Source organism: Pipistrellus kuhlii, unplaced genomic scaffold, assembly GCF_014108245.1.
Source record: "Pipistrellus kuhlii isolate mPipKuh1 unplaced genomic scaffold, mPipKuh1.p scaffold_m20_p_1, whole genome shotgun sequence".
NCBI classification, from domain to species: Eukaryota; Metazoa; Chordata; class Mammalia; order Chiroptera; family Vespertilionidae; genus Pipistrellus; species Pipistrellus kuhlii.
This window is the reverse complement of record NW_023425404.1, coordinates 82,400,442-82,688,799: the sequence shown is the minus strand read 5'-3', so window position 1 is coordinate 82,688,799 and position 288,358 is coordinate 82,400,442. Positions and strand designations below refer to the sequence as shown.

Genomic DNA, 288,358 nt, shown 5'->3' with positions numbered 1-288,358 from the left:
AGATGATATAATAGCCTGTCCACTCTCAGGAGTCCTGCTTGCACACCCTGTATTACCTCTTCAGAGGAAACAAAGCAGAAGCCGACCTACAGGTCTGAACCATCCCAGGAGAATCAGTGACTAGTTTGAGAGAGGGGCCATCTGCCCCTCTATCCTGGGAACCAGACTGGTACTTTCTCTGCACAGGAGAACTGATAAAAAATCTCCAGGATTGCAGCCAACTCTGCTGGTCTTCATACAAGAATCTCTGTCCAGCGAGGGCAGAGTAATATTTTAGGTCACTTATGGAGGAATAACTCTGTGACAGGGCTTCTCTTTTCTTCTCTTTTATTTTTACCTTTCTTTTCTTTTTCTTTTTAAAATGTATCTTTTTTATTTACTTGCTTTATTTATTTATTATTCTATTCTCTGTTTTTTATTCATATATCTAACTTTCATCTTCTCTTTTCCTACTCAATTTTTTTTTTCCTACTCAATTTTTTTCTTTTCTTTCTTTTTCTTTCCACCTCCTTTTTCATCTTCTTTTTCTTTTCTATTTTAGGTCTATCTACTTTCTCCTCTATTTTCCTTTTTAAAAATTTTCTTCTTGGCCGAAACCAGTTTGGCTCAGTGGATAGAGCGTTGGCCTGCGGGCTGAAAGGTCCCAGGTTCGATTCCGGTCAAGGGCATGTACCTTGGTTGTGGGCACATCCCCAGTAGGGGGTATGCAAGAGGCAGCTGATCGATGATTCTCTCTAATCGGTGTTTCTAACTCTCTATCCCTCTCTCTTCCTCTCTGTAAAAAAATCAATTAAAAATATATATTTTTTTAATTTTCTTCTTTTTTTTTCCTCCTCCTTTACTTTAAATAGTCTTCCTTCCCTTATTCCTCTAAGTCTTTTTTTCATTTTCTTTCTTTCAGCTCTGTATCAACCTATTCCTTCCCCCACCCCTTTTTTATTGTTTGTTTGTTGTTTGTTTTGTCCTCATTTTTTTCTTTCTTTTTTTTCTATCATTCTTGCTCTCTTTTCTCTTTCCTAATTCTCTCTTCTCTGGTGGTTGCTTTTGTTGGTGCTATAGGGATCTTGTGTATATTTTTATTTTATTTATTTTGTTTTATCTTTTGCTGTGCTGTATTTTGTTCTGTTCAGTCAGCACCTCCACAAAAGTTCACACAACATAGTCATGCGTGAGCCACATAGTCAGCCAGCCTGAAAGGAGACTCCATCCATGAATGGGACAAAACATTCAAGACTCAACTACAATAAGAGATCCAAAATAACTCAGTTAAGGGCTTTTCCTAGAGCACCCATCTCAGGAAATCTAAGAGACTGCACCATTGGGTCCCACAAAACACCTACTACATAAGACCACAAAATCTGGGAGACATAGCAGTTTGATCTAATACATAAAAACAAAAACAAAGGGACAGCAAAAATGGGGAGATAGATAAACAACCCGCAAATGAAAGAAAAGGAGTTGCCAAAAGTAGGCAAGCAATTTGTCAGATAAAGAATTCCGAGTAATGGTAATAAGGGTGCGCAAACAATTCAGTGAGAACTACAAGCAACCCAATGAGAATTATAAGGAACTTGAGAACTATAAAGGACTTAATGGGAGCTACCCCTATTTTAAAAGAGAGATTGAAACATTAAATAAGAATCAGTTGAAAATGAAGAGTAACATAGCTGAAATAAAGAACACTGCAGAAGGAGAGAGAGGAACCAAGATGGCGGTCTAGGTAAGTGCCTAAACTGCCGCCTCGTACAACAATTTCAAAATAACAACTAAAAGACAGAACAGACATCATCCAAAACCACAGGAAAGCTGACTGAGCAGGAAATCCACAACTAGAAAGAAGGAGAGAGGCTCACGGATTAGATTGGATCGGATCAGATGGGGAGCCACAAAGCTGAGGTAGGAAGACACTCCCGCAGAGAAAAGGGAGGGGAAAGGAAGCCCCAGACTGCATTGAACCCCAGTTCCAACTGCACTGAACCCCAGCCCCAGCTGAAACCCTGAAACCCCATGGACCCAGGCTCATACGGGTGGAGTAAGACACCCAGAGACTCAGAGACTGGGAGACTCAGGGGAGCCACAGAGCGTGAGTGAGTGTGTGCAGAGAGGCCTGACCAGACTGGGAGACCAGGGAACCCGGAGAATATTAAAAGCAGCAAGAGAAAACAGTTACCTACAAGGAAGCACCCATATAACTGTCAGCTGATTTATCAGCAGTAATTATGCACGCCAGATGGGAGTGGCAAGAAATATTCAAAGTGATGAATATCAAGAACCTACCATCAGGATTACTCTACCCAGCAAAGCTATCATTCAGAATTGAAGGGCAGATAAAGAGCTTCACAGATAAGAAAAAGCTAAAGGAGTTCATCACTGCCAAACTAGTATTATCTGAAATGCTGAAAGGTATTCTTAAAGAAGAGGAAGAAGAAGAAAAGGGTAAAGATAAAAAGTATGAACAACAAATACATATCAACAAGTGAATCTAAAAATCAAGTGAATAAAAAATCTGATAAACAGATTTATCTTGTGAATATAATAGAATCAGGGGCATATAAAGGGAGTGGACTGCAATTCTCGGGGAAAAGGGGTGTGGGGATATGAAAAAGACTGGACAAAAATCATACACCTATAGATGTACATTGAGGGGAAGGTAAGGACAGAGAGTAGAGTGGGAACAGGGTGGAGGGGAGCTATGGGGGGGAAAAAGAAGAACAATTGTAATAATCTGAACAATACAGATTTTTTTTTTTTAAATACCTACAACATATTATGCAGATTCTGAAGGAATACTCCAAAAAAATGTATATGGAACAAAAAAGATCCCAAACAGCTGCAGCAATGTTGAGAAAGAACAAAGTTGGAGGGATCACAATACCAAATATTAAGTTATACTACAAAGCCACTGTAATCAACAGTCTGGTACTGGCACATGAATTGGCATATAGATCAATGGAACAAGAACAGAGACCCAAGAAATCAACCTAAGCCACTGTGCTTAATTAATATTTGAAAAAGTAGGCAAGAACATACAATGGAGACAAAAAACTTTCTTTAATAAATGGTGTTACTCCGGAACTGGTTTGGCTCAGTGGATAGAGTGTTGGCCTGCGGACTGAAAGGTCCCGGGTTCGATTCTGGTCAAGGGCATGTACCTTGGTTGCGGGCACATCCCCAGTAGGGGGTATGCAAGAGGCAGCTGGTAGATGTTTCCCTCTCATTGACGTTTCTAACTCTGGTTCCCTCTCAGTTCCTCTCTATGTAAAATCAATAAAATATATTAAATAAATAAATAAATAAATAAATAAATAAAAATAAATGGTGTTGGAAAATTGGATGTGCAAAAAAAAATGAAACTAGACATCATTGTGGTATCCATGCCAGGTCCCCAGATAGTCAAGCGGGTGGGAGCACATAAGTATTGTTATTAGTACACCAGAGTGACCAAAGGGTGCTCTGGGCATGTGCCTAAACAGGATGTTCAAGGACTTAGCCTGGGAATCCTAATCAAGTCAAGATACCATGAGCGGGTGCAAGGACACACGGCACACTGTGCCCTTCAGTAACCAATATGATTGTCACTATTGGCGGGAAGCCTTCTTTGTCTAAGTAGGGTAAAAGCAGGTTACTGACCAGCTAGTTTACTGGAGTATGGAGAGAGAGCAGCTAGCATGGTGTGTGTGAAGAAGTCTGCTAAAGAGCAGCTGGGCAAGAGAGACAGGAGGAGCTGCTTAGCTGGAGAGCTCAGGTATCGCCAGGATATAAGGCAGTGAGTCTAGGAAGCAGCGTATGGCTGCTCAGATAATGGCTGTGGGTACAGAGACTAATGCTGCTTTTATGGGAAAGATATGAATTTACCAGCCAGTGTCCAGCTGCCTGCTTTTATGGACTTTGCTGTAAGGACTGTTTTTGTCTGATGACTATGTGGCCACTGGCTCCAGCAATAAAGACTCATTTTTATACACCCACAACTTCTCATGGCTTCTCGGTCTCCTAAGACTCCCTGCCAAGCTCTTCCCAGACTTACAGCTACTCAGAGCACTAGAACTCATACAGGCTCTGGCTGTGCTCTTACAATCATATACAAAAAGAAACCAAAATGGATAAAAGACTTAAATGTAAGTCATGAAACCATAAAAATCTCAGAAGAAGCCATAGGTGGCAAAAACTCAGACATCTCTCCTAGCAATATAGTCACAAATACATCTTGTAGGGCAAAGGAACCTAAGGAGAAAATTAACAAATGACTACATCAAAATAGAAAGCCTCTGCACAGCGAAATAAACCATCATCCAAATGAAAAGGGAGCCCACTGTATGAGAGAACATAAATTGCAATGATACACCTGATAAAGAGTTAATATCCAAAATATATGAGGAACTCATACAATAAAAAGAAGACAAATAATCCTATTAAAAATAGGCATAGGACCTAAATATACACTTCTCCAAAGTGGACATGCAAATGGCTAAGAGGCATATGAAAAAATGCTTAAAGTCACTGATCATCAGAGAGAAGCAAATTAAAACAATAATGAGGTATCACCTCACACCTGTCAGAATGGCTACCATCAACAAAAGACAAGTGCTGGCTATGATATGGAGAAAAGGGAACCAGTCTGCCAGTGAGAATGCAGACTGATGTAGCCATTATGGAAAAACAGTATGGAGTTTCTTCAAAAAATTAAATATGGAACTGCCACTTGATCCAGCCATCCCATTTCTAGGAATATATCCTAAGAAATCCAATACACCAATCAGAAGAAAAAGTATGCATGCCTATGTTCACAGCAGCATAATTTATAATAGCTGAGATTTGGAAACAGCCCAAGTGCCCATCAGTAGATGAGTGGATAAAAAAGTTGTATATTTAGCCGAAACCGGTTTGGCTCAGTGATAGAGCTTCAGTCTGCAGACTGAAAGGTCCCAGGTTCTATTCCGGTCAGGGGCATGTACATTGGTTGGGAGCACATCCCTGGTAGGGGGTGTGCAAGAGGCAGCTGGTTGATGTTTCTCTCTCATCAACGTTTCTAGCTCTCTATCTCTCTCCCTTCCTCTCTGTAAAAAAAATCAAATAAAATATATTTAAAAAATTAAAAAGTTGTATATTTATACCATGGAATACTAGGAAGAAGAAGGAGAAGGAGAAGAAGGAGAAGAAGGATAACTTACCTTTAACATGGCATGGAGGGGCCTGGAGAGTATTACGCTAAGAAAAATAAGACATTCAGAGAAAGACAAATATCACATGATCACACTCATATGTAATCTAATGAACAAAATAAACTTGAACGAAGTTGATCCAGAGAAATAAAAGCATGGAACAGACTGTGTGCTCTCAGAGGGAAGGCAGGAATGGGTGGGTGAAAGAGGTCAACCAAAAAACTTGTACACATCTCTACATATTCCATGGACACAGACAATAGGGTGATGGAGTGGAATGCAGGCAATAAGGGATCAATGGGATATATATAATATTTTTTACAAAAAACACTTTAAAAATAAGTAAATAAATAAATTAAATTAAATGCCTGTGTACTTCTCTTTATCTTCATGCATTTGAGGATTCCTCTCTGTGTTTCTTTCTTTTTCTAAAAGGATTTTAAAAAATTATTCGCCAAAACCGGTTTGGATCAGTGGTAGAGCAACGGTCTGCGGACTGAAAGGTCCCAGGTTCGATTCAAGTCAAGGGCATGTACCTGGGTTGCGGGCACATCCCCGGTAGGAGGTGTGCAAGAGGCAGCTGGTCGATGTTTCTCTCTCATCAACATTTCTATTGAATAGCTCTCTATCTCTCTCCCTTCCTCTCTGTAAAAAAATCAATAAAATATATTTTTTTAAAAAGGATTTTAAAAAATTGTTAAATTTATTAAGGTGACATTGGTTAATAGGATCATAAGGTTTCAGGTGTAAATTTCTGTTACAAGATCTGTATATTGCACTGTGTGCCCACCACCAAAATGAAATCATTTATCATCACCGTATATTAGGCCCCCTTTACCTCAAATTCCCCCACTCTTTTGTTTCTAATAGTGTATAGATTTTATTTATTTTATTTTTTTTATTGATTTTTTTAGAGAGACAGGAAGTGAGAGGGAGAGAGAGATAGAAGCATCAATGATGGGAGAGAATCATTGATTGGCTGCCTCCTGCACACCTTCCCCCAACCCTTGTGGGGACTGAGCCCAAAACCCAGGCACATGCCTTGACTGAAATCGAACCTGGGATCCTTCAGTCTGCAGGACACTGCCCTAACTGGTTTGACTCAGTGGTTTGACTATTCACTGAGTCAAACAAATTAGGGCAGTGGTGTATAGATTTTATATTTTACTTTTATAATGATAACTTGAATAGATGGAACAAATCCTCTGGGTGGATGTGTGATCATCTAAGTAACAATTCACACCAGTGAACCATACCCACTATTAAATTCTTATACTTATAAATAATTATGGCAAGAGATTTAGTTATTAAAGGTTTAAACTGTATCATGTGGTGTAATCCCAGACAGGTGGGTGGAGGTGGGTGGATTTGAAAAGATCAACCAAAGAACTTATATATAAGTGCATAACCCATGGATACAGACAATAGAGTGGTGAAGGCCTGGAGCAGGGGAAGAGGGTAGAGGGACTAAAAGGGGTCAATGGGGGAGAAAAGGGTACATATGTAATACTTTCAACTATGAAGATTTAATTTTAAAAAAAGAAATTTAAAACAACAACAACAACAAAAAACTAGGGCATGACTACCCACCATGATCAGTTAGGAATTGATAATCAGATCATCCTGTGAAGTTACTTGTTATAGAATTCCTTTTTTTCATCCATAGGTAGAACATTACAAATAAGATGTGAAAAGCCATGTCCTGCGTGGCTTGAGTTAAGGACCTGAGGAAGGGCCACATGCAAATGACTAAATGAGATAAGAAATATGAATTCGGAAACAGGGAGCCAGGCTGAGAGTCTTTCTCAAGAAGAAAGGCTTCACTGGTGCCCAGGCCTGCCAACCTTATATTCAATTTTAGATACACATATTGCCCTGAGTTGGGCAGGCAATTCCGGCAGCAGACAATCTTAAAGGTCAATAAATATTAGTAAAGATTTACTTGGAGACTATTTGGTCAGGAAATTGCTTGAGCCACCATTGTCTCCACTAATTGGGTAGGAGGGGAGGTTCCGCATAGCTTTGGCCTTGCCAGAGCTCAAGATCCACCAGCCTTCTGCATTCCTTGTTTACACCTTTCTGATAGTGAAGACAATGGGTAGCTTCCAACAATCATGTGGCCTATAAGCTGCTGGATTGATGTAAATGCCACATAAGTGAAAAGTTCAGAGTTGTAGATGCGGAATTCTGGCAATTGTTGAAATAAGTTCAAAGAGAAAAGATATAGTGTTAAGGCCAGAACCTTCATGAAATCCTGCTGCAAAGGTGGAAAAGAAGTGACCTACCAACCACAACCTCCTTCTTACACACTGAAAATGTTGTTCACTAAAACATAGACTATTACAAATGGTTTAAAATTACATCAGTAGGAAGAAACCTTCCCACAGTTGCCTAAAAGATGTAAGTCATATTGATTTTTAAGCCAACTTAGAGCTTCAGGACAGCAGTTTTTAAAGACAACATTTCACATCTATCTTAACTTGTTCCCAAGGAAACAGAGCCCTGCATCCATTTGTAGTTTAGACCTGGTGTCACAGATCTGCTTTGTTTGGAGTCCATTGCTAATAAAATAATAATAATAATAATAATAATAATAATAATAATTAACTAAATAAATTCAAATATCTAATTGCTTCATTAAGATATTCAAGCCAGCCGAAACCGGTTTGGCTCAGTGGATAGGGCCTCGGTCTGCGGACTGAAAGGTCCCAGGTTTGATTCCGGTCAAGGGCATGTACATTGGTTGCGGGCATATCCCCGTTAGGGGCTGTGCAGGAGGCAGCTGGTCCATGTTTCTCTCTCATCGATGTTTCTAGCTCTCTATCTCTCTCCCTTCCTCCTCTATAAAATACCAATAAAATATATTAAAAAAAAAAATTCAAGCCAGCCAGGACCGGTTTGGCACAGTGGATGGAGCGTCAGCTTGTGGACTGAAAGGTCCTGGGTTCAATTCTGGTCAAGGGCATGTACCTTGGTTGTGGGCACATCCCCAGTGGTGGATGTGCAAGAGGAAGCTGATCGATGTTTCTCTCTCATCGATGTTTCTAACTCTCTATCCCTCTCTCTTTCTCTCTGTAAAACATAAATAAAAATATATTGGGGGAAAAAAGAGATATTCAAGCCAAAGCAGGTTTGGCTCAGTGGATAGAGCACTAGCCTGTAGACTGAAGGGTCCTGGGTTCGATTCTAGTCAAGAGCATGTGCCTTGGTTGCGAGCACATCCCCAGTGGGGGGTGTGCAGGAGGCGGCTGATCAATGTTTCCCTCTCATTGATGTTTCTGGCTCTCTATCTCTCTCCCTTCATCTCTGTAAAAATATCAATAAAATATATTTTTTTAAAAAAGATATTCAAGTATCAAGGAGCATTCTGTTGAGCAACTAGAAGGGGGCTCTGAGGAATTGTACAAAATGGAAGGATTTTATAGAAAGAACAGTGGGGTAAGGGAGTTATTATCAAAAGAAAACAAAGGATTGTTTTTGGACCAATACTTCTTTTCTCGGAGGGAAGAGAAGGGGAATAATTTTTATTGTGTAGATTGCCTCCTATTTTTATGAGGGATGAAGAATGGATATGTGACATTACCTTACTGGTCCTTGACCAGAAAATTCCATACTGGTTGATTAAGATTATGTTTCTGGAAGAGGTTGAAACTGCAATTAGATCAGATATTAAACCAAGTTTGCTATCCTGGGCTTTTAACACCAGTGAAACTATTTGTGGCCTCTGCTTTCAAACAAGAGCTCGCTGTCCAAGGTGCATAGAAACCAATATTGCAGCACCAGATTTTGAGGGTTAAAAAAGGTCCACCAGCAAGGAAACAAAAGACAAAGATCAAATCTGTCTCCCCATCCCTGGTTCAGAGTGAGTTGTTTTTTTTGTTTTTTTTTTTTAAGAGAAGGGAATCTCTTTCCTTATATTTCTTCTTCTTTTTTAATCCTCACCCAGGGATATCTTTTTCCATTCATTTTTATACAGAGTGGAAGGCAGGGAAAGAGACACACAGAGAGAAATATTAAAGTGAGAGAGACACATCAATTGGTTGCCTCCTACACATGATTGAGCCTGCAATTGGCGTACCAGGTATGTGCCCTTCACCAGAATCAAACCCAGGACCTTTGAGTCTGCAGGCCTGTGCTCTGTCTTCTGAGCAAAATCAGCTAGGGCCAGAGTGAGATTTAAGATGTTTGGGAAAACAGGCTGGTTTTCAGAAGCAGTGACAGGGCAAGTTTCAATGGAAGAACGTTGGAACTTGGGCATTTATGGTAGGACTAGTGGCCCAGTGCTCAAAATTCATGCATGGATTGGGATATGAGGGGAGGTTCCTCAGCCAAGCCTGCACTCTCTCCAAATGGGGACTGCTGGCTCCTTCCCGCTCCCCTGTCTGCCTGCCTGATTGCCCCTAAATGCCCTCCCCTGCTGGCCTGATCTTGCCCCCAATTGCCCTCCCCTGCCAGTATGATCTCACCCCCAGTGGCCCTCCTCTGCTGGCCTGGATGTCCCCAACTACCCTTTCTGCCAGCCTGATAGCACCTAACACAAGGTGACCAGATCATCCAGGTGTTGGCAGGACAGTTCTGATTTCTAACAATTTTTTCCTGTATCCTGTGGTGTTTTTAAAAAGTCCTGATTTTCGGAAAGAATCTTTCCAATGTTTCCAATTTTTCAAAATATTGGGACTTTTTTAAAACACCACGGGATGTGGGGAAAATTGTTAGAAATCAGGACTGTCCAGCCAACACCCTGACAATCTGGTCACCTTAACCTAATGGCCTCTGCCTGCCTAATCACCCCCAACTGCCTTCCCCTGCAGGCCTGATCTCATTCCCAACTGGTCTCTGCTGGCCAATTTGGTTCTGATTGGTCAGTTTCTATGCCAGTCAGCATCAAAAGCCCCACCTCCTAGGCAGCCATTGGCTTCTCACAGGTGACCCAGATTTGGTTCCAATTGGTCAGTTTCTATGCCAGTCAGAGTCTCTGGGTCTATCAACAGGGCCTGATCAGAAAGGCAGGGCTTTTCAGCAGTCCCAGTGGAAGCCTGGAGAGAAATGGAGGTGTGGCTGCTGGCCCAGCCAGGAGAGAAAGAGAGAGGCAAGTGCTGATCATTCACAGCTGTCACACAAGCTACGAATCAGACACTGCTTCTCTCTTCAGGTCTCTCTCAGGGCCTGATTTGAGCCCTCTCAGCAGTCAGTGCTGGATCGCCATTGCAACCCAGCGCTGACTGCAGGACTGATTTCCAGTTGGTCGAACCTCCAGTCATGATGGACAAGCAGGTATGGGGTGGGACAGAGCAGAGCTGCCTGGCCCCAGAGCCCCCTGGCCTGTGTTGTAACACTGCAGAGTATGGCAAAAATAGGTTTACAAGTGTAATATACAGACCCAAATGTTTTTCTTTTTTCTTATTAAACTTGGTTTTAAAGGTCACAAAATTCTGTGACAGATTTTGGTCAAGTCATTTCCATTAAAAAGTACTGATTTAAAAAACTAACACCTTCAAAACTGTCCCCCCTCCCCATACACACACCCCAAAAAAACACAAATGGTCCACAAAACATTTTATTTTCCTTCTGAAGGTTTTGTGATGCATTATAATCAATAACCAACCTTTTTTTTCTCGTTTTTTTAAAATATATTTTATTGATTTTGTACAGAGAGGAAGGGAGAGAGATAGAGAGCTAGAAACATCGATGAGAGAGAGTCATCGATCAGCCGCCTCTTGCACACCCCCTACTGGGGATATGCCCACAACCAAGGTACATGCCCTTGACCGGAATCGAACTCGGGACCTTTCAGTCCCCAAGCCGACGCTCTATCCATTGAGCCAAACCAGTCTCGGCAATAACCAATCTTTTACTATTAAATTAAATGCCAATTGAAACAAACATTTCTGAGGCCATTCTTTCACCACTGATTAAGAACTGGAGTGGCAGATATTGGGGATAATATTCATTTAACTTCTGAGCTTTCTGGGCAGACTTGGTGACTTTGCTAGCTCCAGCTGCCTTCATGTCCACAGCTTTGATGACACCCACAGCAGCTATCTGTTTCATGTCACAAACCAAGAAATGATCCAGAGGAGGGTAGTCAGAGCCATATAGACACGGGTTAGCCAGGAGCCATATAGATGATGGCAGCATCACCCGATTTCAAGCACTTGGGGCCATCTTCCAGCTTTTTCCCAGAATAGTGATCAATCTCCTCTTTCAGCTCAGCAAATTTGCAAGCTGTAGGAGCTGTGTGGCAATCCAGCACAGGTGCATATTCAGTACTGATTTGGCCTGGATGGTTTAGGATAATCACCTGAGCTATGAAGCCAGCTGCTTCCATTGGTAGGTCATTTTTGCTCTCACCAGCCACATTGCCATGATAAACATCATTGACAGACATGTTCTTGACCTGTCCCCAGGAAGAGCTTCTTGCAAAGCTTCATGGTGCATTTCAATAGGCTTTACTTCAGTTGTAACGTTGACTAGAGACAAGGTGACCACCATACTGGTTTGAGAAATACCCATCTCCACCTGGCCCAGAAGGAGAGTAAGCATATCACCAGTTTTTTGTTTTTTGTTTTCATATCACCAGTTTTGTAGACATCCTGGAGGGGCAGATTCAGGGGCTTGTCATTTGGACAAGTTGGTGGCAGGATGTAATCCAGTTCTTCAAGCGGTGCGGTTCCACTGGCACTGCCATCTTTACAGTGACTTTCCATCCCTTGAACCAAGGCATATTAGCACTTGGCTCCAGAAATTGACACATATGGTACTGTGTATAGATTATAGCCAATTTTCTTAATGTAGGTGCTGACATCTTTAACAATTTCCTCATAGCTTTTCTGGCTGTAGGGTGGCTCAACAGAATCCATTTTGTTGATACCAACTGTCAGTGTATAAGCCAGAAGGGCATGCTCCTGGGTCTGTCCATTCTTAAAGATGCCTGCTTCAATTTCACTAACACCAGCAGCAACAATCAGGACAGCACAGTCTGCCTGGTATGTGCCTGTAATCATGTTTTTTATGAATTCTCTGTGTCTCGGGGCATCAATGATGGTCACATAATACTGGCTGGTCTCAAATTTTCCTGGGGAGATGTCAATGGTGATATTCAACTCACATTCAACTTCCAGTTTATATAAGACCCAGGCATACTTGAAGGAGTCCTTTCCCATCTCTGCAGCCTCCTTCTCAATTTTTTCAATGGTTCTTTTGTCAATCCTACTCTCATTTGTAGCTCAGATGGCCAGTAGTGGTACTTTCTAGAATCTATATCTGTCCAATGATGAAGATTTTTATATGAGTCTTTTCCTTTCCTGTTTTAGGTTTAATTTAGTGGGAGTTTTCACAACATCTGTGTACTGGCAGCAAACCCTTTGCAAAAAAAGCCACAGTTTACTCTCATATTTGTTTATAATTTATTGCATTATTCCCTATACAAACAACTGTAAACATACTTTTGCCTCAGTCTGTATTGAGCTGTTCAATAGCTGTGTTGTTTTCACAGCAATATTGTATTACTGTTGAGCTGTGGCACTTTCTTCTTCACTGCATCCCAAATTGGGAGGTTCCATTGATATTGCATTGGCACCAATGACCATCAGTTGACACCTTTGTTTGGGTAGATGCCCCACAGATCCCCTGGTGTGACATTTCCCTCATTGTAGTGGATCAAATCTCAATCTGTTGAACAATGGTTTTATTTTTAGCGCTAGTAGGATGATTGAGCAAGGGCAATGAGCATTGAAGGTTTTCATAGTCCGATCCTACACACAAAATCAGAACCAGAGGAAGGGTTTCTAATTATCTTTTGCTGTTCTTTCATAGCACTTCAGAGCCACTTTCATGGGAGAGCCATTATGGCATCCTTCTAAAAATAGAAGGCAAAATCAACTATGGGGTGGTTTTCCTTAGATATGTAAACCACAAATTTATCCCGGCCCTTTGAAACTATCTTTACACTCCAGGGCCCTCATTCCTCCAGTGTTCAAACTGGTAAGTTCCATTTGTTCATTACTGAAGAGGAAGAACCTCTGATTGAGAGCCTTCTCCCACCTCACCCTATCTAATTCTTCCACATTTCTCCTCAGAAGAAATCTCTTTTCTTTTCTTTCTTCTTCTTCTTCTTCTTTTTTTTTTTTTTTTCCCTGTATTCTAAAACCACTCTCTCAGGAAAGAACAACTGTTAAACTAGAGAGCATGTCCCACCCTTCGTTCAAATCTTTCTTTTTCGGGCGAAGGCTGGCTTGGAATCAATTTTATCTCCAAACCAAAGAGAAAGCAAACATTCCTTATTGGAATATGGCATTTTACTTAAACAAATGAAAAAGAAATCTACATGTTTTTGACAAATCTCTTGTTCCCTAAGGCAGCGTTTTTCAACCGCTGTTCCGCGGCACACTAGATGTTGCCTGGTGTGCCATAGGTGCAGACAAGACAAGAATTTTATAATTTTTCACTATTTTGTTTACTTAATATTTCATAATAATTATAAAATACTTTCTTTGTGTTTATTTGATTCCTATTCAAGAGAATTACTTTATATATAGTCAATATAGGCACAGAGTTAAATTTTTTAACATTTTCTAATGGTGGTGTGCCTCGTGATTTTTTTCATGAAACAAGTGTGCCTTTGCCCAAAAAAGGTTGAAAAACACTGCCCTAAGGAAAGCTAAGTGCGCCTGTCTGCCTGGGGGGGAGGGGGGGGGAGGTGCCAGTGGACTGGGGTGAGCCGCCCGCAACACTTGAATCCGCGACTGCCGGCGCGGGCTGGGATTGGCCACCGGGCCGGGCCTCCGCGCCTGCGCAGTGCTCCTCGCGCGCCGCCCTCCGCCGCCGCGTCGTGGGTCTGAGGCTGTGGAAGGGACGGGGTCAGCCGGCAGGCAGGCAGACAGCCGAGCGGGAAGGCGGCTGGGCCAGCCTGCTCTCCCCAAGGAAAGAGGGGGCCGCTTTCCTGGTCTCCCGGAACCTGCAGTCTGTCCAGGCCGGAGAAGGGGAAGCCGAGGAGCTAGCTGCGCCGTGGACGCTCCACCCGGCGCCGCCACCGCCTTAGCTGCCATGATGGATCGGAAGTGAGCTTCTGGGCGAGGCTGCCGGCGCGGGCGCTTCCAGGCTCCGTCCCCCTCCGCCCCCTCCGGGGGAAGTGCGACCCCGGGGACTCATCCTCTCGACCTTCGCGACCCGCGACCCTCAGCCCGGGTCTGCTTCCTCCCGGACTGAGCGGCGGGGAGTGGCTCCCGGCCTCCGGCCCCGGCTGCGAGGAAGATGGCGGACCCGGCGGAGTGCAACATCAAAGTGATGTGTCGCTTCAGACCTCTCAACGACTCTGAAGTGAACCGCGGCGATAAGTACATCGCCAAGTTTCAGGGAGAAGACACGGTCATGATCGCGGTGAGTTGCCGCCTTCCCGCCGCTTCGGGCCTGGCCGGGCCTGGCAGTCCCGGGGAGTGTGGGGTGCAGGGTGTGGAGGGAGCGGTCGTGTCCCCCGCTGTCCCCGGTGGAGTTTTCCGGGTCAGATAACCCAGCCCCGGGACGGCGAGCTCCGCAGGTGTCCCTGGGCCTCCCCTCCCGGCCTCGGCGCTTCCGAGCGGGGTGATGGGAGGCGCCTGGCCTCAGTCCGGGACACTCCCTCACCTGGGGCGCTGGGGGAGCTGTTTCGGGAGCAAGTTTAGTGTGTGTGTGTGCCTGCATTTATGTGTGGTGTTTACTGTTGCTGCTGGCTGTTGGGGTTTTGGACTACCCCCAATTTACCATATATAAATATCTAAGACTAAAATTCAGCTAGTAACGTGGAGACCAACCCTACATATCTTAAGTGCTAAAGACACTTAGTTTTATAGAAACTATATGTTGAACCCTGTTGTTTTCCCCGCGGGAGGAGGAAAAATTATAAATAACACCTTTACCTCAAAATGTTTACCTACCCACATTTTATTAACAATAGGGAAAGATTAATAGGAACTATATAAAAAGAAATAAATAATTTTCTTTTAAAATCGGAGTGATCAATTTTGTTGCAAATGTGGCCACTTCAGATTGGGTCAAACAAGTGCTCAGAAAGACCCATAATCTCATTCTTTCTGAGTTTTATTTGGTAACAGTCTAGATAAGAGTGTTAACTTTTTGTGTGTATATCAGAGTAATGTAAAAGGAAGGGTTTTTTTTTCATGTATTTTTATTTATTTCAGGGAGGGAGATAGAGACATTAGTGATGAGAAAGAATCATTCATTGTTTAGCTGCCTGCTGCGTGATGCCTGGAGCCCACAAGGGAGACGAGAATGTAAAGTTACTTCTTTTCCTTTCTTTTCTTTCTAGTATTGACAAGTCTCAAATAGCACTCCCAGTTCAAGGAGGTTAAAATGGATACTAAGATACTCTATATACAGAGCAGTTTAATTCAAAATCAAATCTTTCTTAGTTATGCCATGTAGCAGGGCTTTTTTTCTACATTTTTTAACATGGTACAACATTTTAATGTTAATTTTTCCTAATTGCATTTCATATTTAACATATTATTTACACAGTTTAATTTGGAAATAGGACAAAGTAGTCATGGGACAGTGATAATTAAAAGCATTGGCATATTATACAGGACTAAAGTTTAAAGTTCTTTATAGTTTTTATGTGAACGGTTAAGTCTAATGAGTGAATGTTGATCCATGTTGCTTCTTAGGCATTTGACAAACAAGTCATTAGATTACTAACAACTGCCAGTACTATGTGTAGACTGAAAGCTGGTTCTTTGTTAACAAAATCCAGAAGAAAAACTCCTGCTATAAATGACATCATGGTGAGGTTAAGCACAGTAGTAGTCATCCTTTTCCTTTAGAATGATATGTTTTACATGGAATCAGAAGGCTTACAAGACCTGACTACTAGTTTCTTAAGTTGGTGTGAGTACTCAACTTCAGCAGTGCTTGACATAAAGTTGTTTTCCTTTTCGACTTATATTAGGAATGATTTTTAGTATATGCTTACACAAATCTGTAAGTATAACCAAGTTGTTGGTTTTTTTTATATTAGAATTTAGGATTAACAAATGTTTTAAGATTAGGTTAGAAGGCAGCTCAAAAATGACAAAAGCTGAGGAAATAGTTAAAACAAGTGATTACCACAAGAAGCACACATTTATGCTAGGTTGTTTCCTTTGGATAAAGTTATTTAAGTGTCTTATATGTTTACTTAGTAATGTAAATAAATATAAATAGTAATATAAATAATGGATAGATGATAGAGCTGTGAAACAGTGAACAGTTAAGTTGGCCTTTAGGCAAGCATTTTAGTCTAGTTTTAAAAATTTGTATAAGCAGAAATACATTACAACTGAGTGACAAAGCCTTTAGAAATATAAAACAATGTGTTTAGTTCATTATTTTCAGGAACTAATACTTTGCACATGGTAATATGTCATTAATTATTCAGGTCTCATTTTTGTTCACTTTTTAAAATGAATTATTTTTTAAAGGTTGGGAATTTATGAGGGCTACTGGGTAAAGTAAAATAGAAAGTCTCTAAAAATCCTCTTGGTTCATATTTGGATCTTGATTCTGATTCAAAATATATAGTTTAAGAAGGAATTGCTGCAATGCAGAATTTAAAACTAAATTATTCTATACATTTTAAAAGTTTTTAAAACATTTATTTCTATTGATTTGAGAGGGGGAGAGAGAGAGGAAACATCAATGATGAGAGAGAATCATTGATAGGCTGCTTCCACCCAGGTATGTGCTGACTCAGAATCGAACCATGACCTCCCGCTCAACCACTGAGCCCCACTGGCCAGGCCATTTATAAAGTTTTTACAGACTTCTGGTTGAATCAAAATTTAAAGAATAAATATTTTGGTTTATAATGTTACTGAATTATAATATAAGTATGATCAGTACTCATGTAAAAAATCATTTTTAAGGATTCTGATTTTTATCTAAGTTTGGTTTCCAATATTTTGTCCAAGTTTTTTTCTGTTACTCAAGTAATTATTTCTATTTTTTTTAAAAAATATATTTTATTTATTTTGTGCAGAGAGGAAGGGAGAGGGATAGAGAGTTAGAAACATGGATGAGAGAGAAACATCCATCAGCTGCCTTCTGCACGCTCCCTACTGGGGATGTGCCCTCAACCAAGGTACATGCCCTTGACCGCGAATCAGTCCGCAGGCTGACCTCTTTATCCACTGAGCCAAACCGGTTTCGGCAGTAATTAGTTATTTTTAATACTAGAGTCCCTCAGCCTGGCCTGTGAGGATTGGGACGAAACTAGCTTTCTGACATCCCCCAAGGGGTCCCAAATTGCAAGAGGACGATTCTTGGGTGACTACACCCCAGAATCAAGCTCCTTCCTCTGATTCTGGATGTTTCATCCAAGAACTGCAACTGCCAAGTCTCTGCAGCTCTGCAGCTCCTGTGTTGAGCGTCTGCCCCTTAGTGGTCAGTGCACATCATAGCTACCAGTAAGACAGTGGCTTAGGCTTTTATATATGTAGACTATAGGCCCGGTGCATGAAATTCATGCACAGGGCTGGGGGCATTGTCCCTCAGCCCAGCCTGCACACTGTCCAATCTGGGATCCCTTTCACAAACCAGGACTGCTGGCTCCCTACTGATCACCTGCCTGCCTTCCTGATTGCCCCTAACAGCTTCTGCCTGCCAACCTTATCACCCCTAACCACTCCCATGCCAGCCTGATTGATATCTAACTGCTCCCCTTCCAGCCTGTTTGCTCCCAACTTCCCTCCTCTGCCGGCCTGGTCACCCCTAACTGCCCTCCCCTGCAGGCCTGGTCCCTCTCAACTGCCCTCCCCTGCTGGCCATCTTGTGGTGGCCATCTTGTGTCCACCTGGGGGCAGGATCTTTGATCACATGGGGGCAGCTATTATGTGTTGGAGTGATGATTAATCTACATATTACTCTTTTATTAGATAGGATAGAGGCCCTGGTATCTGGAATTTATTTACCTTCTACATTGAAACTTTGTAACCTGAAGTGGAGCCAAGCCTCCTGCTTGCTCTGTGGCTGCCGCCATTTCAATTTGGATTTGTTTACCTTCTATAATTGAAACTTTGTTGCCTTGAATGGAGACTTAGGCCTGCAGTGGTAGACAGAAAGCTTGGCTTCTTTCGTTGCCAGGGAACCCAAGCCTCCCTCTTACTCTCTGTGACTGTAGCCATCTTGGTTGGGTTTATTTTCATACTCGCTCTGATTGGCTGATGGGTGTGACTGGTGGGTGTAGCAGAGTGATGGTTAATTTGCATATTACTCTTATCTAGGATTATGTGACTACATGGCAGGCAAATCTTGTAATCTTATTGTGTTTCCCCATTTTGCCATTTTTCATACAGTTTTTTTTTAGTTTGGGAAGTGCTATAATTATCACATATTGAATGAAGTAAGTGAATTCTTTTATGAAAACCTTTAAATTGTACAAGCAGAATATATTTACTTTAAATAAAAAAATTTGATACCTCAAAAGTAGGATAGGGAAACTCCTTATGCAATTCTCATGAACCTGCTGAAAGATGAAAAAATCAATTGAAAAAATTATTGCTATATTTATGAGTTATAAAAGTGGAACATTCACACGTGTTATGTGTCTTTACTAATCATTGTTCTTTATATAGTACTAGAGGAATGGTGCATGAAATTCCTGCACTCTGGGAGGAGGGGTCTCTGCCCAACCTGCACCCTCATAGTCTGGGGACCCTCAGGCAATGTCTGACTGCTGGCTTAGGCCTGCTCCCTGGGCAATTAGTCAACAATTAGACATTCTTAGCACTGCCATGGAGGCAGGAGGGGCTCCCGCCACCACCGCTGTGCTGGCCAGCCATGAGCCTAGCTTCTGGCTGAGCAGCACTCCCCCTGTGTTGAGCATTTGCCCCCTGATGATCAGTGTGCATCATAGCAACTGGCCATTTCTCCATTTGGTAGGTTTGCATATTAACCTTTTATTATATAGGACTGGAGGCCCAGTGCATAAAATTTGTGCACTTGAGTGGGGGTTCCCTCAGCCTAGCCTGTGCCCTCTCACAGTCCAAGAGCCCTGGAGGGATGGAGCCCTGGAGGGATGGAGCCGACTGACTGCTTAGTGGGCCTAAGCTGTCCATTGGACATCCTTAGCATTGCCACGGAGGCAAGAGAGACTCCCACCACTGCCGTTGTGCTCACCAGCCATGAGCCTGGTTTCTGGCTGAGCCGTGCTCTCCCTGTGGGAGCACACTGACCACCAGGGGGCCGATCCTGCATTGAGTGTTTGCCTCCTGGTGGTCAGCATTCATCATAGTGACTGGTCATTCTGGTATTTGGTCATTTGCATATTAGCCTTTTATTATGTGGGAGATGCCCCCTAGAGCCATAAGAAATGCAGCTCTGTAAACTCATTCTCCAATTGCCCTCATTTAAAATCAAATTCCCCTTTCCCCCTCCTCCAATGGGGTGTGTGCTGCATCTTGGTTACCAGTGGGCTTGACACTTTTCCTCTCTGAGCTTCATTTCTGAATACATACACATATACCATAGGAATTGTAATCTTTTCTCCATCTACCTCACTGGTTTGTCATGAGGAGGTTCTGAGCTAATAAACCTAGAAATGTTTCATCACATAAGTGATGTCTAAACAGGAAGGGATTGTTATTTCTAAGCTCATTGGTACCCTTGCAGGTAGCAGGTGCTGATTAGGAGAGGAGGGTATGATTGTTTCCTGGGACTGTAGCTGTGGAAGCTTTGCAGAGGGTTCCACAGGTCTTGGGGTGGGGGGGGCCTCTGGCCAGCAGCCCTGTAGTGGTGGCCGTCCCTGGAGGCGCTGGGGGGCGGGGGGGGGGGCAGGGAGTTTGGTGGTGGCAAGGCCGAAGGGGGAGTAACTGTCAAATCTTCCCGCTTGGCACCATTCTTTAAATTGTACATGGCTGTTTCGCAGATGTACTTGCTCAGGTTGGAACTCCAAACTTCTGGAGCTGGGTGAGGGCCCGGCCTGGGCAGAGCCAGGTGGGCTAGGAGGGCAGGTTTAGCCATACCCACAGCGAGGTTCAGCGCGCTTCCTCTGCAGAGACAGCTCAGTGCTGCTGCTATCAGGGGAAAGGGTCTGACCCTAGAGGGCTGCTCAGGCCTGCCTCTACCCAGGTCTGAGTTATAGGGAGGAGAGGCGTGTCCAGCCCCAGCAGAGGCCCGCCCTCTCCCCCCCGCCCCCTGTGGTGCCAGGTGTTTCGGGGTGCTGACTGGTGGTCGCCCCTGTGCTATTATATTATTGTGGGCGCCCCTGACGGGAGGGGGTGGGGAAGAGATCGAGAGTTGGAGGTGTGGGCTGCAGCTACCCCCAAGACTGGGTCTTCTCCCCATCCAGCCAGCCTCCCCACCCCCCTGGGGGTGCTGGGAGATTGGAAGAGCTCCCAGTGGCCACTTCCTCTTCTTTGCAGTCTGGGCTCCTGTCAGGCACGGTCCTCAGACACACACACACACACACACACACACTCTCCAACTTGGCTCCAGTCGCCCACCCCCTGCTGCACGTGCATCAATATGCAAATAGATTGTTACAGGGACACTGTCATGGACAAATTAGCATATTACCTCTTTATATGTATAGATACTGTATAGGCTGCCAGAACCAAAAAAAAAGGCTGTTGTACTTAGTTTATTGAAAGTAAAGAATAAACCTAATTAGATTATCTTGCCCAGTTCCTTGCCTTCAGCACAATAGGATTTCCCTTTTTAAGTGAATGATGATTTGGTCTTTGATCCTGTTTACCTTTTTTTTTTTTAATTTTAATTAGTTGAATTTAGAGAGAGAAAGGTAGAGAGAGAGGGAGAAACATCATTTTGTTATCCCACTCATTTATGCATTCATTGGCTGATCCTTGCTGCCCTGACCAGGGCTCAAACCCTCAACCTTGGCAAAACGGGAGGGGGGGGGAGGAGGGGGGACATCCTACCCAACTGAGTTCTGATCCTATTTACCTTAACATTGAAAATTAAAAGAATAAGGAGCCATCTTCTCATACCTTTACAATTTGGGGTGTTTGCCCATAATCTGTGTCAAACTAAGGAAAATATAGTATCCTATAATCTCTCCTGATTACTATTCAGAATTCCAAAAAGGGGTATATCCATGCCAGAAGGGTTCCTTTTAAACCTGATTTGGTGTTAGCCTAGTCTGTGCAGACTCAGACAGGAACCACTTCACTTAAAAAAATCTAAGGTATGGTTGCAATTCAAATAAACATTTCTATTTCATTTTGTCCCTTGAAGTCTAAGTCACATGTCAGTGAATCTTGTGACTTGGAGTGTCTTGAAGATACATAGAAATAGAGAGTATGTTTCAGTGCCAAGAACCAGGTTTTAAAGAATGGATGTAAAAAAACATACAATATACAGATTAATTTGGAAATGTGCCTTAATTATAGACGATTAGAAATCGATTTTATATTTCATTGTTTGAATTGTAGTTGCTATCTAATTTTATGCTATTGTGATCTGAGATTTTTGATATGTTTTCTGTCTTCTCTTTAAAAAAAAAAAAAAAATATATATATATATATATATATATATATATATATAAAATCAATCTTTATTGTTCATATTATTATAAAGGTTCCTCATTTCTTACCCCCTCCACCAGGTTCCCACCCCACCCTCTGCCCTCTTCCCATCCCCCATTGTCCTCATCCATAGGTGCACAGTTTCTGTTCAGTCTCTTCCTCCCTTTCCCCGATAGTAAATCCCTTTTCAGATAGTAAATCAGTTACTTAGCATTTTCTCATATCAATAATACCACCACATGCCCAATGATACATTTCACACAAAAGACATTTCCAAATAGGTCAACCAGCCTCATCCAGGCCCCACCCAAGGCACTCACAGATCAACACCCCAGCCCTATACTAACTCAACACATCCAGATCTAAGCCTTCATCACTTAATTCAGCAGACCCTCAAGTTCCCACAAAAGTTTCCAGCCATGTCTGAGAGGCAGCCGTGGGGGAGGGGCAGGTGAGGAGCGAGCTGTTTCGGGCCTGGCTGCTCCGGGCCTGGCCTCTGTTGCTCTGGTTCGTTCCACAACCAGCTGCTCCGTGTCTGGTCACTGCCGCTCCTGTCCTAGTTGTTCTGGACTTGGCTGCTGCTGCTCCAGGCCTGGCCGCACCCGACCCGGGTGCTCTGGGCCCGGCTGCTCCGGGCCCAGCTAAAATATATTTTACTGACTTTTTACAGAAAGTAAGAGAGAGGGATAGAGAGTTAGAAACATCAATGAGAGAGAATCATCGATCAGCTGCCTCTTGCACACTCCCTACTGGGGATGTGCCCGCAACAAAGGTACATGCCCTTGACCGGTACTGAACCTGGGATCTTTTTGCCTGCAGGCTGACGCTCTGTCTATCCACTGAGCCAAACCAGTTTCGGCGGAATTTAAAATTTCTTGACTTGATACCAAGCACAAAGTTTTTATTTAATGAGGATATGATTTCTAAACAAATCACTCAACCCCAGCTTGATTATTTTTGTTTGCATATTCATAGCCCTGCTTTAATAAGGTTGTATATGTAGTTTGCATTTTTGTTAGTGGTGATTCCAGAATAAGCTACATAATGTATCTTTGAGGCAGGCTTTACAATTGCCTATTATTTTTAGCATATATCTTTCTAAATGGTTTATAAGCACTGTTGTTTTTTAATGTAAAAATGGAGAAAGGGATTAAAGTTCAGTAGTGTTCTTTCTGTTTGTTTAGATGTTTATTTTAATAAGATTTTGTTATTTGATTTATTTTGGAAGGATCAGCTGTCTTCATGCTTTATCTTTTCTATTGATTAACTTCTTTTTTTTTTAATTTATTTTATTTTATTGATTTTACACAGAGAAGAATTGAGAGGGACAGAGAGTTAGAAACGTCGATGAGAGAGAAACATCGACTAGCTGCCTCTTGCACTCCCTTTCCCCCACTGGGGATGTGCCCGCAACCAAGGTACATGCCCTTGACCGGAATCGAACCCGGGACCTTTCAGTCCGCAGGCTGATGCTCTATCTACTGAGCCAAACCGGTCCTGGCTGATTAACTTGTTTCTTGCAAGCAAAATTAGAATTAGTCATTGTTTAAATTTTGCTTTCATACCTTTTTTTTCTACATCTGTTATTAAATGTATATTTGGCTAGTAGCAATCTATTCTTAACTCCTTTCCAGGTTGTGAGGTCTTTAAAACTAGAGACTATTTCCATTTCAAGTCAGTTGTCATTACTTGATCACTTATATTAATTAGTATTCAAGACTATTATTATCCTCTGTTCTTTGAACACTACAGTCTATACTAAAATACTTCTAAATTTATTACTTTACAGTATTTGTTGCCTTCTAGGTGCTAAATAAATGTTTGCTGGATAAATGAAGAGGGGAAATTATTTTCTTTTTGCATAGAAAAAATAGCATGGTTTATCACTGGTGTGGTGATTGTTCTTTTGAATGTATTTGTTTTGTGTTTGTTTCCAGAATTGTTTATTATAAATACATCTTGTATAATCAGTAGTATAACCTGCAGGCTTGAATGTTAATGTCTCAGGGATATCTTAGCAAAAGGACACTTTTATGTATGTTTTAGCCAAAGAGTAATCAGACATTGAGATGCCTTTTAATTGATACTAGCGCTGATCATCTTAGTATATCCGTCAGGAATGCTTTCAGCTGCAGAGTGAAAACAAACAACAGAGGTTTAAATAAGATGTTATTTCTCTCATTAAAAGTTTATATATAGGCCTTTGCTGCTACTACTTATTGGTTCTTATCCTTTGTCTTCGTTAGTTAGTGACTTTTCATCGTTTTTATCATGTTTTCAAAATGGATGTTACAGCTCCAGACATTTATTCCAGAAAGGAGAAAGGGTAGTCTCAGCTGAGAATGGTTCTTTTCATCAGGAAAACAAAACTCTTCTCCAATACCTTCCAGCAAACCATCACTTACTTCATAGTATCCAGAAATGGGTCAAGTGGCCACTAGTTGCAAGGGAACGAGGCTAACAAGTGGTTAGCTTTTCAGCCTATCTAATGGAAATTGGTAAGGGGATTTGGGAATGGCTTCACATAGCCTTCATTCTTACTTTGAGGAGGGGGATTGTGGGATAAAAAGGTTTGGCTGCGCGGGTGTGTGTGTGTGTGTGTGTGTGTGTGTGTGTGTGTATGTGTGTGTTTTAAGATAAGACCCAGGAAGTATTCTGTAATGTTAAGGATTTTTTCCGGAGTCATGATTATTTTGTATTTTTAGGGTCCAGTTCCCTTCTCTTTTCATCTGTAGATGCTTGCTTTCCTAGGTCAGTAGCTTAATCTTTTGAGCATTAAAACTTGCTCAGGTCTTGCCCATTTAAAAAAATATATATATCTTTCTTAGATCCACAGCCAGATAGAAATTACTTGGTTATCTTCCATTCTTTTTTCAACCCATTACAATCTGATCTTTGTCTTTTGATACTTTTCAGTTTTGTCTTGACTTCACAGTTATATTTGACACAAGCAGTCCCTCCTTGAAAGTTTCTCCTTGATTTCCATGGACATTTAAAAAAAAAATAAAAATATATATATATATATTTATAAATAAATCTTTATTGTTCAGATTATTACAAATGTGCCCCCCCCCCCATTGCTCCCCTCTACCAGATTCCCACCCCACCATCTGTCCTTTTCCCATCCTCCATTGTCCTCATCCATAGGTGCACAGTTATTGTTCAGTCTCTTCCCGCACCCCCACTCCCTCCTGGTTCATAGGTCACTGCTCAACCACTGAGCCACACTAGTTGGGCATCATTTGGTTTCTTGAATGCTGCAAGCTCCTTTATGCCTTAGGATCTTTAAGCATCCTATTCTCAGTGCCTGGACTACTTACCCAAACTCACCCTCTCTCATGACTAACATTGAAGAGAATGACAATGAGCTAGGTGCTTTTTATTCTGCAGTTCTGAAATATCCCTTTACCATTATTTTCCTGATATTCTTATGCCTTCCCCCAGACTCAGGTTTCCTTTAAAGGCTTTCATAGTGTGTGAAAGGCTTTCATAGTGTTCTCCACGTAAGAACAATCAGTCAGCACTAAGGGAGGAAAGTTTTAACCTTTATTTCGCAGATTTGCTCGTCCAGGTGAATTCCGGATCCAAAGCCTGAACTGAACTTGTGGGGAGGCTCTGACTTATATATCTCCTCCTGTGGAGGGCCCCTGATGGTCCCTGCAGCTCCGCTCAAGTCAGTCTTGGTGGGCCTTGGGGGCATGCTCTGAAGCTCCACCCAAGTCAGCTGTGGTGGGACTTTGGGGTTAGACTGCAGCTCCACCCAGGTTCAGTCAGAGTGGGGAAGTAAGAATATAGTTTTAACCAGATACTGAACTAGGTTGCAGGCTCCTCCCATTTTCCTTTTCATTCCCCTCTTGTTCCACAAGCATTTCTTAGCTTGGGGATTACAAAAGTCTCAGGTATTGGGAATAAGGTTGGAGACCATTCTGGCTACTTCCTGCTAAAGGGGGAGGGGAGGGACCAACAAAAAAAATGGGTTCAGCGGAGGCCGGTTTGACTTAGTGTATAGAGTAGGGGTGTCGAACTCAATCAGAGAAGGGGCCAAAATCTAAAATCCAGCCTAAATCTCGGGCCGAATGGTTTACTGAACAGTCATAAACTGTCATTGTGATGGAAACGCAGCGGAGTGCAGTGATGACAGCGAGGTGCGGGCCACATTGCAAGGCCTGGCGGGACGGATTTGGCCCGTGGGCCTTGTGTTTGACACATGTGGTATAGAGCATCAGCCTGCGGACTGGGGGATCCCGGGTTCAATTCTCGTCAAGGGCATGTGCCTTGGGTTGTGGGCACATCCCCAGTGGGGGGTGTGCAGGAGGCAGCTGATCGGTGTTTCTTTCTCATCGATGTTTCTGGCTCTCTATCCCTCTCTCTCCATCTCTGTAGAAAATCAGTATAATATATTGGAAAGAAAAAAAAAAGAGCGGGTTCAGTATCCCAAGGCTTCCCCATATTTCCCAAGAAATTCTCCTCCCAGTACCAGTCTGAGGTTCTGGCGACACTTGTATGAAAACAGAATAAAACTGTTAGGAAAAAAAACAAAAACAATAATTATCCAGCTAGGAGGGGATAAGGTGATTCAGGTTAGTCAGCTGGATCTTCCATCTTCTTGAAGATGATCTGCAGGGGGTGGTTCAGTTCAGAGGTCACCTTCCACTCTGAATGCTGATTGTCCAGTTGGTGGGTTGCTTTTACCCAGGAGTGGTGGATCCAGGTGTTCAGTCCTGCAACTTTGAGAGCTGAGGGAGTGGTTACTACGACTGGATAAGGTCTCTTCTAAGTTGGCTAAAGGGGTTCCTTTTTCCAACCTAAACCTGGTGCCCAGGCTTGTGAGGGTGCACAGCTGTTCCTAGAGAGATGGGCAATTGATCAGTGACCCATCTGTGGACTTCCAGGATAGTTTTTCCAAGTTCTTATAGCTCTTTCTGAATTTTTAAGTTCCCTATTTTCCCCAAATATCCCTTTGGCTGAATTAAGGGAGGGTGTCTGCCATATATAATTTCAAATGGAGAGAACACTATTCTGGCTCTCAGGGCACAGTGCACCCACAGGAGCACAAGTGGTAAGATATCTGTCCAGGGTAAGTTCATCTCCTGGCATAGCTTAGCCATAGCCTGCTTGAGAGTCTGTTTCATGCGTTCTACTATCCCTGAACTCGGGGGCCTGTAGGCTGTATGTAAGTTCCATTTAATTCCTAAGGCCTTAGCTACCTGCTATATTACCTTGGCTGTAAAGGCTGGGCCATTATCTGGCCCTATGGTTAATGGCATTCCATACCGCAGAATTATGTCCTTCAGTAACGCCTTAGTAACTTCTTGCCTTCTTCCATGCTGGTAGGATATGCCTCAACCCACCCTGAAGAGGTGGAGACAAAAAAGATATTTATTTCCTCTACTGAGCCCTGTTTTTGTAAAGTCTACCTCTAGATTAGGGGTGTCGAACTCAATCAGAGAAGGGGCCAAAATCTAAAATCCAGCCTAAATCGCGGGCCGAATGGTTTACTGAACAGTCATAAACTGTCATTGTGATGGAAACGCAGCGGAGTGCAGTGATGACAGCGAGGTGCGGGCCACATTGCAAGGCCTGGCGGGACGGATTTGGCCCGCGGGCCTTGTGTTTGACACATGTGCTCTAGATCTTTAAAGGGAGCCTGCCCACAGTGCTGAATACCTATCGGTCCTACAGGCCCCTGCCTTGCATTGTTCTGTGCACAGAGGTAGTGCTGAGAGACTGAGGTGCATAAAGAGGGGAGATAGTATCTGCTTAACAAGGTTTCTAGAGCTGTCTTCCCTAAATGGTTAAGTTCATGTTGCTGGAGGACTACTCTATGAGCTAACTGTTCTGGAATGTAGACCCTATGATCTGGGAATATTCACCAATCTTCCTTCATCCTTTTATCCCCTTCTCATTGGGCCCATTTTTCTTCTTGAGGGGTGTATTTCAGAGGTTCTGGTAATTCAGGAACCAGCATGACCTGCCCGCGATGGCGCCACCTGCTCCTTCGCAGCTAGCCTTGCTGCTGTGTCTGTGCAAGAGTTCCCTTCTGACGCTGAGTCTTTTCCTTTTTGGTGTCCTTTACAATGGATGACTGCTACTTTTTTGGGCTCCCAGACTGTTTCTAGTATCTTCAAGATCTCATTCTGACTTTTTATTTCTTTTCCTCTGACCATCAGGAGCCCCCTTTCCTTGTACACGGCCCCATGGATAGGGCAAGGTAGCCCCCTTTCCTTGTACATGGCCCCATGGATATGCAGGGTAGTGAAGGCATAGTGCAGGTCAATGTAAACATTGGCGTGCTTATCGTTACTGAGATTTACTGTTCTGACTAGGGCCCAAAGTTCTGCCCTTTGCACTAACCATCCTTCAGGCAGGGCCTGTGCCTCTGTTATCTCAAAGCTTGTTACCACTGCATACCTGGCTCGTCTTTTTCCTTCATTTAGGAAGCTACTGCTGTCCATGAACAATATTAAGTCTGGATTCTGTATAGGCCCATCTGTTAGATCTGGCCAGCTGGAGTAAACTTCCTGTAGGACTTCTAGCCAATCATGCTCAGGGTTACCCTCTGCATGGGTAGGAAAGTGGCAGGATTAAGAGTTCTTACTGCCTCTAGAAAACGGGAGAATCCAAGATGGCTGCACAGGTAAACACCTAGCTGCAGCCGCACACAACAATTTCAATAAAATACAATTAAAATATAAAATGGACATTACCCAGAACTACAGGAAAGTCGACTGACTGGAAATTCTACAACGAGAAGCAAGGAGAAAACCAGAAGGAAGAGCGGGGGAGCTATAAAAGCTTAAGGTACAGAGACACGCAGCGTGCTCGGAGAGGACGGAGCCGGAGACGAGGGGCGGCTGAGTGCCTGGCATTCCCTAGCGGGGAAGGAGATTAAAGCTCCGAATGTGCTGAACCCCAGACCCAACAGCGCTGAACCCCAGTTCTAGGCCAGACCCTGGGGACCCAGGCTAAAACAGAGGGAGCCGGGGCTGTGAGGCAGAATCCCAGGGGAGCAGCGAAAGGCAGAGCCCCTGGAGGCACGCACATTGCGAGCAGAGGATGGACTGTTGACTCTGCTGCCAGATTGCCCTGGTGGGAAGGAGACAAAGGCTCCGGACTGTGCTGGTCCCCAGTTCTGACTGCTCTGAACCCCAGTTCTAGGCCAGACCCTGGGGACCCAGGCTCAAACAGAGGGAGCTGGGTTGCAAGGCGGAACCCCAGGGGAGCGGCGAAAGGAGGTCCCGGAGGCGTGCACATTGTGCGCAGAGAAGGGACGGTTGGCTGTGCTGTGGGATTGCCCTGGCGGAAAGGAGACCGGGGCTCCAGACTGCTCTGAATGCCACCTCCAACCCCACTTCGACTGAACTGAACCCCAGTTTCAGGTTCATTGGGGGAGAGCCTAGACTGTTTGGTAGCAGGTGAAAATCGAGGGCACCTTTCTCTCAGAGGTGCTTGCAGCGAGTACTGAAGGACCCTAAGGAATACTGAGACTCAGGAGCCGCATAGGGCGTGGCTGATGGAAGCCAAGCCTGTGGGCTCCACCCTAAACCTCCCCCCCTCCCCCCCCCATCAGGGAAGCTGCGAAAATGCCGAGACAATGAAATAGGTCACAAACGAAAGAAATGGAGGATAAAAAGCAACTGGATAAAGAGTTCAAAACACACTTATAAGGTTGTTCAAGAATCTCCTAGAAAAGGCCGATAAAATAAACAAGACCTATGAGGATATGAAAAGGGATCAACTAGAAATAATAAGGGATCAACAAGAAATAATAAGAATACATTGTCTGAAATAAAAAATATTATACAGAGTCCTAAAAACAGAATGGAAGATCGCAAAAATCAAGTCAAAGATTTGGAACATAAAGAGCCAGAAGACACTCCTCTGCAGAAGCAAGAAGGCAAGAGAATCCAGAAAGTTAAAGATAATGTAAGAAACCTCTAGGACAACTTAAAGTGAACCAACATCAGAATTATGGGGGTCCCAGAAGATGAGAGAGAGCAAGTTATCGAAAACATACTGAAAGAAATAGTGACAGAAAACTTCCCCCACCTGGTGAAAGAATTAGACTTACAAGTCCAGGAAGCGCAAGAACGCCAAACAAAAGGAATCCAAAGAAGACCAGACCAAGACAAATCATAATTAAAATTCCAAGATCACAAGACAAAGAGAGAATATTAAAAGCAGTAAGAGCAAAGCAGGTAGTTACCTATAAAGGAGTACCTATACGATTGTCAGCTGATTTCTCAACAGAAACCAGGTCAGAAGGGAATGGCCAGAAATATTCAAGGTGATGAATAGTAAGAACCTACAGCCAAAAATAATCTATCCAGCAAAGCTATCACTCAGAATCGAAGGCCAGATAAAGAGCTTCGCTAATAAAAAAAAGCTAAAGGAGTTCATCACCATCAAACCAGAATTATATGAATTGCTGAAGGGGGTTCTTTCAGAAGAGAAAGTAAATAAAGATAAAAATTATGAATAACAAATACGTAGCTATCAACAAGTGAATCTAAAAGCAAAGGAAATTAAAAAAACTGATGAACAATATTAACTGTTGAATATATCGGGTCTAGTAATAATTAATGTCGTTTTTTAACATTCGTTTAAAATCTTGCTTGGCGTTGACTTGTATTGACATAACCTTCAAACACGTGGTATCTACAGAACGTGTGAAGTGCAATTAACAAGTTTTGCTTGAAAAAGTTTGGTTTGGTTTTTGTTGCAAAGCTAGGGCTAAGAAGATGGCGGATGAAGAGCATATTCGGCACTGCATGTTATGAGTTCCAATTAGGAAGAAAAGCAAGTGAGGCTGCAAAAAACATCTGTAGTGCTCTTGGTCAAGATGCAGTTAGCGCCAGAAAATGCCAGAGTTGGTTTGAGAAATTTCGCGAGGGAAATTTTTCGTTAGATGACAGAGTGGTCGAGGCCGTGTGTCCAATTTTGATCAAGAAGCTCTTCAAGCTCTTTTGGTGCAAAATCCTCAAATTACCCAACAAGAGCTTGCAACAACTTTAAATTGTTCACAAAAAACAATTTCCAATCAATTGCGTGCACTTGGCAAAGTCCAAAAGTTTGGAAAATGGGTTCCTCATGAGTTGACCGACAACAACTGTAATCAAAGAGTCACAATTTGCAGTTCGCTCCTCTCTCGTCAAAACCGTTTGCCGTTTTTAGAGCACATTGTTACCGGAGATGAAGAATGGGTGCTGTATGTTAATTTGAAAAGGCGGCCTCAATGGTTGGACAAAAATGAGGCTCCGCAGCCCACGCCAAAACCTGACTTGCATGCGAAAAAAGTGATGTTGTGTGTTTGGTGGAATTTTAAAGGAATTCTTCATTATGAACTTTTACCATCTAACCAAACCATTACAAGTGCAGTGTATAGTGCCCAATTGGAAAGGTTAGCCCAAGCTTTAAGAGAAAAAGAACCCGCGCTGATTAATCAGAAGGGCGTAATTCTTCACCACGATAACGCACGACTGCATACTGCAAGAATCACTGCTGAAAAACTGCGCCAGTTGGAATGGGAAGTTCTCCCTTAACCTGCATATTCTCCTGATATTGCCCCTTCCGATTACCATTTGTTTCGTTCTTTGCAAAACTTTCTTCTTGGAAAAAAATTTAATAATGAAGAATGCCTCAAAAATGCATTGACCGAATGTTTTGCATCAAAATCACAAGAATTTTACAACAGAGGGATTAAAATACTTCCTGAGCGTTGGGCACAAGTAGTAGAAAACAACAGCAACTATATTGTTGATTAAATTTTGTTGTATTGTTTAAATAAATTTGATTTTAAAAAGTATTAGAAAACGACATTAATTATTACTAAACCTAATAATAGAATCAGGTATGGAAGGGGAGTGAACTGACGATTCTTGGGGGAAAGGGGAGAGGGGGATGTGGGAGAGACTGAACATAAACTGTGCACCTATGGATGAGGACAATGGGGGGTGGGGAAAGGGCAGAGGGTGGGGTGGGAACCTGGTGGAGGAGAGCAATGGGGGGGGGGAGAGGAACATTTGTAATAATATGAACAATAAAGATTTAGTATTTTTTTTTTTTTTTAAAAAGAGTTCTTACTGCCTCTAATCTTATTTGTGGATTTTTACATAGGAGCCCTTGGTTTTGAGTCATCCAAGCATGAGTCAGCCAGTATTGCTCTTTAGCTTCCATTAGGGTGATAACAGCATGAGGCACTTAACATTTAAGTTCTATCTCAGAGTGAGCTTGTCTGCCTCTTTGACTAATAAGGCCGCTGCTGCAAGGGCCCTGAGGCATGGGGGCCACTCAGAGGCAACCGGGTCAATCTGTTTGGAAAGGTAGGCTACTGGCCTCCAAACTTCTGAGTCAGAACTCCTAGGACTACCCCATTGTTCCTTTTTTAAAAATATATATATTTTTTTGATTTTTTTACAGAGAGGTAGAAACATCCATGAGAGAGAAACATCGACCAGCTGCCTCTTGCACACCCCCTACCGGGGATGTGCCCGCAACCAACGTACATGCCCCTGACCGGAATCGAACCCCCACCTTTCAGTCTGCAGAGCCAACGCTCTACCACTGAGCCACCCCATTGTTCTTATGAAAAAGGTTAAAGTCCCATGTGGCATCTGGGAGCCCTAGGGCTGGCACCTCTGTGAGCTCTGTCTTTATGGTCACAAAGGCTTTTTTTCCTGTTCAGGACCTCAGTTAATGGGTGCCTTTTCCTCTCCTTTTAGGCTTCATGAGGGGCTTAGCTAGATCTGAGAATCCTGGGATCCAAATTCGACAGAACCTTGCTGCCCTTAGGAATTCCCGAATCTGTCGCCAGGTGCTGGGGACTTGTATGGCACATACTACCTATTTTCTTTCAGTCCCTAGTCTTCGTTTCCCTTGGGTAATTAGGAAACCTAGGTATTTGACTTCCCTCTGATAGATTTGAGCCTTCCTTTTGGACACCCAGTAACCTGTTTCAGTTAAGAGTCATCTTAGAAGGGTTTGTGTTCCTTCCCAACACTGAGTTCACATGGAGCTAGCCAGTAGGAGGTCATCTACATATTGGAGTAGATTGCATCCCACGTCTGTCCTGGAAATTTGGACAAATCTGCTGCTAGTGCTCCCACTAAAAAGAATTGAGTTCTTGAACCCTGTGGCAGTCTGGTCCAGGTGAACTCTTCCTTATTCCTGTGGTTGGATTTTCCCACTTAAAGGCAATAGGGTTGACTGGAGGGTGTCAGGTAAAGGCAAAAAACGGAAGTTTTACAGGCTGTGCCCCAGGCTTCATTTCAAGTCAGTTAACACTGGGGCGTGGTTGGGGGGGGGGGGATTTCCTTCTGCCCAGACCAGAGGGAATTCCTTCTTGCCCTCAGGCTCTAATTGTGAGTCCTTTGGGAGGTATGAAGTCTTCATTCTTTCATTGGAGAGGTTTCCTCACCTAAGTGCAGTTGTGCTGAGCCGGCAGGGCAAAGGTGGTTTCTGTTCCCATTTTGGCTAAAAGGTCTCTGCCCATTAGGGGGACCAGGCAATCTGGCAAATACAGGAGTTCATGAACGACCTGGTGGCCCCATAATTGACATCGTAGGGGGTAACAGAATGGTCTGGAGGTGTGGTCTCAGTAGCTCCAATAATGGTGACTTCCCGTCCTGAGAAGGGAGCTACTTTCTGAGTAATTACTGAGAGCTCTGCCCCTGTATCAACCATAAAGTTCACAGTCTGGCCTCCGATTTTCATTTCAACCATGGGCTCATGAGGGCCCAGTTGGAAAGAGCCCAGTCTGTCCTAGTCGGAGTCAGGTGCCGCCAGTCCAATGAGGTCTGGCTCAGGCGACTCTGGCTGATAGTGATGGGGTGATTTGGATGACCTTGCCTGCTGCTTCTGGCATTCTTCCAATGCCCTACTTCTATACAACAGGCACACTGGTCCCATTTACATTTGTCCTTTCTTTTCCTGACTTGGCTCCTTGGTGTCTCCCTTTCCTTTTCTGGGAGCTACCTTCTATAACAGCTGTAGCAATCAGAATTGCTTTCCTTTTTAGTTTCTCCTTAGACTCCTTTTTAGCTGCATTGTCCCAATTAATGAAAATCTGTTTGCTATTTCTAATATCTCGGTTGTATTCTTTCCACAAACCCTTCAAGCTTCTGAAGCTTTCTCCTTATGTCGGCTGAGCCTGACTAATGAAGGCTGCATTGACCATAGTTTGATTCTCTAAGGCCTCTCTCTGGGTCAAAGGGAATGTAAATTCAATGTGCTTCACAGTGTCTCATAAAAGGCTGCCAGACTTTCATCGGTCCTCTGGAAAACCTCGAGGTCTTGGCCATATTAGTGGGCTTCTTGGTCGCATCCCGGAGCCCCTAGAGGTAGGCCAGCCAATATCTCTCTAATCTGGCCCTCCCATCCTCCGAATTTGGGTCCCATCTGGTTCCCACATCTGGGAGAACCTCCCTGGCTCATCTGTCTGTGTCTGTTGTCCCTGGTGGGGCCTGGGTCTGGAGCCATTTCCAAGCTTCTATTATTATTCTCATGCGCTCCTCAGTGTTAAAGAGCCTGAGGAGTTGCTTGCAGTCGACCCAAATGGGCTTATGGGTCTGAAAGATTGCTTGAGGTTTTTCAGAATAAGTGGGAGTATGGTGCTTCTAATTTAAGAGATTGGTGTAGTGAGAGGTTAGTAGTAAAAGATGGATCCCCCTCTTGTGAGATCCTGTTTTCTCCAATTATATGAGGACCCTGCATTTCTCAGAGAGGCATCTGGAAAGCCGGGAGTGGTCTGGGTCCCCAACCAACTGAGCACAAACGTCGTCCAACTGGCTCTGGAGAGTCTGGTTGTGGGGAGACGGAAGGAGGTGGTATATCTAAGCTTCCCTGGGTAGGCAAAGAGGCACTGAGTACTGCTTGAGGCACGTATAGAGGTGGTAGAACTGGCAGGGCTTCCTCAGGGGGTTCCTGCAGAATAGGAGACTTATTCTCCTTCTGAAGAGCCTGCCCTTTTTCCTTATAGACACAAAACCAAATCCAAAGCGGCTTCATAGCCACTGGTCAATATAAGGGAATAGTCAGGATGACCTGAGTCTCCGGTGATAATACTGTGAACATTCCTGATTGTGGGGTCATCCAATGTGCCCTCCGGAGGCCATCCTACTCCAAAAAATGGCCAGTCTATTTCACACATCCTTTTAACTCCCAGGGGACTAGTTTTACTCTGTAGAGTTTGAGGGGGAGCCATTACCAACCTTACAGGGAAGGACAAGGTTGCCTTTTCTAACTTCATTTATCCTTGAGTGTGGACAGCAAACGACACTAATCAGATTTCGATCAGTATCCCTGAGTACATTGACATAAACTATTTAACCTCTGTTTTGGGAGACAAATGCAAATCATTTACTTCCAAATGTCCTTGGTTTAGGGAAGACAGGATTTACAAGATGGCTCCAATGTCATTGATTTAAGGAAGTTGGGATTTAAGGATTTAGGGAAAACGGGATTTCTGCTCAGTTTCCCTATTCTATTTGTTCCGCTTACTGGCCTGTCATCCATTCAACTTTCAACATTTCTCTTTACCTTCTTCCATTACACCAAAGCCATACTTTCCAAGTAATTAGAACTCTTAGCCTTAATTCTTAGGTGACATGTAAATAATTAACATTCCTCTGATTAGCAATACACTTTTTAAGAGACACAAACAGAAATTTTACTAGCTAAACAATTTTAAACAAACAACAAAGAGATGTGTTAAACAATAAAGACAGATAACATTCCCCACTAAAAACGTTGAATCACCACAGAAACTCGGGAGAGGTTTAGAAGGGTTTTAAAAAAACAAAACAGAAACAAACATAACACTTTCACACCAGCGTACACCACATTTACACCACAGAATACCACCAAATCAGTTACAGCTGTGCAGAGAAACAGAATAAAGGAGGTAGTAGAAAAGTCCCTAGGAACGCAACACTTCTACCTTTTTTTTTTTTTTAAGATAGGCCAGACTCGAATCCTTAGCAAGTCTGAATTTTGACTTCCCTCCTGGGAAGTCCCAGAGATGGTGAATGCCATCTAGAAGCCATTCCTCCAGATGATCTGAGCTATCCTGAGGTAAAAAATTACCTAATTAGGGGCCAGCTACCTCTTCTGTCCCATGGGACAGGTCATAACTCAGACCCGTATCCCCGGGGGGAAAACTTACAGTTTCAGACATCTGATTTTGACTTCCCTCCCAGGGAGTCCCAGAAAGGTGTTTCCTGCCTCTTTGGGTCTGCTGGAGCGTAGAGTTGCTCAGGAACCTGTTAATGTGCCAGTGGCATGCCTTCCTCGAGTCTTGGAGCCTGAAGCGAGTGCCCGGAAGTCTGCTCTTGTCAGCAGTGGCCTAAGTACGAGCTCAACTGACATTTCCTAGTCAACTCACCAAACGATCAGTCAGCACTCTGAGGGAGGAAAGTTCAACCTTTATTTATCAGTTCTGCTCATCCAGGGGAATTCCGGATCCAAAGCCTGAACTGAACTCATAGGGAGGCTCTGGCCTATGTATCTCCTCCTGTGGTGGGGTTTTGGGGGCATGCTCCGCCCAAGTCAGCTGTGGTGGGAACCTGGAGTTGGGCTCAGCAGCTCCGCCCAGGTTCAGTCAGAGTGGGGAAGTAAGACTACAGTTTTAACCAGATACTGGACTAGGTTGCAAGTCCCCCCATTTTCCTTTTCAATGGTATTTTCATAACACTTCGTTGCATGAGTCAGAATTCTAGTCAGAATTAATTGTCTGATGTTAATCCACTATTACTTATGTTCCACTCACTAAAAGAGAGTGAATCTGTCTTGGTTGTCATTCTCACATGTCATTCTAGTATCATAAATATTTTTTCAATGAATGAATAATTGAAAAGCTGTTGCAGTAAACTGTAGAGCTGAATGGATTAATGGAAAGAGCCCTGAAATGAAAGACTAGAGATTTGGGTTTGAATTTTAATTTTGTCCCAATTTTTTTATCTTTCAGGATTCCAATTTCTTAATCTGCAACATTTTATTAATGTTTTTTGACATTTTTTTTTAGCTATGTTTTTATTTATTTCAGAGAGAGAAAAGGAGAGGGAGAGAGAGAAACATCCATGATGAAAGAATCAGTTAGCTACCTCCCACCAGTCCCTTAATGTAGATTGAGCCCACAACTTGGGCATGTGCTCTAAAAGGGAGCTGTGACCTGGTTCCTGAGTCAGTGCTCAACCACAGCCACATCAGCCAAGCATGATATTAGTATTGAAAATATAGTCTCAACCCCTGCCAGCATAGACACACATCCAATCAGAATTCACTGGCAGTATTCAAGTGCCTATCATAATAGTGCTAATTATCATTAGTGTGCTAGGCCCTAGATATATAACAAAGACTAAAAGACATTCTTATTTTTGTAGAGTTTATTTTAGTGGATCTGTACTTGGAGATCCCTAAGGTTTTTGCCACAAAGATTCTATGACATGAAGTGATGCAGAATAGATTATTCAGTTGTGAAGGTTAAATATATGTTGATATCTTTAAAGAAGCTTAGAAATCCATTTTAATTTGTGTAGTTGAAACTTTTGTTTTTGTTTTTCAGACCAAGCCTTATGCATTTGATCGGGTATTCCAGTCAAACACATCGCAAGAACAAGTATATAATGACTGTGCAAAGAAGATTGTAAAAGGTAAATATATTTAATCTGCCAAGTTGTCCCGGCAATAAATAAAATTTTGTTTGCAATCTTGCCATTTATACAGCATTCTCTTTTTCATTTTAATGTCCTTTTTCTTATTTAAACAACTTTTTTTTCAGCAATCAACTAGTAAAAAGGTCAAATGCAATTAGTATTTGCCTAAATTCTATGACTTAATTTATATACAGTACCTAGTGCATGGTGTTGTTGTAAGAATTATGATATTATACTGTTATTGAAAGATAAATTTCTATTAGATATTCCCAGGATCATTTCTAAGATAACAATTATAGAAATACAGTAGCATGAGAATAAAAATAGCTACATGAGTTTCTAAAAAATAGTCAATAATGGCAGTCATTCTTCCATTTCATTGTTATTCCTTCCATGAAGACTTGTAGTCCGCAGAGAAATCCTTGAGTAATTTAACCTGAATCACCAGGGTGAGAAAAGTATTCACATTCCAGGTAATACTATTAACTTATACTAGGATATTTTTCAATTTCATATTTTCTAAAATCATAGAACTCTAGAGCTGAGTGGGTGTTAAGTGATTATCTGGACTTCTAGTTACATAAATCCCTTTTCTCAAAGAGATCTTACAGTTAAGTAGCCATTATTTTATGAATTATTCCATTTTTTTTGAAAGCTCTAATTGTTAAAAAGTTCTGCTTAAATTGGGGCAAAATCTATCTTTTTGTAGCATTCACCAGGGTAGGGAAGTTGGGATTCAGAGGTTAAGATTTAGTAGGAGCACAGACAGTAACAGGAGAGAAGGTCGAGTTTGTTGATAGAAGTAGGTTTATAGACATGATGGAGGGAAAATGTAGATGGTCTCTTCATATTAATTTCATTTTGTCTATTATATAGAAAGCAAAGTCATCACAGAATGAGGATGTTCCAGGAAAAGGTATGAAGTCAGCTGTCTATCAGTAGAGAAGTGAGTGCATTAGGAAATATTGCCAGGTAGCATTAAGGGCTCACTTGAGGTTAGCTTCCAGAAGAGTTGACTTTACCCAGTTGGGGTTTTGCCAGGTGAGTACAAAAGGATAAAGAAGGGCAAGAGAATTGAAGATGTTGTTAAAAGAGTGATGATAATAGTGAACCATAAAATCTAAGGTGGGTGAGAGGAAGGAGGACATGAGGGACGCAGATATGAGGGAAAGTGTAATTGTCTCAGTAGAGTAAAAAATTTGTTGAAATCAGGGTCTAAGAAGAAATAATGGGAGGTAGATACTTGAAATTGAGATTAGGGAGGCAGTACAGTTAGTAATGAAAAGGTCCTACACCATAGGACCTACGGTGTGACTGTAGAGTTGGCATCTGAAGGAGTAAAGAATAAGACCCTGGGAAGGGGGGAAAAGATCATGGAGAAAATTGGATAACTATCTGAAAAGCCAGGGTATTTTAGTGGAATCATCTATATTGACATTGAAACCACCAAGAATTAAAATAGGAATGTTATTGATGTAACCTTATAACCATTGTTTTGAATTCTGTATCCAAATTCTGTATGGTTTGCTTGCTTCCATTTCTTTCATTTGTAACATGTTTCTTTGTCTCTCCATTTTGGCTGCTTCCCTGTGTTTGTTTATATGTACTAGGTAAAACTGTTATGTCTCCTAGAATTGGTAGAGTGGCCTTGTGTATTAGGTGTCCTATAGGGTCCAGTGACTCAGGCCTCCCCAGTCACCTGAGCTAGGCACTCTAGGTTCACTGTGCCCTGGTGTGGGCTATGTGCATAGACTTGTAATTGAGCTTGATTGCTGTTGGTGTCACTCTAGGCTAGGGGTGTCGAACTCAATCAGAGAAGGGGCCAAAATCTAAAATCCAGCCTAAATCGCGGGCCGAATGGTTTACTGAACAGTCATAAACTGTCATTGTGATGGAAACGCAGCGGAGTGCAGTGATGACAGCGCGGTGCGGGCCACATTGCAAGGCCTGGCGGGACGGATTTGGCCCGCGGGCCTTGTGTTTGACACATGTGCTCTAGGCCAATTGGCTATGAAGACCAGCTGAGTCTATAGTGGAAGAGCTGCTGTGCAGCAGACATGCCAAAGATTTGGACTTGCTTCAGTGGGGTTTTCTTTGGTGCTCATTGAGTCTGCTCCTTGAGTGTGTTGCTGTGAATATGTAGAGTTGTAATCTAGTTTGGTCTGAAGCTGTCTACTGAGTGCACTGGCTCTTGGGCCTCCTGGGAGATGCAAAGTCAGCTACTGCCTAAGGCCACCTGGCAGGAGCTACAGAGAGATCTGCAGATGACTGCTACTTGTATTACGCTTAGAAGTGCCCATGTGAGGTCCAGCTGAAGCAAGGCAGGCTGTTGCTGGTGCTGGGTCTTGAGCCTCTTATTGATATGTTTGAGGCATGCTGATTCCAACTGCTGCTTGGTTAAGAGATTTTAGCAAAGTCTGAAGCCTGAGCCAGAACTGGCTGTTCATATGGAAAAGCAGCTGCAAATAGCTTGAGTGGGGTTGCAAATTGGATGGGGCAGAGTCTCGGGGTATCACCAGGATGAAATGAACAATGTGGCCATACCGATGGAAACTCAGATATGACTGTCAATCAGCTCTCCCATGGGGGAAATCCAAGCACAGAAACAATGACCCTTGCATGCACCTAGGTTTACAAGAAAGCTGCCCCCAAGTTCCTGCCCCAATGCCAGACAGTCCAGTTCCTCCTCATATGTCCCTGGATTCCCTTAAAGCCACCACCTGGCACTGGAGCTCAGAGGAAGCAGAACCTTGTAAGTTTGTATGTAGGCCCTTTAAGAGGAATACCTGGGACTCCAGCAGTTTTCATGTAATTCAGCCACAGTCCCTGCTGCTTTTTACAGCCCAAAGTTACCAGGATGTCTCTTCCCACTCGGAAACCCTGGGCTGGTGGTCTAGTATGGGGTTAAGACTGTCTGCTTCTCACAGGAAGCCTTGGAGATATCCCTCCCAATTAAGAAAACGCCACATGTGGGTGTTATACCAGAATGTTCTGTGCCTGCACCCCTCCTACTAGTCTCAGTGTGCTTTCTTCTTTACTTCTCTAGTTGTAGGACTTCCATTCAGTCAGATTTCAGGCAGTTCTGAATGATGTTTTATATTTTAGTTTTAATTTTTATGTGGTTGTAGGAGGTGGCGAGTACTGGGGTTTTTCTACGCCACCATCTTGGTTTTCTTACAGTTCTCTTCTTTGCACCTTGGCTAAGCGCACAGGCTTTGGAATCAGACAAACTTAGATTGAAGTCCAGGTTGGCCATTTCTAGTGAGACTCACAGCAAGTTACCTAACCTTTCTATGCCTTTCTAACTCTCCCTTTCCTCTTTTGCAAAATAAGGGTATTGTGGGGGTTTGAAAAGATGGTTCTGGAGAAGTACCTCACCCAGGGTGAAAGTAAGCATACAACAGATGTAAATTGCTACTTTTTCCCCATCCATCTTCTAAGAAGAAACACTATTTTTATTTATTTATTTTTTCATTTTTTTTATTAAGTTATTATATGTGTACATATCTTAACATTATCCCCCCACCCCCCACTCCCATACATGCCCTCCCTCCCTAGAGTTTTGTGTGCATTTGTTATGCTATATACATGCATACAAGTCCTTCGGTTGACCTCTTATCTCCCCTATATCTCCCTCCCCTCCCCGCTGTAATTTGACAGTCTATTTGTTGCTTTACTGTCTCTGTATCTATCTTTTTGTTCATCAGTTTATAATGTTCTTTATTATCTATAAATGAGTGAGATCATGTGGTGTTTTTCTTTCATTGTCTGGCTTATTTCACTCAGCATAATGTTCTTCAATTCCATCCAGGTTGCTGCAAATGATAAGAATTCAGAAAGAACATTATTTTTAATTTAATCATAATAGTACTAGGGCAAAGCATAGCCTATGATGTTTTCACTCTACAAAATTAGACTTCAAGTATTTGTTACAATAGAAACTTTTTCTCACTGTCTCTATCTTGCTTCTTTGCCAGCTTTGTAATTTATACTAGAAAAGTATCATATGGCTATGACTTTTTCCTTTTAACTTCACCCATATATTCTCTTTTATTTTGGAGGAGCTTGGATGTAGTAGCTAGTAAATCTTGGATAAGGATATGAATGTGGTGGAGTTACCAATTAAATGCATAGGTAAAAGGAGAGAGATGGGGTAGAGGTAGGTGGTGGGGGTCTAGTGAGGTGTGAGGACACTAAACCAATTAAATACATGGTAAGTTGAACTTGGGACAGTCATTGGTGAACACATCAGGTCAAAGGGCAAGGTTAGTAACTGTAGGTAGGCAAAGATCAGCAGAATGATTGTCCTGTTGGTATTTCATCTGAGTTACAGATTTGATGAGCAAGTTACCAGGAATGACCTGAAAGCTGCTAGTATTCTGTGGGCCCCTGACAGTCCACTGAGGTTGCATTGTTTCATCATTTTCTATATAAGTGTGTAACTTTATGTAGATTCATTAGACAGATTTTTTTTTAAACAAGGCTTACAGATTTGTATTCTCTTTTGAATTCAGAATCTGAGTGTTGTCTGCAAATTTTCCCCCCTTGTATTCAGTGCTTGTTATCTGCCAGGCATTATATCAGGCCTTCATACATTCCCTAGTTTCCAGCCATGGTTTCCTGACCTGGACTGTCTATCACTGAATTCACATTTAATTTTTTCAGATGTAGCTTGCCATATACTTATATAAGTTCTTTGTTACTTGATAACATATTATAGTGGTTAAGAGTCTTTATGGGTTTATATCCCAGCTCTATCTTACTAGCTATGGAACTATAGGCAAGTTTTTAATTTCTTCATGCCTCAATAAAATGTTATTAACTATAAATATCAAATAGTACCTTGTACAGGATGGTATAAGGCTTAAATACATTGCAATATGAAAAATTATTTGAGTCTGGCACATTGTATACTCTAGCTGTTAACATTAATAATTTTATATACTAGTAACTTCTAATTCTTAGTTTTCCCCTAAACATATATTTTGCTAATGAGGAAGGTAAAGTTCAGAGAGATTAAGCTACTTTTAGAAATCAATATGCTGTTGTCTCACTTGCTAAATATGTTTCTCTTGTTTATAAAATATGAAAGAAGTAATATTGTTCATAATTGCCCTCTGTTTTTCACAAGAATATATTTAAAAGGGGGAGGGAACTTTAGAAAGATACTGTGTGTTAATGATGATAATAATCATTCAGCAAGCATTTGAGTTCTGAGGCACTGTGCTAGGAATTAAACACACACCAGCCTCAAGGAGTTGATGCTCTGGTGAGGAAGGCAGACCACTAAAGTGACAGTTGCAACAGACAGCAATAAGTATGATTAAATCAGATACTATAAGAACACATAGTATATCTAGATTTATTTTGGGGTTGTTATAGAGTTGGGTTGGAGGAAGGAGTAAAGTCTGAGCTAGTCTTCTTTATTTATCATCTATCTATTTTATTAAATTGATTGGGGTGACATCAGCCAACATGAACATAGAGGTTTCAGGTGTGGGTTTCTGTGTTATAAGATCTATATATTGCACTGTATACCCACCACCCAAAGTAAAATCTTATCCTGTCATCTTATGTTAGTACTGGCTGGGTGTATGAAAATTCATGCACTGGAGAGGGCATCTCTCAGCTTGGCCTGCCCCTCAGGGTGGGAGGCAATCCTGCAATCAAAGGGGAAGGTGACGCCCCCATCATACCTCTGCTGACTGCTGGCAGCGCAAGCCTCAGCTGGCCAGTCCTGGTTACCTGAGCCTCGGGTGGCCCTGGGCAGCTACCACCCAAGGCTTGCTTGTGCCTCGGGCTGGCCCTGGGCAGTTGGGTGACTGAGGGGACTGAGGGACTTAAGAGGCAGGCGCCCTGGCTGGGCTGAGGGAACTGGGTGCTGCCATCTTGTGGCTGTGGGTGTCATCATCTTTGAGGGTGTGGCAGTCAATTAGCATATTCCCTCCTTATTGGCTGTGGATGCCACCATCTTTGCGATGGCACCAGGGTCAATTAGCATATTCCCTTTTTATTAGATAGGTTCCCCTTCTCCAGACCCCTTCTCTCTAGCAATCACCACATTGCTCTTTATGTTCATGAGTTTCAGTTTTATATCCTACAAATGAGTGAAAGCATAGAGTTCTTAACTTTTTCTGACTGACTGACTTCTCTTAAAATAATGTTCTCTAGGTCCATCCATGTCGTTGCAAATGGCAGTATTTCATCCTTTGTTATGGCTGAGTAGTATTCCACTGTGTATATGTACCACATCTTTTTTATTGAGTCCTCAGTCTTGGTACACTTTTGTTGTTTCCATGTCTTGACCACCATGAATAATGCTGCAATGAATATAGGGATGCATGTATCTTTTTTTTAAATATATATTTTTATTGATTTTTTACAGAGAGGGATAGAGTTAGAAACATCAATGAGAGAGAATCATCTATTAGCTGCCCCCTGCACACCCCCTACTGGGGATATGCGCGCAACCAAGGTACATGGCTCTTGACCGGAATCGAACCCAGAACCTTTCAGTCTGCAAACCGACACTCTATCCACTGAGCCAAACCTGTTTCGGTGCATGTATCTTCTTATATACATAAATTCAAGTTTTTTGCATATATACCCACGAGAGGGATTGCTGAGTGGGTCATATGGTAGCTCTCTCCTTAATTTTTTGAAGACTCACCATAGTGGTTTCCATAGTGGTACAACCACTACAATTTCATCAGCAATGACTAAGAGTTTCCTTTTTTCTACAACCTCACTTATTATTGCTTGTTTTGTTGATAATAGCCACTCTAACAGGTGTGAGGTGGTTATCTCATTATAGTTTTGATTTGAATTTCCCTAATTGTATATATGTGTGTGTATATATACACACACACACACATACATACATACATACATACATACATATTATAAAGTCTAAGCCACCATGCACTTACCACCAGGGAGTTTATGTTCAACGCACAGGCGTGGAAACATGAAACAGACTGATGAATATCAGAAGGAAGAGGAGAGGGGGGAGGGTGGGAAGAGATTAACCAAAGATCTTATATGCATACTAGAGGCCCAATCCATGCACCAGTGGGGTCCCTCGGCCTGGCCTGCAGGGACCGGACTGAAACTGGCTGGCTGACATCCCCTGGGGGGTCCCGGATTGCGCGGGGGCAATCTATTACCTTATTATCTAGTTGTGTCCATGGTTGGGACAGCTTTTTCCCCTTTAAAAACAATCAGTTGAAAAAACAAGGATTGGCTTGTTTACAAATTTACTTTTCACCGTTACCATCTCATACTTAAAACAGAGGTTTCTCTTTACTTAGGCTTCCTTTAAAGTACCGTAATTTCATATTTTCCTTGTCACCAGGATAGAACAAACTGAATCCCTGAAAACTGGAAATCAAAAGGTCACCTTATTTACTCTTTTCTTTTTCCCCTTTCATCCCATTGGAGGAAGATACTTAGATGTTAATAGTAGATTTGGGGTAAATAAAGGGCTAGAAAATATGTTTTTAATTTCATAGCAAACTTTCTTAACTGCTTTTGAGGGTATGACTGGGCTTGTTATATTTTGTGTATGAGGAATATATAGGTTTGTGAGATTTAACCATTAATCATTAGTCCTATTTTTAAAACTCACCCACATCTGCATGTAAATAGGCAGAAAATTATTTTTCTTTTAGCTCATATTAAGCTTTAGCATACAAATGTAATCACAAGAACAAAGACTCATTTCCTACATTTGAGATGTACAACACTGACATAAATGATTTTAAGCAACAGAATATAAAATTTGTTTCTTGTTAACCACAGAAAGTAATCTGGGATGGAGAGAAAGTAATTGCTTGGATTGGTTGTCACTAAAAATGTTACTATTAAATATATTATTTATTTTCTTTAATGTTTTTATAAATCTTTTATGTATTAAACTTTGATATTAACAAAAGAAATCTGAAATCTTCCTTACCATTCTTCCCACGAATAGTTTATTATGCATGGATGAGGAATAGAGTTAATGTATGTGTGCTTTTTTTTTTTTTTTAAGAATATTTTCTAACATTAAGTAATTTCTTTTTATTTTTTTTATTTTTTTATTTTATTGATTTTTTTACAGAGAGGAAGGGAGAGGGATAGAAAGTTAGAAACATCGATGAGAGAGTAACATCATCAACTGCCTCCTGCACACTCCAAATGGGTGTGTTCCTGCAACCAAGGTATATGCCCTTGACCGGAATCGAACCCAGGACCCTTGAATCCGTAGGCTGAAGCTCTATCCACTGAGCCAAACCGGTTTCGGCACATTAAGTAATTTCTTTAAGCATTTTACTTGAAGAAAAGAATTCCCTAAAGTATGAACTTTCTTACTATCTTATAGATGTACTTGAGGGATACAACGGAACAATATTTGCATATGGACAGACATCCTCTGGGAAGACACACACAATGGAGGTAACATTTTGTAGTGTGTACTTGGATATAGTTTGCAGTACAGACAGTACATTCAGTCATTATTTGTGAAATAACTTAGCCATGCTTTAAACAGTTTATTTATTCTTTGCTTTCTCTCACATGGTAATACATGAATAACTTCATTGATAGAATCTGGTTCTTTCTTGAGTTTGAATAATGATGTCATATATTTTAAATATCTAGCTTTCTTTTATCAATTATTATAACCGTGAAGTTATGAACATTTTAGAATTAAACAGGAATTTTCCGTTACTTTATAATGGAAAAATTTGAATGTTTGTGTGTTTTCAATTCTATTCAGATAATTTAATTTCTTTTCTCCTATTCCTGCTATTCTTTTCTGATAAGAACGTTTCTATAATTATCATTGCTATTAGTAGATATAGACATGTTTGAGCTTTGCTTCTAGAAGACTTTTACCACTGTTGCAGAGCTTTGCCGCTGCTACAGAGCATCTGCTTTTATCATTTATCTGAGCTTACTATATAAAGTGACAGCTTATTCGATTCTGATAACTCATTTTCATAAAGTATGAGAACAAGGACATTCAGCATATCCAAGAATTTGACTTGAAGTAGAAGGAACAGTGCAAATATATAAAGAAGCTAGAAACTTTTCGTAGAAGATGATCATTTACAAATGTGGATAACCTAAATCTAAGGGTTAAATAAAAGGCTAAGATTAATGGGTAACCCCTGTGATTATACAGTTCTATATGTAACTTACCTAAGTTTGTATATGTGTTTATATACAATATTTATATGTAACTTACAAAAATATGTAAATTGTTGAATTGGTTTTTTTAGATACTTGTAGTGCCATCTTCACCTAAAAACGACAATTACAATTCCTATTCTCTATTGACTATAATTATACATTGAAATTTTGAATTTTAATTCATAATTTACAGTTTATTTAAGAAGTCTAGTCTTGTTTTCTGTTTAGGGAAAACTTCATGATCCAGAAGGCATGGGAATTATACCAAGAATAGTGCAAGATATTTTTAATTATATTTATTCCATGGATGAAAATTTGGAATTTCATATTAAGGTAAAATCCTTGGGGAAAGGTTGTATTTTATTTTATACCTAGGATAATACTGTTCTAAAAAGTAATAAACGCTAATTTTCTTTTTAAAACATTTTAAAGTATTTGAGAATTATTTTTGGACAGATATAGATAATTCATCTGTCATTAGATAACCTTAAATAAGTTAGCCAAGTCTCGTTTGCCTTATTTTCCTTCTCTGTAAAATAAAGGAATTTGTTTTACTGTGGAACTTAAAGGTTCTTATATAATTTAGTTCTTATTAGATGAAGATATATAATGGAAATTGCTTTTTTATTATATAAGCAGGTTAGTAAAATTAGGTCTTCTGATTAGAATATGAGCTATGGCTGAGTTGTTATTGATAACTCTGTCCCCTTAGTCTAGATGATGTCTGGCACTCACTCTTCAATAAATATTTAATAATAAGTGAATAAATTATTTTATAACTTTAATTGGTTGATCTTCTTTCCTTTATTTATTTGCCTTTTAGGTTTCATATTTCGAAATTTATTTGGATAAGATAAGGGACCTATTAGATGGTAAGTTACCTTCTTGCCCTTTAATTATTTTTAAAATAGCATATGTTCTTTTTATTTGTTGGTTTGGTTTGTTAATCTTTACCTGAGGATATTTTTTCTATTGATTTTTAGAAAAAGTGGGGAGGGGGGAAGCAGAAATATTAATGTGAGGGAGACTCATTGATTGGTTGCCTCATGCACTTGCCCAGACTGGGGCCAGGAATCAAACCTGCAATCAAGGTAAGTGCTCTTGACTGGGGATCAGACCCAAGACCCTTCAGTGTCTAAGAAACATCAACCAGGGCTTTTTTTTTTTTTTTTTTTTTTTTTTTTTAATAGTAGATGTGAGAACATTTTTTTAGTTACCTATATAAAATTAACTTAAGTTATAGGAAACAGACATTTAATTTTTTTTTTTTTAAGTTTTAACTAAATGTCATTTGACACAAGGGAGTAACTTATTTAAAGCAGCTATTTATTGATGCTTCTTAATTATTAATTACAGCACTGAACTTGAGTTAGAGATCCCAAGTTCTGGTTTTCCATCAGCTGTCAATTAGTTAGATACACTAGAGGCCCAGTGCTTGAAATTCTTGCACGGGTGCGGTCCCTAGGCCTGGCTGACAATCGAAGTGCAAGCCTCTGGAGTGGAAAGACAGGTCCCACCTGACCTCTGGGCTCCCAAGCTCCTGCACCCCCCCTCACGGCTCCCTTAACGCCTGGGAGCCATCAGCAAGATGATTGGGTCCTGCTTGCATCCACTTTGGCCTGGCTCCACCCCCTTACCTGCTACACACCATCTTGTTGCAGTCCCACTCTCATCGGGGCCAGCACCTCCATTGCTGCCCACTGCCAGCACCACGTCACCAACATGTTCCATTTCCTCCACACCCCCACCCCCACCCCGGTGGTCAGCGCACATCATAGCGAGCGCTCGAACTCCTGGTAGAGGGGACAATTTGCATATTTGGCTTTTATTATATAGGGCTAGAGATGGGATGCATGAAATTCCTACAACAGTAGGCCTTCCTACCCCCAGCTGCTGGCACCAGCTTCCCTCTGGCACCTGGGACCTGAGCTTCCCCTCTCAGCCCCAGCTTTGTCCAGAAAGTCATCTGGAAGGACAAATTAGCATATTAAACTTTTATTATTATAGACTAAGGCCCTAGTGCACAAATTTGTGCATGTTGAAAGGAACTGTGGTTCTTGAAGCTGCGGTGGGCACAGGGATGGGTCTTGGCCCATCTCTGTGACCCTGCCCAGCCCCTCCCACGTGGCCCTGGTCCCCTGTCTGCCAGCAGTCCCACTTCTGCCACCACAGCTCTCATGCACTGATGATACTGGCCCCACTCGCACATACTGACGGTTTGGAGCTATTGGGGCTGGCACCAGCAGCGGGTACAAGCAGTGGCTGCTGCCTTAATCACCCCACAGGAGCAGGGGGAGGTAGAGTGATCAGAGCTAGCAGCCACTGCTTGTACCCGCTGATAGTGCTGAGTGAGCAGGGCTGGCGTCAGCAAGCAGGTACAAGCAGGGCTGGTGTTGGCAGCAGGTGTGAGCGCTGGGCAGGACCACAGTGCACAGGAGCAAAGAATTTTCTGTAACCCCAATGACAGCAACAGGTGCCCCACCTTGGTCTGGTGCCCTCACTTCCCTGCTCCACTGTCCGCCGTGGCCAACTACACCTGCCATGTTCCACATGCACCCCTGGTGGTCATGGCATATCATAATGACCAGTTGTTTGGTTGTTCCGCTGTTCGGTCTATTTGCATAATAGGGTTTCATATATATATTAAAATATTACTATATATATATATATATATAGAGAGAGAGAGAGAGAGAGAGAGAGAGAGAGTGTGTGTGTGTGTGTGTGTGTGTGTGTGTGTGTGTGTGTGTGTGTTTTGGGGCAAACCATTGAACCACTCTGGCTTAATGTTTTCATTTCCAAAATGTGGGTGGTAGGTAGAGGTTGGACTGGACCTAAAATTCTATATTGCTGCATTGTATTCTATATAAATCTCTTATTATTTCAATAGGTTCTTATTTTAATAGTGACCTTTTCATATTTTTAAAGTTTACCTATTATTATCAGGCTGATTTGGGAAGCAAACAACTGAATTTCATAGCCAGTGTTAAAGTTTAGGAAAGTATTGCTAATATTATTTCTTTTTCTTTTTTAGTTTCAAAGACCAACCTTTCAGTTCATGAAGATAAAAACCGAGTTCCTTATGTAAAGGTACTAATAAGATAATATAGAATGATTATTTAGGGAAGCACTGAAATAATTTATAAGGATATCAACATACTTAAAATTATTTTATAGGGTTGCACAGAGCGTTTTGTATGTAGTCCAGATGAAGTTATGGATACCATAGATGAAGGAAAATCCAACAGACATGTAGCAGTTACAAGTAAGTCAAATACTTACTGACACTAGTTAAGGTACAAAACTGCCTTAAGTTACCTTTATCAAGCTGATTACTTGTGAGATTTTTAGAAATTAGTAAAGGAAAGCCATGTTTATTTATAGTTGTGTAATTTCATTGCAGATATGAATGAACATAGCTCTAGAAGTCACAGTATATTTCTTATTAATGTAAAACAAGAGAATACGCAAACGGAGCAAAAGCTGAGTGGAAAACTTTATCTGGTTGATTTAGCAGGTAGTGAAAAGGTAAATCTTTTTACATATCTAAGCATTTTTGAGAGCTGCAAGCATCCATGTCAATACTTTATGCTTACATAAACTAAATAATCAGTTCAAATCACTGTTATTTGGACTTAGTCCAGTTCAACAAATAGGTGTTACCTTTGACTTAAGATGAATGTTTTTATTAAGGATTTCTTTAGCTTATGTCATTATGAATTCTTTTAGGTATCCTAATTTTTTGTATCTTTTTATCCCTATTGGCAAAGGGCTCCTTGTGAAAACTGGTAACTATCCTTTAGTCCTTTCTACTTTGGGTGTACTTATTTCTTTTCTTTGGATGACTATTTCTTTTTTTTTAATTCTCATCCAGGAGTGAAGACATTTTTTTCCATTGGTTTTTAGAGAGAGTAGAAGGGAGAAGGGAGGGATGAGAGAGGGGGGAGAGAGAAATACTGACATGTGAGACACATTAATTTGTTGCCTCCTACTTGCACCCTGACCAGGAATCAAACCCACAGTCCTTTGGACTGCAGGCCGATGCTCTAACCACTGAGCAACTATTTCATTTCATTTTTACAGTCCTAAATAGTCTTATTTTAGTTTATTTCAAAATAAGTGCAAATGTCTTAATATTGACCTCTATGACCATTTTTGCTATTTTACTAATTTCGTTTCTTCTAAATAGAATGTACCTATTTGCTACTACTCAAAAGTCTTACATCCATCCTTTTAAGCCTGTCTCTATTTTGCAGATTCTAGGAGGCCATTTCTTCCACCAACATTGCAACATATTATTCTATCCTGTACTTAATATATGTATTTTACATTTTTTTTTAAAAGAAGCAAGTTTGCTTATATATTTAAATTCAATCTTAGTTTTCTAACAATTTCATCAACAACATTATGCTCTAGCAAATTTTAAAAGGTTCCTCTTTTCTTTCTTTTTTTTTTTTTAATATATTTTATTGATTTTTTTTTACAGAGAGGAAGGGAGAGAGGTAGAGAGCTAGAAATGTCGATGAGAGAGAAACATCAACCAGCTGCCTACTGCACACCCCCCACCGGGGATGTGCCCGCAACCAACGTACATGCCCCTGACCGGAATCGAACCTGGGACCTTTCAGTCCACAGACTGATGCTCTACCACTGAGCCAAACTGGTTTCGGCAAAAGGTTCCTCTTTTCTGATGTAGCAAAGTATACTAACAATTTAGTAAAATTTAAATACACATGTAAATTGGTTATTTTGAAGAACGAAAACTAAAAATAAAATTTGTTGTCTCTTTTAATTATGTTCTGTTATGCAGATAGTTATTTAACCAAGTTCTCAAAAGAATTATATTTGAGAAATAGTGATACCTGAGAGTAAACACTAGGCAAATAATGTCATAAAGCTTTACTTTTCTTTCTGTTTTGCTGATTATTGATGACTTCTGAACTTTTTAGAAAATTTAAAAATTCATTTTAAATTTGTAATTTTTTTTTTTTAATCTTATGGATAGGTTAGTAAAACTGGAGCTGAAGGTGCTGTGCTAGATGAAGCTAAGAACATCAACAAGTCACTTTCTGCTCTTGGAAATGTTATTTCTGCTTTGGCTGAGGGTAGTGTAAGTATGTCCTCTATTTCCCTGTTCTTATGGGGAATTACTGAATTACTTAAGATTGTGGGTGTGGGTATGATTCATTGTATTTGAATCTTTGTGTGAATTCGTTCTCTCTTAGAAATTTATTTTATAGTATTAGTATGCATATCCTCATTCTCATCTTAATATTAAACAGACTAGGGGCCCAGTGCATGAATTCGTACACCTTGAAAGGAACTGTGGGCTGTGAGGCTGCAGTAGCCACAGGTGTGGGTCTCGGCCCATTCTCCACACCCCTCTCCCCCATGGTCTCCTGTCTGCCAGCAGCCCCACTCCCACCACTGCCACTGCTACATGCTGATGGCGTCAGCCCAGCTCACACCCACTGAAGGCATGGAGCAATTGGGGCCAGCACCAGTATCAGGTGTGAGTGGGGCCAGCACTGGCAGCGAGTGTGAACGGCAGTTGCTGCCACGATCACCCCTCAGGAACAGGGAGGTGGAGAAGCCCTCAAGGGTGATCAGGGCCAGCAGCCACCACTCATACCACTGAAAGCGCTGAGCGATCATGACTGGCCATGGCACCAGATGCAAGTGGGGCCATCACCGTCAGCAAGTGTGAGCAGCGGCTACCAGCCCTGATCTCCCCTCAGGAGCAGGGGGGGGTGCAGAAGCCCTGAGGGGAGATTGGTGCTGGCAGCCACCGTTCACACCTGCTGGCAGTGCTGAATGATCAGGGCCAGGAGTAGGTGCGAGCGGCTGCTCCTGCGCTGGCAGCTCCTGTGATGGCAGCAAGTGCGAGTGGGGCCAGCACCAGCAGCAGGTGCAAATGCTGGGCAGGGCTGCTATGGGTGGGAGCAAAGAATTTTCAGTAACTACCTAAAGCTCACTTTGATGACAGCGACCAACGCCTTGCCTTGGTCTGTTGCCCCTACTCACCTGCTCCACCATCCCGCTGAGGCTGATACATGCCATGTTCTACACATGGCTCCCCCTCCCCCTTGGTGGTCAGTGCATGTCATAGCAACTGGTTGTTTGGTCTATTTGCATATTACTCTTTTATTATATAGGATAACTGAAGTAACTTTGTAGTTTTTTTTTTAAATAGCATATTTATGTAATAGATTTATTATGTAGAAACCCATTGATATTTTGTTTCTATATGTAGACTTATGTCCCATATCGAGATAGTAAAATGACAAGAATCCTTCAAGATTCATTAGGTGGGAACTGTAGAACCACTATTGTAATTTGCTGCTCTCCATCATCATACAATGAATCTGAAACAAAATCGACACTCCTTTTTGGCCAAAGGTTTGTTGTTAAGCATTTACAAAGTCTGAACATACATATGCCTTTTATTGATTAAATCTAGGAAAATGTTGATAGATATTGTTCATATGAGTACAGGTCCATTTTTTAGACTGCTTGGATTTGAATTAAGTTTTAGCACACATTAAAGTAAAATGTTAAATGTAGTCAAATTTATGTAAGATGTTGCAACTCAGCATAAAAGAAAATAAACATTTGAATCATGCAATAGAGTACAAAGCTGATATATATATAATCCTATGCTAAACCTGTTGGTATAAGTGACAGGATTCAAATAACCTGTATAATATAGTTAGCCTAAGAAGATAATGATGGCTTTATCTTTAAATTTCAGCAATTTCCTTTCTTAATTCAACCTTGCAAATAAATTGGAAAATATAGGCCCTTGTGTTTTATCCTCATCAGGTTGCTGATTTTTCTTTTTAAGCTATTCACAGATGTTAGGGCTGACCCGAATATAGTTGGGGTGTGAGTAAGTACTATACTAATTATAGCTCCAAGAATAGTTAACTGTACAAGAAAAGTTAAGTTACTTAGCGATATATACATACATTACATGGAGAAATTAGATGTCAATTGAAAATAATTTCAGTCACATTCTTTTTCCCCCCAATTACTTTTCTTAGGGCCAAAACAATTAAGAATACAGTTTGTGTCAATGTAGAATTAACTGCAGAACAGTGGAAAAAGAAGTATGAAAGAGAAAAAGAAAAAAATAAGACCCTCCGTAACACCATTCAGTGGCTTGAAAATGAACTCAACCGATGGCGAAATGGTAATAACTTAAGGAAGTTGTCATTTTTAGTTGTTGGATAAAGATTTAGAGCTACTTTATAAATTTGAGATTTAGGTATAAATATAAATAAAATAGCAAAGCATAATCCATTTTCACTTTTTAGGCATTAGGGATCATCAAATAAATATGAATAAAGTTTTTACATTAAATTTTGATTTTACCTGAAATAATAAATAGAGGCACAAAGACCAACTTGGAAGTTATAAAAGTCACAAGATGGCAAGGTACCTAGATTAGGGTGAAAGGAATAAAGATTTGATGACTGGATTACAGGATGGAGAAATAAAGGTAATTGCATCTTTTCAAATCTCAGGGACAGAGCAAATAACGCTGGTTAGGAGCTGTTAAAATTGAATAAAATTGAAATTAGTTTTAGAAAGGTGAGTTTTATTAACTAACTTGTCTTATTATAGGAGAGACAGTACCTATTGATGAGCAGTTTGACAAAGAGAAAGCCAACTTGGAAGCTTTCACAGTGGATAAAGATATTGTTATTACCAATGATAAACCAGCAACCACAATTGGAGTTACTGGAAACTTTACTGATGCTGAAAGAAGAAAGTGTGAAGAAGAAATTGCTAAATTGTACAAACAACTTGATGACAAGGTAGGTATTGTTCATGTTCTATTTTGTTGTAGAATATTATCACTGTAGGTATTTTTATTTTCTAATTTAATGTATATTGGTCCTCATAACTATATGCATCTCTCTTGATATCTGTTAGCCTCTTGATCATTGTATTAAAAAAAATCACTATCTGTTTCTATACAGAAATTATATGAGTCTTGTTTTCCCACTACCATCTCCTCATTTTTAAGCTAAAATAACTTTCTAAAGGAAATTTGGCATTGGATCATGGGAGAGACTTAATAGAATGGCCTCTTAGAATAAGGGATCTGAAGATAAAGATAATGCAAAATATTAGATAGTGGAACATATCTTCCTATATTGATTATATCAGCAGTGTGAAAAATAATGAATTATGAACCAAATAGAGAAGAATGGGGGGTGAGGAGCAATAAGAGACTAGAAGAAAATAGTTCTAGTTTTGCTTTTTGTTCTTAGATGATATATTTATGTATTTTAAGCAGAGATGGCAGTTTTGATATGGCTGCATGGCCATTATTTTCAGTAATAACTTGGAACATGTTAATTACTTTTTGCATTTAAAATATTTAATGGGTAGGTTTTTTTCCTTATTGCATGATAAATATGTTTATCAGCTTCTTTTCTTACTGCAAAAGAAGTGTTACAATTATTGATTATTGAAAGGGATTATATCTGTTTCTACATTTTCTTAAGTGATTGGAATAAAATATGGTTTTGAAATAATTTGGAGGGGTGATAGTTATTTTAATTTTGTGTTAGGAAACAATTACAACCAGTTTGTGAGCAACTTGTTATATTGAAATTCTAGGATGAGGAAATTAATCAGCAGAGCCAGTTGGTAGAGAAATTAAAGACACAAATGTTGGATCAGGAAGAGGTAAGTTGAATACTTTTCATGTTATTTTCAGAAAGGCTTTGTAATTTGTCATTGAAATTGAAGACACAAATGTTGGATCAGTAAGAGGTAGTTGTTTGCCTTCCATATTATTTCCGGAAAAAGACAAATCTACAGAGCTCAAAATATACTAAGTCCGTTAAAAAAATGTTTAATATGTGAATGCTTTATTGTGTGTATTCTATGAGATTGATACATCATGTGGTTGAAGCTTAGAATGACTTTCTCTTAAAGTTTAATGTTGAATTTTAACTAGAGGGGAGAGGATAACTTTTTAAAAACTATACTAACATACATCTCCTGAATTTCTTTTCAAATATCTTCTACTTTACTTGCTTAAGGTACAATGCTCTTTTGTCTCCTTATTCTCCCCCAAACATTCTTACTGATCCTTGGGAAAGACTTTCACAGTGAACTGTAACAAATTTAGACTCCATCTCCCTTAAGATTTGTTTTGATGAAGGGTGGCAAAGACTATACAGGTTCAGTAAGAAAGAAATACCCACCATCAATCAGACGATCTTTATATTGATTTCAACTATAGCATTAGTTTTCAAAGGGCACTGGTAAAAATTGCCTCTTCCTTTCCCTTCCTTCCTTCCTTTCCCTTCCTCCTTCCCTCCCTCCTTCCCTCCCTCCCTTCCTCCCTCCCTCTCTCCCTCCCTCCCTCCCTCCGTCCCTTCCTTCCTTCCTTCCTTCCTTCCTTCCTTCCTTCCTTCCTTCCTTCCTTCCTTCCACATTTTTTATTGTTTATTACAGACATCTTCTTTCCCCTTGCCCTCCCCCTACCTATCTCTACACAAGCCCTTGCCTCCCCACCCCTTTCCCTATGGTCATCTGCCTACTTCTTCATTATTTTTGTCTGGTGCATTGTAGCATTTTTTAGCATCCCTGGATCTTGCTTTCAAGTGCCAGTAGTATTCTGTTCCATTTCTAATAATCCTCACACATTTCCATATGCCCTTATTTAAAAACCACTGACTAACTGGATAATTGCAATGCCCTCCTAACTGCTAGTCTCTTGACTTCTTTCCAGTTCAGATTTTATATACTAACTAGAGGCCCGGTGCATGAAATTTGTGTACAAGGGAGGGGAATGTCCCTCTCCAATCTGGGGGACGCCTCGAGGGATGTCCAACTTCCTGTTTAGGCCCCCTGCAGGCCTGATCGCCCCCAACTTCCCTCCCCTGCAGGCTTGGGTCCTCCCCTACTGGCCTGGTCATCCTCAACTGCCCTCATCTGCAGGCCTGGTCACCCCTAACAGCCCTCCCCTGCTGGCCTGGGTCCCCCCCAACTGCCCTCTTCTGCAGGCCTGGTCCCCCCAAACTGCTGGCCATCTTGTGTCCACGTGGGAGCAGGATCTTTGACCACGTGGGGGTGGCCATCTTGTGTGAATGATGTTCAATTTGCACATTACCTATTTATTATAGAGGATACCAAGTTTTCCTGAAGCATAGTTCAGAAGCTACCCCAATATCTAAATTTTAAAGCAAAGTTTCTAAACATCTATTAATTTCTTTATTTTCTGTGCACACAAGACATGAGGCTAGAATGCCTGTGTCTTTCTAGTACATAAATTTGCACTTGACTTAAATCTACCTATCTTAGGCATCTTCTCCATTCCTTCTGCTTTCCCTACAAAATATCCTCACCCCTTTTATTTACTACCAAGCTCTTCATTTGTCATGTCCTGACCCTCCTTTATGGCTCCTACATATCATCTGTATTCCATTTATTATGTACATCTTTTCATCTATATTCCTCAATGACAAAGTTTTTATTTTATTAGAGTTTTTAATGACAACGCTTTTATTTGATTTTCTTCACAGTGTCTAGCACTGTGCCTACCTACACATAGTAACATTCAGTAAATCTGTTGAATAAATTAATGTTTCCACACTTAATAGCGTCCACATTTCCTCCCCTTTGTGCTTAACTAATAGGTTTGTTTTTTTATAACTGATATAGTACTTTGGTAACTTTACTCTTTCACTTAGCTTCTGGCATCTACCAGAAGGGATCAAGATAATATGCAAGTTGAACTGAATCGCCTTCAAGCAGAAAACGATGCCTCTAAAGAAGAAGTAAAGGAAGTTTTACAAGCCTTAGAGGAACTTGCTGTCAATTATGATCAGAAGTCTCAGGAAGTTGAAGACAAAACTAAAGAATATGAATTGCTTAGTGATGAACTGAATCAGAAATCAGTAAGATATAGGTTTTTTTTTAATATATATTTCTTAAGACTTGATAAGTAGGTATAGAGAAGGCAAAAATATATATATACCAACTATCTAGAAAACTCAGTTCCATTAATTTGCTCAGACTTGTGGCAATAAATGAAAATAGAATCTAAGTAATTTGGAAGTTGGTCATTTCAAGGCAGAAAACAGTACTTAATCTGTAGTTAAGTAATACAGACTACTGTTCTTAATGGAGCAAAGTATGGCAACTTTACATTGTCTATTAAGTCTAAAATGTGTTGTAGGTTTAAACTGGTAACTATTCCAGAACTAAATAGTTCAAGAAAATGAAAGAAAAAAAAATGTTTTTGAGTGTGTTAGACATGTCAATAACTGTTGATATTTGAATTGATCTTTCATTTAATAGATTAACTGTAACTTTCATTTTTGCCTATCTACTAGGCAACTTTAGCAAGTATAGATGCTGAGCTTCAGAAACTTAAGGAAATGACTAACCACCAGAAAAAACGAGCAGCTGAGATGATGGCATCTTTGCTAAAAGACCTTGCAGAAATAGGAATTGCTGTAGGAAATAATGACGTAAAGGTAAATAATAATAACCAAACAGTAAGTGTAATTATTTGGGTACAGCTCATTCTTTTGCTTATTTCTTATTACTTTTTATTTCTTTACAAAGTTATTTTTCTAAAAATATATATTTTTATTGATTTCAGAGAGGCGGGGGATGAGACAGAATCACTAGATGCCTCTTGCATGCCCCAACTAGGGATCGAGTCCGCAACCCAGGCATTGCCCTGACCGGGAATTGAACCTGTGATTTCTTGGTTCCTGGGTTGACGCTCAACTGCTGAGTCATACCTGACTGGGCCAAGTTTCTTTTCTTACCCATTATCTCATCCTCATAATAGTCATGTGTAGTATAGTAGAGGGATAGTATGGATAGTATTGTATTCATTTTAAATAGAGAAAAAATAGATGAATATTCAGTAAGTAGCATTTATTTAAACCCCATGTTTAGTTCTATATAAAGATTTTGCACTTAGAAGTTATGCTAATAGATTACAATACATGACAGTATATAATTGGAACAACAGTGAAGATTAGCTCAGGGAATAAACTCATAAATGAATTGGCCTGTGGTTGCTTTACCATTTAAAAAGAAAAAGATGAGTACTGCTAATTAATTTTTTTCTTTAACTTTTATTATGAAATTTTTCAAATATGTAACAGAAAAATACCATGAACCTCAGAGTTATCGATCATCAGAATTTGGCCACACTGATTTTATCTATGTCTTTTTCTTTTCTATTACATTATTTTATGGATAATAATATTGGTATGGCCGAAACTGGTTTGGCTCAGTGGATAGAGCGTTGGTCTGTGGACTGAAAGGTCCCAGGTTCTATTCCGGTCAAGGGCATGTACCTTGGTTGTGGGCACATCCCCAGTAGGGGATTGTGCAGGAGGCAGCTGGTCGATGTTTCTCTCTCATCGATATTTCTAGCTCTCTGTCCCTCTCTTCCTCTCTGTAAAAAATCAATAAAGTATATATTTTTTTAAAGTTAAAAAATAATAATAATATTGGTATGTTATCACTAGGCATGTGATTAAAAAATAAAATAAAAATGAGTGACCTGGTAGATTTTGAAACATAGATCAAAAAGGTAAACTAAGACTCTTAACTGCAAAAAAATATATGGCATGAAATATTTATATGTTGCATTCAGTATCTGTTTAGACTTCACCTTTTTCATTAAAACCTACTTATAGTTACAAACAGAACAGATTTATACTTGGGTTTATAGTGAGAACATACTAAAAGCCAAATTTGACAAGAATTGGAAATGAAGTAAAGGTTTTGTATATGGAGCTTATATTGTTTCTATTGGTTGTTATTCAGAGCTGCTGTCTATTGATGTAGACAGATTCTTTTTTTTTTTCAGTTGTATTTTTCAGTTCTAGATTTTTATTTAGCTATTTTAAAATTTTTTATTTTATTGTTTAAAGTATTACAAATAGTAATATATTTGTCTCTTTCCCCCCACTCCTATTGACCTTCCCCCCCCTCCCACCTCTCTTACTCCCTCCCCCCCTCCCAGTGTCTTGCATCCACTGGTTATGCTTATACACATGCATATAAGTCCTTTAGTTGATCTTTTACCCCACTACCCCCCAACCCTCTCAGTGTTCCCGCTCTAGTTTGACAGTCTATTTGATGCTTCTCTTCCTCTGTATCCATTTTTGTTCATCAGTTTATAATGTTCTTTATTATCCATAATGAGTGAGGTCATGTGGTATTTTTCTTTCACTGACTGGCTTATGTTACAAATGGTAAGAATTCTGTCCTTTTTTTTTTACAGCAGTGTAGTAGTCCATTGTGTAGATGTACCACAGTTTTCTAATCCACTTATCTGCCAATAGCCACTTAGGTTGTTTCCAAATCTTAGCTATGGTAAATTGTGCTGCTATGAACATAGGGATGCATATATCCTTTCTGATTGGTGTTTCTATTATCTTGGGATATATTCCTAGAATATAGGATTACTCATTACTGGGTCAAATGGTAGCTCCATTTTTAATTTTTTGAGGAAATCCTATACTGTTCTCCACGGTGGCTGCACCAGTCTACATTCCCACCAGCAGTGCACGAGAGTTCCTTTTTCTCCGCATCCTCTCCAGCATTTGTCGTTTGTTGATGCTAGCCCTTCTTACAAGTGTGAGGTGGTACCTCATTGTTTTGATTTGCATCTCTCATATGATTAGTGACTTTGAGCATGTTTTCATATGTCTCTTGGCTTTATGAATGTTCTCTTTCGAAAGTGTCTATTTAGGTCCTTTGCCCAAATTTGATTGGGTTGTTTATCTTTTCTTAAGTTGTATGAGTTCCCTGTAAATTTTGGAGATTAAACCCTTATCAGAAATAACATTGGCAAATATGTTCTCTCATGCAGTGGGCTTTCTTGTTGTGGCTTATCTTTGTATTCTTCTTATAATAGTGTCTTTTACAAAGCAGAAATTTTAACAAAGCCCAAATACCAATTTTTCCTTTCACAGATTATGTTTCTGATGTTTCTAAAACTCATCTCCAAATTCAAGGTCACCTAGATTTCCTCCTGTGTTACCTTCTAGAAGTTTTTTTAGTTTTGCATTTACATTTATGTCTATTATCTATTTGGAATTAAATTTCCTGAAAGGTATGTCTGTCAGAACTCATAGTTTTACATGGGGATGACCACTTGCTCCAGCAGATTTATTACAAAGATTATTCTTTCTCAATTGAATTGCCTTTGCCCCTTTGTCAGAGATCAGCTGGCTGTCTGTGTGTGCATCTATTCCTGGGCTCTATTCTGTTCCAGAGATCTATTTATTCTTTTACTAATACATCATTTTGATTACTATAGCTTTATGGTAATTCTTGTAGTTGAGTAGCATTAGTCTTCCAAACTTGCTCTTTTTTTAATATATTGCTGGCTATTTAGGGTCTTTTACCTTTCCAGGTAATCTTTAGAATCTATTCGTTGATATCCATAAAATAACTTGCTGGGGTTTTGATTGAGGTTATATTAGATACATAGATGAACTTGGGAAGAACTGATATTTTACCAGTATTATCTTCCTATCCATGAATGTGGAATATCTCTATCTATTTAGTTCTTTGATTTCTTTCATCAGTGTTTTATAGTTTCCTCATAGAGATCTTACACATATTATATTACATTTATACTAAGTGTTTCTTTTTACTTTTTGGCACTAATGTAAATGGCACTGTATTTTTTTTTCATTTCAAATTTTTGTTTTTTATTTGCTGGTAGAAAGGATAGGAAAGTGATTGACTTTTGTATGTTAACCTTGTATCCTGTGATGTTACTATAATGGTTTATTAGTGCCTGAAGTTTCTTCAATAATTATGTCATCTGTGAACAAACACAGTTTTATTTGTTTCTTTTCAAGCTCCACTTAATTTTGACACTAAATATTATACTGCAATTTCCTAATGAAAGTATAGAATGTACAGTGACTGCAGTTCCTCTTTGGTGAACTTCAAAGTCGTTTCTATGACACCTAAACATCCTTATCTATTAAGTTTTAAACTGGAAGTTACATGTGATTAACAAATTTACTGAAAAGGGCCTGTGAAGAGGAAATCCAAATGTTGAAAGAGGTAGAATTGATCAGTGGTTTTTGGTATGTTTGTTAGGTGTGTGTTTCTTTTTTCCATGTTGACATATATTAGCATTAAGTTTAGAAAGGAAGGAAGACAAAAATTAAGCTCTTTTTTATTTGTCCTTTATTAAAAACAAGTATATTTCATAAAAGAAAAAAAACTCCAGATTTCCTATGAATATTGAGTAATATTAAAATATAGTAAATTTTGTTTTAAGATTTTTAGAGTCTAATTTGGTAATCACACTGGATATTTTTTTAATTTCACTGTTTTCTTATAGCAGCCTGAGGGAACTGGCATGATAGATGAAGAGTTCACTGTTGCAAGGCTCTACATTAGCAAAATGAAGTCAGAAGTAAAAACAATGGTAAAACGCTGCAAACAGTTAGAAAGCACACAAACTGAGAGTAACCAAAAAATGGAAGAAAATGAAAAGGAGTTAGCAGCATGCCAGCTTCGTATCTCTCAAGTATGTATTAACAAAAAAAAGTTCTATTTTTTAATAACCACATATAAGTTTTATTTACTGTAAAAATTTTAATAATAACAAACTTACATAGGTTATTTTGAGTAATAAAATAGGTTAATTTTATCAGTTTTTCCTAGTCTAGCTGTATTAATAATAACATGAATGATTTGACTGGGTTGTATTTGCTAACATATATATGTTAAGTATATAGATTTACTAGAAAGATGAGATTATTGAAGGATCTAAAGGAATTCTGGGGTGGACAAAATTGCAGGGCCAATTTTTTTTGCTTTGCCAGTTGAATGAATGAGGCCAGTCACCAAGAATAGGAATTCTAATATGGAGGGAAGACGGTAATATCATATGGAGAAAAATTATTTCTTTTTTATTCAGCCTTTAGTGCCTTTGCTTATAAGTGTTTTAAGCTATACAAATGACCATTTTATTGATTAAATTGATTTTCATTGTAAAACTGTCCCATGAACATTTTAGGTTTGTATCTTTAAGTGAATTATATATTAATACATTGCTAAAACTTGCTTATTTTCAAATATTCTTCGCAATAAAAAGTGTACGTGAGAGTTTTTCTACATCATATTATTATATTTTTCCCAAAAGCATGAAGCCAAAATTAAGTCATTGACTGAATACCTTCAAAATGTGGAACAAAAGAAAAGACTATTGGAGGAATCTGTTGATTCCCTCAGTGAAGAATTAGTCCAGCTTCGAGCACAAGGTATTAACTTCTAATTATTTGAGTTATATCTATATTAAATTATCCTTTAGTGTAATTGTTAATTTATATTTGCACTAATAATGAATAGTAGGAATCTGGATAACTTGAAATAGAGAACAAATAATATGTTTTAATTTGGCTTTGATACGTTTTTAAGTTGTGTTTAAATATGGAAGTAGCCACTCTGGGAATTTCCCACTAAGTTACGAGGTCACACACATATATGAACTTCACACACACACACACACACACACACACACACATATCTTAACATTGGAGCTTACAAAGCCATCTTGTTTCCCTACCATGCCTTAACCCATTTGTTCTGGGATTAGGTAAAGAAAATAAAGGTAACCATAATATCAATCAATACAAAGGATCTAAATCAATACGTTGAGCTTAGCAAGATTTACTGTGTGGCATTTGGATAGGTTAAAGTCAAGAACTGCTAAGGAACATATCCCTTGTAAAAAACCATTTTCTCCTTGGTTTATTTGAAGAAATTTAAGGTTTATTTCCTCTTTGTTTTCTCTCCCTGTCCTAACAGAGAAAATGCATGAAATGGAAAAAGAGCACTTAAATAAGGTTCAGACTGCAAATGAAGTTAAGGCAAGTTTTACGTAATTGGATTCTAATGGCTTTAATCCATCAATATTTATCTTCATTAGTCTGATTTAATATCCTTTCCCCTGCAATAATTTTAGCAAGCTGTTGAACAACAGATCCAAAGCCACAGAGAAACTCATCAGAAACAAATTAGTAGTTTGAGAGATGAAGTTGAGGCAAAAGAAAAACTTATTACTGATCTTCAAGAGTAAGTATATTTTTCCTTCCTCTAAATATTAAAAACTAACTCAGAAAGATTGACTCTTTAGGTAAAAGGAAATAATTGGCTGCTGGTATATAATACGTTCTTATTACCTGCATGTTTTCATTGATATGGTAATTTTTGACTTGACAATAAATTTGTTTATTTATAACTTCTAAGTTCCTGGTGAAAATATTTTTGGGGTCTTTGGACTATTCAGTAAAAAGAAAAAAATTTAACCATTATTGCAAATAGAAACCACAGTGTCCTTCAAATCATTTCATTCCTTTTAAAAAATATTCTTAACTGGGAAAACTATATTGGAAATTGTGGGCTTTACAATTTTTAAAAGAATAGAAGTTGTCTTCATTAATGCACAGGAGGCATTGTTGTTTGACTAGTGAGATTATAAAATTTAAGAGTTTGGAAGTCTTAATGACAACATTCAGAAAATGGTGGTGTTGATAGATGTTGTAGGGTTTTTTTTTTTTCTTTCTTTTCTCAGCCAAAACCAGAAAATGATGTTAGAACAGGAACGCCTGAGAGTAGAACATGAGAAGTTGAAAGCTACAGATCAGGAAAAGAGCAGAAAACTACATGAACTTACGTGAGTTAATGTTTTAATTCAAGTTTTAAATTTAAAACTAAAGGATTGTGGGTATTACAATCAGATATATTCAGTGGGTACATTTTTTCATGTTGTGTTTTTCTAAAAACTTGCAGTATATCCTTGTACTTAAGTAAAAGCAAGGTCTTGTAGTTCAGTGATGATCAAGATTTCTGATTTCTGTTTATCAACCTGCTTACTGTTTTTGTGCCACCATTTTACTTCAAGATCTGTCATAAAAACTGAATTTTTGTCAGAACTGATCCTATATAATAAAAGACTAACATGCAAATCAACTGAACGGTGGAACTACCAACAGAATGACCAGTCATTGTGATGCGCACTGACCACCAGGGGGCAGATGCTCAATGCAGGAGCTGCACCCAGGCCCCAGGCCAGCCAAGGCAGGTGCCCCACCAATTGCCCTACAGAGGGTGGTGACTGGTAGAGGTCGCAAGGGTGGAGCCTGCAAGCAGGTGGTGCCAGGCTGGCCAAGGCAGGTGCCAATGGTGACCCCCTGATCACCCCACAGAGGGAGGGGACCACTGGCTGTGTCAGCAGGGGCCTGGACCAGCAAGCAAGTGAGCGGCGTTAAGCCAGCCAAGACAGGTGCCAGCAGGCCCCCTCTTCCCCGCCCCCCATCGCCCTGCCAGTCGCCCCACAGATGGGCCCTGAAGGCCCGAATTTTATGCATCAGGCCTCTAGTCTTGCATAAAAGGACATTATTATTTTAGTCTTGCCTCTTGAACAGGGTTTTTTTGTTTTGTTTTTTGGTGTTTTTTTTTTTTTTTTTACCAATTGCTTTTTCTAATTTACTAAGATTATATTTAGCCCTAACCGGTTTGGCTCAGTGGATATAGCATTGGCCTGTGGACTCAATTTGCTGTTCCACTTATTTATGCATTCATTGGTTGCTGCTTGTGTATATGCCCTGACCAGGGATCATACCCACAATCTTGGCCTTTTGTGACAAGCTAGGGTTTCAGGAATTTATAATCTCCATAATTACCAGTTAATCAAAATATCTTGAATAAAAGCAGTGTGCTATATGTGACATATTCTATAATATAAAAAGAGCCACTCCTTATTCTTTGGATTCTGCCATATCTTATTTTATCTCTTCTATTGCTATATAAGAGAGTTTTCTTCTAATAATCGATTTAGAAGGATTTATAAAGCATTATAAAAATTTCTTTGAAAGACACATCAGTAAACTTTTAAAAATGAGTCTTTCATTTATTTGAATTTAAGAATTTCTTTCAGATAAATATTTGCATCGTCTTGTGCTAAATAAAACTAGAATTTTATGGATTCAAAGGAGAAAATATGTATATTCTTCCTCTGTCTAGGATTATGCAAGACAGACGAGAACAGGCAAGACAAGACTTAAAGGGTTTGGAAGAGACAGTGGTAAGAAAAACTTGAAAATAAATAGGATTGGGGAATGTTTAATAGGGTTTTCCCCCCCCTTGGTTATATTAAATTTGAAGTCTGAACACCAAAAATACTGCTGTTCTTAATTCAAGGCAAAAGAACTTCAGACTTTACACAACCTGCGGAAGCTCTTTGTTCAGGATCTAGCCACCAGAGTTAAAAAGGTAATAAGACTATATTTGAATAAATGGTGTTTATAGTGTAATCCTTTGCATGCATAAGTGAAACGTTTTATGTTGTCATAACATTCTTTGTTTAGTTAAGATGAGGGTGTTTTTATTTTATTTTATTTTATTTGTTCTTAGAATTAATCAACCTTCTTTCCTTAGAGTGCAGAGATCGATTCTGATGATACTGGAGGCAGTGCTGCTCAGAAGCAAAAAATCTCTTTTCTTGAAAATAATCTTGAACAGCTCACTAAAGTCCATAAACAGGTAAAAAAAAAAAAATTATATATGAATATATATATATATATATATATATATATATATATATATATATATATATATAGTGATTGTTGCAAGAATTAAAAAATTGAGAAATGGCAATTTTTTTAATTGGTCATTCTTGGAACCATTCCATTATCGCTAATTATTTGTATGGAAGTTAATATTTTTAACAACCCTTTATTAAAGTCCAATGAAAACCTTTTTGGGATTTCAAATCTGTCAGTTTTCTTAATTTAATCAAGGTAATTAAAATACCTCTGAAAGAAGTCTTTGCATATGAGATCTTTGTTTAATCTCTTACCACTCCCTTCACCCATTTTCCCTCTGAGAATCGTCAGTCTATTTTCATTTCCATGCCCCTGATTCTATTTTATTCATCATTTTCTGTTCATTAGGTTTCTTATTAGTTTATTTTTATTTTTATATTCAATTGTTAATAGGTATGTATTTATTGCCATTTTATTGTTCATGTTTCTAATCTTTTTCTTCTTAAAGAAACCCTTCAACATTTCATATAATACTGGTTTGGTGGTGGTGATAAACTCCTTTGCTTTTTCTTGTCAGTGAAGCTCCTTATCTGATCTTTAGTTCTAAATGATAGCTTTGCTGGGTAGAGTAATCTTGGTTCTTGCTTTTCATCACTTAGAATATTTCTTGCCACTTCCTTCTGGCCTGCATCATTTCTATTGAGAAATCAGCTGACTGTCGTATGGGCACTCCCTTATAGGTAACTAACTGCTTTTCTCCTGCTTCTTTTAAGATTCTCTCTTTGTCTTTAGCCCTTGGCATTTTAATTGTGATGTGTCTTGGTGTGGTCCTCTGGGTTCCCCTTGTTTGGGACTCTCTTTGCTTCCTGGACTTGTAAGTCTATTTTTTTCACCAGGTAGGGGAAGTTTTCTGTCATTATTTCTTCAAATAGGTTTTTATTATCTTGATCACTCTCTTCTCCTTGTGGCACCACTATAATTTGATATGCTTGAAGTTGTCCCAGAGGCTCCTTACACTATCTTTATATTTTTGGATTTTTTTCTTTTTTGTTCTTCTGATTAGATGTTTTTTGCTTCCTCATATTCCAAATCATTGATTTGATTCTTGGAATTCTCTGCTCTACTGTTGAATCCCTGAAATTATTCTTTATTTCATTTAATGTTTGCTTAATTTCTGACTGGTCCTTTTCCATGTTTTTTTACATTCTTATTAATATCCTTGAAAGTCTCACTAAATCCCTGGAAGGTCTCATGAAGATCACTTTATAACTGATTTTGAACTCTGTGTCTAATAATTTGCTTTCTTCCATTTCTTTCATTTGTGACATGATTCTTTGTCTCCTTATTTTGGCTACTTCCCTGTTTGTCTCTATATATTGGGTAGAGCAGCTATGTCTCCTGAAGTTGGTAGAGTGGCCTTGTGTAGTAGGTGTCCCGTAGTACCCAACTGGTCACTCTAGGAGCACTCCTGTGTGTGGACTGTATACACAGTCTTGTAGTTGCGTGCTGTTGGTGTCACTGGGAGGAATTGACCTCCAGACCAATTGGCTGTGAGGATTAGCTGTGACTGCAGTGGGAGAGCTGCTATACAGGAAACAACCCTATGGAGCAGGACTTGCATCAGTAGGGCTATGGTGTTCACTGAGTCTGCCCCTTGAGTGTGTCACTTGTGGATGTATAGAGTATAGTCTGAAGCTGTCCACTGGGTGCACTGGCTCTAAGGCCTCCAGGGAGGTGCAAAGTCACCCACTGCCCGATGCCACCTGGCAGAAACTACAGAGAGATCTGCAGATGGCTTGCTATTTGTATTGGCTTGGAAGTGTGCAGGGGAGGCCCCGCTGTGAAGCAAGGTAGACTGGTGCTGGTGCAAGATCATGGGCCTTTTATTGATAGGTTTGGGGCACACTGACACCAGCTGCAGCTTGTTTGAGAGATTTTAGCAAAGTCTGAAGCCTGAGCCAGGACAGGCCATCATATGAAAAAGCTGCTGCAAACAGCTTGGCTGGTCTGTAAATTGTACAGGTTGGGGTCTTAGAATCATAGTGTGGAGCAAGCAGTGTGCTCTAGGTTGATAGGAACTCAGATATGTTTGCCAGACAGCCCTGAGACAGGATAGATATCAGCATAGGAACAGTTACCTCTATCTGATAGAAAGCTGGCCCCAAGTTCCTGTCCTAATGCCAGACAATCCAGTTCCACCCCATATTTTTCTAGGTCCCTCAATGCCCTCTGGTGCTGTAGCTCAGAGAAAGCAAGTCCAAGTATGCTCCTCTTGGGCCCTTTAAGAGGGACACATGGGTCTATGGCAGCCTGCATGTCCCTCAGGCACAATCCCTATTGGTTTTTACAAACTGAAGTTATGGGGACTTCTTTTCCCATCTCTGGGACCATGGACTGGGGTCTGGTGTGGGGCTGGGACCCATTGCTCCTCATGGCAGTCCCACAGGGACAATTTCCCCCTGGGTTAAAAAGTTGAGGGGGGGGGGGGGGGGGGGGCACATGTGGGTATCAGACCAATCCATTCTGATCCTGCCTCACGAGCAGTCTCAACATGCTTTCTTCTTTACTTCTGTAGTTGTAGGACTTCCAGTCAGCTATCAGGCAGTTCTGAATGATCCTTGTTCTGTATTTTAGTTATAATTTTAATGTGGTTTTGAGAGGTGGCAAGTACTAGCATTTACCTATACCGCCATCTTGTTTCTCCTGAACTGCATATTTTCTTAATCATCTTTTTATAGCTAGAATCCTAACGTTATTTATGTACTTTTAGTTGGTACGTGATAATGCTGATCTGCGCTGTGAACTTCCTAAGTTGGAAAAGCGACTGAGAGCCACAGCTGAGAGAGTAAAAGCTCTGGAGTCAGCACTGAAAGAAGCCAAAGAAAATGCATCTCGTGATCGCAAACGCTATCAGCAAGAAGTAGATCGTATAAAGGAAGCAGTCAGGTCAAAGAATATGGCCAGAAGAGGGCATTCTGCACAAATTGGTTAGTAAAACACATGAAAACCTTATGTGTTGTAGTGGTGGTATTTGTCTTTTTATTTTCTTTCCAAAGGGTGGCATTGTTAGGAAAGCAGCACGGAGTTGAATAATAATCACATTAAGACAGTGGTCGGCAAACTCATTAGTCAACAGAGCCAAAATTTTTAAACTTAAACTTTTTCTAACTCCACTTCTTCAAAATAGACTCGCCCTGGCAGTGGTATTTTGTGGAAGAGCCACACTCACGAGCCGCAGTTTGCCGACCATGGCATTAAGAGAACAAGAATATAAATAAGAACTAGACATGCAAGCAAGAATGGTCAGGGGTAGGAAATAAACTATAGAGCAATGTTATTAAAGAAAAAAAAAAAAAAAAAAGGCAAAAAAGTAAGTTGTGCTCCCCTAAATGCCTAGCCTTTGAAACTCCTTAAAATGTAGGTTCCTAAAAACTATAGAGTAGAATCTCATCTCCAAGGTGACCTTCCCCTTCCCCCTCTCCTTCCCCAAAGACATGCATCTCCTAAACTCTAAGGGACCCCATGAGGCTTACAACCAGGACAGCAGTAGGCAGTTTGTCCCAGGCAAACACCCTGAACCTGTCTCCAAAGGCCCCCTTTCCTCTGGCTTCTTAGTGAGCCAAAGCAGCCCAGCCTGGGCTCATATCTCCACCTAATTCTTCTCCCGTTATCTTAGGCCCTTCCTCGTTTCACTGTCCCTAACATTAATAAACATACTCTAAAATTAAAAGTCATCAGCACTATTTCATGCTTTAGAATAACCATTGATGTAGGAATAAAGTGTTTAAGAGGCTAAGGATTGTGTAGGTCTTGGAGAAAAAGGTGTAACTGAAAAATGAGAGAGAGGAATTTAATGAGAGAAAAAAAGACAGAAAAACAAAATACAAGAATTTGTGGTAAGTAAAGAGAAGAGACCTAAAAAATAGTTACAGGCATGTTTTAAGACTTATTCTAAAGCCAGTTTTTGGTTTTTATATTAGCTAAACCTATTCGTCCTGGGCAACATCCAGCAGCGTCTCCAACTCATCCAAGTGCAATTCGTGGAGGAGGTGCATTTACTCAGAACAGCCAGCCTGTGGTGGTAGTACGAGGTGGAGGAGGCAAACAAGCATAAGCATTATACATTACCTACAGGTTTGTAATTTATATCTGGCTTCTGAATTATAACTATAATAGTGGAAATGTTCAACCATTGATCATTAAACATTTTTTTTAGGTTCTCACTATTTTTTTTAATATATTTTATTGATTTTTTTATAGAGAGGAAGGGAGAGAGATAGAGAGCTAGAAATGTTGATGAGAGAGAAACATCGACCAGCTGCCTCTTGCGCACACCCCCCCCCCCCCCCCCGGGATGTGCCCGCAACCAATGTACATGCCCTTGACCGGAATCGAATCCAGGACCTTTCAGTCTGCAGACCAACGCTCTACCGCTGAGCCAAACTGGTTTCAGCAGTTTCACACTATTTTTATATATTTTATTAATTTTGAGAGAAATAGAGGAAAGAGGGAAACATGGATATGAGCATAAAACGACGATAGGATGTCTCCTGCTCGCATTCTTACCCCCCCCCCACCCCCCAACACACACACACACCCGACACACACACCCTGAGACCAAGCCCACAAAACCCGGGCATGTGCAGCTTCCTGGTTCATAGATCGACACTCAGTCAATGAGCCATGCCAGCTGGGCCAAATTTGGATCACTTAAAATAGATACTGCTATTAACTGTTTTCTTTTATTTGACATGTAATTAAAGTGTTAATTTTTTCCATTCTTAAAATTTTTTATATATGAAATTTGAAGTATGATTATCTTTTGTATATCCTCTCATCTTTTAGATTATTTTCAGAAGATTCCCAAAAGTGGAATTGTAAAAAAAAATGTAAACATTTTTAAGGCTCTTAAAAGATTACACCAAGTTGCATATTAGCCAAGGATACTGTCCATTTTGTTGCTTCTTTGCAGGATTGAGTATTAATAATATTAATCTTCTGAGGTGATAAACCAACAAGCATTTCAGTGGTTGATTAATGCAGTTGGATTTTTTCCCTATATTTACTGTCCACATATATTTTCTTTCTTATGAATTATTTCTGTGTCATTTTCCATTTACCTATTGAAAGAGATTTTTCAAACAGATGTATAAGTTCTTATACTTACCGTATTTTTCGGACCATAAGCTGCACTTTTTTTCCCCCCAGAAGTGGGGGGGAAAAGTCCCTGCGTCTTATGGTCCAAATATAGCCTACACATATACTTTAAAAAAAAAAGTTTTTTTACTTGCCCGGCTCTGTGTGGTCTCTGTGTGCTTGCTAGGCTCTAAAATGGTTCTAAATGCTGTTGTTTACTTTACAGGGTTGATTACATGTGTTTATGACTGTGATGTTGGGTTTTAATGCACATAAAATATTTTAGGACACTATTTGTTTCAGAATCTTTTTTTCTTCATTTCCCTTCTCTAAAAACTGGTGCGTCTTATGGTCCGGAGCGTCTTATGGTCCGAAAAATACGGTATTTGTTTTTAACTATGTAATACTTGTTATTTCTAGGGGATTAAAGACTATTACAAAGTAGAAAAATAAATATCTCTAGAGATATCACCTAGAACTTTATTTCATAAGCTTTAAACTAAAAGGTTTAAATTGTTGATAAATACTTAATAACATACTATTCCTAGTCTATATATGCTACTTTGTAACCTACTTCTTTATCTTTGTAATATATTCTGAACATTTTTTTTTCCTACAACTTGACTAGTTAAAAGCTACTTGATATTACATCATATGGCAGGAACTCAGATTTTAATTATTTAGGAAGTCCTGGATGTGTAGGTGTTTTGGAAACTAAAGTACTAGATAATTATTAGGCTTAACTTGATTCTTTTCTTTTTATTTATATATATATATTTTTTTTTTTAATTGATTTTACATAGAGAGGAATTGAGAGGGATAGAGAGTTAGAAACATCAATGAGAGAGAAACATCAACCAGCTGCCTCTTGCACACCTCCTACTGGGGATGTGCCCACAACCAAGGTGCATGCCCTTGACCGGAATCGAACCCAGGACCTTTCAGTCCACAGGCCGATGGTCTATCCACTGAGCCAAACTGGTCTTGGCGGCTTAACTTGTTTCTGATGAATATTAAAATCTCTATTTTAAACTTTCTTGTTTTTATTTTCACAGTTTGTATAACTGGTTCTCAATTTGAATTGAGAATTAAGCAATATTTTGGAGGATTCACATTATAATTTAATTTTTTTGTCCACACCGTATAGGATTTCTAAGATATAAAAACAGCTCAAATGTTGACGTTCAGAGTTTGAATCCTGACTTTTCAGTTTTCATGAACTTTGTTACTTTTTAAATAATTTTTCTCAGTTTGATTCCTTTTAAAATTTGTTAGTATAAAAGTAAATTATGTATTCATGACCTGTTTAATGTATCTTTAAAACATAACATTTTTCTTCATAGCCACAATATTATCACCAAAATATTGTTAATTGACTAGCAACTAAAAATATTTATATTTCCTAATACCAAGCTATATTCAGATACCTCAATTTTTTAAAATTCTCTAGACAGCCGAAGCCGGTTTGGCTCAGTGGTAGAGCGTCAGTCTGTGGACTGAAAGGTCCCAGGTTCGATTCCGGTCAAGGGCATGTACATTGGTTGCGGGCACATCCCCGGTGGAAGGTGTGCAGGAGGCAGCTGGTCGCTGTTTCTCTCTCATTGACGTTTCTAGCTCTCTATCTATCTCCCTTCCTCTCTGTAAAAAATCAATAAAATATATTTTTAAAAAAATAGATATGAAAATCTTTTAAAAAAATAAAAAAATAAAATAAAATTCTCTAGACACACCAGTGATTTTCAACTTTTTTCATCCCATGGCACACATAAAGCTAATTACTAAAATTCTTTGGCAGACCAAAGAATCTATTTTTTGCCAACCTGATAAAAAAAAAAAAATAGGTATAATTTTGATTCATTCACACCAGACGGCTATTGCTGTTTATAAATTTGACAATAAAGGAAAAGAGATCAGTGCCCCTAACTAAAAAGTGATTTCATGTTTTAAAAATTCTTGCTGTGCAGAAGGTACCTGATGTTTCTCTCTCATCCTACCTTTCTTCCTGCCTCCCTAAAAATCAACAAAAGCATTTTAAAAAACACAACAAAAGTTCATATAGCATCTCAGCAACATTATAATGAAACAGTGTTGAAAAAATGTTATTCAATGTCCTGCTATATTTATTTTTGAGCCCCTTTATTAGTAAAATGAAATTCATTCTTAAGAATTATGTAAGTTAAAGTGTAATTAAATACTTACAGGTACTTTTCTAGAAGTGGGAGGTGGGCAAGGAGCTTTTTAAAGTACAAATATAGATGAAAGTTTATCCTTTTCTGATATTGTGCTCAGATTAAAATTCATATGTAAACTTTGATCTCATATCTCATTAGCAGAGAACATATTCCATGGCCTTTGTTCAAGATAGCTAGGTTTTAGCTTGAAAGTAATGTTCTAATAAGGCAGTTTAACATACGAGTGAGATAGCTAACGTGAAGTAATTATAAAAGTATAAAATTTACAGGCTTGTCTCATTGCTGGTCCAAAAGATAGTAGTACTTTTGTTTTTTTAACTCTTAAACCATGAACAGGGAACCTATGATTTACTTAAGTGGTAAATGACTGAAAATTTAAAAACTTTATAGAGAAATTTTTTATTTTTTCAATTATCAAGAAAAACATTTTAAAACCCTGGGTTTATTTTAGGGGATGATGTCAGTGTATTAATATTACTGATACCTTTACTACCCAGTTTTATATGGCTGGTCTTCTATCTTATGTAATACTTTGAAAGTTGAGTTTTCTTCTAAATACATAGGTAGGTAGTTTAATACAAGGATGCCTTCAGGTAACAACTGATGAAATTATTTATTTTACAGACCATATCCCTATCCTTCTACCCCACCCCACACCCCTTTTTTTAAATAGCTTCCATGTATATAACATTTCTTGTTAAAGGTCCTTAACTTTAAGAAGGTCACTTAACACTGTCTGCACCTTCCCATTTTTTAAAAAAAATATGTAATTCATGTATCAGCTTACTCATAGCTCTCTTAGGAAGAATGAAAACAGATGAAGGGTGGGGCTGACCTCTTTTTAAACATTGTGCTGCTCATAAGTAGTTCTACTTAGGAAGTAAATTAAAGGAGAAGTCAAATCATTTATTGTTTTCTTTTAAAATTTTGTGGAATGTGGTCATAGCTATTAGCCAAAATGTTTTTAAACTTCATATATTTTACCTACTTTGTTTCTTTCTATCTCAAACACAAGTTTTATGCAAATGAAATATTTTTGTTTTCTCCCATTTTCAGGTGTTGAGAGTAATTGAAGTATGAAGATATACTATCAAGCAGAGTCATTCAGTAACTATAAAATTTACCCCTGGGAATTGTAGAATTCCAACTATTTTAAATGTATAAATTATACCTGGCCTCTACAGCTGTTTTCTGCTCACTTTTCTTGTAACTCTGCTGCTTCCCAAAAAAATCTTAGAGTGCAATTTTGGCTTCTTAGGAGGGAAAAATGACAGTTCACAACTATGGCCCTATTTATTACACATTTTGTTTTTTGTGTCTTGCATTTAGTCTTCACTGTGCCAATCTAACTATCATATAGAATTATGCTTTTTGTTCTTGTTTCTTTATGTGTGATTTTTAATCTCAAATTACCTAGCTGCTGTTGCTTTTCTTTTTCTTATTAAAGTGTCTTCCTTATTTTAGGGGAAAATGTAAACACATTTAGATTAAATTTCTTAAATTTTACCACTTACAACACTACATGCCCACACAATATATCAGGTCAATACTACAAATGATTTCAGAGTCAAAGTTACTTGTATCTTTTCTGATGTTTGCTTCTTGAAAATTGTTTGAGCACTGAAACCATAAAACTGTCTTAAGTAGTCATTTGAGACTGAGTAAGGCTACTTAATTGTTATTTCATGAAATTCTTGCTGCTGAATTTTCTTGAATAGAAATATTTTACAATATCAAAAAACGAATCTCAGTTTGAAAAAGAGTTCGGAAAAGGAATTATATTTGCCTTTTTTCCAATTCTATAATCAACATAACTTGATGGAATGAAAATTTCCTGCTTCAGATTTTGGAGGATCCACAGAGTCTGTGGGGATCGGCCATGACCCAACACCCTGAGGCCACAGACAAGTGCACTTACCCCACTGTTGCAGTCCAATGCCCCAGGATGTACAAGCCTGATGCTACCCAGCGATCCTGAACCTGTGCCCTTGATAACTATTCCTCTGACTTGATGGGGCACACCTGGGCCCACCTCCATGATCTGACTATCCTGAATGCACCAGCTGGCCATCATGATCCAGCATGCCTGACCCAGTACCCCTTGGATAATCAGCCTTACATCCTTACACCAGGCCACACTGTCATTACCTGGCACCCCTGGAAGACCCGACCCTGCCATGACCCAATATCCCCAGGGTACCTGTCTCTGTGACCTAATGTGTCTGATCTGATGCATTAGAAGACTGGACCCACTAAATAGGGAGACAAATAATTCCCAAGAAAAGAAAGAATCAATACAAAAGGAACTAAATGAAATGGAGGCAAACAATTTATCAGATACAGAGGTCAAGGTAATAGTGAGAAGGGTCCTCAAACAACTTAAAACTTCAAGCAACTTTCAATGGGAACTTCATAAGCATGAAAAAGTATGCAGAAACCGTGAACAAGATTCAATTGAAAATGAACAGTGGCATAGCTAGAAGGAATCAACAGATTAGGAAAAACTGAGGACCAAATAGGCAAATTAGAGACAAGGTGGAAAAAATATCCAAACAGAGTAGCAATTAGAAAATAAAAATAAAAAGGATAATTTAAGGGAGCTTTGGGACATGTAACACTTCCAAGAGCTTTCTTATAAGACTTTGGAATTATCTTAATTCCAAAATCAGATAAAGACACTACAAAGAAAATTAGTTGGTATCCTTGATGAAAAGACGCTAAAACCATCAACAAAATATTAGCAAATCAGATCCAGCAATATATTAGAAGGACCATACACCATGATCAAGTGAGACTTATTCCAGGGGATGCAGTGCTGGTACAGTACTCACAAATCCATCGATTTGCTATCCTATATAATAAAAGCTTAATATGCAAATCAACCAAACAGCAAAACGACTGGTCAGTCTGATGCACACTGACCACCATGGGGCAGATGCTCAACTCAGGAGCTGCCCTCAGCTCACATGCCCCAGGCCAGCCAAGGCAGGTACCACTGGGGGCCTCCTAATCACCCCACAGATTGGCCTTGATCACCCGCCAGGCCTAAGGACCCTACCGTTGTACAAATTATCCACAAAGTGGGAATAGAAGGATCATACCTCAACATAATAAAGACTATATATAACAAATCTATAGTGAACATCATACTCAATGGGTAAAAATTAAAATCATTTCCCTTAAGAACAAAAATAAGACAGTGATGTCCACTTTCACCACTCTTACTCAACACAGAACTGGAGTCTTAGTCACAGCAGCCACATAGTAAGAAGAAATTAAAAGGCATCCAAATTGGAAAGGTGGAAGTGAAACTCATTATTCACAGATGATATGATATTGTTCATAGAAAATCCTAATGTCTCTACCAAAAAACTCAATTTAATAAATTTGGCATTGTAGCAGGATACAAAGTTAACGCCCAGAAATCCATAGCATTTCTTTATTCACCAATAATGAAAGATAAACTAAACAAAAAAAAACAAAAACACCCTTTTACCATTGCAACAACAAAAAAAATTAAGGTACTTAAGAATAAATTTAATCAAGGAGGTAAAAAGGCCTGTATTTGGAAAACTACAGCTTTTGAAAAAAGGAAAATATAAACAAGTGTAAGAATATACAGATTGGTAGAATTTAAATATCCATACTATCCTAAGCAATCTATAAATTCAATGCAATCTATTAAAATATCAACAGTATAGTTCACAAGACTAGAACAAGCACTCCAGAAATTTATATAGAACCCTAACTAGCCATACCAGTCTAAAGAAAGAACAAATTTGGAGGTATCGTAATACCAGATATCAAGTTATACTACAAAACCGTTGCATTCAAGAGAGTCTTCTACTGGGACAGGAATAGGCATAGATCAATGGAAAAGAACAAAGAACTCAGAAATTGACCAAGCCTTTACATTCAAATAATAGTTGACAAAGGGAGCAAGAGTATACAGTGGAGTAACAATAGTCTTCTCAATAAATGATGCTGGTAAAATTGGACAGGTACATGCAAAAAAATGAAACTAGACCACCAATTTGCACTATACATAAGAATAAACTCAAAGTGCATAAAGGACTTAAATGTAAGTCGTGAAACCATAAAAATCCTAGTAGAAACCACTGGCAGCAAAACCTCAAGACATCTCTTAATAGCAATATGTTTGCCAATACATCTCCTAGGCAAGGGAAACAAAAGAGAAAATAAATGGGACTACATCAAAATAAAAGGCTTCTGTGCAGCAAAAGAAACCATCAAAAAAATGAAAAGGGATCCCATTGTATGGGAGAATATATTTGCCATTGATACATCTGATAAGGGGTTAATTTCTAAAATATACAAAGAACTCATACAACTCATTTAAAAAAAAAAAAAAAAACTGTCCAATTTAAAAATGGGCCAAGTACCTAAATGAATACTTCTCCAAAGTGGCTACACAGCTGACCAAGAGATGAAAAAATGTACAGTCACTATGAGATACAAATTAAAACTACAATGATGTACCTTCTCACACCTGCCAGAATGGCTACCATTGTTAAGTCAGTAATAAGAGCTGGTAAAAATGTGGAGAAAAAGGAATCCTGGCACATTGCTGGTGGGAATTAAGAGTGGTGCAGCTGCTATTGAAAACTGTGCAGTTTCCTAAAGTTAAAAATGGAACTACTGTTTGACCCAGTGATTCTAGGAATATACCCTAAGAAACCCAAAGCACCAATCAGGTAGAATATATGCACCCCTATGTTAATAGCAGCACAATTGACAATAGCTAAGATTGGAAAGGCCTAGGTACCAATCAGTAGCAAGTTGATTAAAAAACTGGTACATTTATACAGTGCAAGACTATGCAGTTGTAAAAAGCAAAAATCTTTATTACTGTTTGAGACAGCATGAAGGAACCTGAAGATAATTATGCTAAGTAGAAAAAGCCAGTCAGAGAAAGACAAGTACCATATGATCTCACTTGTATGTGGAATTTAATGAACATAATGAACTGATGAATAAAATAGAATCAGATGCATGGAAACTGGAACAGACTAATGAATGTCATAGGGAAAGTTGGAGTGGGGGATATTAACACCTTGCTTCATTTCACTGAGCCTCGTAGTTAATATGAGAATTGAACAAATAATTTGTCCTCTTAATATAGTGAAATGAATTGAGATATTATATAATTGAATAATTTTATATTGTCTACTGTATTGGCTGGTTTAAGTTTATTAGACTGGAAGTTTAGAAAAAAGTGGAAGAACCAGACAAATATATGGTAAGTTTACAAATACGTAGGTAATTTTTGGTCTCAAGTTCTTGAAGTACTTCTAACCTCCTACACTAGTTCATACACTATAATTTGTATCTTAGCCTGGAAATAGTAAATTGTTTGCAAGTCACTAATAATCCTCAAATTATTTTGTTAGTTTTATCCCATAATTTTATAATTAGTACTAAATGTAGCTGTTTTTGCCACCCTTTCCTCAGTTGATAAAACTAAGTCAACAGTTTATTTTAGGGAGCTATAAAAGTAATAGGGAAGGAGATTTCAATATTTGCTTCATCAATGGGGTGGTGACTCCCAACTCTTTTAGCAGAAATTTGCCTAGAATGGTGGGGATATAATGTTTTCAGTCAGCAAAGAAACTTGGAAAGTTCTGTGTTAGGATCTCGCTGGCAGAATTTACTTTCTGAAGAAGTTTTATACATAGATATTTATAATAAATTTGGAGCATAGTCAGAAGACTCAGATCATAATTGGCTTATTTTTCTATTTCCTTAACTATTGTAATTTCCACTTTTATATAATTTTGATTTAAAAGGTAAATTTATTTATTTTTTTAAAAGTAAAAAATTTTTGCTGTTGTAGACTGCATCCTTTAAAGTGATTGTGCTCCTTTTAGGATTGATCAGAAGAAACACTCCAAAAATTGATATGAAACATTGCAGCAAGATTAAAGTAATGCAGTTAACTTTATTTTCAAATGAAAACTTGCTTCTTAGACAATATTCATTAATGAAGCAGATTTTTTTTTCCTCTTTTGTCTGAATATGGGAATTTCATTCTTGTTAGATGTATCACGGGTATTGGAGCTGTGTAACTGAATTGTAGCTAGCATGTGGTTCAGATTATACACTGTTAGGTTTTTTAAAAAATATCTGAATTTTTTATTTATAATTTCAAACTTTCACAGCAGTGTACAGAGAATTTCATAAATTTGTTTTCAGTGAACTGCTCTTTTTGCTAGGTTATTAGATATAGTGTTTACACATAAATGAAAATTTCTGATTATCTGAAACATTGACACTTCAATTTGCAGTGTTTTGTTTTGTACTCAATATATTAACTTTCCTTTGGTGTTGATAAATGGTTCAGAAGAGTAACTCAGTAAAGTAAAAGTAATATTTATTCATGATAAGCAATTAAATTATTTGCCTAACTTAAGAAAACTACGGTGCGTAACTCAATTTGACACAAGGCGATAAAAGAGTCCGAGTTTACCTGTGGAATATATTGGTTTATTCTCAGTGTTTGAAGATACATTTGACGATAATTGATTTTGGAAGATGCCATATAATCTTAAATTTTTTTTAACCTGCATGCTGTAAATGTGTTTTATGTTTAAATAAAAAGGAAAAGTTTTATGAAATGTAATGACTTCTTTAAAACTTATTTGAGGAAGTATTAGGTTGAGTTTTGCCTTTGGTCTTGACAGAATAATGACTAATATGTCATAATTGTATATTTTGTTTCCTAATGTATTACATATTCTTCAGACAGCAAGTACCTTTGGAGTGAAAGTGGGCTAAAAATAGATTAGTTGACATTCTACTTAGGACTTTCAATTTAATCCCAAGATAACCTCTTCAAGATTGTACAGCATGATAGCTGCTTCTCATACTGAAAAACACAAACAGTTAAGGATGGGAAACAATACTTAAAACAAGGAGTGTGCCAGTTACCAATTTGTCTTCTCTGCAAACACACTCTTCATTAATATTATAGGTTGGATTATATTCCTCCAAACTTCATATGTTAAAAGTCCTAAACCCCAGGACCTTTCTTGGAGTTAGGGTCTTTTCAGAGATAATCAAGTTGAAGATAATCAGGGTGGCTCACCTCATAAAAGAGATTTGGACAGAGATACATAAGGAAGATGTAAAGAGGAAAAGGTAGGTCTTGGTCTATAAGCCATGAAGAGAGGCCTAATCATTCCCTCACAGTCTTCAGAAGCCCACCTTGCCAACACCCTAAGTTTGGACTTTAGCCTCTAGAACTGTGAGACTATAAATTTGTATTTAGTCGCCCAATATGTGGTCCTTTGTTATAATAGTCCTAGCAAACTAATATAATTGCCTGTTATAATGAGCTGGACCCTCTTAAGCATTTCTCCTTTTTTACCTCTGGCATGCTTTGTTTGCTTGGTATTACCATCCAGTTAGCAGTGGATAAAGGTGGGCATATCAAGTGGCCCCCAATGTATATAGTAACTGAGCTCAAAGCCCTGTGATGGTCTTTAAGCAGTAAGTGGATTCCCAAAGTTCTGATTCCCTGGGTGAGACTGATCTTCAGTCTTGTGGAGAGGTACTTCCTGTCCCTCTGTCTTCTGGAGAGGTGTGCCATCCTTGGCCCATCTATATCCCAGTGAGGTATTTTCTCCCCAGTCCCACCTATGGTTCCAGCTACCAGACTCAGCCTGAGAGCAGCCCAGTGCTTGCATGGGCACTGCCTCAACTCTAATCCAAGCAACCTATCAAACTTTGCCACCCAGTAGCTTCAGCCACACATTTGTCAATGAGATCCGAGTCCCAGTCATGGGGTGGAGAATTCCCTTCTAAATTTGTGCCACCCTTGGGTACTCTCCCTTAGCCCTAGATTATTCTCTAAAGTTCTCTGTAACCATTTATAGTTACTCCTTGGGCCTTGACTGATACAGAGGGCAAAATGACATTTTATAATCATAATTTTTAGAATCTCTGCTGCCCTATTCCCTCACTTGGATATCTGAATGCTGATATCCAGGTTTATGGTCTCCAGCCAGGAAATTAGAAGATTCTTCTTAGAAAACTATGACAGCTGGCATGGGGTAAACACAAGGAAGCAGTACAGCTTCAGAAATGCCATTTATCCTCACATGAATCAGTTGCTTCTAGTCCGCTTTTTCTTGTTTCCCATCTTAAATATGTACAATCTAGCAAAGATAACCAGGCATTTGAGGAAGTCTCTAAGGTGAAAGGATCAATACGGGTGGGGGGGAGGGGGCGCACACACAACGGGAACTGAGACCATAATGGAAAGAGAAATGTTTTAAAGAACTACTGATGTCCTCAGGTGCTGAAATAGTTAAAAAGTTTTCCTCCATTAAAAGTATAAAATAAGAGTATCCAAGATGGTGGAATGTACATTCCTCCCAGGATGAAACTGAAATTATAACTAAATTATAGAAAAATCAACCTGAATAACCATCTGAAGACTAGCTTGAGAGAAGCCTTGGACTTAAAAGAAGAAACCACATTGAGTCTGGTAGGAAGTGTGGAGGTGCAAGAGGGCTGCCTGGGTTCGCACAGGTGACACTAAAGTTCCAGAGGTATATCTCAGCTGGGGAGCCCAGACCACCTGGTCAAGGAAAGGCGCCCACATAACACCTGTCTGTTAAAAGCAGCAGGGTTTCTGTCTGCCAGGGAGAGATGGTCAAAGATGCAGGCACTTTTAAAGGGCCAGTGCACAAAATTTTTTTGCAACCACTCATCCTCAGCTTCCAGTGGAGGGAGGGCAGAATGGATTAGGGTCATGGGAGAAGAGGCTAGGACTGGTGCTCTGAGGGGAGAGCTCTCAGGGAACCTCATACTGCTGAAAGCATCTTCCTTGGGCAAAGCATTCCACTCCATGCAGCATCAGCCTGGGGGGAAGGGAGTAATAACCCCACCTACTGAAATGCCTTTCACCCCACCCTGTGGAGTTGATGCCCTGCTGAGGAGTAAAGGTACAAGCTCTTTCAGTAATTAAGCCTAATAGGAACCTGCGGTCAGAGGCTGACTTGTAGGTGCTTGAGACTTTTGTTGACTGGCCCGTGGTGCTGGTAAAAGCTGACTGGTGTGCAGCTTGGATCTTTCCACATGCACCCAAGCCCAGCAGAGGGATTCAAAAGCAGACATTGCAGATTACTCCAAACAAGTTGCCCAGGGCTAGACACAGGCAGTGTCTGATACAGCTCTGCAACAGAGTTGCTCCAAAAAGGCCCAGAACAAATACAAGCAGTGGCCAACTTCAGACAATATAGCCGGATCCAATAAGTTTCACGAGCAGCATATCCACAGGAAAATCTAGGCCAACACCAAACCCTGCTGAGGCTAATTTCATTTTGTGTAATCAGCATCTGCACAGCAGCTTGCATGCTATGTTGGTTGAGCCTCACCGTTATCCAGCCTGAGGGTCAATCCCACACATGAATGGGCCAATAGAAATCAAGACTCAGTTACAACAGGAGGGCCCACATAATGTGCTCATGAAACATTCATAAAGCAGTCAGGTAAAGAACACCTACTGCATAAGGTCATTCTACCAAGACTCACTATGTAACAAGAGAGTTACATAGTTAAAAAAATAAGAGTGGTCCAACTGGTGTGCCTCAGTGCTTGAGTGTTGACCTATGAGCCAACAGTTCATAGCAAATCTGTCCAATGCATAGAAACAAACACAGAGACCTAGCTGGTTTGACTCAGTGAATACAGCATCAGCCTGCGGACTGAGGGGTCCCGGATTCAATTCTGGCTAAGAGCACATGTCTGGGTTGTGGGTTCGATTCCCAATAGGGGGCGTGCAGGAGGCAGCCAATCAATGATTCTCATCGATGTTTCTATCCCTCGCCCTTCCTCTCTAAAATCAATAAAAATATATTTTTTAAAAAGAAACAAACGCAATGAGGCAGCCAAAATGGGGATACAAATAAACATGCCCTAATTGAAGGATTCTCCAGAAGAAGAGCTAAATGGAGGCAAGCAATTTATCAGAGATAGAGTTCTAAGTAATGATTATAAGGATGCTCAACATAATGAAAAAGGACATAGAAGCCATAAAGCAGGACCAGTCAGAAATGAAGAATGCAGTATTTGAAATAAAGACTAAACTGATAGGCTTTGGTTGATGTGGCTAGTGGTTGGAGCATTGGCCCATGCATTGAAAGGTCATGGGTTTGATTCCTACCTGGGTTGCAGGTTCAATCCCCAGCCCCAGTGGGCACGTGTGAGAAGCAATGAATTGCTGTATATCTCGATGTTTTTTTCTCTTTCTTCCCTTCCCTCCCTTCCACTCTCTACAAATCACTGTAAAAAATATCCCCAGGTGATGATTAACAAAAAAGAAAATAAAATAAAAAATGGCAGGAATAAACATAGGTAGGATGGAATCAGCAATTTGGAAGACAAAGTTGAAAAAAAACACACAATAAGATCAGAAAAAAAAAAGATAGTTTAATGGACCTTTTGGACAACATGAAGCAAGACAACATCCACCTAATAGGGTTGCCAGAAGAAAAAAAAAGTAAGGAACCTATTTGAGAAATAATGGCTGAAAACATGCCTAACCTGATTAAGGAAAAAGACATATGTCCAGGAAGTATAGAGAGTTCCAAATAAGATAGATCCAAAGCAGCCCACACTAGATACATCATAATTAAAATGGGAAAGACTAAATGGAAAGAATCTTAAAAGCCCCAAAAGAAAGGCAGCTAGATATAAGTTGGCTCCGCTAAGACTTTCAGCTAATTTCTCAATAGAAACATTGCAGACTATAAGAAATTGACATGAAATATTCAAAGTGATACAAAGCAAGGATACTTTACCCAGCAAGGCTATCATTTAAAATTGAAGGAGAAATGGAGTTCCTCAAACAAGAAAAAGCTAATGGAGTTTGTTATGACCAAACCAGTATTACAAGAAGTAGGAGGAGGGAAAAAACAGTGTTAGATAATTTAAAAAATAAAAGTGATCCAGCTGGTGTGCCTCAGTGCTTGAACATCGACTTATGAACCAGGAGGTCCTGGTTTGATTTCAGGATGGGGCACATGCCCAGGTTGTGGACTTGATACCCAGTTGTGGGCATGCCAGAAACAGCCAATCAATGATTCTTGTCATTGATGTTTCTATCCCTCATTTTCCCTTCCTCTAAAATAAATAAAAAGCATGTTGAAAATAAAATTAAAATGACAATAAATATATACCTATCAGTAATCACCTTAAATGTAAATATTAGCTTAAATGCTCCAAACAAAAGACAGGGTAGTTGGATGGATCAGAAAACAAGAAAAAGACAGTTGGGGGACCTCCGAGGCCTGCACGAGCCCCCTGTGCTACAAATGGATCCCCTGGAAGACAGCTACATGGCTGACATTGGCTCCCACTTTCAAGAAGCAAGGCACTTCATTGACTGTGTCAGAGAAACAGGAGGCAAGGTCCTGGTCCACTGTGAGGCTGGGATCTCCTGTTCACCCACCATCTAAATGGTTTACCTCATGAAGACCAGGCAGTTTTGCCTAAAGGATGCCTTTGATTACATCAAGCAGACAAAAAAAAATGTCTCGCCCAACTTTGTCTTCATGGGCCAGCTCCTGCAGTATGAATCTGAGATCCTGCCTTCCACGCCCACTCCCCAGGCTCTCTCCTGCCAAGGAGAGGCAGCCAGCTTTTCCTTCACAGCCCATTTGCAGACACTGAGCCCTTTGGTGCAGGGTTCCTACTACACATTTCCTAACACGGTGCTGGTGCCAGTGCCCACCCACTCGAGGGTCTCAGAACTCATCAGGAGTTCGATGGCCAAAGCCACATCCTGATAAAAACGGATGGGGGAACCTGCCCAGCCCCAAGAACGACAGTGATTTTTTTTTTTTTTTTTTACCTGGTGGACATTTCATACCTGTGCAATACTGAATACTTGCCCCAATGGATAGCAAGGTGTCACCAGGCTTGCAAACAAACTTCAGACTGACCTTGGGAATAGATTCTTGGGAACAAAGGAAGGCCAAGCCATTATGAGAGCAAAGTTTGTGCTGACTACGGTACTTCCAGACCCCCTGCCCTCTCAGGACTGCCCAGTCATGGCACCTCAAAGTACACCTTTACATTTCAAGTGTAAGGCAACACCTGCAGCAACATGGGAGAAAGCAGCTGCTAGACCGGGAGAAAAGGCGGTTAAGAAGCTAATTCATTCTGAAAGAAACACAATTTCCACCTTACTTTTTTAACTTTGGCTGTCTCTCACTTCAGGGAATAAAATGATCATCCACTCAGGAAAGTAACTCTATAGGGTTTGTAGGGACCCCTCATATCTTTTTGAGATTTCATCTTGGATTCCACAGAGGCAGTTTGTTGAAGAAGCGAGATGTTGACACTTCTGAGTTTCCTTTTCACTGTGGGTGAAAAGTACTGACTTTGGACTTTGGCATGAATTACTCATACTTGAATCTTTCTTGTTACACATCTATTCAAAGCCACTCTTGTGTCATTTTGAAGAGTTCCTTAGACTATAAACCAAAAATTACCCATTTGAGGTGGTAGTGTGGGGGCCAGGAGAAAAGGATACCTACTGTCTGGGTCAATGTCATTGACATGATCTTTTCTCCAGCTTGCCATTCTTATATGTGCTTGTCTCATCTCTTGCAAGATTTGTTTTTTTCTCCACCAATCCCTGGAAATTGTCTTCAAGATGTTGACTTCTAGGATTTGTAAATTTCACAGTGTGGTACTACTTTATATTTTATTAGGTTATTTTTCCAGGGCAAAGGCAATAAATTTCTAAACTTCATACAAATGTGAAGAAAAACATTATGCTATTGGTTGTCATATATATATATATATACACACACACACACACACACACACACACACACACACACACATATATATATACACACACACACATACACACAAACACACACACACACATATATATATTATATAATATATTATATATTATATATAATATATTTATATATATATATATATATATATATATATATATTTATTATTGGTTTTAGAGATTAAGGGAGAGGGAAAGAGAGAGGTAGAAACATCAATGATGAAAGAATCATTGATTGGCTGCCTCCTGCATGCTTCCTACTGGGAATCGAGCCGGCAACCCAGGCATGTGCCCTTGGCCGGAATCGAACCTAGGACTCCTAAGTCCACAGGCTGATGCTCTATCCATTGAGCCAAACCAGCTAGGGCTCATTGTCATTTTTTTTATAGTTTTAAATAAAAATAGTAAAAATAAAAATAAAACAAAAAACAACAACATGGTACTGGCATAAAAACAGATAAAGGAACATAATAGAGAACCAATATATAAATCCATGCCTTTATAATCAATTAGTTTTGACTAAGGGGGCAAAAAATACAATGGACTATTCAAATGGACAGATATTTGCAAAAAAATGAAACTAGACCACCTTCTTAATCATCACTGAATAAACTCACAATGGATTAAAGACTTAAGTGTTAGACACAAAACCATAAAAATTCTAGAAGAAAGGTTAGACTCTCGGCAATATCTTGTAGCAATATTTTTTTTTTCTAATGTATCTCCCTTGGGCAAAGGAAACAAAAGAAAAATAAACAGGACTACATAAAAGAAAGAGTTTTAGCACAGCAGAGGAAACTGTCAACCAAATGAAAAGACAACCCACTGAATGGGAAACATATTTATCAATGATACATCAGATAAGGAGTTAATATCTAAAATTTGTAAAGAACTTATAAAACTCAACACCAATAAAAACAAACAATCCAATTTAAAAAATGGGCAAATGACTTGAATAGACACTCCTCCAAAGGGATCATATAGATGGTCAATAGATACATGAAAAGATTATCAACATCACGAACCATCAGAGAAATGCAAATTAAAGCCACAATAAGACATCACTTCAGACTTGTTAGATTAGCTACATCAATAAATCAACAAACAACAAGCGTTGGCAAGGATATGGAGAAAAAGGAACCCTTGTGCACTGTTGAGAATGTTGATTTTGTGCAGCCACTGTGGAAAGCAGTATGGAATTACCTCAAAAAATTAAAAATGGAACCTCATTATGAATCAGCAATTTCACTTATGGGAGTTTATCCAAAGAAACCCAAAATTATGACTCAAAAAATGTATGCACCCCTATGTTCATTGCAGTTATTTGTACTTATCAAGATTTGGATGCAGCCCAAGTGTCCATCAGTCAATGAGTGGATAAAACAGCTGTGGTACATTTACCCAATGGAATACCACTCAGCTATAAAAAGGAAGGAAATTTACCCTTTGCAACAGCTTGGGTGGGCCTGGAGAATATTATGCTAAGTGAAATAAGCCAGTCAGAGAAATACAAGTACCATATGATTTCACTCATATGTGGAATTTAATAACCATCTGAACTACCAGGAAAAAGAGACTCTCATAGATAGAGGGCAGGCATACAGCTCTGGTGGTGGTTGTGGGTTTGTGGGGTGAGGTGGAGGAATTGAGCAAAAAAGAAAAGAAAAGAAAAGAAAGGGAACTCATGGACATGTACATAGTGGGGTAATTGTGGGATAGAGGGAAGTGAAAAGGGGCACAGGGGATAAATGGTGATGGAAAAAGTAAATAAAAATATAAAAACAAAAAATCCCTGAATGTTATAGAAATTATATAAAATAATTATTTTATATAATCTTTAAAATGTGTAATACAATTGATGAGCTTTCTAAAACTTGGAAATTTAAATAAAGTTACATTTAATAAACATATTTTTCTCTACTGGATCTTTTCTAACAATATACAGACATGTTCTAAAAGCTCCCAACTTAAAATAAGAAAGAAAACTCCCTTGAACTCCACACTCGTCTTCTGTCATCATCCATTTCTCTATTGCCTTTCCAGTAAAAATTTTCTAAGGAGTTGTTTCATTTATCACTACAGTGTAGCTTCTATGGCAACTATTTATTAAAAATGCTCCTTATCAGAGTCACTTATCTTAACCTTTCAATAACATCTTATAATATAATAAAAGCCTAATATGCTAAGTGTCTGGTCGACCAGTCAGCCATGCAACCAATCAAAGCATAATATGCTAATGAGATGTTAAGGCCGCTCAACCACTCTATGACATGCACTGACCACCAGGGGCTCCAACTAGTAGGTTAGCTTGCTGCTGGGATCTGTCCAAGGCAGTTTGGGGTGATCAGGCCAATGGGGGAGGGCAGTTGGGGGCTATCAAGCCTGCAGGGGAGGGTAAGGTAGGGGTGATCAGGCAGGCATGCATGTGAGTGGTTAGGAGGAGCCAGTGGTTCCGGATTAGAGAGTGCAGATTGGGCTGAGGGGCACCCCCTCCTCCCAGTGCATGAATTTTGTGCACCGGGCCTCTAGTAATATATAATAAATGTTCTTAGAATATACATGTGTTTGTTTATATAGAATATGCTTTTCTGTGGGATCTAGTTCTGGAAATGAAGCTATTGGGATAAAGAAATGATACATTTAAAAGGCCTATAAAGAACCCTTCAAAAGAGATAGCTCAGTTGGTTAGAGTATTGTCCTGATACACCAAGGTTGTGAGTTTTATTGCCAGTCAGGGAACATACAAGAATTAATCAATGAATGCATAAATAAGTGGAACAAAAAAAAAAATTGATGTTTCTTTTTCTGTCTCCTTTTCTCTCTCTCAAAAAAAAGTACCAATTTCATCTACCACACTATATGAGAATGCCTTTTCCTCCTGTTTGCCAACTTGTTTGTTATTGTTTTAAAATAAAATATTTATTATTATGACTTCAAAAAATGGTATTTCATTGTTTGTTAATTTGCATTTTTCTGAATACTAGGCAAGGTTGGCTATCCCTACTAAAATTATAAAATCTGTTAATAATGAATATTAGTTCAAATTAGAATTTGTTTTATAGGAAAATAACAATATTACTATAGGCTTACCTATTAGAATCTTCATTCTCCATAGTAGGAAATTGCTGATTATCAGATTGTGCACTCTTTGTTGAATTAATCCATTGCTGTTTTCAGCAACACCATTATATACACTTTCTGTTACTTCTGTTTTATTGGTGGTGTGTTTCTTTTTTTCTCTCCTACAATCTTTGATGAAAGTTTGTTATTAAGGATAATTATCACTTCATTCATTAAAAATACTTTTTGTGTTTTCATTAATTTTATTATTTAGCTCTTAGTTGGTCATTACTTTAATCAATAAAATATTTTATGCTTAATTTTATCATTACACGTCATTGAATTGTTGTAAATTCTGCTTCATTTCTGTTATAGTAAGGAAGCAGAAGTTTTCCAAGATTTCAAAAAGGGTATTCTTAACTTTATACTCTTATTCACACACATTCTTTGTTGTCTAACATTCACCCTAACCACTGCACCGCCCGTCCCCCATTTGTCTAGCAAAAAAAGAGAAATAAAAAAACAAAGACACAAAATTTATTCTCTTCTGTCTTTCCCACCTGGGTTTTGCATTACACAGCCAGACTGAGGATGTGACAAATAGGAAGCTTGTGCTTCAGTAACAAATAGGAAACTTCCCTCTTTCTGCACCAAGCTGTTTTTTCCCTATTACAGTTCTTTTTTTATTTTTATCATAGGAACAAAGTGAAACTGATGTATTATTAGTTAATGCAATATTCTGAAAATCAGTAATGCTCCCCAATTTTCACATTTGATAACCATAAAATTTTATAGCTATACAGTATAGAAGTAATTATGTATTTTAGCCTCATATTTACTGATAATGGCAATAAAACCAAGGTTAAATGATCTGTCCAAAGTTTGCCAGGAGTGGGGAAGCTGGAGCAGGGCCTGCTCACCACCCAACTGAGGGCAGGGACATGGGGAAGACCAGGTGTGGTGAGGGGGAGGGAGCTCAAGATAAGGCGGGGCAGGCTTCTGATATCTGGACTAAGGAGGGGTGCTAGAGAGGACCCGCTGTGAGAACCCCGCCAATGAGAGCACAGAGGCCTTGTTATTCATACACTGGGATGTTCAAGGATGTTCTGGCATGAACCCAAACGGGATGTTTAAGGACTCTGAACCAGAGAATTGTAATCAGGCCAAGATACCATGAGCAAGGACATATGGTACACTGTGCCCTTCTGTAACCCAAATGATTGACGTCACTGTTAACAACTAACCTTCTTTGTCTCTGGAATATGTACAGGTTACTAACCAGAGAGAGTCTAAAGAGCAGAGAGAGAAAGCAACTGGGCAGAACAGAGGCTAGAGAGCTCAGAGAAGGGACACGGCAGGTACAGAGAATGTAACTCCTATATAAGCAGGAAAGAGGAGAGCTCAGACAGAGCTGAGAGCTGATACTGCGATGATGTAAGGCTAAGAGCACATAGAGAGATGAGATATAGCTGCCATGTTAACCAGCCAGTGTGCTGGACAATAGAGATAGAAGAAGCTGCTGAGGAAGAGAGCTTATGTGCTGCTATGATGTGAGGCAGTAAGTCTAAGGGGCAGCGTGTGGCTGCTGGGATAATAGCTGTGCGTACAGACTAATGCTGCTTTGTGAGATATATATATCTTTTCATCAGCCAGTGTCCAGCTGCCTGTCTGTATATGAGACTTTGCTATAAAGGTATTTTGTCTGATGGCTATGTGGCTATTGGCTTCTGCAATAGTCTTATTTTAATATACCCACAACTTCTCCTGGCTTCTCCATCTGCCCTGCTGCCAAGAATTGACCTGTGTCTTTGACACCCTCTTTTTCTTAGTCATATATTTATTTTTTCAGAAACATAGATATCAACAATGGCATCTACATTTTTAAAAAAAATAAATCTTTATTGTTCATATTATTACAAATGTTCCTCATTTTTCCCCCCTCCATTGCTCCCCTTCACCAGGTTCCCACCCCACCCTCTGTCCTTTCCCTACCCCACATTGTCCTCATCCATAGGTGCACAGTTTTTGTTCAGTCTCTTCCCACACCCCCCATTCCCCTTTTCCCTGAGAATCATCAGTTCACTCCCCTTCCATACCTCTGATTCTATTATATTCACCAGTTAATATTGTTCATTAGATTTTTTAATTCCCTTGGTTTTGTTTCACTTGTTGATAGTTATGTATTTGTTGTTCATAATTTTTATCTTTATCTTCTTCCTCTTCCTAAATAACCCCCTTCAGCAATTCATATAATTCTGGTTTGGTGGTGATGAACTCCTTTAGGTTTTTTTATTTATTTGTGAAGCTCTTTATCTGGCCTTCAATTCTGCTTGATAGCTTTGCTGGGTAGAGTATTTTTGGCTGTAGGTTCTTGCTCTTCATTACCTTGAATATTTCTTGCCATTCCTGTCTGGCCTGCATGGTTTCTGTTGAGAATTCAGCTGACAATCATATGGGTGCTCCTTTATAGATAACTACCTGCTTTGCTCTTGCTGCTTTTAATATTCTCTCTTTGTCTTTTGCTTTTGGGATTTTAATTATGATTTGTCTTGATTTGGTCCTCTTTGGATTCCTTTTGTTTGTGGTTCTGTGTGCTTCCTCTACTTGTAAGTCTAATTCTTTCACCAGATGGGGGAAGTTTTCTGTCACTATTTCTTCCAGTATTCTTTCAGTGTCTTGCTCTCTCTCTTCTGGGACCCCCATAATTCTGATGTTGGTTCGCTTGAAGTTATCCTAGAGGTTTCTTAAATTATCTTCAACTTTCTGGATTCTCTTTTCTTCTTGCTTCTGTGGAGGAGTGTCTTCTGGCTCTTTATGTTCCAAATCTTTTACTTGATTCTTGTGATCTTCCATTCTGTTTTTAGGATTCTGTATAATATTTTTTTATTTCAGACAATGTATTCTTTCTTTTTTTTAAATATATTTTTATTGATTTTGTACAGAAAGGAAGGGAGAGAGATAGAGAGCTAGAAACATCGATGAGAGAGAGTCATTGATCAGCTGCCTCCTGCACACCCCCTACTGGGGATATGCCCGCAACCAAGGTACATGCCCTTGACTGGAATCGAACCCGGGACTCTTCAGTCCCCAAGCCGACGCTCTATCCATTGAGCCAAACCGGTCTTGGCAGACAATGTATTCTTTATTATTTGTTGATCCCTTATTATTTCTTGTTGATCCCTTATTATTTCTAGTTGATCCCTTTTCATATCCTCATAGGTCTCATTTATTTTGTCGGCCTTTCCTAGGAAATTCTTGAAAAACCTTATTAGTGGTTTTGAACTCTATATCCAGTCGCTTTTTCTCCTCCATTTCTTTTGTTTGTGATCTGTTTCCTTGTCTCAGCATTTTTGCAGCTTCCCTGAGTTGGTAGCCTTAAAAGTCTCTGTGTTCAGCTTGGATGGGGCGGAGTTTCAGGGTGGAGCCTACAGCCTTGGCTTCCGTCATCCCCGCCCTATGAGGCTCCTGAGTCTCAGTGTTCCTCAGTGTCCTTTGGTACTTGCTGCAAGCACCTCTGAGAGAAAGGTGCTCTCAAGTTTTGCCTGCTACCAAACAGTCTAGGCTCTCCCGCAATGAGCCCAGAACTGGGTTCAGTTCAGTTGGAAGTGGGGTTCAGAGCAGTCTGGAGCTTTTGTTTCCTTCCCACCAGGGCAATCCAGCGGCACAGTCAACCTTCCATTATTTGCGCACAATGTGCTCGCCTCTGGGACTTCCTTTCGCCGCTCCCCTGGGTTTCCGCCTTACAGCCCAGGCTCCCTCTATATGAGTCTGGGTCCCCAGGGTCTGGCCTAGAACTGGGGTTCAGTGCAGTCGGAACTGGAGCTCAGCACAGTCCAGAGCTTTTGTCTCCTTCCCACTAGGGCAATCTAGCAGCAGAGTCAACAGTCTGTCCTCTGTGTGCAATGTGTGCGCCTCTGGGACTGCCTTTCGCCGCTCCCCTGAGATTCTGCCTTATAGCCCAGACTCTCTCCTTATGTGTCTGGGTCCCCAGGGTCTCGCCCAGAACTGGGGTTCAGTGCTGTCGGATCTGGGGTTCAGCACAGTCCAGAGCTTTTATCTCCTTCCCGCTAGGGAACGCCAGCCAGACACTCAGCCCCCCCTCCTCTCCGGCTCTGTCCTCTCAGCGCGTGCAGCATGTCTCTGTACCTTAGGCTTTTACAGCTCCTCTGATTTTCCTTCTGGTTTTCTCTTTCCTTCTCATTGTAGAATTTCCAGTCAGTCAACTTTCCTGTAGTTCTGGGTAATGTCCATTTTGTATTTTAGTTGTATTTTATTGAAATTGTTGTGTGAGGCAGTTAGGTGTTTACCTATGCCGCCAACTTGGATTCTTTGGCATCTAAATTTTTATACCATCCTTCAATTAAGTTTTCCCCACCAAAAACTATTAGATACAAAAAATAAATACAGTCTAGTTGCAGGATACAAAATCAATGTAAAAAAAAAGTCTATGGCTTTTTTATATATTAACAATGGAAATTCAGGGGGAAAAAATGGAAAAAACACACAATTATTTTTGCAATTGCAACCTAAAGGATAAAATACCTAGGAATGAACTTAATGAAAGATGTGAAGGACTTATATACTAAAAACTAAAAAGCATTATGAAAAGAGACAGAAAAAGCCAAAACAGGTTTAGCTCAGTGGATAAAGCATCGGCCTGAGGACTGAAAGGTCCCAGGTTTGATTCCAGTCAAGGGAATGTATCTTGTTGTGGACACATCCCCAGTAGGGGGTGTGCAAGAGGCAGCTGATCAATGTTTCTCTCCCATTGATGTTTCTGACTCTCTATCCCTCTTCCTTCCTCTCTGTAAAAAATCAATAAAATATATATTTTTAGCCGAAACCAGTTTGGCTCAATGGATAGAGCGTCGGCTTGGGGACTGAAGAGTCCAGGGTTCGATTCCAGTCAAGGGCATGTACATTGGTTGCGGGCATATCCCCAGTAGGGGGTGTGCAGGAAGCAGCTGATCTATGACTCTCTAACCCTAACCCTAACCCTAACCCTAACCCTAACCCTAACCCTAGCTCTCTATCCCTCTCTCTTCCTCTCTGTACAAAATCAATAAAATATATTTTAAAAAATATATATATATATTTTTTAAAAGAGACAGAAAAAGACACAATGAAGTAGAAAGATAGTCCATGTTCATAGATTGGAAGAATTAACATGTAGGCTGGCAGGGGGGCAAGGTAGGGGCGATCAGGCTGGCAGGCAGAGGGGTTAGGATTACATTTATATACCAATAGTGAATATCCAAAGCAATCCTAAGAAAAAAGAAGGATGCCAAGGTTATCACACCCCCTGCCTTCAAATTATACTACAGAGCTATGAAATCAAAACAGAAGGTATTGGTAGAAAAACAAAACACACAGACGAATGAAACAGAATTGAGAGCCCAAAAATAAAACCACATATATATATGGGCAATAATTTTTTTCTTTATTGATTAAGGTACTACATATGTGTCTTTATTCCCCGATTGCCCTCTCCCACTGGAGTGACTTTTCCTTCACTAGTTTAGGAAAATTTTCTGCTATTATTTCTTCAAACAGGTTCTCTATTCCTTTATCAGATTCTTCTCCTTCTGGTACCCTATATTGAGAATGTTGTTACATTTTTTTTCCTAGTTTTTAAAAAAATATATTTTATTGATTTTGTACAGAGAGGAAGGGAGAGAGATAGAGAGTTAGAAACATCGATGAGAGAAAGTCATCGATCAGCTGCCTCTTGCACACCCCTACTGGGGATATGCCCGCAACCAAGGTACATGGCCTTGACCGGAATCGAACCTGGGCCCCTTCAGTCCCCAGAGCCAATGCTCTATTTATTGAGCCAAACCGGTTTCGGCTGTTGTTACATTTTTATGTTGTCCTAAAGCTCACTTAGATTCTCCTCCTGCTTTTTAATTTTTTTCCCATTTTCTACTGTGAGTGGGTAATTTTTTCTATCTTACCTTCTAATTTGCAGATTCAGTCCTCAGCCTTTTCTAGTCTACTTTGAATCCTTTCAGGGTGTTCTTTATTTTAGCTCTGTCATTCCTAATTTCCAATTCATTCTTATTTATTGTTTCAAGCTCTCTTCATGTTGGTGTTATTGTCCCATTTATGGATGGAGTATCTTCTCAGGCTGGCTGACTATGTGGCTCACACCTGACCACATTATGTGAACTGTTGTAGACATGCTAATTGAACAGAACAAAATACAACACAACCAAACATGAAACAGAAGAAAAAAATCCAAAAACATACACAGAACCCCTACAGCACTAACAAAGCAACCACCAAGAAGAATTAGGAAAAGAAAAGAGGGCAAGAATTATAGAAAAAAAAAAAAAAAAAAGAACAAACAAAAAAAGAAAAAACAAACAAACAAAAAAATAAACAAAACAACATAGTCTGCTGGACTATGTAGATGCAGAGCTGAACTAAAGAAAATAAAGAATAAAGAATTAGAGGAATGGTGGAAGGAAAATGGATGGTTTAAAATAAAGGGAGGAGAAAACAAATGAAAAGACAAGAAATAAATTTGAAAAAGCAAAACAGAGGAGAAAGTAGATAGACCTAAAATAAGGAAAAGAAAAAAAGATGAGAAAGCAGAAGAAAAAGAAAACAGAAAAAAATTGAGTAGTGAAAAAAGAAAAATATTGAGTAGGAAAAGGAAACATGAAAATTAAATAAATGGATGAAACAACAGAGACTAGAATAACGAATCAATAAAGCATATAAAAAATGTGGATGAAAGGAGCCACATGCTAACCTGACAAGCTCAGGGGAGGCCTGTGTGGCAGTCTTGCAAACTCAGAGGCCTAAAACAACCACAAAAGATGGTCTGAAAATTAAATATTTAACTACAAACAGGTTATAGTGGGTAGTCATGTCCTAAGCCAGTATTTTCCCTGACAAAGATCAACTTAGATCTTTACTGAGCCCATTGCCTTTTTGTCTCTAAGAAGACATATCTGTGAGATATCTGGGTAACTTGTAACTTCCTTTTACCCTGACCCCTCAGGGCACAACAAATGGCACTGGGACATTCCCTCATTGCTATTGTTATCAAGTTAATCCTGTATCCATTTCTGTAAAAGAAGCATATGTCCATTATTAATTACACTTTGCTTTATCCCACCTTGTTAATCTATCACCAATGAATTCCAAGTAATTCCCCTACATCCCTTTCCTTTCATTACAATGTATAAATACAAATGTAACCTGCCATTCTCCGGAGCATTATCTCAATTTGTTGAGGTTCTGCTTCCTGGCATATGTTGACAGTTTGGCTCAAATAAACTCACAAAAATTCTTTACAGATTTCAATGTTTGTTTTTTTTTTTTTTTACGTTAACAATAAAATAAAATGTAAAACAAGAAAAAATAATGAAAGAAAAATTTTTAAAAATGAGAAGGAAAAGGCAGGAAAATGCAGTTCGTTTTAGCCAAAGTTGGTGGACCTCCCTCTTTGCACCAAAGCCTTGGGTAAGTAGCTGCAAATGAAAACTCCTGGGCTCTGGGTTTAAAAAACAAAACAACAAAAACAAAAACAAAAACAAAAAAACTGACACTATGACTTTGGCTTCTACTAGCTCCAATCTGAGGGCTCCAGACTTAACCGTGGCCAGCAGCCCTGCCACCTTTCATTGCTGAATGCTATGTGGGCCGTGGGTCTCTCCGCTCTGATGCTCCAGGCTGTGGAAACCCCTGGGCTCTGGACCTCTGTCTTTTGAGAAAACAGACCCTCCTGTAGCCCAGGTCTCTCTCCTCTCCCTCCTCCTGCTGGCCTGCTGCCTCTGGGAGCTAAATCGCTCCCCTTGGGACCTAGTCTCCAGGTGTTTTCTGTCCTTCCTTGATATGTCTCCTCCTCAGCTGGACCTCAGCTGGTAATTCCAAGTGAATGCTCTCCAATTTAATTGTATTTCTTGCCTGGCCTGGGACGATGTATATCTGCTTAATTTTTTACATTTTTTCTTATTATAAAAGTCTTAAGTGATCAATATAGAAACACTGAGAATACAGAGAAGTAAAGAGTTACCAATCTGAAGCCAACTCTTAACATTTTCGTGTACATTATTCCCAAGTTTTTTTTTTATGAGTTTTTATCTTAAAAAAATGTTTTTGTAGTTTTTATAATCTGATTTCTCCTATCACATGATAACTTACATATTTTCCTTTGTAATTAGAAACACTTAGAATATAATTTTAACTGCTTCACAATATTTTGGTAAAAATAAGCCACACTTTAACATTATGTTGGATATTTATTCAATTTCTACTTTTTTCTGTTAAAATATCCCTGTGGTAAACACTTTGGTGTATACAAAATATTTTCCATATATATATATATATATATATATATATATATAGTCTTAGAATAAATTCCCAAGAGTGAAATTACTAGTTCAAAAAGTATAAAATATTTGAATGCTTTAATTTTGATTTGTATTACTGTCAATTTTCTTTTTTAATGGTGCTGAATGGGTTTACAGTGCTACAAGCAACATTTAAGAAAAAAGCTTTTACGCTGATGCCATTTATGAGTATTATTATTAAAAACAAATAACCCTGGTCAGTTTGTCTCAGTGGTTAGAGCTTTGGCCTGGCCCTCGGACTGAAGGGTGTGGGGTTTAATTCCTGGTCAAGGGCACTTACCTTGGTTGCAGGCTCCACCCCTGGTCTACCCAAGTGTAGGTGGCAACCAATCTATGTGTGTCTCTCATTGATGTTCCTCTCTCTCCTTCTCTCTCTCCCTCCTGCCCTCTTCCATCCCAACCACTCTCTGTCTCTAAAAAAAAAAAAACACAACAAAAAACCCAAGCATATACTTTGCTAAATGGTCTCTCATCAATGTTTAAATTTGCATATATTTGATTACTAGTGAAATGGAACACTAGTTCCATTTTGCTGAACAGCTGAATTTTCTTTATTGTGAATTATTTACTTATGTCATTTGTCTGTTCATATCGTGGGTCTTCATTATCACTATTTACTAAGAAGACTAACAAGCACATCCCAGAGAAAGGCCTCTGTATGCAATGCTGTGGGGTTCCTCTCCTTTAAGTCATTCTAAAGAACATTTGAACAGCAACATGAAGGGGCCACCAGCAAGAGTAGGAAAACTAAGTGATATATTTCTTTCTGGTGAACAACTGAAATAAAAATGTTAATATGTAAAATAGCATGCTATTCCTTTTCTCAACCCAGTATTTATTTTAATACTGCATTCCATATGTTTTGATTATTTTTCAAACAACACAATCCTATATAATAAAACCCTAATATGCAAATCGACACAACAGCAGAAAGACCAGTAGCTATGATGTGAACTGACCACCAGGGGGGCAGATGCTCAACGCAGAGCTGCCCCCTGGTGGTCAGTGTGCTCCCACAGGGAGAGAGTCACTCAGCCAGTAGCCAGACTTACAGGTGGTGAGTGTAGCGGTGGTGGTGGGAGTCTCTCCCACTTCCACTGCAGGTGGGTGGTAAGGAGCAAGGGGCTCCAGACTGCCAGAGTGTGTCCCTAACCCCACCACCAGTGCATGAATTTTGTGCACCAGGCCTCTAGTGTGTGATATAATATCAGGAATACATTTCAGCATGAGTCACTCTGAAGCCAGGGTAGTTCCACAAAATGTCGCCACTTTAGGGTTATCTTTTTTTTTTTTTTTTTTTTTTTTTAATATTTTATTGATATTTTACAGAGAGAAGGAAGGGAGAGAGATAGAGAGCTAGAAAAGTTGATGAGAGAGAAACATCGACCAGCTGCCTCTTGCACACCCCCTACTGGGGATGTTCCCGCAACCAATGTACATGCCCTTGACCGGAATCGAACCTGGGACCCTTCAGTCCGCAGACTGACGCTCTACCATTGAGCCAAACCGGTTTCAGCTTTAAGGTCATCTTTTAAAATGATTCAATTAGATGTGTTTTAATTTAACTTGGAGTGCCATCCTTTACTCTGTAGCTGCTTCTTGAAAGGCTGACACGTGTCTAATTTTTCTTATGGATACAATTAGAGCAAGTATCAGAAGGGGCTTAAATATAATTGCCCTGGTGGATGAGCTGAACTGTCTTCACCTGGTGCTGGTGACTATCCAGATTCTGGCTTAAATAACTGGCAATGGCAGGGTTTGGCACTGGCTAATAATGACTCTCTGCCTTGTTCCATTTGGCCAAATAAGGAGCCTCCCTATAGATCCCTATTTGAAAAACAGGGATTATAATAGTCCCACTTGTTATCCAATGGATATTTTAAAGATTACATAATAAGAAAAAATATTTTGAGATTGAAAGGAAGAGCATTCACTATCATTATATTGTAGTAAATGTTATCCTATCTCAGTGGTCGGCAAACTCCTTAGTCAACAGAGCCAAATATCAACAGTACAACGATTGAAATTTCTTTTGAGAGCCCAATTTTTTAAACTTCTTCTAAGGCCACTTCAAAATAGGCTCACTCAGGCTGTGGTATTTTGTGGAAGAGCTACACTCAAGGGGCCAAAGAGCCACATGTGGCTCATGAGCCATAGTTTGCCAACCACAGTCCTATGTAATAAAGAGGGAATATGCTAATTGGCCATCACTCTGTCAAAAAGATGGCTGCACCCACAGCTGAGGCAAAGTTCCCTTAAGGAGCCTTAATGAGCAATCAGCAGGGACCGAGGCTATGCCCTCCCCATGGAGTTTGACAGGAGACCTCAGGCTGTGGGCCCCCCCCCCCCCCCGCCCTGGTGCCAGGCTGGGGGATCTCAGGCCATGCCTCCTGCTTTGGCACCAGGCTGGGGTACTCAGGCCATGCCCCCCACCCGGCGGGGTTTGACGGTAGACCTGAAGGTGCGCTTCCCATCCTGGAACAGGGCTAGGGGACCTCAGGTTGCTCCCCTCGTCCCAGCGCCAGGCCAGGGGACCTCAGGCCACACCCCTTACAAGGTGGGCTTGACAGGAGACTTCAGGCCCCACCCTCACCCTGGCACCAGGCCAGGGGACCTCAGATGGCATCCCCTGCTCGGCAGGGCTTGACAAGGGTGGGACTGACTGGGTCTGGATCTAGCCCAATTCAGGGGTGGGGTGGGGGAGCAGCTGGGTCTGGGTCTCATGCGATTTTGAGGTGCATGTGGGTGGGCGAGGACTTGACTCTGGGTCCCATGGTGAACCCCAAACTCTGACAGGAGGAATGTTTTCATATACATTTTACTAATTTTCTTTCATCTCTGACACTTCTATTATAGAGAAAGGGCAAATAGCAATATTAAATTATTTCCTCTAATTAATCCCTTTAATGTGCATGAATTTTGTGCACCGGATCACTAGTTATAAAATAAGCCAAATATCTTGAGGTCATCAAGAGAATCAAGGAATACTGGGAATGAAAAGGATCTTAGAATCATCCAAGCCAACTCTCTCATTTGACAGAGGAAGAAACTGAGGCTATGAGAGGTATCATCAAGATGACGTTTGTACAACATTATATTACTAATTAATGACAAAGCAAAAATGCTAGTGTGGGAGTCCTGAATTCCCTCAAGAAATCTTTCTGATGGTTCTCTCCTCCCATTGAGTGGGTAGAAAGTTACTAAGCACTTTCAAGTAAAGAATTCAATTTTATTTCCTTATCTTTAATAGAAACTGTTTCCAATGCCCCCTTCATGCTATGACTTAAAATTTTGTTCATAGTAAAAATAATTATGCTAAATAGGCTAAAATATGTACATAAAGTTTTATGATAATAGACTGTGATCTTATTTAAACATAAAGCATTATATGTCTAAAAGATTAAGAAATAAGCTTCAACCCTAACTGGTTTGGCTCAGTGGATAGAGTGTCAGCATGTGGACTGAAGGCTCCCAGGTTCAATTCTGGCCAAGTGCATGTACCTTGGTTGTGGGCACAAACCCAGTAGTGATATGCAGAAGGCAGCTGATGGATGCTTTTCTCTCATCTGTTTCTAACTCTCTATCCCTCTCTCTTCCTCTCTGTAAAAAACTCAATAAAATATATTTTTAAAAAATGATTGCCAAGGCTATTTGGGGTCTTAAAAAAAAAATCAAAGAGCAAGTTTTAATTAAATTGAAGGCTTATTCCACTTGCAATTCAATACCTTTCTCTATCAGGCATGCAGTGCTGCAAACACATAGGAGAACGAAGGTCACCGAAATGAAGTGGAACCAGTTTGACAGAAAGTGTGCAATCTTGTTTCAACAGATTGATTAATATGAGAATAAATAAATTTGTTAGCCACTAGGGAAGAGGGCTCTGGAATCTGTGATTTTAGAGGACATACCATTCTTGTCAGCTAAGAAAAAGTGTGTAAACTCTGCAGAAATACAGTAGACTGCAATAAAGTTTTGTTGTGTTTTTGTGTGTGTGTGTGTGTGTGTGTGTGTGAAGCTATTAGAAATTGTATTAGTAGATACTTTCAAATGTTCAAGAGTTCAAACATGAAATTATAAGTGGTACTAGTGAAACTGAGACTAACTTTGCCAAATCAAGGGGAGAGGGTTTTTCTTCTTTCCAATTTTTTAAACTATTAGAGAACTTTTTCTTTCTTTCATATACACTGAGTAGCCAGATTATTATGATCTCTGAATGCATAATAGTCTGGCCACTCAGTGTATTTGCATCTCAAATGGGACCCAAAAGTATTCTAGACCTTTGCTGGAGATCAACCATCTATTTGCCCTGAGCTTTCTATCAGCCAATGCAAAGGGGAAAACTGATCAGGTGCACGATTTATAATATGTATGATATTAAATAAATGAGGTACTCAAGAGAAGTACACTGAGTGGTCAGATTATTATGCATTCAGAGATCATAATAATCTGGCCACTCAGTGTATTTCTTCCCAAACTAAGTAGGATATATATTTAGATAGACAAAATTCTCTTCCATTCTACACACACACACATACACACACACACACACACACACACACACAATACATGAAATAAAAGTTAAACAAAAAAATGGTGGCGAGGAAGTTCTACTACATGGTAAGAAGTTTTCTGGTAAGTTTTCAAAGTAGCCATATTATTTGCATATTTTTTTCATTTTATTAAAATAATCTTTGAATTTAGCACACTGTGGATACTCTGTATATCAGATCATTAGATAGCTCATTCTGATATTACACAATATGCAATGCAGAGGAGCTTAAGTCACAACTCTGGATTTGAATTTGGTAGTCCTGACAATTTAGATTCTGTGTAATATTACAGAGGAAATGAAGACAAAAATTGTCTTATTTCAGCCATTAACTTCAATTTCTTCTCTCGATTTCAAACAACACTGGTAAGGCAGCAAAAAGTCCTATTTTACTTTCTCATTGACTTTGCATCCAAAAGATGAAAATGAGGAATATGTTGTAAATTTCCTAAAAGACAAAAAGAAGGTAAATAAATAGCACAAAGTAAAAATCTATTTCACAGTCTATTATGAGAATAATGAAATTAGACTTTCAGGAATATTTAATGAAGTCACCAGCTTGCTCTTGTGGAAATTGTCACAGATTACATAGCGGCAGCATTTTAAATCTCATATAATGATGCCTCTACGAGGCTGAATGAGAGCATTGGTATTTTCCTGACTCACACAACAGGCGCATGCCACCTGATGAATCATTCTCTTTGCTTTCTGGAGTGGTGTTCCAAGAAACTAAAAGGATTACATTACGGTTGTTCTGACAACTACCTAAATGCCATAATGATAATATCAACAGCTTTAGTACAGTGTTCCCTGAACATTGAAGTTCTTTTCCTTCTATAATCTCAATTAAATAAATCCTTGAAATCTTCAATAACTAGCAAAGATGATCTAAAGAACTGGTAATGTCTTTCTTAACTAGATTGCCATGTTAATATACAATTTATCTTTTTACTTAGAACTTACATGATATGATGTTTATTGAATGTTTAGAAAATAAGTAATACTGAATTAGAAATAACAATGAAAAATTTGATAGATTTTCTTAACATTATAAAAATTCAAATTTGTGGAAACAAAGCTGAATACTTTAAGCATTAGCTGGCATTTTGTGGTTAATGGCTAGTTTTACCTGTGCCAGTAATTCTGCAAACATGTAGGAACTTGTCTATAGACTGTTCATATCTGGTAGGAAGGTGTTCTGTCCCTCTCCTCTATCTTTAATGATTAGAAGCATAACTGAGAGTTGAGAGACAGTAGCAAAGGTTCCTAGTGAAACTATTTTTATTTAAAAATCTCACTTTGGGGAGGTTTACAAGATCAGGAAGATTTAGTGAAGCTTCAACTACCAAGGTGACTTAGAGTCATCAAAATGAACATCATAAAAAGTTCTATGTCCTTGACAGTTCCTGAAATGACTTTACTATGTTTTCATAACTGAGCTGAAGCATTTCTTGCTGCTTTTTATATAGCGTTTTTCTTCTTTCATTTTACTTCTCCTCCAGATGTTGGTTATTTTTCTTTTGTTGAGGTGTTCCTTGCAATCTCTCTCATCTCAAGTAGCATAAAAAATGATCAGCCATGGCCGGGTGGTTCAGTTGGTTGGAGTGTCATCCTGTACACCAGAGTGTTTCAGGTTCAATCCCCCATGAAGACACATGCCCAGGTTGCAGGTTTGATCCTTGGTTGGGGCCCATGCTGGAGGCAACCAATCAATGTTTCTCTCTCACATTGCTGTTTCTCTCTTTTTCTCAAATAAATAAATAAATAAATAAATAAATAAATCCTCAAGTGAGGATGAAAAACAATTATTCAAAGAATGATCAAAGACCTGTAAATATTTCTAAACTATTCCTGATTAGAAAAACAGTTAACCACTGGTGTATTAGTCAGGGTCATTATTAGTAAACTAGAGGACCAGTGCATGAAATTTGTGCACTGTAGGGTGTCCCTCAGCCCAGCCTGCACCCTCTTCAATCTGGGATCCCTTGGGAGATGTCCAACTGCTGGTTTAGGCTTAATTCGCAGGGACATCCCTCTCATAATCTGGGACTGCTGGCTCCTAACCTCTTGTCTGCCTGCCTGCCTGATTGCCCCTAACTGATTGCCCCTGCCTGCCTGCCTGATCGCCCCTAACCACTCCCCTGCCAGTCTGATTGACACCTAACTGCTCCCCTGCTGACCTAATCACCCCCAACTGCCCTCCCCTGTAAGCCCGATAACCTCCAATTGCCCTCCCCTGCCAGCCTGGTTGCCATCAATTGTCCTCTGCTGCAGGCCTGGTCACTCCCAACTGCCCTCCCCTGCCAGCCATCGGCAGCCATCTTGTGATGACATAAGGGCACGAGGGCCACCTAGGTTTTTATTAGTATAGATGACAAACTTAGAGGAATTTAATGGAAGCAGATTTAACCATTGGACTATTCACAGGGATGTGGACAGGGCTACAGGAACCAATAATTGGGTGGTGTGCACTCAGGGATGAGTATAGTTAGGAGCTATTTCCACTCCTAGGCCTCCAGGCAGATGATTAAAGATCAAATGTTCCAGAGCCTGGAGGGACTGGAACCATGAAAGAGCTGTTAAAGAGAACTGCATTTGTGGAGGTGAGTAACTACCTTGCCACCAGAATCTTGGAAAGGCAGGGAGTGGAGGGAAATAAATACGCTGACCTTTCTCTTTTACCCTGCCTTCTGTGAGTGCCTCACAACCAAAAGCCATGTGGCAAGGGAGTCCAGTTTTGATGCAATTTCCAAGAGATGGGACAGGAGAGAAAGATAGAGAATTAGATCTGGGTCTGGTGGTTGGGCAAATGGAGAATAACCAGACTGAACTCATCATAATTTCAAATTGACTAAGTTTTGTGCTTGAACTCTGTTACATCTGAGCACCAACTCTCTCTGTTTTTTTTAAAATACATTTTTATTGATTTTTTACAGAGAAGAAGAGAGAGGGATAGAGAGTTAGAAACATCTATGAGAGAGAATCATCAATCAGTTGCCTCTTGCACACCCCTCACTGGGGATGTGCTCGCAACCAAGGTACATGCCCTTGACCAGAATCGAACCTGGGACCTTTCAGTCCCCAGACCAATGCTCTATTCACTGAGCCAAACCTGTCTCGGCTTTTTTTTTTTTTTTTTTTTTTTTTTTTTTAATTACTTCTTGGTTCTTAGCTACTGTATTTGGATAGTCTCTATTGGCAGATAGCTGATTTGTAGTTGATCTGATGTATAGTTTTATAGTTATATAATCATATTTGGATTGATACTTGGAAATGACAAGGATCTATCTTATGTAGCAATAAATATGAAGCATTCTAATATTCTAAGTAGTTTTAACATAATTCTGGTCACATTAAAAAAAATTTCTTCCTAAGTATGGAACAGAGAAAAATTGTAGGATTGACCCCTCAAATCAATATTATACAAAACTAGAGGCCTGGTGCATGAAATTTGTGCATGGGGGTCCTCAGCCCAGCCTGCACCCTCTCTAGTCCAGGACCACTGGCTCCTAACCACTCACCTGCCTGCCTGCCTAATGCCCTTAACTGCTCCCCTGCCTGCCTGATCGTAACTTCTGCATGCCTGCCTGGTTGCCCCTAACACTCTCCCCTGCTGGCCTGGTCGCCCCAACATGCATATGGCTGGGGTCCCTCAGCCTTGCCTGTGCTCTCTTGCAGTCTGGGAGCCCTAGGGGATATCCTTGGGGGAGTGAGCCTAAGCCAGCAGTCAGACATCCTTAGCTCTGCTATGGAGGCTGCTGCACTTGTCAGCCATGAACCCAGCTCAGGCTTCTGGCTGAGCGACATTTCCACTGTGGGAGTGCACTGACCATGAGGGGGCAGCTCCTGCATTGAGCGTCTGTCCCCTGGTGATCAGTGTGCATCATAGCGATTGGTTATTCCATCTTTTGGTAGATTTGTATATTAGCGTTTTATTAGATAGGATTATTAGTTTGAGTTGGCAGTACATGGATAGACTGCAAACCATCTAAATGTTCACATGCTCAGCTAAAAGGGTAATAGGTACCTGTTACTGTGGAGCTGGGGGACTCATCCAAAATCTTCAGGAAAATTATTAGGATGGTCAGGCCCATCCTGTACATTTATAGGATGCCCCCCCCAAATGTATTCACACACTTTGAATACTTATAAAGGCAGTGTTTATTAAAATTTTATTTTCAAAATTGAGTATCAGCTGCTAAAGTGTGTGTCCATTTTTGGAGGACATCCTGTATATTTTGAAAATCCCACAAAGACAAATTTGTATTTGAGCTTAGGGCTGCTCAATTTTATTTGAAAATAGGAGAGGTTATCTCCAAGAATTTCCCTAGTGGGATTAACCTGCCCACAGTGGCTCGATTAAGCACTCTTTATTGATTGCCTTCTTTTCCCTCTCATTTCCTCACTCCCATCACCTCCCAAATAAACTTCTTGCACTTTAATCCTTGCCTCAAGGTCAGCTTCTAGAGGAAACCAAACTAAGAAAGAGGTATATTTTTATCTCCTATCTGTATAAATATGTAAAGGTTTATTTCTACTACTTTATAACAAATTTCTTTTCTACTAAGATTTGAAAAAGCTCCACAAAATGTCAACTTTATCATTTACTGACCACCTATCAAATGCAAGATTTTGGACTAAGTGTTTTTATTTTCTTTACCCCTCCCCCACCAAATCATGAATTTAAGCAATGTAACTTGCTTGAATGTTTTATCTACTGTATTAAATTACATACATTTATAAAAGTTTTATCTACAAATTTATTTACTGTTGGATACCTTCTAGAACTGCCAGTACAATGTTGACTAGAAGTGGTAAAAGCAGATAACCTTGCCTTATTCCCAAAGTTAAAGAAATATCTTTATTTTTAAATAAAGAAATATTATTTCTGCCGAAACCGGTTTGGCTCAGTGGATAGAGCGTCGGCCTGCGGACTGAAAGGTCCCGGGTTCGATTCCAGTCAAGGGCACGTACCTTGGTTGCGGGCACATCTCCAGTAGGTGTGCAGGAGGCAGCTGATCAATGTTTCTCTCTCATCGATGTTTCTAACTCTCTATCCCTCTCCCTTCCTCTTTGTAAAAAAATCAATGAAATATATTTTTAAAAAATCCTTAAAGAGATGGTGTCATGTAAATTTGAATGTGACCGCAGTCTATAATTCCCTTTGTGATTTTTGTAAATTAAGTTCACTAATAAATATAATCAAATAATGAAACATATTAGGCAAAATCATTTCTGGAGCATCTGTGTAACCCACGGAAATGGAGGCAGCTGACATTACAAAGTAGGTAGGTGAACAGGTACACACACAGAAACACATGCCTTCAGTGTCCCTGCTCCCCCTATATGTTTTCTTGATCTTATATGAGACGAACAAATGGTCCATGAAATTCTGATCTTATTTCATGGATCTTATTATTTAAAATAGAGGATCTAAGAGGATTTAAAACTCATTCAAGTAAGGCTCTGCTGCAAAATAAATGAAGACTGAATGTTTTAATAACAAAGTAGAGCTATGAGAATTTTTTTTTTTTTTTTTTTTTTTTTTTTTTGTTAATCCTCACCTGAGGATATTTTTCCATTGATTTTTTAATTTTTAATTTTTTTTTTTTTTTTTAGGGAGAGTGGAAGAGAGAGGGAAAGACAGAGAGAAATATTGGTGTGAGAGAAACACATCAATTGGTTGCTTCCTTCACAAGCTCTGACCAGGGCCTGGGCTGGGAGGAGCCTGCAACTGAGATGTGTGCCCTTGATCGGAATCGAACCCGGGATTCTTTGGTCTGCAGGCCAATGATCTTTCCACTGAAACAAACCAACGAGGGCCAGAAAATTTTTAACTTTTTGAAAATATTTTTTTAAGAGGTAAATCATTCTCATTTTTTGAATATCAAAAGTTTAAGTATGAAAACAGTGAAAAGTCTTTCCTATGTCTTCCATCTGCTGATTTCTTATACCTCGACAATTTGTCCAATTTAATGCATATTCAAGCAATACATTATTTTGCACCATTTTCCTGCCCTTTTTTTCATTTAACAACAACAAAAAAAATATTTCGGAGATCTTAATATTAAAACATAAGGAACTTTGTCATTTTTGTTAACAGCTACTAGTACATAGCACATATTCAAATGTAGGGATATACAATATCATAATTTAGTGTCCTATTGAAGGATATTTATGTTGTTCCTAATAATTTGTTATTTTCAGCAATACAAGAAAGATCTTATAATTTCTCATTTGTGAAAATATATCTGTGGGATAAACCACTAAAAGTGAAATCAGAGGTTCAGAGTACATATGCATTTGAAATTTTGATAGATACCGACAAATTCCTGCTTCTCTATAGCAGTCAAAGCAGTGATGGCAAATATAATTTTATGCTTTTTTATTTAGAAATGCACAAAGAAAAATGGGCTACCTATTAAAGAATTAGGAAGCAGGATAAGTTTATTCAGCAATTTACAGATTACATATTCACTAAAAATACACTCAACAGAAATTTATTGTGTACCTACTGCATGCCAAGTGCTTTTAGCACTTGAGAAATATAGAACCTCTCTCTCACACACAAATCAAAGTAAAATATCTGATTTTGTGAAGCTTACATTTGAATTGTACATTTTGATACTTTGTAAGTCAATATCCTGAAATTGAACTGTTGAGATCCTGAGCACAGGGGCCAGTCATATGCTACCACTGTTATTTAAAAACTAACTAGAGTCAATGTTGCATATAATTGTACAGCTTCCCATCAGGTCCTTTTAAAACAACACATTTGGGTGAGAGTTCTTTTTACTTGACTCCATCTGCTGTAGATAGTGATCAGCATATTGTGAGCATTGTGGTATCATCTGAGATTAGATTATGAAATAGGAAGTAGGGTTACAGGAAGATCAACAAGTATTTACAGACTGTTGCTGAAATCAAGGGTGTCTAATTCAGGTTTGGAGAGTGGGGAAGATAAGGTTACCAGCACATTCCCTCCCATCAGGACACAGTTTCCTTTTTACAGCCAGTCTGCCTTTGTTTTGGGTTTAGAAAGAGATCACAAAGGATTCTATAAAAAATAGTTTCAGAAGCAAACAGCAGCAATACTCAGTATATGAACAAGAAAATAGAAAGGGCAACGGGTTGGAAACAGAGAGACAGAAAAGACCATTGATGCCAAGGAAAGGTTGGTAGCAAGTGCAATTATATGGTCTCGGGCTTATTATAAGTATTTTTCCTTTCTGACAGGAGAATATCCTAAAACTTTAGTCCTCCATTATATTTAATTTTGTAAGAATGTGGTAAAGTACAGCTCTTAAAGTCTTGCTGCCAATAGTTCTTTGCAGCCTTTAAAGAACAATTGGGAGTTAAGCTTGTGATAAGAAAGCCAGACACAATAGCATCTTCAAGTATGAGGTGAAGAACAGAAAAGACCTAATTCCAGAGAGTGGCTCTTGAATCATATCTTGGCTGTTCCCCCAACCCCCATTATTAAAATTTAAAATCTCATCCCAGCACCATAATAGCCACAATCAACAGTTGATTACTGAATGAGTTGTTTCTGAAGTCCTAATACTTAATAGTTGGTTTTCAGTTATTTAATTTTACAACTAGAAGAAGGAGCCCTTGAGTTCAGTCAACAAGCTCATTTGATAGCTGAGGTGGAAAAGGGTGAAGTGACAAGGGCAGAAGCCAGGTCTCTTTACATTTCCAGTCCTGCAGAACTCTTCACAGGATCACCATGAAAAACCCTTAAAGCCTGATTTCTATATTCGGGGCTGCCACACTGCAAACTGGAATGACTTTGGGGCAATGACATTGCAGCCCCCGTGGGGCATGGACACAGGGGGCTCCGTGAATGGCTGAATGATGAACGAGTGAGTGGTCTTGCAGCTCTGAAGCCACCCGACCCTGGAGCACCGCTCCTGGTCCTCAGGGGCCTCCGGAGCCCTGAGCGTGAGCCGCTGGCCGGCGCTCTGCTCCGCCGGCTCCGGCAGAGGACGGCTCCGCGAGGGCCGGGAAATGGACTCGGTGTCTACAGAGTTGCACTTCGTCGTACTGAGGTAGCATGTGGCACTTTTCCCGAGCCCCCCGGGGGCTCTGAGGCCCCAGAACAATTGACCTCGCCCCGCAGCAGCTCTCAGCCGGCCAGGGCTGAGGACGAGCGTGCAAGGCCCCGCTGCCTTTCCTGGGCTTCATCCCTGCCACCCGCGCGCTCGGCCCGTTTCCCGGCCGCCCTCCCCTCCTTCTCCCCACGATTGTTTCTCAGCGTCTCCCACTGAGTGCGCTCTCCCTCCTCTGTAAAGGGTCGCTCCCCCATCGGTCCTTCGACATCCCTCCACTCCCTCCTCCCCCTCCTCCCTCCTGTGTCAGCAGAGGCCTGTTCACCTCGCACTGCCCGGGGCATCACGTGACTCTGACCCCGCCCCGCCGTCACGTGAGTCCCGCCCCGCCCCCGCGCCGGCGCGCTCCGACGCGCCCTGGAACTTACCCTCCCGCGGAGACTGGTCTGCGGGACCCGCCGGCGCCGTGTGAGCCCCTTCAGGCTCGCTCCGGCCTCCCGCGGCCCCCGAGCCGGGGGAGAGGGCGCCGCCTCCGCCAGGCCGTCGGGTCTTCGGTAAGATGGTGGGCGAGGCCGCCGCGGACGGAGGGCAGGTGGTGGGCCGCGGCACAAAGACGCTCCGGGGTCGCGGTTGCGCCCGCCGAGGGCTGCGGAGTTGGGGCGGGGGGGGGGGGTGCGTGTGCGGGAGGCGTGGAGGTGCCGAGGTGCCCGCGACGTGAGGTCGGGAGCGCCCCCTGAGGGGTCGGGACGCGAGGGGTAGAGGGGCTGGTGCCAGCCCCGGGCCTGACGTGGGCGAGAGGGTTTAAATGGCTCGGAGTGGCGGCTCCTTTGACCCCCCGGGTTTCCTGGCTTCCTGTGTGAGGGCAGCTCCCGCCCCACCCCCAGGAAGGAGGGTGTCGGGGTGTGTGCTTCTGGTGCGCGCGCACCCGTGTGTGTGTGTGTGTGTGTGTGTGTGTGTGTGTGTGTGTGTGTTTGTAAGAGTGGCTAGTGCCACCCTCCTTCCTCGCCGCCTGCCCGTAGCTGCTGTCTGTCGTCGGTGTTTAAACCGCCGCCCACCCTGGGAGCCCACCTGGCGACTGTTGACCTCACCCTGGGCGCTTGCATCTTTGCAGTCTTTAGAGGGGCCCCGCCCCTGCTGAATTCGTATTTGCTACTTTCCAACTCCTGTGGGACATATCTTCTCAGAGTCCTTGAATTTAAAACATCCTTTTTACAATCTTGCTGACTTCCTCCCATCTTGGGGTCCTTGATTGCTTTCCAAGACAATCAACTGACCTGTATGTGTTGTACCTTAAGTTATTGTAGGCCCTCTGAGAAAAAATGTCCACATCCAGGGAAATTGGTGGGACCTTCAGTTTTAGAGATGTGTGATAGAGTAATATTTTCCTTCTGGTTGCAGCAGCAGGTTTTTTTTTTTTTTTTATATATATTTTATTGATTTTTTACAGAGAAGGAGAGAGATAGAAACATTGATGAGAGAGTCATCGATCAGCTGCCTCTTGCACACCCCCTGCTGGGGATGTGCCCGCAACCAAGGTACATGCCCTTGACCGGAATCGAACCCGGGACCCTTCATTCCGAAGGCTGACGCTCTATCCACTGAGCCAAACCGGTTTCGGCTGCAGCAGCAGCAGTTTTAAATACTATTGTAAAGGCTAAAAGAGCAAAATTTAAAAAGCATGCCTTTATGGAAGTTCTAATGTCATTCCAAGTGAAGTGTTTGTTGTGGGTAAAGGCTGTTAACACTGCTATTGCGTTATGGGTAAAAATGACATATGGAAGTAGTTTTATTGACCATTTATGCACATATTGCTAAGGGAAGGTTATAGTAGAGAAAGGATAATTAAATGAAAAGTCACTTGGGGTCTGGTTTAGATTCTCCCACTCATTTCTAAAGGTGAGAGCTTGGAAGACTGATTGTTACAATGAAAGGTTGTCAAAAAGTATCTAGTCCCCTGTTATTCTCTTTCATACTTAAGGTTGGGAAATGGTGGCCTAAAGATGTATTTGTTTGCCCATGTTCGGTGGTCTTTCCTTGATCTGTAAAAGGGTGTATTAAAGAATGGGTCATCTTACTGTACCTTTTCTGGTCTGGCTGTTGTATTTTTCTTTCTCTTTGTTTTAAAAATGTTCCTGGAAACGTTTCAGAGCATGAATTAAGGAGCCCAAAGCAGTGCAACAGATTGTGTATGTGTGTGTTTGTATGTATGTATATGCCTCAGTCTTGTTTATACTATATTAATCATAGTAGTTGGAGAAAGTTATTCACTGTTAATTTCATTAGTAGTTGTCCATGTATAGTCAATATTTTACGTAACTTTATATATATACTAAAGGCCTGTTGCATGATAATTCGTGCAAGAATAGGCCTTCTTTCCCCTGGCTTTGCTCCCAGCCGTTCAGAAGCCTGTAAGTCCTCGCTTCCAGTGGAGCACCACTCCTGTAGCTTCCTTCCCTGGCGACCCCCCCCCTCCTCCCCAGCAATAGCAGGCATCCCAGCCCTCTGGACCTGCATATGCAAATTAACCCACCATATTTGTCTGGTTAATTTGCATACTCACTCCTGATTGGGTGTGGGTGTAGTGGCGGTACAGTCAGTTTACATGTTTGTCTATTATTAGCTAAGAGACACACACACGTGAGCGCGTTTGGTTAATTCTCACCTGAGAACAATTTCCCATTGATTTTTTATTTTTTTTTTAATTTATTTTTTTTTAGAGAGAGAGTGGAAGAGAGGTGGGAGAGACATATCCATTGGTTGCCTTCCGGCCAGGGATGGGGTGGGGATCCAGTTACTACCTGTCCTTGACGCCTTTGACTGGAATGGAACCCAGGATCCTTCAGGATGCTCTACCCCACATGTGTCAAACACAAGGCCCGCGGGCCAAATCCGTCCCGCCAGGCCTTGCAATGTGGCCCGCACTGCGCTGTCATCACTGCACTCCGCTGCGTTTCCATCACAATGACAGTTTATGACTGTTCAGTAAACCATTCGGCCCGCGATTTAGGCTGGATTTTAGATTTTGGCCCCTTCTCTGATTGAGTTCGACACCCCTACTCTACCCAAACGCGCTAGGGCATCTAACTTTAAATTATTTTTACTTACTACACCAGTTGTTGTAAGGTTCAAGTGATAATAGCAAATGCTGTAGAAAAACAACATATTATTTGTAGTTAATCACTTGGGTTTTCTTCCATTAATTAGAAAGTATCTGTTGAGTGCTTTTTGTAAAAGAAATAAAAAGTGGGCTTAAAATATTTAAGTAATTTAAGTTATGTAGTTGACATTTCCAAGAACAAAAGGCTAATAAAAATTTTAAGTTGACCAAAACAATGAATATAGTGATGTGTAAAATTATTAAATGATAGTACTAATATTTTGCTTATTTGAGAAAATTTGTACTATGAAAAGCTTTAGGCAAATCTCCCTAAAACAGGTGTTATAATTTTATAATAAGTAGTGGGAGAGGAAAGTGGATTTAAACTTTTATAACAGTTTTAGTTATATGATACAAAAATTTCATATGTGCACTATTTTGTGGAAGGAATCAGATGTGAAAAGGTATGATGGTACCACATGGCATCATTGTACTTCAAATTCTGCTTTTTAAATCATGCTATTTTGAGGAACCCATTGGGCCATTATCTTTGTGGTTTTTCTTCAGTTGTTAAATGGTCTCATTATGCCACATCCTCATTTGTGGATGGCTTGGCAATGATTTGGCTGTTTTCCTATTACTATTATTTTTATTGACTTTATTGACTGAGTAAATATCCTGCAGTTTCATTTTGCTGTTGATAAAGCTTTTTCTTGGAACAGAACTGTCAAATGCTGACATCTCTAAATGCTTCTCAGATTTGAATGTGTATGGGAATCATCTGAACTCTTAACAAGCCCCCAGGTGATAATTTATGCCGCTCTTCTGCCCAAAACACAGATCACTGCTATCCAATAGAAATAAATGCCAGTCGCCTGTGTAAGTTTGATTTAGTAGCTAAATGATAAAAGTAAAGTGGGGGGAAAAAACCCCAAGTGAAATAAATTTATCATTTTATCATGTAATCAATATGAATTTATTCATGATTTTTTTATACATTTCTTTTTTTAACTAGTAAGTCTTCGAAATCCCATGTGTTGTTGACAGCACATCAAGTTTGGATTGGTCACACATCAAATGCTCAATAACCACATTTGGCTAATTGCTGCTGTATTGAACAGCATAGGCCTGGAGTCTAGACTCTAGTCAGGGGTCCTCAAACTTTTTAAAGTGGGGGCCAGATCACGGTCCCTCAGAGAGCTGGAGGGCCAGACTATATGAACTACTAATTCCTACTGTAACACCTCGGCTGCGCTCACTGCCCAAAAAACCTGGCGGGCCGGATCAGACTCCTGCGGGCCGCATGTGGCCCGCAGGCCGTAGTTTGAAGACGCCTGCTAGATCAATGTTATTTTAAGTGTATTTTTTTTTTTTTTTTTTGATTGGCCCCATGAGCAACCTTTGGGAATTTGTTAGAAATGTAAATTTTGGGTCCCTACCTCTTACCTCCTCCCTTTAGAATATCTGAGTTTCAGTAACTTGTGTTTTGAAAGTTACAGGATATGCTACACAATGTATATGTGGTATTCTGAATGGGATCCTACAACAGAAAAAATTTAATAGGGAAGAACTAAGGAAATTTGAATAAAGTATCAACATTATTATCAATCATCATTGAATAAGACAAATACACCATACCAATATGTATGGAAATTTGTAGGGAAAATTGTGGACAGGATATATGGGAACTCTCTGTACTATCTTTGCAATATTTCTGTAAATTTGAAACATCAAAAATAAGTTTTTTTTTGTTTTTTAAGCAGCTCTCTAGGAGATGTGATTGTTCACTAAAATTTTGAGGAGCAGTGATCTAAATCACTAATATGACCTATACTAACTGCAGCTTGGGTGGGCAGAATAAAGGGTAGTATTAGGTTTGGTAGGGTAATAATTTTTGTAATAAGAGCTAAAACTTATAAAGCACTTACTATGTGCCAGGCATTATGCCATGTACTTTACATATATCCACAATAATTCTTCCAGTATGTGGACTGTCCTATTAATAAGCTTTGTTTTATAAATGGAAAAAACAAAAAAACAAAACTGATGCTGAGAGAGGTTCAGTGACTCAGGTCACATAACTAGCAAGAGGCAGAAGCAGGGATTTTTGAGGAGGGACTAATTTTAATATCCATTAGTTCATATGTGAGTATTTTTCTATTCTCATAAATTTTGCTTCTTTGAGTAAGCAACAATTAGTGTGGCTATTTTGTATCATTTCTTGTAGTTTACAAAGTACCTTTTCTCTTTTCATTCTCACAAGGATCTTTTGAGGTTTGTATTTTTTTCCTTAATTTTTCAAATAAGATAGGATGCTCAGGATCTGAGAGCTGATAGATGGCAAATCCTAGATATAAGTTTCAGGCCTTTAACACTAAGCTGTTCTTTTTCTCTTTACTGAAGGAGAATTTAGAATACATTATGAAGTTAAAGGGATATCTTTAAAAAATTGCCGAAAATAACCTGAATTTTGCTAAGTGTTAGTGGTTTATTTAAAAATTCAGTTTTATTGAGGTATAAAGTATACACTAAAATACATTAACACTCAGCAATTTAAAGAATAGTTACATACACCAGGATGGATTAGACTCAGGCATTATTTTAACTGAAACAAGCCAGATATAGAAGGCTACACAATGTATGATTTCTGAATACTTTTGTGTCACAACTTTACTTCCATGAGTAAACAGTGTTTAGGGTGATATTCTCTATCAAGATTTTGTTTGCTTTTTTCACATTTTCTCTTTGCATTTTCACAAGGATTTTTTGAGATTTGTATTGTTTCCTGTTTTACAAATGGATGTATCACAATTTATTTAGGCATTCACCAGATGATTTGTTTCTAATTTATGATTCTTATGAATAAAGCTGTAATGACTGTCCATGTATGGCCTTTGCATGGACTTACTTTTTCCCCCATCTTGGGTAAACACCTAGAAGAGGAATTGCTTGATTATATGGTAAATGTAGTTTAACTTTATAAGAAACTAGGGGCCCAGTGTAGGAATTTGTGCACCTTGAAAGGAACTGTGGGCCACAAGGCTTCGGTGGGCACAGGGGCAGGTCTTACCCATCTTCCGTGACCCCACCCAGCCCCTCCCACTGTGGTCCCAGTCCCATCTATGGGCAGCCCTACTTCCACTGCTCCACTCGCATCTGCTAATGGTGCAGAGTGATTGTGGCCAGTGCCAGCAATCGCTGTGAGCGGTGGCTGCTGCCCTGATAGGCCTTCAGGAGCAGGGGGAGGTGGAGAAGCCCTCAGAGACGAGGGGGCTGGCAGCCACGGCTCAGAGCTGCTGATGGCGCTGGCAGCAGGTGTGAGCGGGGCTATTGCCAGCAGTGGGAGCATGTGGCAGCTCTGATGCCAGCAGTGGGTGCAATCAGGGCTGTCGCCGGCAGTGGGTGCAAGAGGCAACTGCTAGACCAGATCACTCCTCAGGAGCAGGGGGAGATGGAGAACCTCTGAGGGGTGATTGGGGCTGGCAGCTGCTGCTTGCACCCACTGACAGTGCTGAGCGATTGGGGCCAGAGCCAGGCACCGGCAGCGAGTGCAAGCAAGGCCAGTGCCAGCAGCAAGTGTGAATACCAGGTTGGACTGTGGTGTGCGGGCGCAAAGAATTTTCAGTAACCACCAGAGCTTTGCCCCGAAGACAGCAATTGGTGCTCTGCCTTGGACTGGTGCTCCCATTCACCTGCTCCACCATCCTGCTGTTGCTAACGCCCACTATGTTCCACACTCTGCTGCCTGCTGCCCACACCTGCCATGTTCCGCGGGCACCCGCTGGTGGTCAGCACACATCATAGCAACTGGTTGTTCTGTTCCACTGTTCGATCTATTTGCATATTAGGGTTTTATATATATATAGATATAGATTGCCCAGATGTTTTCTAAAGTGGTTGTATCATTCTAACTACATTTCTACCAAGGAATTAGAGTTTCAGTTGGTGTTCTCCTTACCAAAATATAAAGACAGGTTATTTTCAGCAAATTTTTAAAGATATCCCTTTAACTTCAAAATGTATTCTAAATTCTCCTTCAGTAATGGGAAAAAGAACAGAGCCTGAAACATATCTAGGATTTGTCATCTATCAGCTCTCAGGCCCTGAGCATCCTGACTTGTTTGAAAAACAAAGGAAAAAAAATACAAACCTCAAAAGATCCTTGTGAGAATGAAAAGAGAAAAAGTACTTTATAAACTACAAGAAATGATACAAAATATCCACAGTAATTGTTGCTTACTCAAAGAAGCAAAATTTACGAGAGTAGAAAAATGCTCACACATGAACTGATGGATGATACTAGTAAAATTAGTCCCTCCTCAAAAATCCCTGTCTTTGCCTCTTGCTAGCTATGTGACTTGAGTCACTGAACCTCTCTCAGTACCAATTTCCCGCCCCCCCCCCCCCCCCCCATTTATAAAACAAAGCTTATTAATAGGACAGTCCACATACCGGGAGAATTAGAGTAGGTATGTGTAAAGCAAATAGTACTTTATAAGTTTTAGCTCTTATTACAAAAATACTGTTATTACCCATTCAGACCTAACACCATTCTAGTAGACGGGTAGTGATATCTGGAAATTTTCATTTTCGTTATTAGGTTTTTGTTTCACAGCTTTATTGAGGTATAATTGCTGTATAACTTAACTGCATATTTAAGTGTGTAATTTGATGATTTTTTTATGTGTGTATATACCTGTGAGCTATATACCATTATCACCACTAGTAAGATGAACATATTTATCACCTCCCCACACACAAAAATTTTCTTGACCCTCTTTGTAATTCGTTGCCCTTGTTCCCTGGTGATATTTCATCTGCTTTCTGTCACTATAGATTAGTTTGTATTTTCTAGAATTTTATGCAAATAAAATCTTCAATGCACTGTTGTTTGGATTTCTTTCAGCAAAATTGTTTTTAGATTCATTAGTTTTTTTTTTTTTTTTCATTCCTTTTTATTCTGATAGACCCATGTGTGGATATACTGTAGTTAGTTTATCCACCTACATTTTTGTTGTGCTCATTAAGCTTAGTTGATTTCTTTAGCGGAGGCCTGTTCAGGGATTTTTAATTTTAAATAAGTACTTCTAAAACTGCTTGGAGGATTTAGCATCAAGAATCAGTGTTTAAATTGTGGTATTTTTAAGTTGGTTAACATTTACATGTGAGGCTGTGTTAACATTATATTGTTCATAGTATTAGAATTGTTAAATAAGCTATACCTATATATGGGACTTAAATATAAATTTATTAATTATGGGTACATTTATTATGTTTTTCTTAAGATGTTGTTTACTTTTTTGCTATAATAACTAAGGACACCATACTGAGAGATATGGTTAAGTAGATGTCCTGGAGAAGGAAGATAACCTTTGCTGAGCTGTGTAATCTGTGGAGGAAAAGATGAGAAAAATTGGCAGACAGAAAGGAGGAGGCTATTAGATTTTAAAATATCTCAATAGAAAGTTCTGAATCTGATTTGGAGAAAGAGAAGTAAAAGATATAAGCAGTTATATGCTTGTATGTCTGTTCTTGTTGAAAAACAAGGAAGAGAGTTGTGCAAAGCCTACATATGTATTTTTGAAACTGCAAAGAAAAGCGGTTGATACTGGTTAGTAGCTATGCAAAAATGTTACTTGTACTGGTTAGGTACTTTGTGTGTGTGTGTGTGTGTGTGTGTGTGTGTGTGTGTGTGTGAGAGAGAGAGAGAGAGAGAGAGAGAGAGAGAGAGAGAGAGAGAGAGAGAGAGGGGAAAGAAAAAAAGAGATGAATATGGATGCAAGAGTCTGATGATGAGTACAGAATATATTTCAATTAGAGGAGTGTTTTGCTCAGTGAGTGCTGTAGTTGAATAAGATTCTAACCAAAATATTTGAGGATAACGGGATAAACAGTGTTCAACCTAATTTAAAGAGAAGAATCCACAAGTTTGGGGAATGGATGAAGAAACAAGACAAAACTAAATGTTTTAATATTGCTTATCTTTTTAAAAGTACATAAGTTATTCACACATTTGCAGGTAATTTTCACTGAGATCTAAGTTTTTAGAGCTACCCATAATTTTAATTTTCTTTGACTCCATAGTGTATAATAAGGCTTTTATTTTATCTTTTTCTAGATCTTGGATTGTAATACATAATTTCTGCTGTGTGATTTTCTAGAAGTTTATAATTTTACTAGAGGCCCAATGCACGAAATTTGTGCAAGAGTAGGCCTTCCTTCCCCCGGCTGTGGGCACTGGCTTCCCTCTGGCTGCCGGTAGGCACCTGGGAGTTGGGCTTCTCTTGGAGTCCTGGCTTCATTTATCTGGAATGATGTCTGGTCTAATTACGCTTTTATAGATTAGTCTCTCTTAGGGGCTTCCAAGTTTCATTCCCCATCTTGCATCCCACTATTACCTAGAAATCTATTTCAGCTCCTGTTCTATTACGTCGTGTCCACTTTTGCTCATGCCATCTGCCTTGATATCTTAACTATCTTTCTTGCATGGATTTTTAACTACTACTTTGTCTTCCTTGCCCTCACAATTCTCCTTGTCTTTAACTAAAACTATAGCTTGAATGTCTCATGTTGAACATGGTTAAATTGACTTCTTTATCTTTCTTCCTAACACCTCCTTCATTCTTACTTATCTTCTAGTCACTGGGAAGGTGTAGTTATAAAACCTGGCAATAAAAGAGATGGAACATATACTGGCCTTTAATCCAGTGTTGCTTCCCACCCCACAGACCTCCCTGACTAGCATGAAATCAGACAGTTTACTTGTTATCTTCATACTTTTTTCTCCATTCCTATGAATAGATGTTTGACTAATTAGAGTATGCTTGAGCTACAGTAATTTTCTGCATATACCTTTACTTGTTTCACTGTCTTCAAAGGTATAAACTTAAGTTATTTTATTACTTCCTGGGAAGAAAAAGAAAAAGCAAGCAAACATCAGAGGATAAATATCTCAGTGTGGAATTTTGAAAAGTAGTAGTGAAAAAGTTACGTAGGTAAAAAGATTAAAGCACATAATGACTAATGTCCCAGTAATGCATGAAAGTAAAGGTCGGGCCTTTGGAAGGTTAGAATTCCTATTTACTGTGAGGGCATAGACCATGTGGATTTGCTAGGGCTGGTGTGGGGTAGAGATAGGAAGCAGATTTTGGGTATGGTTAAGTTTTAGGTATTAAGACATCAAGTGGATTTGGCTATTAGTGGATGTCCTATAGTCACCTTTAATCTAGAAGGACCTCCCCTTTTCATTTAAAAATATATTATTTTATTGATTTTTTTTATAGAAAGGAAGGGAGAGGGATAGAGAGTTAGAAACATCGATGAGAGAGAAACATTGATCAGCTGCCTCCTGCACACTCCCTACTGGGTATGTGCCCCCAACTGAAGTACATGCCCTTGACCAGAATCGAACCTAGGACCCCTGAGTCCACAGGCCGACTGTTGGCCTTGGCTAACTTTGACCACTTGGTGTATTTCCCCATTTATAAGTAGTAAGTAATCTGTGGGGAAATGTTAGGGCTCCCAACAACTTTCAATATTTGTTTTCATTCTCTTTACCCATTCAGTACATAAACTTGAAAACTACTTATAATTTTATTTATTTATTTATTTATTTTTATTTATTTATTTTATTTTTTAAAAATATATTTTATTGATTTTACACAGAGAGGAATTGAGAGGAACAGAGAGTCAGAAACGTCGATGAGAGAGAAATATCGACCAGCTGCCTCTTGCACACCCCCCACTGGGGATGTGCCCCGCAACCAAGGTACATGCCCTTGATTGGAATCGAACCCGGGACCCTTCAGTCCACAGGCCGACACTATCCACTGAGCCAAACTGGTCCCGGTGATACTTATCATTTTAACAATTTTACAAAAGTTGTTTCTCATGTTATTAGAAGTTTAAAAAGGTATTCTGTCAGAATAAAACTGAGGGGCAGAAATGAAGTTGAGACAATATGAAATGGAATAGAGGAGGCAGTGGAAAAGTGTACTTGTGTTTGGAGGATGTTGCAGACAGTGGTGGCATATAAAATTGTACTGTGTTCCTTGTAACCAGAAAGTTATGCTTCTGTGTGCAACCTTGTACTTATAGCTTTCTTTAAGCAATTCTGGCCAAAGTTAATGAAGTTTATTTTTTTTATAGGTTTAAATTAATACTGGATATTTCTGTTTCCTTCTAAGGTAAGTTTTATTTTTTTATTTTTTGAAACAACATCAATATATTAAATTTGTTATTCAAGTAGTTTGTCTAGAAAGTAAATTTTAGTTACTGATGTATCACTAACTTATTTATCAACTGGGCTTATGGGGTTATCTGTTACAGAGAATAATGATCCTCAGGGGAATGCTTGTTAGTTACTGCACATCAGAATACAGTAATATCATGCCCAGTACTTGGGTGCTGAGGAAAATTGGTAGGTTGTCATGGGACCTAGGGTAAATATTTTTGATACACTTAATATTCAGAATTGCTAAGGTTTGATCTGTGAGCTTTGGGTTGAGTATATTAGTTTCCCAGAGCTGCTGTAATAGAGTGCACAAAGTGAGTGGCTTAAAACAACAAAAATTTATTCCCTCACAGTTCTGGAAGCTAACTGTCCAAATTAAAGGCATAAATACGTGTGCTCTCCTTCTGAAGGCTTTAGGGGAAGGTCCTTTCTTGCCTCTTCCCAGTATCCTTGGCGTTTTGGCTTACACCTGAATCACCACAGTTTCTGTCTTTGTGTTCATATGGGCTTTTTCCCTCTGTGTCTCCTCTCCTGGTTTTCAAATCTCCCTCTCCTTATGAAGACACCAGTCATTGGATTTTGGGGCTTGCCTTAATCATGTATAACTTTATCTTAAGTGGATTATATCTGAGCAGACCCTATTTCCAAATAAGGTTTTTACAGGTCCTGGCTTTAGGACTTCAGCATACCTTTTTTGGGGTGGGGTGGGGGGGAGAAGATACTTCATCCCTCTGTGGTTGTGGCTTGACTTGAGTTGCAGCAGTATTGAAATACTGTAATCATTTTGAAGTTTGAAAGCTGTGTTCTGAGGTACAAAATATTTTGGAATTCATATAGAAATTAAAGTGAAAACTAGAGCACTGGCTGGGTGACTCACTTGGTTGGAGCATCGTCCCATACACCAGAAGGGTTGCAGGTTCGATTCCTGTTCAGGTCACATACCTATGTTGCAGGCTCAATCCCCAGTTGGCTTGCGTAAGGGAGCATTGAAGTTTCTCTCTCTCTTTTTCTCTTTCTCTCTCAAACCAATAAACATATCTTCAGGGGAAGATAGAAAAAACAAAGTAAAAACTAGATTTCTTAAGCCAGTCTAGGGCTATTTTTAATAGACTTTGAATGGGTTTGGAATGGTGGTGGTAGATTTTTAACATTTACTAATACAAAGATTGATTATTTGTTGGCATTTGTGAGATTCAGCCTAACAGGAATCATGGCCCTCCTGAGGTAGACATAAAAGGAAAACAAAGTAAATTAGCAGTTTCTTTTTCAGTGTATTTTGTCTAACAATAACAATGTTGTATTTTTTATATTAGGAAATGAAAAATATAATTGGATAACTTTTTAAAAATATATTTTCATTGATTTCAGAGAGGAAGGGAGAGGGAGAGAGAGATAGAAACATAAATGATGGGAGAGAATCATTGATTGGGTGCCTCCTGTATGTTCTCTCCTGGGGATTGAGCCTACAATCTGGGCATGTGCCCTGACAGGGAATTAAATTGTGACTTTCTGGTTCATAGGTCGATGCTCAATCACTGGGCAACACTGTCTGGGCTGGGTAATGTTTTTTAAAGCTCATTAATGCTCTTGGTCATTTTAAAAATGAAGAGTACAATTTCATTGAAATTCAACTCCAACTTCAAAGATGATTTTAGCTAAAGCATACAGTGAACCTAGATCAGTGCCTGGCCTATGGGAAGTACCTATTATTACTGAGCCTTACTAGTAAATGAAGGAGGTTTGAGGTAGTCATGAAAAGAAGGCAAGTTCTTCTTACCTCTTATTTTTGATAGTCTTGTGTCTGACTCGTTAGTAGTGTATTTACTATTCCAATCATTGGTTTGGTATTGGTCATAAATAACTGAAAAATGTACATTACAGTATTATGAGAGTTTTCTAATGTAAAAACAATAGATTCATATTTACTTTCTGAGTTTGAGATTTGAAGGTAATAAATGACTTGTATTATGTGATGCTTGTGAGTAAATATAAAAAATCCAGACTCTATTAACTTGTTTCTTCATTCTGTTCTTCTGTTTAAATGAAAATAGCTATATTAATCCACCAAGACATAAGGCTATAATGTGGCATACCATGCTTTTTGAGAGGTGAATATTATTGAATAAAAATGGCTGACAGAAGTGGCAAGATTGTTTCAGGACAAGTATATATCGAAGTGGAATATGATTATGAATATGAAGCAAAGGACAGAAAGATTGTGATAAGACAAGGGGAGCGATACATATTGGTGAAAAAGACCAATGATGACTGGTGGCAAGTCAAACCAGATGAGAATTCTAAGGCATTTTATGTTCCAGCCCAATATGTTAAGGAAGTCACCCGCAAAGCTCTGATGCCGCCTGCTAAACAGACAGTTGGACTGCCAAATAATTCTATGAAAGTGATCCAGAGTCTGCATCTTCAGAGATCAACAGAAAATGTGAACAAATTGCCTGAGCTTTCAAGTTTTGGAAAGCCATCATTGTCTGTTCAAGGAACAGGTCTTATTCGTGATGCCAATCAGAATTTTGGACCCAGTTATGATCCAAGTCAAACTGTCAACCTAAGCCTGGACCTCACCCACAATAATGGAAAGTTTAGCAGTGATTCACATTCACCTAAAGTTTCCAGCCAGAATAGGACGCGCTTATTTGGTCACTTTCCTGGTCCAGAGTTCTTGGACGTAGAGAAAACTAGCTTCTCCCAGGAACAGTCTTGTGATTCAGCAGAAGTCTCAGAAAGGGCCCATCAGGATTCTGAGTCTGGTGATGAACTTAGCAGCAGCTCCACGGAACAGATAAGGGTAAGATTAAAAGAATGATGAAACACGTGTACCTTAATAAAAATAAGAATTACAGATTTTAATTTAATTAAAAAATCTTTGTAAGAATTAGGAATCATTTGTTTTACTTTATGTTTACAAAATACATGAGTTCCATCCTGAATTAAAGAGATAGAGAATATGTAAATAATTTGTAGAGTTCACTTTATGGTTTCCCTATTCTTGGATATTTACAGGACTAGAAGTACTTTATGTGTGGAAAAAATTTTCTCTTTATTGATTATACCTGAGATAGATCTTAATTTACCCAGAGATGATATTTCTTTTATTAGAAAAAGTTTGTTTTCTAGCAGTACTCATTTTGACTAGTTTCTGATAAGTCTTCAGGTAATAATGGATATACGGGGAAAGATGTTACTGGAATATTAACCACTAAATCTTGTATTTCAAAACTTATTTATTAACCTGGAATATTAAGAAAACAGTAAAGCTCATAAACCTTTACTTCCATTCATGGACTTTCTTGTGTATCCATGTTTATTTGCATTATCTGAAAAAAATTTTATGCGTCTATTGTTTGGTTTCTAAATTTTTTCCTTCACTTTATTTTGAGATTAGTTTATGCCAGTTTATTAGTCAGGTATAGTGAAGTAATTTTAAAAGCACATGCTTAAAATTGAAACTTAAATGTATAGGGTGTCCCCCAAAATGTATATATACTTTGAATGATTGTAAAGTCAGGGCTTATTAACATACAACTCATCTTCAAAATTAAATTAGCAGCTGTTAAAGTGTATGTACAATTTTTGGGGACACCATATATTATAATTGGAAAAGTCTAATGTTAAGTGTACTTGAAAACACCAAGGTTTGATCCCTGGCCAGGGCACATACAAGAATCAACTAATGAGTGCATAAATAAATGGAATAACATTTCTCTCTTCTTCTCTCCCTTCATCTCTCTTCCTCTCCCCCTCCCTTTCTCCCTCCCTCCCCTCTGCCTTCCTCTCTCTAAAATCACTTCAATTTTCATTTTTTATTTAGATACACTGGCCAGCCTGTATTCTCCTCATTATGGTCATTTTAAAATCATGGCATGCAATTTCATGGCTCTTTACTTCTCCTGTTTGGAAATTCTGTTAGATTTCTCTAGCCAGTCCCTTTCTCTTGGCAGTGTTCAAACTTTTTATATTATCTTTAGTTCTTTGATTCACTTGCTTTTCCCTGCTATCTTATCAGGTAACCTTTTCTTCTGTTTTACAGCAAAATTAAAAGCTATGGGATAGAAATTGCTTCAACTTCGGGGAGGATGTTAATAGCACTTAATAGCACTTTTAACAGCTGCTAATTGCATTGGCTTTTGATATGAATCAGAATTTATAAAGGTTCCCTTTACGGTTTCCATAATTCCATTTTATCATGCTCAATGTGATGATTGGGGCAAATTACCGTATTTTCCGGCGTATAAGACGATCCACCTAATTTTACAGTTAAAACATAGGTTTAGGCCTATATTCGCTGTATAAGACTACCCCCATTTCCGAGGCAACACCAGTTCTTTTTTTAATAGACCGCCTCTCTGACTCTGGCCAATCTGAGCAGGCTTTTTTTCGTTTCAAAAGTCGTCTTATACACCGGAAAAATATGGTAGTTAACTTCTCCATGTTTCAGTTTTCTCATCTTAAATTGCAGATCATGGGCTTGTTGAGGATTAAGTGGGTTACTATATCTAATATGCTTAGACCTATGTCTGGTACATACATACGTTAGGTACCTATTGCTGGAATCTCAGTTGTTGAACTTAATTAGTTCCAAAAGGCTGTTTGAAAACCAAAGAATTTTTCCCATTAGAAATAATGTAAATTGGATCAGTTCATTCCAGACCCCCAAATGATTTCCTGTTTTATTTTTATTTTTTATTTTTAAATAAGTCTTTATTGTTCAGATTACAGGTGTTCCTCTTACCCGCTGCCCCCGCGCCCCCCCCCCCCCCCATAGCTCACCTCCACCTGATTCCCCACACCACCTCATGCCCTTGCCCCCAACCCCCACCACTGTCTTCATCCAAAGGTGTAAGACCTTTGTCCAATCTCTTCCCAAACCTCTCACACCCCCTTCCCCCTGTGAATTGTCAGTCCACTCCCTTTCTATGTCTCTGATTCTGTTACATTCATCAGTCCATTCTGTTCATCAGATTTTTTTATTCACTTGATTTTTAGATTCACTTGTTGGTGTCATTTTGTTCATAATTTTCATCTTTACCTTCTTCCTCCTCCTCTTCCTCTTCCTCCTCTTCCGCCTCCTCTTCCTCTTCTCTTCCCCCCTTTCCCCCCCCTCTTCTCCCTCTTCTCCCTTCTCCTCCCTTTCCCCTCTCCCCCTCTTCTTCCTCTTCCCCCTCTTCCCTCCCTTCCCTCCTTCCCTTCCTTCCCCTTCCCCTTCCCCTTCCTCTTCTCCTTCCGCATTTCATGTATAATAATACTGGTTTGGTGGTGATGAACTCCTTTAGCTTTTTCTTGTCTGTGAAGCTCTTTATCTGACCTTCTATCTGGATGATAGCATTACTGGGTAGAGTAAACTTGGTTGTAGGTTCTTGCTGTCCATCACTTTGAATATTTCTTGCCACTCCCTCTGGCCTACATAGTTTCTGTTGAGAAATCAGGTGACAGTCATATGGGTACTCCCTTGTGGATAATTAACTATTTTTCTCTTGCTGCTTTCAAGATTCTCTCTTTGTCTTTGCTCTTGGCATTTTAATTATGATGTGTCCTGTGTGGTCCTCTTTGGATTCCTCTTGTTTGAGGTTCTGTGTACTTCCTGGACTTATAAGTCTATTTCTTTCACCAGGTAGGGAAAATTTTCTGTCATTATTTCTTCCAATAGGCCTTCAATATCCTGCTCTCTCTCTTCTTTTGGCACCCCCAAAATCCGGATGTTGGTATGCTTAAAGCCGTCCCAGAGGGTCCTTACACTATCCTCACACTTTTGGATTCTTCTTTCTTTCTTTTTTTTTTCCTGGTTGGGTGTTTTTCTTTCCTCATATTTCAGATCTTTGGTTTGTTTCTTGGGGTATGTTGATCTACAGATGAATTTCTGTATATTCTTTTTTTTTTTTTTTTTTGTAAATATATTTTATTGATTTTGTACAGAGAGGAAGGGAGAGAGATAGAAAGCTAGAAACATCGATGAGAGAGAGTCATCAATCAGCTGCCTCTTGCACACCCCCCACTGGGGATATGCCCGCAACCAAGGCACATGCCCTTGACCGGAATCGAACCCGGGTCCCTTCAGTCCCCAAGCTGACGCTCTATCCATTGAGCCAAACCGGTCTCGGCTCTGTATATTCTTTAATTCAGATAGTGTATGCTTAATTTCTGACTGGTCCTTTTCCTTTTTTTTTTTGGCATTCTCAATAAGGTCCTTGAAGGTCTCATCAAGTTTCTCAGCAGTCTTTAGAAGGTTCTTGAGTAACCTTATAAATGTGGTTTTGAACTCTATGTCATTCAGAAGTTTGCTTTCCTTCGTTTCTTTCATTCGTGACATGTTTCTTTGTCTCTGTATTTTGGCTGCTTCCCTGTGTTGATGGAGTGGCTTTGTATGGTAGGTGACCTATGGGGTCCAATAGCTCAGCCTCCCCAATCACCTGAGGTGGATGCTTTTGGTACACCCCTTTGTGGGCTGAGTGCAAGGTATTGGTGTAGTTAAGCCTTGATTGCTACTGGTACACTGGGAGGAATTGACCTCCACACCAATTGGCTGTGAGGACCTGCTGTGTCTATAATAAAGAATTGCTATGCTGGAGACACGCATATGGTGAAGGAGTTGTTTCAGTGGGACTTTGGTCAGACTCTTGAATGTGTCAATTATAGATATGAGGAGTTGAAATCTGGTGTCTCACATTGACCACTAGGTACACTGGCTTCTGGATCTCCAATGGGGTGCAGTTCAGCTACTATCTGAGGCCACCCTGCAGGAGCTACAGTGAGAACTACAGTTTTCTCCTCTTTTCTTGGGGTTTGGAGGTTTTGGAGCTGTTTGACCCGGGTTTCAAGTTTGCTAGGTTAAGCAGCAATAGGGCAGGCCATTCATATGCAAAAGCTGCTGCTTGGAGCTTGGGTGGGTTCGTAGGTTGTGTGGAGCTGAGTGGCAAATAGCAATGGTTGCCTGTCAGCCATCTCTGCGGCTCAGACTGCGTCCCAGAACGCATCCCTGCGTCCCAGCGAAGTAAACAATTATTCTTGCGCGCACGACTTTGCGAGCAAGCAGCCCTCACTTTTCTACCTGATGGCAGACAGTCCAGCTTCTCCTTATAGGAGTTTGGGTCCCCCGAGTCTCCCCAGAAACTGGATTTCAGAGTAATTGGGAGCTTGTTTTCCTTTGGATTGAAAAAAATGCCCGCTGCCAGCCCGGATCACGGCTCAATACCTCAGTTTTCCAGTGCTTGTGCACGTCTCAATGCTCTTTTCTCTTTCCTTTTAGTTGTAGAACTTCCATTCAGCCAGCTTTCCTGTGCTTCTGGGTGATGAACATTTTGTCTTTTAGTTGTAGTTTTGAAATTGTTGTGCAAGGCAACAATTTAGGTGTTTACCTACGCCGCTATCTTGGATTCTCCCCGATTTCCTGTTTTTACCTTTTTTATAAACACTATATGCTTAATGTTGTTTAATCTTTAAATTACACTTTGAAAACAAAAATGACATGAATTATAAATGAAAATGTAACAAAAAGGGAATTAAATGTACAGTAAAACGTGAAAATTTTAAAATAAAAATAGCAACAAAAGCAACAAAAACCCATGAAAATATTCACAGCACAATATGTGGAGTGAACAGTGGTAGACTGACTCATACTCGAGCAATCTCTCTGAATTCTCTCTTTTGTTGCCTGAGAGATGTATGACTGATCATACAGCATGATAGGGTTGTTGAGTCCAGAAGTGAATTATGTTCGAGCAATGAGGTTTGACTGTACTTCCAAATTTAGTGACTTAGCACAAGAAGAATTGGGTGTGTGGGAGGGTACTTTTATTATTTATTTATTTTTAAAAATATATATTAATTTTTTTACAGAGAGGAAGAGATAGGGATGGAGAGTTAGAAACTGATGAGAGAGAAACATCGATCAGCTGCTTCCTGCACACCCCCTCCTGGGGATGTGCCCCCAACCAAGGCACATGCCCTTGACCGGAATTAAACCTGGAACCCTTAAGTACACTGAGCCACACCGGTCAGAACAATGTGGGGGATACTTTTAAAGATGGCTCGCTCATATGGTGCTAGTTCAGTCTCTTCACATATGTTTGAATGTTGTGACTAGCTTTTCCCTAGAGGGAGTATTGCAAGGTAGAACAAGATAGAAGTTGCATTATCTTTTTTGCCTGAATCTTGGAAGTTACACACTATCATATCTTTTATATATATATATATATATATATATATATATATATATATATATGTATATATATATAATACACACACACACACACATATATATATACACACACACACACACACATATATATATATAAATATATATGTATATATATGTGTGTGTGTGTGTATATATATATATATATATATATATAATTTTATTGATATTTTTACAGAGAGGAAGGGAGAGGGATAGAGAGCCAGAAACATCGATGAGAGAGAAACAACAACCAGCTGCCTCCTGCACACCCCCCACCGGGGATATGCCTGCAACTAATGTACATGCCCTTGACTGGAATCTAACTCAGGACCCTTGAGTCCGCAAGCTGATGCTCTATCCACTGAGCCAAACCAGTTTTGGCATGTCATACCTTACTATAGTATGCAATTCATTCCTGTTCTCTCTGGGTGTACACATCAAGGTCTGAGGACATTGGGACCATCTTGGGGGCTGGCTATCACCGTAAGTATTCAATAAATTATAGCTGTCATTATTATTATTAATCATTTAGCCTCACCCAAGGATTTAAAAAAAATTATTTTATTTATTTCCCCCCACATTTTTTTATTCTTTATTGATTAGGGTATTACATATGTGTTCTTATCCCCCTATGGTCCCCCTAATTCTCTCCCTCCCCCACTTGTGCCCCCACCCCCCTGGTGTCTATGTCCATTGGTTAGGTTTATATGCATACATACAAGTCCTTTGGTTGATCTCTCCCCCTTTACCCCACTCAACCCTGCCTTCTGTCTGAGGTTTGACAGTCTGATAGATGCTTCACTGTCTCTGGATCTGTTTTTGTTCAACAGTTTATGTTTTTCATCATATTCCACAAATGGGTGAGATCATGTGATATTTATCTTTCTCTGACTGACTTATTTCACTTAGCATAATGCTCTCCAGGTCCATCCATGCTCTTGCAAATAGTAGGAGTTCCTTCCTTTTTGCAGCAGTTTAGTATTTCATTGTGTAGATGTACCACAGTTTTCTAATCCACTCATCTGCTGATGGCCACTTAGGCTGTTTCCAAATCTTAGCTATGGTGAATTGTGCTGCTATGAACATAGAGGTGCATATATCCTTTCTGATTAGTGTTTCTGATTTCTTGGGATATATTTCTAGAAGTGGGATCACTGGGTCAAATGGGAGTTCCATTTTCAACTTTTTGAGGAAACTCCATACAGTTCTCCACAGTGGCTGCACCAGTCTGCATTCTCATCAGCAGTGCACAAGGGTTCCTTTTTCTCTGCATCCTCGCCAGCACTTGTCATTTGTTGATTTGTTGATGATAGCTGTTCTGACAGGTGTGAGATGGTACCGCATTGTCATTGTGATTTGCATCTCTTGGATGATTAGTGACTTCGAGCATATGTCTCTTGGCCTTCTTGTATGTCCTCTTGAAAAGTATCTATTTAGGTCCTTTGCCCATTTTTTGATTGGGTGTTTATCTTTCTTTTGTTAAGTTGTCTAAGTTCTCTGTAAATGTTGGAGATTAAACCCTTATCCGTGATAACATTGGCAAATATGTTCTCCCATGCATGAGCTTTCTTATTGTTTTGTTGATGGTTTCTTTTGCTGTGCAGAAGCTTTTTATTTTGATGTAGTCTCATTGTTAATTTTTTTTTTCTTAATTTCCATTGCCCTATGAGCTGTATCAGTGAAGATATTGCTTTGGCATATGTCTGAGATTTTGCTGCCTGTGAATTCCTCTTAAGATTTTTATGGTTTCCCGTCTTACATTTAAGTCCTTTTCCATTTTGAGTTTATTTTTGTGTATGGTGTAAATTGGTGGTTTAGTTTCATTAAAAAATTTTTTTTTATTAAATTATTATCTTTGTACATATACCATTGCCCCCCCCCCCCCATACATGCCCTCCCTTCCCAGAGTTTTGTGTCTATTGGTTGTACTTATATGCATATATACAAGTCCTTCGGTTGATCTCTTATCTACCCCAGATCTCCCTACCCTCCCCTAGTTTCATTTTTTTTTTTTTTGCATATATCTGTCCAATTTTCCAAACACAATTTATTGAAGAGACTGTCTTGACTCCATTGTATGCTCTTATCTCCTTTGTGAAATATTAATTGAGCTTTGTGGTTTGGGTTGATTTCTGGGTTCTCTATCCTATTCCATAGGTCTACTAGTACCGTTCTTGTGCCAGTACCAGACAGTTTTGAGAACTGTGGCTTTGCAATATATCTCCTACTTTGTTCTTCTTTCTCAGGATTGCTGCAGCTATTTGGGGTCTTTTTTCCAGATAAATTTTTGGAGAGTTTGTCCTAGGTCTGTGAAATATGCTATTGGTATTTCAGTGGGAAGTGCAATGAGTCTATAAATTGCTTTGGGTAGTATGGACATTTTAATGATGTTGATTCTACTAATCCATGAATACAGTATGTTCTTCCATCTTTTTATGTTTTCCTTTACCTCTTTTTCCTCCCTCCCTCCCTCCCTTCCTTCCTTTCTTCCTTTTAAAATATATTTTATTGATTTTTTACAGAGAGGAAGGGAGAGAGCTAGAGAGCTAGAAACGTCAATGAGAGAGAAACATCGACCAGCTGCCTCTTGCACACCCCCTACTGGGGATGTACCCGCAACCAATGTACATGCCCTTGACTGGAATCGAACCTGGGACCTTTCAGTCCGCAGACCAACACTCTACCACTAAGCCAAACCGGTTTCGGCTACCTCTTTTTTCAATGTCCTGTAGTTCTCCGAGTACAGATCTTTTACCTCCTTGGTTAAGTTTATTCCTAGGTATCTTAATTTTTTTTTTTTTTTTGGTGCTATGGTAAATGGGATTGTTTTTTTAGACTCTGTGTAATTCACTGTCCTACATAATAAAGAGCTAATATGCTAATTAGAACAGATGGCAGGAAAATTTTGTGTAACCACCAATGGGTAGGGGGTGGGGCTGTGGGGCTTCAAGACAGCTGAGGCCATGAGGCAGCTGGAGCCTTGAGGGCTGAGCTCCTTGCACGAATTTCGTGCATCTGACCTCTAGTTGGTATAAACTAGTAAAAAGACCATAGATTTCTGGGTGTTAATTTTGTATCATGCTACATTGCCGAATTCATTTATAACTAATAATTTTTTGATGAAGTTCTTAGGGTTTTCTATGTACAGTGTCATGTCGTCTGTGAATAATAGTTTCACTTCTTCTCTAATTGCATGGCTAGAACTTCCAGGATTATGTTGAACAGGAATGGTGAAATTGGACATCTCTATCTTATTCCCATTCTTAGGTGAAATGGTTTTAGTTTTTGCCATTGAATATGATGTTAGCTGTAGGTTTTGTCATATAAGGCTTTTATTATTATTTTATTATGTTGAGGTATGATCCCTCTATTCCTACTTTGCTGAGGGTTTTTATTAAGAAAGGGTATTGGATTTTGTCAAATGCTTTTTCTTTTTCTTTTTTTTTTTGAGTTTTCTTTTTTTTTTTTTTTTAAATAAATCTTTATTGTTCAGATTATTACAAATGTGATCCTCTTCCCCCCCTCAATTGCTCCCCTTCACCAGGTTCCCACCCCACCCTCTGTCCTTTCCCCATCCCCCGTTGTCCTCATCCATAGGTGCACAGTTTTTGTTCAGTCTCTTCCCACACCCGCACTCCCCGTTTCCCTGAGAATCGTCAGTCCACTCCCCTTCCATACCTCTGATTCTATTATATTCACCAGTTAATATTGTTCATCAGATTTTTAAATTCCCTTGGTTTTTAGATTCACTTGTTGATAGCTACGTATTTGTTGATCATAATTTTTATCTTTATCTTCTTCCTCTTCCTAAATAACCTCCTTCAGCAATTCATATAATTCTGGTTTGGTGGTGATGAACTCTTTTAGCTTTTTTTTATTTGTGAAGCTCTTTATCTGTCCTTTGATTCTGAGTGATAGCTTTGCTGGGTAGATTATTTTTGGCTGTAGGTTCTTGTTATTCATCACCTTGAATATTTCTTGCCATTCCCATCTGGCCTGCATGGTTTCTGTTGAGAAATCAGCTGACAATCGTATAGGTGCTCCTTTATAGGTAACTACCTGCTTTTCTCTTGCTGCTTTTAATATTCTCTCTTTGTCTTTTGCTCTTGGAATTTTAATTATGATATGTCTTGGTGTGGTCCTCCTTGGATTCCTTTTGTTTCGGGTTCTGCGGGCTTCCTGGACTTGAAAGTCTATTTCTTTCCCCAGGTGGGGGAAGTTTTCTGTCACTATTTCTTCTAGTACTCTTTCGGTATCTTGCTCTCTCTCTTCTGGAATCCCCATAATTCTGATGTTGGTTCGCTTGAAATTGTCCCAGAGGTTTCTTACACTATCTTCAACTTTCTGGATTCTCTTATCTTCTCCCTTCTGCAGAGGAGTGTCCTCTGGCTCTTTGTGTTCTAAATCTTTGTCTTGATTCTTGCGATCTTCCAGTCTGTTTTTAGGACTTTGTATAATATTTTTTATTTCAGACAATGTTTTCTTCATTTCTTGTTGATCCCTTATTATTTCTAGTTGCTCCCTTTTCATATCCTCATAGGTCTTATTTATTTTATCGGCCTTTTTTAGGATATTGTTGAATAACCTTATAACTAGTTTTGAACTCAATGTCCAATCTTTTCTTTTCCTCCATCTCCTTCCTTTGTGTCCTTCTTCTTGTCTGCATTTTAGTTGTTTCCCTGATTTGATGGAATAGCTTTGTGTGCTAGGTGTTCTGGTAGAGCCCAGTAGCACAGCCTTTCCAGTTACCTGCAGTGGACAGTCTTGGTGTAGCCCTTTGTGGGCTGTGTGTGCAGTCTTGTTGTTAAGCCTTGCTTATTGTTGGTATCACTGGGAAGCGTTGATCTCCAAACCAATTGGCTGTGAGGATCAGCAGTGACTCAGCTAGGAGGGTTTCCGTACTCTGCTTGAATAGTGCGGGGTCTCGGGGTGGCGCAGACAATCTTTGGTTCCCTGTCAGTCTCGCCTTAGAAAAGTCCTGTTCGTGGAGAGTTTTGGAAGATTGGTTGCAGGCGCTCGCGCACCTCTTTGGTAAAGGCGCAGACAAGCTTTGGATTCCTGCAAGTCCCTCCTTAGAGAAAGCCAGCCTCTGGGAGAGCTTCTGTGCTCAGCCACAGGTAGGGCGGAGTCTCGGGTTGGTGCAGACAAACTTTGTTTTCCCTTCGGCTCCTCCCCAAGTCCCGCAGTAATGGCCTCTGGCTTCACACACCTCCAAGAGATCTCTGCCCACTGCCTGACAGTCTGGCCTCTCCCTGTCTGGGGCCATTTATCAGAGCAATAGGGTGATTCTGTTTTCCTCTCGAACAAGCCAGCCGCGTTAGCTGTTCGCCCTCTCTGCGCCAGGAGTAAGCCAGTAGCGAACTCAGCCTGGCCCGCCCTCTCTACGTGCAGGGAGTAAGCCAGCAGCAATCTCGGTCCGGCCCTTCCTCTCCGCACCGGGATTAAGCCAGCGCCTTTTCGCGCACACAGTTCTCCGTACCTTCACAGTTCCTGAGGTTCAGCGTGCCTTCTCTCTCCTTCCCAGATGGCAGAGCCTCCTCTCAGCCAGCTGTCTGGCGCTTCAGGGCAATGCCTCCCCTGTTTTTCAGTTCTAAATTCAAATTTGTTGTGGTAGGCTGCATTCAGGTGTCTACCCTATGCCGCCATCTTGGTTTCTTCAAATGCTTTTTCTGCATCAATTGATATGACTGTGATTTTTATCTCTTATTTTGTTTATATGATATATCACGTTTATTGATTTGTGGATATTGTACCATCCTTGTATTCCTGGGTTAAATCCTACTTGGTTATGGTGTATGATCTTTTTGATGTATTGCTGGATCAGATTTGCTAGAATTTTGTTGAGGATTTTAGCATCTGTGTTCATGAGGGATATTGGCCTGTAATTCTTCTTTTTTGTATTCTCTTTGTCTCGTTTTGGTATTAGGGTAATGCTAGCTTCAGAGAATGAGGTTGGAAGTATTTCTTTCGCTTTACTTTTTAGTAGTCTGAGAAGGATAGGTTTTAGTTCTTCTTGTTTGGTAAAACTCCCCTATGAAGCTGTTTGGCTTTGGGATCTTGTTTACTGGAAGCTTTTTGATGACTGCTTCAATTTCCAAGGATAATTTTTTTTTAAATTTCTATTGATTTTTAGAGAGTGGAAAAGAGAGGAAAAGACAGAGAGAAATAACAGTATGAGAGAAACAAATGTCCTTGACTGGAATTGAACCTTGGACCTTTCAATGCACAGGCTGATGCTCTTTTCACTGAGCCAAAGCTGCTAGAGCTATTGTTTATATTATTATTTTCACCATCAAATCTTTAAGTACACTTATATCAGCAATAATTTTATCCCCAGTATAATGCAAGTGTTGTCTCTCCTATCAAAAGTGTATTTGCTTTTCCCTTTCTTCCACAAACCTTTTGCTAAACGTTGTATCACATTGTGCTCATGTGGCTGTAGACTCATTATTTACCAAGTTTTTCCATCAGCATTTAAATTTGCTCCTGTGTTTCCCTTCTTAGTAAAGCTCTTCAATGACACCTTTCCCTCTGAGAATCACTTAGTACTACGCTTACCCTTTACTGTCAATTTACGGAAAGAGTTGTATATATTTACTTTTCTGCATTTGCTCATTTCCCACTCTTTGTTTAAACTATAATATTTAAAAAAATATATATATTTTAAAATATATTTTATTGATATTTTACAGAGAGGAGGAAGGGAGAGAGATAGAGAGTTAGAAACGTCAATGAGAGAGAAACATCGACCAGCTGCCTCTTGCACACCCCCTACCAGGGATGTGCCCACAACCAATGTACATGCCCTTGACCGGAATCGAACCTGGGACCTTTCAGTCCACAGACCGACGCTTTACCACTGAGCCAAACAGGTTTCGACATATTTTAGTATGTCTTCTAACTCCACCAAGCCACCTAAATGTCTTGCAAAACTATGATATCACAATCAGGATACTGACCTTGTACAGTAGAGATACTGAGCATTTCCATCACCACAAGGATCATTTATGGTTTCCTTTTATAGCCGCACCCTCTTCCCTTCCACCCCCTCCCTGGTCACCACTGATATACTCTCCATTTAAAAATTTTTGGTATTTTAAGAATATTATCTAAAAGTAGTTGTATGCTATATAATCTTTTGGAATTGGCTTTTTTAAAAAAATATATATTTTATTGATTTTGTACAGAGAGGAAGGGAGAGAGAGAGTTAGAAACATCATTGAGAGAGAGTCATCAATCAGCTACCTCTTGCACACACCCTACCGGGGATATGTCCACAACCAAGGCACATGCCCTTGACCGGATTTGAACACGGGACCCTTCAGTCCCCAATCCGATGCTCTGTCCATTGAGCCAAACCATTCTTGGCGGGATTGGCTTTATCTTTCAGTTTAATTCTCTGGAGATTCCATTTGTTGTGTTAACTAGTATTTGTTCTTTTTATTGCTGACTAGTATTCTGTGGTATAAATGTACCATACTTTGTTTCATCATTCACCCATTGAAAAAAATCGGGGTTTCCAATTTTGGCTGTTGCAAACAAAGCTACTATATATAAACATTTCTGCATAGGTTTTATGTGAACATAAACTTTGTATATCTCTGGTATAATTGCCCACAAGTATAATTGCTGATGGTAGTTGCATGTTTAATTTTTTAGGAGACAACCAAACTCTGTGTTCTAGAGTTACTCTATCATTTTATGTTCCTATCAACAATGCTTGTAATCCAATTTCTCTGCATGCTCACCAGCATTTGGTGTTGTCACTTCTTCTTCTTCTTTTTTTTTTTTAATTTCTTCATTGATTAAGGTATTACATATGTTTCCTCATAGCTCCTTTAACCCCGAAAACCCCTTCCCCCACTCATGTCCTCACCCCCCTGGTGTTTGTGTCCATTGATTAGGCTTATATGCATGCGTACAAGTCCTTTTTTTATTTGAGCTATTCTTATAGGTGTGTAATATCTTGTGATTTTAATTTGCATTTCTCAAATAGCTAATGATGTTGAACATCTTTACATGTACTTATTTGCTATCCGTAGATCCTTTTTATTGAAATGTCTCTTTGCCCATTTTCTAATTGGGCTATTTTGGTACAATTGAGTTTGGAGAGTTGTTTATATAATTTAGACCCGTGGTCGGCAAATTGCAGCTTGCGAGCCACATGCGGCTCCTTGGCCCCTAGAGTGTAGCTCTTCTACAAAATACCACGGCCTGGGTGAGTCTATTTTGAGTGGCATTAGAAGAAGTTCTAAAAAATTTGGCTCTCAACAGAAATTTCAGTCGTTGTACTGTTAATTGTCCCGACCCGAGGGACAACGGGGGGCACGCAGGAACCACCTAAGAGAATGAATCAAACAAGGAACGCGGAAAGAATGGAGGCAAGACAAGGTTCTGATCAAGCCTCAGTTTTATTCTCTGAAATGGCTGTATTTATACAGCAGAGACAAAGGGGGGCAGGGCCGCCTATGCAGGGGGGTCTTTGGTATGGCAACACAGGATTGACTAATTGCCAGAGGAGGTGTGACATTCCAAGGTGCAACATTCCAAGGCTGGGCTATCTAGGGGGGAGGATCAGGAAGGGTAAGAGGCAGGAAGACAGGAGATGCTAAGCCCCAGGTTAATCTTATCTTCTGGCCAAGCCCTCAGGGCACCACACAACCTCTGCTAGAAGGAACTTAATTCTATTTCCTTAAGACTGAGTTGCTTGCCTCAACTCTGCTAGCTCCCAACAGTTAATATTTGGCTCTGTTGACTAATGAGTTTGCCAGCCACTGGTGTAAATACTAGTCATTTGTCAGCTACATGATTCGCAGATATTTTCTCCTAATCTGTAGCTTGTCTTTCCATTCTCTTAAGCAGATTTTTTTGTAGAGCAAAAGTTTTTAATTTTGATGTCTAATTTACTTTTCTTTTTGTGGATCATGCTTTTGTGTCGAGTATAAGAACTCATTGCACAGTTCTATTAGGTTTTTCCAGGGAAACAGAACCAATAGTGTTTGTGTGTGTGTGTGTGTGTGTGTGTAGAGACATTTATTTTAAGGAATTGGCTTATGTGATTATGAAGGCTGGCAAGTACAAAATCTGCAAAGTAGGATAACATGTTGAAGAACCAGGGAAAAGCTAGTGCTGAAGTTCAAATCTGAAGGTCAACTGGAAAAATTTATTCTTGCATTAGGGGGGGCAGTCTTTTGTTCTTTTCAGGTCTTCAACTGATTGGATGAGGTCTGCCATATTATTGGGGGGTGGGGAAATCTGATTTACTTAAAGTCCACCTATTTAAATGTTAACTATAAATCTAAAAACACTCTTTTTTTATTTTTTTTAATATATTTTATTGATTTTGTACAGAGAGGAAGGGAGAGAGATAGAGAGCTAGAAACATCGATGAAAGAGAGAGTCATCGACCAGCTGCCTCTTGCACACCCCCTACTGGGGATGTGCCCGCAACCAAGGTACATGCCCTTGACCGTAATCGAACCCGGGACCTTTCAGTCCCCAAGCCGACGCTCTATCCATTGAGCCAAACCGGTCTCTGCTAAAAACACTCTTACAGAAACATCTACACTAATAGAAGGAAAACATGCAAATTGACCATACCTCTGCCACACCCACCAGCCAATCAGGAGTATGCAAATTAACCCAACAAAGATGGCAACATAACTTTATCAGCTAGAATGCAGTAGTGCGTGTGCAGTTTTGTTTTGTTTTGTTTTGTTATGCAAGCTCCACTCATTAACACCTTTATATCTCCACTTGAGACCGGAATCAAACCACAATCTGGGTATGTGCCCTGATTGAGGATTGAACCTGGGACTCTTCAGTGCACAGAACAATGTTCCAACCAACTGAGCCATATTGACCAGGGCTAAAATTAGTTTATTTTTTCTCATATTCTGCATTTTTTTCTGGAATTCTCTATTCCATTTTAAATTTCTACATTAAAAATTTTGCATACATCAAGGTTTGGTCTTAGTGCTATAGAGTTCAATGGATTTTGACAAATGCACAATTTATGTATCACAATTTGTTTATTCATTATGAAGGACATCTTGGTTGCTTCCACTTTTTGGAAAGTTTGAATAAAACTGCTAGAAATATTTGTATTCAGGTTTTTATGTAGACACATTTCAGATCATTTGGGTAGATACCTAAAATCAATTGGGTAAATACCTAAGATTGTTAAGTAGTATGATAAGGCAATATTTACCCTTATAAGAAACTGCCAAACTGTTTTTTCAAAGTGGCTATTTCATTTTGCATTCCCATCAGCAGTGAATGAGAGTTTCTAATTTTTCATATATTCATGATCATTTGGTATTGTCATTTAAAAAAAATTTCTAGCTGTTCTAATAATATGTAATATCTTGTTTTAATTTCCATTCACTAATGACAAGTGATATTGAGCATCTTTACGTATGCTTATTTTGTGTCTTTGTATCTTTTTTGATGAGGTGTCTAGATCTTTGTTCATTTTGAAATTGGGTTTATTTTCTTACTGTTGAGTGTTAAGAGTTCCTTGTATGTTTTAGGTACAAAGCCTTCACCGCCCTATTGTCTGTGTCCATGCATAATGCATGTAAATTCTTTGGTTAATATCTTTCCTAACCCCAGATCCCCTTCCCTCTGAGATTCATCAGTCTTTTCCTTGTTTCTATGCTTCTGTGTTTTTTTAAAAAAATTATCCTAGTTTATTTTGTTCATTAGATTCTATGTTCATTTATTTTAATTTGTAGATAGATATGTATTTATTGCCATTTTATTGTTCATATATTTCAAAAAAATATAATTTTATTGATTTCAGAGAGGAAGGGGAGTGGGGAGAGAGATAGAAACATCAATAATGAGAGAAAATCATTGATCAGCTGCCTCCTGCATGCCCCACACTGGGGATTGAGCCTGTGCTCTGACTGGGTTGAACCAGGCACTCCTGGTTCATAGATCAACACTCAACCACTGAACCATGCTGGTTGGGCTCTTATTCATAGTTTTGATCATCTCCTCTTCCTCCTCTCCCTCCTCCTCCCTCCATCCCTCTTCTTCTTTCTCCCCTTCCTCCTCTTTTCCCCCTTTTTCTCCTTCCCCCTCCTCCTCTCTCTCTTTCCCTTCCTCCCTTTCCTCCCCATTCTCTTTCTCTTCCTTCTCCCTCTTTTTCTCCTCCTCTCCCTCCCCCTTCCACATTTCATGTAATACTACTGGTTTGGTGGTGATGAACTCCTGCAGCTTTTTCTTGTCTGGGAAGCTCTTTGACGTTCAATTCTAAACTATAGCTTTGTGGGACAGAGTAAACTTGGTTGTAGAACCTTGCTTTTCTTTTTATTTATTTTTAAAATCTTCATTATTGAAAGAATTACATATGTCCCCTTTTCCCCCCATTGACTCTGCCAGTCCACCCTTGTCACCCGAGGCCTTTACCACTTTGTTGTCTGTATCCATAGGTTATGCATATATGCATACAGATTCATTGGTTGATTTCTTCCCAACTGCCCACCATTCCCTGCCTTCCCTCTGAGGTTTGACAGTCTGTTCAATGCTTTTATGTCTCTGGATCTATTTTTAATCATTAGTTTATAGTCTTCATTAGAGTGAGATCATGTGATACTTGTCTTTCTCTGACTGGCTTATCTCACTTAAAATAATGCTCTTCAGGTTCATCCATGCTGTTGCAAAGGGTAAGAATTCTTTCTCTCTTACAGCTGCATAGTATTCCATTGTCTAGATATGCCATGGTTTTTTTAATCCACTATCTGCTTATGGGCACTTAGGCTGTTTTCAAATCTTAGCTATTGTAAATTGTGCTGTGAGCATAGGGGCACATATATTCTTTCTGATTGATGTTTCTGATTTCTTAGGATATATTCCTAGAAGTGAGATCACTGGGTCAAATGAGAGTTCTATTTTTAATTTTCTGGGGAAGCTTCATATTGTTTTCCACAGAAAATGTACCAGTCTGCATTCCCACCAGCAGTGTATGATGGTTCCCTTTTCACCACATCCTCGACAACACTTGTCATTTGTTGATTTGCTAATGGTAGCAATTTTGACAGGTGTGAGGTAATACCTCGTTGTTTTGATGTGCTTCCCATGGATGATTAGTAACTTTGAGCATCTTTCCATATGCCTTTTGGCCTTCTTTATGTGCACTTTGGAAATGTAGACATAAAGTATCTAGGTCCTTTGCCATTTTTAACTGGATTTTTAAAATCTTTCTTTTGTTAAGTTGTGTGAGTTCCCTATAAAATTTGAAGATTAACCCCTTATCATTGGCAGTATGTTCTCTCATGCAGTGGTTTCCTTTTATTTTTTTGATGGTTTCTTTTGCTCTGCAAAAACATTTTATTTTAATGTAGTCCTATTTATTTTTTCCCTTAGTTTCCATTGTCCTGGGAGATGTATCGGTAAAGATATTGCTATGATAAATGTCTGATATTTTGCTGTCAATGTTTTCTTTTAGGATTTTTATGGTTTCACATCTTACATTTAAGTCTTTTATCCATTTTTAGTTTATTTTTGTATATGGTGTAATTTGGTGGTCTAGTTTCTTTTTTTTTTTTTTTTTCATGTATCTGTCCAATTTTCCTAACACCATTTATTGAAGAGACTGTCTTAACTCCATTGTATGTTCTTGCCTCCTTTGTCAAATATTAATTGAGCATAATGGCTTGGGTCGATTTCTGGATTCTCTGTTCTTGTGCCAGTTCCAGGCTGTTTTGACCATTGATCCATGAACCAGGAGGTTATGGTTCAATTCCTGTTTAGGGCATATGCCTAGGTTGTGAGCTCGATCTCCAATAGGGGGGCGTTAAGGAGGCAGTTGATCAATGATTTTTCTCTCATCATTGATGTTTCTCTCTCTCCCTCTCCCTTCCTCTGAAATAAAATAAAAATATATTTTTAAAAAAGAAAGTAAAGAAAAACTAAGGATGTGATACCCATAGTTGCCAAAAACATGTTTACAGCCATAAGGAAGAAGTCCATGTGGAAGAATGATAGGATCATGAAAAGAGAAGTAGAGATGAGAGACAGAGAGAAAAGGAATCATGACAGCAAACAAGGCCCCAGTGGCAATCACCCCTAAAGCCTGGGTGAATGAATACTTCCTGTAGCTTTGTTACATGAGCCAATAAATTTCCTTTTGCCTAAACTTAGTCACAATTTGGTTTTCACCACTTGCCACCAAGTTCTAACTAATATGCAAAGGATTAAAGCACAAAATGGAAATAAATATAAAAGAAAATAAAGCCGAATGCACCTATGAAGCATAGGTAGAAGAAAGAGTATACACGAAAAGTAAAAAAGGTAAATTGTCTAAGAAAAGAAAAAGGTCAGAAAAGGGTAGGAAAAGAGGTGAAAGGGAGATGAACACAAGACGAGCTTGATGTTGAAACTGTATGCATGAATATACATGTAGGCATTTCTTGGAAAGATGGCCTGTGGCTTTCACTAGATCATCAAAAAGGTCACCACCACACAATTAGGGAAGATGGGGCCTGATAAAAGAGATTATGCTAAAATTAAGCAGGCTCTTGGTTCCAGAAGCAAGCTAGAAATAGATAATAGCAGTCCCATAAGGTGAAGAAGATGAACAAGGAATAGAAAATCTATTTAAAGAAACAATGACAGAAAACTTGCCTGACTTGGGGAAGAAAATGTCCCCCAAGTCCAGGAGGCACAGAATCCCCCCAAAAATGAACCTATAAAAGGCTGACACCAAGACACATAATTAAAATGACAAATATTAAAGACAAAGGAAGAATTGTGAAGGCTGCAAGAGAGAGACAATTATATACAAGGGACTTCCCATTAAGCTATCAGCTGATTTCTCAACAGAAACACATCAGGCCAGAAGAGAGTGTCCTGAACTACACAAAGTAATGAAAAGCAAGGTACTGAATCCAAGACTACTCTATCCAACAAGGCTATCATTCAAAAATGAAAATGGAATTAGGAGCTTTACAGACAAGGAGTTTATTACCACCAAACCAGCAATGAAAGAAATCCTAAAGGTACCCTTGTAAGAAGAAGAAATAGAAAGGGAGGAAGGAACATAGGCATAAAGAATAAAAATGGCAACAAACAAGTACCTATTAATAACTGTAAATTTGGATTGATTAAATAATCCAATCAAAATACATGGGATATCTGAATGGATAAGAAAACGTTATATATGGGGTATCTGAATGGATAAGAAAATATTATATATATATATATATATATATATATATATATATACACACACACACACACACACACACACACACTATATATACACACACACACATAGATATAGTGTTTATATTATATATATGTACATACATACATATATATGTACAGACACACACACATATATATAGTATATGTGTATGCTGTATATAAGAGAGATCCACCTCAGAACAAAGGACTCACACAGACTGAAAGTGAAGGTATGGAAAAAATTCATTGGGCAAATGGAAATGAGACAGGACACACAAGAACCCCAAAGCTCTAGGACACTACAAAAGCAGTCCTGAGATGGAAGTTCATAGCACTACAGCCCTACTTCTAAAGGACAAGAAAACTTGTACTAACTTATGTAACCCTATAACTTTAAGAATTAGAAAGAGAGCTACAAGAAAAGCCCAGAATAAGTAGAAGAAAATAATAAAGGTCAGAGCAACAATAAATGACATAGACTAAAAGAAACAAAACAAACAAAACAACAACAACAACAACAGATCAATAAAACGAAGATCAGGTTCTTTGAAAGGATAAACAAAGATTGATGAACCTCCAGCCAAATTCATGAAGAAACAAAGAGAAAGGACCCAAATAAGCAAAATCAAAATTGAAAAAGGTGAAGTAACAACTGGCCCCACAGAAATACAAAGGATTGTAAAAAAACATGATAAGAACAACTCTATTTGAACAAACAACAACCTTGATGAAATGGACACATTATTTTAAAAAATACAATCTTCCAAAATTCAATCAGGAAAACTTAGAAAACCTAAGTAGGCCAATAACTACTGATGAAATTGGGCAATGATAATAATAAAAAAAATCTTCTAACAAACAAAAAGCCCTGGTCCAAACACCTTCACAGGTGAATTTTACTAAACATTCAAAGAACAATTAACCTACCCTCCAAACTGTTCCAAAAAGTTCAAGAGGACAAAACACTTCCGAGCTCTTTCTATGAGGTCAGCATTACCCTAATCCTAAAACTAGATAAAGACACTACAAAGAAAGAGAATTATAGGCCAATATCCCTGATGAACATAGATGCTAAAATCCTCAACAAAATTTTAGATCAGATCCAGCATACATTAAAAGGATCACACATTATGACCAAGTGGTATTCCAGGGATGCATGCCTGGTACAGTATCAGCAAATCAATAAATGTGAAATAGCAAATTAACTGATTGCAAGATGAAAATCAAATGATCATATTAATGTAGAAAGCAATTGACAAAATCCAACACTTTTTTTAAAAAAAATATATTTTATTGATATTTCACAGAGAGGAGGAAGGAAGAGAGATAGAGAGCTAGAAACGTTGATGAGAGAGAAGCATCGACCAGCTGCCTCCTGCACACCCCCCACCGGGGATGTGCCCGCAACCAATGTACATGCCCTTGACCGGAATCGAACCTGGGACCTTTCAGTCCGCAGACCGACGTTCTACCACTGAGCCAAACCGGCTTCGGCCCAACACTCTTTTTTGATGAAAACTTTAAGCAAAGTGGAATAGAGGGATCATACATCAACATAACAAAAGCCTTATATGACAAACCTACAGCCAGCATCATACTGAATGGGCAAAAACTAAAAAAAAAAAGCAAGCAAAAAAAAAAGCATTTCCCCTAACAACAAGAACAAGTCAGGGATGCCCACTTTACTACTCTTGTTCAACATAGTACTGGAAGTCCTAGGCATAGCAGTCGGACTAGAAGAAGAAATAAAAGGCATCCAAATTGGAAAGAAGGTCTCATTATTCATAGATAACATGATATTGTACATAGAAAACCATATAGATTCCATAAAAAAACTAGATTTAATAAATGAATTCAGCAATGTAGTAGGATATAAATTAACATCCAGAAATCTGTGGCATTTCTATACACCAATAATAAACTATCAGAAAGAGAAACTAATGAAATAATTCCATTTACCATTGCAACAAAAAATTTAGATAGATGTTTCTATCTCTCTACCTCTCTGAAGTCAATAAAAAAATACATTTTTAAAATAATAATAAAAAAATAAAATGTCCATACTACCCAAAGCAATCTATAGATTCATTGCAATCCCTAATAAAATACCAACAGCAAATTTCACAGACCTGGAACAAATATTCCAAATATGTATATGGAATCTAAAAAGATCCAAAATCTTAAGAAAGAAGAACAAAGTTGGAGGAACCGTAATACTAGATATGAAGTTATACTAAAAGCCACATAGACTCATTTTTCCACATAGACTTCTTCCTTATGGCTGTAGACAAGTTTTTGGCAACTACTGGTATCACATCCTTAGTTTTTCTGTTAGAGTACCTACTTTACTTTCTTCTTTAAAAATATATTTTTATTTTATTTCAGAGAGGGAGGGAGAGAGAGAGAGAGAGAGATAGAGACATCAGTGATGAGAGAGAATCATTGATCGACTGCCTCCTGCAGGCCTCCCTACTGGAGTTTGAGCTCGTAACCAAGGCCTGTGCCCTAAGTGGGAATTGAACGATGACCTTCTGGTTCATAGGTCAGTGCTCAACCACTGAATCACATAGGCTGGGCTACTTTTCTTTCCTTAGTTCTAATTCTTGGAGAAAATCTTAGAGAAAGCATCTGGCTTGGCTTGTGGGAATACTTATACTATGGCCAGGGATATGCTTGGACCTACCCAAACTGCATAGTTGTAATTTGATGGCAAACTCTTCCTCCTAAGAAGTAGTAAATATGCTGTTCCCTGAATAGGAAGAGATACCAGATATTAAAGTAATAGTTGTCCACCATATCCTTGTTTTCTGAGATGGAATCTCTAGTTACACTTCTTCTCTACGAGGTTGGTCATTGATAACTAGCTGTTAGGCACGTCAGGAAGAGTGTTACAAGGACTTGTTTCCATACTGATTCTAGTTCGGCATAGGAAGTTTTCAAGGTCCAGATTTTAAATAGAGAGTTCTATGAAATAGGAATAGCAAAGTAATATTCTCTTGCACATGTCTTATTCTCTTCAGAGTATAATCTTTAAAACTAAGGCTTGTGCCCTATTTCTGCCAGCATTTTGACAACAAATAATCTCTATAGTGAAGATTATATATGTAATTATATATGTACTGAGACTATAGCAAAGAATTGAACCTCCCCTCAAAAAGAAGGAATTCTGCTGCAGACTCTTTTGAACTTAAATTGCACCTCTTCCCTTGGTCTCCAGCCTGCCAGCTTACCCTGAAGATTTTGGACTTGCCCCACCTCCATGATTGCATGAACCAATTCCTTAAAATAATTCCTCTCTCTCTCCCCCATTATCTACCTATATCTTCTGTCTATATTTATATTTATATATAAACACACACACATTTCTTATTGATTCTTTTTCCATATCCTATTACAAAGGGTATAGTCACTGACTGCTCCAGGCTTTTATCACCACCATTAGATCCAAAAGAAAGTCCTAAAGTTCACTTTTAAAATCCTCAACCTGGCTTAATTCTTATGATCATCTCTGGGCCAATTACTTGGGTAGTTGGGTGAGCACTTTGTTTTGTCAGAACTGCATTTTGTGGCAGTCCCTTCACAGAGAAGGTGTGGAGTGTGCAGGGTAGCAGGGTAGTATAGAATCACATCATTTGGAGGAGGGCAGATAATCAACAAAAGGAATGGTGGTGGTGTTAGTACCTGAAAAGGGGAATACTATGCATTCAGAAACAATAGTCATTTGGCACAGTTATTTGGTACACATTGGAATATAGCTATATTTTGGAATAGGAAATGAACGTATTGTTGCCTTGACCAGGAATTGAATCTGAATTTTTTGTTATATGGGATGATGCGCTAACCAACTGGCCCACCTGGCCAGGGTATGAATGTATTATTTATGCTTCAGAATTCTTGGATACAGTGTAGGGTCAGTTTCATATAAATTTCTTCACATCTGTAGCCATATTCTGATAAATTTAAATGCATGAATATTTAACCCTTTGCACTCCGCTGTCCCCTCTCAGGGGACATTGGAATTCTAGCATATCATTCGGATGTCCCCTCTCAGGGGAGATTGCAGTTTATTAGTGATTACGGGGAATTGAGTTTCTGCCGCAAAGTAGCGTCGAGTAGCTGGTATGTCCAGAATGGTTCGGAGTGCAAAGGGTTAAGTCTATGATTCAGAAAGTCTTACACATTATGTTTAAAGTTATGGTACCAGTTTACTTGAGGTATTAAAATTTTCTATCTCTGCCCTTTTCTCTTGACATATGTATGTATATGTAATAAAAGTGTAATATGCAAATTGACTGAACGGCCAAATGGTAGAACACTGTCCTGATGACCTTCCAGATGAAGCCTGGGCAGCCTGGGCTGCGAAGGCCTACTCTTGCACAAATTTTGTGCATCGGACCTCTAGTACATATATATTTGTTATATGATTATATTAGAGTAGCAATAGAAGAGATGGTTGAAAAGATGATGGAATCTTAATAGAGTCATTAAAAAATATGTACATTAAAAATGTTTTGTGTTTTCACCCTGTTTTTGTCCTGGGAAAGAATTTGGTAATCTAGGTGACATATTAGCAAAAACAACATATGTAAACATTTTTGTTGAGAAAAATATCTCTATGCATAGAATATCTTTAGCAATTACTTTAGTAAATGCCAGACAGATGGTATAAACTCAAAATGACTACTCAGATAATACCACAACAATTAATTTGAAGCATGGTGTAACACTTGAACTCAAATTTCTGGAAAATCATGAGTGCAACTTGGTACATTAAAAAAAGAAGTGCAAGAATAGGCTTCTAAACCAAATTTTCTGTTTTAGCCTTTCTACAAAATATTTGACTTCTGAAGCCCTCATTTGGTAACCTATGGTTTAATACTACTTATTTGTCTGCTTTTCTGTGTCTTAGCAGAGTGGAATTGAGTCATTTAGAAGTGATTGGAGAGTAGGGGAGTGAAACTTGGTGTGTGTGTTTTTAATATACTTTTTTTAAAAAATCAATCTTTATTGTTCATATTATTACAAAGGTTCCTAATTTCTTCCCCCCTCCACCAGGTTCCCACCCCACCCTCCGCCCCCTCCCCACCCCCCATTGTCCTCATCCATAGGTGCACAGTTTATGTTCAGTCTCTCCCCCTCCCCCCCCCAACAGTCAGTCCACTCCCCTCCCATATCGCCGACTCTACTACAATGAACTGCTATTATTGTTCATCAGGTTTTTCATTCTCTTTTTTTTTTTTTTTTGGTGGTGGTGGTTGTTTTTTTTTTTTTTTTTTTTAATTAATAAGCTTTTACACTTCTAAGAATAAGAATAAATTTTAAAATCTAATAATTTTAAACCTTGTTTGTTTTTCTGCCCTGGGAATTGAGAGCAAACTTGTTTACCTGTAAACTTGCCCTTAGGCTATAAAAAGGTGTAGCCATTCAAGTGTAAATGAACACATTGTTTAAACATAGCTGCTGGTTGGAATTGGATTACCTGTTCTGGGTGGGAAGGGCTTGTCATTCCCCTTCTCCATTAAAATTAAGGTGTTAGCTTTAAAACCTCTTTTTGGCAAGAGACCTTAAACTTTCAGAACTTTAAATTTTTCAGATAGTAAATCAGTTACTTAGCATTTTCTCAAATCAATAATACCTCCACATGCCCAAGTATACACTTCACACAAAAGACATTTCCAAATAGATCAACCAACCTCATCCAGGCCCCACACAAGGCACTCACAGATCAACACCCCAGCACTATACTAACTCAACACATCCAGATCTAAGCCTTCATCACTTGATTCACAGACCCTCAAGTTCCCCCAAAAGTTTCCAGCCATGTCTGAGAGGCAGCCTTGGGGTGGGGGCAGGCGAGGAGCGAGCTGTTCCGGGCCTGGCTGCTCCAGGCCTGGCCTCTGTTGCTCTGGTCCGTTCCACAACCAGCTGCTCCAGGTCTGGCCACTGCCGCTCCCGACCTGGCTGCTCCGGGCTTGGCTGCTGCTGCTCGGGCCTGGCCGCAACCGACCCGGCTGCTCTGGGCCCGGTTGCTCCGGGCCTGGCCACTCCGGGCCTGGCCACTCCCAGCCTGGCAGCTGCTGCTCCGGGCCTGGCAGCTGCTGTTCTGGGCCTGGCTGCTCCCAACTCGGCTGCTGTGGGCACTGTTGCTCTTGGTCTGGCCGCTCCGGGCCTGGCCGCTCCTGACCTGGCTGCTCCAAGCATGGTTGCTGCTTCTCTGGGCCTGGCTGCTCCAGACCCGGCTGCTCTGGGCCCGGCCGCTCCGGGCCTGGCCGCTCCCGACTTGGCTGCTCCAAGCATGGTTGCTGCTTCTCTGGGCCCGGCTGCCCCAGGCCCAGCCGCTCCGAGCCTGGCAGCTCCCAGCCTGGATGCTCCAGGCCTGGCTATTGCTGCTCTGGTTCTGGCTGCTGCTGCTCTGGGGCCTGGCTGTTGCTGCTCCGGGCCTGGCTGCCACTGCCTTGTGCCTGGCCACTCTAGGCCTGGCCGCCGCCGTTCCAACATTCTGTCCTTTTTTTAAAAAAACGCATTTATGTTGCAATGTTGGCTGCTGAGTTGAGTTCTGACTTAGTCTTCGATTTTTCAAGATGATCTTTGCATTATTTCTTAAGTAATTTTACTATCTTTTGTTCTCATTTGATTTCTTCAAATTGAAAATTTCTTCCGTTTCTTCCTCCTTGTCCTGGAAGCTCAGCAGGTTGGCCTGTGGCACCCCTTTGTTCTCCGTGGGCTCCTGCGCTGCTTCAGCCTGTTGCCAGGGTCAGCGCCGCCCAGGTAGCAGCCCCCGGCCTTGGCTCTGTGGCCCGTGCTCAGCGGTCGAAGGCCCAGGGGTACCCCCCCCTGGGGGCCCCGTCGCCCAGCTCCTTGCTGGCGCCCGGCTGGCCGGTTTCCGGCAGGGGTTCTTGCTCCTCGTCGTGTTCCTCCAATCTGGAGCTTTTTTTCTCCTTCCCGCTAGGGGAGTCTAGCATCAGAGTCAACAGACTGTCCTCTGCATGCAATGTGCGCGACTCCGGGGGGCTCTGCTTTTCGCCGCTCCCCCAGGACTCCACCTCACAGCCCCGTCTCCCTCTGCTTGAGCGTGGGCCCCCAGGGGTTGGCCTAGAGCTGGAGTTCAGAGCAGTCGGGACTGGGGCTGAGCACTGCCGGAGGTTTTGTTTCTTCCCGCCAGGGCAATCCAGCATCAGAGTCAACATTCCGTCCTCTGCGCGCAATGTGCGTGACTACGGGGGCTCTGCTTTTCACCGCTCCCCTGGGATTCTGCCTCACAGCCCCGTCTTCCCCTGCCCGAGCCTGGGTCCCCAGGATCTGGCTCATAACTGGGGCTCAGTGCTGCTGGTTCTGGGGTTCAGCCTAGGCCAGGGCTTTTATTTCCTTCCTGCTAGGGAACGCCAGGCAGCACCCAGCCCTCTCCTCCTCTCAGGCTGCGTCCTCTCCGCACACGTGTGTGCGTGTGTGCAGCATGTCTCCGTATCTTAGGCTTTTTCAGCTCCTCTAATTTTCCTTCTGGTTTTCTCTTTTCTTCTTGTAGAATTTTCAGTCAGTCGACTACCTGTAGCTCTGGGCAATGTCCACTCTACATTTTAGTTGTATTCCATTGAAATTGTTGTGCGCTGCTGAGGTTAGGTGTCTACCTGATGAGCAACCATCTTGGATCCTCTTAATATACTTTTTTAAGTTGACTTTTTTTTTTTTTTTTTTTGAGAGGGAGAGCGAGAGTGAGAACGGGAGGGAGAAAAAAACGTTGATGTGTAAGAGAAACATCTATCAATTGCTTCTCATACGCACCCCAACTGGGGGATCGAACCCGCAACCCGGGTATGTGTCCTGGCTGGGAATTCATCCCATCACCTTTCAGTGTATTGCACAATGCTCAGCCAAGTAAGCCACACCAGCCAGGATGATAGCTTGTCTTTTAATGAGATACAGAAAAATAAAAAAAATAGAGGCAATTCATAAAAATAACCAGTATTATAGTGAGAGAGAAGATTGAAAGGAACTAACCATTGCTGAGCATCTTTAATGTGTAAAATCGTCAAAGAGATGCTTACATGTGTGGTTGCCTCACAACTGCTTTGTAAGGTAGGTAGAGATAACTTTCTACATTGAAGAAACAATTTCATCTTTTCAGTTTACAAAGTCAGGGAAGAAATTTGCGTTTTTAAAGATACTGAAAATAATTATAAAACATTCTCATTTGATTAAGTTGAGTTGAGTTAGTCACTTTTATCATAGAACACCAGTTTTACCTGAAAGAATGACTGACAAACTGGTTTATTCTATGGTACTTGTTAGACATTTTGTCAAAAATGAACAAAATAAGCTCACCAATTTTAGTAAAACAATTGATTATTTTTGTTGCAAATTATAAAATTCAAGCTATCAATGAAAATTAGAATTTAAAATTTTTTTATCTACTACTATGTTCAACTCAAGACTTTCTTGATGAAAGCAGTGGTGATACTTAGTTAGATATATTTTTTGATATTGTATAATAAAATGTTTCAACATTTATAAGGTAAATATTAGCTCAGTGAGACCAATGTGTGATGGGTACGAAAGTCATTCAAGGACAAGGTAGATAGTGAATTTAATGTGATAAAGTACAAATAGTTAATTGATGTGATTTTAGTTTCTATATTGCAACTGATCTCTAAAAAACCACTTGAGTTTTGGTGGAATGCCAGTGAAGAATGCCTGTAATTATCTGAAAAACTTTCTCTCTCTCTCTCTCTCTCTCTCTCTCTCTCTCTCTCTCTGTCTCTGTCTCTGTCTCTGTCTCTGTCTCTCTGTCTCTGTCTCTATCTCTCTCTCTCTCATCAAAACAACAAACTACAACAGATTTTAAAAATATATATATTTTATTGATTTTTTACAGAGGGAAAGGGAAAGGGATAGAGAAAAACATGGATGAGAGTGAAACATCAATCAGCTGCCTCCTGCATGTCCCCCTACTGGGGATCAAGCCCAAAACCAAGGCATGTGCCCTGACCCAGGAATTGAACCCAGTACCCATCAGTCCACAGGCCTTTGCTCTCTCCATTGAGCCAATCCGGTTAGGGTATATTGCAACAGATTTAATGTAGAAGCAGATATGAGAATTCAGACAGTGAAGAAATTAGAAGTAAATGTAGAATATTTTTCCCACTAATTTTTTTTTTGGGAGATTATCATTTTGCATAAATATATAAATATGTTTAAAAAAAGAAATTTTACCAGTAATTTAAAAATTATGTAGTTTCAACTCCGAATACTAAATATCAATGGATAACTTGCATGAACAAGCGCTTTTTGGTGTCCCAAGTGATTTTTAATAATGTAAAAGGGGTTCTGGGACCAGAAAGTTTGAGAATTGCTGTTTTGGTGAAAATGTCTGCACTTGGCTAAGTGAAAGTGGCGTATAATTGAGGTCTTGCACGATTATTTTTCTTACAGTTAAATCACTTCATGTACATTCAGGACATATATGTTGATGATAATAAAAATTTTTGATAAAAATGTTTTAAAATTTGGCTAAATATTTTTTGGTTGCACTCTTGAGGAAAAGCAACTGGTAGATGAGTTCTTTATTAAAATCTCTATCAGTTAATTTGGAAAACAGTGGTCTTTTGACAAATACATAGAGTTAAATTTAATTTTTTTTTTCTTATAACTATGAACTATTATGGCAAAATTAAAATGTTGGAAAATTCTTGCTTTAGAAAGTGTTAATGCTTATATCAAAACTTATACATAAAGAAAGCCACATTTCCACTAGGAAGGCAGCGTGAAAATGCTCAGTTTAAAAATCTGAAAACCTTGACTTTGCAAATTAGAAATGACAAGAAGTGAAAGTCTATGCCTGTAGTAAGGTTGGAAAAGAGGAAGGAAAGATTTCCTGTAGATAGTCTTAATTAAATATTTTTGTGCTGATACCAGAGAATGGAAAGCTTACCAAGCAAAAGAAAGGCTGCCTACTATATTAATTCTTCTTTAAGCGTAATATACAGTGTGAGAGATAGCTTTATTAGTGATTGAACTATTTTTCAATAATTTGATATAAGATGAACTAACACAATTTCTATCCTTTTATCTGTTTAGCTTGTTGAAGTAAAATTTGTAGCAAGTTTTGGTAAGAGGATAATTAATGCTAAATCTTATGAAATATTTTTTACTGTAGCGAAACCTCAATCATTTTTCCTGGGGAACAGAAATTTTTGCCTAATTGAAATCCCTTTAGTAAGACAGGAATATCCAATATCTGTTTTTCATTCATCACTTATTAAAGGCTTTCTCTGTGTTAGATAAAATGCAAAGACTTATTTAGTTTTTGCCTTTAAAGAGCTTGTAGTGAGTGTATTTTTAGTATCCTCTTCAGTATTATCAGAAGTAACATGAAAAATTATTGAACCTTTTTTTTTTTTAAAGAATCAAACTTTTGTATTTATCATTATTAATACTATTAGTTATCTTTATAGTAGTATATTTTTGTTAGTTTTGAGCTTAAATTTTGGGCAATGTCATAAATGTAGTATCTATACTTTATGAACCAAATTTCAGAACATTTGTTTTGAAGAGTGTAAGAAGTGAGAATGTACTTCTGGGAACTGTGAGAGAGAACATTTGAAATCTGAACTGAGCTGGATAGTTGCCATTTTTGTAGAGAAGATTGCATTATTTAATTATTTAAAATATGTATTGTTTGCTTATATTGTGCCAGGCATGTTTTAGGAAGCAGAACATTATTTTCAAATCTTTTACCAAAAGATAGGCAAACAAATTAAAGTTGATAACACTTAATATGTCTTACTAATGTTTTTCTGTTATTAGCTTTAGGGAGAAAGAATGTGCAAGCTCTTAAATTTGAAAATATTTTACACTGTGGCAACAAAAATATTAAATGATTGCTATTACTTCTACTTGGTAGGGACACATAGGTAGTAATAGCCTGAACTTTGAAATCACAATAGATGTAGTTGTGACTCTTGGTTCAATAACTTCCTTATGACGAGGAATAAATTAACTTTTGGGTGTTGAGAAGATTAATGAGATGAATAAGTCAGGAGTCTTAGAATATATGTTTAATAAATATTAATTGCTATGTATTTTTGTTATTGTCAAAGGAAATTTTTATTGAGAAAAGACAGTTTGAAACTTTATGAGTTTCTATTTTAGACTTTCAAAAAAACTTTTCTATCTAAGGAGGTAAGCAGAATTTAAAAATTTTTAGCATATTGGTTTAGAATAGATTTGTTTGGGTGTGTGTTTTATATACTTTGTATTGTGTTATGCCTCTTGAAATATATTTGAGGGCCTACTGAACATTTAATTTTGTTTTTTAGCCTGAATGGATGTTACTGCTTTAGGCAAGCTTTTTATAAAAATTTAAGTTTATTGGAAGTAACATTGGTTTAATAACATTTTATAAGTTTTAGGTGTACAACTTTATAATACATCTGTATACTCCATTTTATGCTCACTACTCAAAGTCTAGTCTACTTTTGTCACCATATAATTTACCCCTTTACTCTCTTGGACCTTTTCTTATCCCTCTACCCTTTTGATAACTACTGTACTGTTGTTTGGGTCTGTGAATTTGTTTTTTTAATCTCACATGTGAATGAAATCGCATGGTTCTTATCTTTTTTTTTGTGAGACTTTGAATGATACTCTTAAGATCCACCCATGTTGTTGCAAATGGCAGTATTTTATCTTTTTTTTTTAAATGACAGAGTAGTGCTCCATTGTATAAGTATACCACATCTTATTTTTAATTTAATCTTTATTGTTCAGATTATTACAATAGTTTCTCCTTCCCCCCCCCCATAGCTCCCCTCCACTCAGTTCCCACCCCACCCTCTGCCCTTACTCCCCCCCCCACTGTCCTCATCCATAGGTGTACAATTTTTGTTCAGTCTCTTCACGCACCCCCCATACCCTTTTCCCCCTGAGAATTATCAGTCCATTCCTTTTCTATGCCCCTGATTCTATTAAATTCACCAGTTTATTCTGTTCCTCAGATTTTTTATTCACTTGATTTTTGGGTTCACTTGATAGATATGTATTTGTTGCTCATAATTTTTATCTTTACTTTTTTCTTCTTCCTCTTCTTAAAGAATACCTTTCAGCATTTCAAATAATACTGGTTTCGTGGTGATGAACTTCTTTAGCTTTTTCTTATCTGTGAAACTCTTTATCTGACCTTCCATTCTGAATGATAACTTTGCTGGGTAGAGTAATCTCGGTTGAAGGTTCTTGCTATTCATCACTTGGAATATTTCTTGCCACTCCCCTCTAGCCTGCATAGTTTCTGTTGAGAAATCAGCTGACAATCATATGGGTGCTTCCTTGTAGGTAACTGTTTTTCTCTTGCTGCTTGTAAGATTCTCTCTTTGTTTTTTGCCCTTGGCATTTTAATTATCATGTGTCTTGGTGTGATCCTCTTTGGATTCCTTTTGTTTGGGGTTCTTTGTGCTTCCTGGACTTGTAAGTCTATTTCTTTTACCAGGTGGGGGAAGTTTTCTGTCATTATTTGTTCAAATAGGTTTTTATGTGTCTTGTTCTCTCTCTTCTTCTAGCACCCCCATAATTCTGATGTTGATGCGCTTAAAGTTGTCCCAGAGGCTCCTTACACTACCTTAAACTTTCTGGAATCTCTTCTCTTCTTCCTTTTCCAAAGGGGTGTCCTTTGCCTCTTTGTATTCCAAATCTTTGACTTGATTCTTGAGTTCCTCTAGTCTGCTGTTGGGTTTCTATATAATATTTTTTATTTCGGTCAGTGTATGTTTAATTTCTAGTTGGACCTTTTTCATATCCTCGTGTCTTGCTAAATTTATTGGCCTTTTCTAGGAAATTCTTAAAAAACCTTATAACCATGGTTTTTATATTTAAATCCAGTCGTTTGTTTTTCTCCATTTCTTTTTTTCTTTTCTGGTTAGGTGTTTTTTGTTTTTGTTTTTTTTTTGCTTCCTAGTATTTCAAATATTTAATTTGATTCTTGGGATCCTCTAGTCTACTGTTGAATTTCTGTATATTATTCTTTATTTCAGACAATGTATGCTTAATTTCTTACTGGTCCTTTTCCATATTTTTGGCATTCTCATTAAGATCCTTGAAAGTCTCACTAAGTTCTTTGGAGGTCTCACTAAGTTCCTCAGAGGTTTCTAGAAGATTTTTGAGTAACCTTATAACTGTGGTTTTGAACTCTATATCCAGTGGTTTGCTTTCCTCCATTTCTTTCATTCATGACATGTTTCTTTGTCTCCATATTTTGGCTACTTCCCTGTGTTGATGGAGTGGCTTTGTGTAGTAGGTGTCCTATAGGGCTCAGTGAATCATCCTCCCCAATCACCTGAGGTGGACACTTGTTGGTGCACCCCTTTGTGAGCAGGGTGCATAGTCTTATTGTAGTTAAGCCTTGATTGTTGTTGGTATCACTGGGAAGAATTGACCTTCAGGCCAATTGGCTGTGAGGACCAGCTGTGTCTATAATGGTCTTAAAAAAAAATATATATATATATATCTATATCTATATCTATATATATATATCTATATATATATATATATATCTATATCTATATCTATATCTATCTCATTTTTTACAGAGAGGAAGAGAGAGGGATAGAGAGTTAGAAACATCGATGAGAGAGAATCATCGATCAGCTGCCTCCTGCACACCCCCCTACTGGCAATGTGCCTGCAACCAAGGTACATGCCCTTGACCGAAACTGAACTTGGGACCTTTCAGTCTGCAAACCAACGCTCTATCTACTGAGCCAAACTGGATTCGGCTGGAAACACTCTTATGGGACAGGACTTGCTTCATTGGCACTTTGGTACTCATTGAGTCTGCCTCTTGAGTGTGTCACTCATGAATGTGAGGAGTTGAAATCTGGTATTGTCTTACACTGACCACTAGATACACTGGCTCCTGGTTCTCCAAGGAGATGCAAAGTCAGCTTCTGCCTGAGGCCCTCCAGCAGGAGCTACATCAAGATCTGCAGATTTCTCCTCTTTATTTGGGGTTTGGAAGTTTTGGAGCTTTCTGACCCAGCTGCAGTTTATTAGATTAGGCTGTGAAAGGAGAGGCCATTCATATGCAAAAGCCGTTGCACACAGTTTGGGTAGGATTGTAAATTGGGTGGGGCGGTATCTCAGGGAATCACCAATCCTGAGCAAACAGTGATGGCTACCAGTCAGCCGTCTCTATGTCTTCACATCTCTGTGTCTCTTCGTCCCCTTATCCTGTGCCCCCATGCAGTAACAATGATCCCTGGGAGCATCTCTGTGAAAAAGCCACCCTCGCTTTCCGACCTGATGCCAGACAGCCCCATTTCTCCCCATAAGAGCTGGGTCCCCAGAGTCTCACCGGAGAGTGGAGTTCAGAGCAGTTGGGAGCTTGTATCTCCCTTGTGATAGAAAAAAAACAGTGCCAGCCCAATTCATGCACCTCTGTACCTCAGTGCGTTTTTTGCTTTCCTTCTAGTTGTAAAACGTCTACTCAGCCAGCTTTTGCATGGTTCTGGATGATAGTTGTTTTGTCTTTTAGTTGTAGTTTTGGTTTGGTTGTGAGAGGCAGCACATATAGGTGTATACCTTATGCCACCATCTTGGTTTCCTTCAACAGAGTAAGCTTTAGTTATGGTGATTATATAGTTAACCATTCAGATCCTGAGGGAGGGACATTTGGAATAATGAAGTGTACCAGCTCTTTGCATGTTACTTTATCAGTGGGATCAGGCCTAAACTGGCAGTTGGACATCCCTTTCGCAATCCGGGACCACTGGCTTCTAACCGCTCACCTGCCTGCCTCATTCCCATAACCACTCTGCCTGCTTGCTTGATTGTTCCCATCCGCCTCTGCCTGCTTGCCTGATCACCCCTAACTGCCTGTGCCTGCCTGTCTGACTGCCCCTAACAGTTCTTCCCTGCTGGCATGATCACCCCTAACCGCTCTCCTCTGCTGGTCTGATCACCCTTAATTGCCCTGGCTGCCTTCCTGATTGTCCCTAACAGCTTCTGCTTCGGCCCCTGCCACTGTGGCTTTGTCTGGAAGGATGCATGTAAGGATGTCTGGAATACATCTGGTATATTTGGTTTAATTAGCATGTTATGCGTTTATTAGTATAAATTTAAACCTATGCTCCAAACCTTTTCTAAACATCGTGTCTCACATTCTTCCTGTTTAGTGCCACTCTTTTGTGCTACCAAAGCATCCTGTATTCAAACTTCATTGTAGCACTTAGTTCATGCCACTGAAATAGTTTTCTTCCTCTTTATACTAGGCTTCTGGCACATAAGGACAGGGACTGTCTTATTTTCATCTCCCATTTATCTACCCCCTAACTCATAATTAGTTTTAAAATGTTAGCTAAATAATTGAATCATAGAAAATATCAGTGTACTCTATAGAACTTGAAGTCTCAATGCCATCATGCTTTAAGATATGGACACTATAATTTGTAAGTTTATATTTTAAAATAATGAAACAGGATAATACATGTCCCTCTGCCCCCCTAAAATTTGGCTTTTAGTTAAAAGATTGCTTTTTGGAAAATTATATTTTTCAGTTAAAATTAATGTGGAGGAGGAACCAAGATGACATCATAGGTAAACACTGGCACTTGTATACTCCCACAAGCAAATCTGGCTAGATGGAAGTCCTATAGCTAGAGAATTAAAGAAGAAGGTACATTGAGACTGGCAGGAGGGTTGGAAGTGAGGAATGGGCTGGTCCAACATGCATGTATGCTGTGTGTTTTGATTGAGGAGGTCTTCTGTGAGGAGAAGGGGGTCCCAGCTGCACATTAGGCTCCCAGTTCAGGGTTCCAGTTCCAGGAAGAGAAATCTCCATAACTTTAGGCTGTTAAAACTGAGGGGATGAGGCTGAGGGAAGTAGGCCACTAAGATTCCCAGGTATTCCTCTTAAAGGGCCAGTGCACGGATTTTCTCAGACTCACTTTCACAGAGCTGTAGTGTTGGGGCAGCAGCTTGAAAGGACCAGGGATACAGAGGGAGGAACTACATTGTCTGGCATCAGGGCAAGAACTTAGGGGCAGGTTGCTGCCAGACCAAAGTGCTGGAACCTAACACACACACACACACACACACACACACACACACACACCCGTCTCCTTCCCCTCACAGAGCTCACTGGCAGATGCCATATCTGCCTTTTCTATCAAGCTGGCCTTCCCAGTTTCCCTCTGCCCTGGTGATTCTCTGATAATCCACTTTACTCAGTCTGCAGCCTCACCCACACTGTTTGCAGTGTCTTTTCCATATGAGTGGCCTGTTCTGGCTCAGGCTTCAAAGATTTCCTAAAATGTCTCAAACAAGCAGCAGCTGGACTCAGTGTGCCCCAAACCTTTAGTAAGGGGCCCCATGCCCGGCACTAGCAGCAGCTTGCCAAGACTCACAGTTTGGCCTTTCCTGGACACCTCCTAGCCCAGGGGTCGGCAACCTTTAAGACATAAAGAGCCACTTGGACCCGTTTTCGAAGGAAAAAAAAAACCTGGGAGCCGCAAAACCATTGCGACATTTAAAACAAATATAACACTGCATATATTGTTTCTTACCTTAATGCTATATACCGGATCGTGCAGTTAGCTGTCAATCTGAAGAAAAAAAGGACTTTTCCACTTAACAATGTAAAATATATTTTTGCAAATTAATAGCTAATTAAAATATTTAATTTACCTGGTTAATGGGATTTTTGCTCCTGAACCTCAGTGCACAGTGTCTGCACATCAGGGCTGTAAGACGTTACCTTCATTTTCACACAGGCTTGCAAGTTATCATCTGTGAGGCGTGATTGATGTTTGTTTTTAATATAGTTCATGTTGGAAAGACCTGCTCACATACATATGTGGAGCCGAAGATCGACAGGACTCCAAATGCATACTTTTTCATGTTTATATAAGTGTTGGGGATGGCATTCCATGTTTCGAACACAAGTTTGTCCTGTTTGGGAAGGTTTTCAATATCACTCCATTTATGATTCTGAGCCATAATGACCTTCTGATGGGCAACATCCTCAAGAGTAGCGGTCAAGCATTTGAACTTGGACACCCATATATCTTTGTCGGCTATATCGGCCAGTTCCATCTCAAGATCAGGTTGACTTACACCTGCAGATGCAGTCATATTCAATAGGAATGGATCAATCGCCAGGGGAGTGACAGGGAAGGATAATGTGGTTTTTTCCTCTCTGAACTCACAGAATCGTTTCCCAAACGAACTTTGCATTGTGGTGATTGCAGACTTCAAATATTACAAATTTATCATATCATGACTTTGTTTGAACTCTCTCTAAGAGGGAAAGTGAGACAGTGTACCTCTCTGTAAATCTTTGACAAACACTGTCAACTTGCGCTCGAATGCCAAAACCTCCAGCATGTGCAGGGCTGTGCCTCCTTTCCCCTGAAGGGTTGTATTTAGTGTGTTTAGATGTGCTGTCATGTCTACCATAAAATGTAATTTTTCCAGCCACTCTGGTTGTTCCAGCTCAGGAAAGGTGAACTCTTTGCTGGCCAGAAAAGTTTTTACTTCTTCCAAAGATGCGACAAAGCGTTTTAGCACCTCGCCTCTGGACAGCCACCGGACCTTGTTGTGGAGCAGGAGGTCAGAATATATGCTTTCCACCTCATCCAATAGCAAACGGAACTGGCAGTGGTTTAAACCCTCTGCCATTATCTTATTAACAATCTGAATGACCACATCCATCACTTTTGTGCATTCCGGGGGAAATGTTTGAGCACACAATGCCTCTTGGTGCAGGATGCAATGAAATGAGAGCAGCGTTCTACCCAGAGCCTTCTGCAGTAGAGCCACAAAGCCCTTCTGTGCTCCTCTCATGCTCGGTGCCCCATCAGTAGACCAGGTGGTTGGTGTTTATTTTTTCGGTAAATAGTCCAGGACAGCCTTACAGATATCCTCATCCCTTGTTTGGCCGTAGTCCGGGGAGGAGGCAGCACTGCCAACGGCGCTGTAGAGCAAGTCCCCGTGCAGCTCCGGGAAGACGACAGGGGCAGCGGGGTCCGGAGCCACCAGCAGCACCGCATCCTTGCAGCGCGGCTGCGCAGCCAGGATGTTGTCGATGCTGAACATGCTGGCGGGCATCCCCGAGCCCCGCATGGGGCCGGGACCAGGACCGGGGGCGTGCGGAGGAGGAGAAGCGCCTCAGCGTGGGGGGGTCCGCGCCTCTGGAGCAAACTGAAAGAGAGCGCCGGTGAGCACGGCTGCTCCCTCCCCACCCCGCCCCTGCGCCCTCCTCAACAAGTCACCTTTAAAAAAAACCAAAACAATTCATCAGGCCCCCAATATTTTGTAAATTAATTAGTGAGCCATGCATGCCATAAAAACAATTCATCAGGCCCCCCAATATTCTGTAAATTAAATTAAGTAAATTAAATTAAAAAATGTAAATAATAATTTAATTAATTTATTTAATTTTTTTTTTAATATAATAGCCACAAATTTTCTACAGTGTACATCTTACAAAAGGGCCTGTCTCCCATGCTTAACCAACAACAAAAATTAGTATTAGAGGTAAGTGATACAGCTCCCCGCCCGCCCCTGCTGTTGGCCCTGCTGGGAGCCGCAGCAAAGGTTCAAAAGAGCCGCAAGTTGCCGACCCCTGTCCTAGCCCAATACATGTAGCAGCCATCTGCAGATCACTCTGTAACTCATGCTGGGTGGTTCAAAGAAGGGCATAGACAGTAGCTGACTTTGTACCTCCTGGGAGGCCCCAGAGCCTGTGCACCTGGTGGACAGCTTCACACCATACCAGATTACAACTCTACTACATCCATGAGTGACACACTTAGGGGGCGGGCTCTGTGAGTACCAAAGCCCTGCTGAAGCAAATCCTGCTTCATAGGGGTGTCTTATGCACAGCAGTTCTTCTGATCCCCATAGCCGATTCGCCTGAGACTCAATTTCTCCAAGTGACATTAACTACAATCAAGGCTCAACTAAAACAGGACAGTATACCTAGAGTGCCCACCTCAAGTGACTGGGGAGGTTGAGCCACTGGGCCCTGCTGGATACCTCCTGTACAAGGCACTCTATCAATTCCAGAAGACATAGCAGTTCTACCCAATACAAACAAGCATAGGGAAGCAGCCAAAATGTGGAGACAAAGAGACATGTTACAATGAAAGGACAGAAGAAATCTCCAGAATAAGAACTAAATGAAATGGAAGAAAACTATTACATACAGAGTTCACAACAATGGTTATAAGGATGCTGAAAGAACTTAATGATAGCTTCAAGGATCTTAGTGAGAATGTCAAGGAACTTATTGAGAATCTCAAGAAAATTAGAACATCAGAGACATGAAAAAAGGACAAGACAGAAATGAAAACAGTAACTGAAAAGAAGAATAAGTTACAGAGAATCAGCAGTAGAATAGAGGATACTGCAAATCAAGTCAGCAATTTGGAATATAAGGAAGCAAAAAACACCCTGTCAAAATAGGAAAACGAAAATAGAATATAAAAATATGAAGATGGTGTAAGGAGTCTCTGGGACAACTTCAAGTGTACCAACATTTGCTCCTGGGTTGCAGGAAGGAGAAGAGAGGAAGCAAAAAACTGAAAAACTATTTGAAAAAATTATGGCAGAAAAGTTCTCTCACCTGGTGAAAGAAATACATTTACAAGTCCAGGAAGCACAGAGTCCCAAAGATGAACCCAATGAAGCTCACACCAAGACACATCATAATTAAAATGCCAAAGCTTAAAGACAAAAAAATCTTAAAAATAGCAAGAGAAACACAATTAGTTACTAACAAATGATCGCCCGTGCAACTATCAGCTGATTTTTTTTTTTTTTTAACAGAAACTGCAGGCCAGAAGGGAGTGGCAAAAAATATTCAAAGTGATGAAAAGCAAGGACTTACAAGCAAGATTACCCTACCCAGCAAAGCTGTAATTAAGAATTGAAGGTTAGGTAAAGAGCTTCATAGACAAGAAAAAGCTAATGGAGTTCATCACCACAAACCAGTATTGTAAGAAATGTTAAAGGGCTTTTTTTGAAGAAGCAGAAAAGGAAGGGTAACAATAAAATGGCACTAAATACATATCTATCAGCATGTAAACCTAAAAATCAAAATAAAAAGGAATCCCATAAACAAAATAAACTAATGAATAAAATAGAGTCAGAGGCATAGAAACATGGAACAGACATATGAATCTCAGTGGGAAGGGGATGTGAGATGGGGGAAGAGATTGACCAAAGAACTGATATGCGTATATACATTATGGACACAGACAAAGGGTGGTTAAGGTTTGGGATGGGACAGGACTGGGTGGAGGAGGGCAATGGGAGGGAGGTGTGAACATCCGTAAAACTCTCAATAAAAAATATGTAATTTTCAGTAGTGAAACTAAAATTTTAGTCTACTTTTAAAAAAAGTATATTTTATTGATTTTTTACAGAGAGGAAGGGAGAGAGATAGAGAGCTAGAAACGTCAATGAGGGGGAAACATCGACCAGCTATCTCTTGCACACCCTCTACCGGGGATGTGCCTGGAACTAATGTATATACCCTTGACTGGAATCGAACCTGGGACCTTTCAGTTCGCAGACTGACGCTCTACCACTGAGCCAAACCAGTTTCGGCAAAATTTTAGTCTACTTTTAACAATATTGGCTTATTGACAGTTTTTTGTTGTTTTCTATTCTGTTCAATGGTCAAGTGTTATAATAATTAGCCACTATGTTAAGGCAGAGTTTGAGCAAATAAATTACCAAAGGCACATAAATATTTTCTTTCCACATAAATTAAAATAGAATTTAAAAAATAATGTAAGTTTTGATTTAGAGTCTGATACTTTGGTAAATGTGTTTTTTTCCTACTAAATTGATGTGTCAAAATTATGATAAACCATAAAGATTTATATTAATCATTCAGTAATATAAGTGTAATCTTGCAGTTATAGTAAGATAAATACCTCAGTATTTTTCAGTATTGAGTAGTATATGCTAATTAGGAGATGAGGAATATAATCTGCCAATATCTGAAGTTTATTTTAGAAATAATTCTTGAACTACATGAATGTCAAAAATAAAAAGGGGACAAATCTCAATTCTTTTGGTATTAAGAATTCAGGTACAATTTAAATTTACCTTTTTTATGGTTCTCAATTTTTTTCTTTCTGTGGATAGTGGGAGGACTATTTAGTTCTATATATAGATAAAGTGGAACAGGCCAAGTCTTTTTTTAAATGTAAAATTAGGTCATGTGCAGAGGTACTAGTCCCAATTTAGTTGTTAATTAATGACAGAAATGGCCTATAAAATTAACTTTTTTTTGGTTGTCCTTTCAAAGGTTTGTTACCCCCCCCCCCCAACCCTGTGGGAGACATATAAAATTAACTTATTTTTGTTGTTGACAATTCATGAACAAAGTTGTTCAATTGAAGTGTAGAATACTTCTTATAAATATTAAAAAATTAATTTTTGATTTATTCGAAATACTTTTTTTGTTTAAGTCTTCTTCCTTTCACTTATCTGCATAGCAATAAGCAATTGGTGGTATGTGGACTTCAGAATTGATTTTAAGTAATTATATGTTTTATAATACAAATTTATTGAGACAAGGCAACCAGTTTGCCCTAAGCCCACTCAGGAAGATTGAGTTCTATTGGTGTTTTCTGAACAACAGTATACATAAAAATCATATAAAGTACTTAAAAAAATACCGATTGTTGACTACCACTCTAATCACTGTCTCTCACCTCCCAGTAACTCTGGGTTATGGCCCAAGAATTTTAATAAGCATCCTATGCCCTAGCCAGTTTGGCTCAGTGGACAAAGCATTTGCCCACAGACTGATAGGTCCTAGGTTTAATTCCGGCCAAAGGCATGAACCTCAGTTGTGGGCTCCATCCCCAGCCTTGGTCAGGGCACGTATAAGAGGCAACCAATCGATGTATTTCTCGCATATTAATGTTTTTCTGTTTCTCTCTCTGTCTCTCTCCCTCCCTTCCACTCTCTCTAAAAATCAATAAAAAACTATACTCAGGTGAGGATGAACAAAAAAAGGAATGTCCACTAATAAGTACCTAGGTGAGTGATACAGATGACCATTGACCATTCCTTAAGAAACATTAGTGTTAATAATATTGTTCTCAATTTTATGAGTCAGTGGATTAGTTAGGTGCACCATATTCTTGGCCCAAACTCCCGAAGTAATAATTTTTATTGTAACAAAATTGGGAAATAAAGCACAGAGAAAACAAATAATATATAAATCCCATTGTCCAGAGAATACTGTTGTTTTAGTTTTTTGTTTTTTTTCTTCATACTTTTAAAGTTTTAGTTAAAGTTTACTTGGAAGTTGGAAGCAGTTTTATCGATATATGCTCTTTTTCTTGTTATCCTCAAATTTTTACCATGTTATTAAAAAAAGTCATTAACATTTACAGTGCTTATACAGTATTACCTCATCTATTGGATCATTATTTACTTCACTATTCCTCTGTTGGATTTTTAGATTGTTTCTAATTTACATCTGATAAATAACATTAGAATGAATATTTTTGTGGGAAATTTTTTCTTTTTATATCTAGGACTCCCCCACTTGGCTGAGGGTCCTGAAAATATTTTTATTTTATTTATTTTTTAAAATAAATCTTTATTGTTCAGATTATTGCAGGCATTCCTCTCCCTCTCCCCTTCTTAGCTCCCCTCCACCTGATTCCCGCCCCACACCCTTACCCCTACCACTGTCTTCATCCTTAGATGTAAGATTTTCGTCCAATCTCTTCCCACACCCCTAAGACCCCTTTCCGCTTGTGAATTGTTAGTCCACTCCCTTTCTATGTCCCTGATTCTATTATATTCACCAGTCCATTTTGTTCTTCATATTTTTTTTTTTTATTCTCTTGATTTTTAGATTCGCTTGTTGGTAGGTATGTACTTGATGCCTTTTTGCTGTCCGTAATTATTTACCTCTACCTTTTTCTTCTTCTTCCTCTTCTTAAAGAATACCCCTCAGCATTTCATGTAATCCTGGTTTGGTGCTGATGAACTCCTTTAACTTTTTCTTGTCTGTGAAGCTCTTTATCTGCCCTTCAATTCTGAATGATAGCTTTGCTGGGTAGAGTAATCCTGGTTGTAGGCTCTTGTTGTTCATCATTTTGAATATTTCTTGCCACTCCCTTCTGGCCTGCATAGTTTCTGTTGAGAAATCAGCTGACAGTTGTATGGGTACCCCCTTGTAGGTAACTAGTTGTTTTTCTCTTGCTGCTTGTAAGATTTTCACTTTGTCTTTTGCTCTTGGCATCTTAATTATGGTGTGTCTTGGTGTATTCCTATTTGTATTTCTCCTGTTTGGGGTCCTGTGCACTTCTTGAACTTGTAGGTCTATTTCTTTCACCAGGTAAGGAAAGTTTTCTGTCATTATTTCTTCCATTAAGCCTTCAATATTCTGCTTGCTCTCTTCTTCTGGCACCCCAAAAATCTGGATGTTGGTACGTTTTAAGCTGTCCCGGAGGCTCCTTACACTATCCTCACACTTTTGGATTCTTATTTCTTTTTGCCTCTCTGGTTGGATGATTTTTCCTTTCTTATATTCCAGTTCTTTGGTTTGATTCTTAGGGCTTGTTGATCTATAGTTGAGTTTCTGTATATTGTTTATTTCAGACTGTATATGCTTAATTTCTGGCTGGTCCTTTTCCATTTTTTTTTGTATTCTCATTAGGGTCCTTGAAGGTCTCACCAAGCTTCTTGGAGGTCTCATCAAGTTTCTCAAAGGTTTTTAGAAGATTCTTGAGTAATCTTATAAATGTGATTTTGAACTGTGTGTCATCCATTAGTTTACTCTCCTCCATCTCTCTCATTCGTGTCATGCTTCTGTGTTTCCCCATTTTGGCTATCTCCCTGTGTTGATAGAGTGGCTTTATGTGGTCGGTGGCCTATAGGGGTCAGTAGCTCAGCTTTCCTAATCACCTGAGGTGGTCGCTTTTGCTATATCCTTTTGTGGGCTTAGTGCACAGTCTTGGTGTAATTAAGCCTTGGTTGCTGTTGGTATACTGGGAGGAATTGACCTGCAGGCCAATTGTCTATTAAGGAAGAACTGCTGTGCTGGAGACACACCTTGTTTCAGTGGGGCTTTGGTGCTCACTGAAACCGTCTCCCTAATATGTCTCTTATGGGTGTGAGGGATTGAAACTGAGCACTAGAACTCTGGTTTCTGGGTCTCAGTGAGGTACAGTTCAGCTACCATCTGAGGCCAGTACTGTCGCAGAAGCTACAGCGTGAACTACAGTCCTGTCCTCCTTGGATCTGTTTGCCCCAGGTTGCAATTTTGCTAAACTGCAACAGAGAGGGCCATTCATATGCCAAGTGTGCTGCCTGTAGCTTGGATGTGTTGTGAGGGGTGGAGTCTCAGGGTGGAGTCTCAGGGCCTCACTAGGCTGGGGGTGGCCAACAGCAATGGCTGCCATCCTCTGCTGCCTCTCCGATGGCATCTCGCACCACAGCACAGTAAACAATCTCAGCTCTGCAAGCAAGCCAGCCTTACTTTCTGACCAGATGGCAGACAGTCTAGCCTCTCCCCAGAAACTGGATTTCAGAGAGATCCGGGCGCTTGTCTCTCTTTAGGTTGAAGAAAGCACTGCCCTCCGTTCGCCGGGATCCTCTGCCAGCCCGTATAGCGTCCGTGCCCCCCTATCTAAGTTTTTCAGCACTTGTGGCCTGGGTTCTCCTCTTTCTCTTTCAGTCTAGATGTAGGGCTTCCTCTCAGCTGGCTTTCGTTTGGTTTTTGGGAGATAGACTTTTTTTTATAGTTTTTCCTTGGACTTGTTGTGCCCTGGGGCCGTTTAGGAGTGTTTACCCAGCGCTGCATCTTTGTTTCTCCCTAAAAATATTTTTAAAAGGTTATGGGAGATAGCTATAATACTATAAAAAAAAATTAAAAAAGCTTTTGAAACATAACGCTAAACTGTTTTCCAAAAAGGTTCAGCTAATTAAAACTAGTAGCAGTAAACTAAAGTTGTTATTACATTGTACCTTGTCCAGCATTGAGTGTGTTTGTTAAAATATCACCACCATATTTTTAGTTCATTGGACAAAATGGTATATAATTGCTTAAACCATCCCTTGTTGTAGTTAGTATGTTTTAAAAAATATATATTTTATTGATTTTAGAAAGGAAGGGAGAGAGGAGAGAGACAGAAATATCAATGATGAGGGAGAATCATTGATTGGCTGCTTTTAAGGACATGCCCTCTACTGGGGATCTGGCCCACAATCCAGGCATGTGCCTTGACTGGGAATTGAACTATGACCTTCTGATTCATAGGTCAATGCCCAGCCACTGAGGTACACTGGCTGGGCAATATACTCTAGGTTTTATGTAAATGCAAAAATTAGTTCAATATTTTATACTAAGTATTTTAAAATAATATATATTTTATTGATTATTTTTACAGAGAAGAAGGGAGAGGGATAGAGAGTTAGAAACATTGATGAGAGAGAAACATCGATCAGCTGCCTCCTGCACACTCCCTACTGGGTATGTGCCCGCAACCAAGGTACATGCCCTTGACTGGAATCGAATTTGGGACCCTTGAGTCCACAGGCTCTATGCAATGAGCTAAGCCAGTTAGGGTTATACTAAGTATTTTTTCTACCAAGAATTTATGTTTTCGAGAGTTCTTGAGGAAAAAATCATTAGTGATAAATCAATGGTAATTACCTTGAAGTTTTCTCAGCGGTCTGAATCGTTGATAATAAATATGGTCAGAGATGACAATATTATTAAATAGTAAAAATACTGAGTGTTCTTTTATCTCTTCCCACACTTTGGGATAGAAAGTTTAAACCTGTTGTAAATATGGAGTTAAATTAAGAAAACAAATTTCTTTTTTCTACTAGAAACTGTTTTTAATAGCAAATGAACAATATTTCAAATGACTATAAAAAATTTAACTGGTGGAAAATGAGGATATGAAGTATTAAAGTTTTACCATTCATTGCCAATAAACCTCTTCTGATTATATGTTCTTCTATTTAGAATTACCTTTAATATCTTTTGATATCAGACTTCACTGCTGCCTCTATTTCCTGGATATCAATTTTGAAGAATGCCAAGTTTGAAAATTTCCCAGTTAAAAAAAAAAAGGAACCATTCTCTTCTCCTTTTTCTTTCTGCAGTGTTTGATACTTATCTAATTATTTTCACTTACGTTATTCTCTTTGTTACTTTAAGTAGTAAATGCAAACTTGTATCTCTGTCTTGTTCACTTACTGAGCTTGCTAAACTCTGCTTGGACTTCTCCTTCTTGGGCTGCTTTCTGGAAACCACCTCCAGTCAGAGAGCATGGGAGTGGTAGTGCTCACTTCCTTTGTTACTTCTCTCAGGAATCACACATATTCCTCTGATGCTTGTACAAATAATTTTTGGTGTTTTACTGACTTTTCTGATTGTTTATGGAAGGAACATAATTTTAGATTCTTGAGGCTGGAAGTTGAAGTCTTTTAATAACTTCTTTTAAAAAAAATATATTTTATTGATTTTTTGACAGAGAGGAAGGGAGAGAGATAGGGAGCTAGAAACGTCGATGAGAGAGTAACATCGACCAGCTTCCCCTTGCACACCCCCTACCGGGGATGTGCCCGCAACCAAGGTACATGCCCTTGATCGGAATCGAACCCGGGACCTTTCAGTCCGCAGGCCGACGCTCTACCACTGAGCCAAACCGGTTTCGGCTTTTAATGACTTCTTAATTGCTGAATCTAGTGATCTTTTTAGAGTCTTTGGATTGGTACTGTCAAGTTCCTCTTATGAAGTTTTCCTTCTTGGTTTTTCCTGTTGCATCTTCTACTTCTGACTTTCCTGTTTGCCTATTTTACTAGATCCTCTTACTTTGCCTAGTAACTTACCGTATTTTTCAGACCATAAGATGCTCCGGACCATAAGATGCACCAGTTTTTAGAGAAGGGAAATGAAGAAAAAAAGATTCTGAAACAAATAGTGTCCTAAAATATTTTATGTGCATTAAAACCCAACATCACAGTCATAAACACATGTAATCAACCCTGTAAAGTAAACAGTAGCATTTAGAACCATTTTAGAGCCGGGCAAGCACACACAGACCACACAGAGCCGGGCAAGTAAAAAAACTTTTTTTTAAAAGTATATGTGTAGGCTATATTTGGACCATAAGACGCAGGGACTTTTCCCCCCCACTTCTGGGGGAAAAAAAGTGCGTCCTATGGTCCGAAAAATACGGTAATAATATCAATTGCAATAATACTTACAATAATAACAACAGTAAAGTTACCATGCCAGACCTTATGCTAACCTGTATATCTGTATTTGAATTTTAATTAATTGCTTAACTTTGTTTTTATTAATTAATTTATTTTTAAAAATTATATTTTATTGATTTTTTTACAGAGAGGAAAGGAGAGGGATAGAGAGCTAGAAACATCGATGAGGGAGAATCATTGACCAGCTGCCTCCTGCACACCCCCTACCGGGGATGTGCCCGCAACCAGTGTACATGCCCTTGACTGGAATCGAACCCGGGACCTTTCAGTCCACAAGCTGATGCTCTATCCATTGACCCAAACTAGTCTTGGCTATTAATTTATTTTTAAAATCTTTATTGTTGAGAGTATTACAGATGTCCCTCTCCTCACACACATTGCTCTCCCCCCCCCCCCCCCACTTGGTTCCTACCTTGCCCCATGTCTTCACCACCCTATTGTCTGTGCTCATAGGTAATGCATATTTACACTAATAATAGACATATATGTAAATTGATTGTACCTCTGCAATGCCCACAGCCAATCAGGAGCAAGTATGCAAATCAACCTCACAAAGATGGCTGGCCTGTAGGAGTCGAGGAGGTATACAGGCACCGAGCCACTGGGGGCGTTCCCGCCTCTAGTCGCTTGGAGCCTATGCTCTGAGGTGCTGAGAGGCTGGGTGGTGGGCCTCCCCAGAACCCAGCCTGTGCACACGCTCACGCTGGTGCCAAGCAGCCAGTGTCCCGGGGACACCACTGGAGTGTCTAGTCCTGTCAGCAGGCCTGGAGGCGGCTGGAGTTATTACTTTTTGTTTATGCAGCCCCTGGACCAAAAGGGGAAGCCCAGAGTGTGGGGAGAACCAGGAATGCTGGGAATCATAGTTATGGTGGCTGACATGTTGTGGGTTCTCCTAGACCAGATAACCTTCTAGGAAGGTTGAGAACCACTGTCCTGTATATTAGAGCAAAGTGAGCTTGGAGCAAGTTACTATTGTGGGTGAGGGATGGAGGGAAAGCGAAGGTGAGAGACAAAGTAAAGTCACAGTGTTGAAAAATTAAAGGGAAGATATCCTGCAATTTCTAGGAAATCTCTACCAATGGAGCAAAGGAAAAAAACCCACCTATTATTTTGTGGGCATCAAACCAATCTGGGTTGGGGTCTCAGACAATTCACTCATAGGATTGCAAAGACAGACAGAAACTCCTGAATTGGAGAGGGCTCCCTTGAGGGCTCCCAGATTGGAGAGAGTGCAGGTCAGGCTGAGGGACCCACCTCCAACCCCTTTTTCTCTGAGTTGTCAGCCAGTTCTATTTCCATTCCTCTGATTCTATTTTATGCAATAGTTAATTCTGTTCATTAGATTTCTTATTCTTAAAGGGACGGTACACTTACTGAACTTAACAAGGTCCCGCTTCCTTGTTATTTTGATTTGTTGATAGATATGTATTGCCTTTTTATTATTCATATTTTTTTAAAATCTTTTTCATTTTCTTTTTCTTCTTAAAGAATACTCTGCAACATTTCAGATAATACTGGTTTGGTGGTGATGAACTCCTTCAGCTTTTTTTTTTTTTGTCTGAAACTCTTATCTGATCTTCAATTCTCAATGATAGGTTTGTTTAGGTAGAGTAATCTTCCTTGTAGGTTCTTACTATTCATCATTTTGAATATTTTTTGCTACTCCTTTCTGGCCTGCATAGTTTCTGTTCAGAAATCAGCTGACAGTTGTATGGACACTTCCTTGTAGGTAACTAAGAACTGTCTTTGTATTGCTGCTTTTAAGACTCTTTGTCTTTAGCCCTTGGCATTTTAATTGTGATGTGTCTTGGTGTGTTCCTCTTGTTTGAGACTTTCTGTGCTTTCTGGACTTGTAAGTCTATTTCTTTCACCAGGTAGGGGAAGTTTTTTGTCATTATTTTTTCGAATAGGTTTTCAGTATCTTGCTTCTTCCGGCACCCCCATAATGCAAAGGTTGGTGCACTTGACATTGTCTCAGAGGCTCCTTACACTACCTTCATATTTTTGGATTATATTTCTTTTTCTTCTTCTGAATTTTTTTCTTCCTCATATTTTAAATTGTTTATTTAAATTGTTGTATCCCTGTATATTATTCTTTATTTCAGTCATTGTATGCTTAATTTCTGACTGGTCCTCCCCCCTACACCCCCCCCCCCTTTTTTTTTTTTATTATCACTAATATCCTTGAAAATCTCACTAAGTCTCTTGAAGGCCTCATAGAGCTTCTTGAGTAACTTTATAGCCATGGTTTTGAACTCCTATATCCAGCAGTTTTCTTTCTTCCATTTCTTTGATTTGACATGTTTCTTTGTCTCTGCATTTGGGCTGCTTCCCTGTGTTTGTTTCTTTGTACTGGATAAAGCTACTATGTCTCCTGGAATTGGTAGAGTGGCCTGGTATAATAGGTGTCCTATAGGGTCCAGTGGCTCATCCTCCTTGGTCACCTGAGCTGGGTTCTCTAGGTGTGCCCCTGTGTGGTCTGTGTGCACTGTTCTGTTGTAGTTGAGCCTTGATTGCTGTTAGTATCACTGGGAAGAATTGACCTCTGGGCCAATTGACTGTGACGACTAGCTGCGACTTCAGTGGCTGTTCAGGAGATACCCCTATGGAGCAGGACTTGCTTCAGGTGGGCTTTGGTGCTCACTGAGTCTGCACCTTGCCACTTATGGATATGTAGAGTTGTAAATCTGATATGGTTTGACGCTGTACACTGGGTGCACGGTTTCTTGCTTCTCTAGGGATGTGCAAACTATAATATCTGGGGCCATCTGGTGGGAGCTATTGAGATATCTGCAGATTCCTTGTATTTGTATCAGGTTTGGAAGTTTCCAGGTGAGGCCCAGTGGTGAAGCAAGGCAGGCTGGTGCTAGTCCTGGGTTTTGGCCCTTTTATTGATAGATTTGGGGCTTTGTGACCCAACTGCAGCTTGTTTGAGAGATTTTGTCAAAGTGTGAAGCCTAAGCAAGGACAGGCTATTCATATGCAAAAGCTAATGCACACAGGTTGGATGGGGCTGTAAATTGGATGGGGTGGGGTCTCAGAGGCTCACCAGAAAGCAGCGAATAGAAATGGCTGCCAGTCAGCCCTGTCACTGGGGAGGTCCCAGCATAGAAACAATGACCCCTAAAAGCACCTCTGTATGGTAGAAAGCTGCCTCTGAATTCTTGCCCTGATACCAGATAATCTAGTTCCTTCTCATATGTGTCTGTACCCCATAGAGCCTTGCCCTGGCGCTAGAGCTCAGAGGAAGCGGGACCTTGTTAAGTTCAGTAAGTGTGGCAGCCCTTTAAGAGGAACAGCTGTGTCTCCAGCAGCATCTGTATCCCTGAGGCTTAATCCCTATTGTTTTTTACAGTTGTAGCTATAGGGACTTCTTCTTCTTCTTCTTTTTTTTTTGCCAATGCAAAAACTAAACCACATACATGTTATTTTCAAAACTTGAATGTCAAGAGCAAAACTCTGGCTATTAAATAATAACAACAATGCCAATGCAAAACAACAAAATGAGAAATCAGAACTATGGACATATTAATATTTTTAGCTACTAAATGAGTCTCTTTTGTTGCTGGTGTAGATTTACTCAGAGTCCTTGGACTTGCTGCACAAGACTTTGCAGAAGAATGGAAGCTAACAGATACTAGGTTGAGCAGGAACATGATTAAAGAAGTAGCTTCCACTTCAGAGTTTAATTTCTTCAGGTGACTCCATGTTGGCACCTCAGTCCCTTGTGTAGCCTTCAGTTTTATTCTCCTACTTTGCTGTCGTCTGGGCAATCTCAGTCCTTTTGAGTGAAGGGACACAGGAACTTCTCTGAGTCCATTCTGATGACGGACATAACACTCTGGTACCTGAATTGGCTGCATTGCTCCTTCTTTCCTTTCATTTTGAACCCAGGGTTCAACCCCACAACACTCCGGGCCTGACTGCTTTGGGCCCGGATGCTGCTCCGGGCCTGGCTGCTCAAGGCCTGGCTGCTTTGGGCCTGGCTTCTGCTCTGGGCCTGGCTGCTCTGGGCCTGGCTGCTGCTGCTCTGGGCCTGGCTGCTGCTGCTCCGGACTTGGCTGCTGCTGCTCCGGGCCTGGCTGCTCTGGGCCTGGATGCTGTTTCGGGCCTGGCTGCTCCGGGCCTGGCAACTCTGGGCCTGGCTGCTGTATAGGGACTTCTTTTCCCAGCTCTGGAACTCTGGGTTGGAGGTCTCTTATGCGGCTGGCACTCCTTGCTTTTCACTCATGGCCTCTGCAGAGACGACCTCCCTCCTGATTAAAAACATACAAAAAAAAAGCCCGGATTCAGGTCCAGCCCATTATGCACCTTCGCCCCTTTGCCCCTCTGTCCTTCCTACCAGTCTCAATATGTTTTCTTCTTTACTTCTATAGTTCTAGGACCTATCGATACATTCAGCCAACTTTCAGGCAGTTCTGCATGATGGTGGTTCTGTATTTTTAGTTGTAATTTTGATGTGGTTGTGGTTAGGTGGCCAGGACGGGCATTTACTTATGCCACTATCTTGGTTCTTCTCTGATTTTAATTTATAAAGTAACTTCTTAGTATTATTCAGGGTTCTGTTTTTCTCCTGCTCTAATTCGGTGCACTCTGTTCAGTTATTGGCTCCACCGATTTTTTTGCTGAGCTCCCAAACTGTATATCTAACAGTTTGAGCCATTTAGCCATGTACACCTGGATTTTCAAAAGGCATATGAATTTAATGCAGTCTAAATGGAACTCGTCTTTATTCCTCTCTTTTTATCTTATTTTTCATCTTGACATTATTTAATCTATAGTTAAAAACCCACATAACAAAAAATATGCTTCACATAAGGAATCTGTATTTTAATTTAATCTTCTAATTATTTCTAGAATCTGGCTCTGGGTCTCCATTTCTATTATTCTTGTCCTATTGCATCTTTGTTCATCTTGTTGCTATACTGTTGTACCAACCTCTTAACTGATCTCTGTCTCTAGTTGTGGCCCTTTAAAAGCTGTACTATTTCTAAATTTTAAATCAGAATGTACTTCCTGGTGTAAAGTCTTCACTAGTTCCCTAAATGTTACTGGAAAATGGTCATGTTTTTTTTACATGCCATAAAAACTCTTCATATTCTGTCATTTGCTTCTCCTTAGATATTTCTCTTGCTGCTCCTTTTGCCTACTCTGTGAGTCAGCATCATTCCTGACATCGTCCCCCACCCTCTCAAACTTTGTTCTTGCAGACTCCTGTATCCCCTGCTTTTACCTGGCTAACTCTTATGTCTAAGTCATAATTACTTGTTTCCAGGTCGCTTCCTTTTTGCTCTGATGATAACTTTAGCATTGTTTCTATTATGTGTTTAAATGATATTTTTGTTATACTTTATTTTCCTATATTATGAGGTCTTAAGGCACAATAATTTTTATTCATAGTTGTAATATTAGCACCTAGCTTAGTTGACACTCATGTTTTAGGTAGTTTCTATCTTAGGTGCTGGCACAACTGCCCATTCTTTTATTCAAACTGGAAATGTGGGCTTTTTCTTAGTTTCCTTACATGTAACCAATTCCAAGTCTTTAATTTTGCTTTTACTTGGGCATGTGTGTTTGCATTCTTTTGTTCACAGGTGTGTTTGTTCATTAATTTTTTCATTCATTCAATAAATTCCATTAAGTGCTACTGTGTGCTAGGTGTTATACTAACTGTATTATGTGCTAAACATTGCATTGAATTTGTAGCACTTACAGATTATTTGAGAAATACATGTTTAAAAGCTTGGATGGGGTGGAGACTCAGGGCAGAGCAGACAGCCTTGGCTTTCCATCATCCCTGCCCTATGAGGTCCTGGGTGTCAGTGTCCCTCAGTAATCACTGCAAGCACCTCTGAGAGAAAGCCACCCTAGAGTTTCACCCAGAAACTCACCCGTAACGAGTTCAGCGCAATTGGGAGCTTCCGTCTCCCTCCTCTTTAGAAAGCCAGCTGTACACTCAGCCGCCGGTGCAGTCAGCCACCCATCCTCTCCACACATGCGTGACTCTGTACCTCAGCCTTTTGCAGCTCCTCTGAGTCTCCTCAATGTGTTTTCCTCTTTACTTCTAGTTGTAGAATTTCCATTCAGCCAGCTTTCCTGTGGTTCTGGATGGTGTCCGTTTTGTCTTTTAGTTGTAGTTTTGGTATTGTTGTGCGAGGCAGCAGTTTAGGTGTTTACCTATGCTACCATCTTGGTTTCTCCCCAAAGGCAGTTTTGTCCCCAGGGGACATTTGGCAATCTATGAATAATTTTTAGTTGTCACAGTGGGGTGTCGGGGGGAAGCCACTATCATGTAGACGAGAGGTGGGGAACGTTAGCCTGTGGATCTTGTAAGGCCCTCAAAATCATTTAGTCTGGTTCTGCCAGGGTGCCAAGGTGTTAGGGGTGAGTTAATTAAATGTTTGACCAACTATGACAGGCTAATTTTTTTTTTATTGTCTAAAGTTTATATATGTCTCCTTTTTCCCCTATTGACCCCTGCCATTCCCACCCCAGGTAAGCCCCCATTGCCCCATTGGTTATGCTAATATGCAGGCATACAAGTCCTTTTGTTGCTCTCTAGTCCCCATCCCCCCCTTATCATTTGTCTTTGGACCTATTCTTGTTCATCAAATTATGTTGATCATTATATCCACATATGAGTGAGATCATGTGATATTTACCTTTCTCCAATTGGTTATTTTGCTTAACATAACGCTCTTCAGTTCCATCCATGCTGTTGCAAATGGGGCAGGCTAATTTTTAAGTTGGTAATTTTGTATGGCTCGTGAATGATGTTATAAATATCCAAATGGCCCTTGGCAGAAAAAATGTTCCCCATCCTTGATCTAGAGGCTAGAGGCCAGAGATGCTAGTAAACATTGTGCATTGCACACGATAGTCTTCCACAGCAAATAATGATCTGTCCCAAAATGCTAGTGGTACTGAGGTTGAGATACCCTCTCATAAAAGGGATGATTATACACAAATATGAATACACAATATAAAAAGGTGTTCTCGATGAATGCGTTTTTCCAGCTACTAGAATTCTAACAATCCAGTTTACAGTGTCTTTATGCAAAATATATAAAGAGTATTCTGCTTTTTTCTTTTTTAAAAAAATATGTATTTTATTGATTTTTTTCAGAAAGGAAGGGAGAGAGGATAGAGAGTTAGAAACATTGATGAGAGAGAAACATTGATCAGCTGCCTCCTGCACACCCCCTTCTGGGGATATGCCCTCAACCAAGATACATGCCCTTGACCAAAATCGAACCTGGGACCCCCCCAGTCCACAGCCCATGCTCTATCCACTGAGCTAAATTGGCCAGGGCTCTCTGGATCTTTAATTTCTTTCAAACTAGGGATATTGAAATTGTTACTTCTTGGAAAAGAAACTTCCTGTATAGGTTTTAAAATACATTTTAATATGTATCTTTATAAATCTCCTGTTTAATTTAATTTTAACTTATAAATGATACGGTAGTTTAAACATGAATACTTCAAATTTTTTACAGGCAACGACACCTCCAAATCAAGGACGTCCAGATTCTCCCGTCTATGCTAATCTACAAGAGCTGAAAATATCCCAGTCTACTCTCCCCCCGCTTCCCGGGAGCCCAGCAATTCAGATTAATGGAGAATGGGAAACTCATAAAGATACTTCAGGGCGTAGTTATTACTATAACAGAGGAACACAGGAAAGAACTTGGAAACCCCCTCGATGGACTCGGGATACAAGCATTAGCAAAGATGTCCAAAATCCAGGAGACCAAGAGGTATGAGTAATCACGGAGTTCACCAGTGAGTTACAAAACTTGCTTTTTTTTTTTTAATCATTCAGAGACAAAAGGAGTGAATAGGTTTGTGTCTTGGTATTAAAATGGTAGTATACTTGAAATCTCTAAAATACCAAATCTTCTTTGCAAGTTTTATTTTGTTAATGCTAGTTACTGTCTAATCTCTAACTAGTAGACAGTAGCTAACCTTGTAGTGTGTTTATTAGTTGCAGAATTAACTGGATTAAAATTGCCTAGTGCCAATGGTTTCCCTCTGCTCATGTGCTAGATGGTAGATAGTTCAATCACTGTTATTGCCCATGCAGTGACTTTTTTTTTTTTTTTTTTTAAGAAAAGAAAGGAAAAAATATGATATGGCTTAGTCAAATACACAAAAACAGATATTTAACTGATTAAAATGGATACTTTATTGGTTTGGTATGCTACCAGGATACTTCTCAGTTTCTGACAGTTAGAGGTACAAGATTACTTTTTAAAAAAAAAAAAATTTTATTGATTTTGTACAGAGAGGAAGGGAGAGATAGAGAGTTAGAAACATCTATGAAAGAGAGTCATCAATCAGCTGCCTCTTGCACACCTCCTACTGGGGATGTGCTCGCAACCAAGGTACATGCCCTTGACCGGAATCGAACCCGGGACCCTTTAGTCCCTGAACCGATGCTCTATCCATTGAGCCAAACAGGTTTTGGCCACGATTACTTTTTATAATCCAATGTGTCTGCTACAAATGAGCCATCCAGTAAGTCTGACAATTTATTTCAAAATTATTATTTTCTCTAACAGGTGTTTATACTATCTTCCCTCTGCACCCTTGATTTCACATTTCCACAATTCTTAAAGGGTGGTGCAGTGAATTGGCCAGCTGTATTTTGAGAAATACTTACCTCAGAAATTTGTAGAGATTCCTTGGGGCTGTCTAGATATGCAGGAAAAGCTTCAGTAGGATTGATAAAAGGGTGTTAAATCCTGCTGTTCAATAAACTGGGGTCCTGTACTTGCATAGGACACCCTACCCTTTCAAAAAGCAGATGGCTTGTACAATAAAAACAGAACTTTAGGAGCTGAAAAAAATCAGATAACACTTCTTGTATTTATCAGAATCTAGAAGCTTTTTGTAGTTAATAACCCCTCCTCTTGTCCTGTTTTTTAGTTGGTTATCAATAGCTCTGGTTTGGTGGTAAATTGTACTTTTATTGTTCAAGAATGAGAATAGAATAGTGAGAGAAATTGTTTCTGGTTATTGTAATAAAAAATGTTAGGAAAATTATTTGAATTGTAGAACTAGAAAAATTTGAAAATAAATTACCCTGTGTATGAACAATAAAGTAAAATCTTATAATTTGGGAGAATTGGGGAAAGGGCTAAATTATAGAATAATTTAAAGGAATTTTAAAGTACACACAGGAACTTTTAACAACATGTTTTTTAACTTTAAATTTCATGAAATAAAAGAGTGTTTTGTATATCCGAATCTCAGCTTACAAATTGTATAGAAATAGGTCTTTTCAAAGTGGCTGGGTCACATCTTCTAGTTTTTGGGAAAGGTTGTGCATGGGAGGCAAAATTGAGTGTTAAAATGTCTATATTCTGCTCTCATATTTAATTGCTAGTTTGCCTAAATATAGAATTCTGGTTGGAAATCATTCCCCCCCCCCCCCCCCCCCCCCCACACACACACACACATTTGCAAGGCATTTTGAACTTTATGGCAGGTGAAATCATCTGCTTATTGGGGAGTCCCTAATGTTAGAACCATTAGGTCTTTCCTTTTAGAGTTTCCATAAAAGTCTTAAAATCTTCTGTCTAGAAAGTCAGGGCTGCCAGGATCTTGGTAGTTATCATTCAGTTTGCATATAATCCTTTAGTCTTCCCTCTTTCTGTTGGTACCTATGTCCTAATTATGTAGTCTTCCAACTAAGAATTTTACTGTTTTTCTCTCTTGAGAGGGAATAAATACTTATACTTCTGCTGAGATAAGTAAGGAAGAGGTGCACTCCCAGCAGCCAGTTAGTACTCCTGCTTTCAGCCCCAGTTCCAGGAATACCATCAGTTCCTGAGCTATTTGAAGACTCTACTCCTACCAGTTTAGATTCTGCTTTCTTGTTCATCTGTGTCTCAACTTTCAGAGTTTTGTGACTGTTGACTCTTCACCATTTTTCCTCTTCTTGTGGGTTTAGGACTTTTAAAGGTATCTCACCATTTTTATTTTACTGGGGTTTGATACAGAGCAAGTGTTCCATCTTAAGAGACATTATTTTAGTTGTCACTCTAGAACAATAAAGTTCTCAACTAGGGATAGTTCTGCTCAGGGAGGGGTGGGAGGTGAGGGGTTAGACAGCATGGAGTCAATTTTGTTTGTTACAGGTGGGAGACTGCTACTGGCCTCTAGTGGTTGGAGACCAGAGATGCTGTTGAACAGCTTATGATACACAAGAAAACTGTCACAAAGAGTTATATCTGGTCTTAAATGTCAGTAGTGCTGCTTTTGCTTCTTGCTCCTTAAAGCCGTACAAGGACTATACATGTTGTTGTGCTATTGTCGCCTAATATTTTATTTTATTTTTGTCTTTATTCTTGTTGTTCATGATGACTCTTAAAATTAATCCTCATATTTACTACCACTTTTATCACATTTTTAATGCAAATTAGATTATCTGGATAACTTTTCTACCGTCTTAAGTACATACTTTTATTTTATTTTTGTCCTTTTTCAAATCTTTATTTTAAAGTTTCAAAATGACAAGCTAGCAATTCTTGCTGGCACAAATAACACTTGTGGGTTTGTTTGTTTTTTTAATACAAATCTTCAATTCCTCAGCTCCCTCTCAACTAGTCAAAACAATCCCCACCCCTCATCCTCCAATTATCTTCATTGCGAACAAGCCATCCACCTAAACAAAACGTACAAACCTACCTAAACTCTAAGGAGATTAATAACAAATTAACAGAACAAAATATAAGTACATTCTTATAATTACTTAGATGAGATAGTTTTTTGCTGTCCTTGCATGACTGGTTAAGGAAAAATGAACTATTCCCTAATTTTTAAGGAATCCAAATTTTGTCTCACATAAAATCAGAATAGAAAGGGGCAAGGGCTGCAGATGAGGAGTAAGAGAGAAGAAAGGAGAAAAGTATTTACAGAAAATTGGAGACAGGCAGGAGTGTCCACAAGAAAAGCTTCATTGTCACTTCTTGCCGGCCCTCTGGGCACTGGACTTGGCTTTGGGCTTCACCGGTTTGTGCCGTTGAAGCAACATTTTACTGATGACTTTTTGTTTTCCATTTGTCTTTCGTTCAGTTGATGTGGCACCCATTTTCTTCCTTTAAAATCTTTCCCATTGCTTGTAAGTGATTGGACATTGTTTGCTGAGCAACGTTTAATCTTTCTGCCAGTTGTTTTTGAGTTTGATATGCATCTTCATCCAGTAATACTTCTAATTATTGGTCTTCATACTTTTTCAGTTGACCTGGATGTTCTTTGTCTTTCACCTTGAAATCATCACTTTTAAAGTGTTTAAACCAGCATTCACAAGTATCTTGAGATGGAGCATGTTCACCATAAACTTCCCGAAGTATATGATAACTTTCAGCAGCACTTTTCTTCAAAATAATGAATTAAAATTTCCCACAAATGCTCTTTTTTTGGCACAAAATTCGAGACTTTTAAGTCTAAAAATATCTATGATGTTAACACCTTCAGCAAATTTGAGATATGAAGTTTTGAAGCTTGTTGTCAACACAAGAAAATAGCATACAATAGTATCAACATGTGTAACTCCATCTATTGGAAAAAATCTGCATTATTAACAGGTACACTTAATATTTGTTTGGTGAAGCTTCCCCTCTTATTAATTTGAAAAGTTTGAAACCTACAATAAACTAGAAAGAACAATACAATGATAATTCATATACCAGAGTATTAAGTATTTCTCTCTTTACCGTGTCCAGTGTGGCTTGAGTGCACAGAGTCCTGTGTAGAGGTGGTGGGGGATTGAGAAAATGAAAGAGACAGATGCAGAAACAGTAGGGAAAGCTGGGATGGGTTGGGACAGCTGTCTTCTGATGGAGAGACAGTGACCCAGAGCCGGTGCAGCACTTTCATTATATACAGTATAATTTCAGGAAGTTTATTAGAGTTTAAAACAAAGGAAATTATGTGAAATCATGATTAAAGAACAAGTTGTAATTTTTCATTCTTTGTGGCTTCTTTGTAATCGTTATTCCTGGCTAAGCCCAGATAATTGTGTCCGTTCCTTGCACCTGGCTGCACTTAGATACTGAAACCCACTCCCTGGCACCTGAGCAGAGGATGTACCTTCCTTTGGCATGGGACATCTCTAGGACGTGGCTCTGAACGCCACTGGATTCAGCTGACAATAATTAAAGAAATGCTCACTGTGCCTTCCCAGCTGCTCTCTACGCCAGAGATTTCATATAAAGTTACCAACAGTTAATATTTTGTCACATTTGTTTTATTTCTCTCTTCTTCTCTCCAACCTCCAGTAACTTTTTTCTGGACCATTTGGAACAGACAGCATAATTATTCTCTTAACTACAATATATGGACATTTTCTAGCAAAACCATTTTTTGGGGTAAAAATAGATTTATCATAGAAAAAAGTTAATGCTGATATATTATTTAGTATACAGTTAATACTCCATGTTGTTCACTTGTCCAATAATATTTTATGTAGTTTTTTCCCCCTACAATGAAGGGTCTGTTATTTATTTGTTATTATCCAGTGAAGGGTCTATTGTTTGTTATCATTTTTTAGTCTCATAATTTATTTTTGATAATTTCAGTAAATAGTATATATGCACCATATGATCTTTATCCAATCCTCCATTGAAGGACACTTTGGATGTCTCAACATCTTGGCTACCACGAACAATGCTGGGATGAATTCAGGGGTGCAAATAAATGTTTTCAAATTTTTTTGGTAGATACTCAAAAGAGGGATTGCTGGGTTATATGGTAAGTTCATTCTTAAGTTTTTTACGAATTGCCAAACTGTTTTTCATAGTAGCTGTACCAGTTTACATTCCCACCAGCAGTGAATGAGGGTTCCTTTTTCTTCACAACCTCTCCAACACTTGTTATTATTGCCAAAATTTCTGTTTGGGTCCGAGTTCATTGTCTCGCAAAACTGAAGAATAAATTCACAAAGAGATGAGCAAAAGTAAAGTTTTTATTTAGTTTTTAAAAAAAATATATTTTATTGATTTTGTACAGAGAGGAAGGGAGAGAGATAGCGAGTTAGAAACATGCCCTTGACCGGAATTGAACCCGGGACCCTTCAGTCCCCAAGCTGACGCTCTATCCATTGAGCCAAACCGGTTTCGGCTTTATTTAGTTTTTTAAGAATTTAATTACGGAGGAAGGGAGGAGAGGGAAAAATCTGCCTCTGACACTCCCTTCCTTTGTAATTAAATTCAAAAAATGAGAGAGAATCATTGATTGGTTGCTTTCTGCACACCTCACCCTGGGGATCAAGCCTGCAACCTGGGCATGTGCCCTGACTAGGAATTGAACCATGACCTCCTGGTTCATAGGTCAATGCTCAATCATGACCCTTGTGGGCAGGGCTGAAAGTAAAGTTTTGTTACAGAAAAACTCCTTGCTGCAGGAGAGAGGGGACCAAGCAGGTTGCCACCGAAGCTTCTTTGTCTAGAGCAGCGGTTCTCAACCTTTCTAATGCCTTGGCCCTTTAATACAGTTGCTCATGCTCCCAAAGGCTGGTCCAGTCACTCCTTTACATTCCTCTTCCCCATATCTCATCCCTAATTGCTACTCATTTCTAACTCTTCATTATTACCTGTTTTGTTAATAGCCATTCAAACAGGTATGAGGTGATGAATTGTAGTTTTGATTTGCATTTCCTTAATAGCTGTAAAATTGAACATCTTTTCATATGTTGGCCACACATGTCTTTTTGGGGAGACGTGTCTGTTCACATCCTCTGCCCATTTTTTAAATTGGATTGTTTGGTGTTGAATTGTTTGAGTTGAGTTCTTTATATAGTTTGGATATTAACCCCTTGTTGGAGCTGTTGTGTGCAAATATCATCTCCCATTTGGTTGGTTGCCTTTTTGTTAGGTTGTCAGCTGTTTTTGCTGTGCAAATGCTTTTTAGTATTTTATAGTCTGATTCATTTCTTTTTACTTTTACTTCCCTTGCCTTTGGGATCAGATTCATAAAATGTTTTCTATGACCACAGTCCATAATAAAACATAGCACTTAGATTTTCTCCTATGTAATTTATTGTTTCAGATCTATGTCTTTGATTCATTTTGAATTAAATTACGTACATGGGTCAAACTGTAATCTAGTTTCATTTTTTTTGCATGTGGCTTGCTAGTTTTCCTAGCATCATTTATTGAAGAGGCTTCCTCTTCACCCCCCCTTTCCATTGTGTGTTTTTGGCTCTTTGTCAAAAATTATTTGCCTATATTCCTGTGTTTTATTGCTGGGCACTTAATTTTGTTCCATTGCTCTGTATAGTCTTCTTTTCACCAATACCATTCTGTTTTGATTATCGTAGCTCTGTATTACAGTTTTGAAGTCAGGTAGTATGATACCTCTGGCTTTGTTCTTTTTTCTCAGTTTTGCTATTCAGGTTCTTTTGTGGTGCTATACAAACCTAATAATTTTAAAATTCTGTATCTTTAAAAAAATGACATTAGGATTTTGATGGGGATTAAACCTGTATATTGCTTTGAGTAATATTATCCTTTTAATGGTGTTGATTCTTCCAGACCTGAACATGGAGTATCTTTCTATTTTATTGAGTCTTTTCTATCTCTCTCTTTTTAAAAAAAAGTATATATATTTTTATTGTTGATAGTATTACATTTATTTCTTTTATAATGCTTTGTAGGTCCTTCACATCCTTCTTTAAGTCTATTCCTAGATATTGTCCCCCGCCCCTCCCATTTCTTTTTCTAAATTTTCATTCTCAGTATATAGGAAAGTAGTGGATTTTTGTGCTTTGATTTTGTGACCTGCAACTTTACTGTATTTATTGTTTCTAATAGTTTTTGGTGGAGTCTTGAGGGTTTTCTAAATACAGAATTATGTTATCTGCACAAAGTGACACTTAGATGTGTCTCCTGAAGGTAGTATATGGTTAGGTTTTGTTTTTTGATCTATTCTGCTACTCTCTGCCTCTTTATTGGTGAATTTAGTCCTTTTACATTTAGCATAATTATTGATGTATGAGGATTTTTCTGTAGCCATTTTATCTTTTGTTTTCTGGTAACTCTGTACCTCCATTGGCTGTTCTTCTTTGTATTTCTATCTGTTTTTGTTTGGTGATATTCCATACTTTTTTACTTTGTTTCCTCTTTTTTTAAGCTATGTGTCTCTGTTTTGGATTTTTTATGTGTGGTTACTATTAGGTTTATGAAAAAGAAAGTTTCATTATGTAGTAGCTCTTTTTCTTTTGAATGCATCTGATGTCCATTCTCCTTTGCAAAGTCAGACCTTCACTTCTTCCCTTTTATTGTCACTGTTTTTGTTGTCACAGATTGTTTCTACTTATGCTGTAAAATTTTTTAATGAAAATATTTTTTTAATTGATTTCAGAAATGAGAGATAGAAATATCAACAATGAGAGAGAATCATTGATTGGCTGCCTCCTGCACACCCCCTCCTGGGGATTGAGCTTCAACTGAGGCATGTGCCCCAACCAGTAATTGTGCACTGATCAAGAATTCAACCCTGACCTTCTGGTTCATAGGTCAACAGTAAACCACTGAGCCACACCAGGCAGGCTGTGCTGTAAGTTTGTTGGTGAACTTACTCATAGTGATCTTTTGTTCTTGGTTTCAGGTAGAATAACCCCCTTGAGTATTTCCTGCAATAGAGGTCTTCTGATGAATTCCCTCTGTTTCTGTATGTCTAGAAAAGTCTTTATTTCTCCTTCATATTTAAAGGATAACTTTACTGCATATATTATTCTTGGCTGGTAATTTCTCTCTTTCAGTAGTTTGAATATTTGGTTCTACTTCTCTTCTGGCTTGTAGAGTTTCTGCTGAGAAGTCTGATGATAATGTAATGGGCTTTCCTTTATAGGTTACTTACCCCTCCTCCTAACCTCTTGGCTGTCTTGAAAATTCTTTCTTTGTTAAAAAAAATTAATTTTTGACAGTTTTAATACAATGTACCTTGGAGAAGGCCTCTTTGGATTGAAATAACGATGTTTTATTGCTTCTTGGATTCAAGGATCTGGCTCCTTCAATAGGTTTGGGAAGTTCTTATTAACTATTTGTTTGAATAGGCTCTCTGTTTCTTTCTTCCTCTTTTTTATGGCTTGCCTATTGTCCTTATACTAGAGGCCCAATGCAGGAAAATCATGCAAGAGTAGGCCTTCCTTCCCCTGGCTGCTGGCACTGGCTTTCCTTTGGCACTTGGGATCCAGGCTTCCCTTTCAGCCTCGGCTTCATCCAGAAGGTCTTCTAGAAGGACGTCAGTCTAATTAGCATATTAATGCTTTTATTATTATAGACGAGAGGCTCAGTGCAGGAAAATTTGTGCACTCAGGGGAGGGGATGCCTCAGCCTGGCCTGTGTCCTCTCAGTCTGGGAGCCCTCACGGGATGTCCTCTGACCAGGCAGGCCGATCAGGGGATGGTGCTGCCCCCATCACCTCGCTGCTGCTGCTGCTGCTGCTACCGGCCTCCCTTTGTGGGAGGTGACCTGATGGCTGATCACGGGACAGTACCGGCCGGCGCAGCTTGGCCACCCTCCTCCCCAATTGCCTCTCTGCCACTGCTGGTCGCTGCCACTCCCCACTCCCATTGCTGTCCCCTCCTTCTGCTCGCTGGCACATGCCTTAGTTGGCCTGGTGCCACCTGCTCACCGGCCCCTCCCCCTCATCCCCACTGACTGGTCATTCAGCTATTTTGTCAATTTGCATATTATGCTTTTATTTTATAGGATTATATAGGATTATATAGGATTGCTTTTTCTGATGGAGTCAGATAGTTTTTGTAGAGTTCTTACATATCTTTTTATGCTTAAATCTGTTTCTTCTTTCCTCTGTATCATTTCTAAATTTCTATCTTTGAGACCATTAATTCTTTTCTCTATCTGCTTTGCTCTATTTCATATGCTTGCTAGTTCATTCTTGATCTCTTACTGAGTTCTTCATCTCCAGAATTTGTTTGGTTGGTTCTTTTCTAAAGTCTCAGTCTTTTCAGTATAGTATTAATTTTCTTTGCTTGTTTTCTGAGTTCATTAAATTGCCTGTCTGTATTTTCTCACATCTTGTATTTTTATAACTGTAATCTTGAATTTGCTCTCATTTATATCACATTTTTATGTCTTTAAGTTTGTTTTCTGGAGATTTTTCATTCTTTTTCTCAACTGCCTTGCTACCTTGCTTATTCGTGGTATTTGATAGATTTTTTTTTTTTTTTTCTGTCTAGGCATCTATGTATATGAGTAGCATTTCTCTAGCAGATTAATGTGAAGGGATCTTTTTCTTATTTTCCAATAGATGGTGCTAAGTCACAAGTTTTTTTTTCCTCCCCAGTCCTCACCTGAGGATATTTTTCCATTGATTTTTTTTAGAGTGGTAGAAGAGGGAGGGAGAGACAGAGAATGTGAGAGAAGCACATCAATTGGTTGCCTCCTGTATGCACCTCAGCCAGAGCTGGGGAGGAGCCTGCAACCAATTGTTGTTGAGATCTATCATCTATCTATCTATCTATCTATCTATCTATCTATCTATCTATCTATCTATCTATCTATGAGATCCAGTGTTGTCCTCTGTAGCCAGACACTTTCCTCCAGGTAGCTGTGATGTGTGGTGGTGGGGTGGGCTGCGGAGCTGTCCAGCTTCTTTGTTGTTTTGCCTAATAATGGTGACCTTAATCTCCATGGGTCACCCCTGTGCCTGACCTCCAGATTGATTAGAGTGCACCCTTTGTTCCGGGGGAAAAAGTGATTCTGTAGTACTAGTTCCCATGTTTGCAGATATTGTGCCCCACAACCCAACACCAAGGGTGAAGGGAGGTTGGCTCTGGGAGGCTATGGACTTTGTAGCTTTGTTTCTCTCCTGTAATGCCCACCGCCTAACAACTGTACCGGAGCCCAGTGCTGTGTCCTTGTCCAGGCCTCTGCTCAGCTGAAGCTCATACTATTTGCTTCTGTAGGAATGCCCACCAAATCTTTCTGCCCTTCCTGGCTGAAGGGATTGTCAACCAGAACCAGATTCTTCCCTTCTTCAGACTGAGCCCGGCCCTGAGCTCTCTGATTCAGAGCTGTGTGTGTGGTTCATCTCGGGTCTCTTGCCTTCTTGCTTCTCTCTTTTGCTTTCACTTGCCCTTTTAGATGTCTCAATGAGTGGATCTCTCAGGCATGCTTGTGTGTTGAGCAGGAACTCCTTTTTTGAGTTATAATTATTGAAATTGTTGAAACTTTAAGGGAGAGACCAAGGGAATCTGCCCTTTGACGTCCTAAATTAAGTTTGGGTGGAATAGTCACTGGAGAGGGGTGATGGGGCTCAGATACTGAGGATATTTTGCTTTTCCATCGAAGTCCTTGTTTGCTGATGAGTGAAAGCTTCTGTTTTCAATTTTATTGTGAACTTTTCTAGATTTGTATTAATGTTACAGAATAACTATTATTAATTTCACCTCAGCACTTAAAGTGTACCATTTAAAAGGGTGAACAATTTGTTTTAAAAATTAATTTTTCAAATATATTCAGGATGTCTTAGTACTGAAAGTCAAATAGATTTTCAACTGCTGCATACTTATATTTTTCAAGAAGAAAATTCCTTATGTTTCTGACTATTTATAGCTTCTTTCATCAGAAGAAAACTGCCACAACATTTGTTACAGCCAGTCAGATAGTCAGTGTGGTTCTCCTCCAAGGGGTTGGTCAGAAGAGTTGGATGAACGTGGGCATACCTTATATACCAGTGACTATACTAATGAAAAGGTACATTCTTTTTTGTCGTCTAGTTTCTTGGTTGAATCCTCTCATAAAGTCATTGTGTACTGAAAGTTTAGTAGTACTTAACTCATGCAAATATTCTTCATTGTAATTCTGTAGTTACGTAAGTTGACAACATGAAAACTCAATATATCTACTGACTCAGCTTTTAAACTGCTTACAATTACATTGATTATTTTTATGGTGTCAAAACCCACTTAGAACAGACCTTTTTAAAAATAGGCCTGTTAAGTATCGTTCTGTTTAGACTTCTTCAATTAAAAATACTTCTTTGTATAGTTGTCCCTTGGTATCCTTGTGGGATTGGTCCAGAACCCTCTTCTTCCCCACAGATACCATACTCTGAGGATGCTCAAATCCTCATGTTATATAAAATGGCATAGTATTTGCAGATAACCTATATTTGTACATGGGCTAAAGCAGGACCTGCCTACACATCACTTCATTCATGTGCATTCAGTGTAGTGCTTGGCACATTGGCAAATCCAAATTTTGCTCCTTGGAACTTTCTGGGAATTGGGGATGGGGCTTTATTTTCCATCTGCAGTTGGTTAAATCTGTAGATGGGAAACCTGCAGATTCAAAGGGCTATTTTTCATGGAGAATAGATTTTGGGAATAGTTTTCTTAGCATGTTATTATGATATACTACCTCACTTCCTACACTCACTTTTCTTTATAACCAAGTTATGTAAAACAAAATCCATGAATCTAGTATTTTATGAATAATTAACTAGTTTGGGGGAATGCATATTGAAATTTTATGTGTATATTACATCTCTCATCATCAGAGAAGGTAACTGTTTAGTTGGGCTGGTTTAGAGAACATGCCTTTAGGAATGAATGAAGGGAGGCTTTTATCCTCATTTCTGCCTTAATTATTTGACACTAGAATATAAGGAAATAGTAGTATTTATATATATCACTATCAAGATTATATATTTGTATTAGCAATATAGTCTTCCCCCCCATAGTCTCTGTGTTATAGTGTATGAAATATATTTCTATTATTATTTAGTCATAGTAAGATTTGTTGCCTACATGAAGTTTGGCATAAATTTTTTAGTAGTGTTATACTTAAAGATTGAAGAAAAAACATATCTTTTTTATTGATTTCTCAATCCTGTTTTTTAGGGTGGTGTGGTCCTGTGTTCAGTGCATATGTGTGTGTGTGTGTATGTATGTATGTATGTATGTTATATATTTCTCATGTTGTTTAGAGGTACTTGAACCCCTAGCTTTACTTTGGAGGAAAGAGAGAGAAAATAAACTTAATTCAATATTGAGTTTATGTAATCTTACCAAACTTAAAATGTAACTATTAGCATAAGATTGTTAACATTTTTAAAAAAAGTTTTCTAAAGCAAGTAGAATACAATACATAGGAATAATAACTAATATCTCTGTTTGTATAAGCTTAAACTCACTTTTATTTAAATTAAAAAATAACACCTGTTCTGTTTTTATAGTGGCTCAAGCATGTTGATGATCAAGGTAGACAATATTACTACAGTGCCGATGGATCTAGGTCGGAATGGGAATTGCCAAAGGTAATAAACCTTAATATTGACTTTCTATTTGAAAATAGTAGATGAAATAATATGAAAATGGTTTATTATTCTGGATTGTTTTCTATATTTTAGTTGTAATTCCAGCTTGGTGCTGGGATAGGGTCAGTGTAGCTTCCAGTTTAATCCACCATTATTTTAGAAACAACTATCAAAAGATCCTACAGTGACCATTTGAATTCCCCAAAGAACCATCCAAAAAATGGAACTAGACTACTTCTTACACTACACACAAGAATAAGTTCACAATGGATTATGGTAAATACTTAAATGTTAGTCGCAGAACTGTAAATATTCTAGAAGAAAATACCGGCACTAAAATATCTGACATCTCATGTACCAATAATTTTTCTGACATATATTATTTGGCAAGGGAAATAAAAGAGAAAATAAACAAAAGAGACTACGTTAAACTAAAGAGTTTTTGCACAGCAAAGGAAAATATCAGCCAAATGAAAAGACAACCCACTGAATGGGAGAATGTTATCACCAATGATACATCTGATAAAGGGTTAACCTCTAAAATATATAAATAATTGGTAAAACTCAACACCAAAAAAACAAACAATCCAATTTTAAAAATGGGCAAAAGACTTGAATAGACACTTCTCCGAAGAGAACATACAGATAGATGGCCAATAGACATGTGAAAAGATGCACAACATCACTAATCATTAGAGAAATGCTAATTAAAACCACTGAGAGATATCACCTCACACCTGTCTGAATGGCTGTTAACAATTAATCAGTAAATAATAGTTCTTGGTGAGGATGTGGAGAAAAGGGACCCTCATGTACTGCTGGTGGGCATGCAGATTGGTGTAGCTACTGTGGGTAGCAGTATGCAGTTACCTCTAAAAGTTAAAAATGGGGCTGCCTTATGACTCGGTGTGTCTGCTTCTAAGAATTTATCTGAATAAACTTGAAACACCAATTTGAAAGAATATACATAGCCTTATGTTAATTGCAGCATTATTTATAATAGTCAAGATTTGGAAGCAGGCCCAGTGTCCTTCAATAGATGAGTGTATACAGTGTGTGATACATTTATTCAATGGAATACTATGCCGTAAAAAGGAAGAAAATTTTAACCTTTGGAACAGAATGGATGGATCTGGAAAAGTGAAATAAGCCAGTCATAGAGAGACAAATATCACATGATTGCTCTCGTGTTGGAATTTAATGAAGAAAGTGAACTACCACATAAAATACAGACAGACTCATAGACAGAGACCACAACTTTTGTGATTTGGGGGTGCTGATAGGGGTAGAGTGCTTGAACAAAAAATAAAAATAAAACAGAACTTATGGACATCGACCATAGTGTGGTGATTGTGGGCAGGGAAGTGGAAAAGGGCATAGAGGGGATAAGTGATGATGGGAAAAAATGTAAATAAAATTATGAAATATAATTCAGTAAAACATTTGTGGGTTTAAAAAATAATCTTTAATTTGTACTTTTGGATTTTATTCTGACAAAGATCAAACTGTATTACTGTTTGAACACTGAAATTGTGCCAAGCTCTCAGATCCCTGCAATATTATATTAAGAACATACGCAGAGCAGTTAAGTGATACACTAGCAACAGTTTGGGCTTTTTTGTTTTTTAAGTTTTCAAAAAATTGAATAATTTTCAAAAATTTATTTTCCAAATTTAATCAGAATACAATAAAACTTTGAAGTGAGAAATTAATATTCTAAGCTTAATATGGCTGTTCCACATTCTTAGAAGAATAGACATATGCATAATAATTTGTTTTTCAAATGTGCCAAGAAGTTGAAGACTGTGTTAGCTGTTACTTTTTAAAATTGTAAATAAAAATAATTTAATCATATTTAGTGATTAAATTGGAAAGAAAAAAATCTATGGATACTGATGGCTAAAATATATAATATCCTATGTGCTGGGATAGGAATGTATTTTGGGGCTATAACTGTTCAGTATTGAAAACTATGCAACAGTGGTTGGTTCTGTTAGGCTTATAATATATGAGATCGGATTTTGACCTAAAAAAAATTAGAAGAAAAATTCGATGAAATTGTGTTTCACTGAAAATTATCAAATATAGAAGTCTAATATTTCATTAATATAGTATTAATTAAATATTTTAAACATACAATGTTAATTTTTTTGCTTCTCTTGACAGATTTGAATTGTAGCTCTTATTAGTCTGATTCTCTGGTTAATGACATCAAACTAAAACTTTCTTGAGTGATTTTTTTTTTTTTTTTCCTATGTCAGGGTCCACTGAAAGGAGAGGCTCCCAGAATGACTTTAGATAAGGGTTAATTTGAAACCTTTACTTAACTGGTAGCTAAATATTTGTTGGATTTCCTACTAACATCTATGCTTTCCTTAGTCAGAAGATATATAGGCTCAATATTAGGAAACCAACTTACTTCTGAAGATGCCTGAGTGAAAGAAAGAAGGGAGGACGGGAATCCTTTTTTCTGCCAAGGGCCATTTGAATATTTATAACATCATTCCTGGGCCATACAAAATTATCAACTTAAAAATTAACCTGCTATATTTGGTGAAATATTTAACTCACCCCTAATGCCTTGGCAGGGCCAGACCAAAAGATTTTAAGGTGGATATTCCCCACCCCTGTTCTAAAGGGTAGTTAGTTCTACAACAATAGAAATGAAAGGTTATTATGACCAGTGTTGTGTTACTAGTTTTGTGATATTATCTTATTTTCTGCCATTTGCCACTTAAGATAAAGTGTCAGAAGGTCTTGGCAGTTTCTTGAACTTCCAATTAAATCTGATATGGAGAGAAGGCTTGAGTTGGGTACAGTAGGGATCAATCTATAATAATAAAAGTGTAATATACTAATTAGACCAGATGTCCTCTAATTATGACACTTCATTTTTGTCTACACTAGATTTTATGTTTCATTTATGCTTTTTATTGGCTTTTACTAACATACTGTTGCCTAGTAAAACAATTAACACATTTAAAATTGTGATTATTACCCAGTTTCATGTTACATTATTTTTGTTGCTGCATAGAAAGGATTTTTAAACAGTTGTAATTATAAAAGTCAAAAACTAGAGGAGGTAGCAATTAAATTCATATACAGTATAAGCTTTCATACAACTACGTATTCATTTCCATTATTGCTGATAATGATTGAAGGAAAAATATAGCCTTGTTTAATAATTAGTGGTGAGAGAGAATCATTGATTGGCTGCCTCCTGCATGCCCACACTGAGCCCACAACCTAGGCATGTGCCCTGACCTGGAACTTAACCATGATCTCCTGGTTCACAGATCAATGCTCAGCCACTGAGCCACACTGGCCAGGTTGGCACAGAATTTTTTGGTAGTCTTTGAACTTCTTTATTTAGAAATGACCCCATTTGTGAATTATGATAAATGAATTAAAAACAAACACCCATGCGTGATTGCCTGGCTTTGGCAAATTTTAATGTGAAAAATTAAGTAAGAGCTTTGGGAGACAGTTTTAGAGGGGTCTGTAGAGACTCATTTTGGAGAGAAAAGAAATGGCACATTGAGGAGAAAGATGTTGGAAGAGTTCTTAATATTAAAAACATCCCCGAAGATACTTTTATTGAAATTATAATCAGAGTCATTAAATTTTAAGATTTACTGAGCTTTTAGGGTTGGGGATAATAGATATTTTAGGTATCTTTTGGTTTCAGTAGAAGAAGGTATCCCTTAAAAAAGCAGATTAATTTTGTTATTTTATTACAATTTATTATTTACTAAATTGGCTGTATAAAACAGCATACCTATTAAACCTCACATTTCTCAAATGTTTATGCTTGACATTTCAAAAAGTTAAATGACTTAATGCCTTACTGATAATGTGTTTTTAATTTTATATGCAATTTTCTTGGGCACTTATTACCTATCTGTTGTACACACTGATATAGGATTGATTTAGAATTAGGACCATCTCTACCTTTTGACTTGACTATATTTTACCTCTTCAGAGAAAGAAATAATAGTTTGTTTGGCCTGTAAGTGAAACAAAAGTAATAATAAGTGACCAAATTTTTTTTAAATAAGAGAATACTATTACAGTGTATGTAAGCATAGTTTATAAAACCTACACCAAAAATTGAATTCATGTGTATTTTAGAAGTGGTGGAAACCCTAAAAAGTTAATTTGTCCAATGACCACATTTTATAAATTACTAGAGGCCCAGTGCACAAATTTGTGCATGGGTGGGGTCCCTTGGACTGCCGAGCGTTTGAGGCTGATTTGGGCTGCAGGAGATTGTCCCGTGCGGGGAGGGACCCCAGGAGGTAGACTATCAGAGCGCACTGACCACCACCTCCTGCTTTGAGCATCTGCCCCCTAGTGGTCAGTGTACGTCATAGTGACTGCTTGATTAGTCGAGAACCTACTATCAAGTCAATATTTGCTATCTTTTATTTGTTTAATCCTCTTGTCAACTCTTTGTTGATATTTCTGTTATATCTGTTTTACAGTTGATGAAACTTAGACTTACAAAGATGTTATATTTTGCCAAAGATAACATTAACTTGGTCCCTCTAATACCAAAATGCTGGTCAGATGAGAAAACCAAGGACAGAAAATTCATGTTGGTGTCACATGATGAACTTTACCTTGCCTCATGTGTCATTGAGGGCTGGCATATTTAGATTTTAGTTTCGTTTCTATTATTTATGAAGTATATTTTTTTTCTTTAGTATAATATTTCATCTCAGCAACAAAGAGAAATAACTAAAAGTAGGAGCCTGGATAGGCGGCTACAAGAACCAATAGTATTAACAAAGTGGAGACATAGCACCATTGTGCTCGACACCAATGACAAGGTAAGACTTTTGGGGGAAAAATCGGTTGAGAATTTTGGAAATTCTTTATTATTCTTTATTATTTTCTCCTTAGCTGAATCTCATACCTTAGTGACTATTTGTCTTGTAGTAGATTTTGGTTTTGAAGTGTTTTGATATTTGCACAATAAATTTTGGTTTAGATTGGGTCAGAAGTGTTTTTGCTCAATGGACCTTATCTGTAGTTTAATGAAGTATGTATATACCTTGATACATTTGTAGTTGACAGGGTGTTGTTTTATTTTGATAACCCTGCGTTAAAGTTTTATATTTGTTAATTGTTTGTCTTTAATCTCTAGGAAGTTTTATAGTACAAAAATTAATTTTTCCCATTTCAGGAATGATTGGAATCTAACACCTTTTTTTAAAATATATTTTATTGATTTTTTACGGAGAGGAGGAGAGAAGGAGAGAGGGATAGAGAGCTAGAAACATCAATGAGAGAGAAACACTGGCCAGCTGCCTCTCGCACACCCCCTATCGGGGATGTGCCCGCAACCAATGCACATGCCCTTAACCAGAATCGAACCTGGGACCCTTCAGTCTGCAAACCGACGCTCTACCACTGAGCCAAACTGGTTTCGGTGGAATCTTACACCTTCTGTTTCCCTAAATGTTCTTTGCATAAAGTGCTTCTTTTATCAATCTGAAAAGTAATTTCAAATAGAGGATAAACTCTGATGCAAACTTAAGGATGGAAAAGCCATAAAGTTTTAAACTTCCTTGTGTTACATCTTTTTATTGTGACTTCATTTTGGGGAGGGAGTAGGAAATTAGTACAAATTTGCAGAACTTTAGGTATATTACTGTTAAAATGTGGTAGTGGTGCTAACACTCCAATATAAGGAAACTATTTTAGAAAGATATTGGTTGTTGGAGACTTTTAAAACATTTTACTATCAGGCTTTTCTTTTGACATTAACAGGTTTCCTGCATTTTTAGGTGTGCTCCTGAAAGCAGAATGAAATCTCCGAAGGCATAGTTCTCTATATTTGGATACTTTCAGTCTTAAATTTCTTTATAAATTATCTAAGCCAGTCAAAACAAGTATTTTTTTTATTTTTTTTTTACAGTACAAGGGACTGTAAAGTTGTCTTTGTTGAATTAAAAGATGGACTTCTGTAGAGCTGTAGAAACATTCTACTCATAATATGGACTAAAAGAACAACAATGAAAGTAGTAGATAAGTTTCTTTATAAGGTTAAGTGTAGATGGCATATTCAAGGATTGAAATTCTGGGGTTTGTGCCATTGAAGAATGCTTGAAGATACATTAGCATTGAGATTAACCAGAGTAGGTAAAATTCATAGAGATTTTAATAGAAAAAGTCATTTTACTCTAAGAACCAAATTACAATAAGGGTATTTAGAAAGCTCTCACATAAAAGCCATTGCTGAACCAACTCCACTGCCTCTTAATAACAAACAAAAAAAAGATGATTATTTTGGTAATGTGGACTTAAAATTTTGTATTCCTTTTTAATTTTTCTTGAAATTTCAGTCAATTAGAATATGAAGTTCTTAATTACATTTTCTTTTTCATGTAATTGTGTCAGATTTGTGAGGACATGATTTTTCTTGAGACCAGAGATTTACTTATTTTTGGTAGAAATGTCTCTTCCCTTCCCTACCTTATCTATAGTAATAATAGCATAATATGCTAATTAGACTGGATAGTCCAACGACCTTCCGGGTTTCATTCTGGATGAAGCCATGGTGATGGGGGCTGAGTCAGAGGTGGTTAGGGGATATGAGGCAGGCAGGAAAGCAGTTAGGGGTTATCAGACAGGCAGACAGAGTGGTTAGGGGCGATGAGGCAGACAGGAGAGAAGTTAGGGGTGATGAGGCAGGAAGGCAAAGTAGTTAGGGGTGATGAGGCAAACAGGCAGAGTGGTTAGGGGCAATGAAGCAGGCAGACGAGTAGTTAGGGGCAGTCAGGCAGGCAGGCAGGCAGGCAAGTATTATAGTTAGGAGCCAGCAGTCTTGGATTGCGAGAGGGATGTCGGACTGCCAGTTTAGGCTCAATACAGCAGGGATCCCTGTGGCATCAAGCCTAAAGCGGCAGTCAGACATGCACTGAGGGGTTCCAGATTGTGAAAGGATGCAGGCTGGCCTGAGGGATACCCTCTCCCCCATGCATGAATTTCATGCACCAGGCCTCTAGTTCTTTATAAATAGAATCATAGATAATTGCTTCACCAAGTAAACGTTTCTATTATCATCATGTAATAATACCTTTTAAAGGTTTGAGGATATGAAAGAGGAACCATACCAGAACAGTGTAGCTGACTAATATAAAGGGGTTAACTTGAAATAGAAACATACTACTATGTAGCAAATGTTATGATGTTGCAGACAACCTTGGAGAAGGGAGGTATGTGTATGTTGTGTGTGTGTGTGTGTGTGTGTGTTTGTTGCATCTGTTTGTTTCTGCCTGCTTATCCTAAATAATAAAAGGCTAATATGCAAATTGACCAAACAATTGGTTGCTACCATGTGCACTGATCACCAGGGAGCAGACACTCAATGCAAGAGCTGCCCCCTGGTGGTCAGTGCATCCCCACAGTGGGAGCACTGCTCAGCCAGAAGTCAGGCTCAAGGCTAGTCAGCGCAGTGGCAGAGCCTCTCCCACCCCCATGGCAGTCAGACACCTTCTGAGGGCTCCAGACTGTGAGAGGGCACAGGCAGGGCTGAGGGAACCCTTCCCCCCCCCCCCCCCCCAAGTGCACGAAGTTTGTGCACTGGGCTACAAGTAGCTTTTACTAAAAGCTGCTGTTTGGAAAAACTTAAGATATATTTATATATGCAAATACATTTATAGTATACATAAGTAAATATATAAATGTAAAATTGTTTCTTGTTTATAATAATAATTAAAATAATTACACATAATTACTCCATTTGATGTGGTTTTTATTTCTGTAGGATTGATATGCTATGAAAAATAAACTATAATTACTATTCATTTTACTCAGTTGCTTATTTTTCTAGTGTGTGTGTGTTACAGATCCTTTCCTTAGACTGTTTAAATATTGGACACTTTTGAGAAGTTAAGAAATTAAAAAGTGGAAAATGTGAAGCTCTCAAAGTACTTAAAGGGGGCTAAACTGAAATTTGAGCATTAAGAAGTACTCCTTTTTATAAAAATATCCCATATAATAAAAGCCTAGGTGTGTCATGCCCTCACACGACATTGTCACAGGGTGGCTGCCACAAGATGGCTGGCAGGGGAGGGCAGTTGGGGGAGATGAGGCTGGCAGGGGATGGCAGTTGGGGGTGACCAGGCCTACAGGGGAGGGCAGTTAGGGGAAACCAGGATGGAAGGGAAGGGAAGTTGGGGGCCATCAGGCCAGCAGGGAATGGCAGTTGGAGGCAATCAGGCAGAAAGGGGAGCAGTTAGGTATCAATCAGGCCATTAGGGGAGTTGTTAGGGGCGGTAAGGTAGGCGAGCTGTTAGGAGCCAGCAGTCCCAGATTGTGAGAGGGATGTCCGACTGCTGGTTGCGGGATTGGGCCTAAACTGGCATTTGGACATCCTCCGAGATGTCCCAGATTAGAGAGGGTGCAGTCCGGGCTGAGGGACAACCCTTTATCTGCACACAAATTTTGTGCACCGGGCCTCTAGTGTTTAGTATAATTTTAATGTGTTCTCCACTAATAGTATAGATGACTTAGGATGTTTGATTTGGAAGATTGTCCCTCCAAGGGTTAAACTTTCATTACTGCCTAGTTTCTCTATTTACAAATTATATAGGATATAAATCTGAAGATTTCCCAGAGTTAAGTTTTTGTATTGTGATTTAGTACAAATTTTCAGTTCCTTATCCAGTTTCATAAGCATAGAAGAGTAGACTCATACAGATGTGAAGATGAAGTTCAAAGATATTATTTTATTTATTTTTAAAAAATATATTTTATTGATTTTTTACAGAGAGGAAGAGAGAGGGATAGAGAGTTAGAGACATTAATGAGAGAGAATTATCGATCAGCTGCCTCTTGCACACCCCCACTGGGGATGTGCCCGCAACCAAGGTACATGCCCTGGAACGGAATCAAACCCGGGACCTTCCAGTCTGCAGGCCGACGCTCTGTCCACTGAGCCAAACCTGTTTCAGCTATTATTTGGTTTTATAGGAAATTAATAATAGGCATTGGCATGTGAATTTTTAAAATTCTCTTTTCCTGTAATTATTCAAAGCTTCTAGGGGAATGGAGAAAATTTAAATCCATTTAAATTTGGCTGTTGATACCAAAAACATTTTTTTCAGTTTTATGCTTCATTAATCTTATAAACATCTGTGGTAGAAATCACATACCATTTTAAATAATTGACAAAGCAGAAATGCTTTAGAAACACACATTTTTTTAGTTTGCCCCTATTGTATTCTTATAGGCTTAGAAATTAAATTTTTTTTCTGATAAATTATGAGTCTTTATATTGGAGGTGTCTGTTTTGCATTTTAAAAATCTTATTTCTAATAATTGGAAAGTTAACTGTAAATTACTTTAAATATTAATAATAATTGAATTTCTTATATAACTATTTACTAAAATTAAGTTCTCATTCTCACCGGTGTCAAGTAATTCCTGTGACAATTCCTTGCCTAATCCTAGGTATTTAAAAAAAATATATATTTTATTGATTTTTTTACAGAGAGGAAGGGAAAGGGATAGAGAGTTAGAAACATCAATGAGAGAGAAACATCGATCAGCTGCCTCCTGCACACTTCCTACTGGGTATGTGCCTGCAACCAAGGTACATGCCCTTGACTGGAATTGAACCTTGGACACTTGAGTCTGCAGGCCAACACTCTATCCACTGAGCCAAACCAGTTAGGGCTAATCTTAGGTATTCATATCTATCATACCAATAGCAAATTAGTATGGTGACTATTACATTTTTATCCACAAGTGTTTAGGTTTTACCTATTTTCATATGGTTTATTCAAGTTGATGTGACATCATGATTTAAGACAGCATGCATCATTTCTTTTGAGTAATTCTACATGTGGTATTTAAATTTAACTAAATGGTATAAAATATGCCATATTTCATCAACTTTATGATATCTGTAGTTTTTCAAATAAGTATCATATTATTTTTGGAGCTCAATAAAGAAAAACAATAATTTTCCTTGTTTCCTCTAGTAAGCTCTCATACTGTGAGCAGAAGGAGACATAAAATTATATAAACTAGAATAACATTTTTCATTACTTATTTCTTATAGGAATCTCCACCTGCCTCAAAACCCTGCTTTCCTGAAAATGAATCTTCTCCCTCTTCACCAAAGCACCAAGATACAGTTAGTATGATAAGAGCTTATAGTAAAAATTTAGTCCAGTTACTTCAACCAATTTCAATAAATTGATTTTCTCAAAGTATAATGTTTAAATACTTCTTGGGCTTTTATTAAATTTCATTGTTTTTTAAAAAGATAATCACAAGTAAAATAGTTTAAATTAAAAATCAGATTTTATTAATGTAAAAGCCTTTTTGTGTAAAATATGGTATATTCATGATTAATTTATATAACACATTTGTAAGTGATGAATTTTATTTGATTTTTAAAAATTTTGGTAAATATAAAAATCCCTGGAGAAGGCCATCAAGGTATACTTTACCTTTTTTCCTCAGGCCAGCAATCCAAAGGTAAGAAGCATTTTCCTCCCTAATGAGCATAGATGCCATTGCTTTTCTATGCTGTAAAACACATTGCCCATTCTATGATAGGTGAATATTGGAGAGTTTCCCCTAAATTGAAAAACCTCTAAATGGTGTTTCTCTCTAGATACTTGTCTTAAGTGGTATGAAATTTTACTTGATCTCTGTTATCTGAAGTCCATCCAGTCTTGTCTTCTCTTTCAGTGGATTCTCTTTTAGAATGAACACTGCAGGTTTGTTTTTCATTTTATTTTTGTTTCTGAATCCTCACCCAAGGATATGTTTTATTGATTTTAGGGTGGGAGAGAGAGGAAGAGAGAAACATCAATTGATTGCCTCATATGCACCCTGACTGGAGGTCAAACCTGCAACCTGGGTATGGGCCCTGATCAGTAATCGAACCTGTGACACTTCAGTGCAGGGGACAATTCTCCAACAAACTGAGCCATACTTACTGGCCAGTGCAAGACTGCAGTTTTTAATGAAGACTACAAGAATGTACATGCTCTGGTTCTTGATTGCTTCTCCAGCCTTACCTCAGAAGGTCCTCTTGGTCCTAATCCTCCCTCCTGGCTTATTTTCCTCCAACTACACTACACTTCTGCTCATTCCTCAAAGAAGCCTGTTTTTCAGCACTGTCATTTCTCTGACAACTGAAATATTTTTCTCCCACATCTTTGCCTAACTTCAGTTCGTCCATTTGCTTCCTCAGAAATTTTTATTTAAATCTAGATTTGATCAGGTTCCTCTGAAATACATAAAGCATTTATTTGATTATGATATTTGATTACATGAAATAGAATAATTTTTCAATTCATTCTTCTAGAAACCTTGAACCCTCTATTTATGCCTGTCTTCCTTACTAGACAAAGAAAAGCATCATTAGAGCAGAAATGGAATCACTCCAATACGTGTTGCAGTGCCAGTTAGTAGCTGTTTAGTAAATGTTTGTTGAATGAGTAAATAAAAGTTTTAAAGCTATAAAACTACAAACTTTTATTGTTCCTTATTTTATGAAACTATGATAGACTGTTATTTATTAGATAGTTTCCCATTTGTTAGACTAAAGGATTTCCATAGATGGTAAATTTTACTTTTCTAACTTTTCATTCCTTAACCTGGTCAGGCCTTTTATGGTTCATATTTCACACATTCCCTTCTGACATTGCTCAGATATAGTTCCCCTGCCTCTAATGTCCTTGGTGTTTCTTAGTAAACTTTACAGTGAAATGCTGTGCTGACTTTTTAGGAGGCTTTGCCAGAACAACCTTAGCATTTTAATGATCTTTTTTTTCTTTTTTTTCCTGAACTTCTGTCACTTATTGCATTGAATGGTGTGAAAGTTACCTCATGTACCCTTTGTCTCCTTACTAAGGTTGTAAGCTTCTAAGGGATAGATAGAGACTAAGTTTCTACTTTTTATCTTTTATATTATTTAACACAGTCCTGGGTTTATAAATATTAAATGTAGATAACAGTAAACATGATTTTAGTGGTTTTGTAAAGAATTACTGCATGGATTTAAGATGGTCTTACTACCTTACTCTATCAGTCAATTTAGAAAAAAGCAGAACCTCCTTTTAACTTATTTTAAATATAGGTAAAATATAATTCCTAATATCTTTTATAAATTATATTTTGGTAAAAGGAAATTTCTAAGTAATCTAGAACTAGGACATTGTAAATGGTCTATATAGAGTTATAAAGGACTGTTTACAAATTATTTTTCCACTAGAGGCCTGATGCACTAAATTTGTGCACTGGAGGGGAGGGTTTCTTCAGCCCAGCCTGCAACCTCTCGCAGTCCAGGAGCCCTCAGGGGATGTCTGATGCTCCCCCCAAGAAGCAGGCCTAAGCTGGCAGTGGGACATGCTTAGTGCTGCCGTGGAGGTGGGAGAGGCTCCCCACCACCATCGCTATGCTCACCAGCCTTGTGGGAGTGCACTGACCAACGGGGGGCAGCTGCTTTGAGTGTCTTCCCTCTGGTGGTCAGTGTGCATCATAGCGACAAGTCATTTTACCATTCAGTCTATTTGCATATTAGCCTTTTATTATATAGGATTAGAGGCCCAATGCAAGAGTAGGCCTTCCTTCCCCCAGCTGCTGGCACTGGCTTCCCTCCGGCACCTGGGACCTGGGCTAGCTTCCCCCGGGCTGCCCACATGCACCCAGGACCTGGGCTGGCTTCCCTCCAGCCCAGTTTGATCAGGAAAGACATCCAGAATAACATCTGGAAGACGTCCGGTCTAATTAGTATGTTACCTTTTTATTATTATAGATGCCTTAGCCATTTTCTGAAGAATTTGAAAGCAACTAGACCATCCTGGGCTCATGGTATCCTCTGATGGCCATCATAGGGAATTGTCTCAACAATGTTTCTTCTATTATTCTTTGTGTGCCTTCAAGTGGAAAAAAACAATAGTGAACAGCTCTGTTGACTCTACCTGAGGCCAGTCTGTTTTCACACAGCCACTCCTTTCCCTTGGAATGGGGAATGTTGGGAAATGTGCCTCCTCGATGCTGCCAGCCCCTCCTTACTAAGGCTTCTGTCCTCCTTGACTTCTACCTCCCTCTCGCTTTACTCTCTTCTCCTTTCCCCTTGGTTCCACTGAATTCTGTCCATCTTTCTCACTCTTTCTTAGTTAATACAAGGATATTTACATGTCTCTTTGTGAGTTAAAATCTGATTGGTATAAAGCCTTTAGTGGTAAGAACAAGGATACTACAAATTTAGATTAAAAAAAAAATCCTATATAATTAAAGGCTCAAATACAAATAGACTGAACAGCGGAACAACTGAACGATTGGTTGCTATGATATGCAGTGACCATTAGGGGGCGCAGGCGGAACATGGTGGGCATAGGCAATAGGTGTCGAACATGGTGGGAGTTGGCTGTGGTGGGATGGTGGAGCAGGTGAGCAGGGGCACCGTACCAAGGCGGGGCGCTGGTCGCTGTCATTAGGTTGAATCTCTGATGGTTACTGAAAATTCCTTGTTCCCATGCACTGTGGTCCTGCCTAGCACTTATACCTGCTGCCGGTGCTGGGCCTGCTTGTACTTGCTCCTGGTGCCAGAGCGGAAGCTGCTGGCCCCTCGGGGCTTCTCTACCTTCTTCTGCTCCTGAATGTGATCAGTGCCAGCAGCAGCTACTCAAACCCGCTGCCAGCACTGGAGCCACCACTCTCACCCACTTTTGGTGCTGTCCCCACTCACACCTGCTGCCGTTGCCCAATGTTGGTCCTGATTGCTTGGTGCCGTCAGCGGGTGCGAGTGGCAGATGCTGGCCCCAATCGCCTCTGAGGGCTTTTCCACCTCCCCCTGCTCCTTAACGGTGATAGGAGGAGCAGCCGCTGTTTGTACCTGCTGACGGCGCCGGCCTGGTTTGCACCGCTGCTGTCAGCACATGGGAGCGGCGGTGGCAGGAGTGGGGGCTGCCGACAGACGGGACTGGGGGCTTCAGTGGAAGGGGCCAGGCTGGGGTGTGGAGGATGGCCCGAGACCTGCCCCTGTGCCCACTGCAGCCTCATGGCCCATAGTTCCTTTCACGATGCATGAATTCATGCACTGGACCCCTAGTAATATCATAATGTTAGCTATTGATGTCATCTTAAACGGCAAATTGCCCATCTTCTTCTTCAAACTCTTCTTTATTTTTATTTTTAAAATATTTTTATTGACTTTTTAAGAGAGGAAGGAAGAGAGATAGAAACATCAGTAAGAAACATTGATCAGCTGCCTCCTGCACGCCCCCTACTGGAGACTGAGCCTGTAACCAAGGTACATGCCCTTGATTGGAATTGAACCCCAGACCCATTAGTCTACAGCCCAATGCTCCATCCACTGAGCCAAACCGGACAGGGCTTCTTAGTTTGTTTTTTAAAAAAAATCAAAACTTTATTAAAATGTAATTCACATACTATGAAATTCACTCAGTGTATAATTATAATGTATAATTCAGTTGTTTTCAGTATATTTAGATATGTGCAACTATCATGGTCAACTGTAGACTATTTTCATCATCTCAGAAAGAAAACTGTACCCTCTACCTCTAGATCCCACCAAGCCTTAAGCATACAGTAATCTTTTCTGTCCGACTGTATTTGCGTATTCTGGACATTTCATCTGAATATCTTACCTAATAATAGACAAACATATAAATTGACCATACTTCTGCTACACCCACCAGTCAGTCAGGAGTGCTATGCAAATTAACCCAACAAAGATGGCGATTAATTTTCATACACAGGTGCCAGTGACCAGGGGCAGGCATTCTGCCCCATCCCTGGTTTCTCAGGGACTCTGGGCAGCGTGGGAAGGCGGGGCTGGAGTGGAAAGAGGCAGCTGCAGGACTGGGCCGGAGTGGAAAGGTGGTGCCCGCAGCCAGGGAAAGGAAGGCCCATTCTAGCATGAATCTTTGTGCATTGGGCTTCTAGTAATCATATAAAATATCTGGTCTTTCTTGACAGACCTTTTTCACTTAGCATATTTTCATTCAGTCTCTTCTAATCATGTCAGATTTAAAATTTCATTTCTTAATGTAAATTTTAAACATGTTTATTTTTAATTCATTTTCTGTTTCCAAATGCATTATTTTTCTTTTAACATTTAAAAAAAATACACTTTAGCCGAAACTGGTTTGGCTCAGTGGATAGAGCGTCGGCCTGCAGACTGAAAGGTCCCGGGTTCGATTCCGGTCAAGGGCATGTACCTTGGTTGCGGGCACATCCCCAGTAGGGGGTGTGCAAGAGGCAGCTGATCGATGATTCTCTCATCTATGTTTCTAACTCTCTATCCCTCTCTTTCTCTCTGTAAAAAAATCAATAAAATATATTTAAAAAATACACTTTAATTATATTTAACTAAACAAATAAAACAGTGTTCTTAAAAACAAAATTTAAAATTTATAAGAACAGAAAAAAGTTTTCCTACTTAATTGTCTTTGGATGATGACAATATCCAGACACTCCCATTGTGGTGTGACAGTAATGTTCCATCTTGAGGTGTTTGCTTTAGGTAATCCAGCTTTGAAAAAATTGTCAAGTTTAGTTTGAACTTTTGAAGTCTGCTGATTTTTATAATTAACTCCCTAAAATTTTGAAAATGGGTATAATAAAGCTGAATTTCATTATTTGATGAATTGTCAATATTATTAGATCGTGGAGATGTGATCTAAGCATTGATAAATTTAGAATTTGGTGCATTGTCAGTTTTCATAGTTTTTCAAATCATTTTTGGAAATGCAGTGTGTACAATTTTTAAATTTATTATATTTTCTATAATATGACTAAGTACAGATTAAATAGGCTTTTGGTGGGCTTATTTAAGAACCTTATCTCTCTCTCTGTCACAATCTGCCTATTAGAAAATGCATTTTAGCTGAAACCGGTTTGGCTCAGTGGATAGAGCGTCAGTCTGAGGACTGAAAGGTCCCAGGTTTGATTCCCGTCAAGGGCATGTACCTTGGTTGTGGGCACATCCCCGGTAGGGGGTGTGCAAGAGGCAGCTGATCGATGTTTCTCTCTCATCGATGTTTCTAACTCTCTATCCCTCTCTCTTCCTCTCTGTGAAAAAATCAATTAAAATATATTAAAAAAAGAAAGAAGATGAGTTTTAAAGTTCCAGATTACTGGTTAAGATTTTATCCAACTTAGAAACTTGAGCTTTTCTACCTGTATTTCCAGTTATGGTATTAAAATATATTACCCATTTGGAGTAAATGACATTTCAACATTTGCTTTAATAAAAGTGTTAATGGACAAGTGTGGTAGTTTTATTTTTATTTTTTTTATTGAAGAATACAATTTTAAAGCCTTTCTAAAAACACCATTTGATTATCTAAGTTTTTAATAACACTGAGCTAAAAATTTTATTAAGTTGAAATTTGTATAACAAAGTTAACCATTAATTATCTTAAACTACACAGTTCAGTGTATATATTTCATATATTTGTAATATGAAGATCTATCCCTTCTATCTAGTTTCAGGACATTCTCATCCCTCAGAGGGAAGCTCACACCTCTTCCAGGGGTGGGGGACCTTTTTTCTACCAGGAGCCATTTGGATATTTATAATAATTTGAGGATCATACAGAATTATCAGCTTAAAAATTAGCCTACTATATTTGGTCAAATTAACTCACCTGTAACGCCTTGTCAGTGTCAGACCAAGTGATTTTGTGGGCCCACCCCTTTCATTAAGTAGTCAGTGCACATCTTCCCTTCCTTCCCTTCCCTCTCCTCCCAGCAACCATTAGTATGCCTTCTGTCTGTGTTATTTGTTCTGAAAATGTTTGGTTTTTTTTCAACACTATATCATTATGCAAGTTTACTTTTTCTATATTATTAGTATCTTAGTATTAGATGAATATAATATAATTAACTGGAATGTGATTATAATATGATGGACTGCTTGATTTTGATTCATAATACTTGTTAGTCAAAATTGGGAAATACCTACGTTACCAAATGAATGCCACATTGATTAGAAGTTCTGGAGCTTGCAAAGTGATTATGAACCTGTGGAAGTTTTCTCAAATTACATAATGGAACTGGCATTTTATTATTTTCTTGCTTCAATTAGGGTAGATTTTTTTTTTTGTTAAAATTTAATCTTATTTTGCTAACCCTTATTAAAACATTTTTGCTTATTTTATGGAGTTTTCTTAGAATAGCAACTATAGTTAGACTAAGATATATTCATGTGTAAAAAGGGCATTTTTTTTTTTACCAGACTTAGGATGTTTTCAGAAATTATTTTATTAAGCAATACAAAAACATTGGTTAATTTTGAATCCTGTTAAGTAGAGAAAGTACATCAGTTGTTGGAATAAAGATTAATTTTTATCTCCCAATTCTCTCACCTGTATAGCCAAACCTATATTATTTATCTGCCCATTTAGCACTTCTATGTCAGATTCAGAAACTTCGGTGTTTGAAAGTTACATTTCTCTTACATTTCTTTTTTGTAATAGCACTGCTAATTTGTTGGTTTATTACTTCAACAAATATGTATTGAACTACATGTAAGGCACTGGTGTTATATTAATGAACATAACAGATATGATCCCAGCATACAACCTATTGGAGTATTCAGTGAATAAATAATGGATATATCGCTATACTTTACATTAAGTGCAATGAAAGAGACAAAACGGGGGGCAGCAGTAAATAATGGGAGGAGTGGAGGAGTGGTCAAGGAAAGCTTCTCTAAAAAAAGTGCCATTGAAGCTGAGATGCCACATCTACCCATTGCTCAAGCTTGGGAGTTTCCCCCAGCTCTTCCCTCTCACTCTCACATTCTGTCTTCTGAATCTCTTTCAAAAATCTCCCTCTTCACTCTCTGTCACTGCCCTAGGTCAGGCCTTCAATATTTCTTATGAAAATTATTAGGTTACTTTTGTAGTTGGAGCCCAATTTGCCACCCTTTCTTAGTTCATTCTTTCCACTGCTACATCACCTCATCCAATAATCCGAGAACACTTAAAGGCCCTCACATGTTACAATATATTCTCTCTAGCTTCTGTGCCTTTGTACTATCTGTTTTTTTCATCTCCTGTTTCCATCTAGCTAACTCTTATTCCTTAGCTCAAGTGTCAGCCTCCAGGAAGCCTTTCTGTCCCTGGTTGATTTAGTTACAGCTTTCTCACAGCACTTATCACATTGGATGGTAATTGTTTTTGCACATTTTTGATATGGCAGATTTTGTTCTTATTTTATATTCAAGTTAGAGTGCTTAATACAGTGTTGGTAATTGGGTCTTGATCCCTGTGAGAATTTTGTGGAAGTTTCAGACCTTTTTCTTGAATGATGCATTTACATGCACAAATTTTGTGCCAGTTTTAATCCATCCATTGATTAGGTAAGAATCCCTGCTTCAGAGTGTCTTTCTCATCCTCAGGCACAGGCTGTTGTCATTATGGCTATTCCTCTGTGTTTTGATACCTGTATTTTCTTCTTGCCTCTAGGTTGTTGTCCTGCACAGTTTTAATTTTGGCATTTTTTAAATAGGCTTGATTCCTAGCTCTATCCTTCCAGTTCCTGTGCTCACATAACCAGTACCTATCCTCTCAGATTAATGGTATTACTTAGTTCCTATGTCATTGAAATTATTTTTTTCTCTACTTCTGATAGTAACTTGAGGAATGTTCTTACTGAACATCCTGTGCACACTTATAACTGTATAGTTGATGTTTTTGTTGAGACACAACGAAGAGCTTTTATGAAAAGTATCAGACATGTATATCTAAGGCAATCTAACATGCTTTATGAAAAAATTATAATAAAACTTCATGAGTGTTTATAAAATTCCCAGTGTACAAAAAAATGTGGGCCAGCAACAGTATGTCACCTTTGTTTATAGATGTGAGTTTTTATCAGACCAGGCAAAACTTTCAACACTACTTTTTAGATATTATTGAGAGAATATTTTATGTTGTGTCTATCTCTCATACAAGAAATATTTATTTTTTTTGTAATTAAAGTACATGGAGAAAATAGCTAAGGTGTCAGTTAAAATATAAATAAATTTTGAATTAGGAATATTTTTTATATTTGTGTATATGTTTCAACTAAAATAAAATTGACTGCTCTGTCATGTACATACAGTGCTTCATAATACTGATGATTACCATAGACACCAATTCATTTTGATTAAATTCATTTGAATATCCCAAGCTAAAGCAATGAGGAAGTGCTTTTTAGTTCCACCTGAAATAATTTAAAAATAATATTTAACTTGAGCATAGTGACTTTTACTTTCATAGGGTTTGGTGATTAAAGCTTTATCACTATTTTTTACATCAACCGACTAATATATCTAGTTTATCCAGGGCCCAATTTACCATCTGATAATATGTTTAATGAAGCACATGCTGAATTTTTTATGCCACATTAAGGCCAATTTTATGCATAGTGCCATTACTTTTGAATAGTTTATTAAATACAGTCACTGCCTTTTTTCTACCTAGATATTTTTACATTTTGACAAAGGGGGTTAGTATCTTAAATAATTTTCAGACTACTAATATATTTTTGTAAAGTAGCAGCAGAGTAATTCATTTTTTTTGGTATTTTATCATAACTGTATCACTCTCTTTGAACAGCAAATCACAAATAATTTTTCCAGTGCTGACTTGTAGCATTTATATGGAAATCTAATTTGATAGCAAAATATTTTATGGGGCTTCTATGATTTGAGAAGAGAAAGTTTTAAATTATAGAATTACTAAAAATAACCTTATTGATTTATTAAAAAGTTATATTCTTAACACCTTGCTGGACCAGCTGTTTCGAGGCAGAACTTGCCTGTGTGGCTGGCTGCTTTTCTTTTAGTAGTTTATTGTTCCACAGACCAGTGTTTTGTTCTTCAGTAGTAGTTCAGCTGTAGATGTGCTATTGTAGTAATTATCTTGGTAAATATGATGCCAGAACCAAGAAAAGGATAATATAGTCTGTTGTAACTTTTTGCCTTTCCCTATATTATATATGTTTTTTAAAAAACTTAATTGTTGAAAGTATTACATATGTCTCCTAGTTTCCCCCATTGACCTCTTCTAGCCTGACCTCAGCTCCCACCCTAGGCCTTTCCCACCCTATTATCTTTGTCCATGGGTTACGCATATATACTTACAAATTCTTTGGTTGATCTCTTCCCATCCACCCATCCTCTGTGTTATATATCTTGAAGTTACAAATATAGCCACTCTACTTTCACAAAGCTTCCTTACTAAAGTTCCATATTTTATTATTTTTGTTGGATTATATGCCTTGAATCTGATGTATTCTCTCCATGGTATCATTGTTTCGAGTGCTAACTGCTGTTTTGGTATATATAAAGATTTAAATTTCTAAATTTCTAAATAAAGCTATCTAAAAAAGGTTTGTAAAGACGGTCTGTTACATGTTGTTTGTGAATTGTTGTTCAGATGACAGAATGTAAGTATTTGCTTGAATCTCTTTCCAGTCATAGTTTTTAGAAATATGGGTGATTCACCATAACTGGTTTGGCTCAGTGGATAGAGTGTCGGTCTGCGGACTTAAGGGTCCCAGGTTCGATTCTGGTCAAGGGCAGATGCCTGGGTTGTGAGCTTGATCCCCAGTAAGGGGTGTGCAGGAGGCATCCAATCAATTATTCTCTCTTATCATTGACATTTCTAACTCTCTCTCCTTCTCCCTTCCTCTCAGAAATTAATTCAAAATAAAAATAAAAAGAAAAAGAAAGAAATATGGGAGATTCAAGTAACAGATTGGTTGACCAGGATTTTTTTTATTCTGGCTTCTTCATTAGTCCCATCAATATAATTAAACCAAGAAACTTCTTTATATCTATCAATATAAGTAATGCCTGTCTATATTGAAGTTTTAGCAGAGGTTTTGTGGTATTTTTCCATTTGTTGATGGTATAAATCTTTTCCTTTAAGCTAATTTTTAGAGTATCAGATCATTTTGATCCAGTCATATGTAAAGGTTTGGACTTAATTGTCTATATGAATGATATATATACATATATATATATATACACATACAGTATTACTCTGTTCCATAGGGTCAAGAGAAATTTGGATTGTTAAATGTAACAAAAATTACTGAAAATGGAAAAAAGGTTCGGTAAGTACACAATTCATAAATATTCTGATATGTTTCATCTGATTGAAATAAAACCTATGAATTTGATTATATTCTAGTAGAAATGTTTAAAGTCTATAAGAATTTCAAATAATATATTTTCCTAATATAACATATGTATTATTGTAATGAAATGTATGAATTTTTTTTTTTGTCTTAACATATTAAGGTGAAATTAAATTAGAGGTGAAAAGGCAGAGGATCTGAGCAAGGATTAGCTTTATTAAAATTTTTTAAATAAGTAATAAATGCACATGACAAAAAAGAAGGCAATCACAATATTTACTCAAAATCAGTCACCCAGTCATCAGTTTCTCTCCCCAGAGGCAACCAGCTAAATCTAATGAGATGTAGTATTCTCTTCAGAGATAGAATATATATATTTGCATGTGCATAGATTAATTTTTAAATACTATAATCTTTTGATAGTTTATCTTGGACATGGTTTTATTTTGTTGCATGCAGAGCTGCTATATTGTTTGTGACTGCTGCATAGTTACATATCGTATCACAGTTCATTTAACTATTTGTTATTTGCAAGTATGTAAATATGCCTATCTATTGGTAGGCATTTAGGATATTTACATTTTTTTTTTGCTTTTACAAACAAAATTATACCTAGTATCTTGCATAGTTTATTTTATAAGTACATAAGTAGGCCTGTAGAATAAATTTATAAAAGTGGAATTGCTAGGCCATATTCAGTGATCATCTTCATAGTGTTCCAAATTATTCTCTAAAGCATTGAATCAGTCCATACCTCTCAGTAGCAGTGGATTTCTCCACACCTTTGCAGTTTAATATGTTGTCAAATTCTTTGATCTTTGCTAATAGAAATGAGAGAGAAAATGATATTTTTTATTTGTCTTTGTGTGTGTGGGATAGAGTGTTATAAGTCATTTGTATTTTTGCTGTTGAACTGTCAGTTCTTACCCTTTGTTTTTCTATTGAGTTGTTGGCTTGTTTGGTTGATGTCTTTGTAAGCCAAGTTGCATTTTCTCCAGTTTTTAAAAGTTTGTAAAGTGCTATAATTTTATAGTCCAAATGAGATCAGTCTGTTGTTTAAGAAAGCATTTAAAATCTACATGTAGTTGAACTTTCAAATCTATGATGATGCAATTAAATCTATACTTATATTGAATTGTCTTTGTCTAATATTAGTACTTGGAAGTTTTTAGTGCTTGAAAATAGTGTTACAAATACTGCAACTATCTGTTCTTTAAACTGTTCTTCAGTACAAATCACTTGTAAATTGGGTCTTTATTTTTTTCTTTCTCTCTTTTGACTATATTTAGTAAAAATAATTATTTGGCCACTTGGTTTTTATTATTGTTTTAACTGTGATAATTTTACAGATTTTCTACTTTTTGGGGGGAATACTTTTATTGATTTATATTTTCCTAAGAATATTATCCATTTTACTATCAAATTTACAAAGAGTTGAACAAAATAGTCTTTGCATTTCTAGTATATTAGTGGTCCTCATGTATTTTGATCTGAGGAACCTTTTAAACTCTTAAAAATCATTAATTACCTCAAAGAACTTACATTCTTATAGTTTATTGTTATTTACTGTGAGGAATTAAAACAAAATTTATGAATATTTATTAACTTTTAAAGCTAATAACCTGTTACATGTTAACACGGAGAACATTTTTATGAAGAAAACATTCTGTATTTTCCAATATAGAAAATTTCCATGAGAAGCAGTACATTGTTATACATTTTCACAAATCTTTAATATCTGGCTTAATGGAAAATAGCTAGATTTTCATCTCTGCTTGTAGTCTTTTTGCTGTGATATATTATTTTCGTTAAAATATATGAAGAAAATCTTTCTTTAAACAGATAAAGTTTAAAAAGGGAAGAATATTTTAATAGCCTTCTCAGATTATTGTGTATATTTTTTTTGTTGCACTGCAACTCCAAAAATGTTTGTTTCATTGAATACTGAAAAACCATCAGTGAACTTCTCATACGTAATTACATGAAAATCCATGGGTCTGTGTTGCATTTTGAATGAATCTTTACCTGTGCATAATTTTGTAGCATCTTATAGGTCATTTGGAAAATACTCATTTAAGTTTACTGATCCAAATGTTGACACTTTATTTTATTATATCAAAGAATCACAAATCAAAATAGTCAGTAAGTAATGGAAAATTGATACCTTCATAGAAGCAGATGTGCCAAGTTTTCCAAAATCTTTCTTTTTGAAACTTTAATATTTTTATTGTCAACAAATGTGTGTTATGTGCCATTGAGTCAGCTCCGACTCCTAGCCACCAAGGATGAATGAGTGATAGTCATCATGTCCTGTTCTTTACAGCCTTGTTCAGCTCCTGTATATTCATGCCTGTGGCTTTTATGGAGTCAGTCTATTTCATATTTTGTCTTCCCCTTACCTGTGGTCTTCTATTTTTTCCTGCATTATTGTCTTTTCCAAAAGACCCTGTCTTCTTATGATGTGCTTGTAGTAGGACAGTTTTAGTTTTGTGATTTTTGCCTCCAGTAATGTATGAGGCTTAATTTGCTCTAGGATCCACTTGTTCATCTTTCTTGTGGTCCAGGGTATGCTTAGAGCTCTCCTTCAACATCATATTTCAAGTGAATCACTTTTTTCCTCTCAGCCTTCTTCACTGTTCCACTTTCACATCAGTACGTAGTATTTGGAAATACAAGGGTATGGATGACCTTAGTCTTGGTCTCTAATGACACATCCTTGCTCTTCGTGATCTTTCATAATTCTTCATTTGCTGCCCTTCCAAGTCTCAGCCTTCTTTTCATTTCTTGGCTGCAGTCTCCATTGGAATTGATGACTGAACCAAGGTAAGCAAAATCTTTAACAATATCAATATCTTCATTGTCTAGGTTAAAGGTGTATAATTCTTCTGTAGTCATGATTTTTGTCTTTTTAATGTTCAAATGCAGTCCTGCTTTGGCATTTTCTTCTTTTTATCAGAAGTTTCAAGTCATATGGTGTCATCAGCATATCTTAAGTTACTAATATCTTAACTGATACCGTTGATATTTCTTTCACCAATTTTCACTCCTTCCTCTCAGTCTAGCCCAGTTCTTTGTATGATATGTTGTATGTACAATTAAACAAATAGGGAAATGAAATGCTCGCTGGTCTGACACCTTTGCTATAGGAAACCATTCTGTCTCCCTATAATGTGACAGCAACTTCCTGTCCATAGTACAGGTTAGGACAGTCAAGTGCTGAGGCATGCCAGTTGCTTTCAGGGCAACCCAGAGCTTTTCATGAAGGTCACAAAGACTTTACTGTAGTCTACACAACATAGACTAACCTTTTTCTGAAATTCTTTGCGACACTCCAGTATCCAGTGAATGCTCACAATTAGATATTGAGTGCTACTTTTTTCCTTATGCATCTAATAAGTCAATAAACACTATTATTTATTGTTTTTGAAATGAAAGATTTAATTTCTGGATCTTTATTTATTTTTGAGATAATGTCTACTTGCCAGATAATCAAGTCTAACTAACTAAAGTATGCCCATCAATCGTTTTTTTTTTGTTTGTTTGTTTTTTGTTTTTTGGTGTATTTTTTTTCCCCCTGGCAAAAAATTCGGTACCATGAAAAAAAAAAAAGTGATTAATTCTGCTTGCAACTTATTCACAGAAGTGCTTTATCCTTGAAGCAACTGTTATTAATTGTACTAAAATTTCAGTATTTGTTCTCACATATATATTTATTACTTCTATAGTATTTTTATTTAAATATAGTTTATTTAAAGTGGAAATATATTTTACTATTTTTCAAACTAGGGAATCAGTAGATATTATCTAAGAACAGAGATTGAACAGTAAAAATTACGAATAAAATAAGTTATTATAAAATATTTTAAGACATCCATGCAAAATAGTAAAATAAAGTAAAAATAAAATGATGACAGAACAAGCACCAAGCATATCTATCATATCACAATTTCAACAAGTGTAAATCAACTATACTCATTTATTGAAAGTAAAAGGTGCTCAGACTGAAGCACAAATCAAAACCCAACTAAATATTATATATAAAAAAGACATCTAAAAATTATTCACAAAAGTTAAAAAAAAAAAGGCTTTTCAAACATATGCAAAGATCAGGAATAGGGATCTTAATACCAGATGAGTTCAATTCAAGCTAAAAGCATGAAGCATCACAAAGATTAATACTTTTAAACGATAAAGTGCTGTGAATAAATCCACTATGAATCTTAATTAAGAACAGCCATTCACCAAATGCATGAAGATCCATAGGTAAAAAAAACAGGAAATAAAAAGATAAATAGAAACTCAGATGTAGTAAACTTTTTTTCCTAATTTTTTTATGGTTGACACTATTACAGATATCTTCCACCCCTTCCCCCTAAACTTTTTTTAAAATTTAAAATATTTGTCTTTCACCCCGTTTTATTGAGGAATAATTGCCACACATCTCTGTATTAAGTTTAAGGCATATAGCAAGATGGTTTGGTTTACATATATTGTAAAATGATTACCATAATAGGTCCAGCTAACATCCATCTTCTCATATAGATACAATAAATAGAAAAGAAAAAGGGAAAATATTTTCTCTTTATGATGAGAACTACTAAGATTTACTCATAGTTATCATGTTGTACATTTTATATCTAGTACTTACCGTATTTTTCGGACCATAAGACACACTTTTTTCCCCCCAGAAGTGGGGGGAAAAAGTCCCTGTGTCTTATGGTCCAAATATAGCCTACACATATACTTTAAAAAAAAAAGTTTTTTTACTTGCCCGGCTCTGTGTGGTCTTTGTGTGCTTGCCCGGCTCTAAAATGGTTCTAAATGCTGCTGTTTACTTTACAGGGTTGATTACATGTGTTTATGACTGTGATGTTGGGTTTTAATGCACATAAAATATTTTAGGACACTATTTGTTTCAGAATCTTTTTTTCTTCATTTCCCTTCTCTAAAAACTGGTGCGTCTTATGGTCCAGTGCGTCTTATGGTCCGAAAAATACGGTACTTATATTATTACTGTGAGTTTGTATCTTTGACCACCTTCCTTCCCTTACCTTCTGCCCTTTTTCTATGAGGTTTTGTTTTATTTTTAAAATTCCACACATAAATGAGATTATATGGTATTTGTCTTTCTCTGTCTGACTTATTTACTTAGCATAATGCCTTCAAGGTTCACCCATGTTGTCACAAATGACAGGGTTTCCTTATCTTTTTTATGGTTGAATAATATGCCATTATATGTATATATACCACAACTTCTTTATTCATTCATCCATCAGAGAACACTTAGGTTGTTTCCTTGTCTGGGCTATTGTAAATTATGCTGCTATGAACATGAAGGAGCAAATATCTTTTTGAGTTAGTGCTTTTGTTTCTTTTGGATATATGCCCAGAAGTGGAATTCCTGGGTCATAAAATAATTCTATATTTAATTTTTTGAGGAACCTCCATACTGTTTTGCATAGTGGCTGCACCAATTTACAATCCCACCAGAAGTGCACAGATTTCTTTTTCTCCACATCATTTGTTACTTCTTGTCTTTTTGATGATGTCCATTTAACAGGTCTGAGGTGATATCGCATTGTGGTTTTAATTTGCAATTTTTCTAATGACTAGTTGAGCATCTTTTCATGTGCCTATTAGCTTTTAGTATATGTTCTTTGAAGAAATGTCTATTCAGGTCTTTTGCCTATTTTTTTTTTTATTAGGTTATATAGGCTTTTGCTGTTGTGTTATGTGAGTTCTTTATACATTTTGGATATTAACCCATAATCAGGTATTTGGTTTGTAAATTTTTTCCCAATTCTATAGGTTGTCTTTCCCTTTTTTTTCTTCCATTTTTTTTTTATTAAGGTATTATATGTGTACATATCTTACCATTCCCCGCCCCACCACTCCCATACATGCCCTCCCTCCCCAGAGTTTTGCGTCCATTAGTTATGCTTATATGCATGCATACAAGTCCTTCCGTTGATCTCTTATCTCCCCCATATCTCTCTACCCTCCCCGCTGTAATTTGACAGTTTGCTTGTTGCTTTACTGTCTCTATCTATCTTTTTGTTCATCAGTTTATAATGTTCTTTATTATCCATAAATGAGTGAGGTCATGTGGTGTTTTCCTTTCATTGACTGGCTTATTTCACTCAGCATAAGGTTTTCCACTTCCATCCAGGTCTCTGCAAATGATAAGAATTCCTTCTTTTTTATGGCAGCATAGTATTCCATTGTGTAGATGTACCATAGTTTTTTGATCCAATCATCTGCTGACAGGCACCTAGGCTGTTTCCAAATCTTAGCTATTGTAAATTGTGCTGCTATGAAAATAGGGGTGCATATGTCCTTTTTGATTTGTGTTTCTAATTTTTTAGGATATATTCCTAGGAGTGGGATTACTGGGTCAAATGGGAGGTTCCATTTTCAGTTTTTTGAGGAAACTCCATACTGTTCTCCATAGTGACCAGTCTGCATTCCCACCAGCAGTGCACGAGGGTTCCTCTTTCCTTGCCAACACTTGTCGTTTGTTGATTTGTTGATGTTGGCCATTCTAACAGGTGTGATTTGCATGTCTCAGATAATTAGTGACTTTGAGCATGTTTTCATGTGTCTCTTGGCCTTCTTTCTTTCTTCTTTTGAAAAGATTCTATTTAGGTCCATTCTATTTAAGTAGTGAACTTTATCTCCCTTTTCTTAACCCTTGAAGTTTGCTCATTTTTTAATTGGCTCATTTATCTTCCTTTTATTAAATTGTATAAGCTGTCTGTAGATGTTGGAGATTAAACCTTTATCAGTGATAATGTTTACAAATATGTTCTCCCATACAGTGAGCTTTCTTGTTGTTTTGTTGATGGTTTCTTTTGCTGTAAAAAAGCTTTTTATTTTGATGTAGTCCCATTTGTTTATTTTCTCTTTAGCTTCCATTGCCCTAGGGGCAGTATCAGTGAAGAAGTTCTTTTGGCATATGTCTGAGATTTTGCTGCCTGTGGATGCCTCTAGTATTTTTATGGTTTCCTGCCTTATGTTTAAGTCCTGTATCCATTTTGAGTTTATTTTTGTGTATGGTGTAAGTTGGTGATCTAGTTTTATTCTTTTGCATGGATCTGTCCAATTTTCCCAGCACCATTTATTGAAGAGACTCCATTGTATGTTTGTGCCTCCTTTGTCAAATATTAATTGAGTATAAAGGTTTGGGTCAATATCCGGATTCTCTATTCTATTCCATTGACCTATATGTCTGTTCTTGTGCCAGTACCATGCTGTTTTGAAAACAGTGGCTTTGTAATACAGCTTGAAATCTGGTATTGAGATCCCGCCTACTTTACTCTTCTTTCTCAGGATTGCTGTGGCTATTCGGGGTCTTTTTTTGTTCCAGATGAATTTTTGGAGAGTTCTTTCTAGGTCTGTGAAATATGCTATTGGCATTTTAATGTTGAGTGCATTGAACCTATAAATTACGTTGGGAAGTATGGACATTTTAATGATGTTGATTCTACTAATCCACGAACATGGTATGTTCTTCCATCTGTTTACATCTTACTCTATCTCTTTTTTTTCAGTGTCCTGTAGTTTTCTGCGTATAGGTCTTTTACCTCCTTAGTTAAGTTTATTCCTAGGTATCTTAAATTTTTTGTTGCGATGGTAAATGGGATTGCTTTTTTAGTCTCTGTTTCTGAAAGATCACTATAGGTATATAGAAAAGCCATAAATTTCTTAGCATTAATTTTGTATCCTGATACATTGCTGAATTCATTTATTAAGTCAATTAGTTTTTTGATGGAGTCTTTTGGTTGTTTTATATACAATATCATGTCATCTGCAAATAAGGACAACTTTACTTCTTTTTTTCCAATTGGGATGTCTTTTATTTCTTCTTCTTCTTCTTGTCTAATTGCAATGGCTAGTACTTCCAATATTATGTCAAACAGGAGTGGTGAGAGTGGGCAGTTCTGTCTTGTTACTGTTCTTAGAGGGAATGGTTTTAGTTTTTGCCCATTGAGTATGATGTTTGCTGTGGGTTTATCATATATAGCTTTTATTATGTTGAGGTATGATCCTTCTATTCCCACCTTGTTGAGAGTTTTTATCAGGAAAGGGTGTTGGATTTTATCTTTCACTTTGTTGATAAGTTTCTTTCACTATGTAGAGCTTTTTAGTTTGATCTAGTTTCTCTCTTTTATTTGTTGCTTGTGTTTTAAATGTCATATTTTAAAAAATTATTACCAAGACTCAAGTCAGGGAGCTTTATTCTATGTTTTTGTCTAGAAGGTTTATGGTTTTAGGTCCTACATTTAGGTCTTTAATCTATTTTGAGTGAATTTTTGTGAGTAGTGTAAGTTATGGATTTAGCTTCATTCTTTTAAGTGTGAATATTCAAGTATCCCAGCATCATTTATTGAAAATTATCTTTTTCCATTAAATATTCTTGTCAAATATTAGTTGACTAAGTAAGTAGTGAACTTTATCTCCCTTTTCTTAACCCTTGAAGTTTAAGTAGATAAAAAAGGAAATAAAATAATAATGTAGGTCTGATTGATAGATATTAAATTCTACTTTCTGAAAATGGAGAATAAACCGTTTTTTGAGTGCCTGTAGAATTTCCACAAAACGCCTTTATGGTCAGGTTGGGATAATGAAATGATTGTAATTTTCATTAGCTTTATATTCCTAATAAAAACAATTAGAGTGTCAATAATGACTGTAAATTTGGACAACATTGGTAATCACTAAATAGTGATTCATTTTTAAAGTTTGGTTGTAAAAACTAGGGAATTGAACTTTGATTGGTCATCTTTATAATTACAGAAAGAACTGGTTATCGTCTTGGGTTGTGCTGCACGATTCATCTTTACTCATTACCAAAACTCAAGGAAGTAGCACAAGTTGGGTAAGTATTACTTCTATTTGTGGGCTTTAAACATTCAAAATATGTCGATAGTATTGTACCTGAAGTTCATGAAGTATTCCATAGTTCTTCTAGCTATGGCTAATGTGAAAAAAAAAGTAAAATGAAAAAGATTAAATACTGCCATTTGCGAACAACATGGAAACACCTTGAAAATATCATGGTAAGTGAAATAAGTCTGATGGAAAAAGTCAAGAACCATATGATTTCATTCACATGGTGGATATAAAACAGAAAGCAACAAACAAACAAATTAGACAAATAAGCAAAAACTCATAGACCCAGGCAGCAGTATCATGGTTACCAGAGAGGAAGGGAGGTGGGACGAGGTGGAAGAGGATAAAGGGGGCCAAATGTATGGTGACAGAAGGAGACTTGACTTTGGGTGGTGAAGCACTGCAATATACAGATTATGTCTTAAAATCAACAAATTCTGTTTTATCCATTGAACTGCAAGGTGGGCTTACTATTTTGGCATGATAGAACAAATACATTTCTTGATTCATGTTCAGGATGTTAAAGCTCTCCTTTATTTGTGACTCTGCTATTTCAAGAATTTAGTCAGAAAATAAGTAGTAATGTTCCAAGCTCCACCTTGAACTGACCCCTAAATACTAGTCAGTGATTCAGGTGTCCATGTCTGTATATAATGTCAGTCAGCTTTTAGAAGAGAAAGAAATGTCACCATTACTTGTAGCATTTTGAAACTTTTTGTATATTTGAGTGTTTACTATTATTACTCCTCAGTTATTTGTAGTACAAATTATGAAAAGTATATTTGTGACATAATATCTAATACTTTTTGAATGCTTAATATGCATTAGGTACAATTAATTACAATTGCAAAAACATAGTTTAAAATTCTCTGATTTAGCTAGTATTGAAAATTGTAGAATTCTTAATGAATTTTTAACTGTGGAGATTTACTATTTGAATTTTTGCCTTTCCATGAAATTTTATTAATATAATATTAGTAATCGTTTCATATCTCTATAATTAAAGTACAATCACACTGTTTTATAGTTTCAGTAAAAGCTAAACAGATGTGGAATATAATAAAATGCTTGGTAATGTAGTGATTTTTAATTTAATTTAATTTTTAATTAATTTTTATTATTGAGATTATTATAGATGTCCCTCTTTCCCCTAACCCCCATTGCTCCCTTCCACCTGGTTCTTACTTCACCCCAGGCCTTCGCCGCCCTATTGTCTATGTCCATAGGTAATGTATAGATGCATATAAGATCTTTGTCTAATCTCTTCCCACACCCCCAAAACCCCCTTCTCTCTGAGAATTGTCAGTCTGTTCCATTTCTATGCCCCTAATTCTATTCCATTTAGCAGTTAATTCTGTTCATCAGATTTTTTATTCATTTGATTTTTAGATTCACTTGTTCATAGGTATGGATATGTTTTATACATATATATTTTATTGATTTTTTTATAGAGAGGAAGGGAGAGGGATAGAAAGCTAGAAATATTGATGAGAGAGAAACATCGACCAGCTGCCTCCTGCATACCCCCTTACCGGGGATGTGCCTGCAACCGAGGTACGTGCCCTTGACTGGAATCGAACCTGGAACCCCTCAGTCCGCAGGCCGACGCTCTATCCACTGAGCCAAACCAGTTTCAGTACTTTGTTCATATTTTTTATCTTTACCTTTCTCTCCTTCTTCTTAAAGAATACCTTTCAGCATCTATAATAATAAAAGTGTAATATGCTAATTAGACTGGACGGCCTTCTGGACGACCTTCCAGACAAAGCCGGGACCTGAGGGAAGCCCGGGTCCCTGCTGCCTGCTGGCAGCTGGAGGGAAGCCGGTGCCGGTAGCCAGAAGAAGGAAGGCCTGCTCTTGCATGAATTTCATGCATTGGGCTTTTAGTTTCATATAATACTGATTTGGTGGTGATGAACTCCTTAGCTTTTTCTTTTCTGTGAAGCTCTTTGACTGGCCTTCAATTCTAAATTTGCTGGGTAGAGTGATCTTGGTTGTAGATCCTTGCTATTCATCCCTTTGAATATTTCTTGCCACTCCCATCTGGCCTGCATAGTTTCTGTTGAGAAATCAATCATATGGGTGCTCCCTTGTAGGTAACTGTTTTTCTCTTGATGCTTTCAAGATTCTTTATCTTTTGCTCTTGGCATTTTAATCATGATGTGTCTTGGTGTGGTTTTCTTTGGATTCCTCTTGTTTGGGGTTCTCTGCGCTTCCTGGACTTGTAAGTCTATTTGTTTCACCAGGTTGAGGAAGTTTTCTATCATTACTTCTTCAAATAGGTTTTAAATATCTTGCCCTCTTTCTTCTTCTGGTACTCCTATAATTCTGATGTTGGTAAACTTGAAGTTGTCCCAGAGGCTCCTTACACTATCTTCGTATTTTTGGATTCTTTTTCTTTGTGCTTTTCTGGTTGGGTGTTTATTGCTTCTTTGTATTTCAAATCTTTGAGGTGATTCTTAGGATTCTCTATTCTGCTGTTGGGTCTCTGTATAATATTTTTTATTTCAATCAGTGTATGCTTAATTTCTAATTGGTCCTTTTTCATATCCTCAAGGGTCTCACTAAATTTCTCAGATTTCTAGAAGATTCTTGAGTAACCTTGTAACTGTGGTTTTGAACTCTATATCTTGTAGTTCGTTTTCCTCCATTTCTTTCATTTCTGACATGTTTTTTTGTCTCCACATTTTGGCTGCTTCCCTGTGTTGATAAGGTGGCTTTGTGTGCTAGGTGTTCTTTAGGGCCCAGTGGTTCAGCCTCTCCAATCACCTGAGGTGGATGCTCTTGGTGCACCCGTTTGTGGGCTGTGTGGACAGTCTTGTAGTTAAGCCTTGATTGCTTTTGGTATCACAGGGACAAATTGATCTCCAGACCAATTGGCAGCCTCCACAGAGGGGATCTCCCTCCCAATTAAAAAAGCGGCACACCCGAGTGCCGGACCAGCCCATTCTGCACCTCTGCATCTCCTACCAGTCTCAATGTGCTTTCTTCTTTACCTCTCTAGTGTAGTACTTCCATTCAGCCAGCTTTCTGGCGGTTCTGGATGATAATTTTCTGTATTTTAGTTGCAATTTTGATGTGGTTGTGGGAAGCAGCATGTGCAGATATTTACCGATGCTGCTATTTTGGTTCTTTTAGTTTATATTTGATGACAAAGTTTTAAAAAATCTCAAGATAGTCTTGCTTTTCCCTTCCCATATGTAACACATACTAAGGGATTGAAAACTAATTTTTAAATGGCTTATGTAAAAGCAAGTAAGATTATTCAAATAAAAAGTATATGTGTGTGTATGATGTATTTTGGCATATACAATAATCATAAATATTAAAAATTGATTAAACATGGAGATTGTTTCTTTTTTGTTGCCAATTGTATTAGTTATTGGTTAATTCCTCCTGTGTTTCATCTTACAAAAATCAGCAAAGAGTATGTGAGGAACATCTGGCTGCGACATCTGTTAACCCCATTGTTCGCCAGGGTTGATTTGGCTGATCTGGCTGGCTAGGCGGGTGTCCTCCTCCTCCCTCACCATCTATGTGCTTTCCTCCTGAAGCTGTGCACTTCCCTCCCCCCACAGAGGAGCATTGGTCTTCGGTTAAGGGTGTACAGGTAGCTGCGCTCCCCTGCTAGAACCTCCAAACAAGCTCTCAAAAATCAGCAAATACAATATATATCTGAAATTTTCTTTCTTTAGACAAAAGATATCATATTATGTATGCTTTTATATTTTGCTTCTTTTTTTTCCTAGCAATATATATATATTGGAAATCACTCAGCCCATAGAAATCTCCTTTAATCTTTTTTAGGGTTGCATAATACTTCATTATGTAGATGTTTCATAATTTTTTCTAAGGATGGACATTTAGATTGTTTCCTAATTTTTCTGTTATAGAATGCCAGTTAAGATGCTTCTTAATTAACTCTATATTAATGAATCCTCAAAAAGGATTTCAAAGAATCCTACTTATGTTTTTCTGTTCAGTCACCAATTAGATCTGTTGTAGGTAAAATGTATGCTGATTATACAGTGATTTCCCTGAGGATGAGATGTTAATGCTATTATATAAGCTAAAAGGACAGAAATCACCTGTAATAAAAATTGCCCTTATTCATCTCTTTGGAAGATGGTATATTAGAACTCAGTCTGTAGCACAGCCAGATTTTTCTTTTAATTTTGGAAGAAATGGCTTTTTCTTCAGTTGAGTTTGGATGGTTTATGAAAAGGGATTATGTTATAGAAGTATGCTTCTTTAAAGATTAGATCAACACAGTGCAAAAATCTAAACCAAGATCTATTTGAGGAAGTCGTCGATTCAAATTTTATACTTACTCCACTGCATATACTTATTGATGAGTAAAGTCACCCATACTATTTGAAGTTATGTTTCTTAAAAATCATTCATGCTTTGTATTTATTTTTGGTTTCATGGATAGCTAAAATTGAATAAATGGAAATGTATATATCTGGCTTGCAACTCCACTGTATAAGATACATTTTGCATAGCTGTTGTGTCATACAAAAATCCAGTGAGATTTTCCTTCTCCATAAGGATACATTCCACTAGTTTTCTGGAAAATATTAGTTATTTACTGGTTTGTTATATCAGTAATGTAAATGACACTTGCTTTTTCTTTACCTTGTTTTTGTTTTTCAACAGACATAAAAGCCTGCTATATTCTGGGCTGTGTTAAATTTTGAGGTTTTGGTCCCTGTCTTCATAGCTTACATTATATTGGGGAAAATCAACACATGCACAGTTATAATACATTGTGTCATATGCTTCCTCTCAGATGGCATTCATCAGATACCTTGAGTATTTTTAAAAATTTTCACACAAATATTGGTACATATTCAAATTTATTTATACATGATTTCAAATTTCTAAAAATAGTCACTTTGGGGCAGATAATTCTTTGTTGCGATTAGCAGATGACAGTAGCATCTATCCCTTCTGTTGTGACAACTAAAAATGTCCTCTGGGGGCAAAATCATCTCTATTTGAGAACTACGTTTCTAGAGGAAGAGGAAGGCAGCTTAGATGGTAGGGTCATCTAAGAAGACTTAGAAAGGGGTACAGAGGATGCTGCCCAGCAGATCACAAGAAGGAAGCTTAGATGACTTCTCTATTATCCTTCAAGTTCTTCGTCTGATTTTAGCTAACATAGGCCTGTTTAATGTATAATGCTTTATTAATCACTAATCTTAAAAATAAAACATGAATTTATGTAATGTCAAAAAATATTCTGAGATAAAATTAGAGCTTTTGTAAAACTATTTGGAAGTTCAGCTTTGCTGTGTTGTGTCTGCATGTAGAATTGTATTTTTGTCTTACCTGTTTCCATTATGCTTTTCTCTTGGGTGTCGTTTTGCCATTGTGCCACGTTATGACATCATCATTTTCTTCCCTTTTTTCACCAAGTATTTTGCCAACAGGGCTCAGTCTCTGAGCTCTTACATTCTCTGCTTTCTTAGAAAAAGTCTGTCAGTCTTCGGGCTGCTGTCATATGTAAAATCTGATCTTGTCTCAGCTGTCACTATTATGTGTTGTTATTGCATACCCTTTGCCACAGTAATTTTATTTTCTTTGCTATTAATGCATTGGAGGGGTTGATTACAGTAGAGAAAAGTTAAACTGGATTTTGAAAAAGGAAGTATAACAAACACAAGATGTTGCCAACTATATATTGAATGCATCTTTCTAGCATTTGATGCCTTGTTATTGAATTTATAGTTGTTTACTTTATCTTATTTGGTTAGTTACTTATATCTTAACTTATATACAGCAAATCATCTACAGAGCATGTAAAAGGATTTTTATCATTCTGTTAAATGTATATACTTAAGTTTTAATAACTTTTGAGATTTATCATTTTTGCTCAGAAACTTCTCTTTGCCCATTGTAACTTTATGGTTAATGAAATGTCTTTTGAATGACAAACTGTATGTAAAAAGGCCAGGAATTTGTAGAATAGTTAAAAATCTTATTATTATTTTTATTTCACTAGAAAAATCCTATATAATATCCTAAATTTTGTTTTGTTATAACAAGTACTTATTTAAGCTCACATTGCTAGCTGCAAAAATGGAATAAAATGAAAAAGATAAAGTCGAACCATTTATTAAATGTGAAACTACTGACATGAATAATGAATAAATTATGACAAGGTTGGTGATATCTACTTCCAATGGCAAATCTAATTTGTCTTGAAAATGTTTTAGCAAATGAAATTTCCTGTAACAAATATTTCTGACTTTAAGATTACAGTTCATCAGTTCTTAAAGATTTTAAAACCTCCAAACCTTTCAGTGACATAGAAATGCTGTTTTACATTCTTAGTTAACAGACTAAACAAAAAGTTTAAGTTAATGATAGCAAGATATAGTATAAGTCTACATTTAATATAGATTTTCTGCTATTTGCTAATCTTTTTTCTTATCTGGTTAACAAAATATAATATCTAGGTAGTTAAGTGCTTTTTCTTCTGAGACCAGCCATGCCAACTATCTTCCTATTATTTTCACAATTCCTCATTAAGTTGCTAAGGCTTTATATAGCATCTAGCTCTAATTATAATTTCTAACAAAGGCTAGATTAAAGAAAATAGGTTTAGAGTTTTCTGACTTTGTAAGTTATTGGTAGTTGTTGACAACAAATAATTGGTTAGAAAATCACCAAATTATAGAGAATATTTATTAGGTAGAAAAGTACTTAATATCTATCAGATATTATATATATATGTATTGCCTTGCCTTTTTGAACAGATCATTTTATGTAGTCATATTAAGCTTAGGATAAAGGCTAAGAAATGGAATTGCTAAGCCAAAGAATACATGTATTTGTAAATTTGTAAATATATAGGTTGTGTCCCAAAAAATGTATACACACTTTGAATAATTATTAATTCCAATGGATTAAATCTGAAAAGAAAGAAACATCAATTGAGCTATCAGAAAAAAGTGTGTATACATTTCTTTGGACACCCTATAGAATTACAGTGGTGCCTCGCATAAAGAACGCCTCGCACAGCGAACGCTGCACACAACGAACTTCATTTCATGATTCATACAACGAACTTCGTTTCACACAACGAAGTCGCCCGAGCTTCCACGACCGCTTTGCCCGAGCTTCCACGACTGCTTCACCCGAGCTTCCACGATCGCTGCCGATGTATTGCATCCTTCCGCGCAGGCACTGCAGGCAGTCGTTAGTCACTGCGCTTAACTTAAGCACACATATCGCGGCAATCGTTCTTCATTACGAATTAAATCACGCACGTATCACGGCAGTTGTCCTTTTAAGTTAAACTCAATATTTTTTTTATATCATGGCTTCTAAAAAAAGCAGGAAGGTGATTTCTGTTGAAATGAAACAGGAAATAATTAGAAGGAGTGAATGTGGGGTAAAACAGTGTGACCTCGTCAAAGAGTTTGGCCTCAGCAAGACCACCATTTTCACCATTTTGACAAATAAGGATGCAATCAAATCAGCCAAAGTAGCCAAAGGAGTATCAAAACTAGTATTTCATGAAAAACATAGGTCTTCAATCCACGAGGAAATGGAGAGGCTATTAGCGATTTGGATTAAAGACAGGCAGGTGAAAGGTGACAACAACCCAAGATATTATCTGTCACAAAGCCAAGAGAATTTATGACGATCTAAAGAAAAACGTCCCTGGAAGTAGCAGCAATCAAGATAATGAAGAAGAATTCAAAGCCAGCAGGGGGTGGTTTTTTAGATTTAAGAAAAGGTGTGGAATCCACAGCGTTACTATGCATGGTGAGGCTGGCAGTGCTGACAAGAAAGAAGCAGAAAAGTTCTCTATTAACTTTCAAAAATGTATTAAGGATGAAGGATACTGCCCACAACAAGTGTTCAATGCCGATGAAACGGGTCTTTTCTGGAAAAGAATGCCGAGCAGAACCTTCATTACAAAAGAGGAGAAGAAATTGCCAGGACACAAAGCCATGAAGGACAGACTTACCCTTATGTTTTCGTCTAATGCCAGCGGAGACCTCAAGATCAAACCTCTATTGGTTTATCACTCTGAAAATCCAAGAATTTTCAAGAAAAATAACGTTATTAAGTCCAAACTGCCCGTCCATTGGAAGTCCAATCAAAAAGCCTGGGTGACCCAAGTTATCTTCAACGAATGGATTCTGGAAACCTTTGCTCCTGCCGTGAAGAAATTCTTGCTGGAAAAAGAACTGCCGCTCAAAGCCCTTCTGATACTTGACAATGCCCCTTCTCACCCAAAAGACCTAGAGGAAATATTGCAGGAAAATTATCCTTTTATCAAGGTGCAGTATTTGCCACCAAACACCACATCCATTCTTCAGCCAATGGATCAGCAAGTTATTGCGAACTTTAAAAAACTCTACACTAGAGCCCTCTTTAATAAGGTGTTTGAAGAATGCGAGTTTGGTGGAGACAATATGACTGTCCGAAAGTTTTGGAAGGAGAAATTTGATGTCCTTATGGCAATACGACTTATACAGAAGGCCTGGGAAGAAGTGTCACAAAGGACCCTCATTTCTGCTTGGAAGATGCTTGTGCCTTCGTGGACCCAGGAAGAAGCAGTAGTTGATGACACAGAAGTGGTGAAGGACATCATCACAGTGGCCCAAAGGTTGGAATTAGAGGTAGAGGAAGAGGATGTAGAGGAGCTTATTGAGGAACACGAAGAAGAGCTGACAACTGAAGAGCTCCAAGCACTTCTGGTCTAGCAACAGGACAGTGCTCAAAGGGAAGCGTCATCTGATAACGAGGAGCGACAATCAAACAATCAACCAATCCCAACTGCTGACATCAAGAACATCCTGGTCAAATGGAAAGCAGTTCAGGAGTTTACCAATGCCCACTATCCGGATTCAGCTGAAGCAAACAGGATCAACGATCTTTACTCCGATACTCTTGTCCGTTATTTCCGGCAGATGTTGGAGAAAAGAGAAAAACAAACGACTTTGGACAGGTTTTTCATGAAACCATCGGCCAAAAAGCAGAAAATGGATGAAGATGTGCAAGATTCGGTAGACTCTACTTAGTCTGTCTTAAAATTAAAAAAATGTGTGTTTTTTTAAAAAAAAATTATGTTTTTAGATGTATCTAAATAAAAATAATAACAAAAAATTTATCTTTTTTTATGTCATCTTAGCATATTTTACGCTACAGAACGAATTATTTTTTTTAACATGTATTGTTATGGGAAAACGCGTTTCACATAACGAACTTTTTGCATAACAAACTTGCTCCTGGAACGAATTAAGTTCGTTGTGTGAGGCACCACTGTACTAATTTTTTCTCTCTAGGAGTTCTAATTTATACCCCACTTACATATGAGGTCGTTAATACTCTATAGCGGGGGTGGGGAACCTTTTTCTGCCAAGGGCCATTTGGATATTCATAACATCATTCAGGGGCCATACAAAATTATCAACTTAAACATTAACCTGCTATATTTGGTCAAACATTTAATTAACTCAACCCTAATACCTTGGCAGGGCCAGACCAAATTATTTCATAGGCCTTATACAGCCCGCAGGCCAGACATTCCCTACCCCTGCTCTGTAGCCTCACCAACATAGTTTTTCCTCAAAAGTTTGTATTTTATTTTCTTACCTTTTTTTTCCTTTTCCTTTTTGCTACACTGTTGGATGAAAAAAGATTTTAATGTGGCTTTATTTTGTATTTTTCTTATGATAGAAGTTGTCATTTTATTTCCTTTTCTATGACCTATATATGTCTTGCAGACATTTTTCAGTTTTAAAGTGGAAATTGTTATTTTATAATAGAGAAAGAGAAGAATTTAAGATAATTACTTGTTTGATTTATTGTTAATAATATAAAGTTGGTCTTAATTCTTTTTGAATGTACACATGTAAATGAATATCACTTAAAGCTTTTTTCCCTCTTTTTTCTAACCATGAAGTTTGGGAGTAATCAGTCCAAACCAGAGTTCACAGTGGACCTTAAGGGGGCGACGATTGAGATGGCTTCCAAGGATAAATCCAGCAAAAAGAATGTATTTGAGGTAATAAATTTTTTTTCTGAGTATAATTCACATTCTTAACTATTGTGATTAGATCTTATTTTTTTTTAGTTACTTTGGACTTTGGAAATGGCCTTTCAGTATAATTAAGTCAATTTGTATTAAGAAAAACAGATGATATGAGGAACTGGGTTTTAATTGCATAAATTATAGGATCTCACATATATTACGAGCCTTTGTCCCACAAATCTTGCCTTTCACCAGAAATACTAAAAAAGGTATGATTTCATTTACTCTGAAATCTAATGTTAAAAAATACTTTCCATTTTGTCATTAAAAACCCCTGCGCAGTAATTCATGATTTTGCATAATTTATTGCTGCATATCAGACCACCCCACAATTTAGCAGCTTACGAAGAGTCACATTGCCTAATTTGTCTGAGTGATTCTTCTGATCTTTCATGAGTCTTCAGTTACCCAGTGGCTTGACTGGAGCTGGATGGTTCACTTTTCTGGTGTTGGTGCCAGCTGTCTGCTAGGCCTCTTTCTCCACAAGATCTTTAATTCTGAAGGAGGCTACCCCAGGCTTTTTTATATGTTGGAATCAGGGTTCCAAGAGGAGTTTGGAAGCTGCAAGACTTCTTGCAACCTAAATTTAGAAGTCATATGTAAAATATATTTTGTTGGTGAACACAAGTCAAAAGGCCAGCCACGTATTCTAGGTGGGGGGAATTAGAGTCCACCAGTTGATGAGCAAAAAGTCAAATTGCAGAGTATGGATAGAGAGATGGGAAAAATCTTTCAGGCTCTCTTTGCAAACAATCTTTCAGATCCAAACCTTCCTTTCTAGCTTCAAGGTTTAGTCCTTTCCTAGCTTGTTGTCTAGGCAGATTGGATTAGTTTCTGTTTTCCTGCCTCTTTGATTTTCACTGTATATTATTTTACCTTGGATATTGACCCATGCCAAACATCTATATTGCATAAGAAACGTTACCACAACATTGATGCTTTTGCTTTGTTTTTATGCTTTAAAATTAGCATTTATTTTAATGTACCGTGGGTTGTCGTCATCTGTAAGTTATTCTCCCCACTAGATGATGAAAGAGTTTTTTGTATTTTAAGCAGAAAAACTATGTTATTTCCTTATCTTTAAGAACTTCTAACAGTGTTTCTTATGTACACTGAATATTCAGTATTAGTTGACTGACCTGACCCACTTTCTAGAGAAACGCAAGGAAGAAAGTTACTATTTTCTGAATTAGCCTTGCAGTGCCAATAACTGATTCCAGAATGAAAAGGATTCAATGGTCAAATACCTTTTTAAAACATTTTTTTCAGGAACTGTGCTTGAGGCATATGTCTTAGAATGTTGTTTGGGAAACATTGCCATAAGTTTCTCTAGGGAAAAAAGTTGTCAACCAGAAAATAGGATTGCTTTCTCCAACTGCTTTACCTCAAGCAATTATAAGAAACTTTGAAGTAAGAAATTATACATAAATTGTTATTGCCTTCAGATAGCACAATACAATAGTATTCTTACTTGAGTTAGTTCATGATTTGACACGTTAGTAATGTTTAGTAAATTTAGTAATATTTCTTCCCAAAAGGGATATGGCATATATCATCTGTGCTATCTCTGTACTAAGCCATTATATTTTCTATTAAATAGGAAATAATGAAAGTGTAACTCTTTGTACATTTTCCTTACATTTATTTTTTAGCTAGAGGGGGGAAATTTCTCAGATTTATATAAAAGTATCATAGGTTTTATGAATTACGTTTCAGTTCTAATTTAAAATGTATGGCTTTGATTCTTAAACATTTTTTAATGATAAAATATATTTCAGCAGGTATTATGTAATTTGTGTAATAGAATTTGAGACCCTAAATTAAGATTTTCACTGAAACTTTATTGTAAGAAAAACTTTACATTTTATATGCCGAGACCGGTTTGGCTCAATGGATAGAGCGTCGGCTTGGGAATTGAAAGGTTCCGGGTTCGATTCCGGTCAAGGGCATGTACCCTGGTTGCGGGCATATCCCCAGTGGGGGGTGTGCAAGAGGCAGCTGATCGATGACTCTCTCTCATCGATGTTTCTGGCTCTCTATCTCTCTCCCTTCCTCTCTGTACAAAATCAATAAAATATATTTTAAAAAAAAGAAAAGAAAAAAAAGAAAAACTTTACATTTTATAAAAGAATTCTGCTGAGCCCTGACTGGTTTGGCTCAGTGGATAGAGCGGACAGCCTACAGACTGAAAAGTCCCAGGTTCAATTCTGGTCAAGGGCATGTATACCTCCAGTAGGAGGTGTGCAGGAGGTAGCTGATTGATGTTTTTGACTCTCTATCCCTCTCTCTTCCTCTCTGTAAAAAATCAATAAAATATATTTTAAAAACGAATTCAGTTGATATTATTTTATACTAAAATAAGAGATATTCCATCGCTGTGTAGTACTTAAACCTCTCATCACATAATATACTATATGGCATCTAATCTGCTTGTGGTTTTTTAGATTTTGAATTAAATGTATTCATTTGTTTGGTTGAAAGCACTAACCATGCTCTCTCTCTCTCTTTTTTTTTCCTTTTTCCTTTTCTCTAAAGCTGAAAACCTGTCAAGGAACAGAATTGCTAATTCAGTCTGATAATGATACTGTTATTAATGATTGGTTTAAAGTTCTTAGTACTACTATCAATAATCAGGTATGTGTTTGACTTAGGTAAACTTTTTTACTTCAGAGCAGCTTTTCACTTTGGTTTTCTAATTATTTATTGCATCTCTATATTCATGTGAAAAAACACATATTCTTAATATATAATTTGACAGGTGGGTAAGACAGGGATCACTGTAGTAATTCCCAGGTGCTGGTGAATGATTTAGCATTCTCATTTATATAGTGTCTAACTATTTTAAATATTTAAATTATTGTAAATAATTTTCCCATGAGGCATTGGTTCTAAAAGAAATAGTTCAAGAAGATGGGACAGATCTATGCCTAGTGCTTAGCATTTATTCATTCAATGACTGAATGAGTTAGAAATAGTACTATTTGGTGAAAATAGTTCCGAGGCAAAATTCTAAAATAAATGAATCTGTAGTCTTTTAATTAGCATCCTTTTTTTTTTTACTAGTGACACATCTAATCCCCCAATACCCCAAAGTGTTCTCAGATGTTCTAGCTCTCCCTCATACCCCAACCAGTGCCCTCATATTCCTAATAAATTTTTTCTTATGTATGTAGTAACTAAAAAGAACTGCAGGTTTATACTCAGAGCTATACTTTCTTAGATTTTATTTTTACCCATTCACCATATGTGGCATTGCTCCTAAATAAGGATCACATGTCAGTGACAAAATTGAAAATAAATACATAGAGGAATGTGTTACGGTTTTTTCTGTAACAGAGACAGAAAAAAAGTTGGGAATCATTGGCTTTAGTAATTAAGATGTCTATCAGAGATTTTATAGGTGAAGCCACATAATTCTCATTTAATGAGTTATGGTCTTACTAAGGTACTACCTCTATGGGCATCAGTATTTTACTTATAAAATAGAGAGATTGGATTTGATTGTCTCTAAGTATCTTTTCAAGCTCCATAATTTTATGACTCTCAGTTCAAAACACCTTGATATATAATAGAATCTGAGTATGCTTTAACTTTTCCTCTTTTACCTCTTCTATCAAATGACTCATATCTACCCCTCCCTCCTTCCCTTCCTCCCTCCAATCCTCCTTCCCTCTAAACCATGCACAGACCATTATGGGTTCATGCCTTACATTTAAGTCTTTTATCCACCTTGAGTTTATTCTTGTGTATGGTGTAAATTGGTGGTCTAGTGTCATCTTTTTGCATGTGTCTGTCCAGTTTTTCAACACCATTTATTGAAGAGACTGTCTTTACTCCATTGTATGTTCTTGCCTCCTTTATCAAATACTAATTGACTGTAATGGTGTGGGTCAATTTCTAGGGTCTCTGTTCTGATCCATTGGTCTATATGCCTGTTCTTGTGTCAGTACCAGGCTACTATTTTGGTTATAATTACTTTGTAGTATAGTTTTATATCTGGTATTGTGATCCCTCCTACTCTGTACTTCTTTCTCAAGATTTCTGCAGCTATTCTGGGTCTTCTATGATCCTGTATAAATCTTCAAAGTATATGTTCTAATTCTGTGAAGTATGCCGTTGGTATTTTACTAGTGATTGCTTTTGGTAGTATAGACATTTTAATGTTGTTAATTCTTCCAATCCATGAACGTAGTATGCACTTTCATTTTTTTGTTTGTTTGTTATTTTCTTGATTTCTTTTTTCAATGTCCTATAGTTTTCCACGTACAGAACTTTTACCTTTTTGGTTAAGTTTACTCCTAGGTATCTTACTTATTTGTTGTTGCAATGGTAAATGGGATTGCTTTTTTAGTTTCTGAGTTCCCCACCAATTAATTTTTAATGCCATTGCAATATAAAACTTTCTTATGTCAGTTTTACAGTTCTTTCCTGCTTAGAAACCTTCTGTAACTCCCATTAAAATTCAACAACCTGAGCCCAATCTATCTTTTTAAATGTGCCATCTACTCTACCCAATGTGAGCTTTCTTGTAAGCAAGTCTGGGTGCATTCATTTGGCAAATGTGTGCATACCTAATGAACTGGGGGTATAGCAGCATGCAGTCAGATGCTATACTTCTTTATTTGGAGCTTACCATAAAAAGATAGGTGATTACTGAAGACAGACAACTGACCAATTCATATAATGACGTGGTGAGTTTTATGATGGTATGGGTTGTCTAACATACTCTAAAAATACTGATTAAGTAGGGACCAACCTTATTCTAAAAGTCAAGGTCAGGGAAGGCCTTGCAGAGAAAGTTTTTTTTTTGTTCATTTGTTTTGTTTTTTAGAATTGAAACCTATAGGATCAGGGAATAAGCCAAGTGAAAGGAAAGGAACTTATTACTATGAGATTTAAAAACATGAACCATTTACAAAGTGGCAAAAGATACTAAGTAGTAAGAGATATGCAAAACCTTGGCGGGGAAAATTGCAAAACTTTATGGAGAGACATTGAAGAAAACTTAATTAAATGAGAAATATACAATATTATGTTCATACATTAAAAGGCTCAATAATGTAAAGATACAATATATTTACAAATGATTTATAAATTTATAGATTAGAGATTTTTGAATCCATTAAAAATCTCATTACGTTTTCTACTGAAACTGCTCTATCATATGCCAAGACTTCAGGAAAGCTATATTATTTAATACAATGTTGTATCCATACCAGGATAGATACAAAGACCATAGACCCCTGTATCTGTGGACACTTTATGCCAGATATATCACTGTAGATTATTGAATAAGAATAAATTTTTTAGTAAATAATGCTGGGCCAGCTGGATATTCAAGAAGAAATTTGAGCCTTTCCCTACATGATACAGAAAAATAAATTCTTGGTTGAATAAAGATATCAGTGTGAAAGGCAAAATGCAAGGTTGGCTTTGAGAACTCAGTCCAGTTTTTTAATCTATAAAAGTGGTTAGACCTTAAATTAAGATCCCTAGGATTTCTTTCAATTCCTAACATCCATGAGTCTGAATAATGATTAACTATTGACACAAAATGTAGTTTTCTTGTGCCATTTTCTCAGAATGTAGCTTCATCTTGTTCTAGCACCATAGATTGTAACTTGACCTTTTAACTGTTATTACTGATACTCATGTGCAGTTTATCAAAATGAGGCAAGATCACTTCACCATCAGTGTAAATCCATTGTCTTATGAATTATCAGTAATTTTCCTTTTTGGAAATTCAGAATTAATGCCATCTAAGGAGAAAAAAACAGTCTAATTTAAATGATTTATCAAATACTTAAATCATATCTGTTATATGCTAATTGGTTTCCTAAAATAATTTGAAAAGTCAGTGATTATTCTGAAATTTATGCTGTTACATCTAAAGCAATATCAAAAGTAATACATGTTTGCGAAATCTGCAACCCATAGCCAGTAGAAACTGTTGAAGCAATTGAAGAGGACACACCAGATTCACCAGGAATAGAAAAACAAGATAAAGAAAAAGACCATAAGGATCCTAGAAAACTTCGTTGTAAGTTTTTCTTTCTCTATTTGGCTAGTGGTTTGAGAGAGCTTATTCTCTGCTTTTCAAAGATTAAAAAAAAAATATATGTAAAACTAAGTGAAATCTCTACTGTTATAAAAAAGTTATAAGATGAAATACTTGCAAGTTCAATGTTGTAATACTCTCCTTGTTAACTCATTGTTATTTTTTCAACCTCATTGTATGCATCCCTGGAGCATCATATTAATTTTGAGGGACTGTGATTCTTAAAGAGAAAAAATATATATTAGGATGAACTTTTTTTGAGGTCTCTAGGGAACTAAATTTTATTGATTTAAAAATATATAATTATTGTTTATGATTCTAGATAGAATCTTAAACTTTAAAACATCAAAAGTCTACTGGACACCAGGCAGCCATCTCTGGACTAGGGTATGTCTGTGCAGATATAGCTGCATGCACCCATATCTCCAGATCCTCTGTACATAAAGAACCAGAGCTAGGCCAGCAGTTTTAAGAAAGCATTGTCTTGTGAATTACATTGTTTAAATTAGCTTTGACTCTGAACTTTGTTAAATCTATTTTAACAAATCCATATATAACTGAGAATTTATTTTTAGCCTTTAAATTAACTGAGTGATTAGAAAATCAGTTCTACTTTTGTTCTCTCATACTCCAATGAAGTTTAGGTCTATTATTGACATTGTTACCATATAACAGTGTAAACAGATACAAATTCTCTTACTTTAATTCTTTACTAATATATTGTTTTCTCAAATGTAGTTATTTTTTAAGAAATTTACTTTTGAATTGTTATTGTAATAAAAAAAACACAGTATTAAAGGCAGTATACAACATTTTCCAAAGAGTGAGTTTAGTGTGTAGATAATTATGATGAAACTTAGCCTAATCTATAATTAAGCTAGTTCTCTCTCTTTCTTTCTCTCTACCTAGTACAGTAAGAATAGGAATTTTTTGGTTTATGTTTTACTAGAGGCACAGTGCATGAAATATGTGCACTGGGGTGGGGGGCTGGGGGGTAGTTCACTCAGCCTGGCCTGCGCCTTCTTACAGCCCAGGACACCTTGGGGGATGTCTGCCTGCCAGCACTCAGACACCCTTCTCTCACAGGTCAGGGCTCTAGAAGTCCAGGACCCCTCGCTCTTTACTGCTTGCAAGCTGTGGAGGCAAGAGAGGTTCCTACCATTGCTGCTGCGCTCACCAGCCTTGAGCCTGGCTTCTGGCTGAGCAGGATTGCGGGGGGGGGGGGGGGTGGGGGGGGGGGGGGGGTGGGGGGGTGGGGGTGTGTGTGTGTGGGGGGGGGGGGGGGGCGCCGTAGGAGCGCTGCTCAACCAGAAGCCTGACTCCCTGCTCCTTAACACTGGCCCTGTTCCCCACCCACTGGTGGTGGGGGGGGAGATTGGGGGCCAGGCTTGCCAGAGGAGAGGCCATGGAAGGTTGAAGCACCGTGGTTGCACTCTGTCCCTACTCTGTGGAGACGTCGGGACTGTGCCGTCCCCCCTCCCACCCGCCTCTGCGGAAGTTGCAGGATGGGACCACACAGCCCCCTCTCCTGCTATCTCTGTGGAAGGGGGAGCCAGGACCACCAGCTGTCCTGGCGGTGCAGGCTTGCTGGCCCTGTCCCGCTCACTTGTTGTTCCAGAAGGTGGTTCTGGAAGGTCATTCCACTGTCCAGTCTAATTAGCATATTAGCTCTTTATTATATAGGATAATTTTTTTTTTGCTGGTCTTTTGTTTTTTGGTTAATCCTCTCCTGAGGATATTTTTTCATTGATTTTTAGGGAGAGTGGGAGAGAGAGGGAAAGACAGAGAGAAACAATGATGTGAGAGAAATACATTGATTGGTAGCCTCCTGCACAAGCCCTGACCAGGGCCCGGGCCAGGAAGGAACCTGCAACCAAAGTACGTGCCCTTGAACAGAATTGAACCTAGGACCTTTGGTCCACAGGCCAATCAATGCTCTATCCACCAAGCCAAACTGGCTAGCATTGCTGAGTTTTATTTTTACCTTCTAAAACTGATGGAGAGTTAAAGAAGATAAGTTGTATCTATATATGTGAAAGCCCAGCTACCAGAACGACCAGTTGCTATGACACATACTGCAGCAGTCAGCTGGCCCAGTCAGGGCCCCAATTGGCCCTCCCAACCTCCTGTAGCCCCTCCCCTGACTGGCCCCACCCTTGGTCAACCCCTCCGGCCCCAATCGGCCCCTGTAGGGGTGGGCTGGCCAGATCCCACCCATGTACAAATTTCTGCACCAGGCCTCTAGTATTCTTTATAAAATAGTGAATGTGAATTAGGGTAACTTGGGAATGTCTTGACATATATACCAAAGAATGTACAATTTGTGATCAGTCTTAGTTATAAAAATGGAATGTATTGTTTGGTTTTTCACTTTGAGAAAGTCTGTGTTAGTTTGATTCCTCACATGTTACTCTTAAAACATATTAAAGTCAATAACTGAATTTGTACTGTGATTTTTATATATCAGATTAATATATTTTGAGTGTGAGCTGGAAAAACTTTTTTCAAAAGGTTTTTATTTTATGAAATGCATAATATCTGTTTGTGTTAAGCCATGAAAGTGTCTAGCATCGATTCTTCAGAACAGAAAAAAACTAAGAAAAACTTAAAGAAGTTTCTTACACGGCGCCCCACTTTACAAGCTGTACGTGAAAAAGGTTATATTAAAGGTAGGTAGAAGTATGAAGTCAGAAATAAGACATTTTAAATTAAAAACTAAAAGTTTTTCAAAATAAAAATTTTCTTATTCCTTTTCCTTACACATAAAGTTTTAGGTTCAGTGATTAAAATACATTTGAGTAATTAGAGTTGATTTTTAAAATCCACATGAAGAGTTTAACTAAAGCATTGAGCAGACATAAATACCAAACTTAAGTTTTTAGCAACTCTGTACTAGAAAAACTACACAAGTATGATCATATGGGTGGCACATTTTTGTTTATTATTTAAAAATACATATATTTTTATTTCAGAGAGAAAGGGAGAGGGACAGAGAAAGAGAGAGAAACATCAATGATGAGAGTGAATCATTGATCAGCTGCTTCCTGCATGCCCCACACTGGGTATCAAGTCTGCAGTCTGGGCATGAACCGTGATCTCCTGGTTCATAGATTGATATTCAACACCTGAGTAACACCCACTGGGCACATGGCACATTTTTAGAATACATGATTTTCAGTTTTGAGATGTACAGATCAGAAGAAATTTTGAATAGACAATCATTAGCATAGTAGAAAGAAAAAAATAGTGAACAAGCAATTTTATTTTAATTTATCTTCAGTTCTCATTTAAGATAATTTAAAAATTAGTATATTTGTTATTTCATTAAAAGAACCATAATGCAGGATCTTGTCTTTGTAAGAAAGCATTCTTTTTAAATCATATAATAAGACTTAAACAATATAAAGTATTCTTACAAGCATGTTTAATTCCAAAGGTAATTAAACTCTTTTTTTAAGAGTTTAGAACTTTAAAAAAAACAAAACCTCAAAAATAAATGAATTGAAACAGCCACTAATTTGTTCACTGGGCCTTTTCACCGAGAAATATAAACTCTTGCCATTTTATGTTGTTATTCACTACTTCAGGTACTTTGTTTTCATGAATGCTTAGCACAAGTGTTGGCATTTCAAAGCTTTTGGGCTGAAAGATTAGTAGAAGTCTTTGAAATATATTTTGTGAAATCAAGTGTTGGCTCGTGATGGGCATGCACCTACTAGTTTTAATACTTGAGTATGTACCAAGTGCCAAGAGTTCAGTTATGAGGTCCTTGTCCTCACAAAACTTATATATAAAAGTGAGAGATGGACAACATAATTTAAAAGAGTGATGCCTATGAATAATCTAACATCGTAATAAAATAGTGACTAGAAGTGGGTTATGATAGATAGGATGTTCAGAGGGTTTTCCTATGGTGATGACATTTAGCTGAGACCAGAATTGATGAGATGAGGAGGAGCTGAATTTAGGGGAATATTGATCTCTACTGATGGTATAGAAAGTAATAAAGTTCTCAAGCAAATATAAGTGAGGTGTTCATGGAATTTAGTAAAGAAGGAAAATTGTTTGAAATGAAATTGGAAGAGAGAAGCAGAGTGCAAATCATATAGAGTATAAATCATGGTAAGCAATTCTGGATGCACTCAGTGGCTTTATTGCACTATGAAATGGTTTAGCTGTTTTGTGAACTAAATTTTAGCAAAGTGATTCTTTTTGAAAAAATGATCTCTTTCAGATCAGGTATTTGGAGCCAATCTTGCTAATCTGTGTCAGAGAGAGAATGACACAGTGCCAAAATTTGTGAAATTATGCATCGAACATGTTGAAGAATATGGTAAGAAAATAATGTTTTTTAAATGTTAAGCATACCAACCTATTGTTTTGCCTTCAAAATCCCTAGGGTTTTTATGATTTTGAGTGATGAAACCAAAAGTTCTTCAAAGCATCTTGTTTGCAAAGAACTTATGTGTTTGTATCTGTTTTAAATTAAGACCTTTGTGGGCATCCATTAAAATGTTCAGTGCTTATGATTGCTTAGCATCTCGTGTTCTTTGAAGCAATTTAGAGTTGGCATTTGCTTAAAATGAAGTTTGTGATTTTGAAACTGATTTTTTTAAAAAAATATATATATATTTGGTTTCAGAGAGGAAGGGAGAGGAAGAGAGAGAGAGAAACATCAATGATGAGAGAGAACCATTGATTGTTTGCCTCCCACATGCTCCCCCACCCCCACCCCACTGGGGATCGAGCCTGCAACCCGGGCATGTGCCCTGACCCGAGAATCAAACTAGTGACCTCTTAGTTCCTGGGTTGATGCTCAACCACTGAGCTATACCCGGCTGGACCTGAAACTGATTTTATTAAATGATTTGACAATGTAGAAGATATGAAGAGATTATGTTTACTTACTAAGAGAAAATTTTTTGTTTATAATAAAAATGAGATATTTTAAAACTTAAATGATTGAACTATAAAGTTATCTAATCTATTTTTACTGTAAAATAAGAGACAAACTAATGTCTATTTTGATTAATTTTAACATATTTATAATATTTATACTAGTTTTATATAAATTAACAGTATCTTGACTAACCACAGTATTATATCTGTATATCTTCAAAAATATCTTGTACAATTAAATATTTTCATAATTCATAATTTCTGCTAGTTCAGATCTCATCTCTTTGATTCTCTTTGAATAGATTCTCTTTAAATTTGATTCTCTTTAAAAAAAAAAGTGTGTACAGCATTATCAAATATTTAATGAATATTTGAATTTTTAGGCTTAATTGGGTGAATTTCAAATGATTCTATCCCAGATATAAAATAAGTTACTAAATTATCAAATTATCAATTATTTTTTTAAACCATTATTTTAGTTGTTAGCTTGTACTAAGTTTGCCACAAGCACATATTAATATGGCAAACATTTTTAAGAGTACTTATGGCATTTACATTATAAGTACAATACATAGAAAGATGGGTGGGCTGATTTTATCTATTAGCTTTCTTTATTTGTAGAACTATCCCCAGGTGTTTGTAGAAGTTTATCTTAAATTGTTAGTATTTCAAATTGAATGAAATGATTTCCTTGAGATGATTCACAGTTTACATGATAAAATATAGTTGTTGCTGTTTATTAAAATAAAATTCAGAGTGAATCTCCACCCTTTCTCTGCCAGCTATTTATAGACAAAGTCATTCATGCTAATGTTAATTAGTAAGAATTCTTTAGGAGAGGCAAACAAGTACTTTAAACCTAAAAATATTATTTGTTTCTTAGGTTTGGATGTTGATGGGATATACAGAGTAAGTGGCAACCTTGCAGTGATTCAGAAACTGAGATTTGCAGTCAATCATGGTAAGATCATAGTCCCTATTGTTATATCCAAAAGAATCACTCAAAGCTGTTAAAATTTAAAGTAATTTAAAATTGTTCTATTTTAACTGTTTTTCCAGATGAAAAATTGAACTTGAATGATAGTAAATGGGAAGATATTCATGTCATCACTGGAGCACTCAAAATGTTTTTTCGAGAATTACCAGAACCACTTTTTACATTTAATCACTTTAATGATTTTGTGAATGCAATAAGTAAGTATGTAATTAAACTCTCTTTTTTTTCTATATGCTGAAAATCCTCTATACAGATTAAGTCACTGCATTCTGGTGAAGTTTTTTTTTTTTTTAATGGTTTGCTACAGAAATTATAAATGTGACCACCAGATGTCACTGTGTATCACCAAATAACAAGTTCCAAACTATGTCCCTGCTTTTCAGTTTCAGTTCTTTCTTTTTTTTTTTTTTTTTTTTTTTTTTTTTTTTTTTTCAGAACAAGAACCAAGACAGCGAGTCACTGCTGTTAAGGACCTAATCAAACAGTTGCCAAAGCCAAATCAAGATACAATGCAGCTCCTTTTTAGACATCTCAAAAGGTAAAAGTCTTGGCACAAAAGAGAAATAGTAATTAGGAAAACAAAAAATAGAAGAACTGCATAGTTATGAAACATGGTGTAGTATACCCAGGAAGCTTGGTCACTCAGACCCAGGTTTAGATACCAGCTATGATGTTTGCTGTCTTTGCAACCTGATAAAGAGCTCCTTGAGCCTCAATTCCTTATAGGCAATAGGATTTGGTATAAAGATTGCATTAAAATAGATATGTGTGAAGTAATGCCTAGCAAGGGTGTGGTTGGTGTTAGAAACTGTTAAATTTAATTAATATGAAGATGAGATTGGTTATTAAATGAGGACTGTTAAATCACCTTAAAATAAAGCCATCATTGCCCTAAGTTACTACATAGCCATCTTAATAACTGATTTTTTCCTTCTGAAAGATCAACCACTAGAATACTAAACTAAATGACTCAGTGAGAGATTTAAAAAACAACAACACATAAAGTGAGTAAAATTGAAAGTTTAAGCTCTGTGCTCTAATGAAACTTACCCCCCTCAACCTAGTGCAGTAATCTTTGTCACCTGTATTGTAAGTCATATTTAAGTTTGTCTTATTTTAAATGCTAAGCTAAAATACCACATTTAAGTTTATTAGAATATATTTAATTAAACTTTCCAGCTGTATTCAGAAGAGAGTTTCACATGATATTTGGACCGAATTCTACTTGGCTAAATAATTTATATGTACCTTCAGAAAATGAAAATTATTTCTCATTTTTAAATGCAAACCAAATGTTTATGTTTATAATACAGTTGGAAGAATTTACCTCTTTTTCTAAGATTTCGTCTATTAACAATTTATCTTTTCCCCCTTAGAGTTATAGAAAATGGAGAAAAAAACCGGATGACCTATCAGAGTATAGCAATTGTTTTTGGTCCTACCTTATTAAAGCCAGAGAAAGAGACTGGTAATATCGCAATTCATACTGTCTACCAAAACCAGATTGTAGAATTAATTCTTCTGGAAATAAATTCCATCTTCGGACGTTGATTTCATATTGAAGACAACCTGTAGCATAGGAACCGGATTTCATCAGATTTTAAATCCTTATACATGTTGTATTTTGTTTTTGGACCAAGCAGTGACTCTTTGATTTTGCACTTTTTTGAGGGAACAGAGGGACTGGAAGAGTCAAAATGGGTAGTAGGCCCTCATATTTGCTGCTTTGTTGCAAGGTGATAAAACTGTGTTTAATTTTATCCTGAATTGTTTGCATTCCATACTCTGAATTTCAGTAAAAATAAAAAGTTGCAAATCTAACCAGTCATATACACTGAATAATTTGGTAAGAAAACTACATTTTTTTTCCTCAAACTGGATAATGTAGATCTTCTTCTTGTTAGGTTTATTAATTGATAGAACAATAGTTACTATCAGTTATTTGGAAATCTCTCATGGGCATTTTAAACAAAGTGAAGTATATCTGTTTTGATACCTGTGTATTTCTTCCTCAAGGTTTTTTGCATGTAGTGCAGTCTAAGTGCTAAAATTTATAATTTATAACCCAGATATAATTCCTTGACAGAGGCTTTATCTTTTGCTGTATTGCACAGCATCCTTATGGGATATCTTAGTTGCTTGTTTGGGCAGCACACTAATATTACATAAAACACTGTGATATACTGGAGTTTAATTTAGCATAGGCCAGTTCAGGGTATTTTGGAGCTGTCTGTGCTACACTGATTTAGCTAACAATTCTAATTATATCTAGTGCCATACTGACTTCTTGGTATGATCCTGTGGAAACACGTTATTTTATGTAAATATAGGCTGAAGACTTAATGTCCTTCAGCTTATGTATAAAGTTGTGTTGTATAGCCTCAGTATATTCTAAGCCAACATTTCTAATCATGATATCGGTGATCTTTTCTGTGAATACTAGGTCTCCTCCCAAAATAGGTTGTTATTTGATAAAATTAACTACGCACTTTTAGGTTTTAATTACATTTACAGGCAAATCACTGTATTGCAAATGGTACTGGAAAAATACTGATTAGACTTGCTAAATGGTAAATGCACTACAAGAAGAGCCTTTAGGTTATTTAATATGTACAGAATACATTAGAAAACAATTTATTGCCGAATTCTAACTGCAGTATGATAGTGGAAACCTATATGTAAATTAGATGAATGTCAGAAAATGACATTGTTAAATTTGAGAATTTCTTCTTATATTGCTAATGTAGATTAATTTGTATAATAAAACAGGGTTTGGAAGGTTTTGTTACAGAGAGCATGGTTTGTTGAAGATTTTTTAAAATGTATTTTTTTAGATTAACTGCTGTATATGAAATGTCTAATCTGAATAAAGAAAACTATAAGAGGTTTAGAAATTTTTTTCCCATTAGAGATGTTTATTTTGGTTTTTTAATATTTTGTTTTTGCATATGCTGGTATACCTCATTTAAAAATCAACTGAATCTAATATTTTCTGTGGCAAATATATTTTCCTCATTTTACATCTTTTCTACTCGCTCCATGCCAATACATCCTCCCTGCCTCCATTTTTTATTCATCAAAATTTGAAAGTGAATGATTTGTAACCAGGTCTCTTTTTCTTAGAAATTAATTTATAATTTATAGCTTGCCTTCCTTCGGAACAAATGTTTTGTATGATCTGTCTAAAAACCTCTCACCTGAGTTTTGTGGTAAGACTTGTTTGTTGTTGTGGTCTTGTTAAATTGAAGACAAGCCAAATTACTTGATAGCTAGGGAAAGTAAATTGTTTTGGGCAGGGAGAATAAACCTTCAAGTGAGAATGTTAACATTTGCCTAAAGATATCCTAATAATACCACATGACTTAGGACTGGCATATGTAGTGATGGTGTGCCAGGAAAACAATCAGACTCCAATCAGTAATGTTCTTTCTCTCAGTCTTTATGGACATATCAGTGATTAATATTGTCCTGTGTTTCTTTTGTCAAAGTGTGTGTGTGTAAAGTCTTAAATGTTAAGTCTGTACCTTATCAAATTATTGTAATATTGTATGTACAGTAATATCAGTGTCCTGTGGTTTTCATCCTTTGTGAATTAAAATTTCTCACTTGTTTTTTGTAATAACAAAACCAATAATTTTTTGTTTGTTTGTTTCAACAGCTTGAATTTTGGTAGAAAATATAATAAAGGCTGAAATAAATTGTCAGTGAAATTTCATTTACTAAAGTTACTTCAGCATGTCATAAAAAAAGTAGATGGAAATTGAAAGAAATATATTCAGTATGAGATTACATTCCAGCTAAAAGAAAAATATTTAAAATTTAAAGCAATAAGAAGCTTTACCTTTTACTTGAAAAAGTTAAGTATGACATCTATGAAAAATAATTATATTTTACAGACAGGCAAATCTATAGATAATTTTTTCTTATGTGAAAAGTATAAATGGAATAATTCAGCCAAACTTGAGGCTTAGGCAGATGTTATATACGTATTCATACACTATGTGTATATAAATACGTGTGTGTGTGCCATTGTTTTCATACAAATAAAGATTCATCAATAATAGTATGGGCAGAGACCTGGAGACCGTTATACTATGTTAATTTCATCACACAATTTTTTGTAAGCCCGTAAAACTAGATATTAGATAGCAGCAGTGAGAGTGGAAAAAATGTTATTCCATAATTATGCCAAGAGATTTGTTTTTCAGCTCATGGAAGAGGCTTCTAATTAAATATTTAAAGTAAACATATATTATAGTTTCCCATGACACTAATTTCTGCAATATCTTTACGCATTAAAAAAAAATTCACACAAAAAAATAGCACACATCATTTCAATAAAGAAGAAAATAAAAATAGTCAAATGGGTGTCATGCTCTCATGGTGTAATAAAAGTCAGATGCTCAAATATTGCATCTAAACATAGAATTAAAAATGGGTAGAAAGTAAGATTTTATGTAGTTTACTGGTCTCTGAACTTCAACCATTAGCTTTAATGATCCTCTTTTACAGAAAGCACTTCTCTGGTGCAATCTAGAAAAGGTGTTAAATAGGGACTTTAGCAGCCCATATGTTACAGTCCTGGCAGAGGGGCAGAGTTTTTTTTTTAAAACAGTATTCCAATATAACAGTATTCCAATATAACTAACAGTCCCATTAAATGCAGCTTTAGTTTGAAACAAATGAACAAAAATGGTAAAGGGTGCTGCAAAACAAAAGCAACACTCGGACAATGACGACAAATTGAAATCTATTGGAAATGCACAAGCTATAAACCCAGGCCAGGCAGTCAGACTTTGTATTCTAGAGGAGGGGGAAGTACAGAATGCCTAATGAGACATTCTGTAACTACTAAAGACAAGGCAGTTCTCCTGGGGAATCTCAATTAGTCTTCTCAACTGAAGTTTTGTGGATCAGTGGTGGCTGTAAATATATTCAGCTGGATTGAACTTTTATAAATTAGCTTTATGTGAATATAGCACTTAAATGAACTCTTTCATTTCCTTCATTGCTTCCCTTCTCTCACAGGGGGAAAAAAAAAGGAAGAAAAGAGCACTTTCATGGTAGTCTCATAAACAGAGCACTTATAGAACAAGGCAACCGTTTAACAAACCACTACCATGTGGATTTAGAAGTCTGGTTCCTCACTTTTTCTCACCAGCCCCCCGCCCCCCTTTATTTTACTTCCTTTCAATTTTTTCAGAAGAGAAGTTTTGGTTAAGATTTTTAATTATTAATTCTGGTAGCCAAATCTTTTACATGGTTCTAATGCTTGTACTCACACTGCAATTAGCACTGAAACTTGTAACGTCATCATGGACCTTTTAATGCTGATGAAATCTATACTGCCATCAGAATGACCAATGATGCTATGTAGAAGTTCTTATTAGTGGGGCCTTTGCAGAGGGAAAAATGAAAACCACTGTGATGTCATGATAGAGTACCTAGTGGAGAGTCAGCATGGCATTTAAGACCACCTTTCTTTTAGGCATTTTGAGAGATTATATATTTAGTCAAGATGTTACAGATAAGCTTCCAGGCGATGCATGAGAATTAATCATTTGGACACTCAAGAGGATATTTTCAGAAAAGTATCCTTTATTGCAGATTGCACTAGTGCCATGACTCAGGGGAGTCAGTCTCCAAATCCTGAGTGATGTATATGGACGAAGATTTCCCTTTATACCCTTTAGCTTAGGGGTGTCGAACTCAATCAGAGAAGGGGCCAAAATCTAAAATCCAGCCTAAATTGCGGGCCGAATGGTTTACTGAACAGTCATAAACTGTCATTGTGATGGAAACGCAGCGGAGTGCAGTGATGACAGCGCGGTGCGGGCCACATTGCAAGGCCTGGCGGGACAGATTTGGCCCGCGGGCCTTGTGTTTGACACATGTGCTTAGCTCCTTTGTCCCCAAATATGGATCAGCCTTCCAGACGCATCGTGGGCTCTGCAGCCCCCTATGAGGTGGGATGGGGGAAATGAGACCACACCCAGAGGACTGCCAGCACTGGCACCAGTCCCTCCAGAGATTGTAAATGGTTCATGGTTTATGGCCTCTGTAAAATGGGAGTATTCCAGGAAACAGGTTCTGAAAGGCAGCACAGGCATCATAGGTAAGAATGGAGTTTGATAAGAATTGAGTTTGATAAGAATGGAATTTATCGGCAAGCAAGAGTGCGTCAGAAGGCAGGTTACTGGCACAGATTCAGATAGCCAGCCCCCCAAATGTTTTATTTTTCCCTTCAAAGAGAAATAGGAATCTTAGATACTGAGGTAAAAACAGGCTCATCAATTGAAAAAGCCGGATCAATAGGGACCCTCACATTCACAGTTTTGTTTTATGGAGGTCCAGAATTATTGTGATGGTTAGGCACATTTGGTCAGTTAGTGGCACAAGATGATAAGTTTAAGGCTGAACAGGTAGAAGTATTTTAATTATGTTATGGCTATTTTAAGTTTGTGATCAATTTAAGTCAAGCATATTCTGGCATGTTCAAATATTTGGGAAAGAAGTCTGTTTTTAAGCTAATTTTTACTTGTGTGGTATATTAAACTTAAATATATTATGTACATCTATAATGAGGTTGACAGAGGTTTGATATTGCTTTCTGCTTTAGTTCTATTTGTATAGATAGTAAGCCAGCATTCCCTCCCCTGGCAAATAATCAGACTTATGTGATTCTATTTCCACCCATTGACATTCCTGGGCAGGCCTTTGTGTATGTTAATCTCTATTTAACATGGATATCTGCTTTCACTTGTGTTTTAGAACTCTGTTGTCCATCACTGCAGCCACCATTTAAATTTTCTTGTTGCAATTTAAATTTTATTAAAGTTAAATGCTAAAAATTCAGTTAGTCACAGTAGCCACATTTCAGCTGTTCAGTAGTGACATGGAGTTAATGTCTACTATATTGGAAAGTGCATTTCCATCCTCAGAAAATTCTGGAAAGTACTGTTCTAGAAGGTTGTTTATGAGGAATAAGCAATTGCAAAATGCAAAATTATTTTTAAAAACACATGACTTATAAAAACCTGTTATAATATTTCATAATTCTCATGCTTATCTCTTAAGTATATGACACCAGAAGATCTTAAAAGCAAAGAGAGATAGATTTTTTATAGCAGGCCTGCCAACTTTGAATATTTATCCTGCTATATGTTCTCATATTGGGAGTTGAAAGGGTGTTAAATGTGATTTGACTTTCAAATACCTCTCCCATCAAAATGCTTGCAATTTGGTGTAAACTGGTTTAAAACTGGCTTTATAAAACCTTGGTTAATGCCAAAACCGGTTTGGCTCAGTGGATAGAGCGTCAGCCTGCGGACTGAAGGGTCCCGGGTTCGATTCCGGTCAAGGGCATGTACCTTGGTTGTGGGCATGTACCTTGGTTGCGGGCACATCCCCAGTAAGGGGTGTGCAAGAGGCAGCTGATTGATGACTCTCTCTCATCGATGTTTCTAACTCTCTATCCCTCTCTTTTTCTCTCTGTAAAAAATAAATAAAATAATAAGAAATGGAAATATTAAAAAAAAACTTGGTTGACATTGTTCTCTGGATAATTTAGGAATTCTGTACTATGAGATAGCATTTCTGAAGTTTATGTTACAGTATTTTTTAGATTTAGATTTTAAGAATTTTGTTTGGTGGGAAAGATTTTCTGAAATGATGTCCTGTATGAAGTAATGGAAATGTTACATGCAAATTTATCTTTAAATGGGAGCTGAAATATAGTCGTGGATACAAGGAAATTGTTGGTAATCTCAAAGTGCATCAGTAGGTCTGCACATGATTTCACCAGCTGCCTGTTATAGTCAGGGACATGGTATATAGATCCCATAGAATGGTGATGACAAATGTGTTTTGTTTTTATCAAAATGATTGCTTATTATAAGGCTCCCAGGCCAAATTCTTTCAGAGCTGGTTCTTTTATGCATTGTGGATACACATAATGCTCTGGTGCTACTGATGTATTTTCAACCCTATTGTAAAGGCTCTCTATTAATAATTTCCATTAAAGTTCTGTTTCTAAAATAATCTCTCTTAAAATTCCTAGATAGGTAGTGTAGCGGTTCCTATTGACACCGTGCTTCAGTTCAGACTTGGGCAATTCATGCGAGAAGCAGCTTTGCCATCTAGTAAAATTAACTTACAAACTCTTGTCCCGTCTTCTTATTGAAACATGAAATTTTTTTTTTCTGTGTCTTTTCTTCTTTTGTCTCCCTTCCCTCCCCTAGCTCTGCGGCTGATGTTCACGTTAGACCAGTGGTCGGCAAAGCAAGCCACATGCGGCTCACAAGCCGCGGTTTACCGCTCTGTTGACTAATGAGTTTGCTGACCACTGACCTAGACTCTCGATTCCAATAATTACAGGCTGTTGCTGTTCCTTGTGATTAAGCTCCTCTATCAGTGGTTGGCAAACTCAGTCAACAGAGTGGCAAACCGTGGCTCGCGAGCCGCAGTTTGCCGACCACTGCATTAGACCATCAGATGAATGAGGCCCTTGTGTCCAAAGTGTCCATGTTTCCTAGAGAGGGTGGATTTAAAGAGGAATCAAAGCCAACACTGCTCTTCTTATAAGGAAACTAAATCTTTTCAGGGAAGGGGGAGGTAATTCAGTGTCTTTGGATCACATAGTTTTGACTATGAGGTTCCCTGACTTCAACCCCTTACGTTAGGGAACCAAATCTGATGTGATGTTTCCTGACATCTGACTACATTTTATAGCTGCCTATCTCCAAACCTATTATATTAATTGATTGCCTGAACATTGCAGGTAACAAGTCTGAACCTTCTTATCCATTTTATCACTCATAAGTGCTTGTTCATTTGGCATTTATGGTTCCACAAAGCCAGTATCAGACAATACAAAATAATTATTTTAAATAATGGGTATTATTGAAACATCTCCCTTATTGAATAAGAGGTTGGGAAGAGACTTTAATATTAACAGTATGTTAAGATCCCATTTATTTATTCAACAAATTCAGTGAATTTGTTTTAGGTGTTTAAGCATAGTGTTAATTTCCAAGGACACAAGGGTAAGCAAAATAGAATTCCTGCTTTCATGTTTTCAGTTGTGAGATATCAAATAGTATACTAGCCTGTTAACCGGGGAGTTCCCCCCCCTTTTTTTTTTTAATATATTGATTTTTTTACAGAGAGGAAGGGAGAGAGAGAGAGAGCTAGAAACGTCGATGAGAGAGAAACAGTCGATGAGAGAGAAACATCGACAAGCCGCCTCTTACACACGCCCTACTGGGGATGTGCCCGCAACCAAGGTACATGCCCTTGTCCGGAATCGAACCTGGGACCCCTCAGTCCGCAGACTAACGCTCTACCACTGAGCCAAACCGGCTTCGGCGGAGTTCCCTTTTTAATTACGCAACCTGTTATGGGCGCGTACTCTTTCACTAGGACGTCTCAGTACATCACGCCCAGAGGACGTAATTTCATATTATTTTTTTATTTATACTTAATTAAAATAAATGATATATATCAATATATTTTTTAATTTATTTATATATAAATCACAAAGGAAAATACAAAATTACAAAAAAATAGAAAAGAATACCAACAAAAAAATGGAAACATCGAATTAAAAAATTATAAATTTTACAAACAATTCTAAAGATTACAAAAAATATATACTGTCCCTCTCAGGGCGCAACATATATTTCCAGGACATATTCATACGTCCTACCCGTTCCCGATATTGTTTACGTTTGACGTATTTATACGTCCCGCTCGGTTAACAGGTTAGTATATATAATTCTGACATAGCTCCATACTAAGTAAATGAGCTCAAAATGGTCAATCTCTAGTTTTGTTAGTGTGCTTTTCAAATCGGCTACTCATGTTGTGGTCATGCCAGCCTATAGAGATTGAGCTAAGATATATCGCTACATAACTGAGTAGCATGTGTTGAGAATGACATAATTCTTGAGTACTTGTTGAGCTGAAGTAAGGCAGGTTTGTCAAATAAATACAAGAAATGTTGAGGCTTTGATAAAGCATGGTTTCAATTGATAAAGGCCTGTTTTAAAATAGCAGATGGATTATTCTGGCATAAAACAATAAAATGTGAAGTGGGACATTCTCAATAAAGTACTAAGGAAAGCATAGATTTAACAACATAGTAATGGTGACACAAGCAACCCACATCATACTTCATGTATTAAAATTAAATACATGGAGAACATGGTGCAATGACAACATGTTTCTTAACAAGGTATTCTCACAGCCCCCAAATATGACGAGGTGGGAAAAAGCACCAGCAGCTTCAAGTTCTGCAATGATGCTGCAAGAAAGAAGCAATAGGGTAACTTCTGATAGAACTGAGACCAGAACTGCAGTGCGACCATCAAGAACGAAGAGGCTGACAAAGGCAAATATCACATGATCTCACTTATATGTGGAATCTAATGAGCAAAATAACTGATGAACAAAAAAGATCCAGAGATATTGAAACATGCAACAGACAGATTTTTCAGAGGGAAGGGAAGGAGACGGGGGTGGAAAAGATTAACCAATGAACTTACATGCATATGTGCATAACTCATGGGAGCAGGGTGGAGAGGGTCAATGGGGAGGACACAAAAGGGACATCTGTAATACTTTAAAAAATTAAAGCCCCTAAGGATTCTCAAAACCCCTCTTCCATCCATCCAACAACTCACATTGAAAAGTTGCTGAGAGCAGAATCAAAATTGGACAAGATAGAGGCAATAGACAAAAGATCACTCAGATCAAAATGGGGAAGGGAAGTTAGAGCCAGGAAACTCCCAGGAATTAAGCTGTCATATATATATATTTTTTAACACAATGCAAACACAAGAATGTGTGAAGTTAAAGCTTCCCTGAATTATGTCTTACTCCCAAGGTTTAGGAAAGTTAATTTTACATAAAAATGAATCAAGTAATAGTTTCAAGGCCAAATTTCACATAAAAGGTTAAGAAAAAAAGAACAAGGAATAGAATAAGATTCCTATGGACACAAGAAGCATGCCCCATGAAAGTAAACTATATCCTGTTATTCCAAAATTAGCTCAAAGTCTATAGGAAATGCTATAAGACCTGGAAGGACAATATAGATTTAATTGTCAGAACTGAGAAATAAGATGGCAAAACTCAGTAAAGAATTATAAACATTTCAGAGTTGTAAAGAGAAACATAACCAATAAATAGATAATGCCTTAAATCCAAAGTATAAACATTTTAAATAAAAGTGAAAGGTTTAAAGATTTTTTAAATTAAAAAGTGATATTGAAGATAAGCAAAAAAAAAAAAAAATCAAATATAGGATAGAAGTTAAAGAAGAGAAGGCAATCAAAAGACATTATTAAGAAGACTTTCCTGAAATTAGAAAAGTTATGTATTGAAAGCACACCAAATAACTAACATTGACCTAAAATGACCAATATCAAGACATTCCAGTGAAATTATTGGGCTGTAAAGGAAAGCAAGTAAACCCTTTGAACATCTGTTTAAAAAGGACCTTTGTAAAGGTAAGTATTAATTAGATTATCAGAACTTTTAACAGCAATACTGATGAAAATAGAGCATGTATTTAAGATTCTCAAGGGAAGTCTGTCAAGGATTTTCTAACAAAATAGGCTTTCAAGCATAAAAGACACAAATTATCAGCATTTATGGATTAAAAAATACTTCATGATCCAATCTTTAAGAATTTTACAGAATGAGTTTCAGGCTGTCAGTGTCTTTAGAGTCATCAGCATAAGGACTGTCAGTTTGAGCATTAAATATTTCATTGTTTATGGAAATAAGAGTAAATGAGAGCCAACAGGGAGAATGCTTAGTTCTTAATAGCCACAGAAGCCCTTACAAATAAAGATTTAGTGTAGTTTTTTTACAACAGAAGGATGAGGAGAACATATGCACAATTTTTTAATGTTTTCAGCAATCATTGTGATTGTATATGTAATGGGAAATAAATGAGTAATTCTGTGATATTCTATACCCTGAACACTTGAGAATCAGGATTTTTATAATGGAAGAAAAGAGTCACAATTTTAATAAAAACTGTAGTCTTAACTTAGATTGGTAGTATCATTATGAAGTCATATGATAGTTTATGTATCTATATCTATGTATGCATACTCTATTAACTGACCATGAAAAAGACCTAGAAAAGTGGACCATCCAGGTATCCAGGTAATATCTGTAGCACCTACATTTTGACCTTGAAATGTAATAAAGGTTTTTAGAGAGATCCCTGATTCCGTGTGTGGAACAGGAAATGTACAAGATGATCCTAGAAGATTGTGTCATAGCAGATAACAAGGAAGCTATCAAATGCTACTAGGATCTTGTCAAAAGGATCTGGAGGAACTTGAAAGGATTCCCAGTGCTCAAAAATAGAATAGTAGAGCTTCAATAATGAGAATGATTGCAGTGAAATGAGACCCATTAATATCTTTTAACCTATGAATTCATAATGATATTTTAAAAGATAATCATCTTAAGAGGAAGATAGGGAACCAATTAATATCTTCTTTAAAGTTAGTAAATAAAGGGAGGAGAGCATTTATTCTGTCTTTTCTGCTTGCACTTGGGTAACCAAATGGCAGGAGAAGGAAAACATCTCTATATAGAAGTATTCCAATTAATAATTGAAAATGAAGTAATACAATATAATATTACCCATTTTATTTCCCCTTTGAATTAACAAATGTAAGTATTAAGCATCAGTGACTACTAGGCATCATAAAAAGAGAAGTAACTAGATATGCCATGTCTCTTAAATCTTTTTTTAAAAATATATTTTATTCATTTTTTTACAGAGAGGAAGAGAGAGTGATAGAGAGTTAGAAACATCGATGAGAGAGAATCATCGATCAGCTGCCTCTTTCACACCCCCTACTGGGGATGTGCCCACAACCAAGGTACATGTCCTTGACCGGAATCGAACTTGGGACCTTTTAGTCCACAGGCTCTAACCACTGAGCAAAACAGGTTTTGGCGTGCCATGTCTCTTAAAAGGAACACATAGCCAAAAAATCTTATAACTTGAGAGTTTAAAGGTGAATAGACCATGAATTCCTGGGAAAGTATAAAAATGTGAGATTTTGAGAGGCAAAGTGGGAAGAGAAAGAAACCGGTATGCTTGCATAGAAAGCCTTCTGAGGAACACAGGTTCCAGAGGATGAGCTAAATTTGACTATGTGGAGCATATAATCAAAGAGATCATACAACAGTTCAAGTTTATAAAAATATCAGAGGTTTAAATTCTCCATGAACTTTTTTAAAAAAACTAGTTAACAAAAAGTGCCTTAAAACTATATGCAGATCAAGGAGTACAAAAAAGGCTTTCATCCCCAGCAAGCAAAATTATCTCCAAACAGGGAAGCATAAAATAATGTGAAGATGTGATAGCAGAACCAAGAAAAACAATGAAAAGTCTTAAATGACTATCTCTAGGACCAGACCAACAACGTGCTCCTACTTCTTGAAAAAACCTGCAGATGGAATTCAAGAATATATGTTGATATGTTTGAAATCTCAAAATGGACTATCTCCCTTCCTCACCCTCCCAAGTTAAGAAAAACATGGGTTGGTCAGTTAAAGGAATGCTGTAAATACAATCCCGGATTCATCAAAGCCTTGGACAAAATTGCACACAATGTCTTGTGTTTAAAGAGAGAAAAATAATCATCTGTTAAATAGTGTGAGTGTTAAGCTTGATGATATAACAATATTTTTGAGTGATCTTAAATTTTGCCTTAGTAACATTTAAATTTTTTATTAATAACTTAAGCATAAAAACCTGCAGATAATATAGAACTGAGAATATTAAGCTATGTAGCTGACATAATCAATATACAAAATTATATGAATAGACATGCTTTTGGCTACAGCAAAGTAACTTCAGATAAACCCTCCAGCTAAAGAAACGATTAATGTTTTAAAAACCACTATTGTTGAGGTATATTGCACTCATTTTGAGTGTACAGTGTGGTTAGTTTTGGCAAATACATATACCTGTGTAAAACCACCACCACATGAAGACAAAGAATGGAATGCCATCATCTTCAGAAGTTCCTTGTGCTCCTTTTCAGCCAATATCTATCCTCCACACCTCATGCCAGGCAACTACAGACGGGCTTTCTACACAGACTCGATTTGACTTTTCTGGAGGTTCATGTAAATGTAACCACACTGCATATGTTCTTTTCTGTCCAACTTCTTTGACTCAGCATAATTATTTGTGATTCACCCAGGTGTGTATTAAAGTCTTTTTACTGCTGAGAAGCATTCAATTGTGTGTCTATACTGTAATTTGTTTATTCCACATTCATCTCTTGACATTTATTTTGTGGAGAGAGGGAATTTATTGGAAAGGAGGCATGAGGAGTGATAAAATGTGTCATATTTTTGTAAGGATATAGGTGGTGTATTTGTCAAAGTTTATCTAACTATTTACTTAAGATCTCTATATTTCTCTGTATGTAAATTATGCCCCAATTAAAAAAAAAAAGGATGTGTTTCAAATTTTAAAAAGAAACTGCTGAACTATAGCATCATCCAGAACATCTAACAATTTTTATGTTCAATGTTTGCCATTTAACAAACAAAACAGAGAATAAAGCAATAATTAACCAAAATCAGTAAAAAAAAAACAAACAAAAAACCCCACAACAAACAAAAACCAGTTACATGTGACCTCCTAATATTGGAATTGTCCTATTTACAAAAGTTGACAACAAATAAAAGGATCGAGAATTTCAGCAGAGAACTAGAAATTATAGTAATATGCAAATGAAAATTCTGGGACTGAAAAATACAGTAACTGAAATAAGAATTTAGTAAATGAGTTTACAGATTAAATACAGCTAAAGAGAGAACTGCACAGAATATATGTTAAAAGAAAATAGTCAGACTGAAACTCAGTGAGACAAAAGGATAGAAAATAAAGATAGAATTGAACAGAGGGTGGTTCAAGATGGCAGCAGAATAGGTGGATCTTGCGATTCCTTCCAGAACCAAACTATAAATGAACACCAAAATTGGGGAACTATCACCCTGACTTACCAGCTAAAGACCATCCAAAGAGGAGACTTTTAACCAAGGACTGGCAGAAGAAGCCAGTTATTTGTAGGAAGGGCAGAGACGTGGAAGGGGCTGGCCTTGCTCCCATGGTGGCAGGCTGAGATAATGGAGGGCTATCTCAGCTGCAGGAGGTTCCCCTGACAGCTGTGAAACCTAGACCCCAGACCGGTTCCCCAATCTGAAGTGTCAGAACCTAGAACAGGCGCCCACGTGGCATCCAGCTTGAAAGATGATGGAGTTTATGTTGGACGAGAGGCAAAATCTGTTGGAGACAAAGCCACCTTTTTCAAGGGCCAATGTGCAAATTTTTCATTTGTAGCCGCTCACCCTGAGCACCAGTGGAGGGAGGGCAGTGCAGTCTGGAGTCTCCTGAGGAGAATCTTGAGTGGGTGGCTTTAGAGATTCACATGGAAGAGCAGCCACCAGGAACCCTATGCTTGGTCATCCTTCAACACTGTAACAGCCATTTTTATTGAGAGAAATCCCCTCACAGTGACATCAGCCTGAGGAAAAGCTGGAACCCCACTCATCCCACCCTGCTAAGATGCAGGGTAACATAGCAGCATAGTCCAGGGTGTACAGAGGTCTTGGCAGTCTCTAGGATTATCAGTGGCTGGCTTTAAGGGTAGGCCATTACCCCACATTCCCAGGAACCTAGTTAGTTCTATCATGGAGAGCTGATAGAAGAAATCTCTGGCTTCTGGAAGCTTTTATGGCTGGGCTTTGGAGGTCCCATTCACTTGGGGTTCCAGCCTACTGAGGTCAGGGGAAAAAATCTGGTACAGAATCAGACATATAGCTCTGTAGCTGGGGAATAGACCACCATCTTCCCTGAAGTCTGAATGGCACCTTTTCCTTATGGGAGATCTAGTAGCCCCACCCTTCTGATTCTGCCATAGTCTTTTTCAGAATAGCCTTTTCAGTGACTACTGGTAAACCTGGCAGCTGGAGGCAGATCCCAGGGGCCGTGGGACATTTGCTGACTAGCTGGTGAGTCCTGTGTTGGTAAAAGCTTGGTGGCCTTGGAGTGCAATTTGGTCCTTTTCTTGTGTAGCCAAACCCAGTGGAGGCAGCTACAAACTATGCATCACTTGGAGCTTCAGAAAGGTTGCTAAGGGTCAGGTATGGACAGTGTCTGACATTGTTGCACCAGAGAAACTCCCAAAAGCCCAGAATTGGCACATCAAGTGGTCAGCTTCAGACAATATCAGAGCAGGATCCAACAAACATCACAACAGCATATCAAAAGGGAGATCATAGCAGACACTAAAATCTGCTGAGATGAATTCCACTTTGTTTTTCATTATTTTTTTTGTTTTCTATTTTATTTTTCCTTTTATATTTCTTATTTTGCTTTTTATTTTTCTTACTTTATTTTTTATTCTTTTTGTCCCTTTCCTCTCTTTTCTTTTTCTAGGCTTTGCCATTTTTTTTCTCCTGCTTTTCTTTCATTTACTGTTTTTCTCATGTTCTTTTTTTCTTTGGCTATTTTTTCTTTTCTCATTCATATCCCTTTTTTGTTGTTTTGCCGTTGGCATTTTTGTTCTTTTTTCTTTTGTTGTTGTTGTTCTGTTTTGTTTTATTCTGTCAGCACCTATACAAAGGCTTTCATGACATTGTTAGGGCTGAGCATCATAGTCAACCAGCCTGTGAGTCAATAACACCCATAAATAGGCCAATAACAATATTCCCAATTACAGCAGGAGGGTCCACATAACACAAAAAAGGGACATTCCTAGAACATTCCGCTCAGGTGATCAAGAAGACTACACCACTGGATCCCACAGGACACCTAGTACATAAGGCTACCCCACAAAGACTGGGAGTCATAGCAGTTTCATCTAATTCATAGAAGCAAACACAAAGAGGCAGCCAAATTAGGGAGATAAAGAAACAAGCCCCAATTGAAAGAACATGAGGTATCTACATACTAGTAAAACTAGCAAAATTAAATGGAGGAAAGCAACTTATCAGATATAGAGTTCAAAGTAATAGTCAAAGGGATACTAAAAAAACTGAGTGAGAATTAAAAGGAACTTGAAACTACAACAGCATGAAAAAGTGAAATAGAAATGATGAATAAGAAGCAGTCAGAAATAAAGAATATCATATCTAACATCAAGAATACACTGAAAGGAATTACAATAAAATTATGTTGGATGAAGCAAAGGGTCAAATAAGTGATTTGGAAGACAAGGTGGGCAAAAATCAGCCAGTCAGAGCAGCAAAAAGAAATAATTTAAAAGAATGAGAATCGAGATCAAGGCAGAAATCAAAAACTTCCTGGAAACAAATGACTCTGCTACTAGATTACCCTAGCAGGAAGGAGACAAAAGTTCCAGGCTGTGTTGAGCCCCAGTTCCGACTGCACTGAACCCCAGTTCTAGGCCAGACCCTGGGGACCCAGGTTCATACGTAAGAAGTCTGGGCTGTAAGGCGGAAACTCAGGGGAGCGGCAGAAGAAAGTCCCAAAGGTGCACAGAGGACGGACTGTTGACTCTGCTACTAGATTGCCCTAACGGGTAGGAGACAAAAGCTCCAGTCTGCTCTGAATCCCACTTCCAACCCCACTTCCAACTGCACTGAACCCCAGTTCTGGGCTCATTGGGGAGAACATAGACTGTTTGGTAGCAGGCGAAACTTGAGGGCACCTTTCTCTCAGAGGTGCTTACAGCGAGTACCAAAGGATCTTGAGGAACACTGAGACTCAGGAACCTCATAGGGTGGAATTCACTAGAAGCCAAGGCTGTAGGCTCCACCCTGAAACTCTGCCCCATCCAAGCTGAGCACAGAGGCTTTTACAATTTTCCAAGTCTAGTCGAATAAGGCTGTCTCCTGGCATAGACACAGCTGATCCTCACAGCCAATTGGCCTGGAGGTCAGTTCCTCCCAGTGATACCAACAACAATCAAGACTTAACTACAACAAGGCTGTACACACAGTCCACAAAGGGGTGCACCAAGAGTGTCCACCTCAAGTAACTGGGAGGCTGACCCACTGAACCATATAGGACACCTTAGCACACAAAGCCACCCTGCCAACTCAGGGAAGCAGCGAAAATGCTGAGACAAGGAAACAGATCACAAATGAAAGACATGGAGGACAAAAAGCAACTGGATATTGAGTTCAAAACCACGCTTATAAGATTTTTCAAAAATTTCCTAGAAAAGGCCAATAAAATAAATAAACCTTTGAGGATATGATAAGGGATCAACTAGAAATAAAAAGAGATCAACTAGAAATAAAAAGGGATCAACTAGAAATAAAGAATACATTGTCTGAAATAAAAAATATGATATGGAGTCCTAAAAACAGAATTGAAGATCACAAGACTCAAGTCAAAGATTTGGAACATAAAGAGCCAGAAGACACTCCTCAGCAGAAGCAAGAAGACAAGAGAATCCAGAAAGTCGAAGATAATGTAAGAAACCTCTGGGACAACTTCAAGCGAACCAACATCAGAATTATGGGGATCCCAGAAGAAGAGAGAGAGCAAAATACCGAAAACATACTAGAAGAAATAGTGACAAAAAACTTTCCCCACCTGGTGAAAGAATTAGACTTACAAGTCCAGGAAGCGCACAGAACCCCAAACAAAAGGAATCCAAAGAGGACCACACCAAGACACATCATAATTAAAATTTCAAAAGCAAAAGACAAAGAGAGAATATTAAAAACAGCAAGAAAAAAAGCAGGTAGTTACCTATAAAGGAGCACCTATAAGATTGTCAGCTGATTTCTCAACAGAAACCATGCAGGCCAGACGGGAATGGCAAGAAATATTCAAGGTGATGAATAGCAAGAACCTACAGTCAAAAATAATCTAGCTATCTGAGTGATAGCTAATAAGCTATCACTCAGAATCAAAGGCCAGATAAAGAGCTTCACAAATAAAAAAAAGCTAAAGAAGTTCATCACTGCCAAACCAGAATTATATGAATTGCTGAAGGGGTTTTTTTAGGAAGAGGAAGAAAATAAAGATAAAAATTATGAACAACAAATACATAACTATCAACAAGTGAATCTAAAAACCAAGGGAATTAAAAAACCTGATGAATAATATTAACTGGTGAATATAATAGAATCAGAGGTATGGAAGGGGAGTGAACTGACAATTCTCAGGGAAAAGGGGAATGTGGGGCTGTGGGAAGAGACTGAACATAAACTGTGCTCCTATGGATGAGGATGGGGGGTGAGGAAAGGGAAGAAGGTGGGGTGGAAACCTGATGGAGGGGAGCAATGGAGGGGGGGAAATGAGGAACATTTGTAGTATGAACAATAAAGATTTATTTTAAAAAAATGAACACACAAAAGAAATTTGGCTCTCAAAAGAAATTTCAATCATTGTACTGTTTATGTTTGGCTCTGTTGACTAACGAGTTTGCCAACCACTGGCCCTAGGGCAAGGGAAACAAAGGTAAAAATTAAGAAATGAAAATACACCAAAGTATAAAGCTTCTACACAGCAAAATAAATCAACACAATGAAAAGGGAATCTACTGTATGGGAAAACATATTTGCTAATGATACATCTGATAAGGGGTTCATTTCCAAAACACACAAAGAACTCAGACACCTTAACACCAGAAAAAATGACAGTCCAATTAAAAAAAGGACAAAGGACACTGAGTAGACACTTCTCCAAAGAGAACATGCAGATGGCCAATAGACTTGAAAAAATGCTCAAAATCACTGATCATCAGATTGATACAAATTAAAACTACAATGAGGTGTCACTTCACACCTGCCAGAATGGTTATTATCAACAAATCAACAAACATCAAGTGCTGATGAGGATGTGGAGAAAAGAGAACCCTAGTACATTGCTGGTGGGAATAGACTGTTGCAGCCATTATGAAAAACAGTGGAGTTTCCTCAAAAAATTAAAAATGGAACTGCTTTTTAACCATTGACTCCACTTATGAGAATATATCCTAAGAATCCCAAAACACAAATCAAAAAGAATATATGCACCCTTATGATCATAGCAGCATTATTTACAACAGCTAAGATCTGAAAACAGTCCAAGTGCCCATCAGTAGATGAGTGGATTAAAAAGCTGTGGTACATTTACACATGGAATACTATGCAACTGTCAAATAGAAGGATCTCTTACCCTTTGAGGCAGCATGGATGGACCTAGAGAGTATTATGCTAAGCAAAGTAAGCCAATTAGAGAAAGACAAATATCACATGATCTCACTTAAAAGCAGAACCTAGCCGAAACCGGTTTGGCTTAGTGGTAGAGCGTCGGTCTGCGGACTGAAAGGTCCCAGGTTCGATTCCGGTCAAGGGCATGTACCTTGGTTGCGGGCACATCCCCGGTAGGGGGTGTGCAAGAGGCAGCTGGTCAATGTTTCTCTCTCATCAACGTTTCTAGCTCTCTATCCCCCTCTTTTCCTCTCTGTAAAAAATCAATAATAAAAAAAATAGAATGACAAACAAAATAATGCTAGAGGTATGGATGCATGGGAGAGAATAACAGATCTTGGTGTGGAAGGGTGTTAAGGGGGAGGAGACAGGAAGATATTGGCCAAAGAACATATATGCATATATTCATAACCCATGGTCACAGACAATAGCATGGGGAAAAGCTGCATTTGGCAGGGACTGAGTCAAGGGGGGCAAAAAGGGAGAAATATGGGAGATATCTGTCAACAATAAAAAAAAATGGGCAGAGGACTTGTATTGACACTTCTTCAAAGAGGACATACAGATGGCCAATAGATATATGAAAAAGTGCTCAAGGTCATAATCATCAAAGATACAAAGATAAATAATAGGCCCAATAAGCTTATCACCTTACACCTGTCAGAATGGCTACTATCAATAAATCAATAAAAATCAAGTGCTGGTGGAGGATATGGAGAAAAGGGAACCCTTGTGCATTGTTGGTGCAAATGCAGAGTGGTGGAGCCACTATGGAAAACAGTATATAGTTTCCTCAAAAAATAAACATGGAATTGCTTTTTGATCCAACCATTCTACTTCTGGGAATATATCTTAAGAATCCTAGAACACCAGTCTGAAAGAATGTATGCATCCCCCATGTTTATAGCAGCATTATTTACAACTAGAGGTCCAGTGCACTGATCTGTGCACTGGTGGGGTCCCTCGGCATGGTTTTCACCTTCTCACAATCCAGGACCCCTCAGGGGGTGTTGGATTGCTGATTTCTGCTCAATCTCTGCAGGCCAGACCAAGGGACCCCACTGGTGTAAGAATCTGTGCACTGGGCTAGTTTGGGATTGATTCCTGCAGGCCAGGCTGAGGGACCCTACCAGTGCACAAATCCATGCACCAGGCCTTAAATATGCATATAAAATCTTTGGTTAATCTCTTCCTGCCCTTCCCTTCCCTTCTTTTCTCTGAAATTCATCAGTCTGTTTTATGTTCTCATGCCTGTGTGTTGAGCATTTGCCCTCTGGTGGTCAGTGTGCAGCATTGCTACTGATTGAATGGTTGAGCGGTTGAATGGTCACTTAGGCTTTATATATATATCGATCCGGAAACAGTCCAAGTGCCCATTAGCAGATGAGTAGATAAAAGAGCTATGGTACATTTACACAATGGAATAGTGCTCAGAAAGCCAAGGTGGGTTGAGGTGGGCAAAATGAAGAGAAATAGGGGCACCTGCAATAATTTCAATATTAAACTTTCCTAATTAAAAAAAACTATAAATATATTCTCAAACGTGCAAAAAAAAAATGAGGACAGCTTAAAGGAACTTTGGGACAAAATGAAATGTAAAAACATCTGCACCATAGGGGTAACAAGTGGAGAATAAAGTGAGCAAGGGGTAGAAAACCTGTTTGAAGAAATAATGACAGAAAACTTCATTAGTCTGGTGAAAGAAAAAGTCACCACCTATCAAGAATAACCTTAAGTATAAATGGATTAAATGATCCAATTAAAAGACACGTTAGCTAAATAGATAAGAAAACATGACACACACATATATATATTTTCTACAAGATACCGGTCTCAGAACAAAAAACACACAGGCTAAAGTGAAAGAAAACACACACACAGACAAACACACACACAGCCAACAACAGGATTAGCAATACTTATATATGACAAAGTGGACTTCAAAACAAAGGTCATGTGCTACTGGTGTGGCTCAGGGGTTGAGGGTCAAACTGAGCCAGGAGGTTGTTGTTTGATTCCAAATCAGGGCACATGCCAGGCTTCTGGGCTTGGTCCCCAGTGTGTAGGAGGCAGCCTATCAATGATTTTTTCTCATCATTAATGTTCCTTTCTCTTTTTGCCTCTCCTTTCCTCTATAAAATCAAGAAAATATATTTTAAAAAAATGAAGGCCATGACAAGAGACAAAGAAGGTCACTACATAATATTAAAGGGATTGATCCAACAAGAAGATATAACCCTGGTAAACATATATGCACCCAATATGGGAGTATATATATATATATATATACACACACACACCTTTTGGGGGACTTTAAACAGGAGGTCAACAGCAATACAGTCATAGTAGGAGACATTAACACCCCACTGACATCACTGGATATAATTTTCAGACAAAAAAATCAATAAGGAACTAGTGACTTTAAATGACACACCAGATCTGATGAATTTAATTGATATTTACAGAACATTTCATCCCAAAACAGAAGAATAACATTATTGTCAACTGCACATAGAACATTCTCAAAGATAGACCACATATTTGGACACAAAATAAGTCTTAAATTCAAAAAGATTGAAATCATATTAAATATCTCAGATAATAGCATGAAACTAGAAATCAACTCAAAATCATTTAAACACATGGAGGCTAAATAGCATGTTATTAAACAATGATTAGGTTAGCAATGAGACAAATGAATAAATAAAAAATTACCTGGAAACAAATGAAAATGAAGGGACAGCAATACAAAAATATATGGAACACAGTGAAAGAAGTCATGAGAAGGAAGTTAATAGCATTATAGGCTTATTCCAAGAAGCAAGAAAAATCTCAAATAAACAATCTAACCCTATACTTAAAAGAACTAGAAAAAGAACAAGAAAAGAGTAAGTAGTAGGAAGGAAATAATAAAGATCAGAGCAGAAATAAAGGACATAGATACTAAAACAACAACAACAACAACAACAACAACAACAACAACAAACACACCACCACAATTAAACCAAGAGCTGGTTCTTTGAAAACATTGATGAGCCTTTAGCCAGATTCATCAAGAAACAAAGAGAGAGGAACCAAATAAATAAATCAGAAATTAAAAAGGAGGAGTAACAACTGACATCACTGAAATACAAAGAATTGTAAGTAAATACTATGTACAACTACTTGCATATGCCAACAAAATATGCCCCCAGCCCACAGGCCCCAATTGCTTGACTGGGGCCTGCAGACCAACCTCTCAGTCTTTTCCCAATCGCCTGACGGGACACGGGTGGGTGGCAGTGGATGTGGGCGGTGCTAGGCCAAGGTGGGTGTGAATGAGCGGGACCCAATAACCCTGCTGGTCACCCCACACCCAGAGGGCAACCAGTGGCCGGGGGGGCTGGGGCCAGCGAGTGGGAGGAAAGGGCTAACCTCTTGGCCCTTCCCCCTGGCCTGCAGTTTCCAGTTGCCAGATGGGAAATGGGAACCAGGGGTGGGTGGCAGCGGACTTGGAGCGGCACTAGGCCAAGACAGGTGTGAGTGAGTGGGCCCCGATCGCCCCCCGCCCAGTTGCCTCACACATGGGGGGGTAGGATGGTGGGAGGGTAGGGGTGGGAGGGGGGTGGCTGCCAGCAGCCAGGGAAGATCAGCCCTGATTGCAGGCCAGACCTAGGAACCCTGCCCATGCATGTATTTTGTGCACAGGGCCTTTAGTTTATGATAAAAACTCTCAGCAAAGTGGAAATGAAGGGATCATATCTCAACATAATAGAGGCCATATATGAAGAACCTACAACCAATATCATACACAATGGACAAAAACTAAAAGCATTTCCCTTAAGAACAGAAATAAGATAGATGTCTGCTTTCACCACTCTTATCAGCTTAGTGCTGGAAGAGTCATAGCCACAGAGATCAGATAAAAAAATATAAAAGGCATCCAAACTAGAAAGGAAGAAGTAAAACTGTGTTATTTGCAAATGACATAATATTATACATAGAAAACCCTAAAAACTCCACTAGAAGCTACTAGATCTAATAAACGAATTTGTTAAACTAGCAGTATACAGAATGAATATGCAGAAATCAGTGTTTTCTTCAGTCTGTGGGCTGACACTCTGTCCACTGAGCCAAACTAGTTAGAGCTAAGTGCCTTTTAAGTAAACCAATAATGAACTGTCAGAAAGAGAAACCAAGGAAACCACCCCATTTATTATTGCAACAACAACAACAAACATATAAAGTGATCGGTACAAACTTAACTAAGGAGGTAAAAGACCTATATTTGGAAAACTATAGGACATTGAAGAAAACTGATGGAGATACAAACAAGTGGAAGCATATACAATGTTCATGAATTGGAAGAATTAACATTATTAAAATGTCCATATTACCCAAAGGAAGCTATAGATTCAATGCAATGCCTATTAAAATACCAATGGCATATTTCACAGATATAGAATAAATATTCCAAAACTTTATATGGAACCAAAAGAACATGAATAGCCAAAGCAGTCTTGAAACAGAAGAACAAAATTGAGGGATCACAATACCAGTTATCAAATTATACTACAAAGCCACAGTAATCAAAACACCCTGGTACCCCTAACTGGTTTGGCTCAGTGGATAGAGTGTCTACCTGTGGACTGAAGGGTCCTGGGTTTGATTCTGGTCAAGGGCACATGCCAGTCGGGGGGGGGGGGGGGGGGGGGGGGGGGGGGGGGGGGTGTGTGGCATACAGGAGGCAGCCAATCAATGATTCTCTCTCATCATTGATGTTTCTCTCTCCCTCTCCCTTACTCTCTGAAATCAACAAAAATATATATTAAAAAACAAAGAAACAAAAAACATCCTGGTACTAGCACAAAAACAGGCATATAGATCAATGGAACAGAGCAGAGAGATCAGAAATCAACCCACACCTTCTTGGTCAATTAATATTTGACATAAAAGTCAAGCACAGTTGAAACCAGTTTGGCTAAGTGGATAGAGTGTCGGCCTGTGGACTGAAAGGTCTCAGGTTCGATTCCAGTCAAGGACATGTACATTGGTTGCAGGCACATCCCCTGTGGGGGTTGTGCAGGAAGCAGCTGGTTGATGTTTCTCTCTCATCGATATTTCTAGCTCTCTATTCCTCTCCCTTCCTCTCTGTAAAAAATCAATAAAAAATATTTTTTTAAAAAAGAGTCAAGCACATGCAAGGAGTAAAGACAGTCTCTTCAATAAATGGTGTTAGAAAAATTGGACAAATACATGCAGAAAAATGGAACTAGACCACCAACTTACACTATACACAAAAGTAAACTCAAAATTGATAAAAGACAAATGTAAGTCACGAACCCACAAAACTCCTAGAAAGAAACAGGCAATAAAATTTCAGACATTTCTCGTAGCAACAGTTTTGATGTTATATCTCCTAGGGCCAGGGAAATAAAGGGAAAAAATAAGCAAATGAAACTACATCAAACTAAAAAGCTTCTGCACTGCAAAAGAAATCATCAACAAAATGAAAAGGGAACCCATTTGCCAATGATACATCTGATAAGGGTTTAATTTCCAAAATATACATAGAACTTATACAACTCAACACCAGGAAGACAAACAATCCAATAAAAAATGGGCAAAGGACCTGAATAGATACTTCTCCAAAGAGGACATACAAATGGCCAATAGACATATGAAAACTGTTCAACATCACTAATTTTCAGAGAGATGCATATTAAAATTACAATGAGGTGTCACCTCACACCTGTCAGAATGGCTATGTAGCAATTAGTCAACAAGCAACTAGTGCTGGGAAGGATTTGGAGAAAATGGAACCCTAGGGCACTGCTGGTGGGAATGCAGACTGGTGCAGCCACTATGGAAACAGTATGGAGTTTCCTCAAAAAATAAAAAATGGAACTATCCTTTGACCCAGAAATCCCGCTTCTGGGATTATATCCTAAGAATCCTGAAACACCAATCAGAAAGATTATATGCACACTATGTTCTTAGCAGCATTATTTACAATAGCAAAGATCTGGAAACAGCCCAAGTGCCCATCAGTAGATGAGTGGATGAAAAAGCTGTGGTATATTTACACCATGGAATACTATGTGAATATAGAAAAGAAGGAACTTTTACCCTTTGCAAGAGAATGGATGGGCCTGAAGATGATTATGCTAAGCAAAATAGCTCAGTCAGAGAAAAGACAAATACCATATTATTTCACTTCTATGTGGAATCTAATTTATTTATTAACTGACCAACAAAATAAAACCAATGGTGTGGATACATGGAACAGACTGAGAGGTCATAGAGTGGAGTGTGGTAGTGGGTAATGGATAAAAGAAGGTGAAGAGATTAGCTAAAAAACATTTGCATAGGCCATGAACACAGACAACAGTGTGGTGAAGGCCCAGGGAAGCTGGGACTGGGTGGAATTGTATAAAAAGGGGGGAAATGCAGGACATCCCCAATAATATCAACAATTAAAAAATGGTAAATTGGCCACTTCCTAAAAGAAAAGAAAAAAGAACATAAAGGTTATATGAGACACATATAGTACTTTTAACAATAAAGATAAAAAAAAAAGAGGGAGGAGAAACAGTACTGTAGGATGGGTGAAATAAATATAAAATAAAACAAATAGTAAGATCCAAACATAAATATAATATATATAATGTAAACAAACTAAGTGCTTTACTTAAAACTTTATTGCACTGGACAAAGCCAAACCAAAACTTAAAAATATACTGTCCTAAATATAAACATATAGGAAGTTTAAAGAGAATGGAAAATATATATCATGTAAGCATTCACAAAAGAAAGCTGTTAGTCTTTAAGGCAAAAGAGCATTATGAGAGACAAAAAAGGACATTTCATGTTAGTAAGACACAATAATTCTAAATTGTATGCACCTTTTTACATAGCCTCAAAAAATGTAGAACTAAAAGTGGCAGGACTGAAAGAAAAAGTAAACATATTTACAACCAGGTGGGAAATTTTAACACACCTCTCAATAAATAATAGAACATCCTTACAAAATATTGGCAAGAGATAAACATTTAAACATGGCACCCAACAATATTAGAATGCATATCTATTTAAAGTGCATATGAAACATTTACCAAAGTTGACCACAGGCTGCGCAATAAAATTTCAACAATTTTTAGCAGATAAAAACAATACAGAGTAGTGGAATTAAGCAAGAAAAAAAGAGTATCAAAACCTAGAGAAGTCACATATGTTTGGAAATTAAGCAATACACTTTTAAATAATGCATAGTGTTACCAGGTTGGGTTTCTTGGGTTCCCCAAGATAGAAATTGAGAGGAAACCCCAGAGATATTTTCTTTCAGGTTTTATTAAGCTTATGCTGGAGCATAAGGGCGGCAGCACAGAGGAGAGGAAAGGCTCTGCGCTGGCTCAGGGGCTGGCTCTGCTTGGCTGCTTTTGTAAGCTGGGGATAAAGTGGGCCAGAGCAAAAAGAGGGGCTTTCCCAAAAAAGGCAGGCATGCGGAATTTTTCATTTCAGGTTTGGGTGAATTCCTTTTGCAGCTGTGTTGCCTGGGAATTATGTTTGCCCTTTGTTCCGTGGGGCCAAGAGGGCACACTGCTTATTGCCACCACCTAGGAAGGTCCAATAGTGGTCATGTTATCTTGAAATTCAGCGAGTCCAGCCTTAGCTGGTTTGGCTCAGTGGATAGACTGTAGGCCCTTGGACTCAAGGATCCCAAGTTCGATTCTGGTCAAGGGCATGTACCTTGGTTGAGGGCACATACCCAGTGGGGGATGTGCAGAAGGCAGCTGATCAATGTTTCTAACTCTCTATCCCTCTCCCTTCCTCCCTGTAAAAAACCCGATAAAATATATTAAAAAAAGAAATTCAGTGAATCCAATAGAAGATGCCACAGGCAGACGGTCGAATTTTGGAGCTTTCATTTCAAAGACGACAGTGACCTCAAAGGGCTATCACCACTCACACCTTGTGGCCCTGAAATGAGGTTAGGAGTAAGCTTATAAAGGCAAAAAGAGCAAAACAAAACAAAACCAAAAAAAAAAAAAAACACTCTAGGATTGGTGCTGTGAGACTCTATCTCAAGGCCTGGCCTGGCGCCAGCCCTGACAACTCCATCTGGGAGTATTATAGTTTACTAGAGGCCTGGTGCACGAAATTCATGCACAGGGGGGAGGAGGGGGAGAGAAAGTGGCAGGGGTATCCCTCAGCCCAACCTGCACCCTCTCCAATCTGGGACCCTTTGAGGGATGTCAGACAGTCCGTTTAGACCCGATCCCACCAGGACTGCTGGCTCCCAACTGTTTGCCTGCCTGCCTTCCTGATTGCCTGCCTGCCTTCCTCATTGCCCCTAATCGCTTCTGCCTACCAGCCTGATTACCCTCTAACCACTCCCCTGCCAACCTGATTGATGTCTAACTGCTCCCCTGCCAGCCTATTTGCCCCCAAATTCCCTCCTCTGCTGGCCTGGTCACCCCTAACTGCCCTCCCATGTAGGCTTGATAGCCCCCAACTGCCCTCCTTTACAGGCCTGGTCTCTCCCAACTGCTCTCCCCTGCTGGCCATCTTGTGGTGGCCATCTTGTGTCCACATGGGGCAGCCATCTTGTGAGTTGAAGTGATGGTCAATCTGCATATTACTCTTTTATTAGATAGGATAGAGGCCTGGTGCATGGGTGGGGGCCAGCTGGTTTGCCCTGAAGGGTGTCCCGGATCAGGGTGGGGGTTCCCTTGGGGTGTGGGGCAGTCTGGGCAAGGGGCCTGTGGTGGTTTGCAAGCTGGCCAAATCCTCTGGTGACCCAAGTGAAGGCCCTGGTATCTGGAATTTATTTACCTTCTGCAATTGAAACTTTGTAGCCTTAAGTGGAGGCGTGGGCCAGCCAGGGTGTGTGGAAAGCTTGGCTTCCTCTATCACCTGGGAAACTCAAGACTCCTTCCTGCTTTCTCTATGGCTGCAGCCATCTTTGCTGGGTTAATTTTCATACTTACTCTGATTGGTTGGTGGGCATGGCTTGTTGGTGCAGCGGAGTGATGGTTAATTTGCATATTACTCTTTTAATACATAGGATGGCCTTTCAATATGGTAATAATGCTTAAGCAAACAGGTCCTGCAAGATAGATGATTTAAGAGGGAGCAGTGACCAGACCATAGACCAATAAGAACGTACACTAGATTTCCATTACAGCCTCAGATTTCCAGCCCCCTCCCTTATTTTACCATTATTCAAGCCAGCATATTTATAGAAGCTAGAAATGGCATAGTTACTTATCTAGTTTAGTTATAACCTGGAATTAACAGGTCAATGGACCATCTGTGCCTGAAAGGCAGTCCTAATATAATTTATGGGAATAAAATGAAGTGCCTATGGTTCAGATAGAGGGCGAGGGAACAGAACGAAGTCAGTTCTTTCAAGATCCATTTTTCAGTCAGACCTTGATCAACTGCGCCTGTGGGTCAGTAGTTTAAGCAGGCAGTTAGAAGGGAGATAAGCCAAAACTGGTTTGGCTCAGTGGATAGAGCATCGGCCTGTGGACTGAAAGGTCCCAAGTTTGATTCCGGTTAAGGGCATGTACCTTGGTTGCGGGCACATCCCCAGTAAGGGGTGTGCAAAAGGCAGCTGATCGATGATTCTCTCTCATCGGTGTTTCTAACTTTCTATCCCTCTCTTTCTTCCTTTCTGTAAAAAATCATTAAAATATATTAAAAAAAATAAAAAAAGAAGGGAGATAAAAGAAGCTATACCTGCTGCGCACCATATGAACATAACCAATGGACACAGACAGGGGCAGGGTGTGGGCATGTGCTGGGGGTTAGGGGGTGGCTGGGGAATGGTCAGTGGGAGGAAAAGGAGACTTATGTAATAGTTTAAACAATAAAGAATTTAAATTAAAAAAAGAAAAAAAGAGTCTATGAGTCTCCTCCCTCCACTCCTGTTTTTTAACAGCTGTATAGTATTCCATTGTTACTCTTTGGGACAGCATGGATGGACCTGGAAAATATTATGCTAAGTGAAATAAGTCAATCTGAGAAAGACAAATATAACATGATCTCACTTATTTGTGGAATCTAATGAACAGAATGACTTGACCAACAAAATAATATCTGAAGCATGGAGGTATGGAACAGACTGACAGACCTCGATGTGGGTTTCGGGAGATGAGAAGAGATAAACTAATACTTATAGGCATAGCCCACGGTCATGGGAGATAGGGTAATGAAGACATGGGGTGGGTGAGTAGGGGCTGGGAGGAGGGGAGAGAAAGGGAGGAAAATGAGAGATATCTGTAATACTATAACAATAAAAATGTATTAAAAAATTAAAAAAAGAAGATATTTCTGCATTTTTGAGTAGGGAGTGGAGGGATGGTGACATTTTTACCCTGTGGTGCCTCAATAGGTCCAAAATGAAATCCTGATGGTTCAATTTCTGGTCAGGGCACATGCTCGGTGGCAGGCTCGATCCCCAGTGTGGGGTGTGCAGGAAGCAGCTGATCCAAGACTCTCTCTCTCATCATTGATACTTCTCTCTCTCTCTCCCCCACTTTGAAAGCAATAATAAATATTTTAATAAAGAATAAAAAAGAGGTGGACATCATCACAGACTCTAGAGATATCTAAAAGGTAATAAGAGGATTTATGGAAATATGCCAATATGTTGGAAAATTTAGATAAAACAGAAAAAAAATCCAGGGGGCAAGGGAATCAAGAATGACACAAAAGGAAGGAAGTAGAGACTCTGTTATAGAAAAAGGGCGAATTTTCCTAATATTTAAATAAATCTAAGAAATTAAGTATCAATAAAAGGACAAAAATACAGAAGAGAATAGCAACCATGAAAGTAATAAGTGATCCAGGCAAGAATCATCCAGTGAATGCTAGTCAGTGAAAGTTGAATGAGAAACAATATATGTTTCACTCTTTCATCAATCATTCCAATTGTAAATGCTCAGTTTCCTGTAGACTTTAGCCCTGTATACAGTTTATTATTATTATTATAATTTATCCTCCCCCAACTCCACCTGCTTCTTCTCTTCTTATGTGAGCCCAAAATTTATTCTTCTTTATGGTAGAAGGAGCTAGGATTAACCTTATAAGCTTCAGAAACTGCATTTTTACCCCCATTAGGCATCAGTGTTCCTATAATTATTATTTTTCTTTTTCATAAAAGACACTATCTTGAAACTCAAGCTATTGGATTCTTAACTGCTGTATTTGATGGCTGGTTAAAGGAGATACAATGGTAATATTAGGAATCTTTAAATTACAGTTGAAATATAAGGAATCTAAATTTTTTTAAAGTTGTGTACTATTACTTTTTTCAAAACATATCATTAGGAAGAAAAATTCCCCATATGACAGATATATTATGTCTGAGGCTAATCTCCAACAACTTACCTGTTTCTAAAAGCTCAATTTCTATAATTTAAAATAGGCAGTGGGGGCTATTTAAACTCTTCCTCAGTAATTTTTGGATGAGCTTTTACTGTGCTTAGGGCACCAGAGTACGTGTGACATTATTGATCTACTTCATACTGCCATAAGAGTTTCAACAGCTTGTCCTACGTTGCTTTGGGTTGGGGTATTGGACACAGACTTTCAACTAATTTTACAAATGACTGCAATTTGTATGACATTCAAAGGGAAGGAGATAAACGTCTTTCATTTGGTGAATGTACAAGTTATTTGTCAGGATAATGTCCTGTTTCCCTTCATTTCATCTGAACAGAGTGATAAATCTGCATGGTTTTGGAGTTGGCACACCAGTCATCAATAAAAGGCACTTGGTCGCTGTTTCCAAGTAGCTAAATCTGCTTGAAACTTTAACAGTACTATTTTATTAGCTGAGCTGCTGCTTCGAGTTTTTCTCTTAGAAAATGTTTGTATTTTATTGAAAATAATTGTGCTTCCAGATAATAGGAAATAAACAGTAAGCACTGGTAATATCATCCTCTTAACTTAATTACTTTTACTGGTTCACAATTTATTGTGGCTAGATTGAGGAAGTCCAACTGTTAATGGTAAATTACCTGCTAGGTGGATTTGTCTACTCTGCTCATTAAGTTGGGTAAAAACATGGCTGGGATGTGTGTGTGTGTGTGTGTGTGTGTGTGTGTTCATGTATGTGTTTATATGTATGTCTAATGTTTTAATTCCCTTAAGCTTAAAGTAAGAGTTGGAAATACCTCTTTGCAGAAAGTAAACTTAATTTATGTCAATTTAAAATGAAATAGCTATACACTCATGATCTAGTTAGATGTTCAAAATATAAATTATCAGGCTCCTACTGTTTTAACTTTTTTCTTGTATATAATGATTAATCTTGGTGTCCCAGAAAACAATAGTAGAAACTCTTATGGTTGTCACCCTCATCTTTTGACCCAGAGAGATTTGAAGGGTGTCCCTGTGTACATCTCTAGGCTGGGCACCGAACGTGAAGACTGCTCCCTGGGTGAATGAGGTTGAAAACAACTTGGCCATAAATACAGGAAGGCCTTCCAAAAAACAAAATGGAAACTGTACACCAGTTCCAAAGTAGACTAAGCTGAAGTTCTCTTCAAGAACTTAGGAAACAGTACTTTTGGATCTGGGGACAATGGCAAAAATTTAAACCTGTTTTTTTGTCCTAAGGTTGACAGATCATTTATTTTTAACCATGGTCCACTGAAAAATAACTTTCTCTAGTGTTGTTACAAATTTACCAGGAGACCGAAAAAATACACAGGAGTATTGGAGGTACAGGAAAAACCCATTTATTTTCATGTTTTGCATATAACTCAGGGGAGACTGTTTCTCTCCAAATCTTGAGCAAGCCAATATGGAGGAAACTCTCCCTTTATAACTTTTGGTTTCTTTGTCCCCCAAATATGGATGGGACTTCCAGACCCTTTGCAAGCTTTGCTAAAAACCCATGTGTTGGGGTGGGGCTGTGAGGCCACTCTGAAGGCCTGGCCTGGTGCCAGCACTGATAACCCCCTCCTGGGGGTGTGTATTGTTTGTGGTTTATGGCCTCTGTAAAATGGGAGTACTTAGGTAAACAGGTTTTGCAAGACCAGATTGTGAAGAAAGGAGCAGTGACTTAATTATAGGCTATCAAGAATGTACATTAGGTGACTGACTGGCACAGATTCAGATAGCTAGCCCCATCCCCAAATGTCTTATTTTCCCCATCATTATCAGCTTCTTCAGTGATCTTTTAGACACTCAGGAACTGCCTGTGAGTGGAGGACAATAGAAAAGTCATCATGAAGTGAAGCAGATCGTGGGCGATATGAGCAGGTGGCTCCATCACCAAAGTCATGGCAGGACCTCTGTGAGGTGGCAGGTGTTAGGATGCTTTGTGGAACTGGGTTTCCCCAGAAGATCCAGATTCTTGTCAGACTGATAGAGGCAGAAATGGAATAGTGGGGGTCACCTGGAATTGTAAGAAATATAATTATGCTCTATTAACAGTAATTGTTTTGTTCTGATTAAAGAAGGCACATTCTAACCTGGCTGGGAGTTCACCTGGAAATGCAGCTCATCCTTCCCACCAGAGCTGCCTATTATCATGGGAAGATTAACAACCCTATTGCAGAAACCAGAATCACCAGCCCTTTGGAGACCATCAGCACTTTGCATATCACTAATCCTCGGAAGACCTGTAAACTGCTCTCTGGCATACCCTCTTGCCTACTTCCCCATGTAATCTTTGTCCTTCTACCCTCTATAAGCATCTGGCTTATGGTGGGGTGCGGAGCAGATTTTTGAGGATGACCTGCTGCTCTCCCATGCTGCCGCAGTATTGTAATAAATGCTCATATATGATTCAACCCTGTCTCTGCTTAATTGGCTTAAGTAGTGACAGGCAGTCTAGACTCCTTGATTGGTTACAAAACTGCCTTTATATTATGGAATTCTGTGCTTGGGGAACTCTAAATTTGTTTCCTTGAATTGGGAAGAACATGAGTAAGAGGACTTCTGATGTTCCCTTATTCCTAGCCAACCATACAGTCAGTTCTTAGTGGCCACTGCTGCCTCAGAGCAGCACTGGGGGAAGTGGAGCTCTAGGATGAGACCAAAGCAAGGATTTAAGAGTGTGCTGGGTTCAGAGAGACCTGAGTTCAAACCCCACATTTCTCAATTGAAGTCAAATAAAAATTCTTGAACTTTATAGGACTTCAGTTTTTTCATCTGTAATATTCAGTTTTCTTCACAGTTTTTTAAAATAAGAGTTAAATGAGATAATGTGTTTGAAGTATTTTGCATAGTGTTTCGTTTATAATCAGAATCTAATGTTAGTCATATGGCAAAATTTGATATTACTCCAGCTACAATCTTCTTCTACACTTCTTTACATTTTTCATCAGTGCTTGATAAAGCACACAAGGTAAATCAATGGAGTTTATGATGAGTATTACCAAATATATTTCCTGCTAATGAGGGATATTAATAAAATAATCACACTAATAAACGTGTAATTTAAAACTGGTTTAAATGCTCTGAAAGAAAGGAACAAAGGCTTGAAAGGTTATATTTACAAAGGGATTTGGTTTAGATTCAAGTCAGAGTAAACTTCCCTGAGGAAATGCCATTGGCATCATGTCTAAAGGATGAGTAGGAGTGAGCTGGTCACTGAGAGATTGTAGAACCTAAGAGAAAGGCCAGAGGTAGGAGATCCTGGGGGCTTCCAGGAACCTGGAGGAAGCCAGTGTGGGTGGAGGACAGGAAAGGCAGAGAGGAGGCAGAGATGGGGGGGTAGATAGAGGTGGTTATGGGGAGGCAGTGGTGGTTGCTAACATTTATTGATCCTGTGCAAGCCAAGTAGGCTGGGCCCATATGGAACCACTTTATACCCAAGCCTTAGCTTGAGTTTCTTTGTGAATCTAGGCTACAAATCCATTCTGGGGCCCATGGCCAAGGTTATGTGGTTTCCTTTCCTTTTCCTTCTTGCCTCCCTGCCTTGCAAGCAGTCTCAGTAGTTTTCCCTGTGAGCCCTGGGGTGTGTGTGCATGTTGGGAAGAGAATGGATTTAGGCCCAAGTATAGGCCTGAATGTGGAAAGGTGTCCTGTGAGGTTCCCCATCTTGATGAGACCCAGGCCTTGGTTTCTGTTTCCCGACCTCCCTGGCCCATTTTAGCAACAGCCCTCAGTGTGAAAGCAACTTAGATGCTTTGATGTTCTGCCACCTCTCTGGGTTCCCATTTCCCCTTAGATCTTAGTTACTAGTTGATTGATGTTTTCAAGGAGTTTGTATGTATTTTGGTCTGAAAATCTGGTGCATGATTGCAGGAATCAGAAATCCATCTGACTCTATTGCATATGTTTTCTCTCTCAGCTTGTGGAAACCTTGTGTAATCGGGAGTGATATGGTTTTGTTTGCTTTTTTTTCCCTGAGGAGTTGAGTAACTGAAAAAATGTTTTATTGTGGTAAAATATAAATAATATATAATTTATCATTTTAACCGTTTTAAGTGTATAATTCAGTGTCATTAACTACATTCACAATGTTGTGCAACCATTGCTAGAACTTTTTCATCATCTAAATAGAAAATTTGTCCTCATTTAAACAATAATTCCTGATCCCCCATCTTTTCCCCCCACCCTTGGTAACCTTTAATCTACTTTCTGTCTTTCTATATTTGACTACTTTAGGTGCCTAGTAAAAAATGGAATCATACAATATGTGTCTGGCTTATTTCACTTAGCATGTTTCTATGTTGTAGCATGTATCAGAATTTCAATCCATTTTATGGCTGACTAATAATCATTGCATTATTTATCTACCTTGCGGCAGTCTTTTCGCAGCAAGGGTTCAGGAATCTGGAGAAGGGCTGTGCATAAATGGATAGAGACTAGACAAGAAATATAAATTTGGAAGGCATTTTAGGGGAGCCAGATGAAAACTTAGCTCTAGTGACTAAGTTTTCTGAATGTCTGGACCCATGACTTTTTATTTACTGGAAAACCCATTGGCCTTTTAAAAAAGCAGATATACATATCAAAGATAAGGTTTGGTAAATAGGAAAAGATTATCAGGTTAGGGCAGTAGTAGGCAAACTGCTGCTCCCGAGCCATATGCAGCTCTTTGGCCCCTTGAGTGTGGCTCTTCCACAAAATACCACGTGCGGGCACGCACATACAGTGCAATTGAAACTTTGTGGCCCATGCACAGAAGTCGGTTTTCAGCTCTCAAAAGATTTTTTTGATCGTTATACTGTTGATATTTGACTCTGTTGACTAATGAGTTTGCTGACCACTGGGTTAGGGGAAATGCCTACAGCTGTTCAGCAGCAGGTAATAATATCAGATTATTGCCCTGCTGAAGCCCCAAGGTCCATCAGCCTTCTGATGAACTTCTCGCATAATTATAACCTGCTGGAATTTGCCTCCAGCACTACCTCTACCACATTTTGTTATCTATTCATCTGATGATGGACATTTGTGTTGTTTTCACTTTCAGGCTATTGTGAATAATGCTGCTATGAACATTGGTGTACAGGTATCTGAGTGCCTGCTTTTAGTTCTTTAGGGTATATAACCGAGGAGACAGAAAGAAGCTAGGTAGATAGGGGTGGGGCCATGGGAGAAGAAAGTAAAACTGGGAGCCCAACTCAATGGAGTTACTGAGATACCCCAACTGGGCAGAGGAAGAGGGCATGTTCGGTAGGTACAAGCTTTTAAATATATGGTATTACTAAGACAGGCAACGTGCAGATAATCAGTCACAAAGCAGTAAGGCGTATAAACCAATCCCAAGGATGTTGCTAAGACAAAATTCTTTGACAGGACTAATCAGGAACTCACAAGCACACATATAAAAAAGCATGTGCTTCCTCTCCTCTCCCCTGTACACTAGGTTCTTGGGTTGATGGCAGGAGATGTGTTCCCCTGAGCCCATGTGGCTTATGGCCATGTGGGCCTCCACACATGGATAATAGACTTTAATTAGCTTGGATGCTGAACTACTCCCAACTGTAACATGGAAAGAAGCTCTGGACACTGGGCTGCTCCTGAACCCCAGCTGCTCCTTTTCCAGGACTGGCTTCTCCCAATAAACTTTGGTCTTGCTGTTTTTGTCTGTGACTTCATTCTTGGATTTCATGAGAGAATGAACTCAGACTCAAAAACCCCACATTTCAGTTTCATAACTAGAAGTGAAATTGCTGGGTCATACAGTAAATCTGTGTTTTACTTTTGAAGGAACCAATTATGTATTTTTGAAGTTACCTTATATGACACGAGCTTTATGCCCCTGAGCCCTAGTACCAGTCCTTAAACCTGATCCTCTCTGAGATAGTATCTGTCCTGTGTGCTTCTGTAGCCCCTACCTTGGTCCTGTGACCCCATACATAGTACTTAACATGAATTTCTTGGGGTTTCCAGTAGGGAAGATCTGTGCCTAGTCTAGCACACCCTTTGAGGGGTGTGTTTATACTCTTCCCTACAGGGAATGGCCTTGAGACACAGCCCCTGACAATCAGTCCCCCTTCCATGTTGACTTAGTGCAGTCTAGACTGAATGCTCTGAGCTCAGCCACACCCTCACTCTGGTCAATAGACCCTTCGATCTATTTGCCCTGAATTCTAAAGGTTAAGGATGGAGGATGAAGCAGGGTCCCCAAAGGCAGGGTGTGCCCATGCTGGGTGCTAATCACTGGCCAGAGCTGGGAGCTCAGGCTATTTTGTGCTCCAAGGAGCAGCAGAGGGCTTACACTTATACAATACTAGAGTCCATGCACAAATTCATGCACCTTGAAAGGAACTGTGGGCTGCTAGGCTGTGGTAGGCATGGGGGTGGGTCTTTGCCCATCCTCTGTGCCCCCACCTTGTCCCTCCCACCATGGCCCCAGGTCCTCTGTCTGCTGGCAGCCCCACTTCCACCACTGCAGCTCTTATATGCTGATGGCATTGGCCCCACTCACACCCGCTGACAGCATGGAGCCGTTGGGGCCAGCACCATCAATTGGCTGCTGCCCCAATTGCCCCTCGGGAGCAGGGGGGGATTGGAGAAGCCATCAGGGATGATCAGGGCTGGCAGCCGCTCGTCGCACCCACTGATGGTACCCAGTGATTGGGATCAGTGCCGGGCCTGGCAGTGGGTACAAGCAGCAGCTCTGGCACCAGCTGCCAGTGTGAGCAGGGCTAGCATCAGCAGCAGGTGTGAATGCTGGGTGGGACCATGGTGTGCGGGAGCAAATAATTTTCAGTAACCACCAAAGGCTTGCCCTGATGACAACGACCAGCGCCCCACCTTGGTCTGGTGCACCTGTTCACCTGCTCCACCATCTTGTCCTGTCAAACGCCTGCCAAGTTTCACATGCCCCCTGGTGGTCAGCACATGTCATAGCAACTGTTGTTCTGGTTATTCTGCTGTTCAGTCTATTTGCATATTAGCCCTTTATTACATAGCATTTCTAGAGGCTAGATCAGGAAACAACTAAACACTTTTTTCTTCTCATTAGGGGTTTTTTTTTTCCCTTTTAAAAAGTTGTCGTAAAATATATATAGTATCAATAAAAATGTACAATTTTAACCATCTTGAAATGTGTGGGTTTCAGTGGCATTATTTCATTCACATTGCTGTACAACTTTTCCATTAGTTTAGATCTTTATTTATGGTCAAAAGAGATTATGCCTTTCTAAATACTAAAAAGAGTTTTACCTTAATTAATCTAAGGTAATCATTAATCATATACTGTTCCCCAGTGTATATGATTTTGTAAACTTTCACAGCATTACAACTAAACTAGAGGGACAAGGCTGTTGAAGAGAGAGTATGAGCCGCAGAATTGGAGCCCTCCTCTCCACTTCCCTGTTCCTGTCTCCTTCCTCTGCCTCCATTCTCCTCTCTTTGTTTCCATAGCATTTTTTGTTTCCATAGCATTGGGAATCAGATTTCCTGACGCTGTTCTCTTCCAGGAAGAACGATGCCTGCAGGACTCGGTGCTGCCCTGGGAATGAATAATAGTAATTAATTCCTGCTTTTGTCTGCAGTAGTAGATGACAGCTGAGGTAGGGAGGCCAAAGCAAAATAAAGAACTGGACTCTTTAGCTTTTTAAAACACGAAATGATCACGATTTTAGGCTATAAACCTGTTAGGTTTTTATTTCAGTGTCATTGTTTCAGAGAGCAAGTGCATTTCAGAGAATTTGCAGCCATGAAGCATAGCCCTGAGCTGTCATCTTGTTGCAATGGGCACTGGGCTCGGCTGCTGGGAGGCAGCTTCCTCATTAACCTTGTCCCTGACTCTGAGGGAGATGGGCTCCACGCCTGCTGAAATCTCTCCGCAGCTCATATGGAGGGCCCCTGTTCCTTCCATCAGTCAGGGAGCCTCACCTCCATGCTCCAAAGCATCATGGAAGTTGGAAGGAGTTGGAAGGGTGGAAGGGAACTAATCTGGGCCCCACTTTGCACGTTAGATCATTGTGGCTCTTCCTCAGAAGTGCCTGTTAGCTGAGGCAGGTCCAGGGGCAGAAATAAACTCCTCCCCTTCAGGCCACAAGACTGACTGTCTGCTGCCAGGTTGGGCCCAAGTCAGCAGCGCTAGGGTTTTAGCGCCCTGAATAGCACAGTCTGCATGCTCCCGCCTCTGCCTCTCTGAGCTTTTTCTCTCAGTGTTGTAGAAGAGCCACAGACCCCCTTCGTCCTTTGTTTCCTTCCTGTTTACCCAGGTAGCCGGCCTGTTTGGCCCCCCTAGGCTTGCGGGAGCCTTCCTAAAGATGTGAGACTGTGGCTGATTTATGTGTGCCTGGCTGCATAACTTAACAGGGTCTGTTACTCTCAATAGATGGCCGGCCACACAGCTGTGCGTAGGAGCAGCTGCCTTCTCTGCCTTTGTCTAGCCTCCCTCTTTCACCTCCCACACATTGATTAGTGCTGCCTGGCCCCGCCCCCAGGTGCTTCCCTGACCACGTGGATACAATGTCTTGAGCACAGTTTAAGGCAGCGATGGAGAACAAAGGTTGTTCATAAACAGTGAGTTGTGGGTGGTAGTATTAACTCTTAAAAACTAAAATCAGCTCTCCCAGTGGCCTCTTAAATTGTGTGGGGCTTTTCTTCTCGTCCCAAAACAGGCTACTTTAAACAGAGGCTCCAGAGCTGGCCAGAGTACAGAACAAGTATTTGGGCCTTGGTGTCTCAGAGTGCAAACCCCAACTTGGCTGGTGAGAGTGTGTTCCCCTCAAAACACATCTGCATGCACACTCACCCACACGCTCCCTCGCACACATCCAGAGTCTGGGTCTCTGGGCTGGGCGCCAGGGCCTAGAATCCTGGCCTCAAGGGGCTCATTGCAGATTGGGTGTTCACAAATGCTTGCATCCAGGCCTTGACTTCCCCTTTCCCTCCATCAGGGCTCCTTCCTCTACTTTCAAATCTCAGCACTGTCTACCAGTTCCCTACCAAATCTTAGGGAGGATCTGATAGCATTTGATAAGGCCTTGTCCAGGGCCATCTGTGTTGTGGAGTGAAATCCCACTGAGTGAGTGAGCAGTATCTTAGAGATATTGCTGGCCATCAAGTGCCAACAACTTGCCCCTTTTCTTGGTGGCCACTGGAGTGGATCTTGGGACTAGAGTTCACAACAGGGCCCTAAAATAAACTTAAGCAGGGCTGCCTAGAGGAAGGGACACAGGACTCCCAGACAGACTCTCCAGGTCCTAGCTTTTCTACTTCCTGGCTGTGAGACCTTGGGCAAATTATTTAACCTCTCTGAGCCTCAGTTACCTCATCGATAAAAATGAAGAGAAAGAATGTTCCCTCTAGGCCCTAGAGTCCAGGGGCTATTGATAGGATTAAAAGAAACAATGCATGTACAGCACTTGTTGTTTTATTGGGGCTCTAAACATGGCAGCTATAATGAGTATTGTTATTTTGCTATCTCTTTGGGCCAAGGCTTTGACCTCTGGGCGAGGGACACCTATTGGCACACATGCTGATGCACCCAGTGCTGGTTTCAGGGGCAGGGCCAGTGAAAGCCTCATTTCTTGGACCTAATAAGAAGGAAGCCTCAGAGTGTGGGGATGACAGGAATCTCAGGCTCTGGCTCATTCCCTAACTCTTCTGGGGTTCCAGTTTTCCCACTTGGCACTGTAGTATCTGACTGGGAGGCCAGATTGCCACTGTGGTGAGTGCAGGAGGAGAGGGACATGGGGCTCTGAATGGCCTTGGCCATAGGTGGGCAGTCAGTCCTGGGCCACCTCAGGGATCTTCTCTGGGCACCTATCAGGCCTAGAAGACCTGCTAAAATAGATGCCAAGAGAGAGGCCAGAAGCACTGAGCAGATGTTTGGTGTCAGCATGGGCAAGAGGCCTAAGAAGCCCCTGCTCCAAAGGAGAGAGGCCAGGGAGGGCCAGAGAACTGGGAGGCTGAGCAGAACCAGAGAGAACAAAGAGCTTGGGACCCACGGTCTGGGGCCAATGGTTTAATTTCTCAGATGACAGATGCTTCCCTTCTGTGTATCATGTGAAGAGCAGCTTTCTCCCTGCTCATCTGAGGACCCAAACCATGTTGTTTGGCATGTGAGGAGGACAGAACATGTTATATCAACACAGGTCATTGCTTAAGACTAGCCTGACAGGGAGTCTGCCTCAGGACACAGCTGGAAGCTGGGAAAGTGCCCGCTGGATCCTACTTTTTATCCACTTCCCCCCAGGCACCTGGCGCCTACCCTGTTTTTGGGGAGCTTGGGGCTCACGTGGGCTGCTGATTTCTGACTCCAGCCCCTCCTCTCCATCTATTTCTCAATTGCATAAGCTCAGCTCTGCAGCTATGTTCATGCTGAGGGCCAAGCGTGCTTTTCCACTCTTTTCCAAACTATGTGTGCCCAAACATCCACTTATCCCAAAAGGGAGCAGACTGTCATAGGTGATAATGGCATGACAGACATTTTGATTTGGCATTTATGTGAATGACTATCATTTATGTGTATATATACTCATATATAAAATAAAAATTATCATGTATATCCTGTGTTTGAACCTGACTTTCTCCATTTAGTATATTGTGACTGCTTTTCATTGTCCTTATATGTACTCTTCAATAACATAATTTTAAAAATATATATAATTTATTTATTTTTTAAAGAGAGGAAGGGAGAAGGGTTGAGAGTTAGAAATATCAGGGAGAGAAACATTGATTAGCTGCCTCCTGCGTATCCCCTACTGGGTATGTGCCCGCAACCAAGATATATGCCCTTGACTGGAATAGAATCTGGGACCTTTCAGTCTGCAGGCTGACGCTCTATCCATTGAGCCAAACCAGTCAGGGCAATAACATAAATTTTTGCTATTGTTGGTAACCCTCACCCCAGGATATTTTTTTCCCATTGATTTTCAGAGAGAGTGGAAGGGAGGGGGAGAGATAGAGAAAGAAACATCAATGTGAGAGAGACACATTGATAGGTTGCCCCCTGCATGCACCCAGACAAGGCAGAGGTTAAGCCTGCAATGAAGGTACATGCCCTTGACTGGAATCAAACTTGAAACCCTTCAATCTGCAGGCTGATGCTCCAACCATTGAGTCAAATCGGCTAGGCCTATAACATAATTTTTAATGACTGCAAAGTATTTCCACGAGGCCCCCGAAGTGAGGTGCCTGCAAGATAATCCCCTGGAGCAAGAGAATAAAATATTGCAGCTTTCTTTTATATTTCTTTTTATCCAAAGGTAAAAAATAAATCAAACTTTCTTGATATTCTAATACCTAGATTCACCCTGGTGCTGTCCCCAGTTTGGGAGTCTGTGGTGCCTGTGGTGCCTCTGGGTCCTGGGAAAGGCGTGGGGTGCAATAGCACCTCACACTTTGTTTGCTTTTAGCAAATTGCAATTTACTGCAGTTTATGAATTTGTGTTAAAAATATTTCTGGACTGCATTCTTTTAACCAATAAGCCTCACAAAATGGACAAGTGGTTTAAAAAGCTTCCTGAAAAGAAAAAGCAGAACACAAGAGGAGAACAAGAAAATGGCAGAATGGATTCTTCTTCAGCTTTTAGTAAGAGCTTATCATAATCTTTATTAGCTGTTAAAACGACAACAATAAAATCAGATCTGAAAAAATATCAGCTAACAATGGATTAACATTTTCAGAGGATAATTGATATATTGGCCATTTCATTCATAATGACCTTATTCAAAAGTGTATATTCTACCTTAAGAGCTAACAAGACTATTACCATAGGCAAGACATGAAAAAATGTAATATAAAGAGTATATAAAGACAAATTTCAACATTTTCCCATCAGTGTTTAAAGTCATTAAATATTTCAGTACTTAAAGATTTTTTTTTTTTTTTTTTTTTTTTTTTTTTTTTTTTTTACCAAATTACTAATAATAAATGTTTAGAAACATAAAAGCCACAAATCATGGTAAAACCAGTCAAACACATAGAAAAAATCTGAAGATGAATTTAAATGTAGTCTTGTGGCAGAAAATTCTATTGGAAGATGCATAGCAAGCAATTGCTGAAGATTAAAATACAGAATACGCTGTGGGCATTTTGCCAGGCAGTTGGATGAAAGTACATATGTTTCTAACCCGATTCAGTTATGGCATTCGCTAAATTCTGTTTTTAAAAACAAAATAAATTGAGTATCTTTTTCTAAGCCACTACAGGAAGGGTAATGAAAGGATATACACTGAGTGGCCAGATTATTATGATCTCTGAACACATAATAATCTGGTCACTCATTGTATATCCTATATAATAAAAGGCTAATATGCAAATTGTCCCCTCAACCAGGAGTTTGACCAGCAGGCTGGCCAGCCAACTGCCCATGTTTCCTCCCCCTGGCCAGACTGGCCAGACCCCACCCATGCACAAATTCATGCACCGGGCCTCTAATATGTGTGTGTGTGTATATATATACTGAGTGACCAGATTATTATGCATTCAGAGATCATAATAATCTGGCCACTCAGTGTATATTCTCAATGTTAAATAATATCTTCAATAATGGTTAAAAACAACAACAAAAAAATGATGTAAGCCCTGGCTGGTTTCACTCAGTGGATAGAGTGTTGGCCTGCAGACTGAGGGGTCCCAGGTTCGATTCTGGTCAAGGGTATGTACCTTGGTTGCGGGCACATACCCAGTATGGGGTGTGCAGGTGGCAGCTGATCAATGTTTCTCTCTCATCGATGTTTCTAACTCTCTATCCCTCTCCCTTCCTCTCTGTAAAAAAATAAAAAAAATAAAAAAAATTAATAAAACATATTTAAAAAAACTAAAAGAAAACCAATGTAAGTATAAGTGGAGAGATAGTGCATGCTACAGCTGCAACAAGATTCTCAAGCATCATTATACACACACACACATACACACACACACACACACACACACACACACACACTGGTCTAGCACTGTAATTTTTAACCAGTATGATGCAAGAATTTTTAAAACATGCAACATGCAATACCTGACTATTTAGTCAGGGGCACTAACCTCTTTTCCCTTAGATTGCCAAATTAAAAAATGATAACACCAAACACAACAATAGCTGTCTGGTATGAATGAGTCAAAATTATACTTGTGGTTTTTTTTTTGTGTTTTTTTGTTGTTGTTTTGTTTTGTCAGTTTGGCAAATTTTTTGGTGTGTTGCAGACTTTTATTAATTAGTTTAT

The 288,358-nt window shown here is 38.7% G+C and overlaps 2 protein-coding genes, 2 long non-coding RNA genes and 1 pseudogene across 19 annotated transcripts; 4 read left to right on the top strand and 1 right to left on the bottom strand.

The window, feature by feature from the left end:
- Positions 1–11,013: 11,013 nt before the first annotated feature.
- Positions 11,014–14,206, bottom strand: LOC118716416 (annotated as a pseudogene).
- KIF5B (kinesin family member 5B) lies at positions 13,979–75,968 on the top strand. Of its 3 annotated transcripts, XM_045586102.1 has the most exons (28): positions 14,400–14,537; positions 20,056–20,057; positions 23,924–24,140; positions 37,233–37,320; positions 45,686–45,759; positions 46,726–46,830; positions 47,321–47,369; positions 49,529–49,584; positions 49,672–49,759; positions 49,898–50,022; positions 51,500–51,604; positions 52,748–52,893; positions 53,538–53,686; positions 54,121–54,314; positions 55,126–55,194; positions 57,210–57,416; positions 57,855–57,998; positions 61,859–62,047; positions 62,666–62,783; positions 63,331–63,392; positions 63,488–63,597; positions 64,097–64,198; positions 65,548–65,608; positions 65,725–65,796; positions 65,962–66,066; positions 68,839–69,055; positions 70,049–70,202; positions 74,453–75,968. In XM_045586102.1, the coding sequence occupies exons 5-27, from the start codon at positions 45,754–45,756 to the stop codon at positions 70,180–70,182; spliced, it is 2,613 nt and encodes an 870-aa protein (XP_045442058.1). In that variant the 5' UTR covers positions 14,400–14,537; positions 20,056–20,057; positions 23,924–24,140; positions 37,233–37,320; positions 45,686–45,753; the 3' UTR covers positions 70,183–70,202; positions 74,453–75,968. The 3 variants fall into 3 exon arrangements, with proteins under 3 accessions (XP_036309642.1, XP_045442058.1, XP_045442061.1); XM_036453749.2 differs by lacking the exons at positions 20,056–20,057; positions 23,924–24,140 and having other exon boundaries at positions 13,979–14,537; XM_045586105.1 differs by lacking the exons at positions 14,400–14,537; positions 20,056–20,057; positions 23,924–24,140; positions 37,233–37,320 and having other exon boundaries at positions 45,680–45,759; positions 46,709–46,830.
- Positions 50,035–51,469, top strand: LOC123652915. Its single transcript, XR_006742482.1, has 2 exons — positions 50,035–50,923; positions 51,171–51,469. It is a non-coding gene; the product is annotated as an uncharacterized LOC123652915 (long non-coding RNA).
- A 34,703-nt stretch (positions 75,969–110,671) lies between the features above and the next one.
- On the top strand, positions 110,672–247,263 carry ARHGAP12 (Rho GTPase activating protein 12). 14 transcript variants are annotated; one of them, XM_045586120.1, is made up of 21 exons: positions 110,676–110,811; positions 114,077–114,233; positions 121,503–121,540; positions 123,639–124,390; positions 178,720–178,980; positions 189,811–189,951; positions 191,435–191,515; positions 196,222–196,347; positions 201,591–201,665; positions 212,568–212,629; positions 215,417–215,476; positions 221,450–221,531; positions 231,474–231,575; positions 234,138–234,236; positions 237,540–237,642; positions 240,213–240,329; positions 241,895–241,993; positions 243,443–243,520; positions 243,619–243,753; positions 243,992–244,094; positions 244,933–247,263. In XM_045586120.1, the coding sequence occupies exons 4-21, from the start codon at positions 123,716–123,718 to the stop codon at positions 245,105–245,107; spliced, it is 2,574 nt and encodes an 857-aa protein (XP_045442076.1). In that variant the 5' UTR covers positions 110,676–110,811; positions 114,077–114,233; positions 121,503–121,540; positions 123,639–123,715; the 3' UTR covers positions 245,108–247,263. The 14 variants fall into 14 exon arrangements, with proteins under 14 accessions (XP_045442092.1, XP_045442074.1, XP_045442105.1 ...); XM_045586118.1 differs by lacking the exon at positions 114,077–114,233 and having other exon boundaries at positions 110,673–110,811; XM_045586121.1 differs by lacking the exons at positions 110,676–110,811; positions 114,077–114,233 and adding an exon at positions 120,256–120,349.
- A 24,532-nt stretch (positions 247,264–271,795) lies between these two features.
- LOC118727789 lies at positions 271,796–287,292 on the top strand. Its single transcript, XR_004990664.2, has 3 exons — positions 271,796–271,885; positions 274,886–274,893; positions 287,282–287,292. It is a non-coding gene; the product is annotated as an uncharacterized LOC118727789 (long non-coding RNA).
- The last annotated feature ends 1,066 nt before the right edge of the window (positions 287,293–288,358 follow it).

Coding starts and splice junctions, on each gene's coding strand:
- KIF5B (XM_036453749.2), top strand. CDS start 14,412: ATGGCGGACCCGGCGGAGTGCAACATCAAAGTGATGTGTCGCTTCAGA. Junction 62,784..63,330: donor AGTCCAGCTTCGAGCACAAG/GTATTAACTTCT, acceptor CTGTCCTAACAG/AGAAAATGCATGAAATGGAA. Junction 63,598..64,096: donor CTTATTACTGATCTTCAAGA/GTAAGTATATTT, acceptor TTCTTTTCTCAG/CCAAAACCAGAAAATGATGT.
- ARHGAP12 (XM_045586118.1), top strand. CDS start 123,716: ATGGCTGACAGAAGTGGCAAGATTGTTTCAGGACAAGTATATATCGAA. Junction 201,666..212,567: donor CACCAAAGCACCAAGATACA/GTTAGTATGATA, acceptor TCTGTTCCATAG/GGTCAAGAGAAATTTGGATT. Junction 215,477..221,449: donor GAATTGATGACTGAACCAAG/GTAAGCAAAATC, acceptor TTATAATTACAG/AAAGAACTGGTTATCGTCTT.